Source organism: Balaenoptera borealis (genome assembly GCF_965194805.1).
Source record: "Balaenoptera borealis genome assembly, chromosome: 14".
In the NCBI taxonomy this organism is placed as follows: domain Eukaryota; kingdom Metazoa; phylum Chordata; class Mammalia; order Artiodactyla; family Balaenopteridae; genus Balaenoptera; species Balaenoptera borealis.
Genome location: NC_138875.1, coordinates 77,117,891 through 77,404,239, shown reverse-complemented (window position 1 = coordinate 77,404,239; position 286,349 = coordinate 77,117,891). Strand labels below are relative to the sequence as shown.

General features: G+C 50.9%; 1 protein-coding gene across 2 annotated transcripts; it reads left to right on the top strand.

The window, feature by feature from the left end:
- Positions 1-102,921: 102,921 nt before the first annotated feature.
- On the top strand, positions 102,922-227,676 carry RBM19 (RNA binding motif protein 19). Of its 2 annotated transcripts, XM_082355713.1 has the most exons (25): positions 102,923-103,085; positions 105,253-105,435; positions 105,814-105,939; positions 106,122-106,160; positions 106,441-106,633; positions 107,841-108,049; positions 109,674-109,754; positions 114,139-114,217; positions 115,127-115,198; positions 116,213-116,416; positions 117,789-117,919; positions 118,736-118,857; positions 119,292-119,388; positions 120,953-121,063; positions 123,251-123,451; positions 124,712-124,841; positions 133,363-133,535; positions 136,174-136,234; positions 139,757-139,836; positions 142,895-142,950; positions 145,601-145,717; positions 191,866-191,971; positions 205,019-205,139; positions 224,516-224,626; positions 225,349-227,676. In XM_082355713.1, the coding sequence occupies exons 1-24, from the start codon at positions 103,050-103,052 to the stop codon at positions 224,611-224,613; spliced, it is 2,826 nt and encodes a 941-aa protein (XP_082211839.1). In that variant the 5' UTR covers positions 102,923-103,049; the 3' UTR covers positions 224,614-224,626; positions 225,349-227,676. The 2 variants fall into 2 exon arrangements, with proteins under 2 accessions (XP_082211840.1, XP_082211839.1); XM_082355714.1 differs by lacking the exons at positions 224,516-224,626; positions 225,349-227,676 and adding an exon at positions 206,351-215,014 and having other exon boundaries at positions 102,922-103,085.
- The last annotated feature ends 58,673 nt before the right edge of the window (positions 227,677-286,349 follow it).

The window sequence follows — 286,349 nt, the reverse complement described above, 5'->3', positions numbered from 1 at the left end:
GATGCAGCTGCCTTGCAATTGGGCAGGGCTGTGCAGAGAGGAAGTGGGGGGTGGGAGGCCTGGTGCCTGGAGCGGCAGCTGTGTGCCATTACCCATGACACTTCTGGGTAAGAACAGGCCTAATGCTGGCCACTTGTCCATATAGTTTTATTGCTTTAATCCCACCATACTGGCCAAGGCCAGGTCATGATAATATATTTAAGTAATGAGGCATGACAGCCGGGGCCTGCTGTGATGATTAGAACACACCTAGCAGGGTGTGAGAAGGTCCAAAGGTGAGAGTCCTAATCCCTTGGAAACGGCTGCAACTGTGAGATGGCAAATGAACACAGGATGTTTAGACCCAGAGCAGGGCCAATAGCCGGTTGGAAACCCCCCTCAAGCCCAGGTAAATGTGCATCCCAAAGCATGAGAATGGAGGGCTCTTTCAGTGTCAGGCGGGTGATGGGTTTTGGTCGACTCTGGCCAGTATTAGACACTCGGCAGTTACAGACTTGGATATACTTGAAGGTTGGATTGCCCAAATACATCCAAGTATTTATTCGGAAAAAGTTTAATTCCTTAAACCCAGTCAAGGTAATAGACACGCATGGTAAAATTCCAAAAGCAGTGTTGCATAATGAAATTCTTCTCCTAGCCTGCACTGCTGAGATAGAAATATCCTGAAATCTTCCTTGTACAGGAAGATCCCTTCCTACATATAAGTAGGAGCAAGCTACAAATTCCAACTGTACATTGGTCTCTTCACTTAGTTATTTCTGGTGATCATCCTACATTGCTGCATAGATGTATCTTGCTTCCTTCTAAGTGGAATCTTGTTTGGACTTTCAATAGCAGGGGTGGAGGAAAGATAGTCATTCAGGCTATGATTTTTTAACATGCAATGAGATGCAATGTTTTAGCTACCCTTCTGGAACACAAGAGGGGGGAAAACCCACTAAACTTTAGATCTTTCTAGTTCAAACCCCTTGTTTCTGACCCTGAAACTTGGACCTTCTGTACAAGTTAAAAAAGATCCACAGTTGCATCTGTGGCCATGAAAAATCTATGGAGGTCCATCCGCATCTCTACAAATGACCCAATTTCGTTCCTTTTTATGGCTGAGTAATATTCCATTGTATATATTTACCACATTTTTATTCATCTGTCGATGGACATTTAGGTAGTTTCCATATCCTGGCTATTGTAACTAGTGCTGCAGTGGACATTGGGGTACATGTGTCTTTTTGAATTACACAGAGTGAAGTGGGTCAAAGAGAAAAACAAATATTGTACATTAACGCATATATGTGGAATCTAGAAAAATGGTACATATTAACCTATTTGCAGGGCAGGAATAGAGATGAGGACGTAGAGAACGGACATGTGGACATGGGGGGACGGGGAGGGTGGGACAAATTGGGAGATTAGGATTAACATATATACACTACCATGTGTAAAATAGCTAGCTAGTGGGAACCTGCTGTATAGCACAGGGAGCTCAGCTCGGTGCTCTGTGATGACCTAGATGGGTGGGATGGAGGGGGGAGTGGGAGGGAGGTCCAAGAGGGAGGGCATATATGTATACATATAGCTGATTCACTTCATTGTACAGCAGAAACTAACAACATTGTAAAGCAACTATACTCCAATTAAAAAAAGCATGGAGGCAGAAATCTGGGCTGTGCATTATTTTCTCTATGCGCTATTCCTTAGTTTTCATAACAGGCGGGTGAATATAGGCTGACGGCCACCAGGCAGATTCTTAAAGAAGCATTTGCCTCACTGGGCAGGCTGGTTTCAGAACACACCTGAGAATCCAGTCAAAAAGTGAACGGTGACCTTTGTAGGTGATTCCCTTGAGTTATCACTCTTGGTAAACAAAATGAGAGTGCCCTGAGTTCTAGAAGTTGACTTGCTAGTTTCTCAATGCCCAGGAGACTGAGAAATCTTGTCAGTTGTCTTGTTATAGTGTTCGGTTTTAAGTAAAACTAAAAGACATTTTTCATTTTCACGAAGAACTTTATTGAACAACGAATTCACTAACTGAACGAACTTTTTGGCCAACCCAATAGCAAAGACTTTTGCCTGGATGGGCAAAATCAGAATTTCTCTGACTAGAACAACTAAAATCCACAGGCTCTAGAGTCTGAAACTCTAGGTTCAACTATCGTTTTGCTGTGTGACCTTGGGCAAACGCCTAACCTCTCTGAGCCTTTTACACCTCTTCTAAAATGGACAAAAGTTCTCGTGTTAATCTTGGTCCTCTGAGAAAGAGATGCTAGTGCAGGATTAGACTTGCAAGGGATTTTTTTTTTTTTAGGAGAGGCACCTGTGAGGGGAAATGGGGAGAGCTGGGGGAACCTCAGATGTCGATAAGAGTCTGACCCTCAGGCCCGCCCCACCCAGTGATAAAAGGGAGTGGAAATCAACTGCTGGGCAACCTAAGAGTTCAGCAACGCCGGGGGGGAGTCCTTGAGCCATAGTCACCTGTGACTCTCCAGAAAAGGCTCACCTGAGTGTCCCTGCAGTACAATCACGGGCGGGAGCTGCAGGCCAGCTCACAGGGAGCCTGGCCTTGGTTCAAATGCAGTAATGGCTCTTCGACTTCAGCAGGTGTGGCCGTCCGCCAACTAAGTTTCCAGTAGATACAGATTTGAAAGTCATGGTTTCAAAGCTGCCACAATACTATCATCCGAGATGTGAAGATTAGAAGTGCATGAAATCCTAGCTCAAAGTAGCATGTAATTGCAGTTAAACACTCTCTTTTAAAAGATAATTTGCTATTTATTTTATTTTTAATTTTTATTGGAATATAGTTGATTTACAATGTTGTGTTAGTTTCAGGTGTACAGCAAAGTGAATCAGTTATACATATATCCACTCGTTTTTAGATTCTTTTCCCATAGGAAAAGAATGTAATGTAGGCCATTACAGAATATTGAGTAGAGTTCCCTGTGCTATACAATAGGTCCTTGTTAGTTATCTATCTTATATATAGTAGCGTGTATATGTCAGTCCCAATCTTCCAATTTATCCCTCCCCCCCTTACCCCCTGGTAACCATACGTTTTAAATAAACACTCTTATTGGGGATCCATTCAAAGGTCACGGCTCACTTCCACTGCCTGTGTGAACTTAGGTACACAGATGGGAAGTGATGTGCCTTAGTTTTCCCATCTCTGAAATGGAGTTACCCATTTAGTTTAGACAAACTTGGAGGGCATTTAATTGTTCAGCATAGTACAGGGCAGATGCTGAGCGAGAGCTTGCATCTTGGATTCTCATCAGCTGTTACTACCAACGTCTTCACGGCCGGTGACTTTGGCAGATCTTCCTCTTGTGACAGGAGCACAGCAGGATCTGTGTCTCCAACCCCTCTTGAATTAGGAGCCCACTGCTGGTCTCCCCCACGCTTGCTGTCCTACCTGGGCAAGTGGCATCCTCTAGTTGTTCTCCTCTTAGTCAAGGAGGCACAACTGCATGTCAAGTAGGTAAATCTGCCGAAAAGCCACGGTGGGGCCTTTAACCGTCCCTTCCTGCAGCCTGTGTAGCCTTGGCGTGGCAGGGAAAATCCCTCCTGTTTAAGCAGATGAGCGCACACAACCTTGGGAGCCCCAAAGCACCCAATGCTTAGAGCCCTGTCCTCATTAACACTTGATGTTGGAAGACTTGAAATTCTTTTTATATAAATTATTTATTTTTGGCTGCATTGGGTCTTCGTTGCTGTGCGTGGGCTTTCTCTAGTTGCGTCTAGCAGGGCTACTCTTCGTTGTGGTGTACAGGCTTCTCATTGCGGTGGCTTCTCTTGTTGTGGAGCATGGGCTCTAGGCACACAGACTTCAGTAGTTGTGGCACGTGGGCTCAGTAGTTGTGGCTCGCGGGCTCTAGAGCGCAGGCTCAGTAGTTGGTGGCACACGGGCTTAGTTGCTCCGCGGCATGTGGGATCTTCCCGGACCAGGGCTCGAACCCGTGTCCCCTGCATTGGCAGGCAGATTCTCAACCACTGCGCCACCAGGGAAGCCCCCCAATGGCCACTTTTGAAGAGCCTGGAGCAAAAACAGGGTGTCAGGAGCAAAAGCAGGGTACTGCGCATGCCCCCCGCACACAAGACCACTTAACGGTGGGCAAACCACCTAAGCCATCCCTCCGGCCTGACCCCTGGACACACCCCTACCCTCACCCCACATGAGGAACATTGCCCCCGCCTAGGGGAGCTAGCGAGCAAGGGAACCTCTTTGTTCTCGCTCCCCGCTGCTGCAGCAGGGGCCCCAATAAAGCCTTGCCTGAATTTCTGGTCTGGCCTCTGATCAATTTCTATTGACTGGGGAAGGCCAACAACCCTGGTCAGTAACGTATTAGCCGCCCAACAGGAGCTGGGGACTCAGAATTGGCTTCTCCTAAAACTGAGGCCTAGAAAGAGGCATTGGACAAATAAGTTCCAGATTTTGCTCTCTCTTCTGCCCATCTCCTTCAGATGCCTTTGATTTGCTGCTAAGACAAGCAGAGGGCTAGGAGCTTGGGAGAGGCGGCCGCGAAAGCTGTCCTCCTGGGACATGGTGTAACTCTTGGAAGGGTGGAGACTCCATCTGAAGAAGCATGAACCATGAGGCGGGTCAACATGACAGCTTCTACTGATGGTCACTTATTTAAAGAAATCTGAGTCTTTAGGGCCCAGCAGTCTAACCCCAAACTAAGTCGCCTGTAAATACAATGCCAAATCTGTACTTCCCCATGAGCAATGTCAGTGGAGCCCTGAGGATTCAGACCTGCTCTGTTGAGGGAGGAGAAAACTCGTTTATTAGCTAGAGGTTTACTTCTGAAATACTCCTTTGTTAGCTAAAACGTTAAAAGCTGTCTTAAATCAATTGACGTAACTGAATTTTTCAGACCAGTTTTACCTAAGCCTTAAGATTTAATGTTCAATATTCTGCTGGATAAACAAGGAGGGTGGGTAACATTACTGAAACAGATACATGAGTGTACTTGGATTCAGCTGCAAATGCAGACCTGAAAACGTGAATTATAGACCTTATTTTTGTAAGTCGTCTTGCCAATGTCCTTATGAAAACTCATGTTTTCAGGACGATACATCTAGGGATGAGTACAAAATTGGCGATTCTAGGAGTGATTCTTGGAGTTAGAAATGCTGCGGGAAACCTTCCAACAAGCACACTAATATCATTGACGGGAAGTGATCTTGGGACCATCTTTTAGCTGTTAGATGCTCCACAATTGCCTGATTCTTCACGGAGCAGAGTCCCCCATAAGCGAACACGGTTAATGGATGGATCTTATGATCTAGGACCACCTCTAATTCCATTCTGCCTTCTAGTATCTGTATGTTTTGAGTGAGTTAACTTCTGGGTCTGGTTCACCTGTAAACAGGAAAACGACCTACCTCAAAGTCGGCCAGGCTGAAACGCAGGCCTTTACAGTTCCTGGTAACCGGTACTCACATCAGCAACTGAGCAGCCACTGTGCCATTCCCACCACCAAGTGCAATCTACAGGGAGATGGATCAATGTGAATAGTCAAATGCTTTGGGGGTCAAGAACAGAATGACATGGGAACTCAGAAGAGCTTCCTGGTCCCTGAAACTCAACGGCAGGATGACAGCAAGAGTTTCCTGGGGCAAGCAATAACTAAACAAAACTTGCAGCGTGTAGGACTTGGACTGGAGAAGGAAAGGAGATTTTGAAAGGAGACCTATTGTCTGGGCCCAGTGACAGCTGACTGGATCACTTCAAATGGCTTAAGCCGTTTGGAAGCATCACTGGACAAAAGAGTAAATTTTGGGATGAATTGTCTCCCCATCCCGTCCCCCTCACCCCCCGCCCCTAACACCCTGTGAGACCCAACGTATGCAGGAGCGGAAGTGATAAAGGAAACAAGCAAACTTGGATGGTGTAGGAAGTCCTAGCCGAGAGGTGTGCAATTATCCAGCTCTCCGCATGCCCTTGGGGCAGAGGGACGGCTACAAATTTGGCGGAGCTATCCCTCCTCCAGTGCACACATCCAGCTCCCAGCCCTTACTGCCCTGCTTTATAAAGCAGAGGGGCGCAGTGGAGGTCCACCAGACTTCCCCTCCACTTTCTGGCCCCCTCACTTCCCCTTTCATCATCCTCAGAAACCCTAGACAACGCCTAGCGTATCAGCTGGGTGATCACATTCTCCCAGGTTTGCTGGTGGGGTTCCCCGCGAAAGAACCAGCGCCGGAGTGCGGGGAGAGAACACGTGCATCTCCCTGACAGCCGTGCGCAGGAAATACATTCATTTCCAACCTGTTGGCAACGCACTGACAGTCAGAGGAGCCACAGCTGTGGGTGTGGAAAGGCTGCTGGGGAGAAATTATTTCCCAGCCCCGAGCTGCTGTGGAAGGAGAAATTGAACACTTACTTGTAATTTCCCCCCCGAGGCCTGTCGGGGTCTAATCTAAGTAGGCACTTGGGCTGAAAGGGTACGCCCTGGAAGCCGAGACTTTTTCCAGTGGCCATGTTCCAGCCCATCCCCCATGCCAGCACTCCCATAGCCCTATTTCTGAGGATGCTAAAGTCTTGAATACCTTCTGGGGGCTGAACCGCCTCTTCGATAGAGTTCTTCATTTTTTTTCGGAAAAGTCAAAGCTTGAATCTGGGTTTGACTTGCCATGTGACCTCGGGCCAGGTCTTAACTGCTTTAAACGTCAGTCTCCTATAGCATTGTTGCAAAGATAAAACGAGAATGTATATGCAGGACACGGGCCAGACCTGGCATACGTCTCCCGATAGCTTGTGTACCTGTTCCTGCCTCTGTCACTTGGGGTTTGCAGTGTACCTTCCTCCTCCTGGGATGCCCTGGAGATGGGGAAGTAGCATCCATCCGAGCTGGTTGCTCAAAGGCCTGACACAGCCATGGGGTGTGTGCCTGTGTTTTGGGAGAGAGGTTGGGTGTTAGCCACTAGAATTAGAAGTTGGTCTAAGTTCTGACAGGGCTGACGGGCCCACAAGTGGCTCCAGGAAAATGCTGACTTCATGACATAACCTATTTGAGAGCACTTGGCATGGTATCTGATACACCCTTGACCTTCTGAGCTACATGACCTCTTTAGTTTTGTCATTAGATTCAGACCATGGAGACGTGGAACCAGAAACTCCAGGAGCTTGACTTCTGACTTAGCTCTGTGTGTGGGTTTGTTTTGGCTACATCGCGCGGCTTGCGGGATCTTAGTTCCCCGACCAGGGATCGAACCCATGCCCCCTGCAGTGGAACCTCGGAGTCCTAACCACTGGACCTCCAGGGAATTCCCTTGGCTGTGTTCTTTGTAAAGCAGAGCTCTGCCCTATGTTGTCCCCCTAAGTGAAAGCTTACAGCCAAGAAAACTTCTGAGCCTCAATTTCACACCCTCTTTCCCAAAACCTTTGCCTCCCTTGACAAAAGGACTTCCGAAAAAGTACACCCCAAAGTGTTGTTCCCATGTAGGACTCGGACACGTAGAAGGAATGGACTTACCCACTGGAGACAAGAGAATGTTGTCGGTAACGGGGTGGGTGAGCCTGGGGTTGCTCTTAGCTACGCTTTTAGCCACAGGTTGTACCTTAGGGGTCAAGTGTAGCTGTTGAAAGCCTGGCTCTACCATGAGCTGGATGACCTTAGGCAAGGTGACAGCTTTCCCTGAGCCTCAGGTTCACCTGGAAGGAACACCTGCCTCACAGGACTTCTGTAAATCTAGACGAGATGGAAGTGCTTGACACCAAAGCTGTCTGTTTTTGAGCACGTTAAGAACTGTCAAGACCCCAACCAGCTTCTAAAAGATATAAAAACTCAGGAGTTGAGTCTGACCTTTTTTAACTTGGCTAGAGGGAGATTAAGCCATAACCTAGACTTGATGGCTACACTGTTTCTTTTCAAATCCTTTCCACGTGCTCAGAACTGTTGCTAAGATCCATTCGTGACCTCCTGCTGGAAGCCTCTCCACCAAGCATCATGGACGGTGGCTGGCCAGGGGCACAAAGGAAACCTACCCACCAGGTACTCTTTGCTTTTTGCCAGTGCATGTGAGAGGGAGGGTGTATGTTACTTTGTACTTGGTTCGTCTAGTAATGACTGCTAAACCTAAAAGAACAGTGGCTTAACCAAATAGGTTTTTCCTCCATTAAAATCTAGAGGCAGCCCATCTAGGGGCTGGCATGACGTAGGGACCCAGCCTCCTTCAGTCTTATTACTCTGTTCAAGGCATATGTTCCTAGAGTCACCTCACATTACAAGGTGGCTGCTGGGGCGCCAGTCACTATCGGGATTCCAGCCAGTAGGAAGGTGAAGGTGCCTCCTTTAAGAACATAGCCTAGAACCTGAGCTCACCAATTCCACCTATATCCCATTTGCTATAACTTTAGTGACGTCGCCACACCTGGCTGCAAGAAGATCTTGCCTTGTTTGGGGTAATCATGTCTATGCAACTAACAATGGGAAAGTCTCTTGCTAGGAAAAGACAGGAAATGATATTTGGGGCTAAATAGAAGTCTGTTTAGAATGCCAAAGCCCTTGACCAACCAGTACTGGCATCGGCCATGTGCCCTCAGGCAAACTAGCATGCCCATTTTACAGATGTGAAGGTAGCTATCAACTTCATAGTGTTGAGGATTGACCTCCACGATAGGAGTGTTTCTCTAGTTCCCAGCACCCAGCTGCTACTATAGGATCTTTCCCCTAGGAGCTGTGTATCCTGGCTTGCACATTCTACTGCATATACCTTAGTGAAAAACCTAGTTCTCCAGAAAGTCTTTACGGAGAAATGTGAGTTGCATGTAGACATCTGGGCCTGATTTAGGAAGTCTTTGAGAGACGCACTGTTCTCTACGAGGCATCCCTTTTGTCAGAGGCCGTCAGCATTGCAAGGACACTTAACGGCTAAGTACAAACAGCTGTCCCACATCTGCAGGATCCATTTTCAACAACTGTATACAGTAGATCCTGCTGATAATGAACTTGGGTCCAGCAGGGCTCAGTTCATCGAGGGCACTGCTGGGGTTGCAAGGTGCAAATGATGATTCCAGATAGCGAGGAGGCCCCGAGAGGCTGTTCTGCCTTCAGACTCCGTTTCTTAGCGGAGTAACGTGAGACCTGGGGCTGTTTTTCTCCAGAATTTTCTTGGTTTGTAAAATAGGGCGGCACTGCGTGATGGCTGCCCAGTGAATTGGAAAGCAACCCCTCCCTCGCCCCAGAGAACTTTGATACAACCAAGATTGCTATCGTGAAACGTTAGAGCCGGGAGAATCTATAAACCCACCTGATCTGTTGCCCTGTCTCGGCAGGAAGATGCTTTTAGAAGTTTGACAAATATACATCCATCTTGTGGAGGATCCCATTTTGGTATCTGTTCTTGTCCTATTTATGACCCCAATAATAGAAAGTGCTTCTTAAGGTCTCAGGTGACAGAGATGCTGGGTTGCTTCAAGGTTGAATTGAGGGCTTCTGGGAGCTGCTTTCAGCACCACCCCCTCCCCCCCGCGCCCCCCCCCCGGGCAGCCACGCCTACCACAGCGGTCTCTACTTAGAAAGTGAGCTCAACTTTCTCTTTCAAAGCTGCATAGAAGCTCCCCCCTGCAAGCGAGGACACATCCTCCTTTATCAAGAACTTGAATGGTTGTCCTCACAAGGGTAAATCGGAACCTTAGGTTTAAGAAACGCATTTAACATGAAAGGAATAAATCCATAGTGTTAAAATGATTTTCCAATTGTTAAGCAATGAAGACTTCTGCATTTTGACATATATTGGCATTTATGACCTACTTGAACATCCGTGATAGAGGTGGTAGGATCAAGTGTTGCAATTAGACTGGGTCCAGACTGAGTGAGCATCCTTCCTGACCACTGACCTGCTGTGTGACTTTCGACAAGTTACTTAACACCTCTGTGCCTCAGCCGCCTTAGGTGTAGATGAGATTAAAAAAAAAAATAGCGTAATTCCCTTAGTGCTCAAAACACCTTGAAGTAAAAGTGCTTAGAACCATGCCCAGTAGGTAGTAAGCTGAGTATTTTTTTATATAATTTTTTTATACAAACTTGTTTATAAAAGCTGGGGCTGGGACTTCCCTGGCAGTCCAGTGGTTAAGACTCTGCACTTCCAATGCAGGGGGCACGGGTTCAATCCCTGGACGGGGCACTAAGATCCCACATGCCACGCGGCCAAAAAATCCCCCAGAAATCAAACTACCCGGTCTGCTCCGTAAGGCATTGCTATGAGGAGTTAATTTTGAAGCCTACCTGCACAGATGATATGAACAGGGAGTTGTAGGGGTGCAGCTTGTGAGCCCAAAATGTCTCTTTGGTATAAGGATTATTTTAGGCTGGTAATTAAACAACAGACATGGAAGAAATGGAAAACCGAGTAGAAATTACCCTTTGTAAAAGATATTTATTTGTAATCTTAGATTACACTGAGATTTGGAATTTCCCTCTGTAGGGCGTCTCCCTCCTGTACCAGGAAGAAAAGGATGACCTTATTTCTAGAAATTCTTACCAAGGCAGAAGGCAACAACTTAAATCTGCATAACAACTTTGCTCTTATTTACTGTGCTTTTCCTGGTCACCTCCCATAACTGGCTCCCCCTACCCCCAACATCTTTTGTCTTTAGCTGAAGATGATACCTCAGGTGGTGGTTGCCCCATCTCCCCCTCAGCTCTGCCCTCAAAGAAGAGCGCATGGACAGAATTCCCAGCGACAGTCCTGAACTTCGCTCTGGTTGGGGAATGCCAGGAGCTGATTGCTGATTACCTTGGGCCCAGATTACGTGAACCCGTCACTGGCTAAGGGGATGTGACTCCTCTGACTGGTCCAAGGCGATCGGGACGCATCTCTAGACTGGAGGAAGGGTACACGCCACTCAACAGCAAGTTGGCACAAACTCAACGTCACTTACTTGCAGGATGACATGGTTCAGCCTGGGGACGCTCTTGGCTCTGAAGTCCTTCCTCTGGCTGCTCGGTCGGTCTGGTCTTTTCCCTTTGAATGTATCCAGTGTACGTCTAGGGAGAGAGGTGGAAAATCGCTTACAAGTAAGAAGTTGTCCTCCCATTGGTTATTCAAGCTTGTCCAGAACGAAGCTTCAGTGCACACAGCTACCTGTGTCTGTATCCTCAGGACGTCTCTGCTCAGGTGTATCTGAGCCCCCTGCTTCTTCATGGGATGCACGTTCAGAAAGTGGCATTAGTATGATTGAAGGTAGAGAGTTTGGCCCTCTGCTGTCAAAAGGTCATCCGCGGGACACTCACGCAGGCCCAGTTGAATGGTTGGTGGTCTCGACCAGTTTGAGCTGGGCAAGAACTAGCTCCAAGTTCCTGAAAAACAACTTGGGCAACTGTTGCTATTGTGACCCATGTCAGATGTTACCTATAGGGGGCGGTTAAAGGGTCTTGTGATAAGCTATGTGAAGCTTGGAGGGTGTGCAATTCACAAGAACAGCTAAAGCAAGCTTGATCAGTGTGGGCAGGTTACAGTTTACTTAGACAAGCAAGTTATAGCTGAATGGATCTAGTCCTCAGTTTCAAAGCCAGAGGCTCCTGGAGTCAAGATCCCAGTGGGGGCAGGAAGAGAAACCTTCCTGCTGTTGGAAACTGCCTCCCCTGAGGTTCTCCTGCCCTGGCCCTGGGGCTAGAGGAGTCATGGCAACTATACTAGCCTCTTGGAGTACGCCAGCCCCTTCAACCTGCCTCTTTTTGGTTTCTGGAGAGAGCTGACATCTTGGCCAGCATCGTGCCTTTCTCTGACCCTCATTTCCTTGGATTCTCCTGTGGCTGAATTCCCTTGAAAGGGAAATAATCATTTGTAGAGACTCCCAGAGACTTCACTTTGGGGGCCATATGTGATCCTATTGGAATGTTTTATGGAACTCGTGACCCCACCAGATGAAGATCTAGCGTGATCTGGAGACAACGGAAGGTAAGAGGCACTGTGCTTCCTGAGATATTTGGAAAAATTAAGTCAAAACACGTTCATGTTGAACCTTGACTATGGCTGCCCAGCTCGTGGGGCTCGTGCATTCGGTTCATCATGAAGCTCCTTTGGAATCTGCTGCTCTTGGAAAATGAGTTTATTGGTTTCCTTACCTACCTTCTTGGGTCCCCTTTCCTGGCCACTGTGCTACTGGGACCACACCCTTCATTTTATTTTTTTATAAATTATTTATTTACTTTTGGCTGTGTTGGGTCTTCGTTGCTGCGCACGGGCTTTCTCTAGTTGCGGCGAGCGGGGTCTACTCTTCATTGCGGTGCGCGGGCTTCTCATTGCGGTGGCTTCTCTTGTTGCGGAGCATGGGCTCTAGGCGCACGGGCTTCAGTAGTTGTGGCACGTGGGCTCAGTATTTGTGGCACGCGGGCTCTAGAGCGCAGGCTCAGTAGTTGTGGCCCACGGGCTTAGTTGCTCCGCAGCATGTGGGATCTTCCCGGACTAGGACTTGAACCCGTGTCCCCTGCATTGGCAGGTAGATTCTTAACCACTGCGCCACGAGGGAAGTCCTGGGACCACAGGACCTTAAACATCAGTTTACTTTCAGCTAACAAAATATGTTAATATTTGGTCTTGAATAACCAGCTTATCTAAATGACCAGGCTAACTAGATGCTCAAACTTTTCCAAGCTAGTTGCAACTGGGTTGACCAGGCCATCTGCCTTGAATGGGTTCACGCCCAAAATGATGTATTTCAAGAGAAACCACTTTGGGGAAACTCAAACTTAGTTTTGCATGCCACTTACTATTTTTATTCTTATAGTGTCTCTGCATTCACCAAGATGGAGCCTCCAGACTCGGGATCAATTAGTTTCTGGGCTATGACAAGGGATTTGAACAAAGCAGGTTATAATTGCTCAGTGCAGGGGGCCAAGTAGCATCTCCTGGATCTGGTCTTAATGAGCCTGAATACTTGGGCCAGAGCGCCCCCTCCCACTCTGACTCCCCGTGGAGGTGATTACCCCATCGTTGCCATTTCAAGAATGGAAGCAAGGACGATCGGCTCCTCTAATGAGAGCTGACAGTGGCTCCAGCCTCTGGCTTCAGGAATGAGGGGGAGGCCAGGGGCTCAGGAGCACGCCATCCCTTAAGTGTCTCCTTCCTGACCCGGGAGAACAGAAGTCTGTTTCCCTGCTGCTCGGGGGGGGGGGGGGGCACGGGTGGGCTCTCTATCTCTAAAGAAGAAAGCAAGCATGGTTTTTGTTTTGCATCAGCTTAGCAAAGGAGGGATTAAACTCAAATGCCAAAGCAATCAGACCCAGAGAGGTGCAGAGATCAGGGCGGCATCCTCTCTGAGGCTGATCTGAGAAGACAGGTTGCCTCGAAGCTTCCAAGCCTGCTGCCCGCTCTCGGGGGACTGGCTACCTGAGGAACAGGTGCTGGTGGGAGTCATAGCACCCTTGCCTGGCACCTTTTCTCACCCTTTCCCATTTAACATCAGGCATCTCAGTAGCCCTGGATGCCCACAGTGGAGAAGGACGCCCCCAGAGAGCAGCACTTGGCCTGCCAGTTGCTTCGTACTCTTCCCCCCCAAACACATACTTTGGGAGAGCGAAGGGCACTCAGGCTGTCTCTTTCCTTGCTTTCTGGTGCTTTATCTTCTTAGATACTGGAAAAGTTAAGGTCTATCATGAGCTTGTTTTGACTTGCTTGGTTCTGACTTGGTTCTTTCTGCCCAGCTGGTGGGGCTGGTGAATTTGATTCACTGTGAACCTCCACTCTGGCATCTTTTGCTTTTAGAGAACGAGCTTTCGTTCCTATTCATACTTAACTCTAGATTTCTATTTGTTTCTGAAGCTTGATGCCAGATCCATCTATGGACTTATTTTTCTCCCAGATACATAAGTTACAAGCTCTTCTGTATCTTCTTGTTCCCCTGCCGTTCTGCGTACCCATTCAAGGTCAGCAGGAGGCATGTATGGACCTCTTCACTCAGAGACCCACTGGGTTCATTTTGTGGCTCCATCTCCTAGAACCTTGGGGTCCTCTGCTGGAGGAACAAAAGGGTGGGACCAGAGTGCTACTTCTTTCTCATGAGCTATAAGTGCCAACTGGCAGATGAAACTTCTTACTGCCTAGAACACCCTTGACTTTGAGGCAGAGCTCACCTCCCATTTAGAGGATGAAGTATCTTTAAGAGAAATGTACCCAGTGGTATAGTAGACCCATGAACAGTGTTCATGTTCCGCCACCTCACCTCAGTCTAGGACTAAGTCTTTGAGGCCAAAATGATTCTCTGATCAACTGTGGAGCTGAAGAATCCAAAGCTTCGGAATGTGCTAAAAAAATCTCCATTTGTGTCCCCTGCCCCGATTCACTCCGCATCCCTCCTTCCCCAGGCTGGGCCGCGTTACCAAGAGGGTGGGTCTCTGCTTTCTTGCTCAGTAACTTCTAGGCTGCTCTGGTTACTGGTGGAGTGTCTGGCCACTGCCAGCTACCATCCAGCCGGTGAGGAATGGGGGAAATGCTTTCTCCTACGGAGAGAAAGGGCTGCGGCCAGTGTGCCCGCTGGGTGCTAGTAGCCATGGCCTCTAAGTCTCCTCCAAGATAAGTGTAGTCCCAGAGCCACTGGCCCCTACTAGTTTGAGGACCCAACTAGATTAAAAGCTACCCATCCCATGCTGACAAAGTTTCCTTAAAAGCTTTTCATAACTTCACACAAACAACTTACTTATGCTGATCTTGGCTGAAGCTAGCAGTACCTTCTTTTCCTCCAGGAATCTTATTTTCCCCCAGATCTATGCCACGAACAAATATGGAGTCAGTTCTGTATGCCAGAGACTTTGAGGTCTTCACTAACGTTTGTGGTTTCAGACCATATAAAGCATCAGTGGAATAGCCCCCAGGTCTAGGGACAGGTTGGTGAGAGACGTTTCTAAGGATTCCCTTCAATACTGTCTGTTCTGCAGAGCAATGATCAATACATAGCACTAGGAAGAAAAAATAGAAAACTCTATTGCTGGATGGTTTGATTGTTGAAAGGGACAATTTGGGGCATGTAGCTCCATTTGGGGTGGAAAGTCTACAAAACAAGCTGGGCTTCACCTGCTGTCACACCCTTCTCCAAAGGCTCTCCTGCTAGACAGCCGATGCCGTGAGCTGTTCGCTCGTGGAGGGATGTGGTATCAACAGAGTGTCCTTGGCCAATCCTGGTGCCAATGGGGCGATGAACGTGAATGGGGACCTTAATGTTGCTGAGGCCAGGAGAGAAGAGCAGGTCGTGTGCATGCAGGGTCCTCAGGGGGAAAATAAGATTCCAGGAGGAAAAGAAGGTACTATGGTGGCTCTAAAGCAAGGTACACTGGGCAAATAACAAGTGACAATGCATGGGAAAGAGTCCCCGTTTTCCTGGCGCAAAGGGCCTCTGCCCTGGGGGCCTCCCCTGCTTTTCTGCATTTTACTCTCAGGGAAAACAGAATGTGAAGGCCAAAGACATGTTTGCACCACCCCTCCCTCTGGAGCTTTCCTTGTAGCTAAACTGTACCTGGTCTAAGCTGATCTTTCTCTTGATGGGTGCATATGTTTAATTCCATGGAAATTCCTGGGAGTAGGGTTCCCTTCCCAGAGAGGCTCAGAAATTGACTATCATGAATGCCGAAACTCCAAACTACTCAGACTTGGACCACTTGACTATCCCCCATGTGGCCTCTAGATGGCTGAACTTCCTTAATTTATTTTGGGGGAGGGGATCCTATCACGAGAGAGAGTTGCTAACTGCATTAATCAAAGATCTCTTTCTGGATGAAAACTCCTGAGGCAATCTGCAGTCAGGCCCCTGCCCTCACGGGTGGGTATCTTTAAGTGACAGGATCTGTCTATTCATGTGTTTATGAAAACATCTGTATAGCTAACACTCCAGACAGAACTATAAACACTTCCATGATGGCTTCAAGGTCTACCTGTTTCTCCTCCCAGCAATCATTCAGAAAGCAGGATTCATTATTCCAGGAAGTTGATTAGGTCTGGCAGTTTGTACTCACCGGTCAGGAATGGATGGTACTTCCAACATTGTTTTGGTTCTGGTAAAAGTGTTGATCAAGTGGTATTTAGAACATTAAAGCCGATCCTTTGTGCTATAATATGGTAGCAGAGATGTGACTGTTTCCTTAACTAATGTGATTTCCCAATAGAGTTTGATAACCCATGTTGAGAGGATTGATGTGACTCAATCTTTCCAGCATTTCCTGAACCAATTCAATTTGATAGAGTACTATGTACATGGATGTCATTTATTTAGCCAGTCTCAGTGTCCCAATATCACCGGGGGTCTATATTAGCAACGAAGCTTATATGGAGGTAGGCCTTCTGAACTATGTAATTTGGGTGAGTACAGACCATGCTGCAGATTGTGGTAAATTAAGTCCAAAAATATGGATAGACAACTGGAGGACATGGTTATTTTCAGGTCCAGAACTTGGACATAGAGATGAGATTTCCCTCTTACTGTGGTTTAGAAGGGGTTGAATAATATCTGCTTAAAAACAGGAGACTGTTTGCTACGGCATGTGTGCTAGATAACCCTACCTGTGAATAGGGGAAATCCTTCAGTGATTCCAAGCTTATTCTGTCAAGAGATGGTCAGTGGGTGCTTCTCTAGAAGAATGCCTTAGATGACTCCTGATGTTCCTGGCAAGGTCATGTTAGAGCATCTTGATTCATCTTCTAAAACATGGCCAGCAATGATTTTTATCCCAGCAGTTGAGGTAGAACATAAAGGCTGAGGGAGAAGTGCCTTTGATTGGTTTTCTAGGCACATCTCCAGATGAGTATGCAAGTCAAAACATGGCTATGTGAGATCCTGAGACTTTTCTTAGCTCCTCTGGGAACAAGCCCTGCAGCCTTGAGTTCCAGCACTGGAGAGCGAGGTCTGCCCACCCCCTCAGCATCTGCTGCTCGGGAAGAAGCAGGGACACCTTCTTCCCATGGTCTTGCGTCAAGCCCTGTGCTCCTGATCTCCATGACTATATGTAGTAACTTGAGCTGAGATCCGAAGAACCGTGAGAAACCAGCTACTTGAACTTCTGGGTAAAACAGGGTTAGAGCTGGAATGAGGAAGCTGGAAAGGAAGAGACTGAATGAGGTGGTGACGGGTATCCAAGATGCTCTAGATATAGCTCCAGCCTGGTTTGCCTCACGATGCCTGGCACCTCACCAAGCAGAGCTTAATGTCCCAGGAGCTATTCGGCAAGGTTGTTACCATTCCTTCCCAATTCCTTTGTGTGTGGGGTAGGGGGAGAGGGTGGCTCAAATGCTCTGGGACAAGTAGGTGACAGCCATGTCAACGGTGGCACACCTGTGGAATGCTATTAGCACCAGTATCCCAGCAGGCTGCTGAGAAGCTTCGGTAGCTGCCTTTGAGATAGCAGGGCACAAGCTTCTAGAAGTAGCCCTGCTTAGTGAATTGGGAAAACAACTCAAGAAAATCCATGGGGGGTGTATTGCATCTTGAGGCTGACCCACTTGCTTCCCGGCTTACAGTTGTGTGTAGATCTGATCTGCTTTGAATGTAACACACAGCACCTGGAGGCACTGCAGCTCTGGCTTTCCGAGGTGTCCTGAGGCTGCCGCCTGGCACTTGCTCGGAGAGGTCTTCCGTGGCAGAAGGTGCCAAGATCCTTGGTTCTCTTGTTCAGCCTCTTAGATGCTGGCTTTGTGTTGAAGAGGCTTTCTCAAGTGGAGACCCTGATGCTTTCTTCCCTCTTATCTGTCTTGCCTGTCTTGCTGTCCGGAGTGTTCTTGGGATTAATACCTGTGGAAGCCAAGAAGGAAACAGGATTGGGTAGGTAGAGGAGTTGAACTGTCCACCTCTCTTTTGGTCCAGCAAGTGGTTTTAAAGAGGAAGATTCTTTGAAGCTGTCCTGAGTAGGGGCAAGAGCATCGGACCTCTCTATCCTATATTGATTAGTCACTGGCAGGGGCAATGTCAGGAAATGGGCATGTAACCTAGGCGAAGGCAGTTCTTTGGCTGAAATAATCCCCCCAGGGAGCTGACTGCTAAGGGCTGTCTGCTAGCAAGTGAAGTCATCAAAATAAAGGGTGTCAGGGGAGCTGAGTGGCATGTCACAGCATATTGCTCGACAAGCATAAGTTTCCCAGAGATGGCATCTCTTCCTCACTCAGTTTGCTTTATCCCAGTCTCCCATGTTGTGAGTGATGGGATCAAGCCACTTTTTCTACTGTTTTTTTTTTTTTTTTTAGCAAGTGAAGCTTGTAAAACTAGAGATTGCAGCAAGGTAGGTAAAGCATGGTGATGGCCGAAGGGATGCTATCCCATTGCAGCTTCAATTCAAAGGAGTACCTTTGTCTTTGAAATCAAGGTCCACTTGGGCTTATTCCTGAGCTCAGAGCAGACAGTCAATCTAACAAGGCTCGCGGGTAGTGCCAGGTTCTACTCAATTGGCTGGAGGGGTCTAGTTTTGTCACTTCTGGGTCACCAACCCTGAGTCAGTGGATGATGGAGCCTTGGCAAGTGTGTCCCATCTGCCCCATGGAGCCCTCAAATCCAAAACTGTCATTCAAGGGTTTCCTGCCATACATTCTAAGGTTCAGACCCCTGTGGAATGGACAATGTCTGACTTCAACTGGAATTGTCACTCTGGTCACCTCTGAGTATTTCTACCACATGTCCAGAAGGTCAGACCCTAGAGAAGATCTACACCAGGACCACTCACTGTGAGCTTTCCAAGTCTCAGGATGGGCTCATCCAGAATGTCAGATAATCTGCAAGACAAATAACTTGGTCTCTTAAATGACAAGAAATAATTCACTTTAACCCTGATCATGGGATTCTTGCTGTTGGTTCCTTCTGGAGGTGGTGGGTATTTCTTATGGCCTCATGTCTGGGAGGCACGTGTCAGGACGGCCCACCTTTAGGGATGCTGAGATTTCTCACTCAAACATCTTTTCATTGTAAAGGTTCCTCTCCCCACTTTGATTCATGTGTGAAAAATGTGAGATCCCTAAATGGTTTTCCACTTATTTTACTCAATTCCTGCCCTATCGATTGATGGCGCTTGTAACCTCGCAATCTTCTAATCCTATCATTCAGTCTATACCTATTAGTGAACAATTATTATCAAAAAGCAAAACACAACAATGCAAAAAGCATGTTCAGAGTCCTGCCCAAGGGAATATCTCATATAGAAAAAACTTAGAGCTGCCGCTCTAATTCTTTGAACTAACCAGTAGAAAGACTAAGTTCAGGGGTTATGGGAAAGATAAAAATATTTTGGAGGGGCTTATGCAAAGACAGTAGCTCTACCCTCATGTCGTTATTCAAAAATTATCTCATGGTAAGTCTTATCTATAATCTATCCACTTCCTGTTCTGTATTTTGAAGCAAACATCATCAGTTTGTATGCATTTCTTAAAAAAAAAAAAAAAAAAAAGACATGCAGAGGTGCCCTTCCAGCATGACAGCATAAAGAGTTCTGGGGTGGACCTGTTCCCTGGGGAAAATATTAACCATTTAAAGTCTCTGGAAATGGCCCAAAGGTCCTACAGCAAATGAATATACATTTAATCAAGAAAATCTACAATTTAGAACCACAGAGTCTTTGGTCTTTGAACCAAGACCTGCAGACTCCCTTCTCCCACCTAGCTCAGTGAGAGGTTAAACTTCACTCCAGCATGGAACAGCGAAGGACCCAGGGCCCCCTTTCCCCTCAGCTCCCAGCTTTTTTTTCAGGGAGGTGCAGGACGTCAGCATTCCTCATCCTCCTCCAGCGACTTGTTGCTGAGATTAAGTCCTGTATGTGTACGGCTGAGATGCAAGGACCCCCCTCCTTCCACCGGACCACCACCCTTGGGACCGAGGTTCTACCTTGGGTTCTGCACTGCTGAAAATACTGGGACTCATGGGGCAGGGGTTTCATGGTGAGAAGCAAGCCGAGGAGACCTGGATTTGCTGGCCCCATCCACCAAGGGCTCACCTCCTAAAGTGAGGGTATAGGAGGTGCTCACAATTTCCCCCACCACTAGCACTGGAGCTGTGGCTCATATCCCGCTCTCTGGATTGAAAGCCGTAGAACAGAGCTCCAAATCTCTCCGCGTGGAACTGACTTCAAACACAGGAATATGGAGACCTCCAGGCCAAAGGGCACTCTTAAACATGGTAGAAGTTAGGGTAAAAAGCAATTGGGACGTTGACAGCCTCATGGGAGATACAGGCTAAACTACAGGCTGGCTAGTTTATCAGTAAATGGGGGGAAGAGCACCTCAGCTGGGAGGGGCCCTTCTGGGGGCAAGACAAATCTTAAATGCTGCCCGTGGGCATCCGGAAGAGAGAGAATGGCCTCCTTTGAGGTTGGATGGATTTGGGTACCTGATCAAGCTTCAGATAAGCCCAACCAGTTGAATCTCCAAGGAGACATGCACCATGTAACAGACACCTTGATTTAGAGATTTCTCAAGTCAAGAACTCAGAATGGGGTAGAATAAATGAGTCCGTTGGCTATTTTTTAACAGAATTACTCATGTTCTTTAAAGATAATTTGTCTTATTCAAAAAACTTGTCTTCTGGAGGTGTCTTTAGCAATAGATGAGGTATCTAGGTTGCAAGCTGAGATTAATTTGTTTGTCTCTCTAGGGGACATTGTGAAGAGATTGTTCTACCAAGATGTGGTTATTTTTAATAGAAGCTAATAGGTCTTTGCAATACTGGAGTATCTCTCCTTTTATCAGTTCTGGGTCAAAACAGGCAGGAGCCAAGTGCATTGGGTCTCCTGTGACTATCTCAATGGGTGACAGTTCATGAGTTCCAAAAGGGGTGGGTCTGAGGTTTAGAAGGACCAACAGTAATGCTTTTGGCCAAGGTATTTGGAGGGCCTGTACAAATTTTGCCAACTGAGTCTTCATGTCCTTAGTGTGTTCGACTAAACCAGAGGATTGAGGGTAGTAATGGCAGTGAAAGTGTTGTCAAATCAGCCAAGTAGTGCAGACTTGAAGTACTTGACCAATAAAATGGGCTGCTCAATCATTGAAATTCAAGAGGAGTTCCCCAGGTAGGTATGGTCTTTTTCCAAAAGGACTTTAGCCATGGAAGAGGCAGTAGCCTGTTTGCAAGGGAAGGCTTTGGTGCAGTGTGAAAACATAGACCATGACTAAAATATATTTATATCCATGGGATCGAGGAAGTCGTATGAAATACATTCGCCGATCTCAAATGGTCCATTAGGCAGTTTAAAATGTCTGGGAGCAGCACGAAAGGACTTCCCCGGGTTGTATTTTGGACAAGTGAGGTAGGCACTCTTTTTCAGTCTTGTTAACGTTTCCCCATCTATATTCACGCATGTTGTCAGTAGCCAGTGGTTTAATACAGGCACAGTGGTGAGGGGTGGGAATTTTGAGTCTCTGGAATCTTGGGTTTGGACTAAACAACTCAGTTTTATCTCTTTTGCCAATCCACCAGTGGAATGGTTGCGTTTCCGATCTTTTTTCCTTTCTGAGGTTGATGGTTGGGCTTCTCTAGCCAGTTTTTCTAACTTATCACTTGGGGAAATCTCCCTTTTGGACTGTGACAGAGGGCTGACTGCTGTTGATTCCTTTTAAGGGTAGCATTCCTTGTGGAAATGTGAGCAAAGCGATTTCCCTTAGCTTCCAGAGAGTCAAGTTTAGGATGCTCCAGAATCTTAATCGTTAAAGCAGCAGGTAAAGGTACTGCATCCAATAATTCCTAAACGTAGGGACCATTTTAAATTATTTCCACTGGAAGTAAGGAAGTCACATTGCTTCCATGACATTCCAAATTCATGAGCTATTCAGAAAGCATGTCTACTATCAGTGCCCTTGGCCAAAGTACAAGCCCATGCAAGAGAGTATAATTCAGCCTATTGGACAGACGTAGCCATAGGTAAAGGTGCTTTCTCAGCCTTAACCAAATGGACAGTGGAAGTAATGGCTCTAAGGCAAGGGAGATCATCTGGGTCACAGTGTCCCCTTGCTGCCTATAATATCCTGTGGGTTGATGGTGGTCCCTGTCTTTTTGGATGAGTACCCCAAGGGCATTCCCTTTTCATTTACAAAAAGGAAAAAAGAATCTTGACAATTGGGATACCCAAGAGTCTGTGGGTTCATCAAACCTATGTCATCCAGCTCTTTCCCATAAAATTCTGTAAGGGTGGTGATTCTTTAGTAAAACATAGAGGTTTGGTCATAAGAGAAGTTTGGAATGCAGTTTCAGCAATAACCAACTAACCTGAGAAAAACTTGCAGTTGACGCTTAGTTTTGGGTTTGGGGGAACTTAGATGCAGACAGACTTCATGGCACCCTAAGTGCAGCTCTTGTTCTGATATCAGATGCCCTAAATGGCAAACTGCAATTCCAGTGACACCACCCCTGTTCCAAAAGGAATCAGGCTGAAGGCTAGTGCAGTTCCAGTTGGAACACCGTGATTTCAAGAGTCAGGTCGAAGTGCTAAATGAGTACTTGGAGATACAGAAAGCCTTAACCAGAAAGGATGAAGCCTTAAAATAGATCCTGAATAAAACCTGGAGCGCTTCAAAATGCAAAGAGGGTGGAAGTTTGGATCCAGGAGAAAGATCTACCCTTAAACCCCAGGGTCAGCGAGAAAAGCAGCGAGCATCAATTGGGTTATTATGGGAACTGCACCTGTTTGCTCACCTGCCTCAGCGCCATCAAGGGTCTTCTCTGGATCCCTATATGGGCCATCAAAATGTTAACCTTAAATACACTGCCAGGTATCTCTCCAGAAAAATTGGGTCTACTCGGGATTGGCATAGAAGTGCCATTCGGGGTCTGCATCCCTGGCAAGCCACATGTAAGTCCCGTGCAACAAGGAAAGAACTCTTTTGTTGAGGGGAAAAGGAAGTTAGGAGGGCTATAATAAACAGTCCATTGGAGGGATTGAGTGTCTTTTCATTGGCTGAGTTATGACAGTCTCTCATTGGCTGAGCTCTTGCCATACAAAAAGCGTTCTTCCTGTTGGGTTCGAGTATCATTGTAGGTCATGAGATTCCTCTTCTGGCCTCCCAATTCTAATTGAGTTTTTTTGTTGTTGTTGTTTTTGTTTTGTATTTACCAGTAGGAAGGGTCTAATTTTTCACATTATGGTCACCAGCTTGGAGAGTCTGCAAGGTAGAGCTTTGCTTCTGGCCACCTGACAGAGCTCCTGCCTCAAAACATCACCACTAAAGACCACACACACCCTGTGGGTTTGCCTCTCTCTATATGTTCTCACTGTCACCTCCACATGGAGGTGGTCTTTACCTTGGTCACCTCCAAGCACTCCATGTGTCTGGAAGGTAGGACATAGAAGGTAGGCCTTAGATCTATGCCCAGCCCTTCTTACCATGGTTTTGTCAAGGTTATGACATTCTAATCCAGAATGTAAAGGGAAAAACTTGACCCTTCTACTCAGTACTCTACTACAATAAGGTGACCCTTGAATAATATGGATTTGAACTATGCAGGTCCACTTATGCTTTTTTTAATGGTAAATAAATTGATACTACATGATCAATGGTTGGTTGTATCTGCAGATACCAAACCACTAATACAGAGGGGCCAAGTAGATGGAGAGCCAACTATAAGTTATACGCGGATTTTCTTTCAACTGCATGTAGGGTCAGTGCCCCTAACCCCTGAGTTGTTCAAGGGTCAATTGATCTACTTCACCCAGATGTGTGGTTTTTCCACACATAAAGCAATTCTGCATCACCGTCTGGGTGTTCTATCATTTAACTCAATTCTGACACCATCTACCTGGAGATAAGTATCAGAGCCCCCATGGGTTCGGGTCTCAGTCCCATAGGACTGTTCACCTCCCACTTCAGACACCAAATCACAATTCCAGGTTGTTACCTGTGCTTCTGATCGACTGGCTATTAATCGGTGGTTCCCATGACCTCCTCCCTGGGGTCAATAAACTTGCTAGAGCAGCTCACAGAACCCAGAAAAACACTTACTAGCTGACGAATTTATTATAAAAGGATATAACTCAAATCTCCAGACGGAAGAGAGATATAGGGCAAGGCGTGTGGGGAAGGGGCAGAGAGCTTCCATGCCATCTCCAGGAGCACCATCCTTCCAGCACATCCATGTGTTTACTGACATGGAAATTTCAGCCAGCCCTACCCATCACCTCCACCTCCAGGGAGGGGAAAGGGGCTGGAGATGATTGATTATATCATTGGTTATTAGTGATCAGGTCAATCATGCCTACATAACGAAGCCTCTATAAAAACCCAAAAGGATAGGGTTTGGAGACTTCCAACTCCCTAATCCTAAGGTTGGCTCCCCTGGCAACCAGCCCCCATCTTAAGGGCTCTCCAAAAGTGACACCGTTACTGTAACAGTGTGGTTGAAAGGGGCTTGTTATGAATAACAAGACACCCATTTTACCTCTATAGCTCTAGAACTATTTCAGAAACTGGGAACAACACTAAATACTGTAACAAGATGCTCCGATGGCTCTTGTGATTTCCTATAGAAGGGTTTCAGGAGCTATGTGCCAGGCTGAGGACTAAGACCAAATGCATATTTATATTACAACATCACAGGGGATAATCTGCAAGATAACCAATATAGACTCTTCAAAAAGTCATTGGCCCTTTCTTCCACAAAGGGTTCAGCCACAATCCTTATAAAGAGAGACCCACATATCAGAGGCTGCGATGCCCTGTTGTACATTCTAGGCTTTGTCTTGGAAGAGCTTCTTGTTTTTGCTGTTGCTACTTTGTCCTTTACTGGCATCTCCCTCTTTCTCCAGCTCATCTGGCTCCATGGAGAAGCCTGGAGAGACCTCCTGAGAAGAGCCAAGGATTAGCTTTTTCAGGCCAAGCAAAGTCTTCCCTTAGCTTAGTGGGAATCAGGATTGGGGGCATCTCAAGCTGGAAACCAGAGAAGGTAAAGTTGGTGATTCTCTCATGTCTGTAGTGCCGAGGACTTAGGGGTAGGATAAAGGGCCAACTCTGAACGAGTGAGGATTTGACTGCAGTGACAACTGAATCCTGTCATAGCCTCACCTGTGTGCCCTTCTGGCTCTTTGTACCTGGTTCTCTCCTTTATATCATAGTTTTATCATTAAATCTGGTTTCTGAACACAAAGAACATGCTATACTGTCCTCTTAGTCTGAGGGTGGGGGATTGCATGTGGGTAACCTCTTCTAGAACAATCTATTTCCCTTGATGCTGGATTGGTCTAGTTACCTGATAATCAAGTTTTAGGTGAACTCAGCCATCGGTGTCTTCTGCAAAGGTCTCTGTCATAACACATACCATCTTGGTCCAAATTCTTAAGTTAAAAACTCAGAAGGGGTAATAAATCTCACTGAGGCCACTGCTGTTAGGGTGTTTCGATCTTTCTCTTCTTAAAGGCAATGTCTTCAACGACTTTGGATTAAAGGGTTCACCTCAACTCTAGAAGCCTGGTGGGAAGAAGGGCTCTAGTAAGAGCTTTTGTTGCTGTTGTTCTAAGCCTTTCCAGAGGCATTGCCAAACTGCTCACCATTAAGGCTCTCCCTGAATGTGACTTTCTTGCCCATTGCTTATGCGGGAATCGCTCTGGGGGAGGGATGAGTGTACAGTCTCCACATAATGTCTCTATTTGATTCTATTAATCAAACAAAATTTCAAACACCACTTCCCTAGCTATTGAACATTTAATGAGCTACTTAATGTGTATATGTGGGCAGTACACAGCTGTGCAAGGGACTGAGTCCGTTATGAATTGTGACTTCCTTCTGTACTGCAATAAAAATACTGCAGATAAACAATGTGATAGTGCAAATAACGCACATTTCAAAGTGAAACTATGGGCTTAACAGGAAGCAGAATGGAGTCTATCATCAGGATTTCTGTGCAGGTAGGTGAACAACAAATGAATAGTCCATGACCAAGAGTCAACCATGCCTGAAGCCAAGGAACAAAGGGACAGTCCTGTGGCCCAGAAGCAGATGAATGTGACCCACCATCTGAAGCCATAGATGTAGCAATAGGATGAAAAATTCAGAGGATGCCTATTTTGTCCTCTCTTTGCTTGCAGTTGAAAAGTTAAGAGACCCCATGTGCCCTTGCAAGTGAGTGACGATGACAAGAGCAGAGACATGGCATTCAACCTGCAATCACTTGGCAGGTTTTAAAAACTTGGCCATGAGTATCTGGCCTCTTTAATAATGAGTGTCGAGTTGAGTGAGCTCCTCGTTGGCGATTTCTTGGCTGTTGCTGAGGCGACTAGATTGAGTTAAATGTTGAATAGTCAGCACCACTTGGAATTCTGCAGTCTTGGGAGTTCTTGTAGGGATGGCGGGATTTGCCAGAAGCAGAGGGACAGACCGCACTTAAAGAATGATAAGCTTTGACGTCTTGTTTTAATGCAGGAGATGGAGGAACAGAAGTGAGGTAAACTTAGAAGGTACAAGGACTTCAGATTCTGGCTGTTCCTGCATGAACGCAGTAGAGCAAGTTCTGCTGGAATATTCCGAGACCATAGACCCAAGTTCCCAGCAGTGGGGCCTTGCGAGGGATGCCCTTGACTTCAGAAGTGAGGTCAGGCTCCTTGGCAGAACCTAGGGACTCTCCTGTCCTATCCTGTGGGGTCCAGGATGGGCCTAAATGGGCCTGAAAATGGACCCTGCTCTAAGTAAAGTACTCCTCTGGCTCTCTTCCTGGGGGCCTTCCCAGCGTGAATCAGGAGGACCAACTTGCCCTTGCAAAGGGACCTGAACTGGAACTCCTCACCAGAGAGTCACCTCCCCCTAAAGAGGGTAAGTCCCTTCTTAAGGGGATTCCTGCACTTCTTCAATGGATGGAATTCTTTCTCTTTGGGGAATCTCAGATTTCTGAACAATGTTTCTGTGTACCAAAGCTTTCATCCTGATTAATCTGGAAGGAGGACCCTTTGAGTTTTCCAGTTTCTTCATGAAGTTATGCCCTGTTCTTCATCAAAAAGTCTGCTGGTCTATGAGCTGACCCAGTCGTTGTAGGAATCAGCTCGCGTTGCGTGCGTCTCTTATCAGCCTGCACACTACTACATGCCTTGAATCCTGAAAACTAAATGTCCTTCTTCTCCATGAGGGTCCCAACTGGAGATAGACTCCGTGTCGGATGACTACTCATAGGCATGGGCGGGGTTGAGGGAACCAATGAGAGATGGCATCCCTCTGCTAGCGTCTCAGGGATTCATCACACCACTTCCCTTCCCAGAACTGAAAAGGCAGGGGAAATATCCAGGGCTCATGGGGCCCGATTGTGAGCTGGAGCCATGGAAGCTGAAGTCCGAAAGAAAGGCAGCCACTGGTTGGAAGAAGGGGACTAAATACCCCAACCTCTCTCCTCTTGTCTATCATCTGCTGGTAACTCTCATTGGGTCCATCAACTGGTTCTTTTGCCCTCTGTCTTCCAGATGCATGTAAACAAATGATCCTCCCTCTCAGAGCACAGAACCAGGGGCAGAATGCTAGAAAGAGTGGATCTTTGGAGGCAAACTAAATCAGGCTGACAGCAGGATGTGAGTGGGTGTGCTATTTCTTGGTTTATGCTCAACTACGAGGATTGACAGTTTCTGGTATATAGAGCAATGTATGGTTCTCTGCCACTGGGGTCCTCTGCACTGACCTGGCTCCTGTAGATCTGGAGCCTTTTAACCTTTTTAGTATAGTTCTCCTGTCTGACCCAGTCATAAGGAGATTCTCTCCAGGCTGCTCCCAATACACTGCCCTTTCTGCTCTATCTGCCACTGTCGCCGTCACAGCTACCCTTCCCACTCCTACTCGTGCTTCTCTCAGGTTCCCACTGACACAGATCTCGTTGCTGTGCCATCGGTGCCACACCTGCTGTCCCTGACAACAATGGAGATTAGAAATCAAGTGCCTAGTACGTTTTGCAGTAAAATTATCCCTGGTTCTTAGTTTTCACCAGAACATCGTTCTTTGGCTGTGGTTCTCAGCACAATGAAAGCCACATGTAAGAGGGTGAGACTAATCCATGGCTCAGAAGGCTGGCAAGGGTACAGGGATCTGGACTCTCAACCCCGAAATGGTCTCTTCATGAACGGTAACAGGAATTATCTAGCATCTCGGAAATGTCTACAGTCTCTGTCGCATGTCCTAGTGTGGGTAGGGGGAGGCAGATGCCCCGTGCAGTCTCTCTCCTGGCATCTCTTTGCCATTTTCGTGCCCAGTGGCTCCTGAAGCATTTCTAACAGCCAACCACTGGCATCTTATTGTTTGAGGCCGGAACTCAAGGTGTGGTCAGTATAGACGTGAAGTATAAATACCTTAACCAATGACTGGTAGCTGCAGGGGTATAAATACTCCAGCTCCCTCACCGCCATGAGGCCAACTTGGGATGATTTATGTGGTCTCCCGAGCTCGCCTGTAGACCTGAACGCGTTACCCTCCATGGGACCAGGCTTGATACTAAGGCCTCAATGTTTTCTTGCCTTCCTGGTCCCATTTCCTTGCTCCCTGACTGATGGTTCCGGAGGCCACTTCCTAATAAGGTCCCCTCCGAGATTCAGGCCAAAGTTAAGGCGGTAAGCTACCTAGGTTTCTCATGTGGTTTTCTTTGCTTGGAGTGTAGCACTTTGGAAATTGTCAGGAGCGAATGTAACTGTTAAACTCAGTTTCCTGAATTTTAATATGGGCCTAACACCTTTAAGACAGAGGCAGAGATGGGCTTTAAACTTGGAATTCTCCAGATCCTGGCATCAAACAACAAGTGTGACAGAGTTGAGAGGAAAACAGAAGTGAAGACAGTAAGAGGAGATGGCAAAATTGCCGACTAGAATACCAAATAATCCTAATTCCAAGGGAGCCCAGGCTGTGACTGACTCTGGCTCCTTATGCTGGGGTCATCCCCCCACCAGGTAGCTAAAAAGCCTGTAAAGTAAGCTGAATAAACCGGGCGAGATTTTCTGCATGTAGGAAGGAAGCCTATGGTAAATTCTACTGGAAAGCAGGTCTTTAAAAAGAACACTAGAAAACAAACAAATAAAACCACTCATCTCAGCATCTGAGGATGACTTGCTTAATTACGGCCATACACAAGTGCATGCACTCTGAAAATTCATCAAGCTCTGTACTTATGATTTGTGCACTTTTCTGTATGTATGGGATAAAAATGTACCGTAAAGAAAAAACATAGACATAAAAATACTGACTTGGGAATTCTGCCCACAATCCTACTGCTGCTAAAAAGAAAAAAATTAGGGTCCAGGATTCAATCATGGAGAAGGGAGTAAGACCTCACGTGCCTCCTTCTCATGCCACTGGCCCATGCTTTGCCATGGCTTTCCCTCTCTGTCCCCCTTTTCCAAGGTCAACCGACTTAGGATAGAAATAAGGGGGATGCAGAAAAGACTTGTTTCTGCCTTAAATAGATAGCTTGGCCTCTGTCCTTTCCCAGACACCAGCAAAGACTTCAACTTCGAAATCTCCTCCTTGATGACAAAGCCTGTGGTCCCCCGGCCATTGGGGGAGGCTGCCATTTCTTTCTCCTGAAGCGCCCTCCTCCCTGGTAACCAGACGCAGTGGCTGAGAACTAGCCGGGCATCTGTTCATGAGGCCATAAATCAGGAGGCCTCAGATGGGGTCAGGCCTGGTCAGATTGCTGATGGCATTAGGGTAACGAATGGGGAGTGGGGTGTTTATATTAGTTTTGGCTCTCGAGTTGAGGGGAAAATGCCAGCGTTTAGCTTCCTGATAAACTCAGCCCCAACACATCCTGGGTCAGCAATTTATGTTTTAAAGATCCCTTGGGAGGAGCCGGGGCGGAAGCTCCCTGGGAAATCATGGCCACCTGAGCAGGCCTGCCCTGATGTGGGAGGTGGACGAGGCGAGACACGGATGGAGGGAGGGGGGCTGGACAGGGGACTGGAGCGGAGACTGGGCAAAGGTGCTTGTAGGGAGGGTGGGGGATGCCTGTGTGAAATAAAGGGAGAAGAAGCAGAAACAGGCGGGGAGAGCCTCAGATCCCAGTGCAGATAAGGGCTCAACTCCATAGGGCCTCCCAGGAAAAAACTGCCCATTCGGGAAGCTCCACGGGGATAGCAATGGCCAGGCCCTTGGACCACCCCCCGCCCAACTCTACTCAACCATCAGCTGGGGTGACCTGGGAAGACCATGGAGACAGCATGGGTGCCGTGATGGGTTGCAAAAGCACTGCTGCTATGTGCTCTCCTACGACTGAACAGCAAGTTCTTTCTTGAAGGGGGATGGACATCCGTGGTTGCCATATGGAGATCTCCTTACTCGCACTTCCCCTTCCAAGAATTCAAGTTCTTTGGAGAGTCTGGCTGATGCATGCAGAAAAAGTGCCCATTTTAATGTGACCCTTGTAGAACACGTGGTACCTGTAGCTCTTTTACAACTGTATCTGCAAACCTAATGGCAGGTGTAATTTGAGAGGTACCTTAATCACCTCAAACAGCTGCAATCCCCTTATAACTCTTTGAAAAGCCAAAAGTCAAAGGGGCTGAGGTTATGTATCTAGTAAACCTTAGTGTCTCCAAGTGTCTGCTTCGTCGACCCAAAAAGCATAAGAGGGGGGATGGGAAAGAGCCAGTAAGGTTACCTGTTGGTTGAGGTTGCCCTCAGAAGTGTCAAATCCCCGGTGCTTTCAGGCTGTTGCTGAGCGCTGGCTTAGCCCAAAGCCAAGCAAGGCGGAGAAAGGTAACAGGCAAAGAGGCAGAGACTCCAATGCTCGTTGTGGCCAGCTGAACTGAACCCAAGACAGAATGACAGATTGCATTTTCCAAAAATGATCACAATATTTCCTGTCCACTTTGCCAAGCCCACTCAATAGCTGGGATCTACATCCTCCCCCCTGGAGCCTAAACCAGGCTTTGCGGCTGCCTCGACTGATCAAATATGGCAGAAATGACCATGTGTCTTCCAAGACTACATCACAAAAGAGGACACAGCTTCCATCAGGCACTCTTTTAGGATGCTTGTTCTTGGAAACTGCAGCCATGCTGTGAGGAAGCCCAAGCATCCCTGAGGAGAGGCCCATCTGGTAAGGAACCAATACCCAGCACCAACTCGCCAGCCATTTGGGGTAGGGGGAAAGAATCCACTTCCAAGAGTGCTCAGTCAAGTTGTCCCAACTGATAACATGGGGAACAGTTGTCCCCACCCCCATCCCATGTCCAAACAGATCCATGGACAAAATCAATGGCTTCTGTTTGGTTATGGCATTCAGTCTGGGCAGAAGATACAAAGAGCATCCCAGCTCTGAAACACCAATTGTGAGGTCTGGGAAAAGACTACCTAATTTTATAGATGAATAAAGGTTCAGAGAGGTGAAGTCATATGCCTGAAGTCACAGGACTAGTAAGAGAACAAATATTCAAGCCCAGATCTGCCTGACCCTAAACCCTGTACTTCCCTATGCTACTAACTAATCTGATCATTGACTGTCTTCATGAGCTTTCCAAACAGAGGTCAGTCAACCCCACATTCAGTACACAAAGTACTTTCTGGCCTCTCGAGCAAGGATTCTTAGGACATACAAGATATGAAAGACACTCTCCCTCTCTGCAGACTTCACATTACGGAGAGGGGGCACCACTATCTCTAGTTGCTCAGTCTCAGAGTTAGACACGGGGTTGCTGAGAAAAACGTGTGTGCTTCATAGAACTGTAAATCAGAGGCACTTACTCTTCATGACAGAAGATAAGCAATGCCTGCCCATCTCCTACCTGAGCCTTCATTTTCTTGGCTGTAAAATGGGGATAAGAAATTTGCCCAAGTCTACGCATCCTGGAAGGACTAGTGGTTCAAATCCTGACCCCCTAATCCATTGCTCTCCCTACCACATCCGAGCTGCCCCCAATGCCAAGTAGAAAGGATATGCCAATAATCTGAAACTTATTTCTACCCTGAGCCCCCAAAGATCTCAGCCTATAGCTTGCTAGCAAATCCTGTGGACCCTTGTTGCTGGCTCAGACCCCAGAGCTGGTCCCCTTCTAACATACATCCCCTTCTATCATACATTCCCCTTCTATCATACATTCCCTACAAGCACAGGCACCTTGGTATCGTCAAGATGGAAGCTAGCCCACCCGAATGCTGTGTGATGGTGAACAAGACACACTCCTTCTCTGGGATCCTGTAGTCTTTACAGATGAAGGTGTGTTCGTTCATCAAGGGGCAGGACCTTTGCTGGTAACAGACGGTGGTTATGGGCTCTGCACTGAGAAGCACGGAAAGGAAACATAATTCACAAACCAGGAAAACTCATAAGGATGGGACATGGGATGGTACCAAGGAAACTAGGTAATGGCCGATGACACGCTGGTAGTGTCCATCCCAGGCTCACAGGTACCTTGGAGAGAAGCAGACCCAACTCTTGGGGGCCATGTATGTGGGAGGCCAGGTCAGTGACCCATCCTGGGATCAGGAATGAGACAGAGATAGGCCAGCCAAGAAATAGGGAGCTTTGTTGATTAGTGCCTGAGGCCACAGGTTTGGTGTCAAACCCTAGCTTGCCTCTTATCTGCTAGGAGACCTTGGGTGAGCTACTTGAGTCCTTTTCCCCCCAATCTATAAAATGGGGATAAGGTTACCCAACTCTGAGCACTTGATGAGAACCTGTGTAATCACACCAAGTCCTTATTAGTGCCTAGCATGCTGAATGCTGAATAAACTCTCTTGATAAGACTGCAACCGTCTGCTTGTTCATGGCTGCTACTACAATAGACTGTGACAAGGGCCCCTGGAAGGTCACAGGCTGAGTTTCCTAGGAAATGGGCTGAAGTGAAGTTTAGAGGGTGACCTTGGGATCAACCCCTGTGGAAGGGGGGAGAATTGATCTCCAGTGTGAACCCAATGACAGTGTTGGCCAATCCCATGGGAGCCCTTGAATGACCCTTCTGAGGTATCCTGGGATGGTTTGGCCAGGCCTTTATACCCCTGCACAAGCATGTCACTGGTTGTGGGCTACACAGGGAAGAGCATGACCTTGGGTTAAGCAGCTCTCTGCAACTGATGTGATCTATGAAAGGGGATCTGCGTGGTACCTCCCAGATATTTGGAGGTGGGGTGGAGCAGGGAAGGCTTCCTGGAGGAGGTGGCATCTGAGCTGAGCTCTTAAAAGTTCTGTGAATAGGAGTTGGCCAGGTGAAAGATCTTGGAGGGAGAGTCTAGACAAAGACATCACAAGTGAAGAGTAGAGGGAAGGTGGGGGAAGAAAGCAGATACCAGTCCCACTGATGTCCTTGGACATACAAAGCGTGTTCCTATTTCAAGCCTCTGCCCTGGAAACACACTTCTCCTAGACACCTGCGTGGCTCACTTCCTGTCCACATCCAGGAAGACTTCCTAAGGAGGCTGACGGCTCCCTAAAACGGCCCCTGCTGCACTCCAAGCCTTACCCTGCTGGACTTCCCAGCTCTCATTGTTCCCTGATAGGGAGGTAGTTCTGTCTTCTGTGATGCTGGTTTCTCCCCCCAGAATAGGAAACTTCCCAGGGACACTGCCTTGGGCACCCACTTTGTGTTTTCAGCATCCCCAGCACACACACTTGGCTGCAGTCAAGGGCTTTGCCCGAGTGAGGGAAGAGATTGGAGAAAAGCAAGGGCCAGGTGGTAAGATGAGATGAAGTCATGTGCGGGGAACTTGGCGTGGAGGATCTTGTTTAGAAAACACAGTTCAATACGATGCATCGCCAGGTGCGTTGACAACTGGAATGGATGTCCTGGGGAGGACAGAGTGGCCTTCCTCCCGGAGTCCTGGAGGGACAGGGACTTGCGCTGCAGCTGACGAGGTCCATCTGCCTGTCTCCGGGCCAGATGGCACCTTAAGCCATCCCAGGTGTGGACCGTGCCAGACTCCCCAGAGAAGGCCCTTTCAGAGGTCTCTCATCAGCTTGCCTTGAAGTCTCACACCTTCCCGGGCAGGATGTTCCTTTATTGCAAACTCCAAAACTGATTGTTCTCAGGACCAAGCCCTTTGATGGTTTTATTGTCCCTAAATTCACACCAGGCCCCAATAACTTCAGAGCAGGTAGAGAATGCAGAGCAGGGAGGGTGCGGGAAGTGAAGGGCCCAGGATCAAGGCAGGAGATTGCAACCTATAAATCTGGGGGCACAGACTTGCCTCTGAAGGCTTCCACGTGTGGGGCGGAGCAGCTCCTGCAATCTCCGGCCGGCCCCGGATGCCAGGGCTAAGTGGATCAAGGTGGTCCTGCTCCTTCCAGGGCTCCTGTGCGCACCTGCTTCGGCTGCACGGGAAACGGTTGGTCCATGCAACCAACTGCTGCTCTGCCCAGCAATGACCAGCTCTAGAACCGAGTGTCGTTGGAGACTTGAATCGGCGAGGCTTCATATTGGGTCCCACACATCCAGCTCGTGCTGGGACCAGCTTAGCCGACTTGCTGACTCAGGGTCTGTCTGAGGGATCCCAGACTGAGAGAAGAATTTGGGTACAATCACGTTTGCTAATTTTCCTCCCTTCTCTGTCACATTTCCCGACTCCGTTTTGCTTTCTGGAGGGACCGCCCATTAAAGGGGCCTGTTAATAACGTGACCGCCTTTGACATTAAGGTTTATCCTATTGGGAACCTCTCAAGAAACTGCTTAGACCAAACCTCAGGATTGTTCTCTAAGAAGGAAGCTGGGGGTATTTAACCACTAACCCGGGTCTTTCATCGGCTGGGAGGATCACTCTGGGCGTTAACTTATCAACACTTCTGGATCGTTCACGATTATTGTGGCCAGAGAAAGCCCTCAGGCAGAGGTGCAGGAGCTTTAGAAGTTGGGGGGCAGGCATCAGCATGAAGGCCACAGGACGAGAGCGGTCCACTGATGTTGTAGGTAAATTTCATGGTGGGCCAAGAGGGTGTAGGGAACGTGTTCTGCGTTCAGAAACTTGGGTTGATGAGGTCTTGCGTAGGGGTCCAGCTCCATGAAGTCCAGCTTGGGCTTGGAGTTTAGCAGCCTTCATTTATTCAGCCAACAAATATTGAAGCAACTGCTATGTTCCGGCACTGTTCAAGGTACTGAGATTGTAGACCTAAAGAATATAGGTGCTATCTCCTATCTTCAAGAAATAGCCCTAATTTTCCTCATCCAATAGTATATAGTCACGCTTCATCATATCGCCCTGCTTGGCCTCCATAGATACTCAGACAAACAAGAGAATATCAAAGGTGGCCTGCAGCTGATTAGGCTGAGATCTGAAGAAGAGGAAGCCAGATAAGTCAACAGCAGGGGTGAAGAACATTCCAGGTCAAGGGAGCAAAGAGGAGGGGAGGGTAAGATGCGACTGGGTTTGGCATCAAACTGCAGGAAAGCCAAATCTGGCTGGTGGAGGGTGGGTAGGAGATGCCTTTGGAAAGGACAAAGGGAGCTGGATTGTACAGGACTTTGTAGGTTAGAGAAGGGAGTTTAGCTTTTATTTTTAGGCCAGTGGGAAACTAGTAGAAGCAGTAAGATGAGATTTTAAAACGTTATCACCATAGATGAAGCCACCTGGCCTTCCTCCATTCTCTCTAGAATAGTCAACAAGAAGGAAGTGGGCAGATTCAGGGTATATTTGAGAGTCTGTGACTTGCTGATGGATGGGATATGGGAAGAGAACTTTGTAAGCTAGAATTCTCAAATCTGTTCGTTTGGTCTTTCAGAAAGTAAGGGAGAGACGGAGTTAAAAGGGAAAGTGTCTTATTTAGGGCAATTCCCAGTGCTAAGCTGGGGCTGACATCACTTCTCAACTCTACGTTCAGTGATACCCAATGGATAGGCTGAAACTGGTTGGGCGTGGAAGTATTTACACCAAAGAATTTGGCAAATGCCGTAAATCAGGGCCAGTTGTTCACCGCTTTCCAGAACACCACGGATATGCCTCTGAAAGACGAGGGTGGGAAGAAGAATTGGCAGGGAGAGCCTCAGCCTCCGAAGCAGAGCTGACGAAGTATTAGTTAACCCAATAGGGAGCTCGAGCAAAGATTGTGAGACCCTTCTAGTAGCCAGAAAGGGCAAGACCCCAGTCCCCCTGCCTTGCTCTGTCATTGCCAATGAGCGGCCCAGGAAGAGCACGATCTCAGCTTGATCCCAAATCTGTCAGCTAAACCACGTTTCTGCAGCTGAACAAAAATCTCTTTTTTTTTAAAGAGATCTGGGAGGTACATCTCCATGGCGGGTCTGCTCTGCATATGTGGGAGGGGGAATAGGTTTCTGTCAAGCGAGACGCACACGTACACAGACCTACTCACTAGGTCCTGCCTGCTACTAGACAAATGGGTATCAATTCCCACTTCCGTATCTCCACGTCCTATCTGGACCAGACCTATTTCATTTCCTTTCTGCGCCAGTTACACTCTGTTCTTTTGGATCCTAGGGAGTTCAGCCAGTGGAGGCAGGAGCAGGAGATCAGAATGTGACAGAGGTGGGGTCATTGATGGATGCCAACAGCAGAACTTTCGTACCTGCTATTCCCTCTGCGGAGGTGTTTGCCCCAGATATTAGCGTAGTTTATGCTTACTTCAAGTCTTTACGCATGAGACCTTTCCTAGCATATCTTAAATTGCCACCCTACCTGCATGCCCCTGCTCCGCCTCTACCCATGTTCCTGCTTTATTTTTCTTCATAGCTCTTATCACCAACTGAAATTGTATATGTTTGGCTTAATTGTCTCCCCCAGTATGGGGAGTAGGAGCTTGGAAGGTGAACACGGCAAGGATGAGATTTCATTGTGTTCACTGCTGCGTCTCCAGCACCCGGAGCAATACCTGACGCAGAGCTCTGGCACTGAATAGGTCAAAGCAGGCACTACGTGAGAGGTGCCCTGGATGTGTGCCTTCTACACCTCTATGGCCCAATAGGGTGGTCCCATCAGCAAGGTCCCAGGCAGGGGGGAGATGCCAGGGAATTTAATACAGAGAATCCCTTTCAAAGCCCCTAAGTTGTTGCTGGAGCACACAGGGTAAGGCGAGACAACCCAGGGATGACCAATAGCTGGGGGGCCCCTGCTGCGGAGGATGGAGGGCAGGAGAGGTGGCCTTAACCTCTTCCTTTGGTTGGAGCCATTGGGCTGAATCTGGAAAGGCACTGGATTTCCCCAGCGGTGGCTGGTGGCCAGGGAGGGATGGAGCTGGCGTCAGGACCTGGAAATAAGAACAAGGCAGCACCTGAGGAAGAGAGGGAGGGATAGAAATAGCCTGGTTCTCCTTCTCTCCTCTGCTCCCATTGGATGGACCCAAACCAAAGCCAGCTGCCAAGGAACCTAGGGAAGTCTGCAGCTGTCTTTACAGGCTGAGCAGAGGGAAGGGTGAGAAACTGGTGGAAAGGCAAACAGGTAATGACCAGCAAAGCTGTGCTGGCCTCGCACACAGTAGGTATTCAGGTATTTGAAGACTGGCACTTTCTATCCTCTCAGGGAGGAACAGAACGGAGCAGACCTCTAGGGACGGAGGGGAGAGGCCATGAGGGCACAGGGAGATGGAAAGTAGACTCTGTTACTGACAGTCTTCTGACTCCTTGCAAGCCCAGACATCTCATTTCTTGTCCCTAGATTTTGAGATCCACACCCTTTAAAAAAAAAAACAACAAAAAAAACCCTCTCTCCCCTCTACTTTTATTTATTTTTTTATATAAATTTATTTTATTTTATTTTTATTTTTGGCTGTGTTGGGTCTTCGTTGCTGCACGCAGGCTTTCTCTAGTTGCAGTGAGCGGGGGCTACTCTTCGTTGCGGTGCGTGGGCTTCCCATTGCAGTGGCTTCTCTTGTTGTGGAGCACAGGCTCTAGGTGTACGGGCTTCAGTAGTTGCAGCACGCAGGCTCAGTAGTTGCGGCACGCAGGCTCTAGAACACAGGCTCAGTAGTTGTTGCGCACGGGCTCAGTTGCTCCGCGGCATGTGGGATCTTCCCGGACCAGGGCTTGAACCCATGTCCCCTGCATTGGCAGGCGGATTCTTAACCACTACTCCACCAGGGAAGCCCTCCCCTCTACTTTTAAAAACTGTGAGCTGGCTTGAGTGAATGTTTCTAGTGCCCAGAAAAGTCTTGATTGGAACGGTTTCTGATTCCAGAAAGGCAGCGCTTGGGCGGGGATACCCTCTTGCTCAGTAACCTTCTATGTCTCACCACTACCTTCAGGATCAAGTCCATTCTTTTTCCTGAAAGGCCTCCAATATGGCCTGTAGAGGGTCAACTCAGTGGTCTAAGATAAGCGTGTATGATTGCTACTGGGATTCGTCCAGGTGTGTATTTCGGTGTCAGCTGGGCTCGCTCATGCATCTCTCATCAGCTGGGGTTGCGTAGGCAGCTCTGGGCTTTCTCATGTATTTGAGGATCAACTGGCTATAGGTTGACCTTGGCTGGGACAGCTGGTCCTCACGGTCACTCTCTAGCTTTAGGTTCATTCACATGGTGGTAGCATGTCTACTCCTTAGACTCCAGCTAAAGTAGTAGATGCCTTAGTGTGCCACTCAGATCACCTCCCTCAGGACTGAAACAATCCCCCCAGGTGCTGTGAGTTTGGGCTGCTAATGGCTCACAAATCCATTGTCCTCTGGGAACTGGCTTCTGGCCATAGAGAGCCGCTTCCCCCCAACATCTGCTACCTTCTCAGGGGCAACCTACATTCAATGCCTAGTCTGCGAAGGGCACAAAGCTCATCTCTTCTCCACTTTGAAACTGGAATGGCCTTTCAGACTTGTCCCAAGGCTCCGCATGGGGCCCACTGAGGCCTCTGCAGCAGCATGTCAGTTCAGTTTCTCCCAGAAGAAGCCCACCCCTTCTTCCCTGGCTTCCACAGGTGCTACTGCTAAACGTTCTCCCCAGGAAACCCACCTGCATGCGAATCCCAGGAAACTCAGCCTACAGCACGTGATTTTCTTAATAACAGGTCGAAGAGTTTGACACCCGTCCTTAACACTGACCAGACTACCACTAGTTACATGTAAACAAACACCTCTCTGGGGGAAAAGTTCTGATTTGCCAATTTCCAATTTCCATGGTGTAAACACTCCCACCATGCCCAACTTCAAATTATCATCCTGAAGTCACCGAATGTGGAACTGGGACGAGAGGGGCAAGATGGGCTTATAGGTCAGTAGGGAGTCAGCCCCAGGACCTTGCATCCCCACACACATGTGCGTATGTAATTAAACAAGTATCTTGGAGCAATACCTGCCCTTACTATACGGAGTGATGCTGATTTTTCTATCCTTTCACTTTTTATTTTAAAGCACGTCTCAAGTCACGGATTTAAGGCCTCTGATGGGTCTTGGCCGCGGTCTGAAATGCGTGCGTTAGGAGTGTGTCCTGCTTGGCAGAGCGAACGGCAGCTAAAGGCTGGAGGGAGGGAGTGTTTGGGGACCGGAATCTTCCTGCCCCTCTAGGGTGATCCAAGAGTTCTTAATTCAGGAGGTGGGGAGGGTAGGTTGGGCGGAGAGTTAGTTTGTTTTGTTTTGTTTTCAAACATTGAAACGCTTACAAAGCCTCCTTACTTTTCTTGGTATAAGCCCCACTACAGAACTGGTTCCCGCTGGACAACCTAATTCTCCCCACTTGCAGACACACTTCTCAGGGCTTTATAAGACTGAAATGCAGATTTAGTTCCCAAAAAGTACTCAAGACTCTCTCTCATCCAGTACCTCCCCCTCCCCCAGCTTCATAGAACTCTTGGGTTCTTCCAACACCACGGGTTAGGCCATCAAGCCAGGAGTTTGTTGGATAAATAAAGCCATATTCCGCCATGAATATCCTGGCGTTGATTGAAGTCACCTCCCTCATGATGGTGTAAGGCTTTCGGTACCTCCAACAACTGGCCAGCTGGCTATAGCAGGGCTCAGTTCAGCTGGAGGCGTGTCAATTGGCTTGTGCAAACTGGAGAAACTGGACACCAACCTGGAGATGGGCTTCTTGTGAGCGAAGTCTGGCAAGACTGGGTCTGTGTTCTTGCCTGGCCACGACCTAATGGCCTTAAACTGGAACTCTCTGCCCTGAAAACCAGGGTCCCAAGAGAGAGCAAGAGTTTGAGACCCCAAAAGAACAGGGGTGAACATTTGGGCGTTACAGCCCTGGGGTCGATTGGAAACCAGCGCCTTTCCACGGCACGTGGTTGGATCTGAGCGCAACACCCAAGGGGCAATAGCTGACCTGAGCTAGCTAGGTAGGAATATAACTCGTTCCCAGCCCAAGGCAGTCCACCAACTACAGCCCTCACTTTAGCTGTTTGCAGTTGGTTAGAAATGGTGCGGTCCCGGGGAAGTTTCTCTCTTCCCGGGCAGCTGAGCCTCCTCTGTCTCTTTGAAGATTATGGGGCTTTAGCCTGCCTTTAAAGTGAATTTTTCCCCCTGTGTTTTATTATAATTAATGACCAGAAAACTCTTCTCTCTTTTCCCCCTCCTTTATCTCTTAAATATGTTGCTTTCCTCTTTAAAAACGCAATATTTCTTTTAACCCAGGATATGGATGAACTTGTCCCTTGCAGGGCAGGCCAGGCTTCATCTGTCAACTTGATTATGCAAAGCCTCTGTCTTCAGCTGGCATCTGAGGTGGATTTCAAAGCCATGACTCATGTGCGCTTCCAGGCTTAGGACTGGAGAGCGACCTCCACAATGAGTTCTCCACACAGGTTTCCCTTCTTGAGAGGTTTCCTCCAAGGCCCCGGGTGGCTAAATGATTCAGAAGACTCTGAGTACACACGCGTGTAGACACACAACCACACAGCGTACAGTTCCGCCGCCCTGAGCTGTTTTTCTGTTAGTGGTGTTTCAGAGCCATCTCTCTTGGCTACAAGAGACACATCTGCAACAGCTCAGACGACTCGGGGATTCAGTGGATAAATGTGCAAAGATGTAGGTAATAAGCACTAGATTATTTCCAGTTTTCTAAAATGCTCTATGGGACGTGCATTCATCAGAACAATAGACAGATGTCCTCAGTATTAAGTGCAAAATAGCAGAATTCAGAAGAGTAACAACATGCATGCCCACGTTTATGTGCACAGAATAGATCTAAAACAAAGTTTCCCAGTCTCAGCAGTAGAGGTACTGGGGGCTGGATAAGTCTTTTTGGGGTGCTGTCCTGTATGTACAGTATAGGATAATTCACAGCATCCCTGACCACTATCCGCTGACGTCAGTAGCAACCTTCAGGTGTATCTCCAGGCATTGCTGAATGTAGGATAGGATAGTGGTTCTCAGCGGGGGTGATTTTTGCCCTGGAGACAAAGATACATACCAAGATATCAATAGTGAATTCTTCCGGGTAGCAGAATTGGGGGGGGGAGGCTATTTTACTAATTGACTTTTTAAAGTTGTATTGCTTTGGTTTGGGGACGGGGGAGATGCTGAGACAAAGTTTACATACCCAATTTAATAAATATAATTTAAAAACTAAAGGCCAGGTATTTAAAATTCAGAAAGCCCGTGTACTTAAAGGTTCTTGCTGACACTATTAGTACCCAGGTGTATATATTACTTCGATTTAGGAACATGATTTACATACTGAGCCCTGTGCATAGATAGGGCCCGTGAAGTTTTTACTTAGGGCATAAGTGTTCTGAACATGAGGCAAAGTGAGTGTGCACGTCCTTCGTTAGTCATACTGTGCACTTGACAGAAGCTTAATTTGGGTGGAGGAGCTTTTGCAACGTTGAATCTTTTACATACTCTCTACAAAGTACCATCATTTCATCTTCATTGTTTGTTCCGTAGGTGGGGTGCGGTTTCCCATCAATACAGTGAAGAAAGTGACGTGTTTGCTGTGTCTCCAGCAGGACCCCTGAGTGCGAGGAGAGGTACAGGAATAAAACCAGGCAGAGGCCCCATCCACACAGCACACCCAAGGTATCTTTAAGGAGGCCTCTCTTCCCAAACCACTCCTTGAAAGGATTCCTGTAATCTCGGGAAATATATCCAGGATCATGCCTCAAACTGGCTTTGATCCATGATTTGAGAGATTGTAAAAATCCAGAGGCCAGAGCCCCACTCCTGGGGACGATGATTTCACTGGGTCTGGAGCGGGGCCCAGGTCTCTGGACGCTTTGAAAGCATCCTGGGGGATTCTAATGTAACCATACCCGATTTCTTGTGGACCATTTTCTGCCCGAGCCCGTGGTTAGAGGCCCTCTGTGATAAATGAGGGGTGGAATTGAAACCACAATAAAATATTCTTCCACTATGACAAGCCACGCTGAGGATGCCCGGGCTGGAAGTTTTACAGGTGGGCCCCATGGCCTTTGGCCATCTCGGAAGATGGATCTAGGTTGAGGGGCCGACCCACGCAGGCTGTGCAGTCAGCAACAGCAAACGTGCTTCTGGAGGGTTTGCAGACCCCGTATCTGAGCCATGTGGACGAATTGCCAGCTGAATTTGATCAAAAGCACAGAGATCTAGAGGTCCAAACCTTCCAGGCCCAGGGTTTCTCAGTTATTGAGTACTAAGCTTCTCTGGGCCTAAAATTGTGCTCCCTGGGAGGGAGGGCTGTGACAGATGGAGACACAGGAGGTCTCCGCTCAAAGCCAGTGATGAATCCCATGCCCTGCCCCCCACCATCCTGCCCATTCCTTAAGGCCCAATTCTAATCTCATCATTAGAATTAATGCTGAGCACATTATGAGCACATCATTACATCAGCCGTTGAGAATACAAGTGCAAGATCTCTCAGCAAGGTCACGTCACCGTCTGGCTTTGGACAGGCCTGGATTGGTAAACAGAGTTCCCTGAGGCTCCTCCTCACCCATCCTTTGTGAAATGGAGCAAATACCTACAGACAGGAGTCTGATCCGTGGTAGGCAGTGACAAGGACAAGAGGGGAAACACTGATGAAATCCAAATAGTCGGGGTTTCAGTTAATGGTAATAGACCAGTGCTAACGTCTAGCTTTTGTAAGTGCCCTGGTGACGTAAGACATTAACACTAGGGGAGGCTGGGTGAAGGGTATATGTATTTCTGTGCTATTTTTGCATGCCCGGTCACAGGGGAGGCACAGGCGGCTGGCATGGGTTAGGACCACGGGGTTCGTGTCCCAACTCTGCCACTGACAGCTGGGATTTTTTTTTTTTTTTTTTTTTTGCAGAAAAAGAATGGGGAGGTTCCCTAACCCTTCACCTCAGTTTCTCCATCTGTAAAATGGTGATAATAGAACCTACCTAGTGGAATCGCTTTGGATTAAATGGCATTACGTAAAGGGTTTGCACACTGCTGCCACACAACTGCTTTTTTAGAACCAACTACTGCTATTGCTTACTGTGTAATTGGTATTTGCCAATCAAACCATGTAATTCAGATCCTCAGATACTGGTTGGATGCCGTTTTCTAGTCTGGGTATCACAATGCTTTACCTGTGAGCGGCCAGATGGTGTCTCTGGCTCAAGCCTCTCAACAGTGGCCTGAGACACACCTGACCTCTGGGCAGCCCCTGGCATCGTGCCCACACTGAGGCATGACTGAGTTTCTCTCCCGTGTCCATCTCACTGAGGGGTCATTGGCCTGAAACACAGTTCTGATGGTGCAGAACTCTTCTGGGGAAGTATCTCTTATTAGCTAAGGTCACTCTACTCTGAATTAAGTCAATTTAGAGCGCTCTTAGAAAGAAAAAGGGATGTTCCTTGTAGCTTTTGTTGTAATAGGTTGTTCCCAATTTCCTCCTAAGTGCCCATGAAGAGGAGATGACTTATATAATGGTAATCCTCACTATGGGCCCCCATTTGCTGCCGCCAAAATGAGGCAGATTAAATGTACACACTACTGTATATAAAACAGATAGCCAACAAAGACCTACTGTACAGCACGGGGAACTCTATCAATATCTTGTAATAAACGATAATTGAAAGGAATCTAAAAAAGAATAGATATATATGTATAACTCAATCACTTTGCTGTACACCTGAAACTAACACAGCACCGTAAGTCAACTATATTTCAAAAAAATAAATTTTAAAAATGTACCGAGGTGGAGTGATGGCTAAAACACATTAGGTAAAAATGTGATGTACTATGCAGCCTACAATCTTTATGTCAAAAATTAAAGGCATGTATTTAAGCATATATTTGTAGGAAAACACATAGAAAAAGATCCAGGACAGTGCTATATAATAGAACTTTAGATAATAATAGAAATCTATATATACCTCTGCTGCTTGGTGCCACAGCCACTAGTAACACACACCGTTGAGCACTTGAAATGTGGCCAGTGTGGCTGAGGAATTAAGTAGAATTAACATTGAAATGGAAATTGCCTCATTGGCTACTGGGTACCATATTGGATGGCAGAGGTCTAGAAGGTAGAGAGCAAACTTAATAATGGCATTGGGGCAGGAGAATAGGAGTCACAGGGCTTTCCCTCTTTTTATTTGGCTTATTTAGGAAATATACTACAGTACTACATTACATAAATGAACATTCTTCTGCATGTAGTGTGGTGCCCTGGATTGGATCCTGGGATAAAAAAAGGACAGCAGTGGAAACACTGAAAATTTGAATAAAGTCTGGAGTGAGTTACTATTAACGGACTCTTTTTTTAGTTCTGATGAATGTTCCATTGTGATGTAAAACATTAGGGGAAGCTAGGGGAAGCGTGTATGGGCTATGATTCTCTGGACTACCTTTGTAACATTTCTGTAATCCTAAAACTATCCCAAAGTAAAGCTTATCTTAAATAATACTGATAAGTTTGGTGCTCAGTCTTTCCTAGACATTAAAAACTCAGACACTTGCAACTTCTCTGATCAAGGAAAAGAACACACACTTGAACCCTTGTTGGTTCTGGGCTCAGGACATTTTGGAACCCTTGACTAATAGGGGGTAAGCTGTTCAGCTGCTCAGGAGCACGATGGGAAGTGTGATACCTGCCTCTGCCTGGTGGCTGGTCTTACGCCCCTGCAGTGGCTACCCAGAGATGAGGGTGAGAACCCAAGACACATCTGTCCTGATGGCCACACCTCCATGAAAAGGTACCACCAATGCTGGTGCTGCTTTGAGGTTCCTTTCAGCTCATTCTGAATGTACCTCAAATTATGAAAAAGCCTTGGACATAGCACTCCGCATTCATCACCTGTGTTCTTGACAGCGCCACCTACTGGTAGATGCAAAGCAGTTTCACTGTTCCCATTTTAATGAAGAAATTGAACTGAACTCCCATCACCTCTCTGAGCTTCCAGATCCCAGGCCTGAGCTCTCCTGGGCCTGACACTGTTCTACAGTGCGGAAGACAGGCAAGGTCCCTGCCCTCTTGGAGTTACAGAATCGAGATTTGTTGGATCCCAGGATGTACCTTCCACAGAGATGTAAAGATTTGGGGTGAACCTGCCTCATGAGCTTCTGGGAGCCTCCGTTTTCTCGTATAATGTGAATGACGACACTCACGGCCACTGGGATAAGAATTTACTGTGCTTGAAGTTAAAGCATCAATTTTAAAGACCTGATACATCATGACGGCTACCATTTCCGACATCCACCATATTCCCCTAAGTGGAAGGAGTCTTGAACCACATACTCTTCTGGAAAGTTCCCTGGTTGAGCTGGGAATAAGGGAGGAAAAAGGCTGTAACTCTTGATGACTTAATTTCTGGCTTGATCCTCAATAACGTAGCAATAATAAACCCAAGGCTGGAAAAGTCTGGAGTCTGTTTTAGGTCCCAGTTATGTCTTTGGTAAAAGGTCCATAAGCATTCTGAGTGGGCTCTCCAGTCTGAAAGGCTAGAGATCAGTATTTTCCTGAGAGGAATAAGGACATCTTGTGATAAGCGTCTGTTTCAGTAGGGGCATTGCAGGGATTTCATGAGGCCTTCCAGCCATGTCGGGATCATCGCACAAAGTGGGGGCAACATAAGGGCATCGTGACTTTCTGGGTTGGCAGGGCTGCTGGCTCCCAACCCAGCCTGTGGGTCACGTGACATCTGCCTTCCCCAGCATTGTTCCTGACGTGAGTAAATGATGATTGTTTAATCAAAACCAGACCCTGCCTCTCACCCGGCGAGCACCTCACCAGCACCAGCCTTCCCCCTCCGCCTGTGAGCTTTTGTGCCGAGGGTCTTTGTCCTTCAGGGAGTTGCTTCTCTCTCATTTCCTCTTAGCACAAGCCAGCCAGGCTGAGGGCAAGACCGGGGAGGCAAGTTCCTGAGGGTCATCTGCCCATCCCCGTTCCACAAAGTGGGCTACTGGCCACCTCTGGCCCTGCTTCTTCTGCAAGGATGATCCCAAGGCTGGATTAGATGATACAGGATGTGAGCAAGGAAGTTTGAGATGCATTTGCTCCTACGCCTCCTGGAATACCCTTAATGGCAAAGGAGATCGAAGGCATACCCTTCTGTTCAAAAATAGTATCACTGACTGCATGATGCTAAAATCCGCTGGCTTGATGCCAATGGGTCCTGTTGTCCTGTTATTGGTGGCAGGGCTTGTAGGGGCAGCCGGGATGGTGTGAAGCAGGTCCCAACTCTAGGCCACTCAAACCAGAAATGCCAGCAACCCCTCTAGCTCTGGGAAACCCCTTGCCCCACTCCCAGGAGGTCCTGTAGAGTCTCTGGGAGCTGCTGGACCACTTTCTCTGCTGCCCCCGAGAGCCAAGAGCCCAGCAGTAGACTTGCTTCTCCCCCAAGGAGCAGCCTGGCCTCGCCTGTGTGTTCCCAGGGGAGCCCCACTTTCTCCTGGCTCTTGTGGGCCCCTGAGGTCCAACAGTCAGAATCTGGCTGGTCCACAACCCTTCCAGCGGGACTTTGGTCCCTGCCGCTGCAGGAGAGGTAAAGTGGACAGCCTGGGTCACCTCTTTGCTGAGACTTGAGAATTTCCAACCCTCACCTCCCCGTCTGCAGTCTCCGGCCGAGGGCCTTGGCATCCTCCTACGCCTCTTCCAGAAGAGTCGTCTCTCTGCCTGTTTGTGCACCAAAGTGCCCTGCCCAAGGGGTTATAGCATGAAGCAGCCCACGTATTGCAATTCTGAACCATTCTTGAAGACACGAACATGAGAAATCTTAAGTATCCAACCTCTGTGTGGGCCCCTCTTGTGTGTCCTTGGCAGTGTCATTCTGTGTAACCTTATTCGTTTCTGAGCCTCAATTTCCTCATTTGTAAAATGAGGATAATAGCGCCCATCTCAGAGGCTTGTTCTTTTTTTTTTTTAATTAATTTTTATTGGAGTATAGTTGCTTTACAATGTTGTGTTAGTGTCTACTGTACACAGCAAAATGAATCAGCTGTGCATATACATATATCCCCCGTTTTTGGATTTCCTTCCCATTTAGGTCACCACAGTGCATTAAGTAGAGTTGCCCGTGCTATACAGTATGTTCTCATTAATTGTCTATTTTATACATAGTATCCATACTGTATCTGTGTCAATCCCAGTCTCCCAATTCCTCCCACCCGCCGTTTCCCCCTTGGTGTCCGTACATTTGTTCTCTACGTCTGTGTCTCTATTTCTGCTTTGCAAACAAAGATCGTCTAGACCGGAGGCTTTTTCTAAGGATTAAATAAGCAAATATTTTATCAAGCAGTGAGGACAGTGCCTGGCACATCATGTTATATAAATGTTATTTAATGAAGAAAATCCCCGAGTCTTCCCAGAAACCTCACGGAGGAAGGGACGAGGGTCTCCCTGTTACCAATGAGGAAACCGTAAGCTGGGGTGTCTGTGCCTCCCGGATCCCACAGCCGGCCCCCGGCAGCCTCCAAATTTTGCAGCTCAGCGGTCTGACTCTAGTCTTTGCCTCAACCCCCAGCTTCATATTGCAGTTAACTGATTTGGTGACTAGACGCCAGATGGTTTTTCTCCTTGAACGTGGGCATTGTGCATTTTGTAGCCTCAGTGTCCGTCAGCCTCAACACTATCCATTCAAACTACTGACTTTTTAAGCCCGCAACTTCTCAGACTATTGTCCTATTAACACAGATTATGAAATCATGTCTTCAGCTGTCTACCAGTTAACTAAAACATGGCGGGCGTCGGGGTGGAGAGAGCTGATGTTTAAGAGGAGCCACGGGAACCCCGTGTAGCCCTTAGCCAACGGCTGGTTTTCAAATAACGTTTATATTGGCCTTACTAGGTACTGAGCACTCATCTAAGTTCTCTGCATATGTTAGCTTCTTTGAAGCGCAGTTTCTCCATCTGTAATGTGGGGAAGGAGAGCTGCTTTGAGGATTAGGTGAGTTCTCTTGCCCGTGATGGTTGCAAAAGCTAGTAAGAGAACTAGCATCGGAAGCCCATGGTTCTGGTGCTGGTCTGTGCTCATAACCGGCCCTCTTGAAAATGAGGGGGCCAAGAGGATGCTGAGCTGGGCCCAAGGCTTCTCTGAAAGCCAAGTGCACCACGGGGCCCGGGCGGGATGGGCGTGCCTGGCAGTGGGCGGCGTGTGTGTTATTTCTGCCCCACGTTCTGGACCGAGGGCATTTGGTCTGTAGAGGACGTTGAGTAATAACCAGAGAAAGGGCCACTCTGGTTCCCAAATAAACAGCCTCATGAATGATGAGGGGACCCCCCTCCCCGCCCCTAACCACCCCCCCACACCCCGTCCCCCGCCAGGGCAGCTGCCGCCGCCAGCACTGTGCACACGTTTCCTACACGAAGGCGAGTAAACACCACCAGGATCCACTTCAAAAGGCTCTGTGGGCAGCCGCGGCTGATGGAACCGACGTGCCTTTGGGGGGCTGGGGTGGCCTCCAGTAACAGACGGCCCCAAGATGTCCAAATACATCAGCGTGGAGGCCTCAAAGGCCCGGAGCCTGAGAGCAGGAAAAATAAATAATTTCGTTATCTCTGATGAATTTTTGCCTTTGATCTCACACCCCCCTCACCTCCTTCCATCTCTCTTTCTCCCCACCCCCTCCCCTGATTTTTCTCTCCCCCCTACCTTTTTTTTTTTTTTAAAAAAAAAAAACCTTTCCTCCTCGTGGTTTGATTTATACCCCAAACAGCTCCGAGAGGCTGACGTCCCCTGATGAATTGATAGGGTTGTTCTGTTCCGAGACCCCGAGCAGGCGGCTGGGAGGGGGCAGGGGAAAGAGTTGGAGGGTTCGTTTCAAACAGGGAAAGACCTGGCTCCAGTGAGGGGTTGCTGTGTAGACACACGTGGACACGCGTGTAGACCCATGTTCCATGGCACATCTGGGTACCTCGAGCTGAGGCAGTCTCTGCTCCCCCTTGTCTACTGGGTTTGAGCCAACCTAGGGGTGGGGAGAAGGATGCTTTCCTGCCTTCCCTTCCTCACTTGAGGGCTATTCATTCAAAAACCATTAAGTGCTTACTGCATGCAAAGCCCTAGGAATCGAGGGCTCAAGCAGGGCAAGACAGTGCCCACATCTCAGGCTCTGGAGCCAGACTGCCCAGGTTCAAGTTCTCGCTCTGCGATTCACTAGCTGTGTGACATTAAGAAAACTACTCCACCTCTCTGTGCCCTAGTTTCCTCACATGTAAAATAAGTAATAGGGTCCACATCACAGGATTAAACGAGTTAATACTGAAACCACTGAACAGCAGCTACTGGGTGCCGAGCACATTTCTATGCCCTGTTAGTGGGGGAAACAGCAGAAAAAGTGAATGATGTCAACCTGGTTTCCAAAGCAGTCTGGACACTCCTACTCACGGTTCATGAGAACCGCTGACCCACACCTCTGCCAATGCTCATCTGCTTGGAAGCGACCCGTTACTCTATCTCAGCAGGTCCTACACTTTTGATACCCCTCCCGCATACCCCTGTACCTACCTTCCTTTCATGGTCTTTGTTTTATCCCCAAACCGATCCTCTAATGGAGGACTTAGTAGAATCCCTGTGTCAAGAACAAGCAAACTGAGGAGGAACCCAAGTCGCACTGATGGGAAGGGGGCAGATCCAGATCTCATTTCCACCTCGCACTTAGTAACAATCATGACCTTCAAGAAATCACAGTTCCTCAACCGTAGAAGGGCATCCTCTGTACCCGCTGGAGTGTATAGCTCAATGGTCCCTTCCCCAGGTAGGCAATACCTTGCACGGTAGGAACTTAACTCCATTCTAAGAGCTGGTGGTGGCATGGTGTTGTGGCTTCGGTGATTCCAGACCATCACAAGGCTAGTCCCACACTTCGGGCTATTGGGCGGGCATCCAGAGGCTGTGAGAAACTCACCCTTTAGAATGAGACCGGGTGGGTAAGGGCTGCCCTCCATTAATGAGAGCCACGTGACCTTGGGCCAGTTCCTCAGCCTTGCTGAGCCTCCCATCTCCATCTGAAAATGGATAGACTACCTTGCTGCTAGAGCCACGGTGCAGCTTAGATACAACCTTGGTACGTTTGCAAACGTCAGACATTTCACTTGGGACCTTGGGAATGCACAGTATACGCCACCACCACTTTAAAGAAAAGAGGGAAAAAAGCATATGTTTGAGAAAGTAACCTAGTTCCAGCAGTTAAAGTATAAATGCTGAGGAAGTTGTCTTCTTGATAACGCAGATCCCACAGCATTTTGAAGTGTGTGTGTGTGTGTGTTTGGTGAGTTACTAAGAGCTGCTGGAAGGGGCAACGGGGGGGACCACCTTGATTAGAGTGTAGACTCTCCTTGTAGCGGTCACCTTATATCCACACTTCCTGCCTGCTACTCCATCAACTAAGAATACAATTCTAAATGGATAACATTCCAAACAAAGGATAAAATCAACCCAATTAAAGAGGTGGATAAAAGTAGAAGAGGTTAGAATAACAGAATTAGTGTAAAATAACTCCCTTGAGTAGGTTAAGACCCCTGGCTGTCGGTCCTCAAAGCACCCGCACTCCCCTGGCTAGAAGGCCTCACAGTCATAAAGGACATGTATTTGCTGGCTACCCACACCCAGAAGAAAGCCTGGGAGGGGGGCAACGTAGGGACAGCGGCTGCCGCCTTCAGCGTTGTATCCCACACACGTAGATGCTCACTAGGCATTTTCCCCTTTCTCCTGCCCGCAGTTCTATTCAGTGAGCCCCCCCGGACCCAAAAATCTCCAATGAAAGGATAAGATAAAGCTTAGAAACTGACATAAGGCGTAAGCTAAGATGATAAATGATGTAATCATGGTCTGAAATAAGGAGAAAATAGGTGAAACAATTCTAAAGTCAAGTTAAGGAGCCAAGAACTTAATCGGCTAAAAGGAAGCGTGGTGTCAGTCCTGAACTCATTTTCCTCTGTGTGTTTAAGCTCCCAGGTCACCCTCTAGGTTCCGATGCCTGGATGTCTTCAGACCGAGGTAGCTTGACTCCAGAAGGGAGATACTTTTGCTCACCTGTCTTCCCAGGATTGGAGTTGTCAGCAAGAGGCCATGGAAGCGCTGTCTCCTAACTTCCGGCTGAGCAGGGCCCTACGCCACCCTCACCTCGTGCCCCGGCGTGAGCCTGGGTGTCAAACTCTCAGGCTTGGCTTCTCCTGGCAAATCTCCCTCCATCAAAAAAATGAAAAAACGGGTGTGTGCCCATAATTCCCAAGCATGGCTTCCTTCCTGCAGCTTCCCTTCTAGAAAATCTCTTGTCCTCCCTTCCTGACTTAAGTGGTGTAGCCTGCTACAGTTATTCCATCTTTAAGGGATGTTTTCCCACTCAAACCAGTTTGCACCAGCCTCAAAATGTCCCTGTGGTTTCTAGGGGCACGTGTAGGGGTGTCTGGATGGGTCCGAGCAGAAAGGAAAAGGAAGGTAAGTTGGCATGTGATTCCATAGGGTCTGCTGCAGCTGGACATCCGGAATTGCTCATCCGTGAGCACCAGGTGACCCCACTGGAGAAAGACCTTGATGTTGGGGTCCTGCTGACCAGGGTCTGCATAGGAAGGAGAAGAGTGTGACAGTCACGGATGACACAGGCTTACAGTGTCAGGTGGCTCTGATTTCAACCTGTTTTTACCACCCACCAGCAGTTTGCTCTTGGGCATACTTTATATCCCTGAGCCTTCTTTTTCTCTCCTGTAAAACAGCAATAATAGTACCATGAAATAGTGTTTCTTTTTTTAAAAATTTATTTATTTTATTTATATTTATTTTTTGCTGCATTGGGTCTCCGTTGCTGCGCGCGGGCTTTCTCTAGTTGCAGCGAGCGGGGGCTACTCTTCGTTGTGGTGCACGGGCTTCTCATTGTGGTGGCTTCTCTTGTTGTGGAGCACGGGCTCCAGGACCGTGGGCTTCAGTAGTTGCAGCACGCGGGCTCAGTAGTTGTGACTCAGGGCCTCTAGAGCGCAGGCTCAGTATTGTGGTGCACGGGCTTAGTTGCTCTACGGCATGTGGGATCTTCCCGGACCAGGGCTTGAACCCGTGTCCCCTGCATTGGCAGGCAGGTTCTTAACCACTGCGCCACCAGGGAAGCCCATGAAATAGTATTTCATGTGGCTGTTGGAATTAAATAAATCCATAGGTGGTAAAGGGTTTTGAACCCCGCGTGCCAGACACTGTTTAGTATTGTTATACTATTATTCCTCCTGTGCGTGACATTTGCTGACTGTGTGACTTGAAAAATGAAAGTCACATCCTGAAAATCATATAAAATGGGTGAGGGTCCATTCCTTCCCCGAGGCTACTGTGAGGATGAGGTAAAGTTTACTCAGACCTGCCTCATACACAGACCTCGGAGTCTGTGGCGCTGTGTTTGGACCCTGGACCCTCCACACTACATGTAGCTTTGGGCAATGACTCTGCCTCTGTTTCTGCACCTGTAAAATGGGGATAACAGAACCCCAATGTGCGGCAGTAAGGATTAGCGGAGACATTGTGCGCTTGGTGCGTGAGAAAAGCTCTGCAAACATAAGCTACAGTTAAGTGCCGGGAAGACCTTTTTCTGAAAGTGCAGTAATGAAGATTTTCATGATGATGCGTCCAGCATTATAATCATTAAATGTGTGTTTGGCTTTTTCCTCTCTTCTCTAGGGAGCTCTCCGCCACCCCATCCTATCCTATCATTGTCTTTCCTTTCTCTCCATTCCTTTCCGTTGAGAAAAAAAGGACACCGTCTGAGAAGCTCCCAGCCCATCTGTTTCAAAATTCAGGGAAAGATGCCAAGCAGCCCTCCCAGCTGGGGACTGGCTCGCCTCTGATAAGGATGGAGAGAGGTGAATTCTGAAAATTAAACAAATCCTGGTGTCTTTGAAAGGTCACCCGGCTCTGAGGTTGACCATCCTGTCGGTGACAGACTGCAGGGCCGGCCAGCCGGAAGCGGGCATCCTCGGGAGCAGATGAAACCAAAGTCTGGGGCGGCCACAGAGAGAGGAGGTCCCAGGATGTCCCTCTCCGTAGGTGAGCCGCCCAGAGGACGGAGGGACCATCCACGAAGCTGGACGTTTGCCAGCGCATGCGGAGCGCCTGCATACAGGCACGGAGAGTGCAGGAATGACTCCATCCCCACCCCGCCCCCCTCCTGGAAGGACTCACTTTCTGGCAGAAAGTCAGTGCTTTTCCACTGCCCGGTGGCAGACAAGAGTGCCGCGTCCAGAGGTGGGCTTCGGATCTCTCAACAGCAACACAGAGGATGGTGCGGAGGCTTCCACTGAGCCCGCTGTGCCTGCCCCTTTTCCCAGGAACCTGCATGAGACTCACGATGCCCATTGCTTCCCTGGCATTGGACGTGGCAGTGGGGATGTGCTACGTTTCCCGGCAGCCTTACCCCTGGGCACAGGATAGAGGGTCGGCTCTGAGGGACATGCTGTGCTCAGGGGGTGAGAATGGAGGACGGGCACCACACGGGCAGAGGAGGGAGCCCAGCTCTTGGCTACAAGGTATTGAAAACTTCCCATAGCCATAAGGAGGTGGCTAGAACCACACATTTCCTTCAAGAACTTTTCCTGTGTAGTCACAACTTGGCCAACTGTCAGGCCAAAAGCTAGGCATCTTGTGCCAGTCTTGGCTTTGGACGTGCCTTCCTCACTAAGCTAATAATTGTTCCTTGCTTTCGATTTAAAGTGAGAGACGTGCAACTCTTCCTTTCACTTGAACACGTAGAGGCCACTGTATTAATTGGCTTAATTTCAATATTGTTGTGTCTCGGGGAATAGGGAGGTCCAAGGAGGGGGAGAGAGATTGGGAATGGCCGGTCGGTAGAGCAGTCAGAACACACAGAACATTCATCGATTCAGTTCCCCGTCTTATATGGGCGCGGATCACGGTGCCCCAAAACAAGTACAGTAGGAGTATCAGAGATCACTGATCCCGGATCACCATAACAAATAGAATAATAACATAAAAGTCTGAAATATTGTGAGGATTACCAAAATGTGACACAGAGACAGGAAGATGAGTAGAAGCCATTGGAAAAATGGTGCTGATGGGCTTTCTTGATATAGAGTTGCCACAAACCTTCAATTTGTAAAAAATGCACTCATCTGTGAAGTGCAGTATAACAAAGTATGTGTATTACATACATATGTATGTTATGTGTATGTATTATGTATGTTATAGTCATGTATGCATATAATGTTATACACAATACAATATAAAATATATGTGAATGTATATCCATACACATACATTCATATAGATGCATGCATATATGCATGTATATATGAATACATGTATCTATTCACTTATGTGTATATTATACATATGAACACATGTATTCATACATATATGTATATATATGAATGGATGAATGAGTGATATAGATTGTTTTCATCACATGGGATGCCATGAAGTTTTCTATCTTCCAGTGGTTCCTGGATCAGTGTAATAGTACCTTGTACAAGGTAAAGACATAATATGTGGTTTTGCCATGAGGAAATATTCAGTGGAGCTGGGGAGATAAAATTATACAAGTGTTTTATACACCTTTGTGGCCCACCATCTTATTTCCGTGTTTGTATTTAATAGGAAAGAAGGCAAATAAATGATACTGTGTATCACCTGCTGTTTCTATCACGGGGGACTCACAGGGCCAAGGAGAACAGGACATCACTGGGGGAAGGGCCTGGGTCATCCCAGGGTTAGAATCCCAACTTGGCCATGGTGTGACCTTGGATAAATCACTTCACTTCCCTCAGCGTCTATAAAAGGATCATGAGGATAATGGCCATGTCACAGGTTGTCCTGAAGTTTTGAGATAAGGTACTTAGCAGGCAGACTGTCAGCTTTTATATTGTCTGCTGTGTGGCGTGGTGGTGAGACGGGACTGCCAGAGCTGGGTGGGCAGGGCACCTACTCAGTTCTGTCACTTGCTAGCTGTGGAGGACAGAGAGGTGAAGGGACCTGCCCCAAGGTCAGTGTCCTCAACGGTAAAGACGGATGACAGGGTCTACTTCACAGGATGGCTGCGAGGTTTCAATTAGTTGGACCACAGAACAGTGCCTGGTACATAACAAGTGTTGGCAGGCAATTCTTCATGGGCATCTCATGGTTCTGCCTGTCTTGTGCATGAGGCACTCACTGCCCTTTCATTCTGGGCTAACTTTTCAAGGATGTTTATAAAGCACACTGCCTTGGAAGAGAGAATTCGCATCTCGCTCCAGAGCAGGGAATAGTTTTGTTTGGTGTCCAATGTAATAAAGGTAATGTTTCATCTGGGGCAATTTCAGACAGGTTTGCTTGTAGCCTGTTATAAAAGAGTCAGGCTCCCTAAACTTGGGGCTTCTCAACTGGGATGCAAACTCACCGAGTATGCAGTGTTCACCTGGATCACTCCTTGAGGGACGACGGGGACACCGTGATCGTGTTGCTTTCAGTGCTGTGACCCAGGAGTCTCATGACCTCTTGACAATAAGTGTTCAAAGTATAGCTTTAAAATAGCCACTGTAATAACTACCATTTGCTTCCCATTGCAGATAAGGCCAACCTGGGATAATTTTCATCCACAGAGATGGACAGGTGAAGTTTAATTCATCCATCCCTTGTGGATTTCCTCTGTCTCAAAGGATGTTTTGAACCTACATGCTTCCAATTATCTGTCATCTGCCAAGAATCAAACTTATGCCTGTAAAATGGTGGCAAAGGGATTGTGTTAAGGTGGGGACAAAATTCTGTCCCTCTAGCTACTTGGGTCAATTGGTGGAAAAGGAAGACTTCAACAATCAAGTCATAGATCTGCATCTGGAATATTAACGCCAAAAGGGCTGTGAAGTCATGCCCTGTTATCAAACCCTAGCCCCACAACTAACTAGCTCTGTAACCTAAGTCATTTCGCCTCCCTCAGCCTCAGTTTCCTCATGTGTATCATGGTTATAACACTTACATCATTTAATGCTCGAAGCTAAACAATCATATAAACTTAGATATGTATCTTCATAAAATATCCTTCCTACCACCACCTAAAAGTATACCCATACCTCAGCTGTGAGCAGCATTTCACTCATCCTCCAGACTGTTTTCCCTCTTTACTGTGTTTAATGTTCATTGCTGAGTGTATCACTATCTGAAGTTACGTGTCGGGAAAGATAGTCTCCAAAATTGGTCACCAACAACTCCGTCTCCCCCCCGCACTGATGTATGCACCTGCCACTCCTCATAGTAAGAGGTGGAGTTCTTTTCTCCTCTTCTTGAGTGTGGACTGACCTTGGGACTTGCTTTAATCAGTAGAGAGTGGTGGAAGTGATGGTCTGGGACTTCTGAGATTTTAAGAGGACTTGAGCAGCTGCTTTTCCTTCTTGAAGCCCAGCTTCCATGTTGTGAGGAAGTACAAGCTGGACCATTCAGTGATGAGAGGCCCCATGCAGAGAGACCCTGGAGGATGAGAGGTCATCTTGGTTTCCCATCCGAACCACCAGGTAAATGCAAACACACAGATGACTCCAGCTGACATCACATAGGGCAGAAGAATCACCCAACTGAGCCCTGCCCAAATGCCAGACCCACAAAATAATGAGCAATCAGTGTTTTTTGAAGCTATTAAGTTTGGGGATGTTTGTTACTCAACAATCATGATTCCCCTCACCAAAATGTGAGCCCAAATGCTAGGATTTTGTCTTGTTTCTACTGTATCCCCGAGTCTAGCATGGTACTTGGTACTGGATAATTACTCAAGTGTTTTAATAGGTGGTTAAAGCCCTTCAAGTGGGTGCAGTGTCTTGTTCACCACTGTATCTCCAGTTCCTGGGCAAAAAAGTTCCTGCCCTCTTATTGATTAGAGATGACTTGTGTACATTCTTTATCTGGAGTTACCTATTCCTGTTTAGTAAGGGCAGACAGACCATAGTGATATAAGGCAGACCCATGAGGCAGGACAATCTGGGAGTATCTTCACATTTAACCCAGGCTGCCAGCGCCTCACATGTCCCCTTTCCAAAGGGTGTACTTCTCCCTAACATCTGATCCCAATTCTTTTAGTTGGTGGACTGCACCCCCTTTCTTCCTCTACCTTATAACAGAAAGGGGCCCTTCTGCTTCCAATCCGTGCTGAGGAGGAGTGTCCTCCATCTCAGTGCCCATGGCACTGGTTTTCACTAGAAAGAGGGTGTCTGAGTCTGTATTTCTCACTGGTTCATCACCTCTGGGTCCTAAGAATAGGAAGATCTGAAGAGAGTTGGTTTCGCTCACCCTGCCCCTCATCTTCCAGCCCATGAGTGCTTTGGAGAAAGGCTGTAGACAAGAGGTGAGCAAGAGAAAGAGATGCCCAGCTTACTGTGGCAGCTGCCTCTCCCTTATCTGTCCCCCAGCATCAGATCACTGCTTCAGCTCCCCGAGCTGAGTCTGACAAGCTTGTACGTTAGCACATTTCAAAAGCAGTGTCCACTTTGGGAACGGTGCTGGGGCCCAAGAGCAGTCACTTCCTTTGACAAATGCCAGTGCTGACAGCTGGACGGTGTTTTACATACCCTGGACTCCTGCTGCAACCCGGGTGGTGCCGGGTAGAACAGGAAGGAGCTCAGAGGCAAGTCATTCACCAAGGGCAGTGACACTTGAAAGGACATCCACTTGGTGGAAATATGTGCACACAGAGGAGGGGCAGTTAGCTCCAATGCCTGACAGTCCTCAGGCTGCCAGTTTCCTAGATGTGTCCCTTGGGCAAATTAGCTCACGTCTCTGAAACTTACTGTCCTCACCTGTAAGACAGAGGCAGTCATCTTGCTGTGTAGTTATCTATTGCTGCTTACCAGATTATATCAAACCCAGCTTAAAATAGCACATGTTTATGCTCTCAGTTTCTGTGGGGAATTGGTACACTGCTTGGCTGAGTCTTCTGAGACAAGGTCTCTAGTGAGACCACAAAAAAGTGTCAGCCAAGGCTGGGGTCTCAACTGAAGGCTCAACTGGGGAAGGATCGGCGCCCAAGCTCCTATGTTGTTGACAGGACCCCGTTTCTTGCAGGTTGTAGGATTGATGGCCTCCGTCCCTTGCTGGGTGCTGGCGGGAGGCTGCCCTTGGTTCTTTGCCACGTGGGCCTTCCCAGCGTGGCCATTTGCTTCATCAGAGCCGGCAAGGGAGAAAGTCTGCTAGCAAGATGGAAGTTACAATCCATGTAACATATCACAGATGTGGCATCTCATCCCCTTTGCCATGTGCTGTTGCTTAGAAACAAGTCCCAGGTCTTATTTACACTCAAGGGGGTCGGGGTGGTAGTTTTACAAGGGCATAAATACCAGGAGGTAGGGATCATTGGGGACCATCTTAGAGCATGTCTGCCAGGCTTACCTCACTCACAGTGGGGGAATGAAAGAGCTGATGTATGTGAAGAACTTAGTGTAGGGCCTGGATTGTCTTTTTAATTCTCCTAGTATTCAGGGTCCCAGCAGGACATGGATGGCACGTTCAAATGATTAAACTTTCCCCCCAAAGGGGTGGAAAGGGAGCATAGAAAAAAAAGGGGGGATGTGAAGTACCCTGGGGCTAGTAACAGCAGACACTGTTAATGCCCCTATACCTGAAGAGTATATACTTGTAGACTGAATATTTATATCCCCCCAAAATTCATGTGCTGAAACATAACCCCCAAGGTGATCGTATTAGGAAGTGGGCCCTTTGGGAAGTGATGAGGCCATGAAGTGGAGCCCTCATGAATGGGATCAGTGCCCTTATAAAAGGGACCCCAGAGAGCTCCCTCACCCCCTCTGTCATGTGAGGACACAGGGAGCAGGTGGTAGCTGTGAACCAGGAAGGGGCTGGTTCCTGACACTGAAACTGCCAGCACCTTGATCTTGGACTTCCAGCTTCCAGAACAGTGAGAAACAAATGTCTGTTGTCTAAGCCCCCAGTCTGTGGTATTTTTGTTATAGCAGCCAGAACCGTCTAGGAGGGAGGGTGCAGTTCCTGGAACTGGAAGAAAAGAGCCGTATGGAGAAGGCTGCCTGATGAGAGTTGTAGCCTTTGGTGAGGTAGCAGTGGATGGCCAACCAGTGACCAGCAGGGAGGGAGCCAGGGGGAAATACGCTGCCCTCTCTCCTCCTCTTCCTGATACCCTGCTTCACCTTCCAAAGCAGAGCCCCACTGGAAGTCAGAGGGCAAGTGAGCCCAGGGGATCAGTGCCCCCTGGTCAGCCTCTCCAAAGAGGTGCAGGGAGGATCTGGGGGTCAACAGAACATCCCCTGCAGTCGTTCACACCAGCCCATTTCCAAGGCAACTAGCGAACGGAAGGAGAATGCGTGTTTCCTGTTTCCAAAGATTGGAACATCTGCTTGGTTTGAGGATCATGGAGATCCAAAGACCAGTACAGCCTAGTTCATGGTCTAGTGCAAGGTCAGCATACTACACCTTGTGGTCCAAATCTGGCCCACCGTGTGTTTCTGTAAATAAAGTTTTATTGGAACCCAGCCGTGCTCATTCATTAACGTACAATGGCAGCACTGAGTAGTTGTAATAGAGAATGTACGGCCCTCAAAGTCTAAAATATTTACCGTCTGGCCCTTCACAGAAGAAAAATTGCCAACCTCTGGGCTAGTGGAAAAAAACATATCATCGTTAGTAAAATAAGTTTAAGCTGTTTAGAGGACCGGGTAGGCAGAAGTTAAACGTAATCCCTGTTTTTCAAGGTACGTATGTGGTTGGCAATTAATAGCGTCTGGTGTCTGAATTAGCTGGAACACATCATGAAAGCCTCCAAATGACTCTGCCTTTTATGGGAAAGAGTTCACATGCATTTCAGAGGTTTCTATTTTATTTTTATTTTTATTTTATGGCCGTGCATCGCAGCTTCCAGGATCTTAGTTCCCTGACCAGGGATTGCACCCGGGCCCCGGCAGTGAAAGCGCCAAGTCCTAACCACTGGACCGCCAGGGAATTCTGCGATTTCTATTTCAAAAGGTAAACATGAAATGGCTTCATTCAAGGCACACTGAATCCTGGCATCTAGGTGGCACATGTGTACATATAGCCCTGAGTGATCAGCGACAAACATGGGAGACCCAGCAAAATCCAAGAAAGCCTTCTGAATTCGCCGTGAACTTGATTTTACTAAAGCCACCACATTTCTATTACCCAAGCTTCCTTGAATAGATTCCCCATCTTGTCTTAGCAAACTCATTCTTATTGATCGTTAAAAAGGGAAAGGAAATAGTCCACAGTTTATTTACTCAACAAATATCTCAGCATCTTTTATGTGGCGGGTACCAAGACAGGTGCTGGGGAGATTTAGAAGCTACAGTCATTCATTCCTCTCGGAGACCTTGATCTCAGAGATGATCCCCCCACCTCCACATGTCCCCTCAGTCCTGTTCCTTTCTTTTCCAGCCCACCTTCATGGCTGGTGGGTCAGAATGTTCCACAGCAGAGCCAGGATGGTCTCCTGGTCTCCCTAATTCTATTGAGTGTGCCATTGACTTACTAGGTGTGAGATCCAGGCTCAGTGATTCACCCCAACCCTCAGTTTCCTCATCTCTACAATGGGACTAACATCTCCTGCTCCTTCTGGTTCAGAAGGCAGTCGTGAAGATGGAAAGAGATCCTGGAAGACAGATGCTGTGTGATTCCACTCATATGAGCTTCCTAGAGGGTCAAACTCAGGGACAAAAAGTAGAATGGTGGTTGCCAGGGGCTGGGGAGAGGGGAGAATGGGGAGTCATTGTTTAGTGTGTACAGAGTTCCAGCTTTGCAAGATGAAAAAGTTCTGGAGGTGGATGATGGTGATGGTTGCACTACAGTGTGAAGGTATTGAATGCCACCCAACTGTACACTTTAAAAAAATTTTTTTTAAGAGAGATAATGGCGTAGTTAAGCTTTTGTGAACACTGCTGCAGGAAGAGAGGAGTGCCTACTCTCTCGTGGCTGTTGGGCTTTGCTGCCACCCACAGTGGACTCTTGAACCCTGAGCCCTTTGCTCCTTGCAGCTGTCAAGCAGCCTTCCCCACCCCAGCTCATCCATCACTGGGTCCCTGCTCTCATCTGTCTCCTCAAGGCCATCCCAGACACCACACGCTCATCTATCAGTGATGCTGATACCATCCGCCCCTTGCCCACCTTCCCCAGCCCACCAGCCCTCCTCCAACCTCAGGCTTGTCCCTGAGCCATCTTTCTGCTCCACCTGCCTCTCCCGCCTTACCTCCGTGACCCTCACTTCTGCTCTTCCTAATCGTCCTCCAGCTCAGCAAGATGCAGCCAGAACTACAGCAGGTGCGGCATTGATAGAGATGGGACCACCCCCTGCTTGGAGTTGATCTCCCTGCCCCGTTTCTGGAGACCCTAGGATCTTCTCAAATGATGGACCTGTGCCCCAGTCACCTTGGGGGTGACTTGTTAAAATGCAGAGTCTGAATCAGGCAGTCTCGGTGGGGCCTGAGTCTCTGCACGTCTGACCAGCTCCCAGGTGATGCTGGTCCAGGGGCCACAGCTGGAGAAGCCGCATCTAAGATGCTACCCAATTCCCCCGCTGATGCCTGACCCCGGGAGGATTTCAGAGAACTCTGAGAAGGAGCTCAGGGGATACTGGGGATCTTGCTTGAGAACTTTTGGGGAAGCTCCAATCAATCAAATTGAATGAAATTGGAGTGCGGGGTGGAGATCTTCAATTAATCAAGCATGCTGTTATCCAGCTTGGAGGAAGATAGGTATTTTAGTAGAATTTGAGAAATTCTCTTTTTACAAAAGTGATTGATGAGGGAAGTGGGACAAACCTTCATTACAGGAGAAACCAAAGAGTAATAAGTAAATGCCTACATGTCCAGGAGGTGGGGCTTAACCCCTTCCCCTCGTCCCCCCACTCCCCACAAATAAGAGAATGTGGAAAGGAGGAAAATGCTAGCTTTACAGTGAAGAAACCGGCAGACATCACCTTGACCACGTGGTCAAGGTTACCACCACCTGTGAGGGCAGGTGAGCAACGGGGTTTGCACGTCTGTGGTCTTCTTTCCAGTAACCCATCAACCCAGTCTCATCATGAGAACAACATCAACGAAACCCCAGTTCAGGGACATTCTACAAAACGCCTGACCAGTAGTATTCCTCAAATCAGTCAACGTCACGAACAACGAGAAAAGACTGAGAAATTGCCATAGATCGGAGGAAACAAGATGAGTAATTACAATGTGGGATTCTGGATGAGACATTGGAACAAAGAAAAAGAAATACGATTGTGTAAAAGGTGGTGAAATCTGAATAAAGTCTGGATAACATTTAGATAATTGTTATGTACTGAAGTTGGTTTCTCACTTTTTAAAAAAAAATAATTTTAATTTTTTTTTCAGCCGCGCGGCATGTGGGATCTTATTTCCCTGACCAGGGATCGAACCCGCACCCCCTGCAGTGGAAGCGCGGAGTGTAAACCACTGGACCGCCAGGGAAGTCCCAGCTTTCTCAGTTTCGATGAACATTCCATGATGTTGGAAGATGCCAGCACAAGGGGCGAGGGGATTACGGGAATTCTCTGTATTATCTGTGCAGTTGTGACATCAATCTAAAATTATTCCAACACTTTTAAAGTTGTTTTTAAAGAAAGTAATTAACCTCTTACATTGTAGGCAGAAATATAACTTGGAACCAGTATCGTACTGGGAGGGGTGGTATGTGCAACAGCAGAAAGGAATTATTTTTATCGTTGGTATTGTTTTAAACTTTACTGTCTCCTGCCAATTCTCCAAAATACTTCTGTGCCAATCACTGGAACACTGTGGGGGGCTTAAGGGAGGGGCACAGTGAAGTGGCTGCCCCAGGCAATAAGAAGACACATTCATCTGTAAAGAAAAACAACAATAAAACGGACTAACAGTCGGTCTGCTTTTTATTATTGCTTGCTATATGCTGGCAGTTCTAAGCAGTCATACTTTTGACCCAAAAATTTACCTTGCAGGCCTTGAAAATTGAAACCAACCTCAATTTCTGTTCCTACGTGAAACAACGCTGAGGCCAAGCAGAAACCAGCTGCTGGTTTTAGGACATACTTGCCCCTTGAAGACAAGACTAGACAACTTACCAAGACAACTTGCTCATCAAGATTCACCCTAAAGCCTAGCCTCGCTGTGTCCACCCATCCAGAGCCATCATGTCATAAGCTCTGCCAAATTCGAAACCGTTCCCTGCCCTGCGAGACCCACTTTAGAATCATCCAGCCCAACTTTTAAAACCCTGTCAATACTCTGCCCTACTTCCCTTTTGAGACACGGCTAATACTGTCCCTTACTGCAGTCAGTCTAATAATCTTAGCCTTCTTGGTTATCTATTTTAAACCAACAAGGACCTACTGTAGAGCACAAAACAAAAGCACAGACCTAGAGAACGAACTTATGGTTACCAGGAGGAAAGGGGGACGGGGATAGATTGGGAGTTTGGGATTGACATGTACACACTACTATATTTAAAATAGATAACCAACAAGGACCTACTGTATAGCACAGGGAACTCTGCTCAATATTCTGTAATAACCTAAGTGGGAAAAGAATTTGAAAAAGAATAGATACATGTATATGTATAACTGAATCACTTTGCTGTACACCTGAAACTAACACAACATTGTTAATCAACTATACTCCAATGTAAAATAAATATTAAAAAAAAAACCTTAACTTTCTTGACCTACGGTTTTCTCTGCGGGGTCTTTAGTGGGAGTCAACAGATGTATCATATAGAAATACTACCACAGGTGCACAAAGATAAACAAGCACAAGATGTTCATGTGCAGAATGACTTCCAAAGGAGAAAGTAGGTAGTCACCTAGGTGTTCATCAAAGGGGGAATCGTTAAATGAATGCTAACTACCGAGTGGTATTTCATAGGGCGAAATGCTAACGGAGCCATAGATATTGATGCTGAAATGTTCTACCCCATTCTGAGATGCATTACGTAAAAATCACTAACTTGCAAAATAGGTAGAATACGGTCCTCTTTTTCAAAATACATACTTTCCAGACTATCTAGATGTACATTTATGTTTGAAATATAAAAAAATTCATTGAAAGAAAGACTGGAGAGCTTCCCAAACTAGTTACAGTGGTAACGTCTGGCGAGGGTCAACAGAGGTTTTTGTTTTCCTATATTTATTCGTTTGGCTTTCTTTTCTCTTTCATTAAAACTCTGCCGAGTTTTTTCATAGATCGTCTGTTTTTCTCTCCTGGTCCTACATCTGGTATGTCACTAGGTTGCCCTCCTGTGCCCAGGTGATCATAAGTATGAGTTATGAGAGAGCTGGGAACTTAACTCCGTGCAAGGCCATGGTCATGACCTTCCACTTAAAGCTCATGACAGTCCTAATGAGAGAAGTAGTTGTTTCTAGTCATAGAGGGGAAAACTGAGACTCAGATGTTATCACATGGAGAGTGAGTGGTGGGGTAACCATCTGACCCCATGTTTTCTTTCTGCTGAAACAAGCACTGTAGAGACAAGCGTGAACCCCCAGCCCAGACTACAGCTGAGCGCAAGCCTGGGAAAGCCCCAAGGTCATTCCAAGGTTACCCCAGTCATATCCCCCACCCAGACTCTTCCGACATAAACCCCTGTCTGACCAGTTATGACTCCAGCATCTTGTAGATTCGTTAGAAATGCGGTAAAACATCTCCTGGAACCCAGGCGGCGGTCTCAATCAGCACTCAGCCTCTGACCTTATAGTTGCTCAGGGCCAGGCAAGGGGGCTGCCAAGTTCTAGTGTACTGCTGAGCAGAGGTCCTGACCAGGGCTCTAGGGATGACATAACCTGCTCCAGGACCCACTTCAAGCATTACTTGAAGTGGCAGCCTAGGAGAGCTTGGTTTTAAGCCAGCCAACAAGATCTCAGGTGAAAATCTAGTTCCAGCTCTAGAATGATCCAGGCCTAGGAGAGAGGGTCTGAGTCTAATAACTTCTCCCCCAGGGCCCACCACGGCTGTCTCCTGTGTCAGCCTAGCTGACCGTGAAGCGCTGCAACTTGGCCAGGTGTGTTCCAGACCCTGAGCCCCAAAGCCCTTGTGGGTTCCATTCAGGGACCCCTAGCGGCAAGCTTGGAGCCTCAGACCTGGAGCCGAAGGCCTTTCCAGTGTCCTGGGCTAGGTCATTACATCCCCAAGATTCAGATCACATAGTTCATCAGCTTCAGAATCGGAGACTTGGTCCCAAGCCCTGGAATTTTCATCCCCACGGTCATTAGTCCAGCACGTGGATGAGTAAGGTTTCATGGATTGGAGGACCAGTGCATTCTATAGTATGTGCTCCCAAAATGAAAGTTTTAAAACTATCAGTGTCGTTAATGATTAAGAGCATGGACTCTAGAGCCAGTCTTCCAGGGTTCAAATCCCAGATCTGCCTCTTGCCAGCTGGGTGACCTGGAGCAAGTTGCTGAATCTCTCTGTGCCTCCTTTTCCCCTTTGAAATGAGGATGACGACAGTAGTTACCTCACAGAGTTGTTGCAAAGATGAAATGATTGAATATTTCTAAAGAACTTAGAACACTTACCATGGGCCGGGCCCTGTGTCATCACCTGGGTAACCCCTGCTGACACTGGGTTTTTACACTTTCTGATGGTCTTTTTATTTTTAAGACTGTCAGTACAAAAGGGAAGGAAATCCAAAGGAAAAGTCCTCCCTCTCTAATCACCACCACCCACCTCTCCTGTTTCCCCAAAATAACCAATGCTAAGAGTCCTTTATATTCTTCCAAAAAAAAAAAATTCTACTTAATAATATGCCATCATATTATTATGATGGCATTTAATAAGAAATTGCCATGACAGTTGATTAATCCCTGAGTTTGGGAAACATAAATGCCCACCATGCTGTGAGCAGGATATACAACAGCATTTATTGAGCATTTACTCTTTACTCAGGCCCTGGGATGTAAGCGATGAAATGCATTATCTTATTTAATTCTCACCGGCTCATGATATAGGCACTATTACTGTTCCATTTCACTGATGAGGAAACTGAGGGTTATAGAGAATGAGCAAATTGTACAAAGTTACCCAGTTGGCAAACGGTGGAGTGAGTGACAGCTCTTTTTTCAGGCTGCTTTCTTAGACGTAGAATGACGAGTGCAAGAAGGATACAGTCTTTAGGCTTCCTGGTTCACACTGTCAGACTCGCTTTGGGAGACTGACTTTACCTGCTCTGCAGCAGCGTGTGGGAGTTTGACGTCTGGAGTTTGGATGACGGCTGAATGAAGACAATGCTCCCAACAGAGGACTTCGCGGTATTGCCAGCGTTCCGGTGCCTCAGGTCTGCACAGCCCGAGACAAGACTTGTGTGCAAGGTATTTATTAATGGGTTGTCCCCAGCAGAAACCTGTAAGGCAGAGGGAGAGGCAGGAGAGGGGGTCCAGCAAGGATGCGATTTCGGGCAAAGTCTCAACCTGATCCCACAGGGCACTCTGGAGTGTGAACTATACCTCTGAATTTGTCCCAACTCAGGCGAGGGACCTGGGCTTCTCTACCACCCACCAATCCATCACAGCCTAAGGGCCGCCCCTGGAAAACACGGAGTCCTAGATTCTTCAATCCGCCTGGCAACGAGGGCAGAGCAACTCCAGTGCCCCGGGGGCCATCTCCCTGAGTGAGGTCTCGATTCGGGCCAATAGAAGCACAAGGGCACAGATGCTGGCGGTGATGGGGACTCAGGCAGAGTAAATGGCATCCCAGGGACCTGGGGGGCAAGCCAGTGGGGTCTTCTCCACCTGAAGATTCTCACTCCTTCCATCCTGGGCACTTCATCCCGCCCTTTGGATCGTCGAGTTGACGGCAACGTGCACCTGAGTCCCCACCTCCACCCCCATCCCAGGCTGCGTCCCTTCTTCTGGACACCACTGTCCTAGTCGCAGGGCCAGGCCATTCCCTTTCAGATCGCAATCTCCTTTGTGAAACAAGGCTGTAGTGTGACTAGAATACTATGATTTTTATTTTCTTCTCCCTTTAAAAATGGCAGAAGAACATTTGCTTTCAAAGGCATATGACATACAAGTCTTAAATATAATTTTGTTTTCAGTTTTCATCTACCAGATTCATTGATCCTTGATATCCTCTCTCTCTCTCTCTCTCACACACACACACACACACACACACACACACACAGAGGGATAACACTCAGGCTGTATAGAAACAAACACTTCAGCGGACCAAGTGTAAATTGCCAGAGCCCTTTAGGCAAGCAGTCTGATAAAAATCGACTACAATTCAAAAATTCTGTGGCCTCTGACGCACTTCTGGAGCTCTAGAAGTAGCAGTAAGGGCTGAAGGAACACGGGCAAGGGTTTTGATCGTAGCACGTTTTATAACATGAAGAAAAGCTGGCGTGACCTTCCTGCCCATCAGCAGGGAAACGGCCGAGTGATGACCCAGCCACAGTGTGGAATATTACGCAACGCCTAAAAAAGAACGAGGCAGACCCGTGAATTTTAACTTGAAAAATGTCCGGGATCTATCAGTGAAAAAGGCATGCCACAGAATAACAGTTTGATGTGATCTAATTTTTGCAAAAGGGGGGCGATCCTATGTGTCTATATGTTTCTTATCTGCAGGAGGAAGAAGTTTGGGAAAGTCACACGTCCAGCAATTCTTATTGTTTAGCTCAGGGTGATAGGATGATACACCCCCTCTGCATTTCACATTTTTCCTTAAAGAGAGATCATGAGCGCTATTCACGGTTACAAAATGAAGTACTAAAACCTTGAAGAGCGGCTGGTCGAAGAGGGAGCGTTGGGGAGGGGGCAGCAATGGCCTCCCGCCTGCCCCCTCTGCCCTCAGTCTGCTGTCCCAGGCTGGATGGTGGATTGCAGGCCACGGTCCCCCCACCTCTCTGCCGCCCCCTGGGCCCTCCCCAGCGGTCCTCCTGGGATGTCTCACGTTGACAGGCTCCATGCTGGCCAGCCCTCCAGCCCTCAGCAGGCCTGCTGCCCCGGCCCTGACCCCAGCCCTCCCAGAGGTTGAAAGGCCACAGTGAGATAACCCAGCTCCACACCCCCACCCCGCAGAAGGTCAGTTAAAAAGCATCAGCCTGGAGGAACCCCCTCTGCTGCCTCTCTGGGCTCTTCAGAGCCTCCTAGGAAAACAGCCAACAGGCACTGAGCCCTTTAATGCTCAGTGCCGGGCACTGCACGGACCCCTTTAATGCTTTACCGTGTCACAGCCTCCTCAGCAGAGGGCACAGTTAAGAGCATGGACCCTGAAGACAGGCACCTGATATCTCTGGGACTTTGTTTGCTCATCTGTGAAATGGGGATGAGGATAATAGTACCTTCCGCAGCGGGTTGTTGAGAGGATCAAAAGATTGTGTGTGTGGGTGTAAGATTATATGTGTACATGTATGTATTCATATATTCTCTCATCTAACCTCTTAGCTATATCCTCATAGATAGAGATATACATATATATTTATATATATTCTCTTGTCTATGTTTATGTACATATATATGTTTTATACATATTATATATTATAACATATAATATTGGCTCTGTTCTTATCTATAATAAGAACAGAGCCAATATTTATAAAGTGCTTACTCTTTCCAGTAACTTCTCTTTCAAATAGCATTTAAGAGCTCTGGTGTCGAACTCAGACTGGACCTGGTTTCAAACCCCGACTCCATAGATAACTAAGTCTCCCCAGACGATTGCCAGGGAGAGGCTGGGAAAGCATCCCCCATTGCTACCGCTTGGAGAGTTGGTGTCAGGTGGGAAGTGTCCCTGCAAAATGAGGGGCCACTTGGATGAATTTCCCCAACGAGAGAAGACAGTGTGGGCAGGACTGTTGAAGGGGCTTCTGTGCTGCAGGGTGGGTACTTGGTCTTCTGGGGAGACGGGCGAGGAGCTGGGTCATTTTGCTGCACCGCTGTGGGGGAGGGTGCCACTTATACTTCACGCTGGGGGGTCTCTCTGTGACCTTGGGGCAGCTGCTGCTCTTGGGGTAGCCAACACGGCAGTACTATCAGGACATTTTTAGTAGATGCCCCTGGGCAGTGAGCAGAGGATGAGGGGGGGAAGGGGGGATCAACTCCTAGGCCCCCAGAAAGCTCACTGCCCCTTCTGACCTCCTGTCAAAGGCTCCTTTCTTCTTCTGTAAATGGGGACAGCAGCAGACAAGGACCTTACAATAATAAAAACCACAAAATTATTTATTAATGGTTAAAAAGTTAACAATTCAATCAACAAACTCTTGGCTTGGCACATTACATGTACTATCTCATTTAATCCTGCCCACGACCCCCATGATCTGGGGACCCTTCTAATTCCCATTTTCCAGGAATTGAGTAGCAGAACTGAGCACATTATAAGAAGCTGTCACTTACCCAGTGCCCGCCATGCACCGGGCACCACGCCAAACGCTTTCCCTGCAAGGTGGCTATGATGCTTAGATAATGTGGTTAAAGGGAGTGTTCTCCCCGGTCCTCAGACAGGAAAACTGAGATGCATAGAGGTCGAATCCCTTGTCCAAAGCCTCGGAGAGAGCGAGTGTCAGAGCTGAGCTGCAAACCAGAGTTTCTCAGGCACCAAATCCCTTTCTACTCGGAACAAAGGGTTGCTTCCGCCTAAAGAGTATGAAGGACCCCTTGTGGCAAAATTTCGCCTCACTTGAAAACAACTCCAACAGAAAAGGGCACGATTGATGGGGAAGAGGAGGAGAGAGGAGTAGGAGGGATTTTTTTTTCCCCCTGTGTGGAGAGAGAAAAGAGAGACTCCCATGAATGCAACTCAGCTATTCCTTCCCAGCGTCTATAAGAAGGTGAAAAATTAAAACAACACAAATGTGCCACAAAAAGAGATTGGTTAAATTGATTCGTTTATCTGATGCAATTCAAGAGGCCATTCAACCTGATGTCACAGCTCTTTGAAGGATTTGGAAAGAGTCCGTTGAAAAGGTTCGTGAAAAATTGGGGGGGGGGAAAACAATCATGTACCACTGATCCATCTTTAATAGACACAATCTACATGTTACGTCCTTTGAGTCATATATTAAATCAATGTTGCATGGTTATACCTGAATGGTAAGATTAATTATAGGCAATTTTTAATATCCTTCTTATTTGCATTTTCCACATTTGATAAGCCTAAATGCTTTATTTTTCCTCTGGAGAAACACACTGTCCTACAAAAAGATTAAAAATTCTTTTTATCATACTATTACAGAAGAAAGCCTCCCCTGGGGGGCCTCGGTCTACCCACCTATAAAATGAGGTTGGACTAGATGAGCTTCACATGACTCAGTTGTGTCCGACAGAGGGCGAGTCACTGCACTCTGGTTCCTCAAAGTCCATTCATGACCTGCAGCTAAAAATCCTCAAAAGTGGGGACTTTGCAGCCCCCGCTGGAAGTGGAAGGGCAAGACCGTCTGGGGACACCTTTCCGGGGGTTGGGTCAGTTCTCTGATCTGGGTCAGCGGCTGCCAACGTGACAAGGATTTCAATCTTGTAGACACAACATGCCTCGATGTTGCTTTCTGTTAAATGGGGCAACAACTTGCCTCTTGAATCCTACCCACTGGAGGTGAACGGAACAGGCAAAAATCACACTGTATGTGGCTCATCCAGGGACCTGTTCTTCCTCTAAGCCTGTCCTCAGCATCTGTGTGGATTGTGGTGAGGGTGAAATCTGGAGAAGGTGTGGGAAGTTTGAAAGCCCCTAGGGGAAACACCCGTATGCATTTTAGAATGCCCCCCACATGGGATGCTGTCACACCCACTGCCTGACACTTGGTAGGTGCCCTGCAGGTGTTTCAAGAAATCCAGCCCTGCCTCACACTCCGTCAGCAGCCCCATCCTCAGGCAAGCGGCTAGCCACTTGCTCTAGCCAGCAAGCCCCGCTCACTCTGGCCTCTTCCTCCTTCCAGACCATTAGGTAGGCTTTCTACTAATCTAGCCTGCCACCTCTTCCTGCAGGAGCATTTTTAAACCCATCCAACAATCAACTGACTGATATTTCATAGGACAGTAGGAACCTACCTACAGATCTGGTAACAGTTGTGCGTGGGTGTTAGAAGGCTGGCCCTCACCCTGGCTCTGCCCTTGCTACTTGTGAGCCCTTGGGCACTTCCTTTCCCCTATCTTACCTGGGAAGACACTGAGGTTAGGAGAGAGGCAGTGATTCCACCAAAGTTCACACAGCTGCTAAGCGGAGGACTGAGGGTTTGAAGCCAGGTCTGTCTGGGTTCAAGGCTGCTCTCCTCCCGTTCTGCCACCTCTGCCCTGCACCCTAACACAGGACCACGCCTTCCGTGTAAAAAGAGGGCATTCCAGGTTAGAGTAGGCCATCTGGGTGGCGGGACCCTGGCATAATTTGAGAGATACAGGGGTGTCCTGGTCCTACCGCCTCCCCAGTCTCTCTGCCAACAGTCACCCACTGGAAGCTAGTCCTGAATTTGAGATGCTGCCCCAGCCCTTGGTCGCAAAGGCTGGTGTGTGGACCATGCAGCAGAGTCCTCTGTCTCAGTCCAGCCCCCCTGAATCCAAATCCTGGTGAGAACAAGATGTCAGGGGATCTTGCGTGCTGCCCTAGACACCCCGTGAAATGCAGGTGTAATTATTTTTACCTCCCCACCCCACTGATGTTTGTTATAAGCCCGTTGACTTCTCCATGGAGGAGGGAGGCGTGCCATGAGTCATCCTAAAATTAAACCAGGTGTTACTTTTTGAGCCAAGCACTCACCTTATTTATTGAGCACTTACTACATAGTACGAGGCACTGTGCTTGAGGCTGCACATGATTCACATCAAACTCTCCAGCCTGATAACGAAAGAGAGGCACAGTGAGCTAAATAGCTCTCCCCAAATCCACGCCGTAATCGGCAAAGCCAGGACTCAAACTCCCACACTTTTTCTAGAGTCTATTCCTCTGGGGCTGTTGTGCGCCTTCTGTGAACACTTGGGCCCCTGAGCCCTCATGCCCCCAGTCGTGGGCCCTAGACACCCCTTCCAAGGAAGAAAGATAAATTGAACCGCTTTTGCCCACACTTAGCCAAAAAGCAACAAGTTCTTCCCAATCAGCGTCTATCTGTCTCTGTCTCTTAGATAGATAGACGATGGATGGATGGATGGGCAGGTGGATAGATGGCTAGATGGCTATCTCTTCTCTCCCTCTCCCTATCTTTCCCTCTTTCTCTCTCTCTCCCTCCCTTCCTCCCTCCCCCATCCATCCATCTCTCTCTCTCTCTCCGTGCTCCCCACATACACATAAATCTTAGCCTTCAATTCTTCAACTGTACAGTGGAGGTACTAAAACGCCATACCTCATAGGTGTGTTCTGAGGATTAAAGGAGTTGATACAAGTAAAGCACTTAGAAGGCATTCATCCATCATCATAAGCACTTAAAGCCCCTCATCACCATCACTATTATCCTTAAGCACTCAACAATGATGCTGGCGGACTAAGCCAGAGCCAGTCCTCAAACCCAAACCCTCTGGTCCCAAGTATAAAGCTCCTCCCTGTCACTGGATTCCCTGGTTCTTTATGACTTAGTTTCTCATGGAGAGGTATCAGCACACAGGTGGGCTAGCATGCTGGAGAGATTTGGGAGGGGGATGAAAAGAGCTTCCCAGAGGCTTCTGAAACCCCTTGGGGAGATGACCACAGCCCCCTGCCCTCAGCACCCTCCAGCTTCCGTGTACTCATCTCCGTCCTTTCTCGGCTGCTGAAGGTTTCTGCTTCCCTGATTCCGGGGTCCTGTTTCTGCCTGAGCAGCCCAGATCTCTATGCTTGCATTCCTGGCTGCCTGAGAGAGGACCAGGAGGGCATAGAGAGCTTTTACTTCTGAGAATAACTCAGAAGTGACAGCAAGGGCAAGAGGAAAATGAGGAGGCTTCCAATAAGACACAATGCCCAGCTCCCACTCTGTTCCCCCAAGACTCCTAAGGAAGATTCTCACCATCGGGAAAAGATGGGGGAGGGAGGAGAGCCCAGACTGCTCTCTGCCTAGCCAGCCAGAAGTTTAAACCGTAAACTCCACCCACGAGGGGTTTGCTGCCTAAATTGGGGCTACACCGAGGACACCCATGTGCAAGGCTGAATTTAAATGTTACAAGAGTCATGGAACACAGAGAAGTGGAATACAGAGTGTGAGCTCAGAATGGACTTAGAGAACATGACACCTGTGTGATGGTTTAAGGATGGCTGCTCCCTGGAGAGATGGAGTCTTATATTCCTCGCCTTGAATCTGGGCTGGCCTTAGGGACTAATTTGATCAGGATAGTCAAAGCTATCATAAGAGGTCACAAGAGGCCTTGCACCTGCCCCCTGGGTCTCCAGAACACTTGCTACAAGTCGCTGCCCCCATGCTGTGAGGAAGCCCAAGCTACACGGGGAGGCCCTGGAGAATAAGACAGCACATGGAGAGTGGGGCAGGCCACAGAGCTCTGAGGCTCCAGATAGGAACAAAGAGCCGTCCTGCTGTCCCAGCCACCCCAGCAGACCCAAGAGAATCACAGAGGAAATGCCCAGCTCATCCCTTCCTGAATCTCTGACCCACAAAACCGTGAGCAAAATAAAATGGTGTTCTAAGCCACCAAATTTGGGAGTAGATTGTTATACAGCTGTAGATAAAACAAACTGTCATTTGTCTACCATTTTAATAATTTTGTCACGCCAAATTATTTACGTATGATTTTCCTCCTTTAAATGGACTGACCTTTTTTACTTTATTTTTTAAATTTTTTTGCCATGCCGCGTGGCATGTGGGATCTTATTTTCCTGACAAGGGATTGAACCCACGCCCCTTGCATTGGAAGCACAGAGTCTTAACCACTGGACCGCCAGGGAAGTCCTTACTTTATTTTTTAAATACTTAATTTTGGGAATTCCCTGGCAGTCCAGTGGTTAGGACTCTGCGCTTTCACTGCTGAGGGCCTGGGTTCAATCCCTGGTCGGGGAACTAAGATCCTGCAAGCCGTGTTGTGCAGCCAAAAAATAAATAAATAATAAATACTTAATTTTTTATCAGTACAATAAAATGGAAAACCAGTATTATTAGTCACAAACAGAAGGTAGAAATGAAACCTTTTTCCTTTGTTGTATTTTTATTATGCCTCCAGTGGTAAGTATACCACACTTTGGGAAAAACTATGTATTCTCATCTCTCCCTTGGGCTGTCTGGGAGATCTGAAAATCATAATTACACATGTGATACTCCCCTTGTCTGCACTGTCCCTTCTCTTCTTTGTCCGTGAGTATTTTGCATCTGTCCTCCAAGATTTCTCTTCAATGTCACCACCTCTGTGAAGCTTTCCAGGGTTCCCCTTTCCAAACATCTGGCAATGGCTTCTGTCTCCAAGCCCCCATACTATGTTGTACCAATTTCTGCTTTACACTCAGACCCCTGTCATACAATGACGTTTCAGCACCCTGGTCCAGGAGATGTGTCCCCACATGGAACCGTGTCTAATCCAACTCAGCATCTATTCCTTGTGCACTAATTCATTCAACTACTACTCTGTCTACAAAAACAGGTCTGACTCCTTGATTCTTTTGTTCACAGGCGAATACACATTCCCTGATGTGCAGCCCACCAGAGAGTTTAGGGGAAAAGGATTCTTTCCTAATTGAATGGTGCACAAAATGGGGTCCATTTGCCCCAACGGGTGGAATCTTGACACAGAGGTGGTCGGTGAGGATGGGAGCCACTGGGCATCATGTAACTACAAGTTTCCATGGCGGATGGCCCCATGCTACATACACACACGTTACATAGACTATACAGTGTGTGAGTCTTGTGTAAATCCCAACAACACACTTGAACATAATCAGGTGTAAGAACAATTTCCTGTAGAGACTCAATGTCAAAATGCTTTCCATCAATGAACTCATTTGAACATCACAACAACACGGTGAGGTTTATCCCATCCAAACTGCATCATTGTCTTTTTCCTATTTCATCTTAATATATGCACACAACCATTATTATTAATCATCACTAAAAAGGTATGCGATGATAGTTAGACTTTTATTCAATAGTACACCAGATTATCTCTGATTTGATTGTGCAAAAAAAAAAAGAAAAAAGTCTTTGCAAAAAGTGTTGGCTTTTAATCGCTGTCCTGCCCATGTATATATCGAGTCTCTATCCCGAGCTGGGATCGAAGTCCAGGTGCCCCTCCCCTCAGCTTCCACAACATTGCATAGGATTCCCCGGTTGCTCCAGGTTATCCCTCCCACCAGGCACCTGGGAAGAGTTTGCTTATTTTCTTCTTCTAGAACAGAAGTTCTTAACCTGAGCCTGTGGACCCCAAGGGGCTTCCCTGAACCCCGTGAAACTGAATGCAAAGTGTACATGTGTACACATGCCTATGAGATGCTAATCCGGGCAGAAGCTTCTAACTTTCATTCAATTCCCAATGGGACCTGTGACTCCCTCCACCCCCAGCCAATGTTTATAATCCCTAAACTTGTCAACTTTAAAACTACGGACATTTGGGGCTGGAATAGTTCTCTCTTTTTTTTTGCCAGGTGATCATTCATTAATTCATATATTCACTTGTTCTGCAAGCATTTGTTTATCGCACACTGTGTATTGAAAGAAAACTAACCATCACTGAATATTTACCAAGTGCCAAATAATTGACTAGGTCATTTGAGAAATATCATCACATTCAATACTCACCCTAGCCCTCTGTGGGATACATTATTCCCGTTTTCAATTGAGAAAACCGTGGCTTAGTGGGCATGAATAATGTGTGCACTGTCCAGAAGCTAATAGCTGAGCCAGTGGCTGAGATGGGCTTTGAGTACAGGACTGAACGACTCCAGGAACAGGACTGTAATGTGTGGGGCGGGGGGTTGATCCAGGCACTGGGGAAGGGGACAGGAGTCCCAGAAAAGGGTAACAACAGAGTTTGGGACCACAGAGAGCTTTACTATCTGGTTAAAGAGATACGAAAACAACAAGTATCAGTCTCATAATAAAGAGAATGTGGTACACATCATAACTGAGATGCAATATCTAGATCTTCAAAGGAGGGAGAGATTACTTCCAGCTATGATAATTAAAGAAAGTTTCTGGGGAAAAAAAGTAAAGATCTGAAGAATACCATGTAAACTAAACCCCATGATCACGTGTTCATACAGCAGGGGCTGGAGAAGTCTTGGTGATGGGGGCCGTCCCAGGCATTGGAGGAGGGATAGTAGCGTCCCTGGCTTCTGGATGCCAGTCGTATTCATTCTCTATTGCTGCTGTAACAAACCACCACCAACACAGCAGCTTAAACCACACACATTTATTATCTCACAGTTGTTTAGATCAGATGTCCGACGCGGGTCTGACTGGGTGAAGGTCAAGGTGTCAGCGGGGCTGCATTCCTTTCTGGAAGCTCGAGGGGAGCATCCATTGTCTTGCCTCTTCCTGCTCTGAGAGGCCACCCACATTCCTTGGCTCTGCCTTCAAACCAGCGACGGCGCGTATCTCTGACTTCTGGCCCATGGTCACATTTCCTCTGACTCTCTTCTGCTGCCTCTCTTCCCCATTTAAGGACCCTTGTGATTCCATTTGCCCATCCAGATAATCCAAAATAATCTCTCTATTTTAAGGTCAGCCAACTGGCAACCTTAATGGCATCTGGAACCCTTCATTCCCCTTTGCCATGTAACATATTCACAGGTTTCTAGGGATTAATAGATGGACATCTTTGGGGCAGGGCGGAGGGGCATTATTCTGCCTACCACCCTTGTAGCTACCCCACCCCGAGTTGTGACAACCAAATACGGCTCCAGACGTTGTCAGATGTCCCCAGGTCACCAGGGGCAGGGGTGGGGGTGGATCACCCCAAGCTGAGAACCACTGATTCAGAAGATTCTCAAACATCTTAAAGCCCTGTTTCTGAGAGTCATGTTCTTTTTTAGTGAGTTCATAAGACTTTCAGAGTCCGAGGGAGAAAAGCATGTGTCCAGCAAATAGTAAGTCTCAAATCCTGGAAACTTCCCAAGACCCCCGTGAGGTTATTGACACCAAATGAGCAAGTGACTTACCCCTTCTGAACCGCCACTTCCTCATCTGTACCGAGGGGAAAATAAGAACTACCTTAGGATCACGGAGAAAACGAAAGGCTCCCACAGTGCCTGAGAACAGAAAGCCTCAACGATCAGACGCTGAGGAAGACTGTGAAATAGATGAACAGTATGAACTGTCTTACTGGAGGTGCCCTCAAGTCAGAGCCCAAGATGAAGGTTATTTTGGGGAGTGATCCCAGGTAGTTGGAGCAGGGGGTGGTCTGGGGAGGGACCGGATGGGTGAAATAGGGATGAGGAAAAGCCAACTCAAAGGTGCATTATTGAGCTGGGTGCTCTAAAGACACCTGGGCTCAGTCCCACCTGGGTCCCCTCTGAGGAACCCCATAGAACACACCTCAAATGTTTCCACCCAAGTCACAGGAGGAGGGTACGGGGAGTATTAATTCACCCGCTTTTGATCCCATGAGTCAAGGGTTTTCCCAGAGAATGTTAACTCCTGCATTTTCCAAGTATGTGTAGGTGTCCACATGGTAGAAGGATTTCTTGCTGTGGGCAGAGAAGCCCAGAGAAGAAAGCAAAAGATGAGAAAGACAGATGAGGTGAGTTTCTGTCTGGCTATGGCTGCATGCAGCTGGTTTCCATGGCAATGGGACGCTGGAGCAGAAAGGGAGATGGAAAGGAAAAGAGGTGGGGCTAAGAAGTTGCATTCTGTACAGCATAAGTTAGTGAGTCACCGTGCCATAGGAAGGCCTAGGTTCAAACCACAGCTTCGCCTCTGGATGGCCATGTCACCTTGAGTAAGACACATCACCTCCTTCTGCCTCATCTGTTAAATGGGGATGTTGATGGTGCCAATTTCATGAAGTTGTTGCAAAGATGAGATGGCATCGTGTATATTAAGTGCCTAGTAGCATGCGTTTAATGAAAGGAAGTTCATGATATGGAAGCAACTTGAATACGCATATTGAACCCAGTATCTGGAAAAGGGCTTCCACTTGCTCTTCTTTTTGGAAATATCTGCAGAGTGGATCTGAGTCTCCTTCTCTGTAAAATGGAGATAATAACAAAACTTATCTTCTAGGGTTATAGTGAGGAGCAAGTGGGATAAAGCACGGACACATTCAAATGGGTACCCAGCATATGACAAGTGCCAAGCCTGGGCACTAGGTAATTACACTAAGGATCAGCTTCAGGGAGCTAAGGTACTGGGGCTGGGTTTTGTGTGTGAACCCAAAATAAGCCAAAAGCAGAGAAAGGTTCTGCCCCAGACTCTGAGGTGATGGGGACATGTTGGAGGGGGCCAGCACGGAGCTGATGCCCTCTCATCTCACATCTCCAGGGGAAGCTGGAACCCCAGGCAGTACCTGCAGTAGGGTTCAGCTGCGTATAGAAAGGAAATGTGGGGGACCCACAGGGATGCCTCTGTCACTGAAAGACCAGAGCCCCAGTCCCTGCTCTGCCCCACCCTCGTTGTGTGACCGTGAGGGAGTCCCATGCCCTCTCTGGTTCAGCATTCCCATCTGAACAGTGAGACTGCAGAACAGCCCAGGATCCTCCAACCAGACACTTCAGGATCTGTTTTCTTCTCTCTCTTCCCTGCCATCCATCTCTTCTTCTTCCCTGGATACTAGTCTGATCCTGGGTGGTCTCGGACACCGGGAACCTCTGGACTATCAGGTCCCTGGCAGGGTTTGCCCGTTTTGTGACTGTCACCTGGCCACCTAGTCTTCTCCACCTGTCTGTCTGATTGGACGTGGTGCTCCTTGGTCATCTGTGTCTTGATTTCCTTCCTTTCCCTTTCCCCGGCCCTTGGCTGGTTCTGGTCTCTGGGGAACAAGTGCCACCTGGGGACATTAGCAACTCCATGACCACTTTTACGATAGGTGGAATTTAACCAGACCTCCACCTGGCCTGGGAGGAGGTCACCCTGCCTTCCCTGTTCCTCTCTGCAAGGTTGCTGCAGGGCAGGTGTATTAATCACATTTTTTCATTTGCTATATTTTCTGATGTTTTGATGTTGGGAAGCCATACTTATTCTGGAGAGACCGCCCCGCCCAGGGCTAGCTGATTCCTAGAGACAGTAAAGGACTTGCCTGCAAGTGTATCTATGCAAACCAACCAATCCAGAGCCCACACCCCAACCTTCTCCTTTACTGGGCTCTCACACCCCAGGTGACTATCCCCCTGCCCTAATCACCCCCAGGGCCAGGTACCAGGCAACTAGGGACAGTCCCTACGCCCCAGAACCTGCTGAAATTACTCAAACTAACCCATCTTGAGCCTGCTTACTGTGCCTTGTCTTGCCTTGCCTTTCCCGAAGAAATCACAAGAAAAGCTCTTGCCCACGTTTTCCGCTCACTGACTCCGCCTCCTGGCAGACCCGGGTGCATACCCATGGCCCCGCAGTGCCATGCCATGTCCCCTGCTTCTCGGAAGTTCTGAGTAGAAATGTTTTCCTTCATGGTAGTCATGGCTGTGTCTGCGTGTCTTATGAGACCTGATTAAACCAAAACCCAGGTACATTTTAAACTATATGTGCATCGTCTCCCACGGGGGATTCAGGAAGGGATATGTTGCATGGGCACAGCATCAAATAACATTGGGAAAGTCAATTCCACGTTCACTAACTCATTCATTTATTCCCATTCCATCTTTTGGATTACGTGGACGGGAGAGTCTCAGCTTGGTGCTGGTGTGCCACGAACACCTCTTGATCACCTGTTCATCTCTGGTTAAACACACAAATAAGCTTCAAGACTTTGGCTGAAGAGCATACAGTTAAAAACATATCACATTATTTTCATGGCTTTTATGAAGGAGGAAACTTCAGTCATCCCAAGACAACCTCCCAGGGAGGGAGCCACACAAGTCAATACCCCGATTTCATTCTCCCTTTTCTTTTCTCCTGGCAAGGCTGCATTATGGCCAGAATCAGCCAGAAGCCAAATGTAGGGGGACCCCTTGATGGTTCATATAGGTCAGGCTTGCAGGACACAGAACAGAATGGAGAAAGATGGCGAGACGGTGTGGAGAGGTGGAGAGTAGGGGGAACAGAGAGATCATATAGAGAAGCAGAGGGAGGGGGCAATGGGACCAACTTACACGGAAACCAAATTACTGCTGGTGCCTGAGTAGAGGGCAAAGAATCCCTCCCCACCCTGGGAATAAAACCCCCAAAATCCCTTAAGGAAGAGTCATTTGCATTATATATGAATTATCACAGAGTCTCTTTATGACGGGAGCCTTCTCAGTTCTTTTACTTTGAACCACAAAGTATTATTGGGGGACACATTAGCCTAAAAAAGGTGTTTCTCAAGCTTTGGCAGTACACTGGCATCACCTGGGAAGCTTTGAAAAATTCTGATGCCCGGGTCCCACCTGCAGGGAATCTGATGTAATTGGTCAGGGGTGGAGCCTGGGCACTGGGATTATTCAGAGCTCCTCCCATGACCCTTACGTGCATCTGAGTCTGAGAGCTATGGATTTATGACAATATCAGTCCCTGCAGACGATGCTCGTGGAAGCCACCTGGCATTTGTTCCTCCTCGTTCACCTAAACCCCTAATTCCAACAGGGATTCAGTAACTATTCGCAGGATGATGGCCTCAGCGTGGCATATGTTGGATGTCACAGACCAGAAGTCTCTTTTTAAAAAATTTTTTATTGGAGTAGAGTTGATTTACAATGTTGTGTTACTTTCTGCTGTACAGCAAAGTGAATCGGTTATACATATATCCACTCTTTTTTCAATTCTTTTCCCATATAGGTCATTACAGAGTATTGAGGAGAGTTCCCTGTACTATACACTAGGTCAAGTCTCTTAATGAAATACAGTAAATGGCTGCATTGTAGAGGATAAATACACCCTCAGGGATGAACTGGAAACTCAGCCATCCTAATATTGGGTAAAAGGGCTCCTACGGTTTGCAATACAATTGCCAGTGTCAACATCTGTTATGGGTGGAATTGTGTCCCCTCGAAATTTATACGTTAAGCTCCCAACCCCCAGGACCTCAGAATGCTCTGGCATTTGGAGACAGGGTCTTTAAAGAGGTAATTAAGTAAAAGGAGGTCATTAGGGTGGGCTCTAATCCAATATGACTGGTGTCCTCATAAGAAAAGGAAATTTAGACAGGCATACACAGAGGGCAGCTGATATGAAGACACAAAGAGAAGACGGCCGTCTGCAAGCCAAGGAGAGAGGCCTCAGAAGAATCCAACCTGTCGAGACCTTGATCTTAGACGTCCAGAACTGCGAGAAAATTCATTTCTGTTTAAGGACTTTGTTATGGCAGCTGGAGCAAACTAACAATGTCATACACGTATTCAAACAACGCTGCATTTCAGACAACTTAGTTTTGTTTTTAAGAACAGGGCTGCCCAAACCGAGGCTTTTCCCACTGGGAAAGGAGAGTGAAAGACAGGGATTCTGGAGCCTCAGGCCCGATTCCATCTCTGACCAGTTGCATCTTCCCCATCTCAATGCCCTCCCCTCTGCCCAGGGCTTCCTGGCATCACCTCCCAAACATACTTTCACTTGATTCCTTGGCTCAGGATCTGCTTCTGGGGGCATCCAGCCCAAGACACCTCCTAGCCCAGGAATTTGAGACTTTGGTCTGTCCTGACCGGGGGCTGAGGTCACTTTTATGTGTGTGATGCACTTGGCCAGGTTGCCGCAGCCACAGCAGCTAATATTAGGAGAGGATGGTTTCCCAGGTGGCATTCGGAGCTTCTCAATTTCACCACTTTCCTCTGCAGCAGAAGGCAGCCTCCCCTGCTCCTGTCTCATCTCACACAGGCAAAGCGCCTGCAGTTCTGGACATCACAGACTCAGGTGTAGGCTCTCAGCCTTCACACCTCACCCATCCTCAACATGCTACATTTGCTGTGACAGGTTCCTACTCAACTTCCATTCAAAAGGGAGGGACCATAAGCCGACAGAGTCTTTCGGAGGAGAGGGGATAAACTGGGATATTCCCAGGATCTACAGACCTGGCGATCACTAAAGTGACAGAGAAAGACAAATATCATATGATACCACTTATATGTGGAATCTTAAAAAAAATGATACAAGTGAACTCATTTACAAAACAGAAACAGACTCAAAGACATAGAAGACAAACTTACGGTTACCAAAGGGGAAGGGGGAGGGGAGGGATAAATTAGGAGTTTGGGATAAACAGATACGACTATATATAAAGTAGATGACCAGCAAGGACCTACTGTATAGCACAGGGAACTATATTCAATTATCTTGTAATAATCCATAATAGAAAAGAATCTGAAAACAAATAGATTTATATATATCTGTATGTGAAACTGAATCACTTTGCTGTACACCTGAAACTAACACAACATTGTAAATCAACTATACTTTAATGAAAGAAAGAAAGAAAGAAAGGAGAAATAAAAACTTCCCTAAAAGTTGAGAACGGAAAACCGAGTTGCTGTCAACTTTCTCAAAACACTAGGCAGAGAGGACTATCACATCTAGAATGGATAAACAGCAAGGTCCTACTGTAGAGCACAGGGAACTATATCTAATCTCCTGCGATAAACCATAACGGAAAGGAATATTTTTAAAAAAGAATGTATATATGTGTAAAACGCAGTCACTGTGCTGTACAGCAGAGATCGACACAACATTGTAAATCAACTACACTTCAATTAGAAAAAAAAAAAAAAAAAAACACTAGGCAGAAGGGAGAAAAAAAATCTCTCTTCATCAGCTTGCCCATGCATGGGTGGTCCCCAACCAAGATGCATTTCCTTTGGCTGTGAGGGTGTTTTAGTGGGCTCTTTTTAAAAAAGAAGTCAAATAAGGTTTTTGAAAATTGTCATCAGGTGCTTCCAAGAAAACTCAGAACTCTGACCAGAGTGGGAGGTAGCGTGGCCTCTCCTGGGCGGGAGCCGCCCAGGAGCCTGGGAGAGTCAGGCCAGCTTTGGCCGGAGCTAGCTGAGCCCAGGGCAGAGGAGGTCACGCTCTTGGATGTGCCAATGGACCACCCCGGGCAGGGCTGCCCTGTAGGACTCACAAGTGGCTCATTCTCTCCGAGACAGCTGGGCACCAGGCTCGGGAGGAAAGGTGGAGACTGTGTATCTTGGCAAAGCAGGGAAGAGGGTCTGGGAGACAGTTCACAAGACGGGCATTTGCATCTCCTGTCTACGTAGAAGGAGCTGATTCAAGGCTGGAGCCACTGGTGGAGCAGAAATTTGAAAACTTCAGGATCTAAGTCGGTCAGTCTCTCTTTTTAGAGAGAGAGAGAGAGAGATTCTGGGGTAAAAAAAAAATGGGATATGTGGGAAATCTGAATTCCAGGATCCCTCTAACTTCCAGACTGCAGTTAGAGAGCAGATGCATGAGGAGGGGCCTTTCACTCGTGGGCCATGTGACTTGGGCACTGGAGGCCTTAGGACTTCGTAAATATCTCCCCACCTTCAAAACAGGGGCTTGAATTAACCACCACCAAACTACCATCTTCTGATGTCTTTAGGAGGAAATTTAGGTCATGTCTGGAAAATGCTTCCCGCTGGTCGGTTTATCACCACGTAAATACTAGAAATAGACTTTGTAAAGGCATGTCACCTGCATGCAGTCTGTAGGTAAAGCATATTTTATTATAATCCTATGTATTAGGTGCCTTGTCACTTTTCACTAATAGGGTGACTACTGCCTGGGACTCTCCTGGTGAGCACTGAAAGTCCTACATCCTGGGAAACCCCTCAGTCTTGGGAAAAGCAGTTGGGTTGGTTAGTCAACCCAAACACCCACACTCCTAGGCCACCCCTGATCTTTTCAAGGATTTTGGCGGTTCACTTGCAAAAACTAGTCCCACACCCCTTTGGATCTGTTGAGCACCACATGGAGCCCTATGTACATTCCATAAACGTGATAGATGGAGCTGAAGCCCACATCCCCTTTATCCCTGATGCACCTGCCCCTGACCTTCTCCGAGTGCTTCAGGAGACTCACAACCGTGCAACCTTCCCTGGGAAATTGACCTGGACTGAATCGAGCCACTTCGCCCAGAGATGGACACCCCTGGGAGGCTGTGCCCCGCCTACTGGGAGCAGCTGATAATTGACTGAACTGGGGGGGGGGCAACTCTGTAATGCAAGTTATGCTCCAGAGTCCCCCGAGGGTGAGGTCAAGGCCAGACTTCACCTGAGGCCACACCCTGACTGGGCCCCCATCCTTGTCCCTTCCTGCTTGCCTCACTCCCTCTCCCTGACCCAGCGGTCTCCAGCAATCAATCAAGTTTTCCTGAATCCCTTCCTCAGACTCTGCTTCTAGAAATCCTGACCTAGGACAATGCATATGGCCGGGTGCACTCTCTTCGGCGTCACCTTTCCCGCCACTGTATCCCTTGGAGCCCTACCCTTCTTTCTATGGCCACCACCAGCATTGAGGCCACCAGCATCCCACACCCGGAGGACCCCACGGCCTGCTCCCTGACCTCCCTGCCTCCACTCCTGCCTCCTGCAGGCCACTCTCCTCTAAACGGCCAGTGGGGGCTTTTCAAAGTAAAGGTCAGCTCAAGGCACTCCTGTGCAAATCCTTCTGGAATTGAACACTTTTGTGAGGAAAAAGAAAAAAGCAAACTTCCTCAACCTGATTACAAGAAACCCTCAGCAAGCAACAGGCTTAATGATGAAAGACTAATTAAAAGCATTCCCCACTCTCCCTAAGATCAGGAGCAAGACAAGGATGGCCACTCCTGCTGTGTTTATTCAACACTGTGCTGGAGGTTGCAGCCAGGGAATTAGGCAAAAAAGAAAGAAGGAAGGAAGGAAGGGAGGGAGGGAGGGAAAAAGAAAAGAAAAGAAGAAAAGAAAAGAAAAGGCAACCAGATTAGAAAGGAAGATGTAAAACTGTTTCTGGTTGCAGATAACACGATCTCATGGGGCACAGGGTGGGTGAAGTCCTGATTTGCAATATTTACTGATTTCTGTGGCTGATTTCAAAACATCAGTATGATGTTCCTGAGTCTGGAGCTGGGAATGACAATTTCATATACGGAGGTGACCTCACCACTCATTGTGATTCTTCCTCTGAAAGCCCTCCTCTGACTTTCACTTACATGGTGTCTGGCATGGAGTAGACATTCAATAATTATACGTCGAATTAGGGGGGAAACACTTCTGTGGCTTCCCATTGCTTTTAAGTTAAAATCTGAAGTCTTTGGGGCTTCCCTGGTGGCGCAGTGGTTGAGACTCTGCCTGCCAATGCAGGGCACACGGGTTCGAGCCCTGGTCTGGGAAGATCCCACATGCCACGGAGCAACTAGGCCCGTGAGCCACAACTACTGAGCCTGCGCGTCTGGAGCCTGTGCTCCGCAACAAGAGAGGCCGCGATAGTGAGAAGCCCGCGCACCACGATGAAGAGTGGCCCCCGCTCGCCGCAACTAGAGAAAGCCCTCGCACAGAAACGAAGACCCAACACAGCCAAAAATAAATAAATAATAAATAAATAAATAAATAAATAAATAAATAAATAAATAAATAAAATTTGAAAAAAAGCAAGTTGCCAATCTGTTTAAAAAAAAAAAAAAATCTGAAGACTTTGCCGCTCAAGCCCCTGCGTGATCTGGCCCCTGACCTCCTTCCCAGCTTCATCTTGGACCATCTCCCCCCTCACTCACTGCTCTCAGCCACATTAACCTCCCTTCTCTTCTTCTAATGATCCGAGCTATTCCCACCTCAGGGACTTCGCACAGGCTGTTTCCTCTACGTAGGACGCTGCTTTCACTGACCTAAGTCTTACTCAGCGCTCAGGTCTCGGTTGAATGCAGTGGTTCTCAACTGGAGGGCATCTGCCAATGTTTGGTGGTCACAGCTGGTCACTAACATCTAGTGAGAAGAGGCCAAGGATGCAGCTCAACATCCTCCAACGCCCAGGACAGCCTCCTGCCGCAAAGGATCACCCAAGCCCAAATGTTCATAGTGCCCAGATGGAGAAACTCTGGCTTATTGTCAGACCTCTTGCCTTGATCACCTTAGAATGGAAGGAAGTTTTCCCTAATAATAAAAGTTTTCTTATAATAATATCTCCTGTTATTCTTTCTCCTCTTATCACTTAAGCACAATCTGGGTCAGGCCCACAGGAGACAGTCCAGGATATTTGAGAAGATATTTGGAATCCTCTGAACGGACTAAACCGTCCCGCTTATGTCAGACTCGCAGAAGCAGGAATGGACACTAGGAGTCTTCTGCATGTGATATATGAAGGAAATGCTCCAGGAGGAAGCAATAGGTGGGGGGGGAAGCAGAAGGGGGACAGGGAAGAAGCCAAGCCAGGGTGAGGTTTCCACGAAGCCTCAGATTAGCCTGATCCTGTGGGGAGCTTGGGAGCGTAAATGATACCTCAGAGCTCCTCTCAACTCATCGAGGCAAAGAAGCCGAGCTTTCATGCTCCTGGACCAGTTTGTCATCAGCTAAGGGCGGTGCCCGGGGTGTAGTCTATCTCCTGGCACCTCAGCCCTCTGGGTTTGCAGGCAGGGCAGCCGGTAGCCTGGGAGCAGACTTCCAAAGACAGCTCCAGGTGCAGATGCGAGGAGCAAAAGTTCACGGAAGCTAGAGGATGTCCGCACAGATATGCAAAAAAATAAAAAAGCAGGGGTGGAGGGGGGAGGGAATCTGGATAGAGCACTGATGGTGCAAATCTGCTGAAAATCTGGGTAATCTGGTTAAAATGAACAGCTCCATGTAACTTTTTCTGGTCTGCAAGTGCCAGATCTTGCTTAAATGTTTCCCTTTCCTGGGGGCCAGCAGAAAGGGACCAGCATTGGTGGGCCCCTCCTGGGAGCCGGAAGCTGTGACATGACTCAAGGGGCATTATCTGTGCCAACCCCTTACCCACAGTTCTTGCCGTTCACACTCCTTCCATCATGAAAGGTTTTGGGCTTCTCTCCCTTCTCATGATTTATGTTTCAACAAAGGTTGTTCATACAAAGAACATCTGTATATCAAATCCACTTGACTTAATCAGCTCAGAGATGCTTCCTCATGTCTGCCTGAAACTGCTCTGAGCAGTTACATGTCTCCAGAATGTCTTTTAAGACATGGATGGGTTTGAGGATATTTGAGGACTGCCCAAAGTTGTTTCCAAAATCCTACGTGCACATGAGATCTTTGTAGAGAGGGTCTGTTGTTTTGTTTGATGATGCGGGTGGCCCATGACCCAAAACACAACTGAGGAGAAGCTCCTCTCCTTGGCAGCACTGAATTTTTCTATTTTAGGATGTTTATTAGTTTGCTAAGGCTGCTTTAACCAAGTACCACAAACAGGGCGGCTGACACAATAGAAATTTATTCTCACAGTTCTGGAGGCTGGAAGTCCAAGATCAAGGTGTCGGCAAGGGTGGTCCCTTCTGAGGCTATGAGGGAGGATCCGTTTGTTCCTTGCCTCTCCCCTAGCTTCTGGTGGGTTGATTGGCAATCTTCAACATTCCTTGGCTTGTACCTGTTTCACCTGGATCGCTGCCTTCATCTTCATGTGATGTTCGCCCTGCGTGCATGTCTGTGTCCAAATTTACCCTTTGTAGAAGGAAAACAGTCATGTTGGATTGGGGGCCCACACTACTCCAGCATGACCTCATCTTAACTAATTATATCTGCAATGACCCTATTTCCAAATAAGGTCATATTCTGAGGCACTAGGGGTTAGAACTTCAACATGAGAATATTTGGGATCCACAGTTTAAGGATGTCCTAAAGTCAGGCAGGTACCACGCTGTGTTGTCAGAGGCGGTACGGAGGGAGTATGCTCACTAGGGTAGAGGATGGGAGGGGGAAGGACTGATACGAGTGGGGTTGACCAGTTGGCTATGGAGAGCATGAGCCAGCCCCAGCCCATGGACTCTGGGAAGAGTGGCATCCAGGGTTTCAGACCTTCTGTGCACCTCTTCTATCTACTCAATCCCCCCTCTTGCCCCTGCCACTGATGTGGGGACCGGTTCACCAAGGTACAACCTAGAAGTGGGTGGCAGTTAACAGTCATGAGGTCACTTTGACCAATGCGGGATAGGAGCCGATGGAGAAACGCTTCCCTTCTTTATGCCATGGGCGGAGGCTTCTGAGATGCATTTCATGAGGCTTCCTAGGTCCTGCAGAATCCACACCGGTTGCCTGTAGTCATGGCCAAATCAGTAACACATGCCCACACTGGCTCTCCTTCCTTCCCTGTCCCTCATTCCTGCTCCTTGGGATCAATTCCCAAGTCAAATGCCTGCACATGAACCCTTGCCTCAGGCTCTGTTTTCAGACCCAGGCTAAGGTATTCTGTAGGCTAAAACTACAGGGAAAGGGGAGTGGGCTTCTCCCTGGTGCATCTGCATATCCCCTCTGTGAACTGATGAAGCTCTTGGAGGAAAAAATTGGTGAGAGGAGAGAGGTCCAGGGGCTGCGTCCAGTCCCCGAGAGCAAGCCACTGGCCACGGCTTACTGGGAACACAGGAGCATCCATAAAAGCCCACAGGGCCACTGAACGGCTCTGTTTCCTAAAAGCCCCGATGCGTCCCACAACTATTGTATGTAAGCTTGCTTCTTCCCTAACACCCCCTCTCCCCCCAAAAATTAAAAACGCTCTCCCTACTGACCCACTTCCAAGAGGCATCATCCGTATAACAGCAAGAGCTCACAGCCCTACAGCCAGGGCTTAAAGTTTTGAAGCCTCACTGACCGGTGTGTGACCTTGGGCAATTTCGTTAGGCTCTTTGTGCCTCTGTCTTCTCATCTGTGAAATAGGGATTTTTAACAGGGCTGGCCTCAGAGTGTTATTGCAAGGTTTAGGTGAGGCCAATGCCTGCCAGGCCATTTCCTGTCCCTCTTAGTTCCTGGTGAGCATGCAATCCATAAAAACAACTTAAGCAGTTTCCACGGAGAGGGTAGTGACCGGAAGGGCTCAAGAGGGAGTTTCGGGAGTTGGGGAAGGGGGCAGCTGGGAATGTTCTGCTTCTCCATTTGGCCGCTGGTTCCATGGGTGTGTTTGGTTTGGGACAATTCAGTGTGGTGATATGTGCATTCCCCTGTGTGTATGTTATACTTTAATAAGAAATCAAAAGCCTAAAATAAAATAAAATAAAATTATAACCTGCTGCTCTTGGTAGTAATGTTATTGAACCCAGCCTGTAGGAGATAATGGGAGAATTCTTGGCTTGAGCAAAAAAACCAGTGACTCAGCATTGGGCCCCCCAAGCAGCAGCCTAACCCTCCAATTAGGGCCAGCTCCCAGGTGGTGAAACACTGGGCTGGTTTCTTGTTGCATGACTTCCCAACTCGAGACCTCGGTTTCTCCATGAGTCAAATGGAAAGCAATAATCCTTACTGAATTCCAACATCTTGTGTGGTTTTCCATTTTACTGATGGGGAAACTGAGGCTCAAAATAGATCATTACAAATTAGTAGGCACTACAGCTTTGGGGACTATGCAGACTCTATCATTCCCTCCCAGACCTGGCTCTAGGAATAAGAAGAGCCCTAATAGCACGGCAACAACAGCTGGCATTTATGAGCTCAAACTGGGATCCAGGCTTCTGTTCTAAGTGCTCTTTCTTTTTTGAACTCATTTTGTCCTCACGTTATTATCCCCATTTTGCAGAGGAGGAAACTGAGGCACCGCGAGTCAAGGTCAAGAAGCAAAGCCCATGCTCCTAACTGCCCCCGCCGCCAAGCCCCTGCGGTTGGGTGGGTTGCTCCTCGCTCCCGCCCCCTAACTCCCTCTGTCCTTCCTTCCCCTCCCCCACCAGTGCATTTAGCCGGGCTGGGTCCTTGCCAAGTCTCCGCTGTCACAGCGTTCCCATCTTTGATCACCAGTCAGCGTTCTTGAAGTGCCGAGTCTCCCAGATGTTGGGCTGATCAAAGGCAGCTGCTGCCCGGACCCTCCCCAGAGCACAAGATTATAGACGCACGTAGGGTAGAGGCGGGAGGGTGGAAGGGACGCACACGTGACCGATTGAGCAGGGCAGCCCTGGGGGCGGGGCTCGGCGGGGCGATGGGGGACCCCCCCGCCCCCCCCCCGCCCCCCCCCGCCCCTCCCGGCAGGGGTGCTGGTCCTGTCGGTGCAGGTCTCAGAAGGACCGGGGTCCACCGGCGCTGCGCAGAGCAGCTGATGCGGGGGCAGATATGCAACAAGCTTAACTTTGAAGACGCAGAAGCTTCAGGGGCCCGAACCTCAAAAGGAGATCAGAGGCAAAATCTCAGAGATTAATGTAGAGGTTGCCAGTAGCTTTTATAATGACAATAATTCCCTGCAGTTACATGATTCGCCCCATTGACTCCATCTTTTCTTGCAGGTCGTCAAGAGCTGAATTTTATGTTTACAATTAATTAAATAAAAAGCAGAGCATGAAACAGCATGTACGAGATAATCGTGGGAGTTTTGGTTTTGGATTTTTTTGTGTGTGTGTTTGTTTGTTTTTAATACAGTTATGGGAACAGAGTAGAGGCGCATACACCAGAAAACCTACAGTAGTCGTATCTGGGCTGAGAGAAAACATTTACTTTTCATCTTCTTTCATCAATTCAACAAAACGTATGGGCATGTTCTCAAATAATAGTACCTAAGTTTAGTAAATGTTTGCTGGCCAGAACTGGCTTATCTCTATTTTGCAGACTTAGTATATGCTATTTTTGTAATAAGAATTTTGAAATTTAGGCAAAATATAAAATGGTGTAGATACTTGGATATCAATTTTCTAGAAGATGATATAACTATATAAATGATAGGTAGATAGATGATAGATAGATAGATAGATACATAGATAGATAGACAAGATATAAGGCTGGAAAAATTGAGCTGAAGTACACAAGGAGCCCCCAGCACCTGTCATCTGACTGGCAGTGGCAAACCCATCTCCCTGCCTTGTTCCAGTTTCTGTTTCCCATGGGAGAAATGGAAACATATGCTGTGCTAGAAAAGCTGTGCCCCCATCCTCAGAAACCCCAAGGCCACAAACTCTAACTGAACCTCAGATAATGACAGCTCCCATTTTTAAGTGTCTGTTCTGTGCCACGCCCTGTGCATACATTTTCTCTAACCCTCACAACTACTGTCATCAGTGGTATCATCCTGGTTTTACCAGCTGCAGAAAGTAACACACTGAAGGGCCAGTGACAGAGGTGTGCTGGAGCTGGCCACACCCACTCTTGAGAGCTGATTGTTCAATTTTTAGGAACTTTTGTGAGTTGTTAAACACGGCCATCATTCAAAATTAAATTCTAGAAACTTACAATTAAATAAACTATGTTCCAAACAAAGGCAATTACTCCAAACTCATCCCTTCCTAATTGTCTTACGACATTTTGCCATTATCTTTGTTCTTGTGGTTACTTCTGGCTGGTAGAAATTTTATACAGTGGGGCGTTACTGTGTATCTCTTCCCAACTCCACATTCAGTGACATGGGTAGAAATCAGCCACAATAGAAGTATTTACACCATGATAACTGGCAAATGCTACATGTCAGGATTTTGTTTTTTCCAGAGAACCATTATGGAACATTTACCAGCACATACTATAGGCAGTGGTAGAGTCAGGATTTGAAATATCAATATATAAGCACAGAACCTGTGCTCTTAATGCCTGCACTAAATTGCAGTCACCCCAGCCCCGATCAGAGTTCCACACTGTCCTCTAAGCCTGGCCTCAGAGCCACCAGGATGCCTCTTCTTCCAGGTACATAAAGAAATAAAATGCAAGTTTCATGTAAGCAGAGAGAAATCATTCTATGGGGAATAAAAAGTACATGATTTGAATCCTGTTCTATTGATGCTACAAGCTTTAAACGAAGGTCTCAGCCCCGACTCCAGCCCTGATGGGGGGGATGGATGGTGACCTCACTGGGCAGACGGCTGAGAACTACCCAATGTTGATGAGAATCATGGCTCCCTTTATTGAGCACTGACTGTATGTCAGTGTGTGTGCAGAGCCCTTTAAGGGAATTATCTCATAGATTCTCCAGGACACATGTTTTTCCATTCAAATATGTTTAGGAAAACCCAGCCACTTCATTTTTCTTTCCCCTGATCAAGGCCCAAACATCACAGGAATCCTGAGCCTTGGCAATAGAAGGGCAAGCTGAAGCACACACCCTAATTGTGATTCCTCACTAGGTGCTGTATCTGCCTTCAGTCCCCAAATTTTTCCTAAGACACGAGTAGTGGTAGAGAAGTCACTGCTGTATAGTTTGGAACCCAAGAACCACGTCCTGGCGCAAGAAGCTGACTTCACATGGTGCTGGGAACCGTACACGGTCAAGGGGGTTGAAATGAGCTCTACCATACCACTCCCCTGCCCCAAATTTTGATGGGGTAACCCAGAGCTCTTTGGTGAATGTCCAAACGCCCTAGCAAGGTCAAGGTCCACTCTGGACCTGCATCTATGTGTCCAGTGCAATCTTTCAAGCACACCAAGCATCTCAGGCCCTCGAATGCCTCCTCCTTCCACACCTCTGCTCTGCACACATGGGTTGTTCACCCTCCCTCAAGGTTTATCTTCACCGAGCAGCTTGGAGAGGTAAGGGCCTCCTCTGGGCCCTCCAAGCATTCATAGAAAACACCAAGAGTGAGTGATATTCGAAATATCTAACCAGCTGGTCAGAATGGCCATCACCAGTCTACAAATAACAAATGCTGGAGAGAGTATGGAGAAGAGGGAACCCTCCTCCACTGTTGGTAGGAATGTAAATTGGTCCAACCACTATGGAAAACAGTATGGAGGTTCTTCAAAAAACTAAAAATAGAATTACCATATGACCCAGCAATCCCACTCCTGCTTATATATCTGGAGAAAACTCTGCATGCACCCCAGTGTTCATTGCAGCACTATTTACAATAGCCAAAACATGGAAGCACCCTAAATGTCCATCAACAGAGGAATGGATAAAGAAGATGTGATATATATATATATATATATATATATATATATATATATATATACACACACACACACACACACACACACACACACACACACACACAAAATGGGATACTACTCAGCCATAAAAAAGAACGAAATAATGCCATTTGCAGCAACATGGATGGACCTAGAGATTATCATATGAAGTGAAGTAAGTCAGATAAAGACAAATATCATGATATCACTTATATGTGTAATCTAAAAAAATGATACAAATGAACTTCTTTATCAAACTGAAATAGACTCACGAACATAGAAAACAAACTTATGGTTACCAAAGGGGAAAGGGGAGGGGAGAGATAATTTTGGAATTTGGGATTAACAGATATACACTATAAAATAGATAAACCACAAGGACCTGCTGTGTAGCACAGGGAACTATATTCAATATATCTTGTGATAATCTGTAATGGAAAAGAGTCTGAAAAAGAATAGATATATATATGTATAACTGAATCACTTTGCCGTACACCTGAAACATTTTAAATCAACAATACTTCATAAAAAATTAAAATTAAAAAAAAAAAAGTCTAAACAGCAAGCCTGGGATAAAAACCCATCGAAACTGACTTTGACTCAATCAGAAGGGAGTATTTCTAGTATAAACAACTGGTCTACCCATACTGAGCAGCCTCTCTGCCTAGCCCTGTCTTAATACTCACCATGCTGGATCACAGGGTCTCTTTCTCTTTCTGTCACCCCCTGAAGAATGTGAACAACTGGAGGAAAGGAACTGTGTCCCGCAATCTTGCTCGATCAATATTCGCTGAGTGCTAAGTGGAATCCAGCCTCACTGGTTAATAGCTGTGTGCTCTTAGCCTCGTCTGTAAAATGGGTCAATAAAGATTGATGGGCCTTGTGATTTGGCTTAAATGCATTTAAAGTGCTTAGCGTGATTAGCGTAATCCTTCAGTAAATGGTAGTTTTTCATTATTATTTTGTGAGTGTTGGTTTTATGGGCTTGTCGGCTGAAAGGGGAGTTTTCTAGAGGCTGGAGAAAGTGTGACGGTACCAGCTTGGTAGCCCACCGCTCTGCCTCGATGCTCCAGAGCTGGAGTCTGCCCACCCCTGCATCCTGGCCCCTGAGAGCATGAGACCAAAGAGGGAGCTGATCAATCACCAGGACTTGAAAGGCCAGTCGGCTTTCATACACTGTGTCCTCCCAGTGTTTCTCTTAGCTACATGCTAACACCCGTTTGTTTAGAACTCGCAGCAAATACATCTCGGAGAGGACTTTGATCCCTGGCAGCTGTGTGAGTGAGGCTGGGTCCCAGGGGCAGACAGAGTCTGGAAAGGAGGCTGGACTTGCCTCTCTCATGCCCTCTGGGCTTGGCACTTAATTTCCCAAGCCCTGCCCCAGTGTGCTGTCCTTGTAGACAGAATCAAAAGCAAAAGCCCAAGCTCCAAAGTCAGAGGGTCTCCGGTTCACATTCGGCTCTGCCACTTTCCAGCTGCATGACTGTGGGAAAGTCACTCTACCTCTCTAGGCATCACTTTCTTCATGTGTAAAATGGGCATAGTGATAGTTCTTGAAGCCAGTAGTTTGCACAGCAATAAGTAAGATCGCACATGGAAAGCACTTGGGATGAGCTAGGAACTCAACAAGTATTTGAATGGGGAAATACTTTGCCTCTGCTTGTGAGAAAGGCAGTACAACATTGTAATTAAAAGCACAGGATCAAGTGCCAGATGGTACCACCACTGTCTAGCTGTGTGACCTCAGGCAAGTCACTTTCCCTTTTCATCCATAAAGTGGAAATCACAATAGTACCTCCCTAATAGGGAAGGTTAATATGAAAATGAACCAAGGCATCACCTTAAAGCACTGCGAACAGTCCTCAGCACATTATACTCAATAAACATGACTATTATCTTCATGATGTGCAGTAGTAGTGTCATGTGATGCTGTGTGACCACAGGCATCGTTCCCACATCTCTGAGCCGATTCCTATCACAAAACGATGATAATAATAACAATAACAATAATAACAAAGAACTCACAGAGCTGGGGAGGGCACTGCATTAAGGCAATCCCATGAGAACAGATGGTGTGATGAGTCATGGGATCATTTAGGGTTAATTTCTTTTAAAATCAGGAGAAAAAAATGAAGATAATAATAATGAACATAAAGTAGTGAATCCAGCCTGGATTATATTTATCTTTATATCAACGCAGTCATAAAATGGGTATATGACTACTGCAATAGTTATATGACTATAATGTTACACATCCTATATGTATAACATATATATGTTATGTAGTATATACACATATATGTTATATAGCATGTGTTATACTTATGTGTATATATAAAATATTGCTATATGTATCTATGAATATATGTGAACTTATATTTATATATATAGATACATAATGTATGTATAACATAGTTATACATACATGCACAAAATATATGTACCTTTTATTATGCACAGGACATATACATACATGTATACACACATATATAGCGACACATGTATATATACACACAAACACACACGCACTTATATATATAATTTTACGAATGGGGGAAGAAGTCCTCCAAATGTGTCCAGGGCCCAGAGGAGTCATGAGTCCCGACGTGGTCCTGGTGCTGCTGTGGACAGTGGTGGCTCAGCCCGGCTGGAAGTGTCTGGGAGACTACATAGATCACACCTCAGAGATGTCCCCTCTCACCGAGGGCCAGGGAATCTGGGACATTTATCCACCCACTTCAGCAGGTGAGAATGATCGCAAGAGCCTGCCTGGTGCAAGGTTGTGTAGGGCCTGCACTTGTAGAAAGCCCTCCGAGGGGAGACACAGGGCTGCAGAAGCGAGCTGTTGGGATGTCAGTGCCGAGGGAGTGTGGATGCCCTCTGTTATAAATGTCGCCGTTGCCAGTTTCTTAGGTATCTTCCCAGAAGTAGTCTATGCATAGAGAAGCATAAATGTGTGCATTTGATATATTTTTACACAAGTGGTCCCCTCATAAAAAAAATGGATACATTTGTGAAGTCATCATCAAGACACTTGTTACAGTAAAAATAAAAGTGTACTGCACCGTCTTGAAACCAAAATGGAATTACACTGTACATAATGTTTGGAATACTGCTCTCTTCCTCCAATTAATATGTGTCAAACATCTCTTCATGGCATTCCTTTCAGGAGTTTGGTGAATTTCACTGTGTAGTCTAACCAGAGTTTTAAAATTTCTTCTTAAAGTATTAAACAGTTCTTGATGGTTGGACATTTCTAGAGCTTTGATTTTTCACTATTGTGTACAACACATACTCAAAGCTTTCATGCATGGGTTAAATAACTTCCTAAAATAAACTCCAAGAAATGCAACTGTTGTGAAAAAGTCTCCTATGTGGTTTTCAAATCATGTTCCCCCCAAAATGTAACAATTTCGCGCAACGTTTTTCAGAATATTACAGAATGTCCATTTCCCAACGCCATCACCGATACTGATTATTATATTCTTTTTTATTTTAACCAAATCAGAAATGATAAGTTAATCATTAAAGATAACTTCAAGAAAGTGTTCCAGAAGCATCGCAGTGTGAGGTATATACGTTGTCCTGTGAAAGAAAGGAAAATCCACCAAAATATGGGGCTGTCCTGGGAATGGGAGATCTTCGCTGCGAGCACAGACCTGGCGCGCTCGTTATGGTCCATTGACCCCCAGGCCCCACCCTTATCCATCCTTCACCCGCCTGTCGGGCTCAGCCAATGGGAGGCACCATCAGGCAATCGGAGGCGGGAGAAAAGGCAGTTCGATCCCGCCCACGCCCAGCCTGGACCGTGTCTTGAGACAGTGGTTGAGTCTCGCTGTGCCCATAGCTCCTCTCTAAGTAGCCCCCGGTCGCCCCCCTCCCTCCCTCTACCTCTTCAGTCCTGGGGTAGCAATGTCTCTGTATTAGTCTCTTGTGACTGCTGTAACAGATCAGCACAAACTTGAGGGTTTAAAACAGTACGCACTTATTCTCTCAGTTCTGGAGGCCGGAAGTCCGACATCCGGTTCACTGGGCAGACACTGAGGTGTCAGTGCGGCCAAGCTGCCTCTGGAGGCTCTGGGGAGACTCCGCCCCTTCCCTCCTCCAGCCTCGCGTGTCTGCCAACATTCTCTGGCTTGTGGCTGCATCGCTCCCATCTTCAAGGCTGCGCCTTGAAATCTCCCTCTTCCCCATCTCGCATCGCTCGTCTTCTCTGTGGGACTCAAATCTCCGTCTGCCTCCCTCTTCTAGGTACAGAAATCTCAAAATAATCACATCTGCAAAGACACTTTTTTTCCCCTGTTCTTTTTCTTTCTTTCTTTCTTTTCTTTTTGCCACATAAGGTAGTATTCTCAGTTTGCAGGGATTAGGGCGTGGCTATCTCGTGGGGGGCCATTTCTCAGCCTGTCGCAGATCCGTGCCTTTGATCCTTGGCATCTCCTAACCCTGCCCATGACTCTGTAGATGGTCCCTACATCAAACTATCTTCAAGACCTCCATGGCCTTTTCCCTGCTTGCTACCCGGACCAGCAGTGTCCTTGCCTTCCTTCCCAGACAGAACTCTCCCTCTTGCTGTCTGCAGTTAGACAGCTTTCTTGCACTTCCTCTGGGTTCAAATCCACTTGTTTATCCAGAAATATTTACTGACAAACTCTAACCAGGTGCCCCGTTGAGCAGGGTTCTGCTGGCAAGGATGCAGGGTTCTGTCTCCCTAATGGGGTGAAATCAGGAATAAGCCGCATCCATTGTGACCAGGTTAGGCCCGTATGTCTGGGGGTCCTGCCGCCCAGTGGACAGTGTCCTTGAAACCTCCCGCTCTGTGGATTCAGGTTCACAAGGATTTTCCCCTTGTTTCCGCTGCTCTGAACGTGTTTATACATGATCCTCTGGCGCTATCTGCTGGCCAGTCTCTAGAACTGCAGACAGGCTGTCTAAATGGGCGGCACGAAGACCCATTGAGTAAAGAAGCCTCTTACCCAATAAGGAAAAGCAGGAAAGGGATGGGAGTGGGGGGAGGACACGATGGACATTAACAAGAGCACTGATCTTGGGAACAGGGAGCACCTGAGAAGGGAAGGAAGCAGGAGTGCGCAGAAGGAGAAGTCAGGCTGTGCTGCGGTGTCACAAGAGGCTTTGGCTGACCTTCCAGAGAATTCTGAAGATAGGCTGAGACTTCAGGGTTGCCCCTAGTTGGACAAGGAGGCTGGGCCTCTATAACCGCTCCCCCCACACACATCAATCAGTCACTGGACCAGGACCACGCAGGACGGGGTGAGGCAGCCTCCTGCCGCTGAGGAGGAGTCCTACAAACCATCCTGAATTCATGGAAGGGGAGCTGGGCGGCCCTTCACATCACCCACCCGAGCGAGCAGAGGCAGAGGCAGCCCCTGCCCAGTGAGGCTTCCGTCTGGGGGCAACAGGCATCAAAAATGTGGACAAGCAAATATCTATGGGATGACAAATGGCTGAGGGAGGTGGAGGGTGGTTTCAGAGGCCAAATCAGTGTGGCCCTAACGTAGACTGTGGTGTCCTCTCTGAGGATGGGGCATTTAAGCTGAGGCCCCTGGGATGAGCTGGACTTGGGCAGATGAAGAGTTGAAGGGGGAGGCCAGGATATGCAAAGGCCCTGGGGTGATGTGTCTGTCTCCGAGGGCTGCTGTAACAAATCACCATGATCTGGGTGGCTTAGAACAACAGAAATGTATCCTCTCACGGTTCTGGAGACTCTACAAGTCTGAAATCAAGGTGTGGGCAGGTCATGCTCCTGCTGAAGGCTCTGAGGGAGAATCTATTCCTGGCCTCTTCTACTCTGATGGTTGCTGGCAATTCTCATCTTGTGGCTGTATGACCCAGGCTCTGCCTCTGTCACCATGCAGAACTCTCCCTGTGTGTCTGTGTTTCCACGTGGGCTCCTTGTAAGGACACCGGCCATTGGAATGAGGGCCCACCCTAAATCTAAAATGACCTCAAATGACCTCATCTCCAGATCCTTCACTTAATTACATCTACAAAGACCTCATTTCCAAATAAGGTCACATTTACAGGTTGCAAGGACTTCAATATATCTTTGGGGGGGGGGGGACACAATTCAACCCATGGCAGGTGAGAACAAGGTTTGCACATCTGAGAAGCAGAAGTGGCTGGTATGGCCAGAGCTGAGTGGAAGGGGAGCAGAGGTCAGCAGATGGACCTCGTAGGACCTTGAGGCTGAAGTCAAGAAATGAACTGTCTTTTCAAACCAGATCCTCTTTGGTAATCGGGTAGCTGTCACCGGGGGCAGTGGAGTGACCAGGCCATGTGTCTCTCTTCCTGCAGGTTGACCTGGCCTTGTCCTCAGGGTGCGTGGGGCTCCCAGAGAGCGTGGCAGCACACGGGCCCCACGTCGTCAAGGCTCAGATGTGGTCCCGCTGCTTCTGCCTCATTCTGTTGCTTAGTACCACTCTCCCAGCGGGTCCCGGGAAACGGGCTCTCTCCCAATGGGAAGAACTCTGAGGCTCCACGCCGAGGATGTGGAGAAAGGGAGGGAATAACCGAGGTCATCCTAGCACTCGCTCCATCAGAGCTGGATTGGAATCGTGGCTGTGTAACTTCTGAGCTGTGACATTTACACTTCCCTTTACTCCTCTCAACAAACAAACGTGGGTAATAGCTAGTTTACAACACTGTTGCCACGTGGATCAGGGACAAAATGTGGAGTCCCAACTCTTCCTCCCCAACTTAATCACATCATTGCCTTAAGCCCCTTCTCCACATAACCCTCCAAACACGTCAATTGCCAGCTTTCAAGGCTCACCACCTCCAGGAAGCCTTCCCTGATAGCATGCCGACCCACCATGACCAGAGCACTACCTTTGGAAAGCCCTTCTAAACAGTCAAATAAGTGATGCCTAAAATGCTTTGTGGCGTTACCTTTTCTACTTAAAATGTCTCAAGCCCCCAACCCATGCGCCCCAAAGAGCCCAGCTTCTGCATTTGGTAAATGAATTAGATTTTTTAAAAAATAGATCAAACACTCACCCCTTCCCCCAGCCATCCTGTTTGCCTTCCTAGAGGAAATCACTGTTACCAATTTCTCATCTATTCTCCCAGAGATAGCCATGTACGGGATCAGCAAACATTTTCTATAAAGAGCCAGGCAGTCAATAGATTCGGTTTTGCAGGCATATGGCCTTGGTCGCAATGACTCACCTCTGCTGTCTCCAAAAGCAGCCACAGACAAGACATAAGTGAACACGTGTGACTTGGTTCCAATAAAATTTTATTGATGGACAGGGAAATGAGAATTTCATATCATTTTCACGAGTCATGCAACGTGATTCTTCTTTTGATATTTTTTTCAACCACTTAAAAATGTGCAAACCCTTCTCAGCTATGAGGCCATGACAAAAACGGCGACAGGCCACATCCGGCCCAGGGCATGGTTTGCTGCCCAGCGTACAGAAGCAGGCGTGCAGAGAGACCCCCGCGCCTATCTGTTCTACACCAAAGGTAATATCCTTGTGCACCGTGCTTTTTGCCCTTTTATAATATGCCTTGGCAATTATTCCACCTCTATAAATACTGACCTCCTTCATCCTTCTCTTTTAATCTTCAAAATGTCTCTTTAAAGAGATAGTTAATAAACTCTTTATTTTAGAATCTCTTTCAATGTACAGAAAAGTTGTGAGGATACTCGAGTTCCCACTCACCCTGCAGCCAGTTTCTCCTACTGTGAACATTGCTCTGGTACGTTTGTCACAAGGAACGAACCCATATTGATATGTTATTACTAATGGAAGTCCGTGCTTTGTTTGGATTTCCTCAGTTTTCCCCTGATGTCCTTTTTCTTTTCCAGAATCTCATCTGGGATCCCACATTCCACTGGGTCCTCCTGTGTCCTGAGGCTGCTCCTGGCTGTGGCAATTTCCCAGACGTCTCTGGTTTTGGATGACCTCCACAATTTTGAAGAGTTCCGGTCAGGGATTTTTGTAAGATGTCTCCCCTCCTACCCTATTGGAGTTTGTCTGACATTTTTTCATAATTAGATGCCTCATGTGGAGGAAATCAAGGGTCCAACTTTCTCTCCTCTCTCCATCCTCCAACCTTTCCAAGATCTCTCCCCACGGCTGGCCTTTCCCTGGTGGGACACTAATTACTACAGAGCCTAGACAGACTTCTAATTGCCTGAGTACATTTGTGAAGGCAGCCGTGATTGATTGGAGCTAGTTTAGATTTTAGATTTACCTGCTTTTTTTTTTTATTTTTTAAATCCCCGTGTCTAATCAGAGAGCCCAGCCTGGTGGGGGCCAGGTGCCCCTGGATAATATTTGATGGGAGAGAAAAGGAGGCCGGAGACAAAACGGGAAGGCAGGAAAGCAGGAAGGCTAATAATAATGTTACAACCTAGCTGTTTATTAAAAGCCCAGGGATATACAGCCCAGGAATGGTTCTTCCTTTCCCTGACATGTGGGGACCATATTTTCTAGGCCCAGAGCTGGGTCGTGCGATTAGCCGAGAGCATTCCATTTTCTTTTAATACCTTTGAAAGGCCTTCTGATTTGTGAATTTCTTTAGGGAAGGCTACGTTTAGTTGCACATTTTAATAAAGGCAGTTCCTGAAAATAATAAAAAGAAAAGTACGTGAAACCAGGCCTGGCTGGGCAACCCACACTTGCCCTCTCATAAAAGGCTAAGATCTCAGCGCTGCCTCGTAAAGCTTGCTCCGGCCTGTTCTGACCAGGGTTGCGGTGTGCAGAAAACAACCCCCTAATTGTCATTTAATTAAAGAGCACTTTCATACATATCAATAAATAGCTGTTGAATAAATGAATGACTTGGAAACACAGTGACCCCTTGTCACCTACTCTAGGCTTGAGGGTACATTTTTACATGGGTGTGTGTGTTTTCTTTGAATAGACAGTCTACGTAAGATGTGGACAGGGCGAAGTCTGACCTTCAGAGTAACCTACTACCAAGCAAGTAAATCCTCAAGTAATAGGTTGAAGAGGCACGCCAACATCCTTCCCCCGGAAACTGTGAACATGACCTTACTTGGAAAAGGGTCTTTAGAGACATCAAGTTAGGGATCTTGAGATGAGACCATCCTGGATTTAAGATGGGCCCTACACCCAATAGCAGGTGTCCTAATGAGAGAACAGAGAGGGAGATAGATTGATTCAGACACCAGAGGAGAGAAGACCACATGAAGACGGAAGCAGAGATTGGCGTGATGCAGCCACAAAGCCAAGGTTCCCCTGGAGCCACCAGAAGCTATGAGACTAAGGAAGGGTCCTCCCTCAGAGACTCCGGGGGCAGCTCAGCCCTGCTGACACTTTGATTTTGGATTTCTGGCCTCCAGAACTGTGAGAGAATACATTTCTGTTGTTTTAAGCCACTAAGTCTCTGGAAACTTGTAGTAAGTGGTAGGGAACCAATACACCCCATAATCCTATGTCGACTGAAAAAAAAAATGCACAATCTAAAAATTGAGAATTGTGTTTTATTCGGCAGACTTACTGAGGACTTCAGCCCAGGAGGATACAGCTTCTCAGATAGCTCTGAGGGACCGTTCCAAAGAGGTAAGGGAGATGACAGGATATATGACTTTTTCCGCTTGGGGAGAAAAAAAAATGTAGTTGAATATCAAAAGATTACTGCTAATCACAAAAACAGACACCTCGAGTTAATGATTTTAGCACTTTTAGTATGGAAAGATGCAAGAGCCTAGGCTCATTGAAATTATTCCTTTGATATGCATCTTAACTATCTTGGGCCAGGATCCCGTTTAAGTACAGGAAGTGGCTAAAACGATTTCCGAGCCTAAGCAGAGCTAAAATGCTGTTCTGCCTACGGGCAGTCCCCCGCCAATGTTAGGGACCAGCGCCCCCTGGCGGCCTGGCCACTACGTTGGTCTCTCCAGGCGCCGCCGAACAGCCTGCGCCTGCGCAGAATGCAAGCGCTCAGGCCCACCCCTTGGAGGGTGTAACTTCCTTGGGTTGCTCTCTTTGGCCGCGCCTACTTCCGGAGGGGGCGGGCTACGCCTGGAGCACGTGACTCGGTTCCGGCTTGCGAAAGATGGCGGCGCCCAGAGCGGTAGCGTGAAATTTGGTGGTGGTGGTAGTCGCAGGCCATTCGTGCTGGAATCAAAACAGTGGGACCGTGCGCCATGTCGCGACTGATCGTGAAGAACCTCCCAGCTGGGGTGAGTACAGAGCCTGGACTTGAGAATCTGAAATTGGGACCAGCTAGGACCTGGAGGTTGGGAGGGAGGTGCCTGAGGAGAACTGAGGGGCTTTCGATCTCGGGCAGGATTCCCGGAGGATTCAGAGCCCGAAAGGGGCAGGCTTCTCGGCACATTCCCAGTTGACATTTGGGAGAGAGGGACAGTGCCTGCTCGGGGTTTCACAGCCGGCCCGATAGTACGTGATCCCAGCCGGACACCTCCTTCCCCGGGACGTGCCAGCCCCCACGCTGTGTCGAATGCCTTGCTCCCACAGCCCTCTTGTCAGTCGCTGTTTTGGGTTGACTCGTGACTGGGTCAGACACTGCGCCTGTATCCCTCTCCCACTCGGGACACTGTCTGGGAGGAAAGTGGGGAGCAATAGACTGAAGACCTGCGTTCCAGTTCCCACTTCCGCCTTTAGGGAAAGTAGGAATAAATAGTCTAAGAAAACTGAGTGAGTGTGCAGGGCTTTAAACCACTTATCGAGTAAGTGGGGAGGGGTGACCCAGTCATACTTGTCTCCGCCTAGAGTCCGCACAGAACCTGGCACGTGGTAGGTATCCAGTAAATACATGCTGAATAAATGAGTGAAGAAATAGTTGAATGTGTGGTGTCAGACGGTTAGTGCGTTGTGCCCAAGTGGATCATCCGTATCTATTTCACTATGACTTTTCTTGGATAGAGAGGCCCCTACACGACTGGTGTGGCCAGTAAACTCATTCCCAAAATACAAAATGTGCCGTTTGGATGGCATAAGAGATCTTGTGTACTCCTTAGAAAGAGTGAGAACATAAAACCATTTCTGTTTCACTGTTGTGGTTTTTTTAACTTTACCTTTCCCCCCCCCCGGCGGATGGGGGGGCACCTATCATACGATTTTTAAAATTCAGTATAAAACGAAAAGCACAGTGTTTTGTTCCATCCTATCCTCCATCTCTCTCCAGGAGTAACCATCTTTACGGTTTGCATCTCTTGACAAGTTCCTCATCTCAAAACCCTTAATGTAATTACATAGTAAGCTCTCAAAGCGTTAGCTACTACTACTACTGTTATTAACTCTTTCATTCATCAAACAAGACATGCAATGGTAAGAGACACAGCCATACTGAGAAGCAAAATGAGATGGTAGTTGAGAGGGAAAGGAAGGGTAGCCATGCTAAAATCCTCATCCATCAGAGTGAGGCATCAAGAGACGCTATCTAAAGCTGATGAATGGATCAATGATAGATATTTTTTAAGTGTACTATTTAGGATAAATGATGGAAGAATTAAAAACAATAAATAACAGGGTGGAGGGAAGGGATAGTTAGGGAGTTTAGGGTTGACATGTACACACTGCTATATTTAAAACGGATGACCAACAAGGACCTACCGTATAGCCCCGGGAACTCTGCTTAGTGTTATGTGGCAGCCTGGATGGGAGGGGAGTTTGGGGGAGAATGGATACATGCATATGTATGGCTGAGTCGTTTTGCTGTGCACCTGAGACTATCACAACATTGTTAATCGGCTATACTCCAATATGAAATAAAAAGTTTAAAAAAAACCAATAAATAACAGAGACTGGAAGGGAGGAATAGATGATGTAGGTTTCTTATCTTTCATAGTGGGAGTCAGCAGATAGTCATTGGGTAAATAAGCCAAGAAATGAAAGTGAGAGCTCAGTATAGGGACATAGAGCCATGCTTATGAGGAGTCCTAAAAGCAAGCCGTAAAGATGGATACTCCTTTCTACCACAATTAGCAGGCACTGTGTAGTTTACCATTTCCTTAGTTCACACATCATTGTGACAGGCATTTATTAGGTGTCTACTATGCCGCAGCCATGATGCTGGGCTGCTTGTACGATAGGTCTCCTTAGCCTCCTAGCAGCCCACAGGATAGGAAGATTTCAGTGCAGTCATTCTGAGTCTTGATTTCCTCATCAATGAAGTGGGGAAGGGCCTTGCTCAAGGTCACACAGCGAGTAAGTGTTGGAGCCAGAGCTGGAACCGGGTCCACCTGCAAAGCATGCTCTGTCACCACCCCTTCTAAGGTCACCTCCGGGGAATCCCAGGGCCTCAGGTTCCCAGCCCTTTTTGTCCCCTTGGCTCTGAGGGTTCCCCGGCTCCCCCCACCCCCCACCATCGTCCCCTTTCCATCCTAGATGAAGGAGGAGCGTTTCCGGCAGCTGTTCACTGCCTTCGGCACGCTGACAGACTGCAGCCTCAAGTTCACCAAAGACGGCAAGTTCCGCAAGTTCGGCTTCATCGGCTTCAAGTCCGAGGAAGAGGCCCAAACAGCGCTGAACCATTTCAACAAGAGTTTTATCGACATGTCCCGGATCACGGTGAGTGGGTGTGAATCTCGCCCTCTCCTGCCTGTCAACAGTGACCCACTGGCTCTTTCTCTCCACGCTCAAGTCCAAAGCCTGTCCCCTTCCGGACCGTGACATCTTTGGTCTTCCTCACTGTTCTCAAGCTCCCATGCTTGTGAATCCCCTGCAGCGTTTGCGGAAACAGTTTCCCCAGAGCTTCTGATTCCGTATGCTGGGGGAGGGGATGCAAGGATTTGCAGGTCTCGCAGGCTTACAGGTGATGGGGATGCTGCCGGTCCCAGGGTGAGCGGCACTGGTCTACATTATTCATCCACTCGCCCAGTCAGTGGCTGAATGGCCTGTGCCGGGCGTGGTGGCAGCTGTCATCATCCCCCTCTCTGTCCCTCGCAGGTGGAGTTCTGCAAGTCGTTTGGGGACCCGACAAAGCCCCGAGCCTGGAGCAAGCATGCCCAGAAACTAAGCCAGTCCAAGCCACCTCCAAAAGACAAAGACTCCATCTCCCCAGAAACTAAGAAGGTGCATGGATGGTCACTCCTGGCCGCATCCGGGTGTCAGCAGGGTGGTCACCCCGGGAAGGCAGGGGAGGGGGAGGGACCTGAGACTCCCTCTCGGATGGTTCCCGAAAGCAGCCCTCCCAGGGCAGTGCGTTTCCATCTCCTTTCATCGTGACCCTCACCACCTGTGCCTTCTGTTTTTAGGATGACAAGAAGAAAAAGGTAGCGGGTGAACTGGAGAAGGTGAGTCTGTCCTGGTGACGAGCGGAGGGCGGGCAGCGAGGGCGGGCCCGGCAGGCAGCGCCTTGCCGTGGCTGTGGCTCCTTCGTCTTTCTGTCTGATGAAGAGTCCACGCCGCCCTCCCTGGGACTGACCCAGCTGGCCCCAGGGGTCCTCTAGAGACTGGGGGAAGTGGCCTCGGAAGATGCGCTTACCCTCCGAAGAGTTAGCAAGGGTGAGCCCTGCCTGAGCCTTCTCTGCCTGTCTGCCTTCTTCCCGCTTCCCTGCCGGCCGGCGCCCGCAGCTGAGGGAAGATAACGAGTTCCAGGAGTTCCTGTCGGTTCACCAGAAGCGGGCACAGGCGGCCACCTGGGCAAACGATGTCCTGGACGTTGAGCCCTCGAAAGTGAAGAACAACTTGGCCAACGACTACCTGAACTTCGACTCCGACTCAGGGCAGGAGAGCGAGGAGGAGGGAGCCGGGGAGGCCCCGGAAGGTAAGGGTGTGCCCCCCCGCCCGAGTGCGCGCCCTGCAGCGCCCGGGCCTGTGCGCACGTGACCTGAGGCCCCTCCGTGCCGGGCCCAGGAGACAGCGAGTCAGACGCTGCCCCGTGGAGCAGTGATTATCCCGCGTGCGGATACGTCGGCTTTGACCGATCCTGGTTCCTTATTCAGTCAGTTGATGACTCACTCAAATATTGATTGAGCACCAACTGTATGCCAGGCGCTGCTTCAGGCATTGGGGATATAGGAGTGAGCAAAAGACAGGGAAGCCTGCCCCCGTGGAGGTGTCGCCCTGGTGGGGGAGAGAAACAATAAAGACATGGGTCTCCTATTTAGTATATGATATGAGCGCGAGTGCTGCAGGGAGAAAGCAGGAAAGGGAGGAAAGTAGGAAAGGGGGACAGGAGCGTCACTGGGGAAGGCCTCCGAGGAGGTGGCCCTTGAGCAAAGGAGGTGAGGGAGTGAATCTCTGTCCTCAGAAGGGGGTCACGGTGTCATGGGGGGGTCGTATGGACCTGTGAACGATTGTAGCTCAGAATGGTGAGTGCCGTGGTCGTGGGGCGGGAATCGACTTTGGTTAAAAGGTGAGGGAGTGAATTTAACGTGAGTTTTATGGCTGGTAAAGTCTCTGTGCAAAGCTGGGGTCCGAAGGACTCACTGGGAGTTGGTGGGACTCAGAAGGGATGGAGGGAGAGAAGGGGTTCCAGGCAGAGGGAACAGCATGGCAAAGGCGCAGAGGGAAGGAAAAACAGGAACTTGGAGGGGGGCTTCCACATGGCTCAGGGTGGCTGCAGCAGTGGGAGCTGGCGGAGAGGCCAGTGAGCTCACCGGGCCCGACGAGGAGTTTGGGTTTCACCCTGAGAGCATCTGGGAGCCCCTGGTGTGTTTTGATCAAGGAGTGAGAGTCCTCTCTGTAGGCTCAAAAAAGTCACGCAGCCTCGCAGTTGGCGAGGCTGGTGAGGGAACCCCGAAGTTCTCAGTGTGTAGCACGGAAACTGTCAAAACTCCATCAGTTTCTCCCCATTTGACGGTATTTATTCAAGGACCTACTGGGGACTGGCTGCTTGGCACGGGGCCCCTGGTCACCTCAGGCTTGGCACCTCACGTGCCACCCACCGGTCACACCCCCATGCTGTCTGCCCTCCAGCCCTCTCGTTTGCTCACACCCGTCACCGGCTCCCAACCTCTCCGTTTTTCCAGAGGAGGACAGCGGCCTCGAACCCAAGGCAGCCGTACGGAAGGAGCTGTCGGACATGGATTACCTGAAATCCAAGGTGGTGGAGGCCGAGTCGCCATCCTCAGGGGAGAGTGAAGACGAAGCCGTGAACTGCGAGGAGGGGAGCGAGGCCGAGGAAGAGGGTTCCTGCACCACCCCCGCCCAGCAGGACCGGGAGGCGGCCCGAGCCGAGGTGCGTGTGGATCGGGGTGAGCTTGGGAGCCTGGGGAGGGAGGAGGTCGGCTTGGCCCTCACCCATGTTCCCTGCAGCCCCTATGTCGGGGCCTGTAACGTCGGGGAAAGACAGCTCAGTGGCCCAGAGACCTACCTTCAGGTCTCGGTACTGCTGCTTGCTTGCTGTGTGACCCTGGGCAAGCATGTTCCCTCTCTGAATTTATTTTCCTCTGCTAACGCAGAGGCTGCCCGCCCCTCTTGACTTGGGGGAGAGGGGGGTGTAAATGAGCTGAAAAAGTATCCCAAGCATATTGTACTGTGTAGTTACTAGCAAGGTAGACAGGTGTGAGCCCATAATCAACAATAATGCATGATATTAATTGAGCATTTACTACATGTGAGGTTCAGTACCTGGCGTGTCATTTATCATTGAATCTCACAGGAATCTTGGGGGATGGGGATTCTTGTCCCCTTTTACAGGTGAGGAAACTGAGGCCCAGAGAAAGGAAGTGACTTGCTCAAGGTTTTGGCTGGGAAGTGGTGGGGTCAGCACCTAGACCCAGGTCTGCTGGGCTCTGGAGTCTAGATCATAAACATGGGTGCTTCCTCTGGGGATGGCCGCCCCGTCTTCCACCCGGGGGTCCTCTCTGCTTAGGGAAGCTTCACACATCCTTTGGGTCTTCATTCCTTCATCTCCCTCCTCCTCTTTCTCCTTCCCCCTCTCCCTCCGTTCATTCTCTTTCCCTTCTAATTGCCACCTCCTGTCCTTTTCTCCTAGAGATGTATATTCTAAAGAGGTAGTCGAGTGTGGCTGAGTCAGGGAGCCGTGGGTTCAAATCGCAGCGCTGATGTGGAGTAGCCATGGGATGGGGTGAGGTGCTTCTCTTCGGGCCTCTGATCTTCATCTAAGGTGATGTGCAGCAGAGCACGGGTCTCTGTGTCCAGTTTCCAAAACCCCTGCACCTGGGTGCGCACTGGAAATCACAAGTTCCAGATTTCAGGGCGATACCCCATAACTTATACAGGGCAGCACCCCGTAAAAGCACATGACTATTTCTGCAGTGAAGCTAGAAATGATTGCTCATCTACTTGGGATAGACGTAAACCCTAAATTGTGACGTAACAGCTCAGAGCGGGCTTTGCCGGCAAATGAGTCCAAGTCAGGGCAGGTTTTGTTACCAAACGAATTAACCAAAAGATTAGGTTTTTCAGAGCTGTTTCGATTCTAAAACTACAGAAGACATCCCAAACCCTGTAAGATCGTTTCAAAGATTCGAGAGGACAGCTGTGTCTGCAAAGTGCTTTGTACAACATCTGGCACAGAATAAGCCCTAAATAAGTGGTAGCACGTGTCACCGTACCTCAGGGCTCCTTCCCAGGAGGTCTGCTCCTTCTGCGAGCAGGCCCCCAGCGAGCCGGCCTATGGTTCCGGCCCTCATCTCAGGGGCACATGGAGGCTTGGCACCTCCTACCGCAGGCTCTGGCCAGACTCCACGTCCGTGGCAGGCACGATGCTTCCGGCATTGCCAGCTGGCCCTGGCGCCAGGGGCCTTGGAGCGTTCACTGCGACGCCTGGGTTGGCACCTCCTGCGGCTGCACCAGGGAGCTCACCGTGGCCGTTTCTGTTCTTTGCCGTCACTCAGACCGAGAAACCAGCCAGCCAGAAGGAACCCACCATCACCCACACCGTGAAGCTGCGGGGAGCCCCGTTCAACGTCACAGAGGTACACGCCAGTAACGGGACGGGGTGAGGAGCCCCCGGGGAGCGGGAGACAAGGGCGAGGGTCCCAGGAGGCTCTGCCACACGGGAGCTTCAGGATCAGTTGGGGACTTCAGCTGGAGGGGACTGGGGGCCAGAGAGACTGATACTGAGGATCTTGGGCATCGTCAGGGTCAGGAAACAGGGCTGGCTATATTGAGACCGAGAAGGAGTGGTCTCACTCACCAGTCATCTATGCTAGGGGTGGGTAAACTTTTTCTGCTAAAAAATTTAAAAAGGACCAGCTAGTAAATACTCAAGGCTTTGTGATCAGTATGGTCTCTGTTACGACTACTCAACCCTGCTGTCGTAGCACAGAGGCAGCCCGAGGCGAGAGGTGGCCAAATAGGCCTGGCCGGGTGCCAATAAAACTTTATTTACAGAAGCAGGCAGTGGGCCACGTTTGGCCTGCGTACTGTAGTCTGCTGACTCTGGGTCTACACAGGAGAGAACACTTTGTCAATTTCCCTCCTCATGAAAGTAGTAGAAGTTCAGCATAGGAAATGTTTTTTAATGTAGCTAAATAACAAGAAGTAAAAATTATCTATCACTCTATAAATTGCCGACCAAACTGTGTTGAGAGGGAAGTGCTAACCAGACGGGGTACCAGGCTGCACAGCTAATTACCTACAGGTCTGATTACTATAGGAGTAAAGACTGTCCCAGGCAAACCGGAGCAAGCTCCCCTCAGTCCCCCACGTCTATATCCCATACACTGACAACCACTAGTAAATTCTGAGTATATCTTCTTAGACATCTTTTTCTTTGTATAGAAACGTTGACCTGTGTTTTTCTTTTTCTTTTTTTTTTTAATTAATTAATTTATTTTTGGTTGCATTGGGTCTTCGTTGCTGCGCGTGGGCTTTCTCTAGTTGCAGCGAGTGGGGGCTACTCTTCGTTGTGGTGCGCGGGCTTCTCCTTGAGGTGGCTTCTCTTGTTGTGGAGCACGGGCTTTAGGCGCGTGGACTTCTGTAGTTGTGGCACGCAGGCTCAGTAGTCGTGGCTCGCGGGCCCTAGGGTGCAGGCTCAGTAGTTGTGGCGCACAGGCTTAGTTGCTCCGTGGCATGTGGGATCTTCCCAGACCAGGGCTTGACCTGTGTCCCCTACGTTGGCAGGCAGATTCTTAATCACTGCACCACCAGGGAAGTCCTGTGTCTTTTCTTTTTAAAAAGCAATCCTACAGTAGGAACTATTTTGAAACTCTTTTCCTCCCTCATCACATTGTCATAAATATCTTTGAATATTGAATATTCTGCTACAGCATCATTTTTCACATTGCGTGCTATTCTTTACTCTGGACACACTGTGTTACACTCACCAACCTCCTCAGTTGAGACATAGGGATTGTTTCCAGTCTTCTGCTGATTTGAATAATAATGCAGTCAACGCATTTCTTGAGATCAGAGGTCAACAGATGTTTTTCTATCAACATCATTTAGTGCATATTTTAGGCTTTGTGAGCTATATGGTCTCCGTTGCACTTTTTTTTTTTTTTTTTTTTTGATGATCCTTGGAAAATGTAAAAACCATCCTTAGCTTGCAGGCCGTGGGCAGTATTTGGCCTGTGGGCTATCGTTTGCCAACCCTTGCTCCAGATAAGTACTGTATACAAGCACATGCAGGCATTCAGTACATTTTTAAGGCTTTGATACAGAGTGCCAGTTGCCCTCTGGAAGCCTGGCCAGTTTATACTCCCTTAGCAGAGAATGAGAGTGCCCATTTTTGTGAACCCTGGGTATTAATCTTTATCAACTTGACAGGTCAAAATGGCATTTTATTTTGATTTATATTTTAAATTATTAGTGAGATCAATCATTCTTTCACGTTTGTATATCATGTGTGTATCCTCTTTTGGAAAGTGCCTGATTATATTTTATGCCCTTTTTTTCTCAAAGTACTCACCTTTTTTCAGCCTGTATATTTGCTAATTATTTTTTTAAGTAAAACTTAATCAGAATTCAGAGTAACAAGCATTTGGGTTCTACTGGACTATCTGAATTGTCTGCTAATTTAGAGTCAGAGTTCTGTCAGTACCAACCATGCAGAAAATCATGTGCTTCAGTGGGGATAAGGGACATTAGATGGACTTTTGCAAATAAATACACAAAAAATGGTCACTTCTTTCCTCTCCACAAATGGTAACAGAAAATGTAATGGAAAAAAAAGATTACTTTTATGAAAGAGAAAAAAGAAGGAAGGAAGGAAAGGAAGGGAAGGAAGAAAAGAAAAGGCAGTCTACTTCTAGATATTCTAATAAAAATTATGTATTGGGGGCTTTATAGGTATTCTAATAAAGGTTTTATAGGTTCTATATAAAGAAAGTGTTCAATTCCACTGAGGGATTTAAAAGAATGCTTACATAAATGTAAAGCCATACATTCTTAGAAAGTAAAAATGCCAATTCCTCCCTAATTAGTGAATGAATGAATAAATTCAGTGGGTTCACAGAGTTTCGTCAGGATTGGGGGGGTGGGGGTGGGATCCCGGAGAGCAGCTGGGAACATCCTGTGGGAATAGACCCTTCCCCTGCAAGATGTTGAAACATGTTTTGAAGCTACAGTAATTAAAACAGTTTGGTTCAGGTGAAGTTGTTGACAGGTTAATGGAATAGAATCGAATTCAGAAATAGACTCACATGTATAAGCATCTAGTTTAGGATAGGGTGTCTCATATCAATGAAGAGAAGAGAGATTTTTCTATAAATAGTAATGGGACAACCAGTTAACTTTTGTGAAGAAAAAAAAAAAGGTGGAGCCCAGCCTTACTCCTCATAGCAAGCTAAATTTCAAAGGCATCAAGGATTTAAGTTAAAAAACTGAGACAATAAAAGTTCTAGGAGAAAGCATTGAATTTACTTGTAATCTTGGAATGAAGAATGCCTTTCTGTATTCAGTATCCTGTAATAAACCGTAATGGAAAAGTATGTGTATACATACACATGTATACATGTATGTACACACATATATGCATATACACATACATATATATACACACACATAACTGAATTGCTTTTCTGTACACCAGAAACTAACATAACATTGTAAATCCATTATACTTCAAATAAAAAAAAAAAGAATGCCTTTCTAAGCAGTTTGCAGAACTTGGTAGTCATAAGAAAAAGATGGATTAATTGACTAGATAACATTTAAAACTTCTCTAAGGCAACTTTTTGTCATAAAGTCAAAAGACAAACAACAGACATGTATAACACAAACAACAGACAAAACCTGCTTCTTTAATTTACAAATAGATAAGTAGATATTGGGACCTACGTATGACCCAATAGAAAAGTGGACAAAAGATAAGAGGTATTCTAAGAGAAAGAATTCAAATGGCTGGGAAATATGCCTGAGTTCACTCATAATTAAAGAAATACAGATCAAAACAGGAAGGTTACATTTTTGCAGAAATTTTTTAAGTTCAGTAATAAATTGTTTCACGCACTATTGGGGGAAGTGTGCGGTGAAGCCTTTTGGAAGGCAATCTGGAAGCATCAGTCAGAATTTAAAATATACGTACGTACCTTTGACCTAGCAATTACCTTGCTGGGAATTTGCACTACAGGCGAATCAGCCAGGTACACCAAGAGGTCAGTGCAAGAATGTTCATTGCCGTATTTTCTAATTCTTATTTTATTTATAAACTAATGTATTAATTTGTGTCATTTTATTTATAAAAACAAAAAACTGGAAACAACCTCTACGCTATATCACTAGAGAAGTGGTTAAATTAGTGGGTCTCAGCTGGGGACAGTCCCCCCCCCCACCCTCAGGGAACACTTGGCCCTGTCTGGGTGCCAACAAGAGTGATCTGGGCCTTGCAGTTATGACCATTTTTGTTTTCTTCTTGGGACTTTTCAGTATTTGCTAAATTTTGTACTCTGTGTGTTTGCGCATTTTAAAAAAAGAGTTTAAATCACCCTCACGTCCAAAAAATAGAGAAGTAGTTAAGAAAATTGGGAACCACGTACGACAGTACTCTATGTGTATCATCCCCATGAAGTAACGTGGACAAATAATCATGCTTTGATGAGACGTGAAAAAAGCTGGATTTAACCCCAATTAAGTAAAAAGGTACTTAGGAACAAAAAGATCAGAAGCAATACCTTACAATACTAGTGGTGCCATTACTCTTCTATATTTATATTCCTTGTTTCTTCTCCAACTTAAAAAGAAATTTCTTTTCCAAGGCGGTTTTAATTTACGATGGAGAAAACGTGTGTAATTTAGAGAAAAGAGAGAGACTACAAAAGATGAAACACTTCAGTGTCCTTTCTGAATTCAGAAATTTGACCCATGTTTCTTTATTCGGTTTGCACTTTTGGGAAAAAACTTTTCTTCTCCTCACAGAAAAATGTCATGGAGTTCCTGGCACCCCTGAAACCGGTGGCCATTCGAATAGTGAGAAACGCCCATGGAAACAAAACAGGTGAGGTCCGGGCTGTTTCGAGGGGGCTGGAGAGGCAGATGCTGGAGCTGGAAGGTTGGGGCAGTTGAACTGTGGAGATGTTTGGAGGGCAGCTACTTTTTTCCTATTTGTGGTCCCCACTTCGGTGGATGTGGACAGGGGTCTGCCTCTTGTCCCCTGCCGCTGGCAGCCTAGTATGAGGTTTTCACCTGTGCAGGCAAGGCCTGGCCCCCAGGCCTGGGGGCTCAGTAATGACTGCGGCCTTCAGCCCAGACGCAGGGGCCCACCGGGGGCTCAAAGCAAGGGGACGCCGTGATCGGATTCAGGATGGTCCCCTGGCTGGTGAGGGAAGGGTCCAGGGGCAGGTGGGCTGGGTGGGGGCTTTTGCAGTCCCCCAGGGGAGGGTCTCGTGATAGAGACCAAAACCCATAGGCTTTGGCGCAGGTTACGGCACTGCCACGCGTTAGCTGTGTGTCCGTGCGCACGTCACTTAACTCCTCTAGAAAAGTGGGGAGGCGAGGCCTCTCGTGTTTAGGGAAGACTCCACGTGCTCGTCTGTGCAAGTCAGGGCCGCGGGCACTGACGGGCAGTCACCGTGGAGGTGGCCCCTTGGTGCCGAGCCGGGTTGCAGCACTGCAACCACAGGCATTTGTCCAGAGAAGGTCACGGAGCAGGCGCTGGTCAGGACAGGGTGAGGCTGGGAGGGAGGCCAAGGCCCTTCCGTTTCGGAACGCTTCCTACGAAGGGAGATTTGCCTGGGGGGCATCAGGGAGTGTCTGTATTTTGGAGACTGGGCGGAAAGTACAGGTTTTCCTCCCACTTTCTGCTCAGATTCCCCCAAACACCTAGCACAGTGTGGGTGTTCCTCCGTGACTCCCACGATTGTCTGCAGGGCCTGCAGACCTTACCTTTGTCGTGGTCCTTTCACAGGGTACGTCTTTGTGGATTTCAGCAGTGAAGAGGAAGTGAGGAGAGCTCTGAAATGCAACAGGGAATACATGGGTAAGGATGCCGGGCGGTCCCACGCCGCGTGGTGGCAGGGGTTCGTTCATCCGGTTACTCTGTAAGGTTCTATTGAGGGCCTGCTGTGTGCCTGCCGGGCACTGCCCTGGGCACGGAGGACACAGCCGTGAGCAGAACAGACCAAAGCCCCCGCCCTCCTGGGGCAGAGATTAGGCTAAGTTTCCTGTAGAGGAAACTTACATGGAGAGGGGAGAGACAGGCGGTAGCCAGAGAGGCTGTGCTCTGGACAAGTGCAGGAGAGGGTTGGGATTGGAGGAGGCGCATTTTAAACAGGATCGTGTCAGCTTGGGCCGCGCTAAGCTGGCGACACTGGAACAAAAGCCAGAGGGGTAGAGGGAGTCAGCTCTGGCTTTGTGGGGCGGGGCCGTTCCGGTACAGGGAACAGCAAGTACAGGGAACAGCAAGTACACGGTCTGGAGTTGGGAGGTCACCTGAACAAGATATCCAAGGACGTGCTCTTTGGCCTGTCCCTGGTGTGGACAGGTGATTCGGGTCCAGCCATTGACCCCTTGTGAAGACACAAGTTCTGTTAGGGAAGAGGAGAAACCTAAGCAGCCTTGCTAGCAAGTCAGGTGGTAGGTATTTATTGAGCGCCTACTGTGTGCATGTGGAGGTGGTGGTCGTGGTCTAATCAGGTGCCCGGGGCAACGCATGGACACAGTTCAGCGGCAGCACAAGGTGGCTCTTCAGGGTTGGGCTGTCACATGAGATGATTCCCAGGGCAGTGCCAGGGGCCGTGCCCTGGAAGTGGGAGGATGCAGCCGCATGGACCAGGCGGCCCAGGCAGCCTCCTCCCTGGGCTGAAGCCGAGCTCGCAGGATGAGTGAGATTGAGGCCCGGCACTGGCTGGGGCCGCCACCCTGGTTAACAGAGCCTGGTGTCTGGCGCTGTCACCAGCCACCTTCACCATGGCTTCCAGAAGGCAGCAACAAAGTCTGGAAGCTGGCAGGTTCCGGGCCTCCCCCGGGGCCCTGACTGCCTCTCCTTGTGCAGGTGGACGCTACATCGAGGTGTTTAGGGAGAAGAACGTTCCCGCAGCCAAGGCGCCCCCAGAGAATAGCGCCAAACCCTGGCAAGGCCGGACACTCGGGGAGCATGAAGAGGAAGAGGACCTGGCCGACTCTGGGAGGCTCTTTGTGCGAAACCTGCCCTACACCAGCTCCGAGGAAGACCTGGAGAAGCTCTTCTCCAAATACGGTAGGGGCGTGGCCTCCGGCTCACCACAGGCACCTGCAGCGGGTGGTCCGAGTCCCCATCTGCCTCCTGCAGCTCTTGACCTTGGGCTGATGACATCCCCCTCTGGCCTCAGTTTTCTCATCCATAAAATGGGCCTCACCATCTCTGACCTGCTGTGAAGATTTACACAGTGTGTAGACAGCGGAACTCGAAGTCCTAGATGGCATCACAGGCACCTTTCGTGGTCTGAACCCAGACTCCCTTAGCTCTCACTCGCTAGACTCAGAACTGACGGGGTTTGGGTACAGTTTTCTGAGATGTCCCTGGTATCTGAACCCTTGCTCTGGTCTTGGAAGCCCACTCACTGTGTGTGTTGATATGAAGTGCTCCCCAGTCTGAACTCTGCTGTCTAAATAGTCTTGCTCTCCAGACCAAGCATCCAGATGTGTTTGCTAGTGAGGGCCATTTTCACTGTTGTCGTAGTTGCTAGCATTATTTTGCAGGACACGGACTTGAAGGCCTGTAGTTCAACTTGGCACATGGGGCTGTGCTTGTCTGTAAGGTCGTGGTTGTTGAAGGGAAGGAAGTTAGGGCTCAGAATGGCGGGGCGAGGTCTAGATGCTTTTAAGATCCCCCGGAGCGTCTCCCCGCTTCTCTTCGGAGACCAGCTGTGGGTTGCAAGGGATCCGAGCTCGGTCGAGTGCTTGTCTTCCGGACAAGGAGGCCCTGAGTAGGATTCCGCGATCAGGCAAATTGGTGTCACCTCCTGGCCTGCTGTCCTGCCGCCAGATCCTCCCACACAGGCTGGTGCCCTGGTTTACGTGGCAGGGCCGGGCAGCACTGGAGAGGGGGTCATCAATAGACTCGAAGTATCCATCCGGGAAGATAAAGCCCGGGAAGGAGGACTTGGTCACACCCTGGTGTTCAGAGTGGAAGGTGTGTACTTTAATGTGAGCATCATGATAATATCCCAGCAGACACTTCTGTGGCCCTACGTCACCAGCAGGTACTGTTTAGGACATGACACGTATTAGTGCGTTTAACCCTCCCCTCCGTCCTCCGAGCTGGGTATTCTTAACGATACCATTTTACAGGTGAGAAGCCTGAGGCCCGTAAAGCCCTGTGGCTTTCCCGAGGCCACACGTATAGTATGTGACGAAGGCAGGGTCCAGCCCAGACACCTCTGCTCTCAGAATAGACACACGAAGTGTTGTGGAAGGACACCCTGACCCATGAGGGGGTCTCAGGGCAGCCCCTTGCCACCTTCTGTCCTGGGCCAAGCGGCAGCAGCAGCTCCACGCTCTCCCTGGTTAAAACCCATCGCTTGACTAGTGCCCAGAATTTTCTCACCCCGCTCTGGCCTGCAGGACACTGACATCCTTCCTACCCTCAGGTCCCCTGTCTGAGCTTCATTACCCCATCGACAGCCTGACCAAGAAGCCTAAGGGCTTTGCCTTCGTCACCTTCATGTTCCCGGAGCACGCCGTGAAGGCCTACGCGGAGGTGGATGGGCAGGTGTTCCAGGTGATGGCCCGCGGGGTGGCGGGCGGCTGCGGGGCCCGGGTGATGGGGAGAGGCTGTGGGCGTGTGCGCGTGCGCGCAGGCACGAAACCACACCCACGCTTCCAGGGAAGCACAGCTGATGCACGTGAAGCCGCCTCCTGATCCGAGCTGCCTCCACGGGGCAGGGTCTGCTCTGTCCTGTTCACCGATCTATCGTTAGCCCCTAGAGGAGCACCTGGCCCACAGTGGGCCCTTAAAAAGTGTCTGTGGATTAAATGAACTTGCTCTCTCGAAATACCACTTGGAAGAGGAAGGAGTAAGGAAAGAAAGAGTTTTGACCCAGTCATTGAAATGGCCACAGTAGAATGTAAGAAACGCCTCTTTCTTCCAAATAACATGCTTAACACACAAGCCGAAGCCCCAGGCTGCCTCGCCTCCCTTTCCTGTTCATTCGTTCATTCATTCATTCATTCATGATTTATTGATCCCCTGTGGCTGCAGGCTGAACCCGGCTCCTGCCTGCGTGGAGCTCACACTCTCACAGGGACAGAGTCGGGTGGGGAGCCCTGCAGGTGTTACTTACAAACCGATCAGCATCCTCTGTGAAGCTTTGTCAAGTGGCTCCCGTCACAAAGTCAGGCCCCTGTGCCACACGGCCAGGCCCCCGTTCTGGGTTCAGGGCGGCCTTGTGGGCATCCTGCCCGAGGCCCCTGTCTCGCGACAAGGGTCTCAGTGCTGGGTCCAGCCCCCTCGTGGAGAGACTGACGTACCCAGGGCAGGATGTAGAAGCGCCTGCCCCCTTCCTGTCTTTACCCCCTTCCCCTTGTCCTCCTCCAGGGCAGGATGCTCCACGTGTTACCATCCACCATCAAGAAGGAGGCCAGCGAGGATGCAGACGCCCCAGGATCATCGTCTTACAAGAAGAAGAAAGAGTCAAAAGACAAAGCCAACAGCTCCAGGTCCATACCTGCCTCTGACCCAGGCTTTGGCTGCCCTCGCCCCTCCTTTCCTAGCCGCCAGGGTACCCTGACTCCTCATGGTGGCTTTAGCCCCTCATCCGTAACTTTGCTGAGCCTCAGTTTCCTCATCTGCAAAATGGGAAGGATCAGTGGTGCCTCACTTTTGTGGTGTCGTAAGGATTGAGTCAATGTAAGCAAAGTGCTTGGTCCCTGGTGCCGAGTAAGCGCTTGACAGACGTTAGGGCTTATTAGTATCATTGTGGCTCTTGTTGTCTTCAGGCCCTGGTACTTGGCCCATGCCAAGTAAGATGGAGGGGAGGCTTTGGGGACTTAGGAAGGCAGGCCCACAAGCTCATTTCTTACAGGCTTTGCATCTGAAGAAAATTGCCCCCATTCAGCCATGGTCTGACCTCTCTGTTCTGCCTCTGACTCAGCTCTCACAACTGGAACACGCTGTTCATGGGCCCGAATGCAGTGGCCGACGCCATCGCCCAGAAGTACAGCGCCAACAAGAGTCAAGTGTTTGACCACGTGAGTGGGCACCCTGTCTGATGTGCCCCCGGCTCTGGGCAGGGGAGGGGGCAGGATCGGGCTGGGGTTGTCCACCAGCTTGTCCTCTGGGGCCTCCCCCATGGAAGCGTCCACCCTGCCCTGGCTTCTCGTGGGCGAGTGTGGAGGCACATGGAGAAAGTAACTGACGATGAGCACTTAGCCTGCGGTGCTCCTCTCGCCCCACTTCCCAGATGAAGAAATCGAGGCCCAGGGACACAAAGGCGCTTGCCCAGGGTCACACACCTGGAAAGAGGCGGAGGTGGGGTGACCCCAGGTCAACCCGAATCCACTGCCCTCGCTCTGAACCACTCCTCAAAGGTGGTCCCACCCACCTCCTGGGCCCAGCCAGCCCAGGTCTTTGAGACGAGCACAGGGTAGGTCGTAGGTCTCTGACCCTCCCCCTCTCCCAAGTCTAACCTTGTTCCTTCCAACCTTCCCCCGCCGTCCATTTGGCTTCTCCAGATCACATACCTTCCTTTAAATGCTGTGTCTCCAGTTAGACCGTGGCCAAGTTCATCTTTGGCAAAACCTGGGAGTGTGTTTTTCAGCCAGCAGGCAAAGGATATCCATAGATTTGATCCATAAACTCGCTGGCCATCGTCATTTACTGCCCCTGCCCCTTCCCCATGCTGAAGGTCAGCGCTGTCCCCCAGAAATAGAATGCGAGCCCCACACAGAATTGTAAATGTCCAAGTGGCCACATTTTTAAAAAGCAAAAAGGAACAGGCAAAGTTAATTTTCAAAGTTAATTTTTCAGAATAGAATCTATTCTATTAATTCCATATGGCCAAGATATTATTATTTCATTATCCACAATATAAAAAAATGACAAGCTGTCTTGCATTGCTTTCTTTTCCGTCACTGAGTGTTTACATTCAGTGCGTGTCTTACACTGGGTTCAGATGCGCCGCGTCTCAGTGCCCAGTTGGCTGAGCTCGTGGGCACCGTGTTGGCCGCACAGCGCCGGACCTCAGTCAGTCGGGAGCGGCTGCAGCTGGTTCAGATCCCACCAGCGCCCTGAGCACTGGGAAGAGAGCAGGGCCCTAAAGGGAAACAGTCCTGCTCTTCTAGAGCCTTCCAGCAGAGGAAGACACTAGCTCATTAACAAAGGTGCCGCATGTTGGTGTGATGGCTTGAAGAAGGCTTAAGCTGAGTAAGGGGACAGGGTGTGAGAGCGAGGCAGGCTGCTCAGGGGTGCGACATTCTAGCAGAAATTGAATGGAGGGCAGAGGTGAGCGCACAGAAGCCCTCAGGTGGGAATGAACTTGGCATGAGACCCTTACATACGACTGGAGGGGAGGGAGCAGGCGGGAGAGGGGGGAGGGGAAGCTGGAGGTGAGGCGTGGGGCTCTTGATTCACCCTGACAGACGTGGAACCCAGAGCCGTCAAGCCGGAGTGGGTATCCACGGGGGGAGCATCCGCAGGGGGCATCCACGGGGTCCGGCTCCGTGCAAGCCTCCTCCTCAGGCTGTTGGGAGATGGGACAGCTGACCCGTCACCTGCCCGACAGCCGACAGGGCATCTTCCCTCTCCCTCCCGCAGGAGACCAAGGGCAGCGTGGCCGTGCGCGTGGCCCTGGGAGAGACCCAGCTCGTCCAAGAGGTGCGGCGCTTCCTCCTCGACAATGGGGTCAGTCTGGACTCCTTCAGCCAGGTGAGTGCCCACTGCCCAGCCCAGCGAGCCGCTCAGGACTCGGGCCGCCCCACCCCTGGAGAGCTGGGGGCGGAGTCTTACATCAGCGGACATGTGGATGGGTGGGAGGGTCAGGCCTTTCAAAGATGATTATCATTAACTTTGCAACTGTCGCTTAAGAAAGAAAGAAAGGTCATCAGCTCAGACTCGTGGCCCATCGGAATGGTGTCCCTCGGGGGCCGTAAGCAAGAGTTTCTCTACACAGGACGTGGGGGGGGGGCCCTAAGCATCCTGTTCCCCGACCTAGCACCTTACTAAGAGCACCTGCTATCTGTTTCGGGATTGAGACCTTTCTTGAATCACATAGGGGAAGGTTCCTTCACGTGCTTATTCCTTACGAGGTAGAAGTTCTTAGGTGTCTGGATGATGAAGTCTTGGAGGGCCCGCTGAGAACACCTGACATCCTCTCCTTCGTTTTACAGACTGGGAACCTGAGGCCCAGAGAGTGGGGAAGGGACTTAAAGATCAGACAGTGAGTCTGTGGCAGGAGCCTGGACTCAATCTCAGGGCTTCTGACCCCCAAACCACTGTTTCCTCAGCCTCACCAAATCTTAAGAGTTTCACCTTAAAAGAACGGTTAGGATACATGCACCCCAATGTTCATTGCAGCACTATTTACAATAGCCAAGACATGGAAGCAACCTAAGTGTCCATCGACAGAGGAATGGATAAAGAAGATGTAGTACATATTTACAATGGAATATTACTCAGCCATAAAAAAAGAATGAAATAATGCCATTTGCAGCAATAGGGATGGATCTAGAGATTATCATACTAAGTGAAGTAAGTCAGATAGAGAAAGACAAATATCATATGATATCACTTATATGTGGAATCTAAAAAAAAAAAAAAACTTATTTACAAAACAGAAGCAGACTCACAGACTTTGAAAACAAACTTATGGTTACCAAAGGTTAAATGTGAGGGAGAGGGATAAATTAGGAGTTTGGGATTAACAAATACACATCACTATATATAAAATAGATAATCAGCAAGGACCTACTGTATAGCACAGGGAACTCCACTCAATATTCTGTAATAACCTATATGGGAAAAGAATGTGAAAAAGAATGGATATATGTATATGTATAAATGAATCACTGCTGAACACCTGAAACTAACACAACATTGTAAATTAACAATACTCCAACGTAAAATAAAACTAAAAAAAATAAAGAAATAAAACTGAGGCCCAGAGGGAAAGCACTTGACCCAAGGTTTCAAATTAGATTGGTGGCCAGGTTGAGACTCATACCCAGATATGCCCTATGCCTGGAATTCTCCCGTTAATTTTTTTTGGCTCTTTTATGCTCCATCCAACATGCTTTAATAATAAAATAATTGCTAATGTTAGCAATTGCTAAGCAGCGTGCTTATGTCAACCCTTTTGATTGACTCCTTTCCTGGGACGACCCAAGAAATAGGTGCCGTGTCCTCATGTCAGGTGAGGGGGCTGAATACATTTCAAGTGCATTTCTCAGGGCCATATATCTGGTGTCTTGGTTTGGGTTCTTCGAAAAGCTGACTGAGACAAAGATTCAAGCCAAGTAGTTCACTGGACAGAAAACACGCGAGAAGGGACAAGGGGCGGGGGGAGGCCAGCACAGGGCATGCTCGTCCCAGTGCCACTGGTAGAACAGTGGGCTGGCACTTTCCCTGGGGGACACCGCCCAACTCGGAGTTGTCCCACCCAAAGGACAGGGGACACGCCAACTCCTGAGAGCCACGGGCAGCTCCCACGGGGTGTTAATATCTCACGTGTGGCATCAGGCGTTCTGCAGATCCGGGAAAAGACCCCTAGCACAGAGATGCAGATCCCGGCCCTGGGCTGGAGTGTCCTGGAAGGTCCAGCGAGGGCTGTGGTTGGGCGCTGTCAGAATTTGCCTTGGCTCAGTAGTGGAGGGGCCGGGATTTGACCTGGGGGGTCCAGCTCCAGAGCCCTCTCCCTCATCCAGTCCTCGGGGCCGCCTTTCATCCACAGGGTGGCGCGCCCGAGAGGGTGGGGTCTCCTGGACCTGCTTCCTAAGGGCCTGGTACCCGAGGTCCCACGTGGCCGCCTGGTCCAGAGTCACCCACCAATCAGTACTGGCGTTGGGTGTCAGTGACCCTCCTTTCCATCGTCCCACGTGAGCTGTCCCCTCCCTGCAGGCCGCCGCTGAGCGAAGCAAGACCGTGATCCTGGTGAAGAACCTCCCGGCCGGCACCCTGGCGGCCGAGTTGCAGGAGACCTTTGGCCGCTTCGGCAGCCTGGGCCGCGTGCTGCTGCCAGAGGGTGGCGTCACGGCCATCGTGGAGTTCCTGGAGCCGCTGGAGGCCCGCAAGGCCTTCCGACACCTGGCCTACTCCAAGGTAGGGCCGCCCGAGCCCCACTTCAGGGAGAGGACGGAGGGAGCTGACGGGCGGACAGTCTTGGCATAGACCTGGCACGTGCGAGCACTTGCTGGAAACCACCCATGTCTGTCGGGATTGTGAATGTCACCCCGCCCCTGGGAGCACCTCTGGACGGGGGAGTGTGAGGGGCAGGCTCAAGACATCCTCCGGAAAGCCTGCCTTGGTTCCCTGCCGATTCTGGCTTTCCTCAGCTTTCCATTCCCCCGTGACTTTGAACCATCATCCTTGGCGCTTTGGATATCTTATACCTACAATTAGTTGAAAGTCAATTCTGTAGGTGGGCTACCTCCTGATTCCTGGTCATAAGGAAGAAAAAGTTATATGTTTTAGTGTATTCCTTTCTGTGGCTGCCATAACAAGTTACTACCAATTTAGTGGCTTAAAAGAAGAGAAATGTGTTCTCTCACAGTTCTGGGGGTCTGAAGTCTAAAATCAAGGTGTCCAAGGGCCATTCTCCCTTCGAAGGCTCTTGTGGGTGGGGGGAGGGATCTTTCCTTGCCTCTTCCCGTGCCTGGTGGCCCCAGGCGTCCCTTGGCTTGTGGCTGCATCACTCCAGTCTCTGCCTCTGTCCACGTGGCCTTCTTTTCTCCATCTCAAATCTTCCCTCTGCTTTTCTCTTACATGGACGCTTGTCACTGGATTTAGGGCCCACCCAGATAATCCAGAATGATCTCATCTCAGGATCTTTTATTTAATGACATATGCAGAGGCCTTTTTTCCAAATAAGGCCACATTCACAGCTTCTGGGAGTTGGGACGTGGACATATCATTTGAAGGGCCACCATGCAACCCACTGCAAGTAGCTTCTCTTTATCAAGGACTTTAATGCTTTGCTGACTGTTTGTCAGTGTCTTGTTTATCCTTCTTTTAAAAAAAACCTCTCTGCACGTACGTATGTGTATACTCACTGCCTGTGAGTGTACGTATGCGGAGGGAGAGAAAGCACGGTTGGTGTCCGGCGGCCCCCTTGCACTTCCTCCAGGAGGGCTGCCCTGTATCAGTGATTCTGCTCCCCCGTCCCACGCCCTGTCCACACTCTTGATTAGAGAAAGCACAGGGGGATGCAGACGTATTCAGTGACAGCAGATGCTCCAGCCTCTCACCTGAACCCTGAGCTGCAGCTAGGGGATCAGGCAGCACCTAGAGTTCTATACTCTGAGCCTCAGGCTCTTGGTCTGTGTCGTGGACTGAGTCCCTCCCCCGCCCCTGTCTCTGCAGTTCCACCACGTCCCCCTGTATCTGGAGTGGGCTCCAGTGGGCATCTTTTCCAGCCCAGCCCCACAGAAGAAAGAACCCCGAGATGCACCAGCAGAGCCGGCCGGAAAGGACAGGATGGAGCCAGAAACAGGTAAGAGCTGGGTCTGAGATCAGGATGTCCTGGGGCAGCAGGCAGGGGAAGGACGGAGCGCTAGGGGGCAGCACTAAATTGTTTATCAGGTGTTTCTTTTAAAGTTCTGTATTCATCCTGAGACTGGTGGGTCCCCGTCTCTTGGATTTTATAGGCACGTAAAATGTCCTCAAAAAAAAATAGAGCATGAAAATTCTGGATACAGCATAAGGTAGCCGACTATCTTGGCTTATCAAGTATAGGTTGTGAAAGGAAAAATAAAAAAACCCACTAGAATCTATTAATAGGGATTCGGAACAGAGCAAGAGAAAATAGCCTTCTGGTTCGTATTGATACATCCGCCAGGATGGATGAGCAGGGCTGTTGGAGATGTTTATTCTCCGGGGTCCCTGGGATGGTATGGCGCCCTCTGGTGTCCAGTGACTGCAAAGGCAGGAAAAGGAAGGGAGGCGGGGACCCAACCCTCAACTGATGCTTCACCCTCGGGTGAGGAGGGGGCGCTCCTGGCACTCAGGGCAGCGCAGTTCTTCACTGTCGGGACTGTTCTGCAAATTGTAAGACATTTTGCAGACCCTGCCCACTGAATTTACAGGAGTGCCCCTGTAATTGTGACAGTCTAAAACACCCCTTTCCTGTATGCCAGATGCCCTCTAGGGGGCAGTGCAGCCCTCGACTGAGAACCACTTAGGGGACCATGACTCCATCCTAGAAGCAAAGACCTTTAGAAAAGCTTTGAAGAACACCCTTACCCAGACATTAAGATCTTGCCCATCGGTAATATCCCTCCTCCATACCTCCATCTCACCGTAGGGTTGCCGGTTGATTAAAATAAGGATTAAAAGAAATACGTCTCCCGTATACCCTCTGCATTGTCCTCATAAAAGAATTGGGGTGGGGATGCGGAATTCTTAGATTAAAGAACAGTCCTTTAATTGAATAGACCTCACTGTCCATAAACCTCCCTAGGCTGGCTGCATTTCCCAGTTCATCTTGGATCGGTAAAACCTCCTTCAGGACTGGCCCAAGTCACTACAAGACATTTGGGACCCCCTGGTCTAGAAGCCTTGTTTCAGTCAGGAAGGAAAATTCTTCAGTCTCTGCTTTCTGAGGCCCACGAAAGCATCCCTTAGCCATTGGGGTTACCTACTGACCATTGATATAAATCTTTCAAAAGCCCCTCACTAGCCCCTGTTGATGAGTTATTTTTGTCCACACATTGGATTAGCGTTCTCTTCCAACGTGCTTATGCTTCCATCAAAAAGAATTCTCTTTATATAGTCACGGTTTCTTCTTAACTAGCCATCACCCCCAAATTATCAGCGACCTTGGTTTCAACTTCAGTTACTAAACTTGGACATGACTAATGTTTTTCGGCCAAAAGCAAGTCCTCCTTTAAAGCACAGATTTGCCAGGAGCGAGGGCCCTGGAAACAGATCCAGCAGAGGCCTCTCCTAGCTTTGGCGGGACCACTAAGTATGGCGCCTCCCCGGGGGGCCGCTGCTGTGTGGCCACACTCTTTTGCAGGTGTCCTGGTGCTTCCCTCCCTTCGCTCTGTTGTTTTCTTCTGTGACACTCGTCACAGTTTGTATTTATCCTGTTTATTCGTTTGTTTTACTTGTTTAACATCCGTCGCTGCCAGACAGTGAACCGCGAGGGCAGGGAGTGGCCGCCTCGCTCACTGCTGGGCGCAAGCATCCCATAGGGCCCCGGGCACGGGGTAGCTCAGGAATGTGAGTCCAGGGAGTGAAGGAATGCAGGAAGAAGGGTTTCCGTGCCTCTCTGTCTCTCTTTACCTGTGAAGAGTAGGGGCTGGGCCATCCTTGTCCTTGTGTCCCAAGCCCCGGCACATAGTAGAGTTGGTGACATTGGCAGGTTTGTTCTCCATCGTTAGTTAAGCATCAGAATGTGGCGCCATCCATCGCATAATCGCCGTGGCTCCCTTCATGGGTACTGATTTATACCCACCCCCTCCCCTCACCCTTAAACTTTGTTTCAAAGGCTTATTGCTTCCCAGAAGTGTGTCATTATGGGTTCCCTTCCTCAGTGTCTGTCTGTCTGACTCCCTCACTAGACGTCCATCCAGCAGGCCGGGTACCTCGTCTGCTTGTGCACTGCCGTGCCCGGGCACCCAGGAAGGTGCCCGGCGTCTGGTGGGAGAGCAGTCAGTAGGTGCTGAGCGAATCCACAGGCAAAAGCAGCATTTCCTCCATGCCAGGCCCTGCACTAAGCACTTTGCGTCCTCCGTATGTGAGGCTTACAGCTCCTGGGGAAGTCCTCTCCTAGCCCTGTGACTGGGCAAGCCACCTGCCTTCTCCGAGGCTGTTTCTGCATCTGTAAAATAGGCAGAAGGCCTTTGTGAGAGTTCAGTGAGAAGCCGCCCGAGTCACCATTACTCTGACCCTCGTCCTAATTCAGCAGCGTGAGGTGAAGTGGATGGTCTGTAACTCAGCCCTGAGCACCAGCTGGATGCCAGCCATCGAGCGGGGGCGACCAAGACGGGCCCAACACATGCCGCTTCCCCAGAAGCTCCCGGGCCGCTAGGAGGACGGCTGGGGCTGTTTGGGGTTAGCCGAGATGTCACAGTAATAGAAGTGGGCCCTGGGTGCAGAATGTTCTGGAGCACAGCGAGGGGAGGCTTTGCAGAGATAGCGTGCCCTGGTCGGAAGGTAGAGGGCTGCCCCCGCCTGCCCCCAGTGTCCCCTGGGTGCCCGGGCCTAGGTTCCGGTGTTGAGAGCGTCCCAGACAGACTGTCCCCAACAGGCCCTGCCGCTTAGGGGGCTTCTGTCCAGGGTCCTGCCATCACTCACACAAAGGAGGCCTCGGAGCTGGGAGGAGGGAGCCAGTAGTTGTAGCTAATAGATCGGATTGGGGGCCAAGAAGTTGTGCACGCCTGTGCTGATTTCAAACCCCGCTGAGTCCTGTGTCGTCAGGCAGATCCCCACAGAGCTCATCTCGCGAACCTCCCTTTGCCCTTTTTTGTTCCTTTTCTTACCTGTATCACATACACGGTCCCCTCCCTGGTCCCCGAGCTGTTCCTTTTCACCTGCTCCCCCCAACGCCCGCCCCTCTGCACACGGTTCCTGAAGCTTCCCCAGCCCCTCATCCCCATTGACCGGGGACTCAGCCAGCCCCCAAGCCCTGGATTTTCTCAGGCTCCGCAGGAAGGCGAGCAGGAGGGGAGTGGACGGAGGGGTTTTTTTTGTTCACCAGCGCCCCCCCTTTCTTTTCGGCAAAGCCCTCCGTTCTCTGTATCGTTCTCGAGGGAGGGGGACAGTGTGTTTTATCTCCCCACAACCAAGACCCTCACCTCCAGATAAAGGGCTCCAAGTCGGGGGAGGTCCTGAAAAGCTGCTTGCAACTGATAACAGTCTCTGCTGTCAGCCTTCCGCGCAGAGAGCCGGAAAGGGGAGGGAGCGACCGTAAATTCTGCGGCCTGATTATAATAAAGCCCCATGTGGTGATGCGTGACTGGATTTTATTGTGCCAACTACAGATGGACGCGTATTCCCCCCTGCCTCTCCCAGCCCCCTCCAGCCCACCTTGCTTTGAGAGCCTTCCTTGCACCCTCACCCCATCCCCCGCACCCCCGCCCCTGCCCCCGTCCTGCTCTTCTTCCCACTTTTCCTGGTTCCTGGTGATGTCGTTGGCAAATATCTGTTCGTTTTGTGATGCCTCCTTTTTCCTTCCTAGTCTTCCTGTCGTCACCCCGCTTGAGGCCAGGGACAGAAGTGCTTTTCTTTTTTTTTTTTTTAATTTATTTATTTTCTTTATTTTATTTTTGGCTGCATTGGGTCTTCGTTGGTGCGCGCGGGCTTTCTTTAGTTGCGGCGAGCGGAGGCTACTCTTCATGGCGGTGCGCGGGCTTCTCATTGCAGTGGCTTCTCTTGTTGCAGAGCACAGGCTCTAGGCGTGCAGGCTTCAGTAGTTGTGGCATGTGGGCTCAGTAGTCGTGGCTCGCGGGCTCAGTAGTCGTGGCTCGCGGGCTCTAGAGCGCAGGCTCAGTAGTTGTGGCGCACGGGCTTAGTTGCTCCGCAGCATGTGGGATCTTCCTGGACCAGGGCTCGAACCTGTGTCCCCTGCATTGGCAGGTGGATTCTTAACCACTGTGCCACCAGGGAAGCCTGGCAGAAAAGCACTTTTAACAGTGAGCTTTGGCTTCGTCCTTGGCCCTTGGCCGTTTCCACACCTCTCTGGACATGGGCATGGGTCATAGCAGGGCCTGGCCACTTGAGCGGGGCAGAAGCTCTTCCCAGGGATGTGGCCGGCAGAGACACAGTCCCCGGCACTCAGACCTGCGGCGCTGGCGGTTCTTCTCAAAAGCCTGCAGCCAGCTGGCCTGCCTCTTCCGTCAACGGGCCTGTGGAGGTAGGGATTCCTGACATTTTCCCCTGGCCCAGACACTGTTTTAACTGGGTTTCTGTGCGTTAATTCTCATAATTGTCTTGCAAGTGGACCTTGTGATTGTCTTTCTCCTTTTTGGAATGGAAAGAAGGAAGCATAGGTTGAGTGACTTACGCAGAGTCACACATCTGGAAAGAGCTGGGTTGTGCCCAGAGCCACCAGCTCCCAGGTCTGTGCTCTTAGCTGTGACCCGCAGCTCCTGTCGGTCACACTAAGTGCCATTTGTGTAGCAAATCATCATCCACCAATATTTTTGGAGCATCTGCTCTGGGCCCAGTGCTGGGGATGCAGAGGTTACTGAGTCCGATGTGGTCCCATCCTCAGAGAGCTCCCCTTGCAGTTGGGGGACACAGAGAAGTGAACTTATAAGGTGATTTCAGAAAGGGGTAAGGGCTCTGAAGGAAAGGTACCCAGGGGACTCTGATGGCAAGTGGCCAGGCCTGTGCTGGGAACAACTGCACAGGAGGAGCTCGGAGGGGAGGACGTTTGAGCTGAGACCTGACAAGAAGCCAGGCCTGGGAAAACGGCACGAGCAGGACAGGCAGAGGAGACAGATGGCAAGTGCAAAGGCCCTGTGGCAGGGATGGGTTTTGGCAGGCTCAGAGGTCAGAATAGAGGCTGGTGCAGCTGGAATGGAGAAGGCGAGGAGACAGGATGGGAGAAGCTGGCAGGCCAGGGACGGGTGCCGACGGGAGACCAGGGAGGAGAACACTTGGTCATCCAGACAAGAGGCAACGGTGCCCTGGACCAGGGACCCAGTGTGCGGATGGAGTAGCAGACATTCGAATTTCCAAAGAAGCCAGCAGAGAAAAGGGGAGTCTGTGTGTGTGTGTGTGTGTGTGTGTAGCCCCATTTCCCAGGTGACAATGCTAAGGCAGCGTGGGTAAGCCAGTCACCCAGGGCACACAGCCAGTGAGTGGCGTCACCGGGACCCTGACCCAGACCACTCTCATGTCTAAGGCCGTGCGCTTTCACAGCTCTGCGCTGCCTCCTGACTGTGGTCTGTGGGCCCCCTTCTCGTTTTCTTCAGGCCCCCTTTTTTCAACAGATCTCGAGACTGGGATGCCCTTGTCTTGTTAGCTCTTCCAGCCTCCCAGGGGCAGTCGCAGACTGGGGGAGGCGGTGGCTGGGTACACAGAGGTTTGGAGAAACAACGGACCTCTCTGTGCTGTTGGAGCAAAGCCAGGCTGCGTTTAATCGTGTCTTTTATTTCAAGCTGGATGTTCTCCCGGATGTTGGGGGGCAGGGGCGTTGGCTGACTTAACAGAAGTGGGAGAAGCCAGGCCAGCTGCACACCCGGGTGGGTGATAGGTCCTGGCCGTCCTCGCAGTCTCCTCTTGGTCCCCCTGGGCTGGGACTGAGGGCAGCTCACCCACCGGGGAAGGGATCTGTCTGTTCCTGGGGTGCCAACCCTGACTGCAAGCTCGTCTCAGCTCTGTCACGAAACCCAAACATCACACTTCCTGGGCAGGGGCCTGTGACTTTTGAAATAAGTGCTTTGAAGCAGACCAGCCCTTGCTCCTGGGGTGGGGAGGCGGGAAGGAGTGGACTCTGGCCCTGCTTACAGCCCCTGGGCTCCCCGGAGCTGTCGTCCTTGTGAGGCTTCACATCCCTGGGGTGCCACGCTGGGCACTGGCTGGATTCCAGGCCCCTGGGAGAGGCAGAGGGAAGGGTCGTTGGGCTTTGCCAGGCTGGAAGTGGGGAACAGAGCACAAAGGCCCATAAGCTGGTTTAAATCAATCTGTTGACCACTGCCTAGTACAGAAGCCACATGCCACTGAGTTAGTTGCCAAGGGTTTTAAAATGTGGGTTTTCCCATAAAAAGCTGGATTTTCAGCTTCTCGTGAAAGCTCTGAACACCTGACCACACTCGGGTTGACGTGCCCCCGTGACGGCACTTGGCCGGTGCCGCGAACGGGCTGCCCCTTAAGCCGGCAACGCGCCCTCCCGGTCAGCGTCATCCCCACCATTCTTTTCTCTACAAAAAACATGTTTGCAGTCTCCCATGAACCTCTCTCCCAACCTGAAGATGCCTGAGGTTTAGAGGTCAGAGGCAGCGGACTCCAGCACTTGCCGTGGACCCCCGGTTTACTGTGACGCGGCTGCCGTGGTCGGCGGTGAGATAGCATCCTCGCAGGCCTCGCCCGCTCCCCGCACGCAGTGGGGCATCTGATTGGCATCTCCTTTTATCTCCGAGACGTCAGACGTGAGGCGAGCCGGTGGGGTGGGTGCCCTTCGCAGCTGAGGGGCTTGGTCTTCCTTTCCATCGAAGTTCTCATTCAGAACCTGCAGTCTTGGCCTGTCTGCTTAGCTTTGCTTCCCCATCATTAGTAATACTTTTTCTACCCTGCTTTGCTTTGAAAGTTGGGTTCTGAGGACAGATGGCCACACCACGGAGTCCCTTGTTGGGTAAATTGCGTTAGTTTCTTGGGTGGGGGAAGGAGCCTTTATGTAGATTCCTTCTTTTTTGTCCTGGAGCGAGAGTCTGGATTCTGGGTTCACCTCCGAGGGAGTGTGAAGGGCGAAGCCCGCCCGTTCAGCTGATGTGAAACGGGCAACATCCTCACTGTCGCTCTTTCCAGTAGGGCTTGAAAGGGTTGTTTTATGACAAAGCGGTTGAAGTTCAGTTAGGACTGGCCAGGAGTAGGCTTGCATCAGAGAGGGCCGGGGCGATGGAGGTGGCTCTCGTGCTCGGCGTGAGAGCGTGGGGGACGGGTTTGAAGCCCCAGAAGCTCCCTTGGCCTTGAACTACTTGCATGCAAGTGGGCACGAGAGAATGGAGCGTCCCCGTCCGCTCCAGGTCGGCGCGTGCAGGGCTCAGACCTGAGGGGAGGGACGGGGCCACATGTTCAGAACCATGAGGGTGGGAGCGGGCAGGCATCTTGGAGAATGGCTGAGATGGGGTTTGATTTCCCCGGGGGGTACGGGAGGAGCTTCCGGAGCTTGAACGTGGAGGAAAAGATGATTGTCCCCAGGCCCCGATCATGTGAAAAACTGGGGAGGTTGACCCAGACGGAACACATGTTTCCAGCAGCGGAACTTCTCAGGAGGTCACGACGCCACCTCCAACCTTGTGAGGCTTCCGGCACCCTCGGGTGACATCCACGTTCTCCACCAGGGCTGACCGGCTGGCGGCCTGAGCTGCAGCCACATGCCCACCCTGCTAACTCCCAACCTCACAATTGCCCTTCCCTCCTCATGCAATGCTGTTCCTTCAGAGTAGGCGTGTCACAAGGCTGGGAGTGACAGGATAGAGCCCTTTGTAATCACAGTCTCCAGAAATAACCAGGAACACGTGATTTTCTCTTGTTGCGTATGTGTCTCGTAAGCTCTGGGTACAGAGCGTGATTGGGGTCACGTCGTATGTTGTTTTGCACCTTCAGTTTTCTCTTAATTTTTCTGTCACGAGCATCGTTCCACATCTTTAAACATTCTTCGGAAACATCATCTTTAACTACATATTAGTCTAGCCTTTGGTGGCAGTATAACTCTACAGATCTCTTGTTTATGAATATAGTGGGTTTTTGTCTTTTTTTCAGTTTTTCGCTGTTATGTGTAACTCTGAATCGAATATATTTTGTGTAGATGAAAACGTACTCTTATGTGATGTGTATGCTTCCTGAAGTTATGTATATTGGGGATTTTAAATGAACGTAACATCCCTTAGGTTCCAGGGGTATTTAGAACGTTCTGAGTTTTGCTCCCATTCTGTAATTTTTGCAGTTTTAAGTTGCATTTTATTTTGAAAGTTCGCTAAGTGCTGGTTTTTGAGGAAAAAGAACATGTCGCTTACGTTTGAAGCTCACAGTAATTTATTTTGAAGTTCAAATTATATGGGTTATATAATGTGGGTCAGTCTAAGTTAAGGCTCCGGGTTTTGGTCTGTGCTTCATACTCTTTTCTCTTTAAAACAGAGACAGGAAGCACAGTGGTCTCTCCCCTCCCTCAGCCTACCCCCCAAGAGTTGCTAAAACCTAGCACAAGCTGTCCCTTCCTGACGCTGCCCACTCAGAGACAGAACCCCTGGGTCTGGCAGGTTCTGTGCTTTAGGTCCCGGGGCTTAGGCAGATAAGGCATCATTTAACAGATTTGTTTTGGTTGGGGGGGTTGGCCCATGCAGACGGCGAGACCCCAGAAGGTGAAAGGCCGACAGAGGGAACAGCACACGACACTTCAGCAAAGATGGAGGAGGAAGAGGAGGAGGAGGAGGAGGAGGAAGAGGAGAGCCTTCCCGGGTGCACTCTGTTTATCAAAAATCTCCACTTCGACACAACCGAGGAGACGCTGAAGGGAGTGAGTGACTGCTCGGCCCGGAGGGAGTGGGCGGGGCGGGAGACCCCGTCTGCTGATGTGGTCCCTGTGTTTATCCTGCCTGGACGTGTGACTCGTGGCAGCGTGTAGATTAACAGCCAAGAGCCACCCCATTGACACCTCCACCGAGCTGTCCAGTAGACATCTCACCCGGAGATCGGAGATCGGAGCGCTGGCCAGACCAGTCTGGGGGCTGGGAGGGGCGCCCGCGTGCACTTGAAGGGGACCTGTTGGGACGCGGTGTGAGAGCTGTAGTCAGAAAACAAAGCCCCTCCCCAGATGGTGTCTGCGAGGGTAACCACCCAAAAGTAAACGCCAGCACACCCTCCTGGCCTGGTGGGAACGTGCAGAAGACACAGCACTGGGTGAACCTGGAGGAGGGCCAGTCCTGCCTGGAGTCCCTGATGGGCCGAGAGTTTTGCATTCATAGGAGGGGGGCGGAGGGGAAAAGGATGGGGAACTCCAAGTACGCGTTTGGAAAATGCCAAATGATAGGCGCCGGGGGGCTTCTAGAAGGAATTGGGCCAGAGATCTGGAAATGGGGATTCTAGTGCCAAAGGACTGGGGTCTGCGAGCTCCCCCACCGGACTGAGAACTGTCCATGGGGAGAGTCTCCATTTCTGTAAACTGGGTTTGGCGCAGAATAAATGCTCGATGCCTTTTTTTTTTTTTTTTTTTTTTTTAATGCATGAATTGGTGATTAGCAGCCTGACAGCCATGAACTGGCTCTGGAAAGGAAGAAGGCTGTAAGGATTGAACTGATTGGTTTCTGCAAATTCTTTTGAGCTCTGAAATCCTAGAGCTGGATTCAAGAGGGGAGACGGGGTCCACTGAGCCCCAGAGGCAGGAAGGCGGTGGATGGGTGGAAAGGAGGCCAACCTGCATGGGGCGGGAAAGCCCAGGGTGTCAAGGTGAAGCAGGAGGTCAGAGTCTGCACGCTGGGACCCTCTGGCTAAATCTCTGATGTGACTGTCACTTGCCAGTTAGAAAAGCCACCACAGCAGCAGAGGTGCCTGGCAAAAGCAGCAGCATTTTAAGGGCAGAGGTTCGCCCTCTGGGGCAATGGGAAACCCACCCTTGGACTTTTCCTGGGCTACTTCCTGAATCCATTTTGGCCTGGTTTGAGTTTGCTTTTACAAACAGGCACACACTAGTAGTGTCCAAAGGCTAGATAGCTTTGAAGAGGTCAAACCAGCTTGCAGAGGGTTTGTTTTTTATTTCTGCTGTGCTGGCCCGCCTGCATCTGGTATGGGGATGTCGACAACAGGAACCATTTTTTTTCTGGAAGATGTGCCCAAGCTTCAGCCTAAGAGCATCCTTGGAATTAAAGAACTCTGGAGCTGGAAGGTACAGCCAAAATGATGTAGTCCAGGTTCTTCATATTACAGATGTGGAGACTGAGGTTCAGAGAGGTCAGTTCACTGACCTAGGGTCACACAGCCCATTCGAGGCACTGTGGCAAGCAGCGTCCGGCTCACAGGGCTCCTGTTAACAGCATCCTGAGTGGAGAGTTGTGCTTAAGGGTCAGTCTGCCTGGACTTGGGTCCCAGCCTCATTCCTTGCTAACAGTGTGACCCTGGGCTGGTCCTTTAGCCTTTCTGTGCCTCAGTTTCCCCATTTGTAAAATGGGGGTGTTAATAGAATCTTCTGTGGAGCTGTTTGGAAGATCTGATTAGAATGAATGAGATAATTCAACTGTTTGACCGTCGGGATAAGAGAGTCAGTGAATGTCAGCTGCGTCCGGATCCCCCCTCCCCTCTGCTTCCCCCTCACTCAGTCGGTGAACGGTGACCGGCACCTGCCCCTCCCTGGGCCCTGTGTGTGCTGTGGACGACACCACAGTGAACCAGAGGACAGGAATTCGCGCTGGTCAGTTCTCAAATTCTAGCAAGAGAGACAAAAAAAGTAAAGGGAAAAATAGAGCAGAATGTGATTTTTGAAAGTTTTAAACATTAATTGGCGTTAGGTGCAGGGGCAGTGAGAGGGTCAGGACTGGGTCAGTGGACTCCAAGCTTCTAAATGTAGGCCCAGCTTCCCCACTGCGTGACCCTCGGTGATCCCCTGGACTGTTCAGTGTCGCAGGTCCTTCTTGGACACTGGGAGCCAGGACCCAGCCCAGCGGCCCTTACGGGGAACCCTAAGGGACCGTCCAAGCTACTTAAAGTAGGCCATGATCCAGTGCCTCCAGATATTTTTGGGGACCCCCGAGATGATATTAGGGCAAATTTGGGGAGCCTAGTGTCTGACCATGACCCCCACCTGCACGGTGTTTAGAACCTGGGCTCTGGAGCCTGGATCCAAATCTCAGCTCCGGGGCTTCCCAGCTCTGTGACCCTGGGTGCATCTCTAACCCCTTGGAGCCTCAGTTTTGTCATCTGAAAAATGGGGGTAGTAACACCTACCTGGTAGAATCACTGCAAGGGCTGGATGAGTTCATGCAGGCGGAGGGCTCGGGCCAGGGCCCGGCCACGGAAGCACGTCCAGGGGTTAGCTCTGCTCTTACTCTTGCCCTCTCCATGCCTGCAGTTGCCTGGTCCCCTCTGTCTTTCAAGACACGCCCACACCAGGTTGCGGGATTAGCCCAGAACTTCTGATAATACATGTCGACATTCTCTTCCAGGTGTTTTCCAAAGTGGGTGTGGTGAAGAGGTGCTCCATTTCCAAGAAGAAGAACAAAGCAGGTATTTCACAGGCGCTCTCAGTCAGAAAGGAGCAATTCTGAAAGAAGCAGTGTCGCTCTGGGTAGGGGTAAGGGTAAGAGAGAGCAACCTCTCTCTTGCTTATTCTGAGGGTCTTCTTTCATTCTGAAGCATTGGCAGCCCCACACTCTCTCGTTTGGCTCATCTAAAATGGTCCTTCTTTCTGGGTCCCTGGAGACTCCTGGTTTCCGGTGGGGGCAGCCATGTGTGTCAGATTCTTCTGAATCTAGACCCTTTGCCACCCTGGACTGTCGGGTGGTTTCAGAGCAGTGCGATTAGAGGGCTGGCAGGGTCGACACTGTTCAGTGGCAGAGCCTCTCCCTGATCCCAGCATCTCTGTGCTCTGGAAATTTCCCAGGGAAGAGCAAGAACAGACCCGTTGTGGGCTTTCCCTCTTCCCTGCCAAGGGAAATGACCCAGATGTAGAACATCTGGAACACTCCGCTGAGTCATCAGTGACCACGCACGTCACTGGCCCCTGGGTGCCTGGGCCACGCAGACCCCACCCTCATCTCTCCCGTCAGCCTCAGGCGTTGCCACGAGTCCCATGGCGTCTCGTCTGTTTCTTCTCCAGCCCTGGCTTCCTGCAGGTGATAGGCCATTGTTCCTTGCTTTCTCACAGCTGTGCGGTCCCCATCCCTTCAATTTGGCGGGATTTGTAGGGATGCCACGTGGGCCGGCCCACGGCTGTGTCCTAAGAGACTAATGAGCTAGTGGTTACAGCACAGAGCAACAAGGGGTCTGGTAGAGGGGGCCCTGGCTGGACAGGAGCCCAGGCCAGGGGTCTCCACGTCAGACCGAGACTTGGAGGGTAGGGAGGCAGAACAGTCAGCTGGTGGGAGCGGGGTGTGGGTGAAGGAGGCGGGAGAGGGTGTAGTAGCAGGTCGGGAATGTAGTGAAGAGGCAGAAGATGCACCTAGAAAGGTAGGCTGATTCCAGATCACAGAATGGCTTTCTGCCAGGCAGAGGAGTCTGGGCTTTTTGCCAGAGGAGCCTTGGAGGGTCTGAAGCAGACGGGTGCCATAGAATTTGGGGAGTTCCTTGTATTTGTTTGCTAGGGGTGCCATAATAAAGCACCACAAACTAGGTGGCTTCCACCACAGAAGTTTATTACCACACAGTTTTGGAAGCCAGAAGTCCAGGATCAAGGTGTGGACAGGGGTGGTTCGTTCTGAGTGCTTGTGAGGGAAGGATCTGTTGCAGCCTCTCTCCTCGGCCTGTAAGTGATTGTCTTCATGTTCACATGGCATTCTCCGGTGTACACCTGTCCTGCGTTCAGAGTCCACCACCCCCCCTTTTCTTTTTTATAAGGACACTGATCATATTGGATTAGCGCTTAACCTCAGGACCTCATTTTTACCTTGATTACCTCTGTAAAGGATCTGTCTCCAAATACGGTCACATTCTGAGATGTGAGGGTTAGGACTTTAATGCACACTGGGGGGCTGGGCACAGTTCAAACCGTAACATCCCTGTTCACCAGGAACCGCAGATGTAGCTTGGGCTACAAGGAAAGGCAGCTAAGCACCGAGTGAATGACCTGAAGGCTCAATTTGGGGGTGCTGGGGACGGAGTTCAGGAAAAGAGGTGACCCCTGAAGTCTGGGGGGTGAGACAGGCTGGCAGAGGGGTTGCCAGCTCCATCGGGGCTGTCCCTGCAGGTTGTAGCGTCACGGTGCCCGTCTCTGCAGTCAGACGCTCTGCGGAGCCTGCCTCTCGGCCCTCGGGAGCACTCTTCGGCGTGCTTTAGAACAGTTACCTGATCTTTCAGTGTCATGAGCAGCTCTTGAAAGCTACACTGTCTTTTTTAAGAGCCTGTATTTGAGAGCCCTGCTCTCTGGGGCTCATCCGTCACAGCTTGGGGGGAATCTAGACGGTGTCTGTTATCAGCGAGGGTCTCAGCAGGAACCAGAAAGCACGCTCAGCTGGGGTTGTCAAGGAGATGTTTGTAGTGAAGGGGCCAAGTGCCCAGGTGTGGGCTGGGCTGAGGGGACCCACAGGGGAATGTCGAGGCGGTGGATCATGTGGGAGAATGCCCCTCCCCTGCGGAGCCCAGAGGCTGTGGGGAGGGAGTGGTGTGACCAGAGCCACAGAAGAAGGGCCACCAACAGAGCCAAGGGTGTGGGTTGGACACTGGCGCTGCCAGAACCACGCCAAAGCAGGGAGGCGATGGGGTGTGTGGAAAGAACCGGGACCCCAACTGTCTCTCCTCCACCCGCCTATGTCAAATCGGAGCTTTCCATTGGGTAAACCAAACAGGAAACCAGAAGGCCGGTGAGCCCAAGTTGTGCTCTCTATGGACATCAGCGTTCCAGGGCAGGAGAAGGGCAGAATGGATCTGCACAGCGTCAGTGAATCGGCAATGAACTTGACTCTCTGTAGTTGCCTTTAACACCATCTTAATGAGCTTTTTAAATATCCTACGGGCACAGACCCTCCAGCCTTGACCCTCAGAACAGAGTTTTCCCGTATCCACTGGAAAACAAATACTGAAAGTCACCACGGGGTGGCGCTGCCCATCAGCCAGCAGTTCTGTCTGAACCTCCCTCCTGTCGCCCGCAGAACCGTGTCTGGGCTGTTTGTGGAATTTCTTCCTGCTTTGGGCCCTCGTTTTATAACACGTGGTTGTGAGTGGAAATGCAAACACGCAGGGGCACAGCCTCACAAACAATACAGACAAAGATGAGGACTGCTGGGTCAACAGTGGTGACCTCTGAGCCTCATTTGGGCCCATCAGCCTTGAGCAGACCCTCTTGGAGTTCAACAGTGAAAAAAATAGAGAGTAAAATTAGTAAATCAGCATGAACCGCGGGGGCAGAGGCATGCATCACATTTCGTGTCGAAGAGCAAGGTGTAATTAGAGACCTTATTCTTGTGTGCCCTCAGTTATACATATTTACATTCAGGAAGCAAGGTTCTCTATAAATTTTGGAGATACCCCTGGCTATCTGAACTCATGCTATTCACGACCCAGCAATAGGGAACCAGAGGAGTTCTAATAATGTGGTCACAACCTCCCTCTCCCAACCGTACGTCTGAAAGCCAGGAACCGGGTGTAACTGGGTGGTCAGAAATACTTTGTAAAGAGTAAGCCTTCGGCGCACTTGACCTTGATGCATGTGTTCGTTTTATGCATTATGTATGGAAGCAGGGGACTGCCCGGGTAGAGGTTTTCCCGCTTGTCGTGGCGATGGTCATCCCTCCCTCCCAAAGGCGGGATTCTATTATGAATTTAATTATCACGTCGATCATCTGTTAATTAATAGTCAGCTGGGCCTCAGGTGGCGGCTATATAACCTCGTTGGCTGATTCTTCAAGACGACTGGTAATAAATGGCAAGCCGGGAGCTGGGATCTTTTTGGGAACAAAGAGGGGCATGAAGAAATGAGAATGTCGAGGGGCCGTCCAGGGGCCCCTTGGAGCCCTTGAACTTGGTCTGGTGCACCTTCTTTGTTTTCCCCCCTGCCTGGCGCCCCAGTACGATTCCCACCTCTCTCTCTTTCAGGAGTGCTGCTGTCCATGGGATTTGGATTCGTGGAATACAGGAAACCAGAGCAGGCCCAGAAAGCTCTCAAACAGCTCCAGGTAAGTGGGGATTCTCAGCCGAGGTGCACGGGGGCGCGAGGCAGGCGGTGTGGTATCCCGTCAATCTTCTGAAATTGAGTGGGAATGCAGATCAGTCCGCATCTTCCCAGGCCCATTGCTTTCTCCAGTTCCCTAGGGGACTGTGGCCCACGGCCTTGAACCTTCCTCAGCTCCCCACAGTCACTGCAATGCATTCCTTCAGTCTGCAACTCTTGATCAAGAGCCTGGTTTGTGCCAGACCTCAGGGAGATGGGTGAAGCAGACCTCTGAAGAAATACGCCAAGACTGGGTCGTGAGAAGTGCTCGGATGCAGATAAAGCAGGCACTGTGGTGAGGGAAGGCTACTTTAGATCGCGTGGTCAGGAGAGGCCCTCTCTGAGGACGTGACAGTTGAGCTGACACCTAATTGGCAAGAAGGAGTCAGCTGCACAGAGATCTCGGAGCAGCACGTGCAAAGGGTCTGGGGCAGGGACTCTGAGGCAGGAGTGAGCTTACTATGTTTGAGGAGCAGAAAGAGGCCAGTGTGGCAGCGACAGGGTACAGGGTGGGAGGTGTGTGGAGCTGGATCTTGCAGACCTTTTATGGACTGTGGAATTCAACAGAGGCAGTGCGATCCCATCAGAGGGCTTGGAGCACTTTGGGGAAGGATCTGATTTCTGCTGCAGAACAGTCTCTCCAGCTGCTGTATGTAGGGTGCATCATAGGAGGGCAGGTGGGAGACCGCTGAGTCCTCCAGGCACAGGTCAGGGTGGACGCAGTGAAAGTGGGGAGAAGGGGGCTGAACGCAGAGGTGTTTGGGACACAGACTCATGTCCTACTGAGAAAGGAGTGATGCCCTCCTGCTAGGTCGAAGTGCAGGGACAGATCAGGGCTCTGGATGGCAGGAAGGGAGCTGAGGTTACAGGGAGCAGAACAGAGCCCCAAAGTGGGCCAGGCCTCAGCTTAAGACATGTCCTCAGCACCTTCCCTGACACCCCACATCCCCAGGCCCTTCGGTGGCAGGAAGGGGACAAGGAACAGTGCTTTCTCACGAGCCTGTTTCTTTCTGGAGGCCCGCTTGCTCCGGGGGTCCAGGATCCTTTTTAAACCCTATTCAGAATGTCACGTGTCTGTATAGGCCATCCAGGCAGCGGCAGCAGTAGATGGAGTTGACCAGGGCCGAGTTTACAAGCGAGCGCGTAGCAAGCTGCACGCCCTCCCAGCTCCCATTCTCTCTGAGACGTGGGCTTGGGCCTGCACAGCTGGGCTGGATACCGGTGAAAAGGGCACCCATACCGGCCCACCTCCCTGTGGAGCCTGGGTTTATAGGGACCCTCCAGGTGATGCAGTCTGTCCCAGCAGAGCTTGCTAGTCAAACGAAAGGCCTTGGGGGTTATAGGAAATGTAACTGGGCACTTAGCCGATATGATCGTTTCTGTAGAATTTTGATGACCCTCCCTTTGGCCCAAAGCAACTCCAGGGAGGGCTGAATTGGGCTTGGGTGGGGTGATGGGGAGGGATGGCCTCTGGGGCCTCTGCTCGCACTTGGAAAGGCTCTCTGCTCTCCACCTCACATGCCCACGGGGCCAGGCTAGCTGTGTAAGCTAGCGACGGGGCTGGCATCACCCAGAACAGAACCTGGGCACCCGTGCCCCTTCTAACGGGGCAGCCACTTCTTGGCCTCAGCCAGTTACTGCCTGATGGGCAGGTGGGCCCCAGCCATACCAGATCTTCTCTGGTTTTTTGTTTTGTTTGTCGTTTGTTCAAGAGACACTAGAAATCCAACTTTTTTTTTTTTTTAACATCTTTATTGGAGTATAATTGCTTTACAATGGTGTGTTAGTTTCTGCTTTATAACAAAGTGAATCAGTTATACATATACATATGTTCCCATATCTCTTCCCGTTTGCATCTCCCTCCCTCCCACCCTCCCTATCCCACCCCTCTAGGTGGTCACAAAGCACCGAGCTGATCTCCCTGTGCTATGCGATTGCTTCCCACTAGCTATCTATTTTACATTTGGTAGTGTATATATGTCCATGCCACTCTCTCACCCTGTCACATCTTACCCCTCCCCCTCCCCATATCCTCAAGTCCATTCTCTAGTAGGTCTGTGTCTTTATTCCCGTCTTGCCACTAGGTTCTTCATGACCTTTTTTTTTTTCCTTAGATTCCATATATATGTGTTAGCATACTGTATTTGTTTTTCTCTTTCTGACTTACTTCACTCTGTATGACAGACTCTAACTCCATCCACCTCACTACAAATAACTCCATTTCATTTCTTTTTATGGCTGAGTAATATTCCATTGTATATATGTGCCACATCTTCTTTATCCATTCATCCGATGATGGACCCTTAGGTTGAAATCCAACTTTGTCATTAGATGTCGTGTACTCATTTAACTGGATTTCAGCTCTGCACGCCCAGTGGTCTGTCTTTCTCTTCCGTGTAATTCAGGAGCCTGTCAGATTCTACCTTGCACACATTAGAGTTATGTTCTGTGCCTCGCTGTGTGCTACATACGGGCATATTACCGCAAAGAACTGTTTATACGAAGCTACGTGTGCTGTATTTTATGGGAGACTTAAAGGATTTTCAAGGGTAATTTTGCTAATACACCAGTTTTGCCTTAAGGGACCCATGTTAAGAGCCTAGCTTTAGATGCATCTCTGCTGTGATTTAGAATTTTTTTTTTAACAGCATACAATCCAAACCAAACTCTCTCTCTGCAAGCCAGACCAAAGGGGCTTACTTTGCCTGAAAATGCTTGTAAACAATGGAAAATTCTGTGCCCCTTGAATGGCTTAAAGGTCAGGGCCCACTCGTGGCTCCAGAGGACTTGGAGGGCTGGGTCTCCATAACCACCAGCTGCTGCCCGGGCTCAGCGGGAACCACTTCCAGGAAAAGCCCTTCTCTGTCCTTGACTCCAGCGGGCTTGTCTCCTGGGAACAGTCAATGCCCCCTCGAAGTTCTCTCTCCCCTCACTCAGCCGAAGCCCACTCCGGTGAAGGACAGGGCTACGGGTGAGTGCTTCTGAGAGGACAGAGGGACAGGCTGTGTTGTCTCATCTCTCAGGGTCACGTCATGGACGGCCACAAGCTGGAAGTGAGGATCTCAGAACGAGCCACCAAGTGAGTCTACACTGCCCCCCTCTTCCTTGGATTGAGTCCGTCCCTTTTGTGTTGGTGCCGGTGCCCTGGAGGGTGTCTCATGGTCTTTGAACATCCTACCCCACCCAACACCCCCTCACCCTGGGACCCCTTCCTAATTAAGGAGGTGTCCCGCATGCCAGCTCCGATACCCATTTCCCTGGTAAACTGGGACCGTGCCAGTCCCCGGAGTAAACGTGTTAGTACACATCTATTATAACAAAAGGAACACAGGCGGGAGAAGCAAGCAAAACCCACTTATCTTGGCCCTATAAATAAACCCAGGGAGACTTGCAAGTTGCTGGAGCCTTGGACGAACCAGAAGCAGTGATAAAACCTAGACGTCTCGCATCATGGGGCTTGCTTTCTTGGAGCTGGACAGCGGTGCCCAGAGACGGCCTCCACTTAATTTGAAAGAGATTCAGTAGATGTTAGAGATGGAGACAGACCACTGGACCCAATGACCAGTTTCCTAAAGTAGTGGCGGTCTCTTGGGAGTTTTAGTTTTGCCCCTACATCTTCACCCTTGCAAGTCCTAATTGAACTAATACACTGGAGGTGCTTTGAACAGTGCCCGGCATGTAACGCGTACCTGGGGTCAGCCTTTATCATTGTTGTCATTGTCAATCCCATCTGTCCGCCTCAGGTGATGAAGTGACGCCTCTAACAATCCTTGGGCTGGTTTAAGATATTTCTTTGATGGTTTTCAGCGAGTCGGTCATTTGTTGTGGTCGTTGAGCAGATTAGCTGCCAGTGAGCTGACCTGAAGCTGCCGCTATCTCTTCCTTCTCTCTCTGTTTTTTAATGCTGCCTGTGAAGCCAGCCTCGGCCACCTCTGGTGGTGTCCACCCATCCCAGTCCATTCCACGCTGAGCATCCTTAGCCAGAAGAAGCTTGGTGTGGGAGCCCCCAGAAGCTAACGTGAATTAAGAGTGGGGGGGGGGCCAAGCTTTGTGCCCTGCAGCTCTGGGTTCTAATCCAGGGGCTGTGTGACCTTGGGCGGGTGATTTTGCCCATAAAGTAAAATGTGAAAACTGGAGGCTGTGCATGAAGCATCTAGCATGAAGCATCTAGCACATGCCCAGCACGTGATCACTCAGCCAGTGGTGCCGGCCTTTCTTCTCAGTCCCCTGACCAGGGAGTCAGGCTGAAGTCACCTTGCAGCCTCTCAATTCCTAGGCAGTGTTCATTTAGTCTTCCTTTTATTCAACAAAAAATTACAGAAAGCCTACTGGGCACCAGGCACTCTTCCCAGGAGCTGGGGAGGGAGATTCCTCGTGGGGTTTACATTCTAGGGCAGCGCTATTTGATAGAAGTTTCTGCGGTGATGAAAACATCCTATAATGTTCTACATCTGCACTGCCCAGCGTGGTAGCCACTTGCCACACATGGCATTTGAGCTCTTGAAACGTGGCAACTACCACTGTGTTAATTATCTAGTGTTACATAACCAAGTATCCCAAAACTTAACAGCTTAAAACAGCAAACATTTATTATGTCACAGTTCCTGAGGGTCAGGAATTCAGGAGCAGCTTAGCTGGGAAGTTCCGTCTTGGCATCTCTTATGAGGTTGCAGTCAAGACGTTGGCCAGGGCTGCAGTCTCATCTGAAGGCTCAACTAGGGTTGATGGATTCACTTGCAAAATGGCACATTCATATGGCTGTTGGCAGGAGGCCTCATTTCCTCACCACGTTGGCCTCTCCCTAGGCTTGCACAAATGTCCTTACAGCCTGGCAGCTGGTTTCCCCCAGAGTGAGTGATCCAAGAGAGAATAGGGAGGAAGCAGCAATGTCTTTTATGACCTAGACTCAGAGCAGGAGAGGAGTACACAAGGGGCATGAATACCAAGAGACAGAGACCATTGGGAACCATCTTGGAGGCTGGCTAGCCCAGCAACCGAGGAGTTGAATTTTTAATTTTGTGTCATTTTAATATCGATTTAACTGTTAGCCACGTGCAGCTGGTGGCTGCCGCGTTGGACGGCACGGCCCTAGAGGACAGACCGTAAAGAGAAACATGACTGAATATGTAATATGCTCTTGGATAGTGATGAGTGCCAGGAAAATCGAGCCAGGGGTGGGGGTGGGAGTGGGCTGCTATTTTAGTGGAGACAGTTAGGGAGGAGGTGACCTGGAGCAGACTTGAAGTGAGTCATAACCGTCCTCATAATCACAGCCGGCATCTTTCTGGGCACCTGCAAAGAAAGAGACAGAGGAGACTGGGTTTAAGGAGAAGAAAGAGACAGAGGAGACTGGGTTTAGGGAGAAGAAAGAGACAGAGGAGACTGGATTTAGGGAGAGACTGCCCCCACCCCCATCAGAGTTCTGTCCTCAAGTCCCTGCTAGCCCCTGAGTGTCTCAGATGAAGGGCAGCAGACACCCCAGGGTGGGATGTGCCGACTGGACATCCACAGCTGCTGGGGGGGAAGATAATTAGGCTGCGTGCCACCCAGGGGAGCCCGCCTCCTTCCCCTTTCCTCTCAGCCGCGTCCACGCAGAGTCCCCGAGTCCCTCACCTGAGCAGAGGACCAGAGCATCAGTGCTGGGGGGGGGGAGGGGTCCGGTGGAGTCAGCAGAGGGCAGCAGCTGCCGAGGCCCCGAATGACCTGAAGCCTCTCCCCTGACCCTCCAGGCCAGCCCTGACATCCGCTCGGAAGAAACAAGTGCCCAGAAAGCAGACAACCTCCAAGATCCTGGTGCGGAACATCCCCTTCCAGGCTGACAGCCGCGAGATCCGCGAGCTCTTCAGGTGAGAGGCGCTGGTCCGGTCCGCGGGGCCGTCGTGTCGGGGGGAGCCTGCTGGGCCTTCGTGTCCTCGATGGTCTGCCGAAGGCCAGCGCGGTGGCCTCTCAAAGGTCGTCTTCTGGCTGCCTTTGATGTGTCTCCCTTAATCTCAGACATTGCTCTCCAGACCGCTGGGCAGAAACATGTCCAAACAGGGCAGTCAGTCTTCTTCATCCCCACCAGCGACCTGCAGGAGGGGCAGGGACCCAGGCGGCTGACGCCCAGCTCTGCCCATGATCTGCCTGAAATCCTGCCGCCCAAGTCATCCTTTGGTTTAAGCCAGTGGCCCAATACCTTCTCTGCACATTTGAATCACCTGGTGACTTTTATAAATACACCTTTGCTCAGGCTCCGCCCCCAGAAAGTTGCATTCGGTTGGTCAGGGGTGGAGCCCAGATGCTGGTATTTGGATCAGAGCGCCCCAGGGGATTCTGATATCCAGCCAGGGTCGGGCAGCACTGGTCTGCACTGCTGTCTATGGAAAGCGCGCTTTGAGATGAGGGAGGATCGCCTGCCGAAATAATGCAGTCCACCAGCAGCTGCTACAGCACAGGAGTCAAAACTCAGAGGTCTCTTGGGGGCCAGGCAGCAAACAGCCTGGCAGAGCAGACTGGGTGGGAACTGGCCGACTGGAGGGCCAGCGGAGATGCTGGGCAGGGACGCAGATGTCGTAGGACCAGTCCTTCCCGCGTTTTGAAAGAGAAACTGGCAATCTGGATTCTTGAGTTGGCAACTAATGCAGTTTCTAAAAACACTCTGTGTGGGACAAAGTCTACCTGAGGGCCGGATATAACCCAGGGGCCACGAGTTTGCAACCCCTGTGCCAGTACATTACACTGTTTGGTTTTTCAGATAAGTTAGGTATCACACAGCACCAAGCCTTGGATGAAACGTCTTTAGAGAGAGGGCATAAGGGGGCAAACGTTTATAAAGCCAGGGCACTCTCCAGGCGTGTGCTGTGTGGCACAGAGAACAGACCCTTCTAGCTCTCAGAACCTAAGGCAGATGACATTGGCCCCAACCAAGCAGATCATGGAAGCTCGGCTGCAATCTAGGAGTGTTCTGGGGACCGACAGCCCTGTGGCCTGCATAGGGGTGAACATTTAGGATTCCGTGTACTAGACCTTGTTTGTTTAACCTGCATTTGTCCGGTTCTGGCGTGAAGATCAGGAGAGCTAAATCCCGATTAGGATTACCAATTAGCATCTTGCCAGGTCAGCTGTGGTTGCAAAATAGAAGTCCTAGATTTTGGAGACTGGAAAGTTAGTGTTATCTTTGTGTGAAATCTACCCTCTTTGCTCCTACTCTGTGGTGTAAAGAATGGGGAACCACTTGAAGGGTCTGCTTTAAAAATCCCTGTCGTCCTCCCCCCCATTCTAAATCATACACTACACACAATTCATTAACAGACATCAGCCCAGTGCTGATGCAAAGACGGGGACCCTGTCGATTTCTTAGTAGCAGGGTCTTAGCTATGATCCCAGGGTCCCCTGTGTGGTAGTAACAGCCTGGTAAGGTGGGGTCACCATCTGCAGGAGGCTGTTTTCCATCTCCCAGCCTCTGGGGAGACGAGTCAAGAGGAGTGGGTCGCCGTCACGAGAAGGTATGTATCCCGAGCCTCGCACGGCCGCTGGTTTCAGCCATGCTCCTGCTTTTTAAAGAGTCCAATTTAAGAACTGCCAGATCAAAACGGGATTGCTCTGAGCAGCACGTGTTGATCAGGAAACAGCATCCTGCCGAAATGACAGTTTCGCTTGGTTCCGCAGTCTGTTGAGGATGACACTTATCCAGGGAAACAAAAGACCGCAACGGGAAGGGAAAAGCGCTTTGTCTGATCTCACGTTTTATGTTTATTTTGAGAAGACAGGGAATTAGTGTCCCCCGAACATCATTACATGTGGTGTCTCGTCTTCCTGCCATTGTTCTGGTGGTAGTTTTCATCAACCCCTGGAAATCCAGAGCCTGCTTGGAGCCTGGCTTTGTTGTGCGTTCTGGCCGGGGGGTTTGAGGCCGTTCCGAGCGCGGGCAGCAGGGGTCGCTGTGAGCCTTCTCTGGGAGACAAGCTCCGCCAGGAAAGCACAGACCCAGTTTCAGACAAAGCCAGTGGCCGGCAAAGGTCAGAGCCAGGGGAAGATGTCAGGGTTTAGGGGAACCAGTCCGGTCTGTTTTGCCAGGCAGTTTTCATGGAGTTATCCCACCGGGCATAATCAAAATCACCAGCTCGCTGTGTGTTGGGCTCTGCTACACGCCTTCCTATGCTGTATCTTTTATTAAGCAGCAGAGCAGCGCTGCAGAGGAGGAATGCTGTTATCCCTTAGTGGAACCACCATCCCGCACGTGTGTCGTCTGCACCAGGCACTGTGCTAGGCGCCCGGCACGTAGCCATTTCAGGGGAGACAGGCTCCTCTCTCAAGGAATTCACTCTTTGTGAAGGACCAGGAAGGAAAGCGACAGTGACAGTCGCACAGTGACACACCCGGGGTGTGAGGGCATGAGTGCAGCGCCGTGGGAGGGCACGGTCTGGTTCTTGAGACAGCCCGCTGGGGGACAGCAGCTCGCCCGCTGCTCGCCTGCCGCTGGGGGCCCTGCCCGTGCACTGGGGGCAGCGGTTTCTCAGCCGGGACGGTGTTTGCCTGGGCCTTTCCTGGAGGCCACCAGCCTTCCATCCGGGCCTCACTGCACCACACCCCAGCCCCTTAAACCCAGCCCGTTGGGTGCCAAGAGGCCCTGCAGATCCATGCCTCTGCGGGATCGTCCTCTGGGCCAATTGGAGGCTCGCCCTTTAGGAAAGTCAGAGAGTAGACACAGCAGTGAATTAGGAGATGGCAGTTCTCTCTCTGCCGCCCCCTTTCTGGGCCTCAGTTTCCCCTGGCATAAAACAGTAGTCATAATACTGGTGATAACATGTGCTACGAATTGTGGTAATGATGCTAGCGTTTATCATTATCATGAAGTAGATTTTTCGAGCGCGACCTCTGTGCCGGGCTCCGTGGGCTGAAGCGCTTTGCCTGATTACAGCCCCGCGGAGTGCTTGTCATCGGCTCCATTTCCCAGTGAAGAAACCAGCTCCAGAGCCCAAATCCCTACCCACTGGGTTGTCGGATGGCTCGGGCTGGCACCCAGCTCCCTCACCATGTGGCTGCCTCAAGGGCTGTTAAAAGGATTAAGTGAGATTATGCATGTGGGGCACTTAATACAGCACCTGGTATGGAGTGGGTAGTTAGCTAGCATTAGCTGTGGTTATTAAACAGCACAAAGCCAGCGGCTCCAGGCTTTGAACCCAGGGCAGGTCTGACTCTAGACAGAGCCCGTGTCACAGTAGTGCTGAATCCTTGGAAGTTCTCTGCAACATATCCTTTTTTTTTTTGTTTTTTCCTCTTTTCCTTAATTATCTCCCTCCCTCCCGGCTCCCCGCGCCCTCCACTGTAGTCCTCTCCCCCTCCAGCTAGGTTCTGGGGCAGAGAGGGTCAGCAAGGAAAGTGAGACACAGGGCGAGGCCGAGCTGGTCCTCCTCATGCCCTGAAAGGAAATGTGGAGGACAGACCGGGGTTCCCCAGACCGTGCAAGGGTACACATGGATGCAGGGAGCCGACGCCTCAGCCCACAACCAGAGCAAGGATGGCAGTGGTCCTCGGCTCACCCAGCAGGTGCCCACAGTCTTAAGTCAGTATCGTTCCAGAAGAAGAAAGGTGTAACGTGGGCATCCCCCTGCTCTCCGGGTTGACTGTGGGGTAGGTGCGTGTGCGCATGTGCATGCCTGTGCTAAGTTGTTTTGCTAAGTTGTTTTTTGTTTCACATCTTTATCGGAGTACAGTTGCTTTACATCGTTGTGTTAGTTTCTGCTGTACGACAAAGTGAATCAGCTATACGTATACACATATCCCCGTATTCCCTCCCTCTTGAGCCTCCCTCCCACCCTCCCTAAGCTGAGTTGTTTTTTTATCCTTTTCCTGCCTCCATCCGAAAGCCTGGACTTGAAAGACCCCAGGGCAGAAGTGTGGTTCAGAGAACAGCCCCTCGGATACCTCCATGGAGCCAAAGTCCGTTCGCTCAGTGGAAGCCTCTGCATTCAGGGCCTCCCGTCCTGACGCACAAGCGCGTGTGTGCAGAGCCAGAGCATTTGATGGAAGGGTCTCATTCCCACCCACATTTCAAGTGATGGCCCTGAGATAGCAAAGACCCCTTGGGAACCAGGTGGCTAGTGCCCGCGAGCACCTAGGAGGCCTCGGACACTGAGCTGACCACATCCTGGGCACTCGTGGTATCAGTGTGTCTTCAGAACAGCCCGGCCTGGTGGAACTATTGTTGTGTCCATTTTCTAGATGAGGAAACTGAGGCACAGAGAGGTCAAGGGGCTGTTGCTAGAAGGACCCTCAGCTTGCGCATTTCTTTTGTACTCCAGGGGCAGCCTTGATTTGAGGCACCTGGTTTCTGGAAGGCAGTGATCTTCCAAGAAAGAGGTTCTCCAGACAGGGCCAGCCTCGTGAACATCTGACCTGTGTAGTCCCTCAAGGCCTCACACTTGGTTTCATGCTCTCCTGTCGCCATCTTGAAATTCTTAATTTTCCAACAAGGGGCCCTAAATTCTCATTTTACACTGGGCCCAGCAAGCTACGTAGCCAATCCTGCCCGCAAACCAATGGAAAGATCAGGCGATTCGGAGCCAGTGTAGTTTGGCAGTCAGCCAGCCTCAGTTTCCTCATCTGCAGGAGGGCATTGACAATCATGCCCACTTCTCCTGCCTCCCCAGGCGGTGAAAGGCTCACCTGAGAAGCAGGCGCCGCCATTGATTCAGTGCCTCTCTCCTTATAGCAAAGGTTGCAAATTAGCAGGGTAGGTGCGGCCCCGGGTGTGGCTTACTTGGGCCCACACAGTGTTGGGGTCAGGGTGGTGGGGACGAGTTGGTGTCCCGTATTTGCCGAGCATGGGGTTTCACATCCAACCCTGGTTTCTGACCTGGGAAGAAAAATCGACAGATCTGACTCCGTCAGGCCCGGGTTCCTATGTGGCCTTGGCCGTTGCTCTTCGTAGTGGCTGCTCACACCTGCTCTTGGACTTCCCACCCGGCCCGCTTCGCTCTTTCTTACCCACCAGCCTGGTAGACACAGAGTTTATGATTCCTGGCTGAGCGTCACAGCGGATATGGGGACCAGACAGCCCCTCTCTGGCCCCTCCCCCTCCTCCGACTTCACTTACAAGCGCCCCGAGTAATGTATCGCGTTCAGCGATCCTGCCCCTTAAAGGCTGGCCTCGATTTGAAAAATGTCCACAGCACAGAGGCATCCTTCTTAGGTGATGATGATGGTATAGCTGAAGTCTACGGTGCAGTCAGGTAAGGACATGCAGCTTGGGTCCAGCCCGCCTGGGTTCATGTCCCACCTCCACCACTTCCTAGCTGTGTGACCTTGGGCAAGTCACTTACCCTCTCTGTGTCTGTTTCCTCATCTGGAAAATGGGCATAGACCTCCAAATGACATATAACCTCAGCAGGCAGTTATAAGGATTGGTTTTGGGAACAGTGCCTGGCACAGAGCAAGCAGAGTTAGCTGGAATTCTTGCTGTTGAAAATGAGGCCTTCAGCTCACCCTTCCGCGGGCTCACTCCCAACCCCCCAGCCAGGGTAGCTTGGCCTGTCCTCTTCTCCCGCGGCCCCCATCCCCATTCCACCCAGCACGCCTCACAGCTCCCTTTGGAGTGCTGTCCATGTGGCTGTTTCATGTCCCTCACCCCCCACCCCCAGACACACTGTCTGGTTTGCTGCAGTGGCCACAGGCCCCTGGTACGTAGATGGTTCTCAGTAAATGTTTGCTGATCACATAGATTTAACTGTGCAAAGCCTTGCCCTATGGAATCTGATAAAGATAGGGCGTGTGAGACACAGAGAGGTTAAGGAGTTTGCCCAGGGTCACACAGCTCTGAAGCGGCACAGCCAGGTCTTTCTCACTCTGGAGCCCCCTCACCCCCACCCCTGGGGTACTGTCCCCAGAGGTCAGGGATGTCAAGTGGGAGCCGCTGGCAGAAACGCCACCATCTCTGGCAGGCTAGGCCTTTGGCTGCAAGCTACAGATGGAGAGCTTGTCATCTGAGCCTTTTTTTTCCCCCTTCCTCAGAGGTGTGAACCACCTGCCAGGGGTGTGAATGGGTGAGCTCACAACAGGTGTCTGGAGGCCTTAATTACTGGGCTTGCATCTCCTGTCCCCGGTGCACCTGTTGTGCCCACTTTGTGGGCAGCGTCCGTCCGTCCCAGGCCTCCTTTCCTCCTCATTTCCTCTCGCAGTGACCGTGACCGTGGAGGAAGGGCTGAAGACAGCTTGCCTGCCGAGTTCCTCTCACGCGCTCCCCCCTTGTCCCCTGCCCAGTGGCAGGGTCACTGCCTGTTTAACTCCTGGTGGTCAGCAGCACTTTTCCAAAAGCTGCAAGCCCTGTAACCTGCTCTCCGCAGGGGCCCGGGACTCATGGGGCCACTTCCCGTTCATTAGGGAGAAGCTCTGCAAAAAACAGGCTCGGGCAGTTCACAAGAGCCAGCCTGGACCATTCCAGAAGGGGGGTTGGGGTGGGGGGTGGCGGAGAAAACCCTCAGCCAGGTTCTGAAAGGGGGGTGGGGTAAGGAGGGCGCAGCTGTCCCCAGGTGCCTCCCCACCCCCGCTCATCTCCCACCAAGTGTACCCCCGCAGAGCGACCCTAAAAAGGCACTGCATCCACTGATCAGACCCAGCTGTGCTCATTCATTGTCTTGTTGTCTCTGGCTGCAGCAGAGTTTGGTAGTTATGACAAAGACCAGAGGATCCACAAGGTTATAAAATACTATCTGGCCCTTTATGGGGGAAAGTTTGCTGACCCCTGGACTAAACTAAACCCAGGGCCTGCAGGGAGATGGGGCATGCCCTAAGGGGTTTTGGCTCTGTCTTCTAGTTTTAATTACACACATAAGGTATTTTTTTCTTCCCCCTTTTATGAGACATACAAACGTTACAGGTAAAGCTATAGCCCCACTGACCCTGCTGAAGACAAGGTCTCAGCTCAGAGAATTGCTGTGTTCATTTCTGCAAACCACGTCCCCACTCTGACTTGTTTTTCTCATCAGCGGTATCCCTGCTTCTCTGACTTTGCTGGGGGTTTTTTTTGGTTTGTTTTGTTGTAGGACTGTTTTTTACAAGCAGTTTTAGGTTTACAGCAAAATTGAGAGGAAGATATAGAGATTTCCCACATGCCTCCTTGTCCCCGTGTGTACGTAGCCTCCGTGACTATCAATCAGCATCCCCGCCAGAGTGGGACATTTGGACTCAGTGAATGTGTAGTTTGCAGCATTTTGTCTTTTTTGAGTAACACATGCTCCTGGGAACATTCTTGTGTATGTCTGTTGGTGGCCATGTGCATGCTCTTCTATAGGTTGTACCTGTAGGAGTGGAATTGCTGGGTCATGGGGTGTGCGTATTTCAGCTTCAGTAAATATTGCCAAGCAGGTTTCCAAAGTAGTTGTATCAGTTTGCCCTTCCTCCATGAGTGTTCTGGTTGCCCCTTGTCCTCGCCAGCACTTGGTAGTGTATGTCTTTCTCTTTCTAGGCGTGTCTGGTGAGTATACAATGGCATCGTCATGTAATATTAATTTGTGCTTCCCTGATGGCTAAGGAAATCAAATGCTTTTTCATACATTTATCATGATTTGGCTATACTCTTTTGTAGAATGCCTATTCAAGTCTTTTGCCCATTTTTAAAAATTGGATTGTCTTTTTTTCTTATTAATTTTCTTAATTACTTTTTATATAATTTTATATATTCTGGGTTCAAGTCCTTTGGTGGATATATGATTGCATCCCCTCCTCTCCCATTCTGTGGGTAGCTTAGTGGTGTCCTTGGATGAACTGAGTCTCTTAATTTTAAATATTGTCAAGTTGTCATTTTTTCGCTTCCTGGTTAGAACCTTTTGTGTCCTATTTAAGAAATCTTTGCCTCCTCCAAGCTCATGAAGATAGTCTCCTATGTTTTCCTCTAAAATCTTTGACCTTTCACAGGTAGGTATGTAATCCATCTGGAATTGATTTTTGTGTATGGCGTGAGGTAGAGATCAAGGGACATTTTTTTTTCCCACATGGAGATTCAGTTGGTCCAACATCATTTATTGCAAAGACCATTCTTTCCCCTCTGCTCTGCAGTATTGATTTTGTCATAAATCAGGTGACTGTGTATGCGAGGGTCTGTTTCTGGACTCTCTAATCTGTTCCACGGGTCTGTTTGTCTACCCTTGTGCTAATACGCACTGTCTTAATTACTGTGGCTTTGTAATAGCTTGCTCTGTGGTGTCTTTGTTCTTCAAGACTGCCTCGGCTGTTCTCGGCCCTGTGCTCTTCAGGTCTTTGGGTTTTATTCCTCAGCAGCTGGAGGTTCTGAGTGGAGGGAGTGGTGGGATCTGACTTCCATCTGTGAAATATCTCGTGAGGAGACCCGAAGGGAGGTTTTCGCAGTCCCCTGGGCCAGAGGTGATCGTGGCTTGGACCAGGTGTCAGCCGTGGAAGTGGGGTGCCAGATCGGTGCCGGGGGGTGCATTTTCAGAATCCTGCTGATGGCTTTAATGAGGACCGTGATGCAAACAGGAGTCAAGAATGACCCCTATATTTAGGTCCTAAGCAACGAGCTGGACGATCTGGGGTCAGGGCAGTCCGAGGGAGGTGTCAGCTCCACTCCGCACGCCCACCCTTTCCTCACCTCGATGCATCACACATAACAGGGGCCACGGCGTGGTGCCAGAGTTGCACTTCTCAGTTGATGTGTCCACGTGTGTGCATGTGTTTGGGGGTTCGGCAACACCTCCGGCTCAGGGCCGCCTGTTAGCTGCGTGGACGTCAGCTGTAGCAGCGGCATCACTCTGTCAGTATCCCTCATGGGCGTGTTCTCTGCCGTGAGAGGGAGGACTGTTGACAGTACTCCGGATGTTTGCACAGCCCTTACCAGCGGGCCCTGCCGGGGCCTGAAGTGCCTTTGTGCTCATGATTTCATTTGTTTCTTCCCGCACAAGCCTGGGGAACAGCCGCTGATGAGGCAGATGGCCGCACAGCCATAAAACCCCGAGCAAGTGGCAGAGTCGGATCCATGCTCCCAGTCACTCCCTTTCTCTGCTCCTGTTCCCGTGGCACATTCAAGGGATAGAGACGTGCCTCTTCTCACGTATCCATGTGGCTCATATCTATTAAGTCCTTGGAATATACCTCTGATTTTCCATGTCTATGATGCTTATCAAGACCAATCTATAAATACGTAACATGTGCTCACTGTGAGCTAAGTACTGTGCCCATTTCAAAGTGCCTGCTTCTGCCTCTGGGATCACTACATTCTAAGAAAATGAGGGGCCCACCTGGGAAGATGATTATAGTTACAAGGCAGAAACAAAAAAATGCAGAGGAATCAATTCTTCCATTAAGGGACTGTCCCAAAGACAGAATGCAGGAGTCCTTGCCTAACCTCTTTTTATTTGGGAAAAAGATCTGGGGTTCTGAATGGACTCCAGGGTTCACACGAGCCAGCTGTAGAATGCAGCTCAAAGGACTTACATGGTCCAAATCCCAGAGGTCCCATCCCCACCCTGTGGTGTGACCACATCTTGGATCCAGCTTTTAATGTGGGGGTCCCTTGGTTTAGAGGGGAGAGGTGTGAACTAACCAGGCTATAGCAGATTAGAGGAGCCTGCAGGGCGGAGACGCACAGCAGATGTTACTGGGAATCAGATTTCCGCTCAGAGGAATAACAGGCAGATACACACTCCTGTCAGAATAGCTAAAAGAAAAAAAACAAGAGTAACACAAAATGCCGGCGAGGGTGCAGAGAAACTGGATCCCTCGCGCATTGCTGGTGGGAACGTAAAGTGGTGCAGCTACCCTGGAAAAGAGTGTGGGCAGTTTCGGACAGACAAGACAGGCACTTAGCACGTGACCCAGCAGTTGCCCTCTTGGGCATCTATTCCAGAGAAATGGAAATCTGTGTTCATACAGAAACCGATACACGGGAATCCCCTGGCGGTCCAGTGGTGAGGATTCCACGCTTTCACTGCCCAAGGGCCCGAGTTCAATCCCTGGTTGGGGAACTAAAATCCCAAAAGCCGTGCAGCGTGGCCAAAAAAAAACCCTATACACGTGTCCAACCACTGATGAGTGGGTAAACCAAATGTGGTCTATGCATACACTGAAATGTTATTCTGCCATAAATAGGAATGAAGTACTGATAGCTGCTACACCATGGATGAACCTCGAAAACGTTAAGTGAAAGAAGCCAGATACAAAAGACCACATATTATATGATTTTATTTATATGCAACATCCAGAATAGACAAATATAGAACGAAAGAAAGTAAATTAATGGTTGTTTAGGGATGGGGAAGGGGTTGGGGGTGATGGCTAAAGGATATGAAGGCTGATGAAATTTTCTAAAATGGCTATGGTGATGATTGTTCAATTCTGTGAATACACTGAAAGCTGTGGAATTGTACACTTTGGGCGAATTGTATGGTATATGAATTGCAGCCCAGTAAAGCTGTTGGAAGGAAGGAAGCGGCACACAAATGTTCATAGCAGCTTTATTCATAACGTCCTTCCGTGGGCATGTAGTTAAACTGTGATGCATCCAAACAATGGAATATGACTCAGCAATAAAGAGGAAGAAACCATTGATACGTGCAACAACGTGGGTAAATCTCTAGGGAATTATGCTGAGTGGACAAAGCTAATCCCCAGAGGTTACATCCTGCATGATTCCATTTATATAGCATTCTTCAAATGACAGAATCACAGAGATGGAGAGCAGATTAGTGGCTGCCTGGGATTAGGTAGGCAAGAAAGGAGGGAGGTGTGGCCATAAAAGGGTAGCCACAAGGGATCCTGTGATGAAACCATTCTGTGTCTTGACTGTCGTGGTCACACGAGTGTACATGTGATAAAATTGCATAAACTAAATATGCACACACATGAATACATGCAAAACTGGTGACATCTGAGTAAGGTCAGTGATAGTATTACTGTCAGTTTTCTGGTTGTGATCTGTACTATGGTTTTACAAGATGTTACCATTAGGGGAAACTGGGTGAAGGGTATATAGGATGTCTCTGATTATTTCTTAAAACTGCATGTGAGTCTGTAATTATCTTAAAATAAAAAGTTTTTTGAAAACGAATATCCCAATCCATAACGGATAAAAAAAGGCCACTTCTTGAATTAGCGAATTGCCCGTTACAAGGCATAAGCAAATGAAGGCTAAGGTGACTGTTTGTTAAGGATGCTATGAAAGGGATTTCTGATGGAATGGGAGGCCAGGCTCACTCCCTCTGAGACACTTCCACCCTTAAGTATGTCAGCAGTAGAGTCCGTTCTGCCAGAGAAAGGAAAATCCTCTGGGCTGTGGTGTCTGCGGAAGGTGCTCTGACTCTGTGGTCAGAAGGAAATGAACTCTCGGCAGCCTCACAGTTAATAGCCAGGGTGGAAGGGAAATGGGGCAAGAGAAATCATCCCAACTTGTATAAAGATTATATCCTCCTTACAACTTAAATCTAGGCTAATTGAACCCCAGGAAATGAAAAGACTGGTCTAGTAAGTATATTTCACCTCCTAGGATCTCTTTTCATTTCGTAGGTTTAGGCACGAACCTGGCTATAGAAAAATATTAAGCTTCAGCTGTTTGCCGTGTGAGGCTGAAGTGTTTCTGCACCCTTTTCAGAGAGCCAGGGAACCCAGGGGACCCCCCGGGCTCTTGTCCGACTGGGCGCCCCCAGGTTCTCTGTCCTGCAGGCTGGGCACAGAGCCCTGGCTCTCAGAGCAGGCCGCCCCCCATTTAAGATCCTGGGAACGCAGCCCCGAGGAATCTGGTAGAGATGTGTTCTGGGTGATATTTGCTTCATTTCGGAGGCCTGCTTTGCAGAAAACCCCACGCCAAACTCTTTGCTTCCCTCTTTGAATGATCCTGCTCCCTGCCTACCAGTATGTCCACCCAGCGCTGGCCAGAGGATGTAAAAGTGACTGCAGCACAAACCAGGACAAAGCAGCGCTTGCCCAGGTGAGGTACTCAGGTTACCTGAGTTCTCCTTTTCCATGCTGTCTTGTCCCCCGGTCATCAGAAGTCGGCTGTCAGCTTGGAAAGGAGCCAGTGTGATTTTCCAAGTGAGACCACCTGGCCAGGGAGTCAGGAGACCTGAATTCTGGCCCAGCTCTGCCTGGCACCCGCTACATAACCTTGGGCACTTGGTGACTTCTCAGAGCCTCTGTTTGTTGAGTGAATCGGTGATGGGGTTGGGCGAGGCCAGCCAGAGCTATCTGCCAGAGCAGATAGCTTCCCCCTCGCAAGGCGGCGTAAACCCATTGGTCGTGGCTGCTGGAGTTCTGTCTTGGAGGATCGTGAGGCTGCCTGGGCTCCGCAGGAAATGGCACTGTAATTGATTAGCGATGTCTGCCAGGGACACGGGCGCAGCGTCTGTGATAGGCAAGCAGCTGCAGGTATTCGCCGAAGATTCTGGTATTTATCGCATGTCGCTAGAGCTTTTACGTTTCTGTCTGCCAGACTGACTGGTAGAGCAGTCCCAAACCACAGCCCATGTGGAAGTGGACTTCGCTTTCCTCTTTAAAAAAATAAAAATAAACTGAAAGTCGAGAGGATATTTCTTTCGTTGTTTTCTTCCTTCCTTTGCAATTCCATAGATTTGGTCTTCCATCACAGCTGACATTTCCTTTCGCCCCACGCCTAGACTGATTGCAGAGTAGTTGACAAAGCCCAGACGGTGGAAAGGGGCACCCTGGGGAGAACGTGCGGTTCCCAGGGGAGGGTGGGTAGGGGAACGGGAAGGGTGCTTTGTGCCTGATTCCCACCACAGCCGCCTGCTCTCACTTCCTCTCTCTGCACTCAGTGCCTTTTCAGTTACAAGGTCTCCGCGCTTTGTCTGGGCTTGTTGGGAGGGCGGCAGTCAGCTCATTGTTGCCACCCATAATTGTGCTGTGTGTCACCAGCACCCTGGTGCTGAAAGGCGGTGGGGAGGGAGCCCCAGGAAATCTTGGGAGGCTTCTGAGTAACAACAGGTTCTGAATCCTCTCCTGTCTCAGAGCTTTCCATGGAAAAGGGGTCTTGCCACACTGCTTTTTAGTTAAGAAATAACCCGTGGGTTTAGCAAATATTTACGAAGCATCTCTAATGAGACAGGGGCTTTGCCAGGTGCTGGGTTACAGAAACAAACGTGAACTCCCAGAAGGGAAGGGACTGTCTTGGTTTAAGGAGAAGTGGATACGAGGTTCACTCCATTAAAACCCTCACAGCAGAGGCCAGGTCATACACGTCGTTGGTCTGGTGACAACTTCGCCAGGACTCAGTGTTCGTCTTTGTAGAATGGCAAGATTAACAACTGTATCCAGTTTGCCGTAAGGACAAGGTCAACGATATTGGTAAAGTGCTTGGCCCTTCTGCAGTCCAGAGGATGTTGTGTCTGGTACCCAGAACTCCTAGAATACACTAGGAGGGCACCGCTTACTCCCAGCCCTGCTACTAACTAGCCGAATGCTCTTAGGAAGCTTACCTTATCTTTCTGGTCCTCCCCAAGGACACTCTGAAGTGATGGAGCTTAACGACAGGAACGTCTCTGGAAGGGTTTTATTTTCAAGGAGCATTTCATAAAATCATGGGCCATGACCGTATTTCTCAAACTTGAGAAATGTATAAAGAGGCCTCCATTTAAAGAAAAAGAAAAATCTCATGGTCCTTCCCCACACAGCGATGATGTAAATATTTTTATTACTATGTTACTTAACTATGTACAAATGTAAAACCCAGAATAAACAGACAACTTATGCTCATGGTTCTCTTAGGACCATAAAACCAAAACACATTTTCAAATTAAATACAAACAAAATTTAAAATCAATAAAATTCAAATTAACAACATTATTTTAGTGTGATGGCTGATGTTGTTTTGCGGAAACCAAATTCAGAATGTGGGTTTTAATATTAGAAAGTTGTAGCCTCAGGTCCAGATCTATAATCGGTTTCGCTACTTTTACGTCAGTCATACTAATGCAGAGGATGCTTATTTGCATAAGTCAGTAAGTGCAGGACGGGAACACCGGTTTGAAGGCTTTATTTGCCAGTTCAGCATAATCAGACCTCTCACTTGTCTAAATCTCAGCCAGTCATCAGACACCCCTTTTCGGGCAGTGTCGCTGAGTGGTTCTGTAAAGTCATCTTGATCACTTAAAAATAAAAGTTAGCATTATAGTGTCATTGAAAATATCAATGAATGGATAACCAATTTCTTATAGACTTGAGGACAGAAAAGTGTTTCATTGTTCATGCTGGCTAATCGATCTCTTGTTGCAGGTCGGTACGTGTAAACATCAGTTCTGCACGATACAGCATCTGCTCTTACCCTGAGTGCTATCTACTCCAGTTACAGGTCTTTTGAGGTCAGCGTACTTATACCAAGACTCTTAACAGCCCTGTTACAATACACACATATATGCACATATATTAAAAATTACATTATCTAAATGCTAACAGAAAATTTTAAGATTATCCTACAAAAGTAGCTAATCCTCTCCACATCCCTGCCCCTACCCTCATACACATACCCAAATCGATCTGAGAGGCAGTAGACCTCACGATGAGAAACTCTGTTCTATTAAGGAGGCTCTTACCATAGTACAAGTTTTGAGTCCGAGGTACTTGTGGGGTCCACTTAGACCTGTAGATCTTTTTCCCTGCCAAGCCTACTTATGGTTGAAATGCCACTGGTTTTTATGCAGTTCATGCTTGTAGGAGTCACTCATTTGGCTTTGGTCACCCAAAGTTAAATGAAGCTTTTGGAACTCTTTAGCTTGCCCTCCCCATCTGAATTTGCTGGGGAAAGGATGGGGGCCGAGGTGATCATAGAAGGCAAAACAGAAGGCTGCTCAGTGCGGGGGCTTTGTGCTAAATCCAGCACCACCCGTTAGCTTCATGATTCAGAGCACCAGCACTGTAGTCTGTGACCCCCTCCAGAATTGTTCAGTATTCAACCTGTACAGCTGAATGTGGTGCCCCTGGGAGTCCATCAGATCGGTGTTTCAATGTTGGCTCCTCCATCACCCGCTATCAGAGTTGGACAAGTCATTTAAATACCCCGCATCTCAGTATCTGCATCTGTAAAATGGGGACCATAGTACATACCTGTCAGGGTTATTGGGAGAATTCAATGAGGGGATGAAAGTAAAGCCGTTAGCCCAGTGAAGTGGTTCCCAAACTGTGCACCGAGGCACCTTGGGGTGCCTCAGTGAACACACAGGTGCACTGAGGGCTATTTTAGATTTTCAAGAAAAACACAGCAGCAGCAGCAGCCGTGGTGCCAACCACTACTAATTAGTTATTTAGACCTATTAATGGTTTAGACTATCAAGCTGTTATAACCAAACTGTTAGGTGTTTCTTTTGGCCTAGGAATGCCGTGAGAAAATTACTGAGGCATCAGGGCACCGTGCATGAACCAAGAAAGTTTGGGAACCTGTGGCCTAGTGTTTGGTACAAATCACAGCTCGATAAAGAGTAGAGATTGTTTTATAATAATATAACCAGAAAGGCTGTGCTGGCCGCAGGATTCCGTTTCAGCTCTGCAGACGTCGCACTTGCGGGATTGGTACCCAAGATGACTAGCCTGCGCCTCCTGCCTCCCCTCGTTTCACTTCTGTTCGCTGGTAAAACGCATTTCACAACATTGATTTCCCAGCTCAGATTTTGGAACAACCCCAGGCTGCCCGCAGTCATCTCAAAGGGGTGTCGTGAAGCATCCAAAACATAAAAGTCTTAGAAGGAAATTAATTCACTTGAGTATCCATGCCTCACAGAGTTCCTGGCAAGGGCCAGCACCCGCAGTCTGGACCCCGGCATGGGGAAGGGGGACGGCCTTGACCGCCTGATTTCTGCAGAGGACAGCCTTGACCGCCCTAAGCCTTTGAAGTGTACACGGCCCCCAGCTGAGAAATCCCTCTGAGCTCTCACAACAGCATATGTGACGGGCTGCGGCCCGGGAGGATTTCCCCCGGCTTTCCCTGCACTGGCGAACAAAGCACATTGCAGGGAAGATTTGTGAGCCCAGGGCCCAGGGTTTTATGTGTGTGGTTTGGTGTGGTTTGTTTTAATTCCCTTCCTCCTTCTAGCGGCCTCTGGCCGTCTGGCGGGATTGGGGGGTACACCTTAGCCTGCAGATATTAGGTTAAACTGTATGAGCATGCCAGTATGTGGTCAACTTTGACCTGCAAAACAACACTTCTCCTTAGTTCAACCTAATGGTAATTGTTCACCCTTAATTGAATCCCTTCCACGCAACCGTCAGTTCCTCGTGTGTGCGCTCTCTTTTTATTAATCTTTTTCTTTTAAAAAAATAAAACTTAGTTGCATAACTAAAACAGGAATATGTTTTTCTTGTTGAAGGAAAGAATGAAGGCCAAAACCCTCGTTCATCAACTGCCACGCCTGGTCGGTGCCACCCTCCTCCCCAGAGAAACTTACATTATCAGTTTGGCAACCCTCCTTCTAGATCCTTCCTTGTGCATTCCATATATATGTGAACCTGAAGACAACATACGCAATTGCGTTGGGTCCATTTAGACCAAAATGGTGCCCTGTTTCATGCATCGTCAAGCGTTTTTCCCTCCTCTGAAACGTATCTTGGCGATCTTTCCGATTTAGTCCCTGTAGCTCTACCTGGTTCTTAATGTCCTACGTTATCTCTTTGCTCCGAGGGAATCATGCACCCCATTTTACAGATGAGGGAAGTGGAGTTCAGAGTGGGGAAAGTCACAGGGCTGGGAGGTGGCAAAGCCACTTCTGAGTCCCAGCCCAGGCTGAATTTTCTCCCGCCAGCAGCCTTCCCCTGTTCCCGAGTCTCCAGCAGCCTGCTCCGTCATCCTTTACAGACTGACGTATTATAACTCCCGCCAACCCAAACCAAGTTGAGAGATGGGGCTTCCTGACAGACCCACCATTCAGGTTAATGGAGAGTTACCATCGATACCATGGATGGCCAATCCAATTTCCAAGGAATTAGAATAGAGTAGAATCTACGTAACGTTGGAACTCGGTGGAGTGTGATTGAATGTTTGACGATCAGGGCCTGCAGGGCCCCGGGTCATCATTACGAATATCAGTTACCACTGCGCAAGCCGGGCAGAAGCCTTGGTTAATGGGGCGTCCTGGCTGCTGGCCTGAGCGACTCTCATTGCGTATGGCGTCCCCTGCGACAGGCCTTGTCCTCTGGCCGGAAAAGCAGGCTTAGAGAAAGGGGCAGCCCTTATCCAGTATCGGAAAGCTCAGGGACATCTGGGGGTGCATCACGTGACTTTAACATCGTCCCACTAGGTGCATCCCACCTGAGCTTCTGCAAAACACTTTTGGCCAGAGTTTGGACTCTGCAGTCAGGCAGCACTGGCCTGAGTCATAGCCCAGACCTTCCCTTGTTTGAAGAAATAGATGTACAGTTTCTTCCCTTTTCAGGAAAAGGAACCTCTGGGAGCTGAAGGAACTTCAAGGTGCCAGCAACTTGCCTAGGAATCTGTATAGGAACCTTGTCTTTTTACCTCTACTTGCAAGTAGATTCTTCACCTACTTTCAGAAGGAACAAGACCTCAGTTCAGTCAGTATAGAAGTTTAAGAAAAATGTCAGTTGGAAGAAAATTATATTACAACTCCCAGGCTGAGGAGTCCTTCAGTAAAGCGGTACTTAAGTCTGAGCTCCCTAGCAACCAAAGCAAGAAGGGGAAAAAAGCACCAGCGCCTGCTAATTCTTAAGCTACCACCCAGCCCTCTAAAGAGATTCTGCTCCCGTGGAGGGCTCCCAGGGGACTAACGGGATGATTTTTTTTTTTTTTTTTTTTATGTTTTTGCACAAATTTACAGCCCTGTTGTGGAACAGAATGCAAAGTTTACACGAAACGTTAAAATGAGTATGAGATAAGTTTGCCTTATACTCACTGAGTCTTTAGAAGTGGGCATTTATTCTCATCTGCCCTTTGGGATAAGGTGCATCTCTGAGAAGTTTTGAGAAGTCTTAAGTCATACGTGGAAAGAAGGGAAAAAAAAGGGGGGGGGAGGTGAAAGAAAGAAGATGGTGCCAGGTCAGGAAAAGGTGGAAGACCCGGTGCCGGTCACGAGTGCCAAGCTTGTGTTACGGCGCTAGCCCCCCGCTGTGAGTGTGTGGTGTATGCCAAGGGTAGCACAGTCCCGTAGAACTCTCTGCAACGATGGAAACGTGTCCAATATGGCAGCCATTAACCCGTGTGGCCATTGAGCACTTGCAGCACGGCTTGTGCAGCTGAGGAACTGAATTTCAGTGTTGTTTCATTGAACCTTAAATAGCAAATTCAGTGTTTTTCCTTTTAATTTGCAACAGTCACGCACAGTGGTGGCTGCCATATTGGACAGCACTGTATGACAGTGTTCATACCTTTTGATCTAGTGATTCTGTCTCTAGAGTTTTACCCTAAAGAAATGATTGGACATATCAACAGGCTTGCTGTGCGGGGATCTTCCATGAAGGGTTGTTTATGGCGGGGAAAAATTGGAAATGTTACTATTCAGCAGTGAGAGAGGATGGGTTAAGTAAATCATGAACGGAATGCCAGAAAGTCATCAACAGCGTTCATAAAGAGCGTCGCTGAGAGGGGAAATGCTTTTGTCCGGCAATTAGGTGAAGGAAGCAGGAAATCCAAATAGGGTACCATGTGATCTCCGAGTAAACACGCGTAGAAAAAAGACTGGAAGGAAATGCCCCAAAATAACAATCGCTGTTGGTAAATTGAATGGCACTTCTTACTTCCTTCTCTGTATTACTGTGCATTTGGCAGATCGCCTACGTGAGCATGGAGATTGCTTTAGATTCAGAAGGAAAAGTACTTCTTCAAAATAAGACAGCTGTCTGTTGCTCTATCACAGTTACAGGGACCAGGGGGTAGTGGTGCGTGGAGGGTATTTCCTGAAATATTCTGGTCAAACTCCAGACCCAGTTCACTTGTAATAAACCCTCTGAGTGGTTCTTAGCTTTCTCTCTGCCCCATCTCTGTTCCATACTGCCCTTGAACTCCAAAGCCAACCCTTTAAAAAATCTAATTGCATTGAACGGAGACAGGACAATATACCACTTTAGTGGGGTTCTTTTGCTCAGCACTTTATAGAATTTCAAAACTCTGTCATATACAGAACTCTCTTGAATCTTTCTCTGTTATTAGCCAGGCAGAGTTTTACTCTTTTTAAAATTCTCTCTTCCGATTAGAAAAGTAACCTCATTCCAGAGTCTTTGGGAAATGGAGCACAAGCCAGAGAAAACCGCCCATCTCCCCACCACGAGACACAGCAATCCCCTTTGTGGGTGCCTTCCCTCATCCTCTTTCATATGCCTCTGCAGGCAGGGCAGGTATTAATATCACCATTTCACAGATGAGGAGACAGCAGGTCAGAGAGGTTAAGTGCCTCGCCTGAGGTCTCGTGGCTGGTTAAGTGGCAGAACCAAGGCCCGAGCCTGAGTTCTAGTCTGCGTTCTTTCCCCGGCTCTATAGGTGAGGTTTGACGTAACCCCCAAATAGGCTCCTCACCTATTCATGGGATGCTGAGAGCCTCTTGTCCTTCCGAGTGTAGCACTTAAAAGCCTTCTATAATGGTTCAGCTCACAGAGTAAGTTACACTGGGCTGATCCTTTCTTTATGGGAGTTTACTCTTTAAAGTAGGCACGGGTGACACAGGCGGGGTTATTCAAGATGTGCATTGTCGCACACAAAACAGAGTAAGCTAAATGTTTACCCGACATGGACGGAGGAATAAAGGCTTTCTGCAGGGAAATGAGTGGGAAGAAAGAGTCATGTGGAAGAGGTTTTAATCCAGGCGGCATGATTGCACTTCCCTGGGACAATTATCCTCTGCCTACCTTGAATTTAAATAAAGTCCCTTTAATGGCTTGTTCGCAAAAGCGCTCTTTTTCACCCGAGCCTGAGCCATTACCTCGGCTTCTCTGAATACAGCCGAGCTCAACCCAGAAGGGTTTAAAAAAAAAAAACAAAATGGATTTCTACAGGCCTCCTGAGTATGGCATGTACTCTGGAATTTTCAGAGGCATTCTGTATCCTCAAGTAAATGAATGTTACAGCCCCTGCCTCCTCTCCCACCTGGATGATCCTAGCCCTGCCATAGATCCCAGGCAAGGGCTGGCCCTGGCAAAACGAGAAGGAAGTTTCAGATCCGCCTGCCCCTCTGCTGCCCTAAGCCCCCTCCATCCTAGGAAACACGGAGAAGTGCTGACCACACGCTTTGTATTCCCTGGGGCTTATTTGTGCTTTTCTAAACAAGTTGTGCTAATGTTGGCTTCCCCAGGGGAGTAACAGCCCAAGTTTGAAGGAAAAAGTTGGCTTGATAATAAAAACACAGCCCAGAGGCGCGGCTGTGGACAGCGGGGAAAGGGGGCAGGGCGGGGAGTGAGGGATCCTGGGAAGGAGCCCGCGGTTCTCTCCCTGGGGCTCCTGATACAGCCTCCCTGGGTGGGTGGACGGAAAAGACCCCCGGGGGTTGTTTCCACTCAAAAGATTCCATCAGCACATCCAGCTGCATCTCGGAGTGTGTAGCACCCCTTCAGGGAAGGATGTCGGACCCATTTTAAAGGCCTGTGGGATCCCCTTTAAGGGGAATGGAATGGGGACAGTCTTCCATGTCTAGCTGGCTTGGGGGCTTTTTCCTAACCCATCCCTCCCCCACCGTGGCCAGTACTCACCCCTAGCGTCTCCGAGCGTTCCCCGCCGTGCTCGGAAGCCGGCGGGGTGGGGGAGGACGACGGCTCGTCCCCACTCACGAAGTCACTCATTTGTCTCTCATTTTCGAGTTATTATCGAGCCACCAGTCGTGAGGGTGTTTTGACAGCAGCTGTCAGCAAGGTGCAGGCGGCTGCCATCGCCTCCGATTGGCTGAAGACACCTATGGCAGTGTGTCGAGTAACATCCCAGCCTGCCCCGCCCCCTCCCCAGCCAGGAGCAGGGGGGACCAGGGCACCAAGGGAGAAGAAGCAAACAGAAGAGCGGAGAAGGCAGACCACCCCAGCCACTCCAGGCCCCAAGGCAGCCCCGGCTCAGCCCGGCAGCCTCCGGAATCCTTAGCATTTTTCTGACTCCCGCTAGAGAAGGCGGCTGTAAAAGACTCAGATTGTGTCTCGTGTTTTGTTTAATTTATTTTATTTGAGGTTTTGGGCAGCGAGGGAGGGGGGATGAGAGAGGATCCATCCCCCTAAACAACCATCTAGGCTTGTCAGAGTTCATTTATTGAATTAGCGAGGTTACCACTCCCGGGGTCCCAGCTGCCAGCCAGCAAAGCCGGGGTGGATGCAGCCCCTGAGCCGGGAGCCGGGGAGGGGGGCGCCGAGCAGAGAACCAGGCGCTCTAAGCTCTGATCAATTATGGTTACTTTTTTTCTCCCTCTGCTCGACTGAAGTGCAGAGGAATGCGTGTGTTTTCCCTTCTCCCTTGAAGAGCCTCCTCTCTTCATAATATCGGTCATTCCACGTGTTTCTTTCTAAGCACTGTGCATCCAGGCATGGGAATAAATAATACTTTGTATTCACTGCCTTTTACCTAAGCCATTTAAAATTCATTCTTTTCTCTTCTTTTTCTTTTTTTTTTTTTTTAAGTATGGGGGAAAAAATGTCAGTGACACCAGAAAGCAGATGTTTTGTGATCAGGAAGCGAGCACACTTCTGCCTTAAATTGAAGGCCTGCGGGGCTAATCTCAAAGGCACAGTGACTGCAGGAGAATGTAATCTTTGTGTACCCGACAAGGGAGACCATGTGTCATTCTTGTTTCCTACCCATAAAATTCCCAGATCAACTCAGACTTCCACAATGGGGGTCTCTCACTTTGGGTTTCGGCCGCTGCAGTCAGACTTGGGGCTAAGATGGTTTGCGTGTTATAGACGTGCACCCACCTCATCCCTACTGATTTCCCTTGCCCGTTGGTACCAGAGAGCTGAAAAGAGCTACATCCTCATGATGCATCTATTTATCTATAGCAGGAGTGTTCAACCCGGGGCATTTGTGCCCATCAGGGGACACTCGGCAATGTGTCTGGAGTTACTTTTGGTTGTCACAACGTGGAGGGTGCTAGTGGCCTCTAGTGGGTAGGCGCCAGGGATGCTGCCACACATCCTACAGGGCACAGCAACAAATTATCCCGCCCAAGATGTCAGTGGTGCAGAGGTGGAGAAACCCTGGACTGTAGGGAAAGGGACCTTTTGCAGAGGAAACAGCAGAGGAGCTTTGAGTGTCCCAGAGTTTCTAAATAGGGGTGCTGTTGGCATGCGAAGTGGGGTGGCTATCTCATGCCTAAAGAATGTTTCACCTCTATAGCTGCCACTTGGTCAATGCCAGTGATGTCTCCCTTCATTGTGACAACCAAAAGCAGCCCCCACAGATCCCTCGGGGGGGAGGGTGCCCCTTCCCTTAAAAATCCCTGCCTTTAATTTTGTGTTCAGCGATGACCACGTGCCCAGTGCCAATGTAAGTTCTCGCACATCCCTCTTCATATTTAATCTTCACAGCAGTCCCAGGAGGTCAATGTTTTTACCTCCATTTTAAAGATAAGGAAGAGAACTGAAGCTTAGAGAGGTGACATCCCTTACTTGCAGCTAAGAACCAGGGAAGACAAGAGTTAAAACCCAAACCTGACAGAGGCCAAACCACTCAACCACTCTGCTCACTGATCCTCTTGGAGCCTCAGTTTCCTAATCTGTTAAATGGGGGGAAATGATAACTGTCCTCCCACCTCAGATGTTTTTCTTGAGACTCTTGAGAGAGAATGCACGTAAAGGGCCTTTGAAAAAGTACAGAATACAAATGTAAGGAAATTTCAGTGATTGTTGTACCTGCCAAGAATCTAAAACCACATGAATAGTGAAAAGCGTTCTTCATGAACCCGTGTCGTCAGCTGAGTCAGTGACCATTGGAATGTGGACTTAGAAGAAGGTCAGGTTTAAAGCCAGACTAGGTTGGGGCCAAAATGTGCAAAGTGACTGCAAAGCAAATACCCTTTGGGTGATGTGCTGTTGGTTTCTTGAGGATTGTTTACATGCTATGTCATTAAACAGACTGGTTATATAATGGCATTTCAAAGGGAATGTTTTTAAAGCATTGAGTTTTTACAAAAAGCATCACAGGCCTAGTAGTAAAGTCCCCCAGCTCAGAATCTCAGTAGAGCAACATTCTGTGCCGTCTCTCTCTCCCCAGCTTGGATGGGTGACGGGGCGGTGGGCTGCAAGTCGGGGGGACCAACCGCAGATCTGGCTGCACACCCAGATCACCTTGGGAGCTGTAGGGAAGCCTGAGCCCCACCCCAGACCAATTAAAGCGGAACCTCTGGGTACTGGCTTTTTTTTTTTTTTAAACACCTAAATATTTAATAGTGTATTTCTTCAAAAACAAGGTTCTTTTTATCATTGTGGTGCAGTTCTCAAAATCAGGAAATTAACTTAGATACAGCCGTCTTATCTAATCTGCAGACCTTATTCAGATTTTGTCAATTGTCCTAATAATGTCCTTTGTAGAAAAAAAAACTCTGATTCAAGATCCATCCTGGGATCACATATTGCATTTCGTTTTCGCTTGTCTTTAGTTTCCTCTAATTTTGGAAGCATTACCTGGCATTTCTTTTGTCCTTCATGCCCCTGACAATATTGAAGTCTACTGGCCAGTTGTTTTGGGTTGGGTCCCCCAGTTGGGTTTGTGGGATTAGATTGGATTAGATTAGATTGGATTGCGGCTCTTTGGTGGCGACACCGCGGAAGTGGCGTCCTCCACAGTGCCTAGTGTCAGGAGGCACATCCAATTCGTCCCACTGCTGGCGATGTTATCTTTGATCACTTGGGTATAGTAGTTTCTGCCAGCTTTCGCCACTGTTAACCTGTTTCTGTTCCCTTTGCAATTAATAAATATCTTGGGGGATGCTTTGGGGCTCTACAAATATCCTGTGTCTGGGCTCACTGTACTGCTTTTAGCATCCACTGACGGTGCGTGCCTGAATTATTCATTACCAAGCTGGCTACCAAATGGTGATTTTGTAATTCATTCATTCCTCATGTTTATTAGTTGATATTCTCCTCCTGGGAAGGGCTTTTCTACCCATTCCCCCCGCCCTGTATTTATTTATTTATTTATTTGATTTTTATCAGTATGGACTCGGGTTATTCAATGAGTCATAACCCATGATTATCATTATTTATTGTGTTATTGAAATTGTCCCCAGTTAGACCAGTGGGAACCCCTTCAAGCATGGTTGTATCCTTTTGACATGTCCCTATCTTTTTTTTCTTTTTTTGTTTTTTGAGTACTTCCTTATTTTCTGGCCTAGCAAGATATTGCAGACTCATCTTGTACTCTCTCAGCTCCAGCCCTGGAATCAGCCATTTCTCCAAGGAGCCCTATTTCTCCTCAGTGGGTGGTGGTATTTAGATACCAAGATCTGGGTGCCAGGTGTGCTCAGGGGTCTCATGGCCGCTGGGCCAGGGTTTTAGCACATTTGGGGCTGGATAACCTTCTGTGATAGAGGCTGTCCTGCACATTGTGGGAAGTTTAGCAACATCCCTGCCCTTTACCTGCTAGATGTCGGAATCTTAGTGTCTGGAAGCAGTGGGGGCTCCAGAATTTCTTCAGTGGGAGGGGTAGGGTGTTTGCAGGCACTCGTCTGGGAGCTGCATTCACATGGTAATGAAGCACATGTCTTACTTAGAGAATAGGTGGTTGACCAGTGGAAGTCCTGAAGGCTAAGGTACCCCCAGACCACTCCTTGGAGCCGTCCCTGGTCTTGGTCCCGCTCCCCTCCCCATCACTGAGCCTCTGAGCCCTCCCTCTCCCTCTGCCTAGAGCTCTCATTTAAAATTTACCCCAGCTCCAGAGCCTTCTCTCATTCCTCCTGGTACTAAGCAGGCTTTGTCTTGCAACTCTTTTTAGTACGACCTTAGAGCGCTTTTAAAGTAAAATATGCTGGTCCTTTACCCCGGAGGGGGAAGAGTATTGCTAGAACACAGAATTATGGCGGATTGGGATAAGGCTTTACAGTTTGCAGAGCCCTTCCATGAACCCCTGTGGAGGTGACCCAGCCTTTGAGGCCAGTTCACACATGGGGTCAGTGACTTGTTCCAGGTCCCAGAGCCCCACGGGCCAGGTTGCCTATGTCTCTAAACGACTGGTTAAAACGCAGAGAGCCAGGCAGCCTGTTAATCTGTCCATTCCAAGATGAGTGAGGTTTTCTTTTCACCTGGAGCCAGGGGACCCAGCAGTGCCTCTCCTCCTGTATTACTGCCGTTCAGTGTCTGGCACCCCGACTTCCAGCATTTTCTCACCTGAGAGGGGAGGACACATCCGCAGACAGGTCCAAGCTGGACCTCCCAGAGAACAGAGGCCGCCAGGACCCTGCCTGCTAATGGGGCCTGGAGGTTTCATGGCGGATTTTTGAGTATGAGAGGGTCAGTGACCCCGGGTGCTGGCCGGGTGCACAGTCAGTAAGGTGCAGTCCTGGACACACCCCCGGGGGGCGCAGGGTGCGTGCATCACCTGTGTGATGGGGTGGGGTTGGCTTCCATCCAGAGGGGTAATTGGCCACCTGCAGAGCCATTCCCTGTACCCTGTTATCTCAAGAGTCAGTGGTGTAAGGAAGCAACAGTGGTTTGTAGAATGAAGGGTTTTCTCCAGCTCCTAGAAGCCACCTCCTCTCAAGTCAGGGAGACAGGAGGTCACGGGGCCACAAATGTGGCTCCATTTCTTGTCCACACCCACCGTCCAAACTGCTGCTTAGCACAGCATCTTGCCCTCCTGTCCTCTCCCATTCCCAGCTTCCTCTTCCTCCATGCCACGGGCCCCTGAAGGAGGGAGGAAGCCACTCAGAGGCTTTGACAAGCAGTGGCTTTAAAGAAAGACCCTCCAGGCTCTGGATATAAAAGGAACATAACTGGAGGCCAGAGGAAGGCACAGTTAGGAGTAGATGTCCCCACGATTTTTCAAATTCACTAGTTTCTCTCCTGCAAAGATAGATAGGTAAGGCATGCCCACCTGGGTCCTTGTAAGGAGTGTTCTCACCCTCCCATCTTTCCAACCGGGGACCTTCTCTGGCTGCGGGAACTTAGATTATTTTTTGGAGGCGGGGACGTCAGGCCGCACGACACTCATCCTCCGTCCTCCCTTCCCGTGACAGATCGTTAAATGATTCCAAGGGAGCCAGAGCCCAGGCTAAATGACCGCGACGACCGTATTATGGCAACTGTACCTGCCTCTGGTTCTATCACTTTCTTTCACCGAGAAACTTGGTCGAGAAAAGTCATTATCAGGGCCAGGCAGAGAATCCAAGACAATAAGTGTTTGAAAGCTCCCTCCCATGTCCACACACCCATTAGGTTGCCTGTGTAACAAAGCAAATTGGGGGGATGGGGCATTTGGGGGGTGACTCGTAGGTGTCTAAGTTGACAGGCCAAAAACTAAAGGGCGTTTGCAGGCTAAGTGAAATTTGATGACAGCAGTGTTTTCAGGAAGAGGGGGAGGCAGAGAGGGTCCCTTTCTTTTTGCAGTTCTGATTTTTACCCTCATTCATTGGTTTCTCGAAATATGGAGTGCATGGTAGGGCCATGGGGGGTACATAGGTGGCCAAGAACAGTGAGATCCCCGCCCTGGCAGAGCTGATGTACACGTGGGGAAGGGGACATCAGACGGTGATACACGCAAGGCTGACTCGTTTTGAGGTGATGGGGTTGGTCGTGCCTGGGAGCATAGCTCATGTGGTTGAGGAAAGCGTCCTTGAAGAGGTGACTGTGACCTGAGACTCGAAGGATGAGAAAAACCTAACCTTACAGAGACGGAGGCAGGAGAGCTCCAGGCCTGAGTCAGCGCAGCTGTAACTCAGAGTCTAACCAGGCGTGGCCGCTACGTCATCCTGCACCCAAAGAATTTGAAGCCACTTGAAAGAGGACCCTCGTTCAGACAGGGCTAACAGAACAAGAGCCTTCTTATCTGCCAGGGTGCCAACTGGGAACGGAACTCATGCCTCTGCTTTAAGTACTCCAGTGAACACATTCCGTACAGGTGTGGGCAGGATTCTGGAACCCACAAGGAACCGGTGGGGGGTGAGGGAGGAGGCACCCAAAGATCAACAGCAGAAATGTGTCGCACAGAGGTGTCAGAGGTAGCAAGTGAAAGTACAGGATCCCCAGTGTCATTTGAGTTTCAGATTTAAAAACATTTTTTAATAAGGTGGGTCTTTTAAAGTGTAAGCATGTTGCATGCAGTGTTGGGGACCTGCTTATCCCGAACAGTTATTTGTTCTTTATCTGAAATTCTTGTTTAACCGAGTGTCCAGTGTTTTATCTGGCAGCCCTCATCACTACCCCTGGGATGGGGAGCCAGTCTGTGGTCCAGCGTGGAGGAGGGGCTGCCTGGGGGGGCTGTCGTTGTATCAGAACTGCTGCCAGAGAAGGGCCTGCAAAGCACAAGGACGCTGGGAAGAAATGCTCTAACCCCTCCCTCCAACCTGCCCACAGGGGAGTTAGGTGATGCCCTCCATAGCGCATCTGAGAGGGGCAAAGGGAGGAGTCTGTGCAAGTGAGGGCAGTATTGGGGCCAGAAAACCTTGGCCTCTGGAGGGTTCCTGCAGTGGAATATTGGATGTCGCCTGAGCCCCCTGGCAGCCTAGGGAATAAGGGAAACAAGTGGTCCCACTAGGCTTCTTGAATACCTGGATCAAAGGGAGAACATTATTTTCTTAGCACTAAACTCTCAAGAGGAAGAAATGAAGTAGCAATCCAAGTATGGTTGAAGGGATCAGTATTTGAGGTGTCAGTGGGTCTCCTTTCTCCCCTTTAGAAAAATATATACAGGGAATTCCCTGGCAGTCCAGTGGTTAGGACTCCACGCTTCCACTGCAAGGGGCGCAGGTTCAATCCCTGGTCAGGGAACTAAGATTCACAAGCCACGTGACGTGGCCCAAAATATATATGTATATATGTGTATATATATGCGTATGTGTGAGCGTATGTATATATATGTGTATATATACACATAAATTGTATACATGTATATATAATTGTATATATTGGGTGTATTACATATACATATGGTATATATAAATATGTATATATTTATACATATGTGTAATTATTTTTATAGAACATGCACATAGTATAACAGCTATAAAAAGGGATAGAATAAATGGCAAGTATGTATCTTCAGTTGGTTCTCCCCACGCCAGAAGCTTGGAGAAGGATTTAGGGACAGAGGGTGTATTGGCAGGTGACCCGGGGAGCAGTGAGGGGAGGTCGGGGAAGAAGCAGCCATACACAGGGGTACCACTGCTCTGAGTACCAGGGCCTGGTCCCACGGAGACTCCTGAGAGCAGTACAGAAGGCCTTTCCAGAGCAGTCCGCCTGAGAGCCTGTGTCCTGCCAGCTGAGCACTGCCCCGCGGGGCTGGGGCTGCCCTGCACTTGGGATTGAGCAAGCGCCTGGGGCAGATTGGGGGCCGCTGGAGGTGGGGCACTGGCAGGGAGGGGGAACCTGAGCACTCACGAGGACCGGCCACCACAGCTTCAGCCAAACGCCAGCGTGGCATGGGGCAGGTGACACAGGGTCTGGTCCCTCGTGCTGCTCCCCACAGGCGGCCGCTGCAGCTGATGTCTTATGTTTCTCTCCAGAAGTAATACTGTGTGCACATATATGCACCTGTGTACTGCCTTCTTCCCGCCACTTTTTGTTTTAACTCTCTGGCACCTGTTGTTTTTTTGTCTTGTCTTGTTTTGTTTTCCACTTGATCACCTATCTTGGCGAGGATCTAGTTTGGGGAGCAGTTTTCCAACATTAGAAATAGATGACCCTGGACTGCCTTCCTACCACCTGGGAGGTCACTGTCCGTGGCGCGCTGGCTGGGTGAAGGTCAGGCTGAGGGTGTTCGCGTGGCGGGGAGGCGGGGGGAGCACCCGGATCTTCCGAGCACCGCGTCTCGTCGCTCCCGGGGCAGAGTGACCAGCCGGGTCTTCCCTTCTGCTGGTCCTGTGGAGAAAAGCTGGGTGCGGGGCTGCTGGGGTGACGCCAGGCCCAGCCGTCTGCGATGGCAGGCTCCCGGGAAACCGTCCCTCATTAGACCCCCTTGGGCAAACGATGCCTTGGGAGGGCCAGGCGGAGAGACCTAGGGATGCTTTCTGCAAACCTCGCTAATTACCAGCTGCCTTGGATTTTCCCAGTGCCTCTAATAGCGCCCCATGAGCATACAGGCGGACCTCGGAGATATTGCGGGTTGGGTTCCAGACCACCTCAATAAACAGCATCACAATAAAGCGAGTCACACACATTTTTTGGTTTCCCAGCGCATGTAAAAGTTATGCTTTCACTCTGTTGTAGTCTATTAGGTGTGCAATGGCACTGGGTCTAAAACAACAATGTACCTACCTTAATTAAAAAGTACCTTATTGGGACTTCCCTGGTGGTCCAGTGGGTAGGACTCGGCACGTTCACTGCCGAGGGCCCGGGTTCAACCCCTGGTCGGGGAACTAAGATCCCACAAGCCCCACGGTGCGACCTAAATAAATAAAGCAATAAATTAAATTTTTGCTTAAAATGCCAGAATGGTATTGCTTAAAAATGCCAGAATGGTTACAATCATCACATCAAAGATCACACTGATCACAGATCACCATGACAAATATAACAATGATGTAGAAGTTTGAAATATGACGAGAATTACCAAAATGTGACACAGAGACACAAAGTGAGCAAATACTGTTGGAAAAATGGCGCCGATAGACTTGCTCAATGCAGGGTTGCCACAAACCGTCAATTTGCTAAAAAAAAAAAAAAACAAAAAAACGCAGTATCTGCAAAGCGTAGGAAAACGAGGTCTGCCTGTAAATACCTGATCAGGGAAAACAGGTAACCCAGGAGCCAGGAGGTAAAGACACCTGGTTTTCAGGGTGACGTGAGGGGGATGTGGCCATGCCGGGGGGGACGCCCTGAGGTGGGGGACAGTGATGGCGTGATGACGGAGTGGAGTGGCGTTGGGCCGGGGGGTGAGATTGGTCTGGAACTGCGGTTGTCAAACTTCTATGAAGAGCCTGTGATACTTAATTTTAAGGGTCAACTTGACAGGGCCACCCGGTGCCCAGAGAGCTAGTAAAACATCATTTCTGTCTATGAGGTCTCTGAGCGCCTTTCTGGAAGAGATTAGCCTTTGAATTGGTGAACTGAGTAAAGCAGACGACCCTCACCAGTGGGGGCGGGCACCATCCAAGACCTTCCATCCGAGACCCTATTAGGACAAAAAACTGCAGGAAGTGTGAATTTGCTCTCTGCCGAAGCTGGGACACCCATCTTCCACCCTCGAACATTGCTACTACTTGTTTTCAGGCCTTGGAACTCAGACCAGACTTACACCAGAGGCCCCCGGTTCTTGGCCCTTTGGCCTGGGACTTACATCATTGGCTCCCCTAGTTCTCAGACCCTTGGACTTGGACCGGAACTAGCTTTCCTGGGCCCCCAGCTTGCAGGTAGCAGATTGTGGGGCTTCTCAGCCTCCGTAATCGTGTGAGCCAGTCCCTCTTAGGAAATCTCTTTCTGTATAACTATATATAACCTATTGGTTCTGTTTCTCTGGAGAGCCCTGATACAGAGCCAGAGGGTAAATATTTTCAGCTTTGTGGGCTGCGTGGTCTCCATCACAGGTACTCAGCTCTGTGCAGCTCGGAAGCACCCCTAGGTAAGACGTAAGCAAATGGGCATAGCTGTGCTCCAGCACAACCTATTGACCCAAACAGGTAATAGGGCAGATTTGGCTCGTGAGCCGTAGATTGCCAACTCCTGGTTTAAAAGAACCAGTCACTTTTTCCTCATTGTCATTGAAAACTGGAATAGCCATGGATATCGGAGAGCAAGTGACGTCTCTGCCACAGTAACTGACCTCCTCCCCGCCCATCCACCTTCAGTGACCCTGGAACACAGCAGTGGTGCTGGTGGAGAGGAGGGGGTTCTCCCCACAAAGGAAATCGCTCCCCCGGAATCCTGAAGTGCAAACCATACCTTCACGGAGCTTCCCAGTTTCGAGTTGGAGAGGATGAGACGGAGCAGCTCCATGGCCCCGGGGCAGCCCATTGGGTGAATAGGGCATCAGTCTGTGGGTTCCAGTTCCTTCTCTGCCACTTGGCCTTTTAAAGGGAGGCAGGGCCAGGGCCCTTCGCCGTTCCTCATCTGTGACGTGGGAGCCCAGTTCTGGCCCAGGACCCCTCACCGCTGGCTCAGGACAGGAGAGAACACAAAAACCAGAACACTTCCCCGGGAGGATTATCCTTACCGGCCTCACTTGATCCCCTTTATTGACTCTGTCGTTCACCCCTGCATTTGTTCCTTCTGCTTCTTAGTGAGCGCACACTAGGAGCCCAGCTCTGTGTGAAATGCTTCAGATATAATGTCTCCTCTAAGCCCTACCACAGCTCTATTGGGTGGGGGAGGGGGTTATCCCCATTTTACAGATGAGCAAGCCAAGGCAGAGAGTGGGGGAGGCAGCTTGACCCCCAGGCTTGTGCTCGTAACCCCTGTGTATCCCTTATAGCACCATCTATGCCTTCTGACCTCTGACCTCTCCCTGTTTGAGTGGGGGCCGTCCCGAATATGGGTTGCTTTATCTCCTGGCTGCCTCTCTGTGTGCAGGAGAGGGGCTGGGGGTGTGAATCTCGGCTGTGCCTCCCTCACCTCCCCCGCTCCCCCGGAAGACAGGGAAATGTGGCTGCAGCTTCTTCTGAGGCAGCAGGCCTGTGGCAACGCACAAAGCCATTGACAGGATAACTGACTCTTCCCTCCTCTTGAACTTTGCAAATGATGCCCTTTAACTCGCTGGTGAGATAAACAGTGCTTGTTGCAGAGGGGACCTTTCCCTACTGACTGCTGATTTTTCTCCTCTTTCTCCTCACTTCTACCTGGGGCTCCTTGGTTTTCTTACACCCCAAATCCTGTCTGGCCCTGATTCGGTTTCTTATCTCAGGAAGAACCCCACATACACACCTGCACACACCAAGATATGCCCCACGGAGGGACCCATCGTGGCTCTCACGTCCACACACCTCAGACTCATTCCCTCTCCTCCCGGGGCCGCTGGAACCAGCCCTCCGGAGCCCATTTCTCTCTGTCCCAGACTCCAGACCATGCAGAGCCCAAGTCAGGCCCCTTTGGCTCTCGGCTCCTGATGTCCCATCAGATTCTTTTTTTTCTCTAAACATCTTTATTGGAGTATAATTGCTTTACAATGTTGTATTAGTTTCTGCTGTATAACAAAGTGAATCGGCTATACGTATACATATATCCCCATATCCCCTCCCTCTTGCATCTCCCTTCCACCCTCCCTGTCCCACCCCCTCTAGGTGGTCACAAAGCAACGAGCTGATCTGGCCCATCAGATTCTAAACTTCCTCTTCCCTCCTGTAATTGAATCGAGCTCCACATTGGTTTATTTGGCCCCAAACAAATGGTTCTCCCTCACAAATCCATTTCCACCTCTCCCTGTCTCTGAAAACTCGCCAGCCAGCCTGAGCTCCGGTTGTTTTATTGTTGTTTTCTTTCCCAGGCTTTTAAAAATCATATCTGTCCCAGCCGGAGTGAGCGCCTCCCCTCCCCCTCGGCGCCAGCAGGCTCGCCAGCGTGAATCACCGTCCTCCACTCCGTCTCCCACAGGCCCCTGGAAGGGCCTCCAAGGCCTTCCATCGAAGGCCCATGCTGTGGATTTACCTCTCGCATCCCCTGCAAGGGTGGGTCAGCGGTCATCCCCTGGTGACGACCGGCTGGCTTTCTTCGCAGGCTCCGATGCCGAGGCTGGTTATCTGAGGCACACTCCAGTCTGAGCCCCGCTGGACCAGAAAAGTGGTCCCCTCCCAACTGTGACTTGCCGGTCTGGGGCCTCAGGGGGAGACACGGTGACTGCGCTCTCTGCCTCTTTCCAGCCATGAGTAGGGCTAGGTGGATGCTCGGGACTCTGCCAAGGGGGTGGAGAGCTTTCTCATGCTGTGGGGGTCTGGAGTGTTCTTCCTAACGGCAGGTGTCAGAAGCTTCTAGAATGCTGAGCTCTTCAGAAGCCGCCTTCCGTATCTGTCAACATCTCCTTGGCCTCTTTTTCTGTTTCCTCCATCATTTGCCTGACGGCTTCCCAGTGGCTGGCGGGTTCCAGCGAGAACCTGAGGAGTGGGCTGGGGGGCAGAAGTGGGTTACTCCGCGTGGCGTGGGGACATAGCACAGCAAAGGAGGAAGTCGGGGAACTCCACGTCCGTGGTCAGACAGCCCTGGATGCAGCCCTTTGAGCTCAGACAGACGCCCCCTCGGTGTCACATGCCCCCTGGGAGCGCGGCCGCCCCGGGCCTTGCTCTGAGCAGTGAGTTAGAGCATCCGACAAGGCATCAGGTACCTGGTCCCCTCCCCGCTCTCTGTTTCCTGTTTCTGATATTGAGGACCTGGGTCATAAGGGGGACCACGTGCGGTTTGTGCTGAGCACCTACTGCACGCCAGGCACCGTTAGCCCCACCCTGGGCGCTGGCCACTCAGCAGTCCAGCAAGGAAGGAGGACCATACGCAAACAGAGAACAAAATGCACAGTAGGATGTCACGTCGATGACATCCCGGAAGAGGAGTGAGTCAGGTGATGGCAAATGCAAGGCCGGTACAGGTCGGCAGACCAGGTGGGAAGCCTTCGGCGTCCTCCACCCCGGCAGTCTGTCCCTCTGCCCCTTTGCGGGGTAGCGACCGGGCTTATGGGTCTGTACGTTTGCCTCGGTGATGCTGAGCCCAGGCCGCACTGCACGGGGCAGATCGGGGCTGCGTAGGTGCGTCTGCTGTTTGCCCTGCACCTGGTAGCCCCGGGCTGCTGTGCTTGTCCAGTCATTTTAATAGCACGTTTGGGTTTTTTGGACTAATGTAGGGGTCAGCAAACCAAGGCTCACACGCCAGCCCCGTCTTTGTAAATGAAGTTTCATTGGCATGCAGCCATGCCCGCTCGTTTGCGTGTTGTCTCTGGCTGCTTGCACGGTGCAGTGGCAGAGCTGAGTAGTTGCAAAGCCAAAAGTATTTACTCTCTGACCCTTTACAGAGGAATCGCGCGTGGCCCTGGTCTAATCTGTGACCGTCAGCCCTCCCTTCTTGAGGCCTTTTAGGAACCTGCCCCTATTAACCCCTTTGCCCTTCTCAGCTGCTCTGGGACAAGAAACTAAACAAGTTGGTAAAGTAAAAGTTAAATAGGCTTTCAGTGGGAGGGGGCAGGGTCAAGGGCTTTCCCATGGGTGACAGGCAGAAGCTTAGTGCATGGGCTTCCTGGCCTCGTTCTGTTTTGCCCGGGGGGTTCTTTTCTTCCTTCTGGATCCTCTGTAGAACGAATGCGCACAGCTTCTCCTTGTTCAGGCCGCAGGAGCTGCATGGCGTTGCTGACATGTGACTTGCTGTGCTCTGAGCCCCCTGCTCCCCGAGTCTCTGTCCTCGGCCCCTAAGTGGTGGCATTGGCTCGCATCCCACTCGTGCTCTGGTTCCTGAAACCATACAGGGGGCTGCTGCCACCATCCCGCCCCTTTTCCTAGAGATGCTGTCAGGACACCAGAGACTTGTCTGGATGTTCAGTTGCCACCTTGTGCTTCTCCAGAGAGATGGGAAGAGACGGGGCCCTGGGGCCGTGATGCAGGCGTGCGCGTTGGTGCACCCTGACAGCCCCGAGCTGCTCTGTGGTCCATCTCCAATCTCCCTGGGATGGCTTCCTCTTGATGAATCAGAAGTGGAAGGCAGTGTTGGTGGCTGTGGGCTGCTGCTTGGCACTTAGAATAGGGGGACCATCAGTGGAGAGTTTCTAAACCCCCAGCGACTAGAACTTTTCTGCCTATCCACATGTGCCCCTTAAGATCCCTTGAGAACCTTACAAGCTCAGTGGAAGTTCTCCCCGTATTTGAAAGACCTGGCTTCTCCTTTTCCCTTCACGTCCTCACGCTCATCCACCTGCCCTCCACAGTCTCCAGTTAGGGCCACTTAGATCACTGAAAGACTTGTGCCCTTAGCTTGAGATGTTAGAACAGGCCATGGTAGTTTGGGAGAATGGTGTGGGCCTGATGGGAATCAACCGGAGATAATCTGGGTTCATGACATGCAGTCCTCCTTAGAGTTCTGAGCGGTAAAATGGATCCAAAAGAAATGACACTGAGGGACTTCCCTGGCGATCCAGTGGTTAAGACTCGGCGCTTCCAATGCAGGGGACGCGGGTTCGATCCCTGGTTGGGGAACTAAGATCCCACATGCCATGCGGCGTGGCAAAAAAAAAAAAAAGAAATGACATTGAAGGGGCCCTTTCTGTGTATGCGTAGATGTGGCAGAGGAGGGGGCAGCCGCTGATGGAGGTGGTGAGGGCTGAGAAGTAGAGGGGCCACCCTTCATTCAGCCTTCTCAGGAGGCCTGGCCGTGACCTGGCAGCGGGCGGCATGAGGGGTGTGGACCAGTGGCGAGGGGTATCTCCCTGCCCAGCACCCCGCGCCCACCCTGGAAAGGGGGTCTAGCTACCTGCCCCGTTTTGCACGGGAGCTAACCCCACCCTCTCCTGCCTCATAGAGACCTCAGGGATGTACAGTCTAATCCAGGATCAGAGGGTTCCGAGTGTGGTGCTTAGGTGGAGGCCCGGAAGTGGCCCTTCTCTGAGTGGCAGCAGCAATGGGCAGAGCAAAAGGTATCAAGTTATAGACAAGCTTAACCCTGCCTGCGGACTTCCTGGATTCTCTCCACCTCCTCTCATATTTTCTGGAGTTACTATGGCGATATTGGGCACCACGGAGATAATTGCAAGAAGCAAGATATGTGGCAGATTAATTCTTTAATCAGATTTAAGCCCACCAGAAAGAGGCTAGGTTTGGGAGAGTTTGGTTTTTTTTTTTTTTTCTTTCTAATTTTTTTTCCTTCCTCTCAAACATTTCCTGTACTGAGAATAACGACACCAAAGGGTGTTAAATTGGTTCTGAAGGTCCACCTCTGGCTGGCCACATTCTTGTAACGATTTCATTAGCCTGAATTATCCACTTTATTTTCTTGTAACGGGATTAGCTGTACTTGAGACCAGAGAGGGAGAAGGTGGCGGAGAGCGTCCACTGTGTATTCAATTAACTTACCCCGGCAGAGGTGTGGAGCTGACCAGAATGCACGCCCCAGGCCAGAGGTTGCGTCTTGATGCTCTCCTTCCGAAAGGAAGAGGGAACATGAGCTATTCCACTGGGCTCGCTCGGCCCGAGGGAAGACACAGGGGCCTGGGTCTGGCTGACCGATGCCTCCTTGGGGACGATTTCTTCTAATTATCTTGCAACACTAGTAGGACACATGGATAAGACGGAGAACTGCTTCTTTTCTCGGGGCTCCAAGAATCACAACATCACATCTGGCCCTCTTACCAGATCTCTTTGCTGGAAACCCCTGGGGAGCCCCCAGGAGAGACCAGCCCAGCCTGCTCCTTCTCAGCTTCGACTTGACACATCGTAAGGGCTCGGGAGGTGTCACTCGCTTGGCGCCAGTACAGATCCGTGTAAAGGACAAGGGCATTCCTGATAACAACTTCCCTTTCTTCTTTCCCAGTACATGCCAGGAACCATGGCATCAGCAGCCTTGTACAGTGGGCTGATTATTCCCATTTTACAGGTGACAGAACTGAGCCTCAGAAAGGTGACGTCAGGTGCAGGGCTGGGATCTGAACTCACATCTGACTCCAAACTAAGGTTCTTTCAGTAATGTGTGACTCGACCCCTCACTGTCAAAACTAGACTCCTGCAGCATTTCCCCACTCTGCGTGGTCCCTGGCGAATTCGAGGTTTCACCTGAGTGTACAAGGCAAAGGCCTTTCACCTTGAGGTGTGTGACTGTCTTACTTCTTTTTCTCTTCCCAATTGTATTTTCCACCTGTGTTCCGTGGAATAACAGTGTCTTAGGAGGTGCTGATAGGTTTTCTTGTTTGAGGGGAGGAGGGGTTCAATGGCTGGATGAGTTTGAGAAATGCTGTGTCTTCTCTCTCGCTCTTCCAGATAAATCCTCCCTGCATCAAATACCTTAAAGGGACTGACAAGGTCTGCAGCGGAGAAGCTTACTGAAATCTGTTTAGGCAGATCTCTCCCAAATGTATTTAATTTCAGAATGCTTTTTACCCAGAATACCGAATAACATCTTTCAGGTCAAGTTTGAGAAATGTTGTTTTTTAAAAGTTACCTCTGATTTCAGAAATTTTTTTCTGACATGATCTGCCTAAGGAGTATACTCAGATTCAGCAGGCAGTGTTCAGCCTGCAGCTCTTCTGAAGCCCTGCAGCCGTGCACAGATGGCCCCCTTCTAGTGCAGAGCAACAGATAAGAGCACAGGTTTTAGAATTTCATCAGGCCTAGGTTTGAGTTTTGGCCAATCCCTTAAGCAGCTGGAGCCTCAGTTTCCCCGTATGTAAATGGGTGCATGATCCACGCCTCACAGGACTGCTGAGGACGGCATGAGGTCACACATGAAATATACTTAGGACAATGCCTGATCCGTTGTGTGCCTTCAAAGGGTGGGACTCTAAAAAGTGCCTACGACTGTCAGTTGGGGAAGCAGTAGGAAATCATGACAATTTCCATTTCTATTTCTGTTTTATCTCATTCTTTTAAATGTTTTAAATATCTAAGGATGCACGTATACAGTGAAACAGCAGTACATGTGCGCGTCACTTATAAATTAAAAGTGTACATATATTGGAGATGAACGCTCAAAAGTGTTTTACTGAGGATGTGCACCAACCCTAGGGGGTTGAAAAATGAAAACCACCGGCTTATAATCAACAAGAAAGAGGCTGTGCCCCATGGAGGCCCAGGCACGTCTGGCCCGCCGTTCTTTCCCAGCACAGAGCGCGGTGCCCACGCATGGGACATGCTCAGGAAATAGTCGCCAAGTGAATGCAGGATCCATAATACCCGAATGACGAGGCACATTAAAATTCCTACCATGCTTCATGCCTGGGGCTGGGTCCTGGAGAGTGGTGAGGGGCAATTCATTCAGTGCCCGTGTAGCCAGCCACGAAGGTGTCCACGCCTGGTTAGATGCTGAGGGGCAAATGTGATGGGCAAATCCTCTCTGTCCTCAAGGAGCTTAGAATCCCACATTACGTGAACATAGACGACCAAGGGGGCCGACAGGCTGCAGGGGGCCAGGAGGGAGAGGGCAGGGCCCCAATCTGAGGTAATAAGGAGGGGAGGAAATTCCATCACTTTGGAAGTAGACCAGCCCTTCTGATCTCTTAGAATTGAATCAGAACGGAACTTGCATGTGCAGATGCTAAAAACGGGGCATCTGGTATCTTTGGCAACACAGTGTTGAAAATGTTTTGACTTTGACACCAATATTTAAAATCCCGTTTCTTAAAAGAATCTGGATTGCAGAGCTTTCTTTAGAAGAAAGATCTGCCAGTCCTGGGCCTAGCTGGCTGTTCAGGCTGGGGCTGAGGGGTCCCTGCCTGCTCTGGTGGAACAGTGGTCCTCAACCTGGGGCAGGATCACCCTCACCTGTTACAGGTGAGCTTGTTACCACCTGGACTGCTGGGTCTCCCCCAGAGCTTCCGATTCAGAAAGAGGGGAGTGGGCTGAGACTTTGCATTTCTGACAAGCTCCTGGATGACACTCATGCTACAGGTCCGAGAATCACCCAGAGCTGGGGGCCTTTCTGCCAATTTGCCCCCAGCTCTCTTGGCTCCCTCCCGTCATCTGTCTGGCCCCAGAGGTCTTTACTTGGGGACCAGTGTTCTGTCCCCTGCATTATCCTGGCTCTGGCACGTCTCAAGATGTTTTTATACAGCTTCCTCCCCCCCACCCTCTTGATTATCAGTCCAGCCTGGAAACGACTCAGCCAGGGTCACACGGCAGGTGAAGGCAGAGCCACGACAGGAAGCCTCTATTTTCCAGTGCCAGGTCCCCTCCACCAGAGCCTCTCAGGCAAGTCCGGGCTCTGCCTGGAACTCGGGCCCAGACTCTGATTCAGAGATACCATTTAACTGTTCATCCCCAGGACTCCTCATCTAGAAAACGAGAGGGTCACGCTTGCCTGCAGAGGACCCTGTGAAAGGCTGTTGAGAAAAGCTAAGCACTGTCCTCCACACCTCCTCTCTCCCTTCCGTGGAAACCAGGCCATTCTTCAGCCTCCAAGAGGCAAAAATGAAAGGAATAGTGCGCCAGTGGTGATAAGGTAACCTTTCTACATCCAGTTCTCACCATGATGAGCAGTGAGTAATTGGAAAAGTTCAATCTGAAAGGTACTCTTCAAAAAGCGAGAGAGAAGAAAAGAGGAGGAAACTCTGAGCTTAAATATACCTCCATGAAACGGCTCCCAAAGCCACTGCCCCCTCCCCACGCCCCCCCGAGTGGAGTAGAGGCGCGATCCGGGGTCAATACACACCTCACCCGCGTTAACCTGCTGGGGGAGCAGCTGCCGCAGGTGAAGCCTCGCTGAGACTCCCCACTCCTGTCTGCAGCTCAGCCAGGGCTGTGTGGAGGGAACGATGTCTTTTCTCTCCTACGCAGCAGGGCAGGATTCTGAACCCCGTTGTCTCGGCACTAGTTCCTTGGTGAGTAATCCAGCCGGCCCCCTTTTTGCTGGCTGTTACTCACTGCCTGCAATTGAAGGAATCGATGCAGGTACTTTGGAAGGAGCCCCTGGGGGCCGAACACTCCTTGTAATAACGTGTGGTTGTAGAACATGAGAGAGTGTCTGTCCTGAGGACAGAAGGACTGGATGTTCCGGCCCCGGACGTGCCGGTGCCATCGCGATAGCGTATGCATTGTGTGAGATGATTCGGGTGAAGGACGGAGACCCGGCGCTTAGGGAGGACTCGGTCAATGTCAAGTGCGTGTTTTCATGAATGTTTATAGAGTGTTTTCTGTGGGCTAGGCACAGGCCTAGGTTCTGCAGACACAACAGAGACTAGACTCTGCCGTCTTAGAGTGTTCTTTGTGTCTCTAGAACAGGGAGGGAAAGACAAATAAGTAAACAAGCCGTTCCAGACGGTGCTCAGATGTGACAGAGTGGCTGGTGGTGTGGGGAAGCGACGTTAAATAAGGTGGCAGTGGAAAGCCTCCTTGAGAAGGTGGCATTCGAGCTGAGATTGAATGACAAGAGGGTCTGTGGTGGGAACGGCTAGGCATGGAGAGTTCTGGATTATGGGAAGAGCAAGGTCATAGGTCCTGGCCTAAGTTTGGTGGCTTCAGGAGCAGGAAGAAAGCCAGTGTGGTTGGATTAGCCTCCGTTTCCCCATCTGTGAGGCCGCAGGATTGGACGAGGCAGCCTCGACCAAAGCCTTTGCTTTGTATACATTCCAGGAGCGGGAGGTTTGGATGATGGGTCCTGTTGCCCAGCCTCCCTCTGCTGCAGAAACCACCTGTCGTCGACGGAGCGGTGGGTTTGTCTCTAGATGTCCATTCAGCCTGTCTGTCCCTCCACCCTGCTTCAGCTGGGGCCCTTAGCCACACGGCGACTCAGTAAGGAAAGGGGAACACGAGACGGGACACCGGGCAGAGCGGCTGCCAACCTGCCACGTTCATTCACCCTGTGGGAACTACTCCGTGAGTTCATGGTGGACCCTTCTTTAGGATGTGGGCACGGAAGAGAGCAGTGAACGGGGACCAGAAGCCCCAGGCTGTGGACCTAAGCAGCTGAGATGGGGGGTTGATCCCAGAGTCCTCTTTGGTCTGTGGGGCAGCAGGGGGCTCACTGCCTGCCTGTAGCTCTTCCCTACCAGCCAAGGGTCCCTAAAGGCAAAGCTGATGTCTGGCCCACCGTTGCCTCCCCCAGGCACCTTGCACACAGATCCCTTTGGCCAATTATTAATAGACAAGACAGACCACACAAACTTCCAGTGAGCAAAGCACAAGTTCAGGGACAAACTGCCCACTTGGACTCCAGCTTGGCTCATTAGCACCTGTGGGGCCTTGGACAAGTCACTTCACCCCCGTCGTAGGTAATGCCTCAGGGGGTGAGCTTGGAGAAATCACATAACTTCTTTGAGCCTCAGTTTTCTCCATCTATAAAATGGGAATAGCAGTGCCTAGGTCATAAGGCTGTTGTGAGATCATGTATAGCTGATATTTAACACACCGCGGGGCACATGGCACTGAGAAGGACGGGGGGAATAATGGATATTACGTGTGTGTGTGTGTGTGTGTGTGTGTGTGTGTGTGTGTGTGTGTGTGTTAGAAAATTGGTAGTGGTATATTGGAAAGGCTTTTTGATGCCAAGAGATTTAGCCCTTTTTTCTTACTACAGAAGGAACAGAAAGAGGCCTGCAGTTTATTCTTATCACAAAACCACCCCTTTATCTCATTGTTGTTCACACCACACTGTTGTGGCAGCTGATTTTTTTTTTTTTTCCCCCCTCAGCAGTGCCTTGAGTGCAGGTGTAGAGAAGTCAGGCCAACAGACTTCCCCACGTGACTCAGCACTTCTGCTAGGACTCTGGTTCCTCCAGCAGCTCCAAATAGGAGAATGATAAGGACTTGTGTCCAGGGAGCAGGGGGGCCTAGGCTCCTTGGGGTGTGCCCGACCCCTACTTGGTGTCAGCGTGCGGGCTAGAAGGTTAGGCCGGCCTCCCAGCCTGCCCATTAAACCCCCAAACCCAGGCATCAGCACAGCTGCAAAATCATCAGGTTCGGCATCTCTGGAGGGCTCTCTCTGTCTCCCCCTCACTTCCTTGTCCCCACCGCGCCCCACCCCATCCCATCACTTCAGTCAAGGAGGAGAGAGACGATGGTTCATCCCTTTCAGTAGCAGAGCCAACCCCCCCCAACCCCGCCACCGAGCAGCTGCCATCCAGGGCTGTGGCAGGTCCAGTCAGAGGGCGCCAGGGGAGGGGATCCCCTCACACACGCGAGACACACACGCACGTATTGTGTCTGCGATCAGGCCTGTGTGCCAACACGATTTGCATGCCTGGACTTGTTTACGAGGCCCAGGCATAATTGGCTTGCCTCGCTCCACACCTTGGTGCGCCCTCCCCACCTCCTCCTCCTCTTCCCCCTCCCACCCCCACTGCACCTCGAAAGAAATTAAAAACGTGACAACAAACTCCAGTTGTCAAAAACCCACGGATCCCCACCAGTTACGTGCTCCTGGCGTGGCGGAGCGGGGCGGGGCTGCGGCGTGGAGGAGTAATTGGTGAACCCGAGGTGAATGAAATAATTGGAAAAGTGAGGTGTGAGTTTGTTACTGAAGTGTGAGCATAGTGGGGGAGGGAAGGAGGGCCATGTTTAAAAGCCCCGTATGTCCTCTTTATTCACAGCTTCTGATACAGTAATTGCTATTTTGTGGTTTCTATTATCTACACAGTGGGGAGCATCCGTGTCTGCTTCCCAAGTGGTAGAGTCTGTGCTGGCGGGGGGGGTGGGGGCTGGTTCCTGGGTGCCCTGTCATCTTCCTCCCTCTCTGGTCCCTGGTGGCCCTGCCCAGCCACGCCCAGGCCTCTGCTCCCAGGAGACACGCAGAACTTCCTGCAAAAGCCGCTCTTAAAAATGGCTCCGTGGGCTTTGCTGTCAGATAAGAACTTTAATAATGGCTGGTATTTATATATCGCTTATCTCCAAGGAGCTAAAGGTACTTCATCGATTCCCCCGCCCCAACCTTTTTTTTTTCTTTTTAATTCTCTTTTGATATCTCTCTGAGATCATTAGTATCGGCTTTATTTTCTCCCACACAGTAGTTACACAAGCAGCCGAAGCCATCCTTCCTGAGCCAGGAGGGAAAGCTCGCCTGAGTTTCGAGTCCCGGGCCGTGGGGCTTGGGCAGGTCACTTGGCCTCTTCGGCCCTTGGTTTTCTCATCCGTAAAAATAGGAGGCGGTGACTCTTACCCCACAATTGTTGTATCTAGAAACGGTATACTTAAAAGGCCTAGCACGCCACAGACACTCTGTCATTGGTCACTGGTGTGACAGCTGCAATGACGGTGTCTTGAAGCTCTAGCCATTCATTCCGGGGCTTCACGGGAATCGGGAAGTTCTTTCTAAGATCTAACCCTAATCTTCCAGCTGCTCTGGAAGCCCTCGCTCTCTCGTGTCGTGAAGAATGGTGGGATTTTTTAAGCTCCTAGGCTCTTGGGACACAGCATTTCCTTGGCCATGCAGATGTCTGTCTGGACACCCCAGAAGGGCACTGACCTCCCCCACGGCCCCCCAGCTCCCTGGTCCCCACCCTCACTCCCTCGTGGATCGAGGATGCCCCTCCGTCCCGGCTTTTCCCTGCCAAGCTCCCGAATGCCACTTCTCCAGGCCACGTGAGCATGGCTCCTTCGGCTTCTCTCATCAGCTTTTTTTCTCCACCTTTTAATTATTTTCCTCGCCTTTCTCCGGACCCTCAGCTGCTTACCATGCATAGAGCGTCCACCGCTTGCAGTGTGCTGCAGAGAGGGAGGAATTAACCTCACCGGTCTCTCCCTCTCTCGGTCTCTCATGCGTACACACACGGGTGAGGTCCCAGAAATGAGCCACGGCTAAGAAGAACTGGGCAGGGGCCGTTGAGACCATCAGGGGACGGGAAGTTAGAGCCCCTGTGGGCAGAGGCAGGGGCTTTGCACCCAGTGCAGGCAGGAGGAACTGGGTCTGAGTCGGCCTCACTTGCCCTGGGATCTTGGGCGAGTCACTGAACCCCCCTGCACAGCGCAATCCTCGCCACCCCCGTACACGGCCTTCCTTCTTCGTGCCAGACGGGGCCAAGCCTCAGAATTAAAGCCCCGCTCCTGAAAGTGGCTGGTCGCCTCCAGATAACTGAAGAGGGTGAAACGTCGTGCAGCGGAGAGAGCTCCTCCGGCTTCACATCAGACACTCCCAGGTTCACACTCTGGCCCTGCCACCTACTCGCAAGAACCGCTACCTCCCTGAGCCTCAGTTTCCTCATCTGAAAATGGGGGCGGTGAGACCAATACTAATTAACATTTGTGCTCTTCGTATGTAGCCCGTGGCCTGGTTCGTGGAATCCTCATCACCTCCCTCTGAGCGTAGGTGTGACATCCCAATGGTCGTGTTCCCCCTTCCAGGGCTGCTGTTTCTTCGTTCCAAAACTACCTCCAGGCGTCCACTCTGAGCCAGGCCTGGGGCACCTTGCTGCAGATCCCGTGATGGGCAAGATAGGTGTGGTTTCCACTCTCGCAGAGCTGAATTCCAGCCCCAGGGGAAGGCAGAGCGTTACCCAGGCGTCCACACCGCAACGCCCTGAAGCACAGTGGGCCCTGACCGCTGGGGGGACATCCATCCCCACCCAGAGCAGATCAGCCAAGGCTGCTCACGGAAGCCGAGGCCTGAGAGCCCGGAGGCTGGGGCAGGGGTGGAGAGTCAGGCGGAGACACCGGCACACCCCATAGGTTGTCTGTCCAGCACCCAGCATGACCCAGACACACAGCGGGTGCTCGGCAAGGCCTCCCTGTGCCCTTCAGCCTTCTCAGACCAGGTCTGAATCCATCAGATACACCGTCCCCAGAGTCCCCGTGGCTCTCTGAAGAACTTGGTGCCAAAGCGCCATTTATGTTTACCCAAAGGAGCCTGCAAGAAAATATGTGTGTCCCCTGCCCTCCGTGTCCAAGGCCAGCCTTGACAGAGGCTTCGGGGCTTCGCTGGAAAAAGAGGCAGCGTGTCTGTCGTGGGGCGTGTCGGCCTTTAGGTGGCAGAATAAAGCAGGGTTTGTGGGCAGGACTCCGCTGGGTTCTCCCACCTCACCTTCGGGCTAGTCCCCACCTGCCCAGCCTCTGGGCCGCTCCAGGTGGGCCACGAGCCTCAGCCGGCGGCTGCGATGGCTGACAGGCCTCCACTGGCCATCGTCTGCAGCCCCTCGGCTCCCGGGAGGCTGGCCGTGGCGCCAGCAGCCCAGCTTCTGTGTCTTGCTCAGAGAGGCGCCGGGAGGGGGCGCGGAGCTGCCGGGGGGAGTGCCGAGGGGGCGTGCAGGTTCACTTTGAGGCTTCATAATGCCGCATTTACACACCGTCCTGCCTCCAGAAATGGGGCTGGCAGATGCCTGGTCATGCTAGCAGGGCTGCGGGTTAACTCCACAGATTTAGCTTAGATCGTTTCACGGGAGCTCACGGCCTTTACTGCGTCTTTCGCCCAATCGGTCTCTGGCCCCGAGGCATCCTGCACCATCGTGTGTAGGGGCGTGTGCCCGGGCGCCCGCAAGTGTGTGTAGATTTTCAAATACAATAATACCTCTTTTCAGATGCCGCGCACGTTAAATATTTATCAGCAGCAATTTGTGCGTATATGTTTGATAAATGGACCTGAGGATGGGCTGGGGGCGGGGGAGTGAGACAGGAAAGCAAGGGAGGCCCAATCCTTTTGTCCGGGAATTTCTCAAAGGTTTATCCAGGGGGAGAGGGGGCGTTGGGGAGATGGTTGGAGGCCGTGTTTACCTGTTTGATCCCTGTTGGCTGGTGGGGGGGACACCTGACTTTTCTCCTCCAAAGTCAGCTTTGCCTGACTTTGGCTTAGCAGATATCAAAACCCTGAGGCAGGAGGAGTGGGGTTTAGAGGACGTGGCCGTGTGGCATTCAAGCACCAAGCGCTGAAGAACCATCCCAGGTCCCAGCTCTGGGAGAAGGGACTCGCCCTGCTTACTCAGATTCGTGGGGGTCCATGAGGAGTCCGTGGTAACCCCGAGTCCGGGGCCCTGGCCTGGCCAGTGCCTCCCCAGCCCAGCCATGCATGCACGGGGCTGGATTCCCCTTGCTGGATATTCACCCCACCCCCTCACCCCTGCTCCCCCAGGCAAGGGGAGGACCGGTGTGCCTGCCCGCCCGACAGAGAGGAACGGAAAATTCTCCATCCCCAGAGGAACGGCATACCCAGTCTGATGGTTCCCTCCCTGCCGGCGTGATGGCCAGGCCGGAGGGAGAAGGCCACCCACGCACGCCCCCAGGACACGTGCTGGCCCGTGGGGAGCTTACACTGACACGAGTGTTCGTGCACTTGGCTGTGCACACGTACCCCCCGTGTGCATCTGCGGGCACTCCTCTCTTCTAACTGGAAAGGGTTAGCGGGTGAGAATCGATCCTGCCTCCCCCCGCCCCCTTTGCAGGTCTCGATTCTGAAACTCCCGTGTTTTTATTCCCAGCACCTTCGGGGAGCTGAAGACCGTCCGCCTGCCGAAGAAGATGACGGGGATGGGCAGGCACAGAGGGTTCGGCTTCGTCGACTTCCTCACCAAGCAGGACGCCAAGGTGAGACCAGGACCCCTCCCTCCCGGCCTCTCCGTTCTGGGTCCTTTGTGGGAGAAGCAGCAAGGCCTCTTCACAGACATGGGCGCGTTCCCCCCCCCCCCCCCCCGCCGCTCCCTGTTCGGGTTTTCTCTCCCCTCCTCTCCCCAGCCCTGCTAATTTGCACAACGTCCTTGGAAGAAAAGACCATGGGCCTTGTGTTTGGAGGAAGGGGCAGTTCTGTGTCCCGGGCCGCTCCAGGTCAGACAGAAAGCGTGGGAGAGGCTGTGCGGAGTGTGGAGGGGAACCAGGGGACAGCGCTCGGAGAGGAGGCCGCCAGGCACCCCAGTGGGAACCCGCGGGGACAGCTCTTCCCCCTTTTCTTCCCGCTGGTGCCTGCGGCTCCTGTTTTGTGCTGATTTCAGGTGCGCTCAGGCCAGGCAAGTGCTGCTGTGTGTAAGCACGTGTACGGAATTCCTTGGAGACAGAACCACCTTTTATTTTTGAAGCAAGGCAGCCTCTCCGGGTGTGGGCTTGGTGCAGTAGGTCCTGGGTCCTTGTCCTCCGCGGCAGCAGACAAGGGGCAGAGGCTGTGTGACTGGGGTTCTGGCTGCGTCCGTGGTTGTTGCTCTCACAGCCCCAGGTCAGGATCCTGGGGGGAGGGGCCATGGCGCTGGCTTCGTGGGCTCCCTGCGAGAGCCTGTGCCACAGGCAGCCTTGCCCCGTCCTGGCCTGTCTTCCCGTGAGGGTGCAGCACAGCACGGGGCACGTGTCACTAATGGCTGGGATCCCCTCCGCCTCTGAGGAGGCATCTTCAGAAAAGCAGAGTATTTGTTGGAATCACACTCTTGGCCTGCAGCAAATTGGCGTTGCCAGAGGCCCTGTGGGTGGAGCTGAAGGTGTCATCTCAGGGACACAGCTGCGGCCTTTGTGGGCCCTGGGAACACGCACAGGCAGAGAGGGTGCCCCAGGACTTCAGCAGGCCTGCCAGCCACCTTTGTCTCAGCGTCTTGAACTCAAGTGCATGCTTTGTTGACACTTGGCCATGTTTGTCCGGACATCTGCGCCTCTTTCTTCTCGGCTGGCAGTCTTCCCCTCGCCTCCTGTCATGACAGGAGGGACCGCAACCCCTGCGTGCAGCCGGCCCACGGCCTTGACGCTCACCAGCAAGGCAGGCACCTGCGGGGTCCCCCCCCCCACTGGCTCAGAGAGAAGCCAGGGAACAGCCGTCCAGAGCACTGCACTTACTGCTGGCTGCTTGGCTTTCCCAGCCCTGCCCTGTGCCTCAGTCTCCTCATCTGTAAAATGGGAATGATGACAGGTCCCACGCCCACAGGGTGAAGGCAGATGGTGACACAGGTCCTGGCACACGGTGCTCGAGATGAGTGAGCTGTTTCCTCCTCGTTCCCACCAGCCCAGGTCCCTTCAGAGCCACCAGCCCTCCGTCTGTGGACAGAGAAGAGAGGGGTGCAGGCAGCGCTTTCTCCACTGCGTCCGTCTAGCCCTGAGCTTCTGTGAGTGTGTAGGACCGTTGTCATCTGTTTTGTGTCAGGGTTCCTGCGTGAGACTGCGATTAGGGGAGAAATGAAAGGGGATTCACTCCCTGCCCCAAGAAACATCTCTTATTAAGGGCCAGTGCAAGGGCTAGCTGTTAGAGCACAGACTCTGCAGCCAGAATCCTAGCACTTACCTGCTATGTGACCTTGGGCAGGTGACTTACTTTCTACGTGCCTCAGTTTCCCCCTTATAGAACGGTAATAGAATTTCCCTCACCGAATCGTTGTGAGGCTGGGATGAGATGATAGTCTTAGAAGGGGATCTGGCCTCCGTGAGCTCCGTCTGTTAGCTGTGACGAGGAGGAGGATGGTGACGGCGGTGATCTAAGAAGAAGGGAAGGAGCAGAGAGAAAAGTTGTCTACGCCCCTCCAACTAGTAGCTTCTTCCATGGGGCAGCTTCCCTCCAGAGCTTGAAGTCAGAATTAACGTGGCTCTCGGGACCCAGAGGGTTGGACCCGGCATGGACTCCCAGCCTTGAAATTCCACGCTCCCATCGCCAGGATGCAGTCAGTATAGCTTTGTTCCCTGGGGGTCATTGGAACGGGGCGTGGGGGGGAGATTCTCAGGTAGCAGGGCAGTGCCAGTGCCCGCTTGGCTAGTGCCTGGCACCGTAAGCCAGGCTGCAAATGTTCTTTGCAAAGCCTAGCGCAGCCTTCTGCTGACTTCTGGAGGTGGCTCCTTCCCCTCTGTGCCTTCCGTCCTGGCTCCAGGAAGAGAAAGGGCAGCCGAGGACAGCGAGGGCTCAACCCACAGCCCCTCCAGGACTGGCTCTTGCGGCCCCTCACCTCCGACAGGCGGCAGCCTGCCTCCAGAGCTGTCCCGGCCCCGCCGTCCCCGCCTCTCACCGCACCAGGACTCGGGCCCTTTGTGCCGCCGCTGAGCGAGCTGGTCTCGCATGAAGTCTGAGCCCACCGGGAGCGCACCTCTCCTGCAAAGATCCCTTTGCTCTTTTTGCTTCCCGGAGAAGCTGCCGTGACTTTTCCCTCTCCTTCTCCCCGTCTGTCTGAAGAACTTTATTGTCTCCCGAGTGGAACATTTCGCGCTCTCCACTGAGCAATAGAGCCGTGTGCGCTGCATATTGGTGAATAGACTTCTGAATATTGTAAATATCTGGTTAGCTCGAGGGCGGGCGTGAGTTTGAAGAGGGAAAGCAATGCTGGAAGGAGACATTGAGTTAGAAACCCCCGGAGACCTTTTTTTCATCTCAAAAGAAGGAACTCGTGGGAATCCCAGGGCTGGTAGGGGAAACTCTAGGACCCCCAGTTTCTCGGGACAAGCGCCGCCCACCACCCCACTCCCACCCCCAGCGGTTCTCCCTTTGAAGCGCTTCAGGGAAGAAGACCTGCTTTAGAAATCCTTCCCGGGGCTTGGCTGAACCCTGACCACTCGGCTCTCTCACTGAGGACTTCAGCCCCGTTTCCTGCCGTGGGGCGTCCTCCAGGAAGATAGCGGTCAGTAACTCTTGTGGCATCAGCAGCGCTGGAACCTGTAGGTGTAAGCCTCCTGTGCCCCGGGGCCCCAGGAGGTCCTCAGAGGGGAGAAGAGGAGACAGGGAGGAAAAGATGAGGGGAGTGGACACATATTAGGGGGAGGAGGAGGGGAGGGAGTAGAGGCTGATTGTAGAACCTTGGGTCTGGAAAGCAGTGGCGAAACTAGCAGTTTCCAGGCTGGGCTGTGAACCCGGGTATGCGACTCACAGCACAGTACTCTTTCCTGGGCACCAACCAGTCCACTTCGCCAGCTGGCTGAGGAGAGAATCAGGCACCCTGGTTGGTCCCCGGAGGCATCCGCTCAGCACCCCCATCTCTCTTTGGGCCCCAAGCACGGGTCATCTGCGTCCTCCCCGCCCCCAGGGATTCTGAGTCTTCCGACCTTGCTCCATGACCCTGTGTTCCACCCCACACGTCCTCGGGAACTCCGTCATCCGTCAGGCCCCTCTGGGTCAAGCACACGCCCCAAACAGGGAAGAGAATCCTAGCGCAAGGCTCCACGAAGAGCTCAGGGTAACCAGGCAACTGATGACAATAGCCAGAGGATCCCGCGACAGGCTGAGCTGGCTTTGTGTGTGACATGTACACCGTACACCCATTGTCTCGTCCCAACCTGCAGCAGCCCCGGAATCAGCTGGAGATTTGCATAACTCCCTCCCCGGTTTCTCCAGGCGCTTGTTAAGCTCCGTGTGTGCAGGGTCCTGGGAACCGATAGGAAGCCGGGACCTGGCTCTGTTGCTGAGATGCTAAACCAGGGGTGAGACCTGGCCGTCAGCCCCTGTCACAGGCTCCGTGAGTTGACATGTTGTCCCAACCTAGGGCGTTTCATCAGCCCCCAATGTCCCAGGCATGAATGTCGGTCCCCCTGAAAGGGCTGCTGTTATTATTATCTAAACCTCCAAGTGTGATGAGCCCACATTTCTCAAAGAACCTTCTCCCACGTGCTGGAGGGAAGCAGGGACAAAGGTCGATGAGGGCAGACAGGAAGTCCCAAATGCGGTGGTCTTCCCCGGTGGCCTGGGTCTGCACTTGTGTGTAGGGATGTTTGTAGTGTCTCGGGCGCCACGTGGTTCTCTGGGCCCTGATGATGTTTCTGGAAGGGCAGCCTCTTGGCGTCAGTAAAAAACCATCAGCTTCTAAAAGCCCGTCTTTGGCAGGGACGGTGCTGGGCATTTGTACGCATCAGTTGTAGGAAGCCATTTGACAGATGGGTAAACTGAGGTTCGAAGGGATGGCGCCACTTGCCAGAGCTGGGAAACCCCGCGTGTCGATCTGATTCCAAAGTCCACGGATTAGCACTTCCTCCCTTCATTCACGTAGTCACTTAAATTGAGTGCCAGCTGTGGCCAAACCGTGCGCCAGCCCCCTCCTCTCTACACCACACCCCTCACCTCTCACCCATCCCCAGCAACTCACCAGTTAGACATTTTGGAGGAAGGCCAAGAGGTTGGCCCTTAAAACATCTCTTGGGAACAAGCCCAGGATGAAATCAGCTCCTCCGGGGCCCCCAGAGGAGGAGTGGGCATTCCTTTAGGGGCCTCCAGAGCCGCACACCGTCTCCTGCCAACCCTCCCAAGCCTTGGAGGCAGCAGCTTTCTACCTGGGCAGGTGACCTGGGATTCCCAGCCAGCTGTGCCCATTGGCCAACAGGCCACCAGTAGTCATTGGGGTTCCATTTAGAAGCCGCCACCTCCTCTGTCCTCACTTGGACCGGCTGGTCACGGAGGAAGAAGGGAAAGAAGGCAAAGAGCGGACTTGCAGCCCAGAAACCAGAACATTCCTTTTTTTTTTTTTTCCCCCATGCACGCGCCTTTAATTTCTCCCTTCCCGGAGCCCACCGAGCCTTTGTACTTTTGCAGTTGCAGCTGTTTTTATTTGCTGCCGCTGCTGTTGTTTTAAAAGGTCTATTTTCACATGGAATGTTATCCAATTAGCAGAGCAATGTGTTGGCTTAAATAAACACTTGGGGGGAGCCGGCAGTAGGGAGTTGGGATGGCGGTCGGCGTTGGCAGGCAGCGCTCTTCTCTTCTCACTGGTAAACAACCGCAGCTTTAATTGGGGAGTCGCGCCAGTTAACGTTTCTGTTCTCACGTCTCACTTTTGTATGGTGCCCGGGGAGAGGGGGGCGTGGACACAGCCCCAGGCCCACCCCAGTTGGGGTGATGCTGAGAGTTTCGTAGGGGGGGTCCCATCAGGCCTCTCCGCACCCATGGCCTTCACCTTGCAGATTCCGCTGAAACGCGACCAGTGGTGGGAAGAGGTGACGATGAGCAAGACAGAGCTTCTTAAGGCAGGGACAGCCGCCTTCTCGCTGGGTGCCCAGCCGCGGTGCAGGCGCCATAAACGGCGATCGCCATCAGACTAGCGACGGATGGCGTGCACGCCACACACAGACACACACACACGTTTGCTTACCTGAGTGCAAGGAGGGCATAGCGTACGGCCTCCCCGGGGGCCCCGAGGGTGTGCAGCCAGGGTCTGAAGAGGACGTGGCCCCATGGAAATGAAGACTCCGTGGGCTGTGTCCTCCCTAGACAGCCCATGTTCTAGAAAGGCAGGGCGGCACGGTGGTTAGCAGCATGGCCCGTGGAGTCAGAGCTGCCTCCTTCCATCTGCGTGAACGTGGGCAAGGGGCTTCATGTCCCCGCACCCCAGGCTGCTCATGCCGCAACCGGAAATGATCTGCGCCTTGAGGCAGCCATGAAGATTAAGTGGAAAGCTGCGTGCCAAGCACTCACCACAGGCCGCGGCACAGGGCACCAAAGGAGCAGAGGCAGCGGAGTGTCCCGGGCCCCGCGGGGCAGAGGCGCTGTGCTTTGAAGCCGAGGTATCAGTTGCTTTTTGTCTCCTGAAATGTTAACTGGACACAAATCCAGGAATTGGGGTGCTATCCCCACTTGTCTGCGTTAGGTGTGTGCACTCGCGCTTGTGTTTTAATTGCAGGTTTTGCCTAGTTCCTACCATCAGGGCCCAGGGGTAAAGGAAAACGTGTTTGAATCCTGAGCCTTGCATTTCAAGGCATGGATTCGGGCTCAACCAACACATTTATGGGCTGAGAACCCGGGATCAGGACAAGCCACCCTCCTCCGGCTAGCAGATGTGCATCCCTCATCGCTGGGGTATGAGCCGCCCCGCAGTGTACCCATCTGCTGGCTGCATCCCTCTGTCCCTCCGTGTGCCCTGAGGCCTGCCCAGCCCCTGTGGGGTCAGAGTGGGAGGCCACGGAGCTCCACTGCTCTGAGAAGGCCTCAGGTTCAGATGTCCTCGTTTCAGATTTATTCAGCGATCAGGACCAGTTCCCCAGGAAAGGTAACCAGCCCGGCTGAGCTGGACAGCCTTCCTCCCTCCCAGGAGCACTAAGTAATCATCATTTTAAAACTTAACTACTGGGAATTCCCTGGCGGTCCAGTGGTTAGATCGCCACGCTTTCACTGCCAAGGGCCCGGGTTCAATCCCTGGTCAGGGAACTAAGATCCCACAAGACATGCAGTGCGGCCAAAAAAATAAATGCATAAACTAAACTACCAAGGGCAACATCACAGGTCCCAGGAATCAGGCCCTGCCCGCGTGCCGGGCGCTGGGTTAAATGAATGGCCATTATCTTCTGTATTCTCAGCACCAAGAAGGTTGAAGCACCTCCACTTTGTAGTTGAGAAAGTGAATACTCAAAAGTTTCTCGCCAGATCAAAGCCAGAAAGCACAAGACCATGCTTTGCGACGCCCCTGTGGAGCCCAAGGCCATTACCGGGCCCCACGGCCTCATTGCCTTGTCACTTCTGGCCCTTGGCTCCCTGGCTTGGCCCTCTTTTCCTAGTGGCTCTTTTCTCTCTCCCCGAGGTCAGAGGTGGTGCGTCACCTTCCTGTTTAGTCCCCTCATTTTGGCCCATAGTAGGTCCTCCAGGGATGTTGAGTTGAATTGGATTGAGCTGAGTAGATGGATGGGTGCGAGGAAAAGACATCTATTCATCTATTCAGATTTTAGACGCCACAGCCCGGAAAACAAGTCCCCGGGTGTTTCTTTTAGAAACTTGCCCTCAGCTCCACGGCATCGTAAGTCGGAGTGGCCCAAGGTGCTGAGTGGAGACCCACAGTTGAAGTTACCAGTATTGTGCAAAGAGCCCCACTTTTTCTGGGGACCAGCTCTTCCCCAGCGGAGGCCAGAGGTAGCTGGAAGGTTTGCTGGGAGCTCGCTCACAGGCGTCCGGGAGCGTTGGCACAGGGACAAAAGTGATCTCTCCCTCAGCGCACAGGATGCTGTCCGCAAGGAGACGATACAAAACATCCCAGGGCAGCAGACTGTCCTCCCAGCAATCAGAGGCCCCTGTTTTTCAAGCCCCTCGGCAGAGAGGGAGCCGAGCCCCCAGCAGGCCCAGCTGGGCCGGTGCTCCCATTCCCTGGGCTTCGCTGCTGTGCTCTGGGCCACGTGGTCATTCTTGGCCACGCTTCCTCCAGGATTTAGGGGCACAGATGGTTTAGGACAGGTTGGCGGCGTCCGTGTTCAGGTGGATTTGGCATCTGCCGAGAGATGCAGCCCTCCCGCTCGGCGAGAGACAGCAGAGGGGCTGAGAGATACCCTGGACGTCTCAGGACAGGAGGCCTGGCCTCAGCCCGGCCTGGGAGCCATGGCCCTTGGGACGGGAGTCCTGCCAAGGGCATCGAATGGGCTTGTGTTGCCAGGAGGCAGAAGCCCGTCTTCCAGGGAGAGCCGTAGAAAGGTCAGGCCCGGCACTGAGCTGGCAGCCTTCCAGCGCCTTCCCTGTTCTGGAAAGGTGGCTGCCAGGCCTGGTCACAGTCTAGCCGGCACTGGAGGCCAGGGCTCTCGGTGCCCACAGTTGGTGGCTTAGGTCAGAGGAGATGAAAGAGGTGTGTTTCCAAGACAGCTGAGGCAGAGAACCGGGTGATGGGGCAGCTCCGGACTCCGGCTAGACCTGCTCAGAGCAGCCCTTGTCGGACCTCGCATTGTCTAAGACCTGCTCTCTGAAGGGGGCAGTCCATCTGCCCCGGGTCAAGGCAGAGGGACTTCAGGCGACCATCTGTGTCAGCAAACAGAACCTAACCCCAGATGGTTCAAGTGAAGAGAGATACATGGAGGGGTAAGAAGGACTCGGGGGGCTCGCCAGGGATGTGACCCACCCCCACCAGGGCCAGTGGCAGTGGGAGCTGTCGCCACCTTAGGCTAAGGGACCTTAAAGGGACAGGTGAGAGCCTGAGCTGTCAAGGAGGGGCCACCGGCAGGAGCTGTGGTCCTGGAGGGAGGGATCGAGGGAGAAAGTCCCCCGACCTCTCTGCCCCTCCCTCCAACCTCTCACCGGTGCCTCCCATTTGCTCGTCCTAAATGGAACCCAAGGCCAGCGAGCCCTGGTTATGCCCTCCAGGGGAGTCAGCTCTGAATGCCCGGAGAAGGGGTGCAGGGGAGGATCAGGAATAACCAGCACGGGCCCATCGGATGATGAAGGAAGTGGCCCCGAAGTGGCTGGCGGGGGCCTCGTCTTCTACAGCATTCTCCTCTTTGCCAAACCAGTGCCCCCTTAGAGTTCCGTTCTAGACCTTCACGCTTCGGCACTGACCCAGCCGGGCGATCGGGTGTTAGTGGCACAGGCGACTCTTCCCATCCCAAGGTCCCAAAGTCACGCGTGTTGGGAGCGGGGCCTCCTGTCCATCTCTGTGCCGCACCCAGGACTGTGTATGTGTCAGCTCTCGTCCTAACCAAAGGCAGAGCCTCCCACTTGTACAGGACAGGACAGTCGTGGGCGAGACATGCTCCTTTCCCTGCTGCCCTCGTGGGCTGAATCTCAGGGGTTGGAGGAGCCAGGGCAGGACATCGAAACCAGCCCTCCGTCTCCAGCCAGGACCAACCTCAGCGTCCCTCCCAGTCTGGAGATGTGCTTTCATGACCCTCGGTGAAGGTCTTGCTCCACGGTTCGCCCTGCAGATGTTTACCGAGCACGCTCTGTCCCGAGCTCTGTGCCAAGGGTAGCCAGGATAGAGGCCTGCCTCCGAGGTTCAGGGTTGAGCCAGGGAGCCTGGCACACAAACAGGCATTAACGGGGCAGGTGTTCTTAAGGAGGCTGGGGGCGCAGGGCACGCAGAGGGCACCTGGCTGCAGTCTGTACGAGGGGAGCCCTTCCGAGGCTGAGGGGGATGTTACGAAGGCCCAGGGGTGGAACAGTAGAGGCTGAAAGGAAAAGTAAGAAGGAACTTGACCTGCATACCAACCTTGGCCTCAGTTTTCCTTTCCTTGAAATGGGAGAATGATGTCTGTTCTCATGAGTAGGTTGAGGTCAAGTGCTTAGAGTTCTCTGGAACCCAGGAGATCTCTAATCCGTGGTACGAAGGCCCCTGGATGGCAAGGGAGGAACACGGCCAACAGATGCAGGATTCGGAGAGAAGCAAAGGGCTGCGAACAGCTAACTTCCCACTTCCTCCATTGCGGCGCCCAGCGCTCTGCGGAACCCCGGGCACCCCGAGATGACCGCAGCCCTAGAGCTGAGGTTCGGGAAGTCTCTGTCTGGGGAGAAGGTGGCGTGGGTTTCAGTGGAGTCTAGTGTAGGCACAGAGACCTGGGAGGAAGCTGCTAGACGAGGGCAGGCCAGAGAGGCCGGGGCTGTGCCTGGAACCTTCCCCTGCACTGGCCCGAAAGCGCCAAGGCCCTGGGGCTGTGTCTCCCCGTCACCCTCCCCGGGTCTCACATATAACAGGCTCTTTGCATGAAGCACAATTACTCGGGATTATCCAAGGCCGATTTTAGCCGGGAATCACTGTGCTCCTCCCTGCGACAGTTTGGGGCCACCACATTCCAACCACTAGGGCTGGAAACACAACCTGATTTCCTATTAACCTGAGGGGACCAGAACCGAGAAGGGTAATTCTGCTATTTTTGGAGATTCACACATTGTGCTCTAACCTCAAATACAAAAGAGCTTTTGTACCCTACTTACCATTCTTCCTGCTCTTTAGTGATAATGGGAAGTTGAGGGCATACATCATAATAACAACAGCCAACATTTAGGTGAGAATTACCATGGGCCAGGCAGTGTGGCGTCAGACTTAATAGTTCATTGAATCTGTGCATCCATTCTTTGCTGCTGCCTCTCATTTTACACATGGGGAATCTGAAGCTCAGAGAGGTGAAGCAGCTTGCCCAAGATCACACAGCTTGTAAGTGCTGAAGCAGGGATTTGAACCATAGTAGCCCAGGTCCAGAGCCCCCAGTCTTAATTGCCGTGCCCCCTCACCTCTTAGAGTGAAAAGCCCTTCCAAAGAGATGAGAATTTGCAAGGGGTGATGTCAGAGAGAGGCTGGGGGAGGGAATTTTTAGCAACTCCTGTAATGAACAGAGACCGCTCCAGGCTTTGCGTGGCACAGGAATGGAAGGTGGGTTTCCAAGGGTAAGAAAGAAACACAGATGTGACAGCGGGAGTTGGGGCATTTCGCCTAGACTCACCTGCCAGGCTCCGGTACCCCCTTGTTCTAACTCTGACTTAGTTCCTACCAGATGCCGCCTCTTGGCCACCCCCATCCGACCGTGTCCCCGGGACCGCAGCTCCTCAGGGACCCTGGCACCAGGATGGAGTACCCGCCACGCCAGACTCCCAACCAACTTCACTCCCCCCTCTTAAAACCCCAGCTCCCCCAGTCAGGCTGTTTCTTTGCCTCACCAGCTGAGAACGCATGTGTTTTAAAGCTCTGAATGGGCCATTTCAGCTTCGAGTCCAGATGCATTTTTATATCCGCATGGAAAAAAAAAAAAAATGCAGAGGCTCTGCTGGCAGTCAGAAAGAGTTTTTTAAATTAACGTTTAAAAAAAAAAACAAAGGAAAGAAAAAGTTTCCTGCACCTGGCCCTTCTCAGAAAAGCACGAAGGAGAACAAAAGCATTTCTTTAATTTGGCCCCATGTCTAATTTTTAAAAGATGCATGTCCTACCCACCTCACACCGGTGCTTTTCAGATGCAGCCGTCTATCAAATACCTACTCTCTGCCACCCTCGGGGCTGATGGTGTGTAAGTCTCACAGTTAGCCCCATTTTACAGGTGAGGAAACTGAAGCTCATGGGGGGGCAGTTGGCTTACCCAAGGTCACTGTTGCCTTCCTAGGCTGCTGTAAGAGACTGGGTGGCTTAAAACAACAGAAATGTCTTCTCTCACAGTTCTAGAGGCCAAAAGTCCAAGCTCAGCTTGTCAGCAGTGTTGGTTCCTTCTCAGGGAAAATCTATTCCATGCCTCTCTCCTAGCTTCCGGTGACAGCCTGCATTCCCTGGCTGTGGATATCACTCCAGCCTCCTTCGTCACGTGCGTTCACCCTGTCTGTGTCTTCACATGGCCATCTCTTGTAAGGACACCAGTCACACTGGATCAGGGGCCCGCCGTACTCCAGGATGTCCTCGTCTTAATTTAACTGCATCTGCAAAGACCCTGTTTGCAGATAAGGTCACAACCTGGGGTGCCAGGTTAGGATTTCCACATCTCTTCTTTTGGGGGACCCAGTCCAACCTCTAACACTCACAGTGCAGGGGAAGCCAGAGAGGGACTGGTTCCAATCCAGACCCCTGGTTATACACTGCCTCTTCACAGCATCGAAGAAGCAAGAGGGACAAACCCCACGGCGCCTCTTCTCATAGCAGATGGCGCTGCCTGCAACCCAGAAGCAGAGACCAAGACGCCACCACCGGCCACTGCTGCTCCCTGGTGCTGACAGCGCCTGGGAGCCCGCCCCTTCAACCTAGCACTAACCCGAGGCCTCTGTGCCGAGAGAAATTGCAACACCACCTTCACGAGAACTAGCGTCTATTGAACACTTACTATGTGCCCCCAGAGTGTTCTGGGCACTTTGCATGTTAACTCTTTGTCTTCTGTAGAACCCTAGAGGATAGTGCCATTAACATTCCCATTTTACAGATGAGGAAACTGAGGCCAGGGAGATTCATTTAACTTGCCCAAGGCCTTGAAGCTAGGAAGTGCAGGACCCGGCTTGCCCAGGCAGGGTGGCCTCAGAGCCCAAGCTCCTGACTACCAAGTGCAGTGGCCTCTGTGTACCTCAGGGGTGTTTTGGGAAGAGCCCCAGCACAGAGCCAATTTAGCTCTAGACCTGGTGATGTTTAAGAGGGAACTCACTGGTGCCATATGAATCCATTTGTATGAAGTGTCCAGAATAGGCAAATCCACAGAGACAGAAAGTAGACTGGTGCTTGCTGGGGGGCAGGGGAAATAGGGAGTGGCTGCAAATGGGTACAGGGTTTCTTTTGCAGTGATGATGCTGAAAATGTTCTAAAATAGGTGTGGTGGTGGTCACACGACTCTATGAATAGACTAAAAGCCATTGAATTGTAGACAGGTGACTTGTATGATAGTGACTTGTATGATAGTGACTTGTATGGTGAGTTATATCCCAGTAAAGCTGTTACAAAACAAAAGTCAAAAAGAGGGAAGTAGGCAGAGTGCGGGGGGAGGTCAGGAAGAGTGAAGAGCAGGAGGGAAGAACATGTGCAGGTCCCAGGCCGCTGAGCCCGGGGCGGAAGCCAGTGGCTGGGGGGGCCACGGCAGTGCGGCAGCCAAGGGAGCCGCAGCAGAGGGCAGCAGAGAGAGATGGGGGACAGAATCCCCAGGACCGGCGGAGGACGGTGCCGCCCAGTGACGGTGAAGGGCCCGCGTGGTTGTCATCGAGGGGCCGGATGGGCTCGGCTTCCTCAGAGGCACTGCCCCTGGCAGCCGGGTGGGAGGCCAGCCGCCTGACGGGGTCGCCGTCCCCAGATGGGATGGAACACGGGAGGGAAGCCGGCTGCCCGGCCCAGGCCCCAGTCGCATCCCGGACAGCGGATGTATTGAGCGCACGGCCGCTTGCAGCACTGTCCCTGGGCACGTAACCCACTAATGGGATAGAAGAGCCCATCAGCTCCCTACACCCGCACCAGGAAGCAGGTGTCGCGGGGCCAGAGCTGGCCTTTAGGTTTGCGGTGCTGGCGGGTAGGAGACCAGGCTGTAGCGTCTGCCGGTGGGCCTTTGCTCACGCTCTGTGTTTCGTTCCAGAGGGCCTTCAACGCCCTGTGTCACAGCACCCACTTGTACGGCCGGAGGCTGGTGCTGGAGTGGGCCGACTCCGAGGTGAGCCTGCAGACCCTGCGGCGGAAGACGGCCGAGCACTTCCACGGTAAGAGAACTGCCGGCCACGGGCCGGGCTGCGGGGGCCAGGTTCCTGGTCCTCCCTCCGTCCCCTTCAGATCTACCCTCCGCCAGCCATACGCTTCTCTGTGCCAGTGGGAGGTGCTGACCCGAGTGGGTGGCATTGGTGGCCTGCGTGCCCTTTTGGTTTCCCAGTCAAGTCAGGTCATTGGGAGGCCTGGCAGGAAATCGGGGAGAGGAATAGCCTGGGTCAGGGTGGTTACCCAACCCCCCCGCCACTTCCTGCCTGATTGCCGCCGGCTGGCTGTTACTGCCACCAGAGGCCACAGCTCACATCCAGTGGCTCTCTGCACCCAGCACTCTCTGTCCAGGGTCCAGTGGCTGACCCAGGGACCACTTGCCCCGATTTCCCTGCGCCTGCTACCTGTTTACTGGACCCTCCTCAGTTATCCAGTTTGAGTGCCTTCCGCTTCCTGCCTGGGCCCCGATGGTCACAGGACCTAGCTCCACCTCTTATACACCTTGGTGGTGTCACACAGCCTCGCCAGTAATGCAGCCCATCCCCAGAAAATGCTTAGCCCCTGCCATGTCCCATTGCGAGGAGTGCAGCGGTGACCTCGGGGGGCTTTGGGTCCAGGTGGAAGGGGCTAGGTCCAGAAAGGCCTCCCCGCAGAGGTGACATTTGTGCCCCCAGGAGGGTTGCCCAGGGTTGGCCTGAGTGTGACACATCGAGAAACGGGGCAGCCAGTGCGGCTGGAGAGGGCAGCCAGAGGCCTCACACGGGCCTCACCTTCTCTAGCACATTGTCTAGAAACAGCATGGAAGCCCTTTGACTCTAGCTCTACCTGCCAAACCCTTCAGAACACACCCCCGTGCCCACCCCAGTGGCCTTTGCTGCCTAATCCTTCCCCACCACACCTCCCGTGGCGGTCACTGTCTCCAAACGCCAGGCAGGACTCTGTGTCTTTGCATGTGCCGTTTCCTCTGCTCAGAATGCCTTGCCTCTCAGTTTTGTTTTTCTTTTTTTTTCCAACCTGGCAAGTGCCTATCCAGCCTCTAAGGCCCAGCTCAAATGACACCTCCTCCAAGAAGCCTTCCCTTTCCTCACCCCCCACCCCCAGGTATCAGTAAATGGCTCCGTCCTCTGCTCTCCCACCTGTGTTCCTAAACCTCCTTGCCACGTCGTCATGTATTTCTTTTTTTTTTTTTTAATTTTATTTATTTATTTGGTTGCACCAGGTCTTAGTTGTGGCAGGCGGGCTCCTTAGTTGCAGCATGCACGTGGGATCTAGTTCCCTGACCAGGGATCGAACCTGGGCCCCCTGTATTGGGAGCGTGGAGTCTGAACCACTGCGCCACCAGGGAAGTCCCCGTCCTGTATTTCTTAATGATTCTTCTCCTCGCTGGACTGGCGCCTCCCCCAGGGTGGAGAGCGTGCCGTCGTGTGCCGTCATGTCAACTCTGTCACTGATTGGTTCATCTCTGGGCCCCCGTGCCAGCCTGGGCCAGTCCGAGGCTGGGGAATACATAAGCAAAGGCAAACGAGAAAGCAGAGCCATCAGGGCTAAGTACACAGTCGCAAGCACACAACTCAATAAGTCCCCAAATCCTGCCGTGCAGGAGGAGAGCCTATTCTTATCGACAGCCATTGACCAGCCTAAATGCACCCATCGGCAAATGTTTGTGTAAGGGACTCTCCCGTCCCCCTGCCCCCCACCCACCCACCCCGCGGGGGAGTGCAGGCTCAGCAGTCCTGCCCTGCATTGGAGAGCAGCCCCCTTCAATAAACTGAGCTCCAAAGACAGCATTTACTCCCTTACCCCAGCAGAAAGCCTCGGCTGGAGGCGTTTCTGTGGGATTGGCTATCTCCCCCTATCAGCTGCAGGCCGAGGCCCAGACAGGGGCAGATACAATAATAATATCAGGAAAGACAGCAGGTTATTTGCATACATCTTCCCCATTAATGCCCCAACAGCCCCATGAGGTGAGCCTGATTAGCCCCGTTTTGCGGATGACAGAACTGAGACCAGCCGAGCATTAAAGGGACTCGTGAAAGCTACTGTTTATTAAGGGCTTCCTCTGTGCCGGCCCGTCCTCTGTATGTGACACGCGTTGTCTCTTTCATCCTCACGGCAACCCTTCCAGCCATGGGCATGGCTGTCTACATTTAACAGACAGAGAAAGAGGTTCAGCCGTGTGCCCAAGACATGAGAAAGCCTAGAAAGAGCACAGCTGAGATTTGAACTCTAGACCAGCTCTAGAGCCCTCCGCCCTGCCCTGCCACAACCCCACTCATGGCATTATACTAGCAGATGCCACTTGTAAAAGCCTTGGGCCTTCGTTAGATCTAGGGTGTGTGTGTTTACTGCACGGCTTCCTTCCTCCTGACTCATCCAGCCCCTGAACCCAGAATGTGCAGGGTCCCTTCCAGAAATGGAGGGAATGGATACTAAATCATAATGAGAAACATAGGGGGCCCTTTAGAATTGACACCCTGCAATGTGCGTGTAACCTTGTCCCCATCTACAGATGAGGAAACCGAGGTGCAGAGGTGAGAAAAGGCCCCACCAAGGCCAGCGCTGGGTGTCAGAGCCCAGCCATGTGTTTGTACTTCTTTTGAGTCACCTTGAGGGGACATTCCCCCCCTCCCCGAGGTTCTGGAAGGGGCCCCTGGCTCTGAGCTAACCAAGTGTGCAGAAAGGGAGCCCTGAGAGACCCTCCCCAGCACCGCGGGTGGATGTCAGGGTCCCAGCAGGGAACAGAACTCACCCCAAGCCTGCCATGCAGAGGTGGGGGCAGGGTGCAGAGGTGAAGGGGCAGCAGGAGGAAGTGATGTGGGGTCCAGGGAGAGCAGAGGCCTTGGGGATGGCCAGCTGGTCCCCAAGTTTGGAGGGATGCAGCCAGTGCCAGGGCCCTGAACCAAAGCAGGGAGGGAGCCAGGGAAGATATGCCTGCAGCCCCCTCGCCCCCCTCTCTGCTCTGCTCTCCTCCCGGGTCTCGCGTTGGCCCATCCGTCCGCCAGAGGGCCAGGCTCCCGAGTGACTCCTTCCAGGGGATGGAGTAGGACAGGGGAGGGATTGGCAGCACCAAACAGAATATCCAGCATCTGTGGTGACCCACAAAGGTCAGGGCATAGGGCGGAGGTGGGGGGCTGTTTTCTGGGGGGCAGGACCAGCAGTGCCTGGCTTGGTGGGGATGTGTTCCGTCCAGAAGGGTCACTGGCAAACATGGCCAAGTGTCAGACCTCTAGCTGGCCTCACCTGTCTGGGGCATGAAAAGGCAGCAAAGAGGTAGCCTGAAAGTTTGGGACCCAAAGAGTCTGAAACAATTACCTATCATATTTATACAGCACTCTTTCCAAACAAATATATGATAATCCTTAGAAAACAAAAGGACACTATCCAGAGCACAGCAAGATATGACACAGGGATTTTTAACCCAGAATCCATGAAACCTTGTCTTCATGGGCCCTAGTCTAGGGCTGGCCTCAGAGGGGCTGTGAACACCCAGAAACGTTATTATCTGGTATGTGTATGTATGTGTGTGTTTACCTCTCTGGCAAGAGGATCTTTGTTGTCATCAGATTTTCTATCAGGTCATGGTCCCCAAAAAGTTAGTTTTAGGAGGAAGAGCATCAACTTTGGAATCACCAAGTCCTGGATTCTGTAGCCTCCCAGCTGAGTGTCCCAGGGCAAGTCACTGTGCCCCTGGGGCTTCTGTTTCCCGTTTTACAAATGGGGATACAAGGGTACTGCCTTATGGAGTACTGGTAAAGATGATCAGGGCAATAACAAGAGCAGCGCGAGCTGCCCTTTTTTTTTTTTTAACCCACACAACACCCTTAGGAGGTAGATGCCCTTAATCACCCCATTTTACAGATGAAGGGACTGAGGCACGCAGAGATGAAGTAGCTTACCCAGGATCACACAGGCAGTAAGTGGTAGAAGCAGGGACTGAACTCGGACAGTCTGGCTACAGCGTGCCATCCTTGGGGTGACTGCTCCCTACATCCTTCCCAAGGAAGCAGGACGCCGCGGGGGGGAGCAGGGTAGACGAGTCGGCTGAGAACAGGTGCTCTGGAAGTGTCAGCCCTCCCACCCAGCCACCCCATTGTCTGCTTGATGTCTTTGGAAACGGGGTGCCCACGGCAGCCCTGAATACTCAGAATAGGGCTGCTGGCCTCCTGCCCTCCTGACTGGACCCTTTTCCCTGCTCTGCCCCTTCCCTGTGGTGAAAAATACCTGGCTTGTTTGTGTTGAAATCCGCATTGTTCAGAGCTTCCAGGGCCCTGGCAGACTCCGAAGGCAGGTGGGATCCATGCCCAGTTCCCTCCCCCGGCCCTGATCTGTGCCAGGAAGGCACTCAGAACTCAAGTGGAGGCCCCGAGCCCCATTTGCCCAGCCTGAGCACCGAGGCCACGACAAAGGGCTCCCTGTGGAAGGTGGGCCTCGGAATGAAAGACAGGCGTCTTAACCATTGGGCGGGACCCAGCAGGAAGCTCGCTGGCGACACCGTGGCCTCTGAGCTGCCCTCGGGGACAGAGGGGGATGGCCAGAGAAATAGAGAGCAGCTTTGGCCCTACTGTGGCCGGTACAATCAGAGTTCACCTCTGCCTCTGGGATCCAGCTCCCTTGGGGGAGGCTGTGGGGGTGGGGTGCTGGTGGGCTGAGAGCTGCCCAGGCCCTATGACCAGCCCTTCTCACCTCCATTGGTCCCTGACAAGCCTAGGTCAAGACACACAGCTCCATGTGCACTTCAGGCCAGGTAATACTAATTACTATTATTATTACCATGACAACTTTTCATCTGTTAAGCCTCACTCCATGCCAGGTACTATCTATGGGCTTTCACAGGTATTACTCCTGTGGAATCCTGGGAGGTAAATACCATCATTATCCTCAGTTTCACAGACGAGAAAATTGAGGCACAGAGAGGGCAGATGATTTCCCCAGGGGCGCCCAGCTACTAGTGGCCGAGTCAGGAGTCAGACCTGGGCTCTTAGCCACCCTGCTGGCTTCATATGAGCAGCTGTGCACGGCTACCCCTTAACGTTTCACCCCAGTGTGCGTCCTCGTGTCCGTTCTGTTTCCTCAGGTAAGTCACTCGGCCTCAGCTTTGTCATCTGTACAGTGGGACTAGGGTGCCTACCTCATAGGGGAATTGGGGGGCTCACAGGAGATGAGGCCTCCAAAGCTCTCGGTGCACAGTGAGAAAGCAGCAAGTATTACTTATCTTCCCCTCCCCTGCAAGGCGCTAATGCTTCTTCCTTCTCCGGGCCACCAAGAACACTCCCTGTTTTCCTTGCATTCCGGTGGAGCCGGGCCGAGGGAGGGCGCTCTCTGGGTGGAGGAATGAGACATAAAGAAGAACCCCAGTTTTTAGGAGCCCTGACGATAAGGAGATAAGGAACGTGTGAGAGAGGGAGGGAGGGAGGGAGAATGAATGAGAATGAATAGCCCATCACCTGGGCAGCGCTCAGGACGGTACGTTTGCATCTGTAGATGCCACCTGTCCCCATGCCTGGCACGTGGCAGGCTCTGATTAGCACACAGTAACAGCAAGGAGGAGGAGAGGATTCCTCGCCAGTAAAAGTGCGTGATGTCTTGCTTTCCGATGCAGTCGTGGGAACTAAACACACCCAGCACCCAGTCTGGACATCGCCACTTATCTAGGCTCCCTATCCGCAGCCAAAAAAGCTCTTTTCAAACCTCCCCCCCACCCGCCGGCACCCCCTCCCCAAGCAGGAGGGTCTTCATTTCACCCACTGTCCCTGTATCGTGGCAGGGCATTAGATATTCCCTCGCAAGTTGATGCTTACGAAATACCCATCAAATGAAACAGCCGAGGGCAGCTCTTTGAAAGTTGTTCAAAAAGCTGCCCTGGGTAGGCAAAGCCCTTGACCCCAGACAGCGGTGCTTGGGCCAAGGGAAGAGCAAGACGGCCCTCTTCCTCAGAGCCGCCCTCCCCTCTCCCCTGTCCTCTCCCTGCCTTCCTTCCCGGCCCCCGGAATCAGCCTTCTCAGCTGCAGCTCGGCAGCCCCCGGCAGGTGAAGTGCTATTCTTCAGTGCCTCACGTGCGGGCGGGTGAAAAGAGAGAGCGCAGAGGGAAGAAAGAGGAAAGTCGGCCACTGGCTGTGTCCTTTTCTTCCCGAGCATGTTACAAACCAGCAGGGTCGCGGCATCGAGAAGCTTTCAGGGCCCCGGCAGGCCGCAGTACCTGCGAGCGCCACCGAAAGAATATAATGGTACGGAAGCAATCCGCCCGCACAGCCCTCTGTTTTCGAGTGGGCACAGCCAGGGAGGCCTAGGCAAACAGGCTTTTATTGGGCCGGGAGCGTGGCTCTGCTTCCCGGCGTTGTCTTATTCCAGCTGGGAGGACTGATGGGCTGTGGTTAGCGGCTGCACCTTTCACCTCCGGAGCTGGGAGCGCAGACATGACCGGCATGGCAAGTGGCTGGCAGCGCCGCCGTCACCCGCCTGCCCGCCCGCCCCCACCCTCGGCCGAACCAGGCCAGCTTGGGATGCGAGATCTGCCGTCTTCAGTCCCAGACGATGGGCACCTGTCCCATCGGTCACTGGCCTCCAGCACGGTGGCCCTCCTAGCCAGGAAGGAGGGAGCCCGACTCCTGGGGCCCTTGCCCCATCGGCCTGGCCCCCAGCCCCCCATGATTCAGATCTCAGCCAAAGTGTCAGAGATTCTACTTTTCCCCGAAAGTTCCCTTGTGGCACCGCGTACCTCGTCGCCCTTGAACTTTGTGTTCACGTGTGTGGTGGTTTCACCTCCCTACTCCCCGAGAGGCTTTGTCCTCCAGGGGACAAGGCCCTCTCCATGTCCGCTGCCTTGGCCCTGCATCTAGCACAGAGTAGGTGCTCACTAACAATCGGTGGGGTGAATAAACGAACAGAGATAAAAGCCCTGATCGTCAGAAGGGCCCGTTCTAATGGAGCGTCTAATGTGTACTGGGCACTGCAAGAGGAGCCCTGCGTGGTGTGCAGCCAGGTGGCCCTAACCTTCTCCCTCTAAACACCACTGGTCTGAAAGAGGCAATTGTGTGCCTTCTTTTTAAAGATGAAGTCAGGAGAAAAAGAAAACAGGAGAGAGCTTGGTCGAGGACGTACTGTGTGCAGGAGACATTGCCAGGTGGTTTCATACGCTCTCATTTTAGCCTTGCAGCTCCTTAGAAGAGGTGCTGTTCCCATTTTTCTGAGGTGCAAACTGAGCCCCAGAGGGGTCTAGTAACTTGCCTGAGGGCACACAGCTTTGCACACCGCAGAACAGCTCACTGTATTTCGCCACTCCCTACATCCCCAGCAGTTCCTAAATTTCAAATTATCCCCCCTTTTAATGGATCTGGGCTCCACAGTCCAGGTAGCGCCGTGGTTACAAACTACAGCCCCACAGCCAGATTCAGCCTGCAGCCTACTTTTGTAAATAAAGCTTTCGGGGGGAACACAGCCATGCCCATTTTTCACGTAGCGTCTCTAGCTGTGTCTTCGCACTGTGAGGACAGAGTTGAGTAGTTGTGACAGAGACCCTGTGGCCCGCAAAGCCCTAAAATATTTACTATCTCCCCTTTTACAGAAAAAGTTTACAGCCCCTAGGGCTTGAGATGGCTGCGCTTCTTTTGTCTAAAGCCACGGGTGGCTAATTCCTCCCACATAACCCCCCTTTCTCAGAGAACTACAATTCTAGAGGCATCATAACCCCACCCGCATCCTCCCGGCTAGAGTCCTCTGCTTAAGAATCCCCAGCTCGGGCTTCCCTGGTGGCGCAGTGGTTAAGAATCCGCCTGCCAATGCAGGGGACATGGGTTCGAGCCCTGGTCCGGGAAGATCCTACATGCCGCGGAGCAACTAAGCCCGTGCGGCACAACTACTGAGCCTGCGCTCTAGAGCCCGCGTGCCACAACTACTGAAGCCCACGCGCCTAGAGCCCATGCCCTGCAACAAGAGAAGCCACCACAACGAGAAGCCCATGCACCGCAACGAAGAGTAGCCCCCGCTTGCCGCAACTAGAGAAAGCCCATGCGCAGCAACGAAGACCCAACGCAGCCAAAAATAAATAAATACATTTATTTAAAAAAAGAAGAATCCCCAGCTCTTCCTGGAACAGAGGCCGCAGTGCCTTGCTTCCCACTTCATTCATTCACTCACTCAATTCTCCATTGATCGTCTAATTATCCAGCCTTACTCAGTACTGAGGACAAAGCAGCAAACAGAAGAGAAGGTGCCTGCCCTCATGGAGCTAGTATTTGAGTGGGAGAGAGAAATGATTTTAAAAAAAAAAAAAAGGTAATAATGAGAAAGTTATGATGATCGCAAGCCCTGTGGAGGAAATGCAAAAAGATAGTATCATACACTCGGGGGTGTGAAGAGGGAGGAGAGATTCCAAATGTGGTGGTTGGAACAAGTCTTTCCGAGGAGTCAGTGTTTTTGTGTGATTCAAAGAAACCAGCCAGCCCAGGATCTGGGGGGAAATCATTCCAAGCAGAGGGAGCCGCAGGTGCAAAAGCCCTGGGGCAGAAGCATGCTCAAAGCAGGCCATTGTGACTAGAGAATGAGTCCAGGGTGGAGAGTGGTTGGAAACAAAGCTGCAGAAGCCAGAAGGGCTCCCTGGTGTCGTCTTGTGGGGTGGGGCAGGGAGCCTGGCGTTTATTCAGGATACAGTGGGAAATCCCTCGAAGATTTAAAAAGAGGAGCGCCATGGCCTGATTTACACTCCATACCTCATCCTCGCTGCTACACGGGGCGTGCATTGTAGGGGAGCAAGAATACGGAGTAAGAGTCCCACTATAGTCGTCCCAGCAAGCCAAGGCGGTAGTCTGAGCAGGGACGGAGACAGGAGGGGTGGAAAGAAGCCAGTGGATTGAGCATATGTGGTAAAAGTAGAGCTGGCCAGACTTCTGGGAGGCAGGAGGGAAATTAAGGCCAGTACAGAGATCTTTACTCAGAGCGAGCCACTCGAAGGATGGTGGTGCTGCGTGATGATGAGGCCCTGGAAGCTGGGAAGAGCCGGTGGCGGTGGGAGTGATCCGGCCGCATGGGGTTTGAGGCACCTATTAGGACTCCCCATGGGATGTCAAGCAGATAGATCTATGAGTTGGGAGCTCAGGAGTGAAGTCTGGGCTGAGATATAAATTTGGAAGTCATCAGCATACAGATGATATTTAAAGCCTGCAACAGTTCACCAACCCCCCCCCCCCACCATAACTTAATCATTCACAGGACGGCACATTTTCAAAAGACTGGGGACCAGGAGAGCCCATTATCCCCGTGCCAGCCCTTACAAATATGCCTCGTTGATCTTGGCCCTGAAAACATAATCATCGGGCTTTAAAAATCACAGTCAGGAAAGTTCAAGCAAGTATGTCAAGTCACAGAGTTTATTATTCAAAATATCCCTCTGCCATGGATCTTTCCAGCTACCTGGAGACAGAAGGTTCCTATAGGCTGCCCTCGCCTCGTTTTTATTCCTCCATTTGGGTGCCTCTCATTCCCTCCTTAAGGCTTTGCTGTGGCAGCCCTTCCTCCAGAGGTGTCAGAGGCTCCAGCGGAAGGCAGGTGAGGGAGGACTGTCCCGGATTGCCACAAAGGGTCCTGACAGAGGAAAGGTCACTATGGGCACCCAGGGCCACCCAGGAGGTGTTGCGCCCGCGCCCCCTTGGAAGTGGATGCCCGCCCCTGTCCAGGGTGCTGAATTTGTTCTTCCTCCTTCTCCCAGCCCTGTTGGTGGGCAGCAGCAGGAGAGAGGTTGAAACTGGCCGGGAGGCGCACTCTTTCTCACGTGCCCCAGGCCACCCCAGCTGATGCAGGCAGAATCGAGAGAAGAAAAATCAGGAAGCAGGAGTCAAGGTGGCCCCTTGGTGGCAACTGCTAGCAATGGTGCAAATGGCTGAGCTGTGGCCAGGGAGCCAGGTTCAGAGAGCCGACTGTTTCTCCCTGCAGAGGTGCTAGGGGGGCTGGGGGGGCCTGGAGCAAGCTGGAGCAGGTGTTCTTGTCCTCCAGGTCACCCCCTCCCCCTCCTCCCTCCTTCCACCCCCCACTCCCCGAGCCTCTTTGAGTGGTGTTTTGGAAATATTTCCAAGCGCTTCGGCAATATCCTGCACGCTCTCTCCCCCTTCCCCCCGGGAGCGGCTGTCCGTGCGGGGAAGGTACTTGCTCCCAATCCAGCTAAATTGTTATTGACTTGTGTTCTCTGCGTTCTGCAAACATTTCACTCGGCTGTCGCCAGTGAGGCCAGGAATCCCTGCTCGGGCTAACGGGGAAACCAGCTGTGCCGGGCCATTTCTCCTGCTCTTCCTCATCGATCATGGAATTAAACTGACAGAAGGAGAATTTCAGAGCAACTTGGGAGGGGAAGGGGCTGGGCCCGGATTGGATGAGGGTTCGGGGACCTGGGGACCAGAGTGCTGGAAACAGGGTCAGGAGGAGGGTGGACTTGCCTCCAGGGTTGTGGCCGGTGACAGGGGGTGGCCGGGTTTGTTTCTGAACTGTAGGCTGGCCCAGGCCTGAGAAGCCCAAGGAAAACACACAGACGAGGAGGTTTTTATTACTCCTTCATGACCACAAGTGAAACCAGTGGGGTTTTGTAGCCAGAGAGGAGAGAGAAAGTAAATCAGAGGCTGCACTGGTGAGCTGTCGGCTGAGATCACAGATCTTTATTTTGCCTAGAAGATAAGGGGGAGAAAAAGTGTTGTGGTTTTTTTTTTAAATTAATTGTCACTATTTTGCTATCAGAGGATTTGACCCGAAAGTCAAGATTCTGGCCTCTCTTGAAAAATCAGGTCTGACCACCCCAGGTCCTACATTCACATAGAGTAGCTGGGGTCGAGTTACATGGGCTTTTTTTTTTTCTTCTTCTTCTTTTGCTGCAGTCCGCAGCCCTCCCTATAGTCAGCCACCCAGACCGTTTAACTCCGTCACATTCACACTTATCCTAGCGCAGACAGCATCCCACCTTGGCCCCTCGAGACAATGTTACTGATTTTTTCCTTTTAGCCTCTACTCCCAACCCAGGGCCTTTGCCAAGAGGAAAGGGACAGACAGGTAGTTAATGTCGACCAACCTCCTAGAAATAGGAAGATTCCCTCCAGGCCCGAGACAGGAGAGTCGGGTGGGGGGGAGCGGTGGGGGGCGCCTTCCAGCCTCTCCTGGTTTCCTTTTCTTTTGTCCTCTGCAATGAGTCACCTTCCCCTGGACACTCCCCTGCCTCTCTGGCCCTCACAGGCCGCTCCAGCACCTGTAACTAATGCAAACACGTGCAGGACCAAGCCCCAGAGCCCCCAGGCTTGGTGGCCCCACGGCCCTACCAGGGGCTGAATCCACAATAATCCAGGCCGGGCACCTTCACCAGCCCTGGTGGACGGAGAGCCGCCAGCCCGGCTGCCTGGAACTCCTGTGGGCCCGGGGTGCCCGGAGCACAGAGCAAGATCCACCCGCCGGGCGGCACCGGGGCTTCCCGCTCCACAGGAGCCAGAGTCCTTAGCGCCGTGATTCACAACGGCTGTAGTCACGGCCGTCTCCGTAGCCAGTGCCCACCCCAGGCCATTTGCATCAGAACCTCTGGGGGTAGGGTCCAGGTATCTGAGGTTTTCCAGATGATTCTGTCAGGCCGTGGGTTGGGAACCAATAGCTTCTTGAAAACATGGCTGATGCAGGCACTGGGCCGCTGCCATGCGGCCTGAGTCTGTTTCACGCCTTCCCTGTTGAGAAGTTCCTTCTGAGGAGTCTGGGCTGGCGTCTCCCCCTGCAGGGCGGGCAGCTGAGCCACGGGACCACAGACGTCGCTGTGGGGTGACGGGAAGACCCTGGGACCAGCCTGATCTGCGCTCAAGGCCCCATTCGGGGGAGTCTTCCCCAAGCCCTAGAACAGCTGCTTATGCATCTGGAAAACGGGGCAGTAATATCACCCGGCTCGTGGGAGACCTGTGAGTCCACACCCAGCCCATGCCTGGAGCCCAAAGAAGCTGGGCTCCAAGCCCGAGGACGCAGGGTTCTCTGCCTTCATGTACGGTCGGCCCCGGCTCAGCCTGCTAGGTTCCCAGTTTCCTGAGTACCGCCCGCTCTCTGGGTGTCTTTGGACGACACCTGCGTTGTTACTTTTAACATGACTCAACGCCTCTGTGTGCCTGGCACTGGGCTGTGTGCATCCAAGCCTTCTCTGTTGACTCTTCTTGTGGCGGGCACTACCGCCATGCCCTTTCTACAGATAGCAACTCGGGTAGATCAGACGGCCTGGGGCCAGTGAGTGACAGAGCTCAGAGCCCAGCTCTGCCCACCCTGGGACCCCAGCATGGCCTCTGTGGCTGCTGGTTCAGTTTCTCCTTTGGCGGCTGTATCCCCAGCACCAGGCCTGGCACAGAGTATATATTCAATGACTGTTTGCTGTGAATGACTGAAGGCTGGAACCCTCAAGGCCTGAGATCAGGAGAGCAGGCACTGTCCCCAGTTAACAAACAGGAACACTGAGGAATGGAGTTAAGAGGCTCCCTTAAATCCTTGAGGTGGCAGAGGTGGGCCTGGGGCCCAGTCTCCCGTCTGCCAGCCCCGAGCAGGGGCTTTCGGATCACACCTGGTTGTTGGGGGACCAGCTATGCTCTGAAAAGGCACATCCATGAAACAGCCTCCTGGTACCGAGAAAGGGCCACTCATTTGGTCTTAGGAGCCGGGCTGATCCTCTCTCTAAAGAGTGCCCTTTATTCTGTGATCATCTAGTGTGCACCTGCTGTAAACAGAACCCTGGGAGGCAGACCCATCGGGGTATCTGGGGGTTTTGCCCATGGGGGCTGCCAGTCTGGAGCCTGGGAGTCAGGGGGACCCAGGAGCAGGCAGCCTCACACGCCAGGCCAGCCCTCAGGGTGCCGGCCCCTCGCAAGACCCACATCCTGTGTCTCCAGCACCGTCATGTCCCCAAGGGTGGGGACTGCAGGTCGCTTGTGCCCCCCGATGGCCTGGGGCAGCAGGCCACTGAGTCCGAAGGCTGTGGTGGCTTGTCCCAACCTGGAATCCCGCCCTCCGCTCTCAACCCTAACCTCCTTCCTCTCCTCCCCTCGAGGGACAGACCGGAGAGAGGGGCACACCTGCTCCCCCTCCGCCCTCCCCCCCAGCCTGTTGGAGTCGCCTCAGGTACAGTTTTAACAGGGGAAACCTGCTACACGGGCCTGCACTTTACAGTTTGCCAAGGCCTCGCCTGCCCTTTGTCTCGGGGAGTAGCAAGCTCGGGACCTCCAGGAACAGGCAGAAAGCACCCAAATAAACGAGGCCTCCCATCTCCAGGGGCAACTGGCACACCGGCACATCACCCCATCCGTTATCCTTAGGTGGGGACATGGGCCCAGTGTGGCCAGATCAGCCAGTTTCAAGAGAAACTAGAAATGGAGATTCTTGTGTAGCCTTTCTTGTGTTTACATATTAGCAACTAAGCTTTTTTTTTAACGGTCCGTGATGTCGGCAAATCCAGATGCCCTTCAGTGGGCCTGCCGAATGAGGCCCTGCTTCATCCCGTTTGGCCACCTGTAGACAATGGTGTCTTAGCTTGGGTTCCCTGGAAGCAGCCTCTGACCAGCTAGGTAGGAGGGGAGCCAGTCGGGGTGCAGTGAGCAAGCCCCACTGTACAGCCCGCAGGGGCCCCTGAGAGCCGTGTGGCACCTGCCTCAGAACTGTCCCCCGGACTCGAGGGAGCTGGGACATTTCTCCAGGGGGCTTAAATCCCCAGCACTTCCAGCCTACCCTGTGCCAGGGCCACGCGTGCCCTTGTGGCCAGAGAAAGCTCCCGGCCCTCCAGGCGGGGAGCTATGAATATGCCCCAGAGCTGCCCGCTAACGCTGTAGGTGACCGTCAGGAGGGGACACCCACCGCGGCCGCTGCATCTGTCAAGGGCTGGTACCGCCATCCCCATTTTAGGGAGGAGGGCAGTGACCTGCCCACGCACTCTCAATAACAGTACCCATTAACGACAGTAAGGGCGGTCACTTTCCCCCGTGTCTCCTGCGTGCCGGGCGCTGTCGTAAAGGCCTTCAGCGTCTGTGCCCTTCTGAGGCTCTTCAGTACCCCAGGAGCTGGGCGCTCTTCAGTACCCCAGGAGCTGGGCGCTCTTCAGTACCCCAGGAGCTCGGTGCTCTTCAGTACCCCAGGAGCTCGGTGCTCTTCAGTACCCCAGGAGCTGGGCGCTCTTCAGTACCCCAGGAGCTGGGCGCTCTTCAGTACCCCAGGAGCTCGGTGCTCTTCAGTACCCCAGGAGCTGGGCGCTCTTCAGTACCCCAGGAGCTGGGCGCTCTTCAGTACCCCAGGAGCTCGGTGCTCTTCAGTACCCCAGGAGCTGGGCGCTCTTCAGTACCCCAGGAACTGGGCGCTCTTCAGTACCCCAGGAGCTGGGCGCTCTTCAGTACCCCAGGAGCTCGGTGCTCTTCAGTACCCCAGGAGCTGGGCGCTCTTCAGTACCCCAGGAGCTGGGCGCTCTTCAGTACCCCAGGAGCTCGGTGCTCTTCAGTACCCCAGGAGCTCGGTGCTCTTCAGTAACTGCCAAGACTGAGCACAGAGAGGGGAGGCCTCGGCCCCAGGTGGCTCAGCCGGGGGGCAGCAGGCTTCCCTCCGATCCGGGCAGCCTGGCTACGGCCGGCAACGCCATCAACTCCGAGCCCGGCCGCCCCGGCCGGTCACACCTGCCTCCTCTCAGGGTTCCTGTCAGGATCCCCTCCTCCCCGACCAGCCCCGAAGCTTTGCCCTGTCCTCCCGACAGCTGCCCCCCCTCCACCTGCCTGCCCGTGCCTTGTGCGCAGGGCGACAGCGCCAGCCAGGGATGGGAGAGAGACGCGGGCTGGCGTTCTGTCAAGGAATTAATTGAAAAATAAAATCATTAGATGGGAACTCCAGAAATGCAAAATGGTGGCTGGAGAGTGGGGAGGGGGGCGGGGGCAGGACTGGGGGGTTGCTGGGGGACGGCTGAGCTTTTTGTCAAGTTAATTTCTTGGGTGTTGATGTTTGGTGACATTCACTTGTTGTTTATCTCCGGGTGCAGCTGTAATACTGAAAGAGAACGCACAGCTTGTTTCGTTTATTTATTTTACACCTTTCTCCGGTTCTGCATTATGTTTGTTCGGTGAAAACCCACTGAGGCTTTTGATGTCGGGGAAATGGGATTTCAGCAGCTGTTCCCGGCAAGCAGGGCGCTCCGCGTGCGGGAGGGGCCGGCGGGGGTGCTGGGTGTTGTCTGGTGGGAACTCGGGGCCCGACGTGCCCTCTGGGGGGCGGAGCGGCGCTGGGGGCCCGGCCTGAGCCAGATACACCAGGCCCCAGGATACCAAGCCCTTGGGGCTCCAGGCTCCGTGCGTGAACTCGCTGATCCTCGCCGCCGCCCCGGGAGGTCGCGTCTCCACCCCCAATGTACAGACAGGCAGCCGAGACCCAGAGAGTACAAGTGACCTGCCCAAGGTCACCGAGCGTTAAGTGGCAGAGCTGGGACCTCAGATTGTCTGACTTCCGGGGGTCGTGGAGTCAGCTGGTCGCTAACGACTTGCCTGCCCCTCACCCCACAGCCGTCAGTGGAGACCCCTGTGCCTCTCTGGTTTCCAGCTGGAGGAGGGGGGATCGTACCTGTTTTGGCCTTGACCAACCGAATCACTTCATTCATTTACTGGACAACCATTTATTGATCACCTACTGTGTACCGGCCTTCCTGTGACAGCCCCTGCCCTGCTGGTGCTCCCTGGCCTAATGGCAGAGGACACATTAAATCAACACCTCTGACGTGAACAACAGTAACAAAGATGGTGGTCTCAGCACCGTCCTGGAGCCCTAACCACGTGCTGGCGTTGCTTCTCTCTCCTCAGTGCTCACCACAGCCCCAGGAGGTAGGCATTCCTAGTGACCCCATATTACAGATAAGGAAACTGAGGCCCAGAAGGGCTAAGTCTGCTGCTCGCAGCTTCACAGCCAGTCCACGCTTGGGCTGTGGGGTCAGTGCCCACTGTTCCTGAGCACTGTTACGATAGGTGCTGGGGACAAGTCAGGGGGCTCTGAAGGGCTTTTGCAGGAAGAAGGAGCCCTCACCTCCCGGAGAGTCAGGACGGTAGCAGAAGGCAGCCACAGAGAAGGGAGGGTGGCGGAACAGCCCCGTCCCCCCACGTTATACATAAGGGGTTGAATCTCGGACGGGGCACGTGCCCTGCCCAAGGTCACCCAGCTCGGGAACGGTCAAAGCCAGACGCGGTGGCCACACGCCCTGTCACCACAGGGTCCTGCGTGATCTTGGCCCTGCCCCCAGGCAGGGCCCCTCGGGAGATGCCACAGAGCACAACACAGAGCATGCATGGGTTGCAGACTGGACCGTCTGAGGTGGAATCCGGGGGCTGCCACGTGTTAGCTCGGGGTGGGGGGCGCCTCGGGTGTGTACGCTTCTCTGCACCTCCGTTTTCCCACCCGTGAAATGGGGGTGATGACACCAGCCTCCGGAGGGTTTATGAAACTAAGGTGAGACACCACTTGTAAAGTGCCCGTCCTGTGTGTGTTTCCTCTTCCAGCTATGTCCCCCCCCTCTGGGCCTCAGTTTCCCCAGTCTCGGTGCCTCTCTTCCCGCCACTCCATCTGTTTGTTTGCTATCCCGACAACTGCAGTTTTACTTTTTAAAAGTTACCCACATTGGTGCCCCTTTTTATTCATTCACTCAGTCATTCATTCATCCATTCTTATGTTCAACAAATGATGACAGAGCACCTACTGTGTGCTGCGCCCTGGGACGGTATCTCCCAGTCTGGCTCACAGTCTGGTGGAGCCAGGCCAGCGCGCGGTGCTCGGGATGTTCAGATGGCAGAGAGGCCCTCGGAGCTGGCCAGGCCCCTAGTGACCCTGGGCCGTGCTTCTCTGAAAGGTTCCCCAGGTGGGCTGGTGCCCGAGGGGTGCCCTGTGCTGGACACTGGGGGCACCGGGAGTTCAAGCCCCAGTCACCGCCTGCAGGGTGCTCCTGGGCCAGCTGGGTAAGAACCACCCGTGTGCCTGGCACCTGCCCCCTTGCCAGTCTCAGAGTCATGGTCAAGCCGTGGGAAAGAACACAAATTCTGCCAAGGTGAAAGCGGCAGCTGCCACCGTAGTGGCTCCTGCTCCACTGGCCACCCCCTCGGGCCCCAGGCCGTCCCAGGAGAACAGAGACCCGCCGTCCCAGGAACTCAGACCTATCCCCATCGTCAGCCTCTGGGAGGGGGGCATCAGTGACAGGCCCGCAGGTCCTATTTTGCTGCCCTTCTATTTCCCGGCTCCTACTACCTGCCCAAAGATTCAATTTCCAGAGACCGTTGCGCACCTCCGGCAATTATTTGGAAACCCAGAGGGGGCAGCGGGGGCGAAGGAAGCAGGTGTCCGCCCCAGCCCGTCTTGTCCCCCCTCCCTCCTCATGACTAACGACGTGGTGATGATGGCCTGAGGCTCCGGCCAGGCGGGCTTCCCACCCCTTCCTCACCCTCCCCGAGAGGCCAGCCCCTCCGCGTCCCCCCTTTCTGCCCCATTCGCTCATCCCCTCGTTCAACAGCTGCTCACGGGCACCCACTAGGTGCCAGGCAGTGTGCCAAGGCAGGGGACGCGGCCGTGAACCGGATAGCTCTGTCCCCAAACGAAGAAGCGCCCGCCGTGTGGTGAGAAGCGCTGTGGAGTGAGGAGGGGTTGGAGAGCGGGGGGACCTGTAGACGGTGGCCAGGGGAGTCCTCTCTGAGGAGGGGGCGTGGGAGCAGGGCTGTCTGGGTGGGCGCGCACTTCGCGGGCCTGGGAGGGGCCGGCCCAGGCAGTGCCTCGAGAGTACCACGCAGAGCTCCCGGAGCAGAGCAGGAACGCCTGTCCTGGAAGGATCCCTCGGGCTGCTGTCAGGGGGGGAATAGGTGGCTCTGAGGGTGAGGGCGGAAGCAGAGTCCGCTGAGAAGGTGGGAGTGCTCGGGTCAGGCAGGTAGCCGTGGAGAAGAGGAGAAGGGTCAGTGTCCGGGTCAGGTTCTTAGGAATGAGATGGAGAAATAGCCTCAAAGAGGCCAAGTCACTTGTCAAAGACCACCTGGCAGAGACCCAAGATGCTCCATCTTGACGGCGAGCATTGGGCTGGGCTCTGGGGAGACCCGCTGCCTGCAGGAGCCCCAGACCCAGTGGGGAGATGGCAGCTAAGGATCACGGTGGCAATGTGTCCCACCCGGAGGACTTCACAGAGGAGGTGTTGTTTGAACCAGGGAAGGAGAGGCTATTGGGACAGCATCCAACAGCTGCCTCAAAACAAGGCCAGCGTTATCTGGGGGTGAGGCTGACCATGAATGAGTGGTTAGACTAGCAGAGGGACTGACAGAGTCAATCTAAGCCCAGAGCCTACCCCCTCCCACCCCCCCACCCCATTCCCTTCCTGGAGGGCCAAGGGGACCAGCACACCTCCCCCTTCCCCCCTTTGTCTCCCTGGCAGTCTCTGGGCAGCACCTGCGACGTTTATGAAAAGAGGAAAGATGGTGGGCTTTGGTGTGTCTTGGGTCCTGGTTTCACCACTTCCTAGCTGAGTGACCTTAGACTTGCGTGTCTATGCTTCAGTGCTCTCACCTGTGAGAGGTAATAATAATAATACCTACCCATGGGATTGTTGAGAAGATAAGAGCCATAGCACGGAGCAGATAATCAATAGTGTTTGGCACCCAAGGGACATATATTTTGCCGAACCCACCATGCCCTTTCACACTGTGCATCTACATCCCCTTCCCCGTCTCCTCACAGAGAACTCCTCTGCATTCTTCAAAGCCCAGGTCAAATAGCCCCTCTTCTGTAAAGCCACCTCTAATTGTTATTCCCTCCATGCCTCCTCTGGAGTCCTTGAGCATCTAGTCACCCAGCATTTACTAAACACCTACTGTATGCCAGCCACCTACTATACCATTAAGAGTCTGCGACTCCAAGAGAACAGGAACTTGTTTCCCAACCCCTGCCCTCGCTTGACTTGGCCTCTGGAGGTTTTGGCTCCCCCTACATCAGGCAGAGATTCGCTAACCTCTGACCTGCCGGGAAAGGCCTTCTTCCCTGCTTTCCTCGGTGGGTGGAAGATGGGCAGGGGTGGCCAACAGGGCTGGGAGAGAGGCTGCCCCCTGGTGAAGTAGAGACTGACCCTCCGTGTTTCTCTGTCTCCCGCTCTGCACTGTCTTCCCCTTTCTCATACCTCCTTTGATCCTCCTTCCCCCCATTTCTTGTCTTTGCTTATTTCTTCTGTCTCGTCTCTCTCCCCCCCGTGTCTGTACCTGCTCTCCCACCTCCCACCCCTTCCCTCTGTTCCGTTCCTGAATCCCCTCCCCCCCGCTCCCTTTTTGCTCTTCCCTTCCCTCTCCCTCTCTGTCATCTCTCTCTTCCTGCCTCCCAACCCTCTCGGCTGTTCTTTTCTCCTCTCTTGCCATCTGGGCTCCCACAGAACCCCCGAAGAAAAAGCAGTCTGTGGTGTTGGACGAGATCCTGGAGCAGCTGGAAGACAGTGAGAACGACGGCGAGGAGCAGACCCTTCAGCTGTGAGCTGGCACCGAGGGTACGTGGCTCCAGAGCCCTGGGGACGGGGCACAGCCGCTCCAGCTCTGCACCCCCTCCCACGGCGGCTGGGAGGGCCGCACCGCCCTCCACCGGTCCAAGGTCAGAGGGGACGATGGCCTCAGCCCCCTGCCCGGGCATCTCGGGCCCCAGACACTGACTGCGCCTGCTCTGTGCCCGGCACTGCAGGGCCAGAGAACAGGCGCAGGATGCCACTGTGCCGGGCAGTCCCTCGTGGCAGCACGAGGATCTGGAAGTGGCAGAAACCACCGAGCCCTGCGTCCAGCCCAGCCGTTGGCGGTTCCCGCACGAGTTCCCCCTCTTGCTCCTCCTCCCAGCAACCCTGAGATGCAGGCAGGGCCCCACCGTGCCGGTGCGAAGGTCGGGGTGCAGAGGGACTTGAGGGCTTTCACCGGGGTGCGCAGCTACATGGGCGCAAGGACCCTCGGGCCCCACTGCCCACGAGCCCGGAGTACTCACCAGGCTGAAGGCAGCTCTCCGGAGTTGGGCTGTTTGGGCATGAAGCCCCGCTCCACCCGGCACAGACTGGGGACCCCTGCCAAGTCAGCTCACCTCCCTGGGCCCAGCCTCCTCCTCGCTAACTGGTTCCCACCCCAGAGGGCTTTAGCGAGAAAGAAATGTAATGATCGTGAAGAACGCCAGGAACAGTGCTGAGCGTGTAAGGCGGGTTCCAGAAGCTTCTGTTCTTGCTCCCCCCTCCAGGGCTGCTAAGCTGGAGTTCCCGCCTCCGTCTCTCCACGGGACTGCTCACAGCCTGGGGCGTGGCCTCTGTCCTGCCCCTTCCTCGCCACTTGGGACCATGAGCCCTGGTTTAGTCACCAGAGCATCTTCCGTCCGCGCTGACCACGGGGCCACTCCCGAAGCACCAGGCTCCAAACCCAGACACTGGCTCATTGGTTGAGCCCGGCTGCGTCACTAACGGCACACGCCCTCTACCCACAGGCTGCGGACCCTGTGAAACGCAAACAGGTCCCCAGCCCTGGCAAGCAGTGTCCCAAGGCTCATCCCAGACCTGGGGTGCCCACACCTACTCCCGCCTGGAGATTCACACCCAGCGCACACCGGGAGGGGGATGGTAGAGAGGAAAGAGCTATAACCCGTCTGCCCTGGGTCTGAATCCCAGCCCAGCCATCCCCAGCTGTGTGACTGCACCAGCGAGGTCCCCTCTGACCCTCAGCTTCTCTTTCTATAAAATGGGGGTGATCTTGTACCTACCTCAGGGACAGTGCTTGGACTACATCAGTCAATCCAAGTAAAGCCCAGAGCAAGCACTCGTCAGCGTTTTTGTTTCCTTCTTCATTTGGGGCAGCTGGAGGCCCCGAGTGAGAGCCCAGGGATCTTCTGACTTGCTGTGTAAAATTCGGTCTGTGTATTTTTCTGGGAGGAGGCTTCAGTCCACATCAAGCCATTTTCGGAGTGGCCTGGAATCCAAGCAAGACCACACAGCGCTGACAGCCCTGCAAGGCTGAGCGTGTCCCCAGTTCCCTGGGGGGCAGGTGCTTCCTAATCCATCCTAGGTCATCCCTGGGACATAATGGAAGCAAAAGACACAGACCCGGCGTGGCTCATTCCCAGCTTTTATAGTGAGGTGTCTCCCCGACATCAGACCACAGAGCCTGCGTGGGGTCCCTCGGGTGACCGGGCTCCCAAGTTTCCGTGGGTCCCAGGGATGACAGGGCTGGGGTCCACCCCCTCCCTCCCCACTGCTTGTCCCGTTAAGGGCCATGTTGATTCTTCTGGTTAGATAAGATTGCAGACCCGTGGGCCTGGCATGGGGGGAGGCGACATTGGCACCGACTTCACTGAAGGTACTAGAATGTCCCCAGATCGGAATTCACCACCTCCTGGTGTTGCCATGCCAGCTCGGGCTCTGCGTTCAGACCATTCTGGGTCCCTGGTAACATCCACCACTCACCAGCCTTGTGAGCGTGGGCCAGTGACTTAACCTTCGATTCCTCAGTCTCCTCATCTTTAAAATGGGATGGTGCTAACGGCGCCTCCATATAGCAGGGGTATTGTGAGGCCCAGAGAGCTTCAGGCACCTGCAGGATGTGAATCTGACCCCAGGGCCTCGGGTCTTTCTTGACCTTCATGCTTTACTGTCTTCCCTGTGTCCAAAAGAAAAAGCAAGCAAGCCGCGGCCCGAGCCCAGAGAAAGCTCAGGACCAGCAGAGGAGCGAGGGGGTCGTGAAGCTGACGGCCTGAGGGAGCAGCAGGAGGGAAAACCACCAGCCACTCAGCCAGCTGCGCTCAGGGAGACTGTGGCCCCTTCCCTCCTGCCTGCCCGTCCCAGCCTGGCGTCTGTACCCCCAACCCTGGGGACTTACTGTCTGGGGTGGAAGGGCCCCTCCAAAAGCAAATAGAAGCAGTCGCTTCAACTCCCCTAGAGATCTGGGGGGGGTACCCCGTCCCCCCACCTTCGTGCCACACCTGGGTCTCACCAACGCCCACGGCAGACTCCACGCTCCCCCAGGAGCACTGCATTCTCCACGTGCAGCCATGAGCTGGATCATGGGGGGTGTAGTTTAAATCCCTTCGGCCCTGCCCCCCCGTGCACACTTGGAGTAAAACCACACTCTTCACCACGACGAACAAGAAGGCCCTGCCTCCCCTGCCCCTGCCCCTCACTTGCTGCGCTCCGGCCTCTACAGCAAGTCCCACCCCAGGGCCTTTGCGCTTGCTCTTTCCTCTGCCTGGGGCACCCTGCCCCCGCTTTCTTCCTGTTTCCTTCCCCCACCTCCACCAGCCACTCTGAGATCTTAGTTTAAGCTTCCCTCCCTTCCTCAGAGAGACAGCCCCGACCACCTTATGGAAAGTAGCCAAATTCCGTTCCTCTCCTTGCCCAGCCCCTGCCCCCCTGTCCCTCCTCAGCCGATCCTGTCCCTGGTCCTTTCAGGCACAGCACCTGGCGCAGGGGATGGCCTGGAGGTTGAACACGTGTCTCAGTAATCCTGAGCCCTGTCCCCACGCCTTTGAAAGTAACTCTTTAAACATGAACTACTAAAGCTCTCATCATTTTTATTATCATAATCATCATCGTCATTATTATTGGTATTCTGGAATAAAAAGTATAGCTAGGTAATAATAAAATAAAGCCAGGTCTTTAGCCTGGCCCAGAGGAGGGCGCGTCTTTCCCCCTCTGAGGGAGAGGGACGGCGTGAAAGCGTTTCAGAAGAAAAGCATCCACCCAATGTGTGCCGGGTGAACTGGGGAGACTCCGGGCTTGGAGCCAAGGCCCTGGGTGATTGACGGTCACTGTTGTCACCAGAGCAGTGGGGCACGGGGGGAGCTTTCAGAGAGGGGGCTTCAGGTGAGTTTGAATGATGATGGGACATCAGAGGTCCCAAGCCACCAGAAGACGTAGGAGAGAAATTCCAGAAATAAAGCACGGAGGTCGCACCTGAGGAAGGATGAGCATTCTGAGGTGGGTCGTAGTGGAAAGGGGCCCGTGTATCCAGGAAGGCAGCCTGGAGGGGGTGACCTCTGCCCAGCAGCCCCCGAGCAGGCCAAGCAGAGACGTGGTTTACCCAGTTGCTCCTCATACAAAGCCAAAGCCAGACTCAGGATGGGCCCACGGTTGCCGTGTTGCAGTTGGAAAATAAGTGAGCCCCTCCCCCAGAAACGACTGGTGTTTCTGTGCTTACTCCTAACCCTTTCCATCCTGGGGTTACCCGTGGGCACCAATGCCATTGCCACAGTAGACTGGAAGCAAGGCTCAGGCTCTTGTGTCAGCACTTGTAGGCCGTTCCACAGACCCTCAGCCATGGCGTGGTCGCCGGGTGTGAAGTCTGCCTCCTTCCTCCTGGGAAACGCGAGCTGGCATCCTCCGGCCGGTTTGCACACTCTGCAGGGGCTGGTGTGGAGGATCACAGGACTGGAGTGAGCCCAGGTCCCAGCGGAAGCACCTTGACCCTGGGAGGGCGCCAGGCATCTTGCAGTGTCTCAGAAAGGAAAGGCCGGGGAACGGCACAGGCCAGAGGCAGAGGGTGGCGGAGTTAAGTCCTCAAAGCCAGCGGCTAATCCTCACCCCCAGTCATTCATTCATTCGTCCGTCGAACACTAGGCATCCCTCTGCACTTGGCACTGCGCTGGGTGCCAGGAATGCAGCCACAGAAACCCTGGATCCACACGGGAGTTTGTCTCCTGGGCTTGAAGACCCGAGAATCAGGCAGAAGACAAGTTCGAGCGGCCTTTGCCCCCGTGTTTTTCCTCCTTTCCTTTTACCGCCTCCTTGGGCTCTTTTGTCTTTTGTGGCAGGGCCCGTCCCTCCCAGCACCCGTCTGTGCTCTGCAGCAGCTAGGAAAGGATTAGTGCAAGCCGAGCGTGCAGGCTTTGGTGAACAGAGCCGAGTTTGGTTTCAACACCTAATTCAATTTGTTCTGCCGAGATTGAAATATGAAATGGTTGCCAGTCAGACGTTCAAAGGACGGCGAAGGGAGAATGAGCGCCTGCTGAAATTTGAATTTTAATGAAAATGACTTTAACCCTTTGGTACACGTTGCAGAAATGGAACGTGCGCTCCCCTCCCACGAAAAAGCCTCTCTGGTTCTCTTTGCTGAGCTTCACTAATAATATGCGATCATTTTTTTCAGCAGTATTAATAATAACACATTAGTAGAATCCTGGCTTAATAATAAATTTGTTCTCCCATCTTGCCCCAGCCGCTGAAATAGGCACCTTCCCCTAGCTGACTTTTCCAAACCCTACGCCAGACAAGCCAGGCCCCCCCGGTTGGATGCCCTCGTAACACCTAAGCGCGTCCCTGGCCCCTGTCACAGCTGTAAATGGTTGTCTGTGTCGTGGTTTCGTGTCTGTCCTCCCTCCTGGGGTTGTCAGCCCCGGGAGGGCAGGGTCCGTGCCTCTTCCGTGTGCACCGCATCTCCTGTGCCTCTCGGGTAGGAAGTGCTTGGTAAATATGTGATGAAGGAACGAATGCCACTTTGTCCTCCCAGCAGCTGTGGGAGGTAAGTTTACGAGATGTACAGAAGTGGAGCCTCCAAGGGACAGGCGACGTTCCCAGGTGACACGGCACAAGGGGCTGCCCCCGGGACTCACGCCCAGCTCCAGGTAGCGGGAAGCCTGAGTTCCAACCCACCCCGAGCACTCCTGCCCAGGGCGGCGGGGCAGCACGTGCTCGCAGGAGAGCCTGGCCCCACTCGGGGCCTTAATGCACACCCTCCTCTCCTCACCCCTGCACCGCGGGCTGCGCTGCTGTCCCCATTTTACAGATGAGGAGCTTGAGGCTCAGGAAGGAAGGCCGGCGTGTGCCGGAACTCAAAATCTAACCTCAGGGCGGCTTGAATGAAAGGCATCCAGTCATTTTTCCTCTGATGAGGCTTTTCCTGCTCAGCACCTACTTACCATGAACTCCTAACATGCTGTTTGGTTTTGTTTTTAATACCATCGAATGCCGTCAATCCCCAGTGCACGGGCGCATGTTGGGGCTCAGTGGAGCTGTGGAGGGCACCAGGGTAGAGCGTGGGGGTGATGGGGTACCCCCGAGACCCCCGGAGGACGGTCACCTCCCGAAGGCAGAGCCCGTGGCCTCATCCCCGGGGGCTCCTGTTGCTGCAGAGCCCGAGGAGAGGTCTGAACCCGAAACACCTGGGCGCGTGCATCCCAAGATGTTCGCTCTGGCGGCTGTGCACCAGGCCCAGCCCTGGGTGCTGGGACGGACACTCCCGGGTCCCCAGGAGCTGACAGTGGGATGTGGGGAGACAGACAGCAAGCAGATGTTTTCTCCTCTGGTGCTACTGAGGCTGCTTTCTGTACAGGGTGTCTGGAGGGACCGAGGGAGGACTCCCCAAGGAGGAGGCGTGAGAGCAGAGCGGGAAGGAAGGGACGGAGGGGCAGTGGGAGCGAGGGCCCTGGACTGGGAAGACCACTGTGCAGGCTCAGCTTGGCTGCCGAGCCCAGGGCCCGGGGAGGAGGGCAGGGCCCCTGCCGTAATCCAGGGGAGGTGTGGCGGCTTCAACCAGCGGAGGAGGTGACAGGCGGCCGGGTCCCAGATGTTTTGAAGGTGGAGCCCAAGGGACAGACTAGAGGTCTGGCTGTGGGCTGCGCGGCGCCATGGTTTGGGGCCTTAGCCCCGGGGAGACAGCAGTCAGCATGTGCTGAGACAGGCCACGTGCAGGAGCTGGCCCAGAGGGGAACCAGGAGTTGGGTTTTTAACGCGTTCATTTGGAGAGAACCGTCAGGTGGAGGTGGAGAGCTTCCCGGAGGATGTGTGTCTCCAGTTCAGGAGAGAGGGCTGGACCAAAGGTGTAACAGGAAATCATCTGTTTTTCTTTAGGAAATCTAAGAAGCAGCGTGGAGGCTCACAGCCCCGTGCAAGCAGAGCTGGGATGTCCTCGCTCAAAGCTCACCAGTTCTCAGTTCATTTTGAAGCCACTTTTAGGTGGTTCCAAACTCTCTTGACCACAGAGCCCCTTTTTCCAAGCAAAAGTCTTATACAGAACCCCAATGTAGAAAACAGAGAAAGTAGAACCGCTCTATTCAAAGTCAGGGTGTAAGCCCCCCCCCCCCAACGTGTTCATCCTCCCCGTCAGGAGTTGGTTGGAAAACCACTGATGTAAACATGTCTCATGAAGCATGGAGTGCAGGCTTCCGTGGTACACAAGATGATTTTAGGCAGCCCATAAACTTTATTTTTTTTAATTTTTAACTTATGGGTTTATTTTCACATGTATGTTACAATTGGAAATATACAGCTAGCTCATCAAGCCAATGGTTTTGCCAAGCCCTAAGGAGGAGGTAAAAAAATAGTGAATTTGTATAAAGAAAAGTATTAAGAACATGAATGTGATACAAAGAAGTGGTAAAGGGAATTCCCTGGCTGTCCAGTGGTTAGGACCCCACGCTTTCACTGCCGAGGGCCTGGGTTCAATTCCTGGTCAGGGAACTAAGATCCCGCAAGCCACGCAGCTTGGCCAAAAAAAAAAAAAATGTGGTAAAGAAGGGACATGAGTGATCTAAACAGGGGGTTGGTAGGCTGCGGGCCTGTGGACCAGGTCCACCTGCCGCCTGTTTGTATAAATAAAGTTTTATTGGCACACAGCCATGCCCATTGGTTTCCAGATGGTCTAGGCTGCCCTCCTGCTGCAGCAGCAGAGCTGAGTAGTTAAAACAGAGACTGTATGGCCTGCAGAGCCCAAAATATTTACCGTCTGGCTCTTAACATCAAGTTTGCCAATCCCTGATATAAAGCAAGCCCCTCTAATCTTATAGCTCAGAAAGCCAGAGCCAGAGAGGGCGGTGGCTTCCCCAAGGTCACACCGTGGCATTGCTCCCCATTCTGTGGCCTTCCCATCCTGCCACCTCTGCCCAGACCCAGCCAGGCTCCCTGGGCCAGAATCCCAGCTCTGCCACTTACCTGCAGCATGACCTTGAGCTTGCCGCTCGACCTCTCTGTGCCTGGGTGTCCTCATCTGTGAACTGAGAACAACAGCCATATGACTCCTGGAGTTGTGAGGATCAAGTCAGTACAGTATGGTCCCTGCCATGCAGCAAGCACCGTACAAGCGTTCGCCGTAGTTACCCCATTCCCCAGCATAAGGCGTGCCCCCTGGGCCCCAGCAGGCTCTCGCCATCACCCACCACCCAGCACGAGCCCTGAGCCCAGGGCCTTCTGGCTCAGCAGCAAAATAAGAGGGGCCCTGCAATCTAATTAGAGCATCACCAGAAGCCAGGGCTGCGTCCCCTCCAGCTTCTTTAATAGACCCCACTTCCCCTTAATTGCAGCTTTCATGAAAACGATCCACTGGGGCTGCAGTGCCCCATCCTTGGGCTCAGGCCAACAGCAAACATTTCTCTGTAGTCGTGCAGATTTCTGGATGGCAGCTGCTCCTGCCTTCCCTAGGGACTGTCAGGAGCCTTCCCTTCTCCTGGACCCCCAAAAAAGATGCCAGGCGATAATATCACCGCCCCCTCGCATGTCTGTGTGTTGCCCCGCAGTTTACAAGGCGCTCTCGCAGGGTTGAGTCTCGGCTACGACAAGGCAGAGGCTGTCGCTCTCGTTGCCCAGGTGAGAAAACTGAGGCTTGAGGACTGAAGTGAGCCGTGCACGGCTAATACTCCAGGAAGGTGCTGGAACAAGGCAGGCCCCCTTGCCTCCAGGCATCCTCACTGGCCACCGCCCCACAGTCAAAGTTTTGGCTGCTTGGGAGAAGGAAGGACGCTTGAGGAGTGGTGGGCCACATAAGACATAGCCTAAAACACTGGTTCCTTTAATGATTCTCGAACTGTATTTCCCAGAGGAGCTGGGATGTGAGTCCAGAGCCCTTATGCCCCTCCCCCTCCAGTATTTCTATTCTTGGGTTCAGTTGCCCAGCCCTCAGAGAATAAGCATCTCACCGCAACAGTTTTGAGCTGGGAGATCTTTTTTCGACTCCGAAATGCTAGCCAGCTTCTTTACCTGGTGCTCAACCAAAGAACAGCAGCAAGCTAGAGATACAGCCAGCTGTGGTGGCCTTGCAGACAGACGGTGTGTTAGAGTATGTTTCCCCTGCTGTGACAGACCCCAAAATCAGTGGTTTCAAGAGGATGGAGGCTGACTTCTCTCACGTGACACTGGGAAGGTGAGCAGCCTCGCTCTGACAGGGCACTGCACAGTGGCAGGGACCCGGCTGCCTCTGAATCACACGGCCAGGAGGACTCTCTCTGTGCAGGACCCGGCCAGCAGGAGGACACAGCCTGGGCCATCTCATGTCACTTCTGCCCGCATCTCTTTGGCCAGGACAGAGTCACATGGTCAAACCTGCCTTCAAGAAACACTGGGAAATAGTCTTTCTCCTGGGAGGCCGTCGGCCCATTAAGACACAGGGGGTCCTCGTGCTGCAGGAAGCAGGAAAGGGAGTGTGGGAATCAGCCAGGCTCCTGCCCGGCGTCTTCATGGGGCGTTGTCAAGATCAATTTCACTGGCCCTGATTTTCACCTTTTGAGCTGACTTTAGAACTCAACCCCACATGAGCACCATTCAAAGATCCAAAAACATGATGCTTCCATGGATTCTCTTTTAAATTTTTATTGGAGTACAGTTGCTTTACAATCTGGTGTTAGTTTCTACTGTACAGCAAAGTGAATCAGCCATACATACACATATATGCCCTCTTTTTTGGATTCCCTTCCCATTTAGGTCACAGAGCATTGAGTAGAGTTCCCTGTGCTATACAGTAGGTTCTCATTAGTTATCTATACATAGTATCAATAGTATATGTATGTCAATCCCAATCTCCCAATTCATCCCACCCTCCCCCTTCCCCCCTTGGTATCCCTACGTTTGTTCTCTACGTCTGTGTCTCTATTTCTGCTTTGTAAATAAGATCGTCTATACCAATGTTTTCAGATTCCACGTATATGCGTTAATATACAATGTTTGTTTTTCTGACTTACTTCACTCTGTATGACAGTCTCTAGGTCCCTCCACATCTCTACAAACGACCCAATTTCGTTCCTTTTTGTGGCTCAGTAATATTCCATTGCACACACATACCACATCTTTCCATGGATTCTTAACCCAAGAATTTGGATAACGGGTTTAAGAGCCAAGCACTAGGTGTTAATGAAAACCCCAGAGAAGGGTGTGACTCTTGTTGCTTATACACAGCTTACACGCGAAGACAGGTTTGCTTACTGCCCCGTTGGCCAAAGCAAGTCACATGGTGGAGCTCAAAGTCAGCAAGGGCGGGGATTAGCAAAATGCATGGACGTGGTGGTGGAGGGGGTGAAAAATGGGCCGTGAGTGCAGTCGGGATCCCGCACACAACATACCCTGCACCCATCCCTTCCCTTGGGGACCGTCTTAGTGCCAGCGCCCATCTGTGGCCTGGGTGACAGGGACACCTCGTCTCCCACTTCCCCCACCGTTTCCCGCCTTCTCATCCTTCGTGTCTCGACACCACTGGCTCTGAGCAGTGCCCCCTGGCCACCCAAGACTCGGGTGCCCTCCCTCTGAGCCTCTCAGGGTTGTCGCTGCCACGGTGCTTCCTCATGGCACAGAGTGTGTGTGCTCTGTCCCTAGAGGAAGCCTTCGAGGGCTTGTCCACAAGTGGGGGCGGGGAGGGGCACCCACTAAGCGTTTGCTGGAACCCAGGTCGCCCCTAGTCCGACCTCGGGAGAAGCAGGCCATCCAGAGGCTCTTTACTGCCAAACCCAGGAAAGTTCTAGCCAGGCAGGTGAGCCCAGACTCCGAGATGAATCCTCTCTCTTCCGGAGCGTTCGCGCTGCCAAGGGACCCAGATGGCGCTCATCAAGCCCCCGGGTGTCACTGGGCCAGCGAGTTAATATCCTCCTGCTGGAAGTTTCTGTGCTCTTTGCCCTCTGATCGTCACAGCCAGGTGAGCCCCAGAGCTGCCCAGGGGTCACTGACAGATTCCCTCCGGCCGGGCAGCCTCCACCCCAATCCTCCTCGAGGAAGGGGAGCCGGCCCCTCCTCACAGTGCCCCGAGCACCCAGTACGTGGGGCGTGGTTCCCATCCCCGCCCCACCCCCCTTTTTATTTATTTTTTATTTTTTTATTTTTTTAAAGTTTGTTTTTTTTATAGCTACTTTATTTATTTATTTATTTATGGCTGTGTTGGGTCTTCGTTTCTGTGCGAGGGCTTTCTCCAGTTGCGGCAAGCGGGGGCCACTCTTCATCGCGGTGCGCGGGCCTCTCACTATCGCGGCCTCTCTTGTTGCGGAGCACAGGCTCCAGACGCGCAGGCTCAGTAGTTGTGGCTCACGGGCCTAGTTGCTCCGCGGCATGTGGGATCTTCCCAGACCAGGGCTCAAACCCGTGTCCCCTGCATTAGCAGGCAGATTCTCAACCACTGCGCCACCAGGGAAACCCACCCCTTTTTAAAAAAAGCCCTCGGGTTTCAAAACAAAAAACAAAAAAATGTTCATTCTGGTTCCCAAGACTCAGTCCGTTAAAACCTTGTTTTCTCTGGGAAACGTTTGAATTTCGAAATCGGAGTTTGGATTTAGCCTCATTTCTCTGCATACTGACCCCTCTCTAATCCCTAGGCCTCCCTGTCCTGGCCTTCGAGGCCAGGAATCAGGGACGGGCACACCACCTCGTCTCATTTTGCAGGGGTGGGCTTGTAAAGCAGCAGCTGCTTGTTCCTGCTTGAAGAGGCCAGACTTGAACTTCCAAGCGTCTGGAAAGCAGTCCCAGTTTCCGCATCTCTCTTCTGTTCAGCTGGGTATCTGATCTGTGAAGAAGCATATAGACAGATCTATGCTTTCAGCCCCCACTCAGCAAAGCGGTTTTTCAGAATGGAGAGGGGTTTGCATGTTCTCTGAGCTGATCGTCAATATTTACTTACACAGCATCTTGCCTGGAGCAAAAGCCCCCGGACCCTCAAGACACGGTACTTGCCAGAAACCCAAGCCCTTGGGGGTGAGAGGTTAAGTTCCTCCCTTTAACCCTGAAGCACAGGCTTGAGAATCACACCAGCCTAGATTCTGCTTCCCAGGTTCCTGAATCTCTGCAGCTGCTCCCTCTGCAAACAGAGAATACACTGTCCCTCCCAGGGGGTTTCAAGCCCAGGGGAGATGTGGGCTGAGCCACAGCCCGGGGCCTAGTCCGGGGGAAGCACTTTACCATGCATCCCACCAAGTTTTACTGAACACTACCCTGTGCCAGGCGCCACATGGTGAGCCAGGGGTACAAGACTAGGTCCCCATGGAACTCAACCCCAAACACCAGAAAACAAGATTGCAGACCGGAATGCCCCGCAGTGTGTGTGCGCGCGGGCACGGTGCAGTGCACCAGGAGGATAATGCTGGGGGGCCTGACTCAGATGGGGGTGATGGGGAGGCACCTCTCGGAAGTGATGTCCCAGCTGCGGGGGGAGGGGATAGCTAGGCGGAGAGGAAGAGGAGGTCCAGGTGGGGGGAACCGCCGTGCAAGGGTGGAGCAGTGGGAACTGGGGCGGCCGGCTGCTGGCCTCCCTCCGCCCCAGCCCCCTGCCCCTCCTCCCCGCCACCATCCGGACTGGAAAACCCTGCTGGCACCTCCCGGTCCCGGCCACTGCTGGGCATGGACGGCCGTCAGCCGGGGACCGCCGCCGTGTGCCGGGGCCACTCAGGTCCCCGCGTCCTCACAGCAGCCGCCTCCCCCAGGCAGAGTCACGTGGCAGCTGACTGAGGTTTCAGATGTATCCACTCATGAATATCAATCAGGCCTGGTAATTCACAGTAAGTGGGCTCCAGATTGACTAATAAGCAAGGCTTTCACCCCAAACCAGGGCCGGGGAAGGAGAGTGGCGATGGCGTGCGGCGGCGGGCAGGTGTGGGCACGATGTGACCGGAATTGGGAAACCTGAAGGCAGGGCTGCAGATGGCAAGGTGGCCCGTGGCCACTCGCTCCCACAAGGGGCTGCCAGACGGCTTGGGGAGCAGGGGTCCCCTCACAGCAGCCAGCGCCCTCGTGGGAGCTGGGGGCAGGCTCTGGGCCCGGGACACAGAGCACACGGAAGGGGCTGGGAGAGGGGGTGCAGCCTTTCAGGGATGCTGGCACCCACCCTGGCGTCTGGCTGGCATTGAGGGTTTGGGACCCCAAACCCGGCCACTCTGAGGGAGAGGAGGTTAGCCTCTCCCTCAGGGATCTCCTGACCACAGTTACTGGTCCAGCCAAAGACCCCAGGAGGGACCGGTTGCCTGGGGCAGACCATCCCAGGAGGACCAACCCCCTCGTCACCAAGTGAGGAAGAGCTGGTTCTGGGAGTTGCAGGCACTTCCCATGGGTGACAAGCTCACTAACCCTCCCCGCAGCCTGAGGTCAGGGAATCTGAATCATGCACAGCTGGGTGGGAAAAGCCAGACTGCTGGGTAGAAATCCCGGCTCCACCGCTTACGACAAGCTCTGTGACCTCAGGACCAAGTGGCCTGGCTTTCTGTGCCTCGGTCTCCTCTTCTGTAAAATGGGGATGACAGGAACGCCCACGTCAGAGGATTCAGTGAGCGGGCCTGGGTGGGTGATCACCCGCTGTGTGACTCAGGCTAGACACTGCACCTCTCGGAGCCAGGGCCCCATCCATAGGCTGAAAGAGACATAAAGCCCCTGGCACACTGTGGGCCTTAGGGGAGGGTCCTTCCTTCCTTCTCTTGGCCTCCCCCATTGTGGGCTTGGTTCATCCACCATCCTAAGTGACCATAATCACCACTGCTCTAACCACGGATTAACTTACTTAATCCTTCACCTCCCCACGAGATGGGCACCATTATCACCATCCTCATCTCCACTGAGGAAGCAGAAACCCAGAGAGGTTAGGTGCTTTGCCCAAGACCACACAGCTCCAGGGTCAGCTGGGGTCGGAAGCAGGCGGCCAACTCCGAGCTGTGCTCTTCACCTCCAGGCTGCGTCCCCTCTACTTCCCACCCCGTCCTGACCCTCCGTGTCTGCCTCTGCCTGGAAACACAGCCCCACCCATTTGAGGAAGCCTGGCAAGGCTCTGAACCACCCTTTCTGCCCGTTCCTGTGAGCTGGAAGCTCCCCTCCAGCCAGGCTGCTGGCAGCCAGAGCCTGTCCCTTTTCCTCTCGCACCTGGAGGAGTGTTTGGACTCTTAACCGGAGCTCGCGGGGCGTCTGCAGAGATTACATCCTACTGCATCCTTGACTTTCCTGGTGTGGTGCCACCTTGGTGCCACAGTCCCTAATTATTAGGACGAAACCCGTTCCGAGAAGCAGCATCCGCCCCCCCACCCCGTCCTCCCCGTGGGTGCAGCATCCGTGTTCAGACGCCCAGCGAGGACCCGCGCTGTGTCTCCAAAGGCAGTCCGTTCTGTCAGGGATGGAGGTCGACCCAGAGCAAGGACTTGAGTAATCGGGGGCCCACATTAGAAGACCCTGAGCCCTCCAAGCACACCTGCGACAGTCTCAGGGCTGGGGTCTGCGTCCTCATGACTCAGCCATCTTTCTCTGAGAGCTAAGTTCTGGCCCTGGGGATTCAACGATAAAATGAAGTCCAGTGATCTATGGCTGAATACTCACCACAGCCCTGCAACCCACGGGCACTGCTCTTTCCCCCCATTTTTCTGAGGCTCGAGGCTATGCCGGGGACAGCCCCAGAGTCTCCCAGCTCCATAGAGGCTGGGGTGTTCCTGCTGGGTCTCCCTGACGTTCATCCCCAAGCCCCAGACCGCCAGCCGAGGCCTTTGAGAGAGAGTGCGCGCGTTTATTCATTCAGCAGAATGTTGACTGGCACCTTCCCTGGGCCGGGTCCCGGGGTCCATGGGGAAGAGGGCAGACACAGCCCCTGCCCCTCGGGGCCCGCAGGCTGGGCAGGAGCAGACAGTTCAGGCTGTGGCAGCCTGAGACTGCTGAGATGGGGGGGACGCTCCAGGGGCACTGGGGAGGTTCCCAGCTCTGATGAGGCATGCGTGTCTGTGTGTCCTTTGTGCAAAGGACAGGGAAGCCATGCACTTGCGGTTCTGGGTCGTCCGGAGCTTAGCCTCGGCTTCAGAAGGCTATGCGGCCAGCGCAAGCCACCGCCTCTTTTGCCCAGACAGCAGCCAGGACACGCATTCAGGATCCTCCAGGCCCCTCCCCACTACACCGGCTCTTTCTCTGATTCAGGGTAACAAACAGGTAGTTTAAAAACCACAGCCTCTGTGACCCAGGGAGGCAAAGAGGTCGGCTGCCTTCATCACAAACAAAGCCTGGGTCCATCCTCGAAGTGCCTGTAATATAATGTCAGGCAGAGAGAAGGGCTGGAAATCAGAGCACGGAGATGGCACTGGAAGTGGGGGGGGTGAGGACACCTTCACATGGGCTCAGGGACGGTCCCACTGATGAGGGGACAGTCACCTACCATCCCTGGGTCCTCGTGAGGATCAGCTGAGCCGAAGCTCACCAGGGGCCTCAGCTTAGTGCCTGGCATGTAGTAAGTGCTCAATAAACGGCAGCTCCGTGGGGGTGATCAGCGTTGTTTGCCTTACGATTCTCCATCCCACTGATTCTTAAGCAGATGCCGGGTCAGCTCCAAACTCCCCAGTCGAAACTGCAAAGATGGGTGATATTAACGAGGGGCCGTGGGGAATAGTTGAGCCAACTTGCTGCTGCTGCTAATTTTCATCTGCATCTCAAGTGGGCCTCCGGGCCTCCGAGCTGCAGGGGAGCCTGGCGTGGATTTGGTGGGTGCCGCAGGCACCTGCGTCCTGGTCCAGGGGCTTGCAGTTATCCCTGCTCCGTGGAGTGGTGAGGGTTGGCCATCGGAGCTCGGGAAGCCCAGCCCACTGCCTCCCATGAAACACTGGGTAGTTTCTCATTTTCCCCTTGAGCAGTTTCACAGCCCAGTTAAACCTGCAGCAAAGGCTCGCTGGGATGGAGACCCAGACCCAGGAAAGGAGGTGGGTGAGAGGAATAAATACACCCTGCATGGCGCCCTGCCCCTGCCAACAACAAATGAGAAATAACCATGAAGAGCTCAAGGGAGAAAGTGATTTACAGATCCCAGCCCTGGCCCCTCCCTGGACCCAATATGAGCCAAATACATAAATATCCCCAGCATATAGATTCCACTTTGGACATTTATTTTGCAAACCAGGCCTGCACGCTATACAAAGACACCCTGTTTCAGCTCTTTTAAAGCAGAGGTTTGCCCCCTGGCTTATACCCCTAAAGTGTTGTTCAGCTGCAGAATTCTTTTGCTAATTGGGATACTCTTTAAGCGGCCAGCCAGAGTCTGACCATCTTTTGTTTATCAGGGCTGTGTTGGACTTGGAAGTGCTTCTGTTGAGAACCTCCCCTGAGCCAGATTCTTACGAATAACGCCTGTCTGTACCGTGTGAGTGGGGCTCATGTGCCCATTCTCCAGATGCGGAAACAGAGGTCCAGAGAGATGGAGTACCTTCTCCAGGGTTACACAGCTCAGAAACAGCAGAGCCAGCCTTCAGGGCTCAGGATCTGTCTGGTTCCAAAGCCAGTGCTCTTTCCAAAAAATACCCTGATGGGCAGGAGCAGTGAGGGAGAGAGGGGTCGCTCTGCACCCATCATCTCGAAAAGGGTCTCCTTTTCAGGCTGGTCTGGGGTCCAGGCAGTTCCAGGCCAGCCGCCATCTTGATAGCGTCATTTTACCTTCCAGCTCACTGGTCCCCTTTGTAGCTCGCTTTCAATCAGCACGAGCAGCTGAAATGAGATCCCCCGGCAAGTGTCGGCCCAGGCCCACAGGCAGGCCGGACGCCACATATGGGCATCTCCAGGTGCTTTCCCTCCCCTTAGGACCCAAATCAGATTTGAGCAGGGACTGTCCAGTCTGGGCTGCACCAAGCCCGGCTTCGTGGGGCCCCAAAGCATCCAAGGCTTCGGGGGCCCAGCCCCGCCGTATCCCTGCCTACCTTCGTCCCAGTCTCCAGGCTCGTGATAATTCTCAGAACAGAATCGTCCAGCTCGGGCCTCGGGGCTTGGCCTTGCAGGCCCTCTGGTGAGCATTCCCTGCCTTCGTTTCCTCCAAGAGGTCTTTCCTTCCATCACCATATAAAGTAGGGTCCCCAGACATGCTCTAATCCTCCTGACTCTGTTTCATTTTCTTCCTAGCACTTAACAGCCTCTGATGTGCTTTCTGTTGATTTGTTTATTATCCGTTCCTCCTCCCCATCAACTAGAATGTTCCCTGGGGGCCGGTGTGTCCTCTTGGTCACTGCCCAGTCCTCAGAGCCCAGCACAGCTCCTGGGACAAAGGCGGGCAGATACCGAGCGAAGGAATCGGTTTGGCAGGTACAGAGTGGGTTCTTCCTCCTTCAGTAAGGACGGCCCTGCCAGGCGAGTCTCAGCCCCACTTCACAGATGAGAAGACTAGGCCCCGGGGCCTGTCCAGGTGCAGAGAGTCACCGTTTCAACCTTCAGTGGTGGCCGGCCACAGGACGCTTTCCCCTCCATGAATGAGGGATGTCCAACTCTTGGCAAGCTGCTGCTGCTTTCTGAAAGTGACAAAGGGGAATAAAATCAGTCAAGAAGTTGGAAAGTTGGGTCGGCCGACGTGGCTCTGAGCCCCGGGCGGGGCTGCAGCTGCTGTCTGCGCCGGAGCCGAGCGCTGTGGGGTCTTGGGGTTTGCTGGCAGACGGCCGGCTGAAGGCTCGCGCCTCGACTTAGTTAGAATGCAGCCGTTAGATCGCTCCCTCCTCTCTGATGGCAGCGAGTGATTGACACTTACAAATTACCCAGCCGAAAGTGTCGAGTCTTTGACCCCTGAGTAACATCTTTGGCAAGCCTGAGATTTGCCAGCATTTTGTCATCTAATTACTACAAATCCCTTGAAAATTCACTGGCTGGTGAATTTTTAATGCGGGGCAATTTCAATGTGATGCATTGCCCAGATGGGTTCTTGCGTTTCTCACCTCTCTCTCTCTCTCTCTTTCCCTCTCTCTCTCTCTCTCTCTCTCTCTCTCTCTCTTGGTCTTTCCTCTTCTCTCTCTCTCGTGCTTACGCTCCATCCCTCTTTGCTTAACTTTAATAATCTCACAAACTTCTGAATGAGCTTGTAGCAAGACCCCAGCCTGAGTCTGGGCAGAGCTGTTGGAGGATGTGCTGTGTGCCCATCTGATCATGTCTGTGCTCTGTTCTTTGGAAATGGGCGTAAGACTGATCATCAGAAGAACATTTCAGGGCTTCCCTGGTGGTGCAGTGGTTGAGAATCCGCCTGCCAATGCAGGGGACACGGGTTCGAGCCCTGGTCTGGGAAGATCCCACATGCCGCGGAGCAACTGGACCCATGAGCCACAACTACTGAGCCTGTGCGTCTGGAGCCCGTGCTCCGCAACAAGAGAGGCCGCAATAGTGAGAGGCCCGCGCACCGCGATGAAGAGTGGCCCCCGCTTGCTCCAACTAGAGAAAGCCCTCGCACAGAAACGAAGACCCAACACAGCCAAAAATAAATAAATTTATTTATTTATTTAAAAAGAGTGACTTAAAAAAAAAAAAGAAAATTTCATCCTTGCCTCCCAGCCAGCCTGTGGGTCTCTGCCTTCTCCCCCTCAATTTCCCCAACTAGCACAAAAGACTAAGCTGCACAAGTAAACCAGCCTCCTTTATGACACGCCGTGCAAGTGGTTACTTTCCCCGTGCAAAGGGGTTGGTGATTGTTCGCAGGGTTGGTTACTTTCACGCTAAATCCTTGGGCAAAGCAAGTATTTCAGCACATTATTTTATTTCGTTTTTTCCCCTCGTTCTTTAGATCCTCGGAGGATGGCACTCAGTGAGGCAGGGTAGAGATGCTGCCTTTTCGGAGCAGAGGAGAGGTTGTACCTTCCACTCCGGGTACCTGGACGGCCTCCTGCCTCCTCCGACCCCAAGGGGAAGCCCTACTTTCTCCATCCAAGCACCCCACTGACCCGCCCGTGCTGCAGAATTAACTTGGAACTTCAGCCGCCAGGATGCTAGCACTTAGGGCTTGCTCCCCACAGGAGCAAAACTGTCCTCAAACCACGAGTGAGAAATGGCCCCTGAATGGGAAATCCAGCTCCGTTCCCTCTCGGAGAGTCGCGCTCCCGTTCCTGCTCAGTTTTTAAATATTTCTTATTCTTTGTTTTTTCTTCACCTTTTCTCTGCATATCAGATTCTTATTTTTAATACAAAAACAAGAGACCTTTTAAACTTCATCCCCAGAGCAGCCCTCGGTGTTAGGTTTTCCGAGTTGACAACACGGAGGGTGAAAACCGCGGTCGCATCTGTGTTCTGGCTGTTGACCTCGTGGAGATAAGTCCCTTCCAGCCACCCCACCCGCCCTCCTTCCCCCTATTCAGGGAAACGAGGTTTTGCTTTTCAGCCCCATTTCTGGTTACATATGTACACGGCTGATAAAATATTCCACTTCACCCCTTCTCCCCATGGGACCTGCCGTCTTACGGGAAGAGGGTTTGTATGACAGCGACCGCGACAGCCCGCGTGTCGCCTGGAAACCGCAGTTGGGGCGGGGAGGCAGCTCTCTCCCTGCAGCTCCTCTTTATTCAGATTCCCTCTTCTGGTTCTGAGAACGGCTGTCGCTGGAGAAAAAAAGCCCTGAGCCTCCTCCATGGGCTCCGGACAAGGCCCAGACGGTCACCCTCCCGTCCTTGAAAGGGGAGATATTGCCCAAGTCCCACCCGTTTGCTGCCACCTTCCCTGGACATCCCCTGGGGCCACCCAGACACGCAGAGAGGTCGGCTCTGCCCCGGCTATGGCTGCTCAGGGCTTCATCTCCCCTTCGCTGAATACCCTCGAAAGTTGGGGCCAGAGCAGAATCCGGGTGGCAACAGGTCCCGAAGAAGCAAACTTGGCTGGACGGAGGGGACCCAGCAACGGGAGAAGGGGCTGGGCATTGTGCACGGGGACGGGGATGTCACGGCCAGCGGAGGTCGTCCAGGAAGGAAGGAGATGAAGAATGGTCTGGGCGTCCTCCCCAGAGGGCTCTGGATGGGATGTGACACCGCACTGAAGACACTGATCCCTGCTCCTCTCTCCGCTCGCTGGGTTCTCTCACGTCTCCCTTCACCTGTAACTCATGTTCTCAAATCCAGAGGCCAAAGCAGGGGCTGAGGGAGACATCCCCAAGCTTCTTTCTAACCTCCTTTTTCAAAAAGCATCAGCTCCCTTTGCTCTGCGTACACGGGAGCGGGGACTTTGCACCCAGCATTCTGAAAGCTGCCCCCGCAGGTCTGTGTCTGCAGAGCTCCTGCAGGCTGGATGCCGAGGGGCAGAGCCACAGATCCTGTGCAAAAAAAGAGCTTCGAATAGGGTGTGGGGTTACTGGAGGGGCAGAGAGTCTTCCAAAAGATTGGAAGAAGGTGGGGTTCCAATAAGAACGCAACCAGCATTTAATAAGCACCCACTCGGCGCCAGGCAGCATGGTGGCAAAGATGAGAGACGTGGTCTTGGCGTCGACGGGCTAAAGTTTAGTGGGAAAGACCTTTGCATGCAGATTATCTCTTAGATGGGGAGCATCAAGGTGGGAGGTTGCCAGAGTGAAGGCAGGGCAGCTACAGTGGCCTTCGTGGGCGAGGAACCACTCGCGCCTTGAGACCCCTCTAAGGGGGGCTTGGCAATTTTCAGGCACAAAGGTGCCCACTTGCATTTTGTGTGAAATACAGCCCGGTTCCACATGCTGTGGTTCGATTACCACAGACTAGCAACACTGGGGCCACATAAAAAGAAATGCATTGGGGCTTAAAAATAAAAGAGCGCTGCAAATGATTAATTCTGTTAATCTGCCCACTGATGCGACCTGTCGTCCCCTTCGTGGTCCTCAAGATAGGAATGAAGCAAAAAGGCTGATGGGAAGTATGAGGGTGTCTTTATTATGCCTCAAAATTCCTCTACTTTTTTCTTCTTGTTTTGTTTTATTTTGGAGTCTGTGTGTGGACCCACGTGGATGTGTTTGCATACACACATTTTACTCCTAACAAAACTGCTGTTATTTAAAGGTCTGGTTTTATTTGAACCACAGTCTCCACTTGACAGTATCTGCCAACAGTTCTGAGACTATCGACTTCTTTTCCCTCCTTTTCACTTATTCATTCAACAAATATTTCTTGGGAGCCTGGCACTGTGGTTTGCACAGTGACATACTGCTAGGACAGGAAGTTCCGACGTCCCTAAGTCTCATGGGGAAACAGATGATAAAGGCAAATTATACAAATACATGTATAATTTCACGTAGGGATAAGGGCTAGTGTAAGGGCCGACTTTGGTCTGGGAAGGCCACTCCGAGGAAGTGACATTTAAGCCAAGACTTGAAGATTGAAAAGAAACCACCCATGCATGACGGAAATGGAGGTGGGAGAGGCAGTATGTCAGGCAGAGAGACAAGTGAGTCCAAAGAAGCAGGGGCACCTTTCTTTGAGGACAGAAAGTTGGCCAGCATTCCTGGAACATAGTGGATGATGTCAAGAATGGACTCGAGAGATATTTAGAGGCAACCGTCGAGGACTCACCATTCATTCAAACAGGAAAGACATAAATGTTCCAACAGTGAAGTGTGGGAGGTGGGGTAGAAACAGGATACAGCAGATGCTGTGGGATAAACGGTTGTTTCCAATCTCCTTCACCTGTGCTGCCCGCCACTTGCTTTCCCAACTCCCCCTGACAGCTAGAGGCATCTAAGAGACAGTTCTAAGCAATCAGACTTAAGCAGAAATCTGCTAGAAGCTTTGCAGGAAAGTTTTTGTTTTCCGGATAAAGAGTGAAACTGCAGCACCTGTCTTTTTGCCTTTAACTTGGATGTGATGCTTGGCACTGCAGCAGCCATTTTGCAACCTTGAGGGAAAGGCCAAGAGAATCACAAAGGCAGGCAAGCCATTGAATCCACACTTCCCTCTAGATTTTTTCATTATATGAGAAGAATCACCCCCATTCATTTAAGATATAGTTAGTTGGATTTTCTGTTATGTGTTGTCAAAAGCATCCCTGGGCTGGTACATGGAGTAAGGAATTGGGGCTGAAGAGAAGTGAATAACAATACACGGGTGAGTCTGAGTTCAAAAGCAGCAGCCTTGAGATTCTAACATGGAGCACCAGGTGTGGAAGAGCCATGTTTAATGGTAAAATGAACCTACTGTTTCCTTGAGTATCTCTACCTCAAATTCCATATTAATTGTGAAGGGCTAAGGGGAAATGAATCAAGATTGACATAGATCCTTTTTTTTTTTAACATGTGATCCTTATTTTAGCCAAAAGCAAGTTTGGTGGACAGACGTCACCATTTGAGAAAGACTGCTTTCTGGAGTTTAATTCATGTGTTCATTGAACTTTGATGGAGAAAGAGCCAAAGGTGATAAAGAGTGAGCAAGGGGCTTCCTGGTGGTGCAGTGGTTGGGAATCTGCCTGCCAATGCAGGTGACACGGGTTCGAGCCCTGGTCTGGGAGGATCCCACATGCCGCGGAGCAACTAGGCCCGTGAGCCACAGCTACTGAGCCTGCGCGTCTGGAGCCTGTGCTCCGCAACAAGAGAGGCCGCGACAGTGAGAGGCCCGCGCACCGCGATGAAGAGTGGCCCCCACTTGCCACAACTAGAGAAAGCCCTCGCACAGAAACGAAGACCCAACACAGCCAAAAATAAATAAATAAATAAATAAAATTTTTAAAAAAAAGAGTGAGATAAAGAAGATTTTTCTGCACAAGCCCTGAAGAGGTCCTCGTGCTATTCCCTGGGTTTCTGGGTTTGAGGTACATTGTGACAATAAATGTGTGGAACAAGAAAGAAAAATTATGAGAATGTGCAAATTCTTTACACAATGTTAGAAGAAGAAAAAGAAACAACATTTTTTCAGTGTTTTGTATTCTCTCAAGAGACCAACATAAATCCTTGTTAAGCGAAGGTATGCACTGAAACAGAAATCATACAGTAGCCACAAACTTCAGATTTCCTAGAGCTGAGGCCTCAGAAGTGCAATGGTTGAAAACACAGATGACACAGATGGGATGAATGTGGAGCCCTGGTTCCTAGAATCTGGCATCAGGGCCATCCTGATTCTACTCCCTTAATCAGGTCTCAGCTGAGGTCAAGGTCCAACTGGACGAAGAGAAGCTGTCGTGCCCCAGGGGGAGGAGCCAATGCTGCAGCTCAGATGCTGAACTCACAGCTCTCTGCCTAAGCTTGTGGCACGTTGAGATTCAATCAACAAACATGTGTTGAAGACCTACTATGTCCATACTGTCTTGGGTGCTGAAATTATCTGGGTGCAAAGGATTATGAACATAAAACGTGGATGTCGAGGTAGCTGCCAGAACTGAGAATCAACAACATCGTGATGGCCACGTTCTCTGCTAGGAAGTGTGCTTTTAGCTGCCTCTCAACCAGGATGTGATCATTCCACGCCTGAAGTGGCATGAATGCTGAAAATCATTTTAAGATACAGCAGTTTGGAGGAAGTATCCCAGGGCCTTGGTGTTATTGAAAATACAAAGATTTCAGGGAAGAAGCTAGGAGACGTGCAGAAACCCCACGTACCTTGGGCTCAGTTCTGTTTTCTGGCCTGCTCTGCTGCAGCTCTGTCCTTTCTCCTGTTGCAGGGATGTGGCCACATAGTATTCTAAGTTCCTTTTCTGAGCACAAATGAACTGTTGGTTTACGAACATTTACCATCAAAAATTAGATTTGGGGGTGTAAGGTGAAGGAAGAAAGGAATAAGATACCATTTAAATCAGGACATAGACACAAAAAACATCTGTATAAGAATGCTCAGAGCAGCTTTGATTGCAGTAGCTAAAGACTGGAAACAACCCAAATGTCGATCAACAGTACAATGGGTAAATAAACAGTGGCATATTCACACAACTGAATACTTGTCAGCAATGAAAAAGAAACAAATGATGTACCCAACAGCACAGATACTGTTCCACTGAGTGAAAGAGGCCAGACACAAAACGGCTGTTACTCCATTGGTCCAGAGTTCAAGGAGAGGCCAAACTAAGGGCTACTGATAGAAATCAGAACAGTGGCTCCCCTGGGGAGAGGGCGAGTGATGGAGGGACCCGAGGGAGGCTGCCGTGGGCTGGAGATGTTCTGTATCTTGATCTGGGTGGTGGTTACATGGGTGTTTACCTAGGTAAAAATTCATGGAAGTTTTAAGTTATGTGTGCATTTTAATTTTTTTAGAAAAGGAAGACTATAGATTCACATGTGTGTCATCCAGTTATAAAGCCTGTTATGTGATTCATCCTGCACCTGCTTGCATATTAGGATTCCCTGGGGAGTTTCTTAAAAACACATGCCTTGACCCCACCCCCAGGGATTCTGAAATAACTCATCTGGGGCATTGGTGATGTTTCAAAGCTCCCCAGGTAATTTTGATGAGCAACCAGGGTTGAGAACTGCTGCTCTGGTGAGCCAATCCACAGCCACACATGGAGCTTCCAGCCTGGCCTTGGGACTTCCGTCTCAAGAACAGCCCTAGCCTCCCTCCGTCCAGATGTTTTCCATCTGTTCCAAGAGATAAGATATCAGAAATGATTGAAAGTTGGGATTGTCTCTAGTTCCAAAAAATCTCAAGCAAGAGGTCAGTACAGACCTCATGGAAGAAAAGGCTTTGTGGAAAAGATGGATCTCAAGTTAGATGGGTCAAACAGAAGCAGATGGAGAGTGTAAGGATAAGCATTCCAGAGTGGAATGGCATGAACGGAGGCACAGAGGCAGACCAGCCTCAGTGTGAAGAGCACTACCCAACTCTCAGGGCCTCGTCCAGCTGTGAATCCTCTCCCTAGACTCTCCTCTGCCTTCTCCTCCCCTCACATGACCTCTGTACCTCCCTCGACTCACCTCCCTGCAGGGTGACTGTCCATTTTGCAAGCCTAACTCCTTCTTAAACCACAAGCTCCCCAAATACCATGATTGACATATCCACTTTTGAACCACACACTTTCTGATCCAATTTCTTGGACAGAGAGGGAGAGAGGGATAAAGTTTCCAACAGGGAGCTGGGAAGTCAGGCTGAAAATGGTGTCAAATGGATCTGACCCAAAATCGCTCAGCTTGTAAGTGGTAGAAATTAACTCAGGATCAGATGCTGGACACCATCCGTTTGCCCAGATCTACTCTCCTCTGTTCTCCACCTGCTGTGTGCGTGGGAGGCTGGCATCAATGGACCCCTTTCAGGCTCCCAGGTGTGTGTGGCCAGCAGGAGGCCCTGGAAGAAGATGAGAGGCAGAAGGAGAAAGAGATTGGGGTACAGATTCGCCAGCCCCCTTCTGTGGGGTCACCATGACTGTCTCCCTCTGCCAGAGGCCACAGCTCCTGACCCGCACTTCTCTCCATCAGCTACAGCAAGGTTTCTCAGCATTTGTTTTTTATCATCCTTCTCAGGAGACTTATTAGACATTTTTTCCCCCTAATCACTTCCCCTACTCCCCCACGAGACTGTAATACCACAGATACACTGTAGGTCTGTTTCTATGTGCTGTGTGTGTATTTGTGCTTCATAAATCGAGTAAGATTCTCTCCATAAGAAGAGTAATAATAATACCCCCATAGAGTCCCAGAGCTCCATGTACATAATTTGAAAACTGAAATAATAGCTAATGTTTATGGAACACATCCTAAATGCATGGCACTGTTCTAAGCACATGACATTTATTGATTCATTAAATTTTCCCTGCCATGTACAATCCAAAACTGTGCCCATTTTACAGATGAGCAAACAAATTCAGAGAGGTTAGGTAACTTACCTAAGGCCACACAGTAAGTGGCAGTGCTAGGTGAAGAACTCAGGGGGTTCTCTGCACGTGTGTGTGCATGTATCTGTGTGTCTGTGTGTCTGTGTGTGTCTGTGTCTGTGTACATTCTTATAATCATGATGTTTGAATGGAAAAGTCTGGAAAAATGGGCACTAAACCATAGGCAGTGGTTACTTACAGGCCTGAGAAAACAGATGGACCTTTACTTGTAATGCTTGAAATTTTCAATCAAAAAACAAATAGAGATTTTGAAAAACAAAGTCAATAACACTTTTCTTGCTGACCCGTGAGCAGGCCCTGAGTATGTGACCTCGTGTGTGCCTATGCATGTGTGTGTGTTGGGGCGGGGAGAGAAACTTCCAGAAAGCCACAAGCTGAGGGGAAAGTTGCCCAGGTCCCCGGCACCGTGACAATGGATTGCTAGGTGATGCCGTGGTGCTCACAGGTGACCAAGGGCCATGCTGTGTCCCCCTGACTTCCTCAAGGTCTGCACCCACATGGGGGGTGGGCACTGGGGTGCCCCCAGAAAAACCTGCACCTGCCTCAAGCCACTGGAACTTGCCAGAGCCATGGGCCTCGCCCTCCGGGGTGCCCACAATCACCCTGCGAGTGTGAACACCCCCCCAAGTCCTCCAGAGTTCACAAGGCAGGAAATTCTCATTTTCACCCAGGAGACAGCCTGTCTGTCGGTTAGCTAGGAGCCTCCTTCTATTTTTTTTTTTCCTGAATGATAATTTCCCCCCTTTTTTTGTAGCTAAAAATCACCCAGGCTTGTCCAGACGAGAGGGCAGAAAATTATGCAGTGAGAGAGAAGGGAAGATAATTTCTCTGGGTCACAGGCATTCTCACTTGTCATCCGTCTGCAGGAGGAGAAGTGGAGGGTGGGGGAACCAGCCGGGATGCGAGGCCAGAGGATGAAAATGAAGGCTGGTCCAAATCCATCACTGTCTTCCTCAGCGCTCCCTCAGGGGATGAGCCGGGGGAGGGCGCAAGGGAGGGACGGGGGCTTTGGGCTCTGATCAAGGGGTCGGGAAGAGGGGGGGAAGGCTGCAGAGGGTGGGAGGGAGGGTAGCCTTGCTGTCCAAGCTGGACGGGCCCCCCCTTCCCCTCCTCAGGCCTCAGTTTCCCCATCGAGAAAAGAGGGCTAAGAACTCCCTAGTCCACTCACCACCTGCACCCCTCACCCACACCGGAGATAACAGATGGGAGCATTGTGGAGAAGCTGGACCATAAAAACACAAAATATGGGAGGTAACAGCATTGATGTTCACCAAAGGCAGATGAAGCCTGCAGGCTGCGGGTGCGAGGGAGTGGGTTCAAATCCCAGGGCCGTCCCAAGGAGGGCTTGGGCAAATCGCACCCCTGTCTGAGCCTCAGTTTCCTCATCTGTAAACTGGGGATAAGAACACGAGCCATCTCATATGGTTATTGAGAGGATGAAGTGAGACTTATATATAATGTGTCTGGCATATTGTAATCTCTCAATCATAATAACAACAGAAACGATAGAAAATTACAAGGGAACCACAAACAGTCGCCCACATTAACAATGGGTAATGCCTCAGGGTCTCGATTTCTCATGCATTAAAAAAAAAAAATGTCGGGCTTCCCTGGTGGCGCAGTGGTTGAGAATCTGCCTGCCAATGCAGGGGACATGGGTTCGAGCCCTGGTCCTGGAAGATCCCACATGCCACGGAGCAACTAGGTCCATGAGCCACAACTACTGAGCCTGCGCGTTGGAGCCTGTGCTCCGCAACGGGAGAGGCCGCGACAGTGAGAGGCCCGCGCACCGCGATGAAGAGTGGCCCCCGCTCGCCGCAACTGGAGAAAGCCTTCGCACAGAAATGAAGACCCAACACAGCCAAAAATAAATAAATAAATAATAATTTTAAAAAAAAATGTCTCCGAAGCTTTTAAAGAGAAATACAGAATCTACAGTCAGACAAACTGGTTTTAGTTTTAGCTGTACCACCCACCGTGTGGCCCTGGGCAAGTCACTTTACTTCCATGGGCCTCAATTTCCCTGTCTGCAAAGAGCAGGTTGTGATACCTCTCAGGGTCACCGGGAAGATTAGAAATACTCAGGGGGATGTGCCTAGTATAATCACGACCACGGGTCTACAAAAGTGCTGGCTCTCCGTCATTTCACATCATTTCCTCTCCTCCCCCTCCTCCCCCAACTCCTCCTCACCTCCCTCCTCCTCTCCCCCCTCCTCCTCTTTGATTTAAAAAAATCAAAACCCCCGACTCTGACTTCTCTTCAAATCTTCAAGGTTATCATGTTCCTCCTGTCTCAGGGTTTTGGCATCTGCTGATTCCCCTGCCTAAAATGCTCTTCCATGCCCTCTTCACCTAATCAATGCCTCCTTATCCTTCAGACCTCAGCTCAGATGTCAGAAAACCTTTCTGGACAGCCTGCGTCTCCTGCCCTGATATTCTCCCTCATAGCATGTAGGGTTTGTGATTTGGTATCATCAACTCCTCCACTGGGTGGTAAGCCCCATGTTCATTTGTTGATTCATTCATACTATAGATATTGATTGAGGACCTACCATATGCCAGATTGAAATGGTTGGGAGGACCAGGAAGCAGGAAAAAGCTAGATTCTTACAAGGAAATAAGTGCAAGAAAGCAAACATGGCTGGATCGAAGTGAGGGAGGGAAGGAAAGAGCAGGAAGAGATAAGGTGCAGGGGGAGGTTGGATTTAATACAAAAGGCAAGGAGAAGCTGTATCAGTCAGCTACTGCTATAATAATGCTGCCAAACAAATCACCCCAACATTCAGTGGCTTGAAACAATAAGCATTAAGTATTGCTTCAGGAGTCTATGGGTCACGGTTCTTGCTTTCTCTGGGGTCTCTCATGCTTCTGTGGTCTGTGGTGGGTGCTGATGGAGGCTGGCCTCTCTTACATGTTTGAGGCTCAGCTGAGCTAGAATGGCTTCTGCTGGAAGGACCTGGCTCTCCCCCATATAGTCACTCCAGTAACAGGTTAGCCTAGGCTCAGTCTCCAGGTGGTGGAGTCAGGGCTACGAGAGAGAGCTGAAGCTGCAAGGTCTCTTGAGGTCTAGGCTTGGAGCTGGTGTAGTGTAACTTCTGCAATAATCTCTTGGCCAAATCAAGCGTGGAAGCCAGTTTGGTCCACCATTTCTCTATCCCTGCAATAGCACAGTGCCAGGCATAGGTGAGGATCTCAGTCAATATTTGTGGGATGGACGGACAGGTGGAAGGATGATGGATGGATGCTCTTGGCCTTTGGCTGGGTCAGAATTAATGATGGGGGTGGGGTAGGGTGGTAAAATCCCTCAGCCTGGACAATTAGGAGCCCCAGTTCCCCTTCCCCAGGGCTGCAAAGAGGAGAGGCGACAGCGTTCTTCCTCCCCAAGTTTAATTAAGTGATCTGCCTCCATGGGGCTAATCCTGTTATCGCTGCCCAGAGCTGACCACAGGGGCGGTGTAAAATGTCAGCTGTCTGGAGGGCCTGGTGGGACGCTGAAAGCCACTGGAATTTGGGGAGAGGCAGGGGGTGGAGCGGAAGCCAGAGCCCCCACGGGGGCAGAACGTCCGCTTTCCAGACACACACAAAGGGGCTAAGCTCACTTTCAATCCCATCCCAGGAGGAGGCTCAGAGGAGGAGGAGGGAGTTGGCTAAGAAGCTTCTGACTTGGGTGGACTTTGCTGTGGCCGCTGCCTATCCCAGGCGCCACATTCCAGAGGGGAAGCTTCCGGTCTCACATCCCCTCCTCCCCTAAAGAAGTGGGCACTCCCCTGTCTTGGACACACAGTTCTGGACAAGATGAGCTTAGGTTTGGATTCTATGTCAACCATTTCCTGTGTGGTCTTGGGCAAATTGCTTAACCTCTCTGAGCCTCCATTTTCTCATCTGTACAATGGGTGTGGTAATATCCATCTTCCAGGGTTAGTGAGAAGATTCAACGAAACGCCTAGAACAGTGTCTTGCATGTAGTAGGTGCTCAGAAAATGCTGTGCAGAGGTTTCCTCCCACTGTTATGATCACACTTAACATGATGAATGGTTGTCTTTTGTCTCCCCTACCTATCCATGGGCTCCTCAGGAGCAAAGACTGTGTCTTAGACATACGGCCACCACCCTACTCCTTCAAGGCCACCTATCACCTCACGGCTTGTGACCAGCACCCCCTGGATGTGTGCAAAGCACAGGCTAAGTGATCTTACCAGGCAGCTCTGCTCATCACCCAACCCCAGCCCCTAGCCCAGGGCTTCACTCGCGTTGCCCCAGCTTTTCACACGTGACTCATTCATTCATTCATTCATTCATCAACAGATATTGGTTGATGCCATTTCCCTGTCTATAAAATGGAGCATGGAAACGGAGGGAGGGTCATTGGACAAGACAGTTCCTTCTTGCTCTAACATGCGATGGTTTTGGGGGGACTTAGGACCCCTCCTTTTCCCTGAAAGTGATTCCCTAATCTAGTGCCTAGTATTCCCCCCAAAGGCAGAAGTCTTGCTGGTCCCCAGTCATGAGGACTCAGGACACCTGCCGAGGTGGGAGCGATTAAGAGCAGTTGCTATTTGGGAGAGAGGAGCAAAGCTCCAGGGATGCAAGTGGGGAGGAGAAAGCAGAGCCTGGGGCAGTGAGGACCTTCACTAGTGTCCCAAAGTGACCCTGGAGTCACCTTTATAATAATCACCAGCTTGTCCCCAGAGCTTTCCACTCGTCATAGGCTGTCCTAAGCACTTAAATTTCATCCTCCAACCAACCTAGGAGGCAGGTACTGTTTTTACCTCCATCTTTTACCCCCATCTTTCCTCGGATGAGGAAACTGAGGCTCAGAGAGGTGGCCAGAGTCACACAGCTTGTACGTGGGGAGCTAGGCTACCAACGCTCTTGGAATCTGTTTTCTCATCTGCAAAATGGGGATGAGTCACTGTGCCTGTCTCCTGGGGTGCTTGGGGGATGGCAGAACTGTGTGTGTGCCTGGCACAGAGAGAGCGGGCCAGGGAGGCCCCCCCAGCGCGTGGCCACGATCTGGCCAGTGTCCCCGGGAGTCACCGGCCGTAGATGAGGGAAAAGGTACATCTGCCTCCTGCCACCGTGGTCTCCAGAAGTCACACAGAATTGGCGGCCCCAAAGAACTCCATAAAATCCAAGTGGTAGTTAAGTTGGACTCCTGAATGAACAGGAGTAATTAGTGCACTCCACACAGAGAGTGAAACCCAAATGTCAGACAATGCCAGGGCCATTAAAGCCGGCCTCTGCTGCAGCTCCTGCCTGCCGCTGGCTGGGTCTCCACCTGGCCGCTGACCTTCTTGAAGGCTGCGGACAGCACGGCAGGAAGGTAGCCAGGCCTGGGGGCTGGAGTGTGGGACACGAGGTGGGCTCTGCAATCTGCTCAGCTCTGGGTACCAACAGAGCCTCATCTTCTTCATCTGTTAAGTGGGCTGTTTCTGCCTCATAGGGTTGTAGGGAGAATTAGATTCAATCATGGGTCCCGAATGTTAGTCACATGACAGCCACTCTCCAAGAAGTGGGTAAATACCGTGAGGGCAAATAGTGCCTGACACCTCGTAGGTGTAGCAGATGCCACTGGTAACCCACCCAGATCACCTTTCCCCAACACCCATCCCCAACTCTTGAAGTGGCTGCTAAAGGCTTTCAGCTCCTTCCGTTTCCGGAGACACGCCCTCTGCCAATGGGAGCTGCCGCTGAGTAGCGGGTTTTGTCACCCTGTCCCCCAGCGCAGCCCACAGCCAATGCCTGGTTGATACAGGAATACAAAAGGACAACCACTTGCTTCAGGAGCTGGGGCAACGCTGTGGGACCATTCACCCTCCCGAGCTCCCCATGGGACTCTAGCTAAAACCACATCTTCACCCAGCTCCTTCCCCTGCTCCGTCCTGCTCCCCTCACCTCTCACAGATTTCTCCTGCAAATGCTCCTTCAGTAAAACACTTCCTGTGAATCCCCATCCCAGGCTCTGCCTAGCAAGGGAGTCACTTAAGATCATAGGTGTTCAGTAAAGACTTGTCGAATCAAGGTATTGTCTGTTATTCTAAAAACACAGGACCAGGATTAGGGTGAGGCAAGTGAGGTGCCTAGGGTGTAAAATTTAAGGAAGCACTCACTCTTAGAGTCATGCAAATGCCTAGTGCTGCTAACAAATTAGAAACCAATTATGCATTGATCGATCAAGAACCAGCTATGTAAATCATGGGACATCCTGAAAGAGGGCCGAAGATCATGGTTATGAAATTGATCCTTGAGTCAGATGTAGATAGACCTGGGTTCAAATCCTGGTTGTGCTACATTGTAACTGTGACCTTGGGCAAGTCACCTTGCCTCTCTGAGCCTCCTTTTCCTCATCCCTAAAATGTACATGATAATATCTCTTTCACAGGGCTATTGGATGGTTTGATGAGATTATGTTAATGGACTTTGCACATAGTGGATGCTCAAGAAAGAGTAGCCATTGATCACAATGAGAGTGTGATCAATGGCTGCCTTTGAAAGCACTTAGAGCAACTTTGTGAAGGTGTCAGAAGTGGGATGTCTCCTTCCCACATCTGCCCTGTGGTTCCCTCCCAGATTGCTCTCGGACTTCTCAATTCTGATTCTCATGTACTGCATCGTAGACTAAATTATTAATTTTTAATGTTGCATACATTCCCTCTGCTTACCAATGGGCAGCTGGATCGATGTCTAAGGAATCTTTCAATCATAATTATGATAAAATGAGGTATGCATAAGTGCACCTCATTCCATGAATTGACCCCAGCAGCTAAAAGGAAGACCACAGCAAATGACACAGAAGCACCCTTCCAGAGGCGAGATGACAAAGCACAGGCTCTGAAGAACCACATCTGGCCGTGTCTGGTTCCATTACTCACTGTGTGGCCTAAAGCAAGCTGTGTTTCCTTTCTCTGCCTCAGTTTCTGTGTCTGCAAAACAGGCATCATAAAGCTCATACTGTTAGCTAACAGTGACAGAGCGCTAACTATGGACCCACGCACTGGGCTAAATTAATTTATTTACATGACCTCTAAAGTTTGTAACGTTGGTATTATAATGATCTCCAGTTTCCAGATGAGATGGATAAACTATCCAGGGGGAGATTGGCAGCTTCCGATGGTGGTGGGCATCTTAAATTCCAACAGAAGCCGGGTGCAGGAAAGAATGGGAGACTAAATCACAAAAGCCTGAGAGATGATAGGATCTGTGAAGGTCTGTGATCCTGCCTGATGAGCCATCATGAAGGTGCATATTAAATCATCTTTTTGAGTGTTCCCTGTGTAAAGAAAAACCCAGCTTGATTTTAAGGGGTGATGAAGGTCTTTTCTATTTTGCTTCCTTTGGGGATCCAGCCATGGATTTTTTGCCTTTCAGGCATTCCCTCTTCTTCCGTAAATGCATCACCACTTTCTGCAACTCTAGGTCCACGGAGCTTGGGTGAGGCTGACCCACCTTCAGATCTAGGGGTGATCACATGACTCAGGACTGGTCAAAATATTTCATCCCCCCCTGGCCTCATTCATTGGTCTGGGATGGGCATGTGACCCAGATTTGACCAATCAGAACATTTCAGTCCCCTAGCTACACTGATTGGTTCAGGGATGGGCACGTGAGCAAGTTGGTCCAATTGGAGCTAGTCCAGGAATGTTTTTCTGGAGTGGCTGAGAAAGAGGAGTCTCTCATTATTCCAGAACTGCAACCAGTGGGGAAGGCTGAGCAGGGGACTACTAGGGGCTATCATGTGGAGCCTGAGAATGAAGCCAACACCCAGGAAGTAGAAACAGGGAAGAAGAGAGACACACACATCAAGCCCTGATGATTGTTTGAGCCTCTGGATCCAGCTGAGCCTGAAGCCATCTATTTCTGGATTTTTGCTACATAAGACAAAAATTTTTGTCTTAAGTCAGTTTGAGTTGGGTTTTCACCATAGAAACCCAAAAAGCTGTTTGCATTATTTTTTCCCAGGGAAAGCTTTCCTCCCACCATCACATGATGTCGTTTCTAAGCAACAGTGTGGAACGGCAGAGACAGCATCAAATTTGGCATCAGACACACCTGGATTAAGATCAGAGCCCTGCACTTAGGCAAGACTCCCATTGTTCTAAGCCTCAGGTGTTCCTCTATAAGATGGGGATATTAATATTCCCATCACAGTATAGATTTGATGGGAAAATGTATGTTAAACTTTTACATGGGCTATTCCTTCTACCCAGAATGCCCTTCCTTTCCCTCCTTGTGGATTTACCCTCTACTCATCTTTCAGATTCTCAGCTCAAGGGTCCTTTTGTCAGGGTTACCTCCCCTAATCCTGCCGGCCAAGTCCAGTTGGTCCATGAAATTGTCCTATGCTTGGTAACTCTTGTCACAGTTTCAATGTGTCATTACAGGCATGATTATTTGATTATGTCCACTCCTCCACTAGAATGTAAGTTGTAGGTGGGCAGGGAAGTGTTGGATTCTGTTCAGCACTATGTGCCCAGTGCCTGGCACATAGCAGACCCTCGAGAAATGTTAGTTGTATTAACTGCTATTGAACCCAGTTTCCAATCATTTGAGGCAAGGGGTGTTTCTGAGCACTCAGCCTACGCAAAGTGAGTGTCTGACAGGTACCAGGATGCCATGATTTCGGCAAGTGTCCATGTGGGTCCGTCTGTCCTGAAACCAAGGGAGATGGGTGTTGGGGTCTCTACGTGGTCAGTCTGAGCCATGTAGATGGCAGATCTGCATCCATTAGTCAATTAAATTTCACTACCCCTTTAGGACCAGGAAGGCAGGAACAGTGGCCACAAAAGTGGCCTTCAAAAAATCTATGGAAAGGATGAGCTTAAAAATAAGGAGACACCATGCTATGGCAGGCTCCGGAGGAGTCATACTTCTGGACGGTTCGTAACTCAGCTCTGCCACTGACCGGCTAGCTGTGTGGATTTGGACAACCGTGAACCCTCTCTGATCCTCACTTCCCCCATCAATAAAAGGGAGATGGTCATCCCTGCCTCCCAGTGTTGGGAGGAGGCAAACTGACTGGGTCCAAGTCCCTGTCCTCCACTCAAGCTGTGCGACCCTGGACCCCAATGTATCCATTTTGTGCCTCAGTTTCCTTGGCTGTAGCAAAAAAACCTAACTTACAAGGAGGTTGGAAAAATGAGACAATTTAATTAAGTGCCAGGAACCAAGCCTGAATTTAATAGGCATTCAATGTATGTGGCTACTGCTATTTTCTGCTACTTCTGTATTAGGATTATTAGTAGGAATATTAATATAATGTCAAGCACCCTACACAGTGCCTGAGGGACCATCGGTCCCTTTCTTTTCTCCAGATGTGCATCCTGGCTGTGTCCACTGGCTGACCCACCCCAATTAGGTGACTCTCGTGTTAATATTGACACACAAAGGAGCCAGCTGGTGACCTCTGAACTCAGCTCATTTGGGATCACAGGCTGAGTTCGGCCCCAGCCCTCAGCTCTGAGAGCAGGACTCGTAATCTTCTTTGACGTCAAAAGGAGCTGGCCTCGCCCTGACCTTTGCTCCCCAGCTCCCTGATTCCTGGCGTTCCCAGGGCCTGATGGGAGTTGCACTGCCCATAGCACAGACTTGGCCTGGACCAAGTGAAGGGAGGGCTGCAAGAGCCAGTGTTTCCTGCTTGAAGAAGGGAGAACCTTCAACTCAAGAAAGCTTAGCTGGTTTCTGGGTAGAACGTGGATATGTGGGGGCAGATTGCCAGCCAAGGAGCCAGTTAGGAGATCTTTGCCGTCATCCAGGAGGGAGATGCTGATGGCTGAATTTGGGTGCTAGTGGGAAATAAAGCATGGATAGGACAGAAACTGGGAAGGTGGATCTTAGGGCTCACTGAGGGGTACTGGGAGGGATGCTCTAGGAGGGAGGTCCCTTCCCAAGTGTACACACACAGGTTTGGGGTTTTTTTAAAATATTTATTTATTTATTTTGGCTGCACCAGGTCTTTGTTGAGCCACGCAGGATCTTCGTTGCGGCGTGCGGACTTCTTAGTTGCGACAGGCATGTGGGAGCCAGTTCCCTGACCAGGGATCGAACCTGGGCCCCCTGCATTGGAAGTGCAACGTCTTACCCACTGGACCACAAGGGAAGTCCCACACACAGGTTTTTTTTCCTCACAAGGGAGGAGTCCAGGCACCTCACCCACTGCCCTTGTCCCTGCCATGAGTGACTAGAACTTGATAGTTAGAAATTACCAAGCATTAGAAATGGCCTTGTGTCTCTACCCTGCTGTCTCCACCCAAAACCAGCACTAGCCTCGGCCCTGCCTAGTCCCAACACGGAGCCCATGAAACAGACCCAGAACCTGGTGATGCCCGGGAGGAGTTGCCATGGCAACAGGCGTGTCCGCACGGCAAGATGGGGAATTTTACTGACCCATACCCAGCCCACTGGCTGCCCTGTAGACAGAAGGCATGAACCATCAACTCTCCTTGGAGCTGGCACTGGGGAACTTGGCTCTGGACGTCCCATCAAAGGAGAGGTTTGCCCATGGATGTGACTAGACGAAGAGCACCAGGCCAGCCTGATGATGGAGCTCTCTGGGTCCTTCCAGGGCTTCCCTGGTGGTCCAGTGGTTAAGACTCCACACTTCCACCGCAGGAGGTGGGGGTTCGATCCCTGGTTGAGTAACTAAGATCCCGTATGCTGCATGGTGCGGAAAAAAAAAAAAAAAAAAAAAAACCAAAAAAAAAAACCCCCAAAAAAAGGCTCTGGGTCCTTCCAGATCTTTCTATGATGCCTTTGATTATGGTCCCTTCTGGAAGACAGTCTGCTTCCATTTTCTCCTGGCAGCTCTCCCCTCCTGTGTTGATGGGAGCTGATGCCCCAAGCCCTGGATTGACTGACATTCAGCTGAAACTCCTCTCTGTGACGGGCTTGGAGCACACAGGGGTGGAAGAGGATGAAAGAAGGGTCAAAAGAGTTAAGATTAAGGGTGTGGCCTCTGGAGCCAGACTGCGTGGGTTTGACTCTGGCTCTGTCACTCACTAGCTGTGTGACCTTGGGCCGGTAACTCAACATCTCTGGGCCTCATTTTCTCATCAGCAAACTGGGAGTGATCACTCCAGCACTCACTTTATTGGATTTCAGTGAAGATTAAGTGAGATAATACTGGACAGTGCCTGGCACAGTAAGTGTGTTCAATTCTCATCATGCTTTCCTTCTCTGAAATCACTTATTCTCGGGAGGAGGGGAACACATTTCTGGCCACAGAGCCATGAAGATGCAGAGGGTTAAATAAAATTGTAAAAGCGTGAACAAGTCAGAACTGGATGTACTGATAATTAAAAAGAAGGATGTTTTTAAAATATTATCTGAAAAAAATAAAATATTATCTGCACTAGACTGTAAGCTTCCAGGAGGTAGCAAGCAGGTCTGCCTGATTTATTCCAATTCTCCCAACACCCAGCACAGGGCACAAACTCTTATTTTCAGAGTCTGAAAATTCCATCAATTGTAAGAGGCACCATCCATTTAATTACAGTGTTTCCCAAAAATAAATGTAGGTATTATATATGTAATATAGCTCAATTTCAACGTGTTAAAAAGAAAAAAAGAAATTGATCTTAAAATTGGAGAAATAAAGGAATAGGTCATCAATAAATGGTAACTGCCTATGTGAATGAATGAACGGTTGCAGAAACAATACAAAGGAGTATGGTTAAATACCGTGTGCCGCCAATACTGGAAGATTTAGGAAGGGGATGTACCATCACAAGCAGAGCATATCTGGGAAGGCTTCCTGGAAGAGGTGGACCATGAGTGGGGATAAGCAAGAACTTATCTGACTTAGGAAGAGGAAGAAACAGTGGGGGAGGGACATCTTGATAAATCAGGAAACCAAGTGACCATCATTCCCACCCCCCTGCCCCCCCCCCCCGCCCCATTAGGCAATGGAAGATGGCAGAATTATCCAGGGAAGTGACTTCTATGTCAGCTCAGAGGAGTCAGGACCAAACCAGACATGAGTCCCAGGATATGGGCCTGCATCAGGCTAAAACTACATGGGACTTAAGATATGGGCACTGGAGGCAAAGAAGCCTGGGTTCATATCCCGGCTCTGCTTGCTCCTTAGCTGGGCAACCCCAGGAGGATGACTTGGTCTCTCTGAGCATCGAGTCCCTCACCCAGGAACTGGGGAGACCAATAGGATTCTGAGGTCAGACATGCACAGAATCAGGCATGTAGAAAGTGCCTCATAAACATTCATTTGAGAATAAATAGGATATGTTTTCTTTTGGGGGGAAAGTTTTGAAAGTGAAAGGCCACCAGCGAGGAGGCACTCCTGTTGGATTCTCCTTCCAGCCCTGGAATTTGAGAGTCCCAAGCTCCTCAGATGACTTACTACCCCTCAAGCCACCAAGATTGTTGGCCTATTGATGGGTATAGGCAGAACCGGGTATTTTGCAGGGCCCAGTGCAAAATGAAAACGTGGGGTCCCTTGTTCAAAAATTATTAAGAATTTCAAAATGGGGACAACAGAGCATGAAACCAAGCGTGGGGCCCTTCTAAGCACCGGGCTCTGTGCAATTACAGGATGCAAAGCCATGACGTGGGCGCTGGGCAGAGAAATGTGCCCTCCGAGCTGCTTCTTTGGGCCTCTCAGCAGTCACCCAGCCCCCAGCCATAATCCTGGCAAACACTCGGAAAGGAACATTCTACAGGCCCCAGCACGGACTGGAGCACAATTTGAACGCAGCCTTGTGAAGTAGGTAATACTGTTATCCCACGTTACAGATGAGGGAACTGAGGCACACGGGGAAGGACCACCAGGTAGGCCACCAAAGGGCACACAGCTGGGTGGTGGCTTAAACCCAGGTCTTTGGGAACCTGCACCCGCGGGATCTGGAAGCATCTCACTCCCACTAGCTCACTCCTTCTAGAAGCTGAAATACACATTCCCTCCAATGCTGGCAGCCTCTGATGAGGTTTAACCCAAATGTGGGAGGCCACACGGCCAGAGGTTTAATCCCAGCCTCCGTGGGCACCTACTGTCCATCGCACCCCCCCTCCTCCAGCAGGACAGAGTCCGGCGTCCGCCAACTTGCTCCCCGGGCCGAGGCCAAGAGTTAACGTCGGAAGGGAGCCGGGAGAGTGTGAGAGCGGAAGGACATGTCAAATCAATCATATTTAAACAAAAGCCTCTCCCGCCCAAGGGCCCTTTTAAAAGCTGCTTATTTAATTAAAAGTCCCATTTTCCATATTTATGGCCCTTATTCAGTTAAATATTAACCGCTGGGGCCAGGGCTGGTGTGTGCTTTGCGAGCGGCGTGTGGGGAGGTTCATTACCGAGTCCGGGATTTCTCCGATGGCCGCGCGGCCACGGGATCAATGCGGTTCCTTGGACAAACACCCGCTCCTGCCGGCTCGGCCCGCTGCCCCGCTGCTGTCGGTCTCCCTCACTCCCACACGCTGTCTTTGCCCGGAGACAGAGACCAGGGGCAATGAGAGCCAGTGAGGGACCCAGAGAGACAGGGAGAGACCCGCAGAGACAGAGAAATCTGAGAGACAGTAAGAGACCCAGAGAGACAATGAGAGACTCAGAGAGAGACCCAGAGAGACAGTGAAAGATCCAGAGAGACAGAGATCCACAGAGACCCAGAGAGACAGAAAGAGACAGTGAGAGATCCAGAGAGGCAGAGAGAGACCCAGAGACAGAGATACAATGAGAGACCCAGAGAAGCAGTGAGACATAGAGACCCACAGACACAGTGAGGACCTGGAGAGACAATGCATTGTTTTTCTCTGTGTCCACCTGTGTGTCAGTCAGGACTACGTGTCAATACATACTTTGTGGGGCCCAGTGAAAAATGAAAACGTCAAAAATCAAGACTTTCAAGACGGCCCTGCATGACAGCACCGGGTGCGCGCCCTGGTCTCTGCCAGGATCGAAGTGTGTGCTGGGTCCAGGGTGGCAGAGGTGCCAGGCACAGGGGGTGGGTAGGAAAGGCCCACGCCGACCCCACTCACTGCTATTCCCGGTCCCCACTTCACTGGGAGATTGGCCAGAAGAAGAGGAGAAGGGGAAAACTGGCATGTCTTAAGGGTTTGATCCCCAAAAGCTCAGGGATAGGAGATCTCAGTTTCTGGAACTCCTGCGGGGGGACGGTCCCTGGCCAAACACAGCCATTAAAAAGAAAGGAACCATCGGGTGAGGAAGGTGTCTGGATCCCAGGAGGGTGCTCATGGCTGCAGAAACATCATCACACAGAAAACCTTAACCAGGCTTCCCACGGGCCTGGCACCACCCCGGTGCTGTCCGAGGATTGACTCATGGAATTCTCACTTCCACCCTATAAGTTATTCCCACTTTACAGATGGGGAAACGGAGGCTTGGGAAGGTTAGGTAAGGAGCCCAGTGTCACAGAGCCAGTGAGGGGCAGAGCTGGGATTAGACCCTTGTCCTCTGACTCCTAACCACACGATAGAAATCACCAGAGTCACTAAGACCAGGCTGAGGGCCACCGCTGCCCTTTATAAGCCTTGGGACCTCACACAATTTCCTGACCACTCCTGCCTCAGTTTCCCCATCTGGGAAATGGAGGAGGAAGATTCTTGGGGCCATTTTGCATCTGATTTTTGGTTGCTGTAGCCCGGGTCCTACTCTCCATGCTACAGCTCCTGGTCACTGCAGTTGGCGGACACACTCAGCTGTGTCCAGAAACCACTGTCCTCCCCCCCCCCCACCTCTTCTAAGCCCCGCCTGTCCCTCCAGCTCTGGTTCTGCCCCGTGACATGACCCTCTGGATGTTCGGGACAAAGCCGGGATGCTCCATCATCACGTACTCAGTGCTCAAAGGGGCAGGGCTTTCTCTGCCCCCCACCCCCCACCACCACCACAGGAAACAGCAGGGTGAATGGAAAAGGTGCGCTTTGGGGCCACAGAGTCCTAGGTTTGAATCCCACCTCTGCCAACTCGGGCTGTCTCACATCACCTCTCTGAGCCTCAGTTTCCCCATCTGCAAAATGGGGAATAATAATAGTACCTCCTGTTAGTTGTTACAAGGATTAAAGGACGTGATTCTTGTAGAGGGCTTGGTAGAGCCTGGCACCCAGGGAGCATCGCTGCAGGGCCTGGTGGGGCTGCTGGCCTGGCCCCCTCCTGAGAGCCATGGTTCCGAAGGACAGTGGGGCTCCAGTTCCCACCTACACTTTGCCCGTCTCCCAGGGTCCCGACAGGGCAAGGCTCGGGCTGCAGTGCCACCTCTAGCCCTACCGGGACCTCAGTCCTTAATCACGGCACTGCTCCTTCTGGGGGCCTCATTGTACCCATCTGTGGAATGGGGATTGTTGGGTGTAGAAAAATCTCTCTGGGCCGTTTGCAGGGCTACTGCGTCTTGACAGCAGACAGTGTAATGATGAACTTGACCTGAATATGAGAAACTTGGTAAAAGGTGCCCATTTATGTTCTAGAAGGACCATGTGAAAACAAGCAGTGCCCAGACCCTCAGAGGTGTTAGGTGCCAAAGCCAGACTGTGAAGGGTGCCTTCTACATCACAGACACACGCAGGCATACACACGGACACACATGCACACAGCACGTGCACCCACACACCACACCTTTTGCCCCATACTCTACCCCTCTGTTTGCATCCTGTTAGGAGCTTGGTTCCTTCCACTGCTATCCCCTCCCCCCAAAAGAAAAAAAAAATTCTGAAAAGCCAGATTAGAACTTCACACACACATCGCCGGGAAAAATCTATGTCTCATTTTCATATCTAGCAAAACAAAATGACACCAGAGCACTCCAGCAAACCCCTAGAGGGGGCAGCGTGTCTGCCAAAGATGAGGGGTGGGGGAGACACCTTTCCCAAAGGGGGGAGGCCCCGGGGCCAGAGACGCGGGAGGGGGCGTCGGGCCTGGTGAGAGGCTGGGGATGAAATCGATCAGGCCATTTTCTCCTGGGGCCAGAGGAAGGCTGGGGGTCCTGGGAAGAGCCTGGGGGTGGGGGGTTGAATAGAGGGTAGGGAGAGGGAGAGAGAGAGGAGGAATAAAATCCCGGGAATGGTGGTGTGAGTGAGGGAGCGGGAGAGAGAGACACTAGGTTATCAGAGAAGTGTGAAGACAATAATACAATCTGACATTTCTGAAACAAGACCCCCCGGTTGCCATGGCAACGTCTCATGTGGGAGCAGCTCCCAGGAGACGGCTCCGAGATGTACTATAAATGATGTTTGATTAGAATTTAAATCATTTAGGCAGAGAGAAGATAGGCCTTTTGTCAGCAAGGGGACCTGGGGGTGGAGAGGGAGGGGGGCGGGAGTGGTGGCGGGGGAGGGGGCACAGCCAGAGACCGCGGGGCTTCGGCGCCGCCAGCCTGGGTGTGGGGAGCGGGATCGGAGGTCAGTCTGGGGGTTGATTACTTTTGCCCTCGGCTTCATTCCCGTTTACAGTAACCTTTCCATGGTGGCCAGAGGGACTTGGAGGGCAGGAGAGGAGAGGCCTGGGGGGACGGGGGGCTGTGGGAGGGGAGTAAGTGAGAGTGGCAGAGATGGGGAGAGACAGAGATCATGGAAGAGCAGAGAGAGACGGATGGGGAGAGAAACAGGAAGAGACAGAGAGAGAGAGACAGACACACAGACATGTAAAGGGGCAGAGATTATGAGAGACAGAAAGAATACAGACCAAGAAATAGGCTGAGAGATATGGAAAGAAGGGACAGAGGGAGATGAAAGAGACTGGGGGGAAACAAAGAGAGACAGAAAGACCAAGAAATAGAGAAAAAGAGATGCAGAGAGAGACAGAAGGGGTCCAAGCCAGAGCATTTGTTGCTAAAAGAGACGGAGACAGAGACAGAAAGAAACACTGAGACACAGAGGCAGAGAGACAAGAGACCAAAGTGAAAAAGAGGATTGCTGGATCCATGCACTGGGAGTCACTCTCCAGCCTCTATAAACTGCATCAGGAATGTTGGAGCCCCAGACGAGCCCTGCACTTAGAAAAAGCTCCTCTTCCACCTCCCACTCTGGTTTCCCCCACCCACAGGGAAGTTTCCTGGGCCTGGAATTCCTGGGCTGGGGTTAGTGACCCAGAGAAGAGGCACTGCCTGCTTTCTGGTCTCAGGAAAATGGGTCAGGCTGACCCCTCCCATGAAATCTTAGGCAAATCACTTCTCCACTCTGACTCTCAGTTTCCTCATCTATAAAATGAGACGTGTGAGTCAGTGGACAATGAGTTTTGTCTGCCTCATTCAGTTTTGATTTTTAGTTGCATTTGTTGCCAACATTTAAAAATTGGGAGACCTCATATAAATATTTGGATTTCTGGGGTCTTAAAAAAAAAACAGGAAAGTCTATCCCAGCTGGGCCTGCACTTCTGCATGCCAGCCGCTTGCTGGAAATGAGTAGCAGTCACCACTTTTAGGCAGAGCCTCAGTCTCCAGTTTGCCGCAGTCCTCACCACTCCCTTTTTTTTCTTATACCCAGCTGCAGTTTACTCATTTCCAGGTCCAGAGGAAAGAATAATCCACTTCTGTTTCTGTTTCCATATCTTACTATTCCTGGATATTTTTACTACTGGGAGGTTAGACTGTGATTAGACGTGGGCACCTGAAGGGTGACTCCTGGAAAAGCCAAGAGGCAGGCAGAGCTGACAACCTGTGAGGCAGGGAGAGGTCATTTGATCATTTCTGAGAGTAGGTGGGTCATTCAACATTGCCGTGCCAGTGAGCTGCACACCAAGAGGGGACCCTTGAACTGGAACCCCCATTAGATGAGAGGTCCTTGGGGGCCCAGGGGATTTGCATATCCTTTTGACTTGAATAGAGGCATGATCGAGATATTGCATGTGGCCCACTTAGCACAGTGGCTGGCCCATGGGGACTGCTTGTGGCATCTGCCTCTGGTTCCTCCTGCCACATCCCCTCGGCCCACCTCTAATTAAGTGCAGGTCTGTGCAAGCAAGCTGAGATTCACATCTTTGTTGACACCATCCTTTCTTAAGCGTATCTTTGTGTGTCTTTCCTCCCGTCCCAGGTCTTGTCTGATGCCATGGGAACCCACTCAACTATACACAGTGTAGCCTAGACATTTAAGTTATGGCTTGTATTCGTTTCCTGTGACTGCTGTATCAAATTCCCATGCTGCTTTCAGAGGAACCCAAACTCAGACAGTGCTCAATAAATGTTAGCTATTGCACTGGTTGAGCTGGAGGTGATAGATACAACCATAGTGGCTGGAAACAACACACACTTATATCTTACAGTCTGGAGGTCAGAGGTCCAACATGAGTCTCACCGGGCCAAAACCAAGTGCTGCATTCCTTCTGGAGGCTCTGGGGGAGAATCGCTTCCTTGCCTTTTCCAGCTCCTGGAAGCTGCCCCACATTCCTTGGCTCGTGGCCCCTTCCTCCATCTTCAAACTCAGCAACATTAGGCTGAGTCCTTCTCCCACTGTCATCTCTCTGGTTGTCCATCTTTTGCCTCCCTCTTCCACTTACAAGAACTCTCACGATTACACTGGGTCTACCAGGATGATCCAGGATAATCTCCCTATTTTAAGGTCAGCTGATTAGCAACCTTAATGCCATCTGCAACCTTCATTCCCCTTTGCCATGTAGCTCAACATTTCACAGGTTCTGGGGTTCAGGACGTGGACAGCTTTAGGGGCTATTATTCTGCCTATCACATCGCTCCTGGGGTCAGCCCTTCAGTGGAGGACAGAAGCCAGTGGATAATGCTTCAACCTCCTGCTGTTCAATAGATAATTCTGGAAGGCATTCTCTACACTCCTCAGGATGTCGGGGAGAAATTGAGTCCCAGTTGTCTGCACTAGCAAGCTCAGTAATGCACCTTTATATTGACTCTCCTTCTTCCCCGAATCACTCTCCATTGTCCCTCACTCCTGTTTCCAGAGATCACCTGCCACATAAATCATCTGCACTCAAGTCCTCATCTCAGGCTCTACTTTTAGGGGAACCCAAACTAAGACAGGGCTCAATAAATGTTAGTTATTGCATTGATTGAGCTGTGGGGTGATAGACACCCAGTTTATTACTATTATTTTTTGTTTTTCTGGTTTTTGGCTGTGCCATGTGGCACGCGGGATCTTAGTTCCCCGACCAGGGATCATACCCGTGCCCCCTACAGTGGAAGCATGGAGTCTTAACCACTGGACCACCAGGGAAGTCCCAGATAGACACCCAGTTTAAAGTGGCTTAAGCAAAAACAATTTATTTTTCTCATTGACTGAAAAGTTTATAGTTATATCTATGACTTCAGGTACAGCTGGATCTAGGTCCTGAAACAATGTCATCAAGAATGTGTCTCTTTTTCATTTTGAAAGTTGTGCTTTCCTCTGAGTTGGCTTCATCCTCAGGCAGCCTCTCCTCACAGCTTGGCAAAGATGGCCCCCAGCTGCTCCAGGCACCAAACACAGCAAAAATGAGAGCGACTTTTACCCAAGAGCACCAGCAAACATCAGGTATCCCTCTTCCTTAGCTCTGATTGGCTCATCTTGGGTCATGTGCCTCTGCCTGAACCAATCACTATGGGGAAAGGGGATGTGGTACTCTCATTGGCCTGCCTGGGGTCACCTGCCTAGCCCAGGACCTGGGGGTAGGGTCAGCCCTATAAAGGCCACCTGGCCTGAGAGCAAGCAAACTGAGTCTCCCCTAAGAAAATTGGGGTGCTTTTAACATTAGAAGACATAAAGGGAAAGGCACAGACGTCCTCTACTAGTAAGATCATCACATACTGTTAATTTTAGGTAAACCTCTGCTGAGGATGGGAGACGAGATACTGCCCAGCAGGTGGGGGCCTGAAGCTGGGAGGAAGGGAAGCCAGGCATGGTGCCAGTCAGTGGTGCCAACCCGTCCTGGCTGGAGGGAATTCTCAGGATCAGAAATCTGCAATCTGAGAACTTGTCTATATTTTTGCAATTTCTATTTTCTTCACTACAAAGCTGAGGGAAAGCCAAAAGGAAATAAAGTTCCTTTCAGAAGAGCCAGCCTATTTGTGCCACACGAAATGGCATATGAAGAGAGAAAGCACCTTTTGTGGAGTCTTGGGGAGAAAGAAAAGGGGGTCGGGGCCAGTGGTGGCAAGGGAAATGTATGGGAGGCCCCACCCCGTGGGGAAGAGGCAAGCAGGGGTGGGGAGGAAGAAAAGGGTTCTTTCTGCACAAGCTGAGTCCAGGGGAAGTTTGAGTGCATTGATTGTTGGGAATGATACAGACCTGGATGTGAATCCCAACCCTACCACTGCCTAGTGGTATGACTTTGGGCTTCAGTTTTCCCATCTGTGAAATGGGGATGATTATAGTACTTCCTATGCCTTTTGTGAAGATTAAATGAAATGATACATATGAAGCCATTAGCCTGATGTGCTTAAATCCATGATACACAAAATAACACAGTGTTAAATAAATACAGGATCTGACTGTACTTTCTTTTATTTTTTTTAATTTTTGGCTGCGTTGGGTCTTCATTGCTGTGCACAGGCTTTCTCTAGTTGTGGCGAGTGGGGCTACTCTTCGTTGCAGTGCACGGGCTTCTCATTGCAGTGGCTTCTCTTGTTGCGGAGCACAGGCTCTACATGCGCGGGCTTCAGTAGTTGTGGCACGCGGGCTCAGTAGTTGTGGCTCGCGGGCTCTAGAGCGCAGGCTCAGTAGTTGTGGCGCAAGGGCCTACTCGCTCCGTGGCATGTGGGATCCTCCCGGACCAGGGCTCGAACCCGTGTCCCCTGCATGGGCAGGCGGATTCTTAACCACTGCGCCACCAAGGAAGCCCTGACTGCACTTTTTTTTGCCTCACCCTAATCCTGACCTGTTTGCGATTAGGCTGTGGGCCAGGGGCTGGCTGTCTCTGGGCCACCTCATGTGGGCACAGAACTGTCCAGAGTCTAAGAATGCAAGACTCAAAGCTGGCCTTCCGGTTTGTTATGATGGCATATTTGTCCAGGCAGGAGGATAGAACATATTTTATTTAAGAGTTTGTTTGCTCGATTTATAACTTTTAGATCTCAGACATATGTTATGTGGGCTTCCCTTTGTCTTCTCACCTCTGGGTTTGCTGGGGTTAGCAGCCAGCTGCCCTCTTCTGAGTCAGACGTATCCTGTGCTGTGAGCAGGACCCAGTTCCATGCAGGCTAAAGGGGCAGAGACATCATGAGGGGAGATGCAGGGGCAAGAGCTGGGAGAGGAGAGGCAGGAAAAGGGAAGTAGAGAGTCTGCCAAGAAGAGACAGGGAGTGTGCAGGGTTGAATTGTAGCCCCTCAAATTCGTGTCCATCCAGAACCTCAGAATGTAACCTTATTCGGAAAAGGGTCTTTGCAGATGTACTTAGTTAAGGATCTCAAGACGAGGGTGGGCCCTCCGTCCAATGCCTGGTGTCTTCATGAAAAAAAAGGAAGGAGAGTTGAAACAGACACACAGAAGGGAATGCAACATGAAGACGGAGACAGAGATTGGAGTCAAGCATCTACAAGCCAAGGTACGCCAAGGATCGTCAGCTGCCCTCAGAAGCTAGAGAGGGATGTAGAACAGACGTTCCCTCAGAACCTCTAGAAGGAACCACCCTGGCCAACACCTTGATTTCAGACTTCTAGCCTCTAGATCTGTGCAAGGAAAAAATTCAGTTGTTCTAAGCCACCCAGTTTGTTGCCATTTGTTGCGGCAATCCCAGGAAACTAACACAGGGAAAAGAGGCACGCAGGGCAGGGGACAAGCCAAGATAAAGGCTTGGAGGTGCCAGGATGCTTCTTCTGCCTTCAACGAGGCTGGACATTCCCATCAGAGCTACCCAGACGCACGTGCCTTTGTTTTATATGGTTACAGCACTAAGACCGTGTTGGTTTCCTAATATGTCACAATATTAGACTGTGAACCTTGGGAGGACGGGGAAGTCATATTCTTTAATGATTCCAATGCAAGCTTTGGGTTAACGAAAACCTATATTAATTACTAATAGCATATTGCATGCCCACTAAGCAACAAGCCCGGGTCAAGCATTTTATATGCAGGATCTCTTTGAATCCTCACCTCTAAGGTAGGTACTGTTATTATCCCCACTTCCCAGGTAAAAACTCAAGCTCCCAAAGAATCGCTGCATTGAGGAAAATAAAACCAACAGCTCCCATGCAATAAAAACAACGGCACTTCCACAGCACTCAGACGTGCCCCATAGCGGTCTAAGAGTTTTGCATATGTGTCAACCCGTTTCACCCTGACGGTAACCTGATAAGGGACTTACTATGATTCACCCCATTTTACAGATGAGGAAACAGAGGTTAGGAGACATTCAGAGCTTGCTCAAGGTGGGGCTGGAATTTTCACCCAGACAGCACCCCTCCAGCGAAACTGCTTCTCATTTATTGAAGGCCTGCCATGTGCCAGGCAGTATGCTGGACATTCTACATGGTGAGTCCTCCCAACCACCCCTGGGTAAGTGCAGAAATAGCGATGACCGTTTCATATGGAATATTTGAATAATAAGCAGATGACAGCAGAATGCAAAGAGATTGTGACGTTGTGCTGCCTTCTGTCCTTGTTTTTCTACCCATCCCCTATCCTTCCCACAATACTCCCAGATGGCATGGAACATTGATCCTTGGATCCCAGGTACATGGCACAGTGCCTGGCACATAGTAGGCATGCATGTTTCCTGAGCTGCCCACCACCTACAGGCCCCACTGCATCTGGCATGGCCCAGAGAAGGGCAGGAGGCTAGTGAAGCTATTTGGATGAATTTATGCCCTCCCTCCCTCGCTCCCCAGGGGCCAGTGAAGAGGAGGAGGAGGAGGAGGAGGAGGGGAAGTCAGGATCCACTCCAGTGCCGCCTTGATGGGCCTATATATTACCCAGTATAAATGGATCCACTCTGAAACGCATCAAGCAGAGTGAGGCAGATGTGAGGGTAGAAGGCCTGCTCACCCATGAGAGCTGCTACCGCTGCTGCCCCAGGGTGAGGCCACGACGGGGGCCCTCACAGGTGCTCCATCAGGGCCCCCTGCCCCTAGTTGTCCGCGTGGCAGATGGGTGGGGGGCGACTATCGTTTAGGGATAAGCGTCCTCTCGTGGCCCCAGCTGTCCCGGACCCAAGCTGGAGAGGTGGTGGATAGATAGAAGGTGACAGCAGGACATTTACAGTTCCGATGGGCTGATAGGGAGCTGGGGCAGAGAAAGGTCAGTGCAGTTGATGATACTTACAGCCAATAAGATCTAGATGTGTGAATTTCAGATAGATAACAAATCAAAATTTTTTAGTATAAGTATGTCCCAAATTTTGCATGGGATATACTTTTACCAAAAAATTTATTTGTTGTCTACCTGAAATTTTAATTTTACTGGCCATCTTGAGTTTGTATTTGCTAAATCTGGCACCCATATGCCCAGAGGATTCTGATGCCCAGGGAGATAGGAAAGCACTGGGGTAGATGACGTCCTGTCAACGTGAAAAATCCAAAGATCTAAGTCTCATGGTACCAAGGGCTGGGGCTTCAGCATCCACGCTGTGGTTTGGGTTGATTTTCTCACCACTTTTATGGGTGTATCAAGGCATGATGGGCTCAGAGACACCCAGGACAAGGGGGATCTGGGACCTGAACCTGACTGCCAACGTCCTGGCTTTGGTACACTGATTAGAGGCTCTTTGCAATGGTCGTGCTGCATGCTACATTCCTCTCCTAAATATCATGTACTGCAATGTGCTATAAGCATAACCAGTCTTATTACAATTTGTAGGAGTTTAACTTATTTGCTTTTGGTCTAAATTCCACCAGCCCAGTGAGCAGGCCTGTCTTGTCCTCTGTGGTATCAACGCAACGCCTGGGCGATGAGAAATACCCAATACCAATGGCCAAGATAAATAAATGACGAAGTTCTGGGGTAGCGGCAGATCAATTTCCTGGTTTGTGTCCCTTCAATATATCAGTCAGTATATCTTTGCTACTCCCAGTGTGATCCAAGGACCAGCCCCATTGGCATCACCTGGGAGCTTGTTAGAAATGCAGAGTCTCAGGCTCTACCCTGGACCTCCTGCATCCGCTGAATCTAGTTTACCACTCGCTTGTGGATCATTTCCTCCAAGTCTCCAAGTCACAGTTTCCTCAGCTGCAATGTAAAAGATAATAAGGTCCTTTACTGCCTCCTTCTTACCCTGTCGCCTATATCAGATGAGAGAATGCACCGGAAGGTGCAAAGTTGAATATGCTTCTTGCAAGGTGGCATTCTTATTATGAGTGGCTGGAAGATTATAAAAGAGCCCCGTACGTCCCCATTTCCTTCCTAGCTCATCTCTCCCTCTCCCGTCCCCAGTCCCTAAATAAAACCCAGCTTCCCCTTCCTGCTTCTCCCCGCCCCTCCTGTCTGAGTTCCTAACCGCAGGCAGAATCGTCCAGGTGCTTGTCAGTTTGGGTGGCTTGAAACAAGCATTCGCACGCGTCTATCTGAAGGAGGTCAGGGTTGGGGGTGGCTCGGTTGTGAGCGGGACCAAGTCAAACACGATCTAGTCCCCTACACTCTGTTTTGTCTTGTTGCAAACGTGCTGTTTGATGCGGGCCTGATCAAACACGTCCCCAAACTGGGGGATGTGGAGAATGGCGGGAGGAATTAACATTTTTCTCTCTGAGGAGCCTGCCAGCATTCCGCCCCGTCCTACATTTGGGCCCCATGGGGATCGCATCCAATTATACATGGACCTCCAAGTCCAGCGACCACCTTCACATCCCGCACCAGTGCGGGAGGTTTTCAAAGGAGTGAGCTAACGTCTATTAATGGTTTCAACGTGCCGGGCTGTGTGCTGGGTGCTTTACAAACATTTTTATGGCGTTACTGGGGGGATAAAATGAAACACAGGGTTAATGCATTTCCTGAAATCGAAAATTCCATCCACTGTAGCTTTGCCCCCTTGATTTAATAACAACCACATTAAATGTATAAGGCGACCACTTCCTGGCTACTCAGAAGGTGGTCCATGGGCTGGCAGCATCCGCTGTCACCTGAGAACTCGGGAAAAATGCAGCATCTTGGTCCCACCCCAGACCTACTGAACCAAAATCTGCAATTTAACAAGATTCTCCAGGGAAACTGTGTGCATTCCAAAACCTATCTTGCTTTCAGAATCATTAAAATATGGGGGAAAAGACACATTTTAGAAGCAAGGACACAGGGAGATGTCCATTTCAGGTGAGGAAATTGAGGCTCAGAGAGGCAAAGTTACTTGTCCAAGGTCACACAGCTTATAGATGACAGAGTCAGAATTTATAGCTCGGATCTCAAGGGCCATGTTGTCAGCAGCTTGAAATCAGGGGATTAGAAGTGGCAGCAGCAGGGGAAGAGATGGGGAATCCAGCCCTGTGATCTTCCCACCTCACTGTACTCTACCCCACCCCCCAAAATGGAGAATGTTATTGTCATCAGTGATAATCAATACATGGTTGGTTTTTTTTTTAAAGATGATTTAAGCATTATTTTTTTGTTTATTTTAATTTACTTATTTATTTATTTTTGGCTGTGTTGGGTCTTCGTTTCTGTGCAAGGGCTTTCTCTAGCTGTGGCAAGCGGGGGCCACTCTTCATCGCGGTTCGCGGGCCTCTCACTATCGTGGCCTCTCTTGTTGCAGAGCACAGGCTCCAGACGCGCAGGCTCAGTAGTTGTGGCTCACGGGCCTAGTTGCTCCGCGGCATGTGGGATCTTCCCAGACCAGGGCTCGAACCCGTGTCCCCTGCACTGGCAGGCAGATTCTCAACCACTGCGCCACCCGGGAAGCCCCAATACATGGTTTTTGATGTCAGCTCAAGACAGTTACCAAAGACCAGGTGTGTTTTTCCTGTCTCTTTGAGAGACTGACCTTGTCAACCACTCTGGCCCTGGCTCTGAATATTTATTTCCAGGTTAAAAAAAAAAAGTTCTGCAGGGTTTAATGTTGACCATGTTGATGGCCATATTGTAATGATCAAATAGTGAGTGATTAGCCGCGTGGAAGAGCTCTCTGCTTGCCATCTAGGTCTCGTGTATGTGTCACCCGCCCAGAGAGGCCATCCTTGACCACGTGGTCTAAGTTAGGCCTCCATCCCTTTCTAGCACATTGAAATGTCCTAATTCTAAGTGTGGCCCTTGTCATTGATGAGATGATCTTGCTTATTTATTGACTTGTTTATGATCTGTCTTTTCCCCAATGGAATATCAGCCCCATAAGGGCAGAGATCCCATTTGCATAGTTTATCACTGGATCTCCATTGCCTAGAGAGGGCCTGGCACGTGGTAGGTGCTCAATGGATATCTAAGTTGATGAATGAATGAATGAATGAATGCATTTTTAGGTGGATGGATTATTGTTTGGATGGACAAATGGGTGGATGGTTGGGTGAATGGGGGTGTAGATGGGTGGATGGATGGATAAGAGGGTGGATGGATAAGTGAATGGATGGAGAGAGGAATTTTAGACAGCCAGAGGATTTGAGAAAGGTTCAACTTTCCATTTTAGACTTTGAACTGTCAAAGGAAAGTCACCAGTGAAAACCACTTTAAAACATTATTCCCATCAGGAGTGAAAGAAGGTAAGTTTCATTATGAAAGAAGAAAATTTTAAAAAAATAAATAAAGGGACTTCCCTGGCGGTCCAGTGGTTAGGACTCCACGCTTCCACCGCAGGGGGCATGGGATCGTTCCCTGGTAGGAGAACTAGGGTCCCGCGTGCCGCGCCATGCAGGGGGGAGAAAAAAGTATTTACCTGGCCCGATGGCTCTCATCTTCAAGCCGCTGAGGATATTTAAAAAGTCAAAACAAAATGATAACCTTCCCCCTCCCCATTTTCTTCCTTCTCATTTCTCTCCCCTATAATTCAGTGGGACTGAAACTAAGCCTTCTCCTTCTAGACTCTTGATAGCTTGCGGGCAGCTCCTGTGGGTCACCAGGTTCTCACTGCCTCTGAACCAGGACCTTCGCAAGCCCATATGGCACCTTGGTGAAAACTAGAAAAAGACTTCCCTTCTTCCAGATGGGCATGGCTCTGGGCCATGGAAAATGGTTTGGTGAGCATCTTCTTGGCTTGGGACTTTTATGCAGGGACCAGTCTGCCCAACTCTGCACGGTGGGCTTGTCTGACCCCCAGGACTGGTTTGTTTCAGGCCCACAGGCTCTGAGCTGCCAGTGACCTTCCTGCATCTCCTGAGTCCCAGCCTGATCTCCTTAGGTTATTCTTTGGTCATTTCCTAAGCATAAGCCCACAGGGTGGGGAAGTCTGTTCTTAGTCCCCATACGGCCGACAGAGGAATCTTTCACAGGGCTCTCTCGGCCCAGAAAGTTCTCTCTCTCTCTCCCTCCTGTCTCCCCTGTTTTCCTCTGCAATTAATCGCTGTAGTCTTCAGTAATAACAGCATCCCCAAACTCCCAGCGGTGTGGGCTCCACCAGGTGGCGGTCTGAATGACGAGATGCAGCCCCCTTCCCTCAGCTTTGAGGACAGCTGTGGATGGAGGGGCCGGCCCACGTCCCTGCTCACGTGAGGATGGTTCTGAGTCCCATGGCAAGAATCCAGACCTTCCGGGACAGGGCGGAGACTGATACTTAGCAGTGAGGGCCACAAACATAGGAATTAGAAAGAATTGGATTCAGGTCTGCCACATCTGCTTAGTAGATGTGAGTTCAGGCAAGCGACTTGACCTCCTGGAACCTCTGTTTCTTCTTCTGTGAAACAGGTATAAAGATCCCATGTTGCAGGGCTGTGACGATGAGATGTAAATGGCTAGGGTTGCTATTCAGGTGGGTTGCTATTCTGGTCGGGGGAGGGGTGCAGGGAGATAGCCTCATCCAGTAACCCGGACCTGTCGTCCCAAGTGCCAGGAGCCCGAGGATACTAGGAGAGAGGGAGGCATGGGGAGATGGGCCCACCCGGGGCTGGGGCATTTTTCCCATCAGTGGGCGGCAGGCTTGGTCCTCAGAGGTTGGAGGAACCTTTGGGCAATGTCTTGTCCTCTGTGGTTCCCTGGTCAGAAAGAGCTGGGAATTCGGATAGAGATTCGTGTGTTCTAGTCAAGGCCAGCTCACTGGGGCCTTTCGGCTGCTTACTGTAGACTCAGTCTCCTCAGCTGCTGAAGGCTGGTGCAGAGGCTCCTTAAAGGACGGCTGATGAAAGGTGATGAGGGTGAGAACACTCTGCAAAGTCCTTTAAACTGGGAAGTGCTTCAAAATGTGGGCAGGTACTTTATAAACTGTAGATTACTTTACAAATTGAAAGGTACATTGTAAAATTAAAACCTATTAGCTCCAGTCCCTGCCTGGTCCAAGTCACCTGAAAAATCTCCTATTGGGGTGATGTGGATTGCTCTGAGGCTGGGATACGCAATGGGTGGGGATCTTGGCAATGGGAGACCAGATGGCCGTAAGGGCAGGGAAAGAACCTTGACCAAGAAACCGCTGGCTGGGGAGCTCCAGCCCTCACACTGGGGTGCATCTCAGCCTCGACCCTGGGTCCTGTGCGTCCTTCCGTCCTGCCCCGCCCCGAATCTTCCTCTCCTTCTGAATTCGTGTCACCTTCAGGGTTTGTTTGTTTTTTTTTTTTCTGATATGCAGATTCCTGGCCCTTCCCTGAATCACATCCACTGAATCATCATCTCTGTGGGCTGGGCCCAGGAATCTGCATGTTAACAAGCTCCCTGAGGGATCCTGGTGCTCTGTGATGGCTAAGCAACACCATGTGAGCCCCTGATCCCCTGTCCATGGTGTTCCTAACACAGTGTCTGGTGCATAGCAGGCACCCAGCATATGCTTGTTGAATGGACGCCTGAATAAATCAAACCTTTACAGGCCTCAGTGTCTTCATCTGTGAAATGGGAGGGATAATCATCCCTGCCTTGCCCACTGTCCTTTGAGGCGTTTCAACAAACAGCAGTTCTTCCGAGGTTGCAGTGAGGCAAGTGCATGTTAAAGGTTAAGAAATGCAGTCCTAGATAATCCTTGAAGACCAGAGTGTCCTCCTTTTATTTTTCTTATATTCCAGGAGAGCATTTTCATGGTCCATGGCAAATGCTAAAAATATAAAGCAAATAATAAATGCCTCTGGGTCAGAGACTGATTCTGTGTGGCTGAAGTAGAGGCTGTCTGCTTAGCCACGAACCAGATAAGTGTGCGCGCCTGGACGTGGCAGGCAGGGACTCTACATGCGGACGTGGTCACATTATTGGACATCTATTGAGCACCGATACTATGCGATGCATCGCACTGGGCATGGATTTGTGAGTCTGCTGGGCAGTGACCCGAATTCAGTGCTGGGTAGAGTGCCGGGTGCATTGGGGGAGATCAATAAGCAATTATAATTATTATTACCATTAATAATAAATGCTACATGGTCCGGACAAAGAAGCTACGATGAAGTGGGTGCCTTGGAGCCCAGGCTTTGCATGTGTCGGCGAGCCGGCCCGATGTTGCCTCTGCTTTCAGCTCTGTGCAATTATAGAGCGCCGCTCTGCAAGGGGGAGGCTGGGAGGGGACGGTTCTTATAGTCTCTGCCCCCATGGTGTGCTTATTCACCACTTCCCTGGGAGGGTAGGAAAGAGTCAGGGCTCCACAAGGAAAGCAGGCAGGTCAGGAGAGATCCCTAGGGGTTGGCTGTTTATGAAGGGAGTCCAGAAGATTCTGTTGGGTGGTCCGGCTCAATGGACCTCACTCCCACCCTCCCACCCATTGCTCATTCTCCCACCCATAGTCCTTCGCACACCCTCTCAGAGAGCACTGCTCACTTTGAATGCATGTGATAGCAAGGTGGAAGTGTTCCCCAATGGTTAGGCACACAAGCTCAACAGCTGGACCTCTTGGGTTCTAATTTAGGCTTCACCACCTATGAGCTGTGTGTCCTCAGACAAGTCACTTACCCTCTCTGGGTCTCAGTTCACTCCTTTGTAAAATGGTGATAACAATAGTGCCTATCTCATGGGGCTTTTGAGAGGATATAAATAACAAGTATAAAGTGCCTTGCACACAGTGACCACGCCAATGGTCATTGTCGGTATTTACCGTCCTGTGTCTTGTTCATCACTAAAAGCCTGGTATCCAGCACAGAGAAGGGGCTTGGTGCATGTGGGTAAGTCACTGGCTCTATGAATAATCACAGCCAGCATTTACTAACCGCTCACTCTTGCCAAGCATTATTCTAAGCATCTGTTTGCATCTGTTAACTAGTTCATCTTTGCACCAATTCTTAGAGGGAAGAACTTCTACTGTTTCCATTGAACAGATGCATTACTTACCTTGCCCCACATCATTCAGTTAGTAAGGGATGAGCTAGAATTTGAACAGCCAGTCTGGACCCAGAGCCCATGCTCCTAATCACTGCACTGGATGGCCTCTTGAAGGAAGGAAGGAAGAAGGATGGAAGGAAGTAAGGATGGGGAGAGGGAGAGATACATGAGATCACTAGATGGATAGTCAATAAATAAACTCATGGAGAGGTGAAAGAGTGGGAATTGACCTTAGAGAGTTACTATGAAGATTAAAATGAGTAAAGGCACTGGCCCTGGAACATAGTAAGTGCTCAATAAACGCCAGCAATGATGATGCTGTGACAATGATGACGAAGGTAAGTGGACAAATAATGGATGATAGTGAATGGGAACAGTGGGTCGGCATTTGGAGCCTCTGACCAGCCAGATCTCTCGAGGAGCTAGCAAGAGAGACACACAGAAGCTTGGATTTCTCTTCCCATTCCCCGGATGGGTAATTTGAGGCACTAAAAGTGGGAGGACTCTCCCAGGGTCACACTACTGATACTGGAGTCAGGATTCCACTCCAGAGTAACCCCTGGGCACAGCCTCTGTCCTTTAGGGGTCCTGAACTGCCATCCGACTGTGTCAGAATGACGAGAATTTTCTAGAGGACTGAGGCAGAAGGAGAGGGAAAAGCTCATATTTTTCGATTCACCAGGCATTTATTGAGTGCCTACCGTGGGCCTGGCCCCCTGTGAGGGGTTTTCTCATATGCCAATCCATGTTCTGTTCACCTGGCCCCAGCTTCTGGGCCCTGGGACCCTTCTGTAGGGCGAAATCTTGGTGACTAGGGGTGGGCAGGATCCAGAGTGCCTGCCTTCAGAGGAGAAGAGGTTTCTGGTTGTATCAGTCAGGTGACACTATGATCCCCACTGATGATCACTGCACAGACCACAGAGAGGAGGAGGGGCCTGTGGCTGCGGCTGTGAGCTCTTCATTTGCTCCGTGTGTGCACGAGAGAGACTGTGAGATGCAGGCCAGGGGGAGGAGCTGTGTAAGGCTTGGGGTGGGGCTCAGTCTATGATTGGGATCAGGGCTCAGTCTGGGACCAGTGTTAGGGTTCAGTCTGGGTCTAGAGTTGGGGTTCAGTCTGGGATTGAGGTCAGCAGTCCATCTTTGGGCAGGATCAAAGCTCTGTTTGTGACTGGGGTCGGGAACAATCGGTGACTGTGTTCAGGGCTCAGGCTATAAAAAGAGCTCAGGCTGTGGCTGGGATCAGGGCTCAGTCTGTGAGTAGGATCAGGGCTCAGTCTGTGGCTGGGATCAGGGCTCAGTTTACAACCAGGATCAGGACTCAGTCTGGAGCAAGAGTCAGGGCTTAACCTGGGGCCAGGATGAGGGTCCAGCGCTTGACTAGGGTCAGAATTGCCCTGCGGTCATCTGTATCCATGGAGGTGCCAAAGCTGGAGTCTCACACCCCAGAACCACAGACCAGAGCATCAGTCTGAGCCCAATCCCCACACCCCAGTCCCCTTGCCCTGCCTCCACTTCCGCAGGATGAGTGCCCCCGAGTGGGGCTCCCCTCCCTCCCTTGCCCCAGCCTCAGGCCAGCCCGGCGTGGCCTCGTCCCTGCCCAGCCTCCGTGTGCCTCCCTGCCGCCTCCCTCCCTCTGCCACCAGCTGCCGACTCCGTCTGCTTGCTCTCTCCCCGTCTCCCCTTCTCTGCCTTAGAGACAGCTATAAGTCTCCCGTGAAATATATACAGTGTAAATATATAAAAAGCTTGTGCCTGCCTGCTGCTTATGTATTCATGAAATAGTAAATAAATTTTATGGGATAATTTGAAGGCTGCCAGGAAGCCGGGAGATGAAAACGAGGGCCTAATGAGATGGAGTATCAGGGCGGCGCACGCACAATCGATCTGCAGCCGCCTGGGCCCAAGCGGGGCGAGTCCATCTCCTGTGGCCCAGGGCCTCGCCGCCAAGACACTTCGCAGGGGCCTCTGGGGGTCATAAACCACGGCTGGCTGCAGCCGGGGAGGCCCGGGCTTGGAGAAGTGGTGATGGGTGGTTGACATGCACCTTCTGGGAAACCCAGGGAGGGGGAGAGGTGGGCTGGGTCCTTTTCCTAGCTCTGCCTGGGACGTGCTGTGTGACCTTCAGCCAGTCACCTCCCCCTCCAGGTACCTTAGTTTCTCCATGTGGGTGATGAATACCTTGAAGGAGAAGGTCCCCAGGCTGGGGCATGTGGCCGTGACAGTCTCTCTCAGAGTCTTCCTGCTGTGTACAGCACTGTATTATTTTATGCTTATTGGATGAATATCTGTCTCTCCGCTACACTTCCGCTCCATTTGGACACGGGTCTGGGTCTGTTTTGCTTAATGTTTAGTATCCCGAGCGTCTGGCACAGAGGGGGATCTTCACAAATACTTATTATGAATAATGGAATAAATGAGTGAATGAATGAGCGTGTGACTGAAACATCGAGAACAGACCCAATCCCACCCACCACCCTTCACTGCAACCCCTGTGGTCCAAGCCACCACCGTCTCATGCTTGGACTAGTGCAGTAGCCTTCTGTCCAGTCTCCCTGCATCCACCCTGCCTTCCTACAGTCTGTTCTCCCCACGGCCACCAGAGGTATCCTGCTAAACCTAATAAGTCAGATCGTGTCCCTCCTCTGCTCAAAACCCTCTGTGGCTCTCCTCTCACTCGGAGAAACACCCAAGGTCCTCCCCATGGCCCACAAGGGGATGTGGGACCTGCCTTTGGCCCCTCTGGCCACCCTCACCCCCTACTACCCACTTCTCCTTCCCTCCCTCACTCCACTCCAGCCACTGGCTGACTCTGCTCCTGGATCCCACCTCAGGGCCTTTGCACTGTCTGTTTCCCTGTGCCTGGAACATTCTTTCCCTGGAGAGCCTCATAGCAAACTCTCACCTTTTTCAAGTCTTTGCTGCAATCCTATTCCTTCTCTGAGGCCACCTGACCACCTTTCATAAAAGTGCATCCCAGCCTTCCCCTGGCTCTCCCTGCCCCCCGATCCTGCTCCAGCCACCATCCCCCACCTCCCCTTGGTCTGGGCATCAAGAGTGTCCTGAGGGGTGGGCAGTGTCCTGAGAGAGGGAGGAGAGAGAAGGGAACAGGGAAGAAAGAGACCCATGCTGGCTTGGATGGGCATAGAGAGATGTGTGGCCTCAGGGGAGGGGACCAAGGAGGGGACAGGCCAGCCTGGAGCCTGGGCCTAGGAGGAAAGCAGGACCCTGATGGAGCTCTGTTATAGGCTGAACTGTGTCCCCCCCGCCCCTAAGTCATATGTTGGAGTCCTAACACCCAGAACCTCCGAGTGTGACCTTACTTGGAAATAGGGTTGTTGTAGATGTAATTAGTCAAGATGAGGTCACTAGGATGGGTGCTAGTCCAATATGACTGGTGTCCTTATAAAAAGGGAAAGTTGGGGTGTAGCCACGCACACAGGGAGAATGCCGTGCGGACACAAAGACAGAGATCAAGGTGATGTGCCTAGAAGCCAAGGACACCAAAGGTTGCCAGCAAACCACCAGAAGCCAGGAGACGGACAAGGAACAGATTCTGCCTCATAGCCTCAGAAGGGCTGGCTCTGCCGACACCTTGACCTTGGACGTCCAGCCTCCAGAACTGTAAGACAGTACATCTGTATTGTTTTAAGTCAACGAATTTGTGGCATTTGGCTACAGCAGTCCTGGCAAACTAATCCAAGCTCTGAGAAGCAGAGGGAGACTCATGGTCCTCTAAGTTCAATCCAGGCTGGAAGTGACTTCAAGAGGTCTTGGGGCCACCCCTCTGCCTCCAAGCAAGGACAGAGAGGAAAGTCTGATTCTTTCAGGGATACCTCTGAAACTCCCCTCGGGCCCATGAGATTGTCAGGAAGTCCTTTCTAAAGCTGACTTAAATTCTGCATGCTGTAGTTTATATCTACCTCTTGTTCTCAAGAACCTACCCAGCCATCCTCCCACGTCTGGATGTGACACTTGACTAATTGCACTAGAGTCAGACAGACCTGGGTTCCAGCACTGGCTCTGCCACTTACAGGCTGGGCGGCCTTGGGCAAGTCAGCTCATCCCTGAACCTCCGTTTTCTCATCTGCAAAATGGGAACAGCAAAGCTCGCTGATACCTCGTGGAATTATTGTAAGGATTAAATGAAGTCAGTCACAGGAAGCAACTAGTACAGTGCCAGGTAGGCCGCAAGAATGAACTGGATGCCAGACGTTCTTATTACTATGGGTTTGTTGTCAGGATTAAGTGAGATATGACGCATTAGGTGCTGAGGGGCTGCTCCAGCCAACACACGTGCCAACTTGAGCTTCCTCAGCAGATAGAGGGACAGATCCATATACCTCAGACATATGAGAAACACAAGAGCCCGCAAATCGTGGGCTTCCCTGGTGGCACAGTGGTTAAGAATCTGCCTGCCAATGCAGGGGACACAAGTTTGATCCCTGGCCCAGGAAGATCCCACATGCCGCGGGGCAACTGAGCCCGCGAGCCACAACTACTGAAGCCCACGCGCCGAGAGCCCGTGCTCCGCAACAAGAGAAGCCACCGCAACAAGAGAAGCCACCGCAATGAGAAGTCCGCGCACCGCATTGAAGAGTAGCCCCCGCTCGCCGCAACTGGGGAAATTCGGCGCGCAGCAACGAAGACCCAAAGCAGCCAAAAATAAATAAATTAAAAAAAAAAAAAAAAACGAGCCCGCAAACACCTAAATAAACAGAAGGCGTTAGTTTTTGAAAATAAAGCGCCAAGCATATAGTAAGCACTCAATTAGCTGAGGTAAGAATGATTGTATCTTATAAGAATACGGACATGACCTCTGCCCGTCTCTGTCCTCAGTCTGTGCATCTGTAAAAGGAAGTTGCAAGTCACACCTGCGGTTTCTAACTCGGTGTCCCTGGGCCACAAGGTGCGGTGGGGTCTTTGAGGAGTGTATAAATGTCGCTTGACATTTATACGATAGTCTCTGCGTGTGTACATTGTCTGTCCTTCCCGGAATGGGTGCGCTTGGGAAATCCAACATCTGCCACTGACAGGCTTTCTCCACCAAGTGGAGAAGTGCCCTGTCGCGCCTTGCCCCCTCCCCCCTCCTCCCCTCCCTCTTCTCCTTGTCTTCCCCTTCCTGCTCCTCCTCCCCCTCCCTCCTCTCTTTCCCCATCTCTCCCTCAACCTCTTGCCCTTCTCCTCCCTCTCCTCCCCCAGCCTCCAGCTCCTTTCCCACCTCCTCCCTCCTCCAGTGAGCATATGAGGACCTTGGCCCTCCGAGGGGCTCTTGTTATCCTGGCAAAACTTTTCTCAGCAAGCCCTTAATCCGTTTCCTCCCACTAACCCGGAGAAGGCAGAACTAGCAGCAGCCAGGGTCGGCAAGGTCTGTGGGCCAGACCTCGGGCTCCTCTCCCCTTCCCCCTCTCCCCTCCCCCCTTCTGGGGATGCTGGAGGAGGGAGGGGGGCTGGGAAGGCTGGAGGGAAGGACCCCCGGGTCTCTCTGCTGTCCTGGTCTAACCCCCTGCACACGGAACAAGAGGTCAAACAGAGAGGGCGAGCCACTTCTCCATGTCCTCCCGTGTATGCTGGTGGGAGGGTCAGGATTTGAACCCATGGCCCAAGGGTCTACTGCTCAGACAATTATGCAAACTCCACACTAATAGTCATTGTTGTTATTATGATTATTTTCTCATCCTCAACATTTCGCACTACTTGTCGAGAACTGTGTGCCCAGCCCCGAGCTAAAGAATTTATGAGCATCGCCTCATATAACCCTCTCAGTGGCCGGTTGAGGTGGGCAGAGGTGATCAAGGGGGATTTACCGAGGCACTTCTGAAGCCTAATCTTCAGGGCTTCTTACTTGCACGGGCTCCTTTTAAAAAAAAATATTCACTTCTGTAGCTAATTTTTTATTCATAATTAAATGTTTTCTTAATTAGATCCTCCAAAATTGTATAAGCTTCAGGCCCCTCCAAACTCGGATCCACCCTGGAAGGGGGTACTCTTATTATGCCCATTCTGCAGAAGAGGGCTACGGGGCTCAGAGAAGGTTCTTCATTTGGCCAAGGGCACACAGCCTGGAAGAGGCAGGGTGGGGACTTGACTCCAGAGTCGCTGCCCTTGGCCACCACATCGTGCAGGCTTCCTGTGGAAAAGAAAAGTTCCCATCCCTTCCGGCCTCCAAATCTTCTGCCCCTCCAACGACAGGGCTGCTGGCACCAGGGCACTCAGTGGAATCACCCGGGCATTATAGGGTAGATGTAAGTTCGAGAAGCAAGGAACAAGCAGGAGAAAATGGTGGCTCGGGTGGAAAGACATGGTGGCCTGGAAAGAAGCTTGTGTGGACAGCTGTCAAGTTCTAAGAAAGATGAGGTCAAAGCTGCAGAAGAAAGTGGAATAGGAGGTCCTACCCTCTTGGA

Coding starts and splice junctions, on each gene's coding strand:
- RBM19 (XM_082355713.1), top strand. CDS start 103,050: ATGTCGCGACTGATCGTGAAGAACCTCCCAGCTGGG. Junction 118,858..119,291: donor GACAAAGCCAACAGCTCCAG/GTCCATACCTGC, acceptor CCTCTGACTCAG/CTCTCACAACTGGAACACGC. Junction 121,064..123,250: donor GTCTGGACTCCTTCAGCCAG/GTGAGTGCCCAC, acceptor CCCTCCCTGCAG/GCCGCCGCTGAGCGAAGCAA.